The following is a 288,358-nucleotide window of genomic DNA, read 5'->3' as shown; positions in this document are numbered from 1 at the left end:
CCTTAACTTTTGTGCGTATATGTATAGAGTGAGGGGTCATCAGAATAATAGCTGTTTTCAAATATTTAAAGACTAAAAGAAATATTTGTTCAGCTTTTAAAAGAAAGTACCTACTATAGGGCTGGAAATTGTGCCGGGGCATTGGGGATATAATAGTGACTAAAAACAGAAAAAATGACTTCATCTTTACCCTTTGTGGCACTGACAGTCTGGTGGAAAAGTCAGACATTAAGCAAATAATTATATGAGTAAATGTAATTGGAGCTATGATAACTGCAGTGAAGTAGAGGTACATGGCACCCCGGGAGTGTACAGTATGGGCATTTAATTTGGTTAGTAAGGGAAGCCTTGCTTGAGGAAGTGATGCTTGAGGTAACAGAGAGTATACATTAAGTAGGTGAAAAGGGGAGGAGAGAGGGACCCAAAATGAGTGAGCATGGTGATTATGAAGGACGGAAAGTCTGTCCGATTGACGGAGAATACATTCCAAACCTGAAAATGAAGAAGCAGTCAAGCCCCTCAGACCTTGAAGACCTTACCAAGAAGTTTATTCTGTATCTGGAAACACTGAAAAGCATTTGCTGGTCTTACCTCAAAGACTATCTGATTTAAATTTGGGAAGATGTCTATGGCTACAGACTGGCATGAGACCAGAGGGGCCGTGGTAAACCATCTGAGGAAGGATTTCAGGGAGCTGGACAGGGGGCGTTGTGCTTCAAGAAATAGGGCCAGTCAGTGAAAGTGGAATTCACCTGTGGATATCAGCTGGGAGAGAGTGGAGAGAGCACTGTATTTAGGGTCAGAGGTCTTGGGTATGAATCCCACTTTTGGGATTACACGCTTACTAGCTTGGTGGCCTTGTGCAAATCACACTGTCTATCCCTGATTGAATGAACTGCACAACATTTGCTTGCAGGTTTTGTAAGGATTCTATGATTTGACATACATGTGAATGACTTACAAACTGTGAAGTGTTACATAAAATGGAAGATTTGAGAAAAAAAAAATCAGTCAACAATGGCCATTATCGGACTGGGTGGTAGAGTAATGGAATGGAATTTCTTAAGTAGTTCCTAGCCTAACCATTTGGAATAGATGGTTCTTTAAGATTTCTATCATTATGTTTTCAGATTTTCATTCCTCTTCCCTTTGTTTTGGAGAATTCACTGATAGGTACAGTCTAAAAATTTATAGTGACTTTCTAGTTAACACATTATTGACCGGAGATGTATTACTGCCACAGGCGTTAGTTTCTGCAAAAATCCTCCGGTCAATAATGTGTTAACAGTCAAGTTGCTAGAGGTGGTTTCAAGTCTGAGATACATGAGCTGTTTTTCTTATGTGTGATCTCAAAAACAAGAAGGAGTTTTAAGGAATCTTGTAGCAAAACTCTAAAAACAATTAGGAAGTATAAAAAATTCCTCAAATATATCTTTTGGTAAGGTAGTACTTTTCTATCTTAAGTTACGTTCAAGTACATAGAGATACATCTACTCTAGAGTGTTGCCCGTGTACATGTATGTAGATGTGTGAATCCACACAAATACACAGAAGGTCCTGTGAATGGAAATATACCTATAGTTTTTGAAATGCTTTAATTTAAAACCCATGGTAAAATAGAAATCAGTGTAAAATATGTTGTTGAGCTACTTTTTTGAGACAGATAGGAAAGGAATGGTATTTCTAATTACTCATGGGAAGGAAGATGCATTGGTAACATTATTTATTCGCATATTTATACACTCAAAATTCACTCAACAAATATTCATTGAGCACATAAGATGTTTACATGCATTGCTCTAACCTGTATTTTTATTAAAGTTATTTATATATGTTACCACTAGTCTCAAAAATCTGTTTCTAGGTAATATACGACATGCCCCTTTGCAAGTAAACTAAAGCAAAAAGCCAGAATGCAAATATAACCTAAAATTTAAAACTTATGCAATCCTTTGGCAGAATTCCAAAGACGACTTCCAACTGTCGCATTCTGCACATTTAATCAAGTTTTATGTTATTGTCCTTGATTATTTTGTTTTTTTTTTTATGGTTCAAAAGAATTATTCAATTCTAAGCATGTTACCTATAGTGTGTGACTCCTGCATGTTTCTTATGATTGGAGACATTTCTGTGCAGAGAAGGAAATACTGTTCATTCTCGTTATTTAATGCTTTTTCTTTAGGGAACTGGAAATAGTAATTGCTGAAAGCCAATTGCATTTTAGGGGTGTTAAAACTTGGAAGTTGCTTCTGGATCCATAGCTGAGTAGAAGACACGTCTGAGTGAGAAATCAAATCTTCCCACAGACTTCCATTTATACTGATAATGGCTGTAATAGATGGACGAGGCACCCTGCTAAGGACTTTACATGTATTTTTGTTTAATCTTTCCAACAACCCTGTGAAGTGTGGGTATTGTTATTCCAGTTTTACAGATGAGGACACTGGGGTTTAGTGAGGTTAAATAACTAGTACATAGGCAGGTCTAGGTTCTATCTCAAGTCACTTTTGATTCCAAGACTGCTATGCCAGTTGAAACAGCTGATTTGGTACAAAAATAAGTTGATTGAAATCATTTTAGACTAATCTCCTGGAGCCATTCTTGATTTTTTTCTTCTTGATTTTTGCTATGGTACTGTATTAAAAGGAGATAACAGACAGCAGATACAAAGGTAGAAACAAGAAACTTACAGTAATCCCTGAGTAGTAATGGATTTCTTGTTGTTGCTTTTGTAATAAGTTTTTAAAATATCTAGTGCTTATGCATAGTAAAAATTAATTCAGGTAGCCCAAGAGTATATACAGTTAAATCATGTCTCCCACTCCAGCATCCACATAGAGGCAACTGCTATATCTAATTTCTGGTTATTCTTCCAGAGATAGAATTAACATGGATTGATTTTTTTTTTTTTTTTTTAAAGAATGACATTTGAGCATCCAGTCTAAAGAAACAAACTGGAAGCACCCAGGTCTGGGGCCTGGTTAACATATGAGTGGGCCAAACCAGAGATGGATGCAGATGAGACTCAGCGTTGAGAATGCAGACAGGCCATCGCATTAACCCCCTCCCCCTCGGGGTAACAGAAACCTCACCAAGCAGGCTTGCTCCGTTTTAAAGATAAGAAAATTGGTTATTTCTGTCAAGTGGATAGTTACGTATAGAGCCCAAATCAAATGCAGGACTATGACCCTCATCTTTCCATTCTGCTGCAGTGCAAGTGACCTCTGGATTTGAGAGTGTTGTGAAGAATTGTACAATTGAAGTGGTCTAAAATTGACTAGAATTTCTACAGGTAAGCCAGATAGCAAACTTCAGACAGACAAAGGCTATAGAAGATCTTTCTTTTTTTAGCTTTTAAGATACATTCTTAATTTTACAGTAGATTCAGGTTTACAGCAAGCTTGTGAAGGTAGCACAGAGAGTTCCCTTATATCTTACATACAGTTTCCTCTCTTATTAACAGATTTCACCATTCTAAAGTTACTCTTTATCCCCTTTCCATACTATACTCTTTGAAAGGAGGTTACTACGTGGAGCCCACACTTAAGAAGTCAGGAGTTATGTTGCACCTCTTTGAGGGTAGAGTAGCTTCATAAATTATTTAGAATACTTCTGCACAAGAGATTTGTTTCTCCTCCCCCAGTCTGTTTATTTATTTAGCCAATTATTTATTTATGTTAAGTATGGACTCATAGATATTTTATACTTTGGGTTAAAATCCAATACTGTTTTATTTTATTGCTCAAATTGTTCCAGTTTTGGCCATTGGGAACTTTTAAATTGTTCTATGTTAACTCCTGTGTTTTTTTGACTTACCCTCATCATTGTGCGTGTGTGTGTGTTTTGTTTTTTTTTTTCTTTTTTGAGCCCTTCCTTTCTGGCATCTCAGGATGCATGAGACTTACCTTTACGTTTCCTGCTTCACTCCTAGAATCAGTCATTTTTTCCGGAGAGCCCTGGTTCCTTTTTTTTTCTTTTTTTTTTTTTTTCCGGTACGCGGGCCTCTCACTGTTGTGGCCTCTCCCGTTGCGGAGCACAGGCTCCGGAAACGCAGGCTCAGCGGCCATGGCTCACGGGCCCAGCCGCTCCGCGGCATGTGGGATCCTCCCGGACCAGGGCACGAACCCGCGTCCCCCCGCATCGTTAGGCGGACTCACAACCACTGCGCCACCAGGGAAGCCCAGCCCTGGTTCCTTTTACTTGAAAATGATTTTAGAAACCATGATCTGGATGACAGATAGCAGCTCTTTTAAAAGCAAATATCGAGTAGGAAAGAAAATTTTAGCCATTGTTCCATGAAGTACTAAATTAGATCATTGCAGTAATTTGTTTGTTAATATTGTTAGAATATAAAATTTGCCTGAGTGAATTGAATAGAATGATCCTAAGAGTTTTTAAGGTAAAATTCTAAGAAAGACAATTATTATATTACTCTTTTCTGTTACTTAGGAAAAAAAAACCTGTCCTTGATGGCACTTTATTTGATATATTTTTTTTTGTCCTTGACCGGAACCTGAGGCAAAACTTCAAAACATGGTAATTTGAAACAGGTTGGGATTCACACTGGGATTTTGGAAGACTTTATACTCCATTAGGAAAATTACCAAGCATAGAGTCTATGAAAGACATATAATTCATATTTATCTAAAGAATAATGTGTCACTAAGCATTTTAAATCTGTGTATCCATCAGGGAGAGAATGTTAAGGAAAAGAAAAAAAAAAGAAAAAAATGACCATTGAGCATAGTTATAGTATCTAGACAGTGTGTCCTTACTGATTTAAGTTATTACAGAGGAATATTCCCTATTAGAGATCTGGTCTTTCTAACTCTAGCATTGAGGTTTTTCTTAATCTGAGATATTTGTAGATAGATCAGACAACTCTTTAGGTGGGGACAGTTTAAAGGGATTTGTGTGTGTGTATATTTGCAATCTTAGTAGTACTGATGAACATTTCTTAAAAGCTTATTTCTGAATTTTATTGTTTGACCTGCCTTACTAGGCAAGTATTCTCTTTTGCTCTTCAGCATCTACCATTTAAGCAAGTTGAATTTTTACAGCTCATCAAACAACCAGGTCAGAAGAATCACAGGATCTGATAGGTGAAATGCATATAGTGTATGTTGATTGTAAAAAAAAAAAAAATTATTTTCCTAGAATTAACCAAATGTTTTTTCCTGGGCTATAGTCATCACTATTTATCATAATCTATTATATTTTAATTTGCTGTCTCTTAGTTTAACTGTGAGGAGTAGTCTTTTGAGTCAATGAAAATAGAAAAGCGTCGAATTAAACTGATGGTGTGCAATTGCAATTAGTAAGAAGCATAGCACTAATGAGGAAAAGAACCAGGCAGGTCAAAACTGTAGCAAAGGTAAATGAAGCACTCTCTAATGAATAAGCAAACGTGACTCAGTGCACAGAAAAACTGAGTGAGGCAGAGATGCCCAGGGAGCCCTAGAATGAAAATAGCTGGCAAACCTCAAAAGGGATAGAGCTGAGTGTAGAGATGGGGAAATAAAAAAGGGTCTGAGTAAGAGTTACTGGTGAGTCCTGAGGCTGGCAAAGATTGCCAGGGAGAATGTGAGAAACTGAGTATCTTCTTGGTGGTTCTGACAGAAATGCTAAAGATTATGCTTGAAGGGCCCGGAAACACTGATCTGGGACTTGCTGGAGGGAAACTTAAATGTATTAAGTGTGCAGAGTGCTCCAGGTGTATTATGTCATTTAATCCTTACATCAACTCTTTTATTTATTATGTCATTTTATTCTTACATCAACTCTTTAAGGGAGTGTATTGTTAATTACAGTATTACAGATGAAAGAAATGAGGCACAGAGGGGGTTGAGAATATGCTACAAACCACACAGCAACTAATCAGGTAAACTATGATCAGCGTTTACAATTTTGAATTTTTAATTTCAAAGCAGTTTGGGAGATCAAGATAGAGAAAATCAATTCAGTGTAGCATACACGCCGACACTTAGGATCAGGGCAACCATCAATACATTTTTGGAGTTTATGGGTTGTATTGATTAAGAGAAGGGAGTTTAAAATGGCGGCTCTTAGGTTTAGGTAGTTTAGAGCAGTTGAAAAATGAAGGTTGGGGTAGGCTGCTATACTGAAAGGGCCTCAGAATGGACTGAGGACTGGAGATAGCTAAAGGAGCAAGTGCACTTGGGGATCAACTAAAAGGTGGAGATGGGGTTATTTTTGGTCCTTTTAATTATCATTTCACATTCATTTTGATCTTGTCAGTAGTCTTATAGACTAAAGAGAGGGATTGTGGCTCTCCTTTTGGGCGGAAGAGATACATTTTAGGGGTTATTCTTAGAGTCTGGCAAACTGGTTGTTAGTATAATAGTCCATTTGTGAATGGGAAAGGAGAAAAATGAAAAACCACTGTGAGTTGTAAGGATGTAATATGTTTTAAATGGTGTGTTTATGTTTACAGAGTAAATTTCAAGAGCAAATTAATTACATGTCTGTAGTTCTTAAGTAGGCTGAGTGGGGAAAAAGGATGATTTAATCTTTATTGCTGGCCAAATCTCTAGGCTGGCCATTTTTTCCTTTTAATAAAAATCCTTGTGGTTCCTTGTCTTCCCATTAGCTCATAGTTGAGAGCTCTGGTAAGTTGTCTGTGAGACGGAGTGTATTAGGCTTGCCTGATTAAAATTGTTCATGAGAGATCAAGCAGACAAGGGACTTTTAGCATAATTAAAAAAGCACTGCTAGCCTTTAAAGATGAGATTTCAGAGATTTCTGAACTTATATCCACCTGTAGGGAAGTGTGTTTGTGTAATTAGATTCCAGTTCTCTCATGAACCCTTATTACTTAATTCACACATGGTGTTCTTTCCTTTTATGGAATATCATATTCTCATGTAGGAGACAAGAAATATTGAAAGGAGCCAGAACTTGAATGAACTGAAACATTTCCCTTGAAAGATCACATGTGATAAGTTAAGCAGTCAGTTACCTCCTTATGTTAACCTGTTTATTTATAAAAGGAAACTCAGGAACAAAGTTGAAGATAGTAAAGGGAAAAATCAAAACAAATTGCATATCTTGTGTTTGCCGCCTAATCTGAGAAAATTTACACCAGCTTTTGGAAAATATTCTCCTTTTGTTTAATGGACAGCTTAGCCCAAAGTTTTGTTTTTGTCTTTTCATTTTATAGTCCAAATTTTTCAGTGCTGGGATCTGAAATCATTCAGTTATTATCCCCATTTTACTATCATGTTTCAGAAAAAAAAGATGATTACAGTTAATGTGGTTTAAAATGGCTTCTTTTGTCCTTTTAAAGCAAAGCTGACTGCTATATACTGTTTGAGTACTTTATAGAGCACCACAGTTTTCTTCCTATGTGTTTTTTAAAATACATTTTAATTTTTCAGAAAGGAACCCTTTCTAGCATAAATCAAAATGTTATTGCTATAATGAGGCAGCATTTTAGAAGAAAATTACCAAGGTGTGAATTTTTTTTTACCTACCTGTATAAGGCGTTTATTTCATAGACTAAGGATTTCTGCACACGTGAATATTTCTTTAGGAAAAGCATTTTCCTCAGCCGATAACTAATGCTTTGTTTTCACCTGGAAGATTGCTTTCGAACATTTCTCTTGTAATTAAAATAATTTTTCCATTAGCTGAGAGTGGTTCTCAAAGCTTCTTGACTTTTTTTAGTTCCATCTTATTTTGCATTTTTAAAAAGAATTAGGTCTAGCCTGATTATAACATAAAACATCAGTGTCCAACAGGAAACTAAGCTATTTCCATGTCAGCTCTGTACAAGTGAATAAGATGAAAAAAGAAGCCCCCCCAAAATGTACCTTAAATTATCCCCCTTATATATTAAGACTGATTTTAGGAACTTAATCAAAGATACATTGGCCAGGCATAAAAATATTTTAATTTTAAATCATGAAGAATGGAAGCAAGGAGCCTGAAATTTTAAATGGTGGGAGGTTTTTTGATGTATTATCTGCAGGAGAAGAACTCTAAACAAGGTTGTATCTTGAAATGGTAAAATCTGTGAATAGTTTTGTTTCTGGGAGGAGGTCACAAAAAGTTTATTTCTCTGGCTTTCTTCTTGACAAGTAATCAGAGTAGTTCACAGATCCCCTGGTTTCCAACCATTTTATATAGTCTTGAGAATTAATTTTTGCATCAAATTATATATACCCTTAGTTTTGATTGAATAAACTGTTTTAATAGGGCTGCACGATCAAATAGGCTAGGTAATAATAGTTGCTTCAATTAAGGCATAATTTAGGATGAACTCATGTAGAATTAACAAGGTGTAGTGTGTCTGTTATAATTGTGGCAACTAGTATATCTCTGTCATAGGCAGTACAATTTCTTTTGTATATCAATAAAAAGGGAAAACCCTTATGTTTTCCTTATTCTTGTTTAATTCAAGTTTAGTTTAATTCTTGTTACTGGTTACTATAGCCATTTAATTCCTTATTCATCCACCTGTCCATCATCCATTCATTTAGTCAATAAACATTTATTGAACCTTTCCCGTATGTCAGGAATTGGGCTTGGGTACTGGTGATTTAGAGATGAATAACTTTTTGAGATTTTTTTTGCAAGAAACAAAATCGCAAATAATTATTAGTATGAATAGAGTGATGTACATGTAAAACAAGGTACTCTAATTGTTGCTGGAATGTCAATGAAGATTTCAATAGAGGAGACAATATTTAAAGTGAGTCTGGAAGGATAAAAGTTTCTTCACCAGGCTGAAAATAAGAGGAAGGGCATTCAGGGAAGTGAAAACAGAAAGTACAGATGTATTGCACTTCATAAGACTTGCCAGTATTTTAGTATATCTGGAATATACAGGAGAAATAAATGGAAGTGGTGTTGGAAAGGTGGACAGGAAGGTCTCTCATTCACCATGTTGATGAGTTTAGACTTGTAAGGAGAGGAGTTACAAGGCACTGAGGGAAATGAAGCTGGATGAATAACATGAGAAAATTTGTACTTTTGAAAAATAAATTGGGCAGGATTATAGGAAATATTTGGATAGGGAGGAAAGAGATTACACAGTGACCATCAGATGGTCCCTATTTCTTCAGTGAACTAGGAGGCAATCTTATATCATTGGGCTTTGGAGCCAGACTTGACTTCAGATCCTCAATGTGAAGGTCCCCTTAACTTCCCTCAGCCTATGATTTTTCATTTGTAAAATGGGGATAATAGCTATCTTGCAGTATTGTAAAGTTCATGTGTTCAAAATGCTTTGCTCAAATTTCTAAGCTTGTAATATATATTCAATAAATGGCAGCAATTATTATTAGTTATTGACTTATAAGTACTTAGAATTACATGGTAAACATTATAAGTGCTCCTTTCCCTCAAGAAATTTATAAAAATTTAGTATGTGCAAAAACAGATGAACAAGATAAATACATATTTTACAAACTATGTTTATTTTTGAAGCCTTCTTTATTGCTTTCCCTGTGTGGATGACCCAGTTGACGATTGACAAGTGTGTTCATTGACCTTGCTCATATATCCCCAAATACTTTAAACCATTCAAAATATTTGGTGTCGGTGGCTTTATGGTCTGATGAATATGATTAAATAAATTTCTCCCCAAGTGGAAACTATTCTGTTTTTATAACTAGTACCTTTAAAGATGAAGAAATACTGTCTCCTATCTCAAGTGGGAATTTCTTCTAGGACCTCACTTAACAGGTGATTCTTTGAGTTTCTGCTTAAACTCCTTTGCGAGGGTGCTTTACCCTACAGAGAAATCCATGTTTGGACAGCTCGAATTGGAATTGTAGAATATTCTTCTCGTGTATCTGACGCAGCTTCTTTTTCATTTCTACTGCGTGGGTACTAGTTCTCTCTTGAAGCCACATAGACCAAGTTTAATCAATCTTTCACTTGCTGTGCCATCAGCTGTTTGTCAAAAGCCATCATCCCTTTTTTCAAGCTTCTCATTTCCAGGCTTAGTGTATTTTCAGGTTTTCCAGGTTTTGTGGTGGTTGATTTTTTTTAAAAAACAGGTTTATTGAAGTATATGTGACATAAAATAAACTGCACATATGTAAAGTATACAACTTTGATATATGCACATATCTGTGAAACCATAACTGCAATCAAAATAATGGCTATGCAGTCACCCCAATAGTTTCCTTGTGTCTCTTTATATTCTCTTTGTTCCACCACTCCCTGTCCCATCAAGCCCGGTCCCACCCTCCCAACCCCTGCAATTACTCCTCTGTTTCTGTCAATATAAATTAGTTTACATTTCCTGAAGTTTATATAAATGAAATCATACAGTATGCATTCTTTTTTTTTGTCTGGCTTCTTTCAGTCAGCATACTTATTTTGAGATTTATCCATATTGTTGCAGGTAACAATATTTTATTTCCTTTTATTGATGAGTATTGTCCCATTATAAGGATATACCACAGTTAGTTTATCCATTCACCTGTTGATGGACAATTGGATTATGTCCAGTTATTGAGTATTACGATTAAAGTAATTATGACCATTGATGTTATAAGACCTTGTATGGACATAGGCTTTCTTTTTGGGGGAGGAGGGTAAATACCTAGGAGTAGAATAGTTGGGTTATATGACGGTAATATGTTTAAATGGGTAATATGTTTAAATGGGTAATATGACGGGTAATATGTTTAAATATTTAAGAAACTTCCAAACTTTTCAAACTGATGGTACCTTTTTACATCCCCACCAGCATAGTATGAGAGTTCTAGTTCCTCTGCATCCTTACCAATGCTTGGTAAATCAAGCTCATTCTAATGCGTGTGTAGTGGTTTTTCCTTGTGGTATTAATTTGCATCATCCTAAGGTTAATGATTTTGAACATGTGCTCATTTATTATCTTTATATCTTCTCTGGTGTCTGTTCAGATCTTTTGTCCATTTTAAATCAGGTTATTATTGAATTTTAAGAGTTCTTTATACATTATTGATACAAGTCTTGTACTGGATATATGATTTGCAGATATTTTCTCCTAGTCAGCTTGTCTTTTCATTCCCAAACAGTGTCTTTCAAATAGCAGAAGATTTAATTTTGGTAAAATCTAATTTATCAATTTTACCTTTTCTGGATTATACTGTTGGCATCTTTTCTAAAAAATCTTTACCTAACTCAAAGTCTAAAATATTTTATTACATATTTTGTTATAGAAGTTTTATGGTTTTACTTTTTACACTTATGTCTATAATCCATTTTTATAATAAAATTTTTACTTTGGAATAGTTTTAGACTTGCAGAAAAGTTGCAAAGGTAGTATATAGAGTTCCTGTATACCACTCATCCACTTTGTCTTATTATTAACATCTTATATACCCATGGTAAATTTGTCGAAACTAGGCAGTCAATATAGGTACATTACTATTAACTACACTTCAGACTTTATTTAGATTTCACCAGTTTTGGGGGTTTTTTTTGCGGTACGCGGGCCTCTCACTGTCTTGGCCTCTCCCATTGCGGAGCACAGGCTCCAGAAACGCAGGCTCAGCGGCCATGGCTCACGGGCCCAGCCGTTCCGCGGCATGTGGGATCTTCACGGACCGGGGCACGAACCCGTGTCCCCTGCATCGGCAGGCGGACTCTCAACCACTGTGCCACCAGGGAAGCCCTCACCAGTTTATTTTAACTGTTTTCTGTTCCAGAATTCAGTCCAGAATTTCTTACTGTGTTTAGGGCTCATGCCCCCTTAGTCTTCTCTGATCCTTGACAGTTTCTTAGTCTTTCCTTGTTTTTAATGACTATGACCATCTTGAGCAGTACAGGTCAGATATTTTGTAGAATGTCCCTCAATTTGGGGTTGTCTGATGTTTCTCTTCATTAGATTGGGATGATTTTTGGGAGAAGTGGGCGTGGGTGGACACATGCTATCAACATGCTTTATCACCTGTGCTGCTTAACCATGATCACCCAGCCAAAGTGATATTTGCCAGGTTTCTCCACTGTAAAGTTAATCTTTTTGTTTTTTCTTACCCTTTCCATGCTGAAGCATGGAAGCAAGTCACTTCCACTTTTTTGGAAGCAAGTCACTAAGTATAGCCCATGCTCCAGGGAGGTGGGGGGAGGAATTATGCTTTACTTCCTGGAGATGAGTATCTACATAAATTATTTGGAATCCTTTTGTAAGATCAGTACTATAAATGGTATTTATTATTTGTCTCTTCTTCTCCACTTATTTATTTCTTCAATAATTTATTATACCAGTATGGATTCATGTATATTAGTTTTATACTTTAAGTTATAATCAAGTACTATGTTTTTATTTTGCCACTCAACTTATTCTAGTTCTGGCCATTCCAGCTCCTGTAGGTTGACTCCTGTGTCCCTTGGACTTACTCTTTTCCTTTTTTTTTCTCTTCTCAGCACTTTGTTTCCTGACACTACAAGATGCCTAAGGTCATCGTATATTTTCAGTGCTCCAGCCTTAGAATCAGCCATTTCTCAAAGGAGCCCTAGATACTTTTCTGGGGGTATGTTATTTAGGAACCAAGATGCGGGCACTGGATATGCTGGTTTCTGCTACTGGGGTGTCACTATGTCTAGGTTCTCTCAGCAAGCAGAGCTAGGAAATATATGTATGTATGCTAACTGATGGATATACACATCTATAATTACTTCTGCATCTATCCATTTTTATCTATATTAAGCTAAATGTGAATTCATACTGATGTTGCTCTTTTCCATTACCACATAATGTTTTTCCATAATGTCTGTCTCCAGCAGTGAGAAACATGGTTCTCACCATCCATTTAGTACTTATTTGTTCAACCCCAGTATACATGTAAAGCAGTTTCAGAGTTGTTAACCTGTACCCTGCAATCCATTTTGAGTTAGTTTTTGTATATGTTGTGAGATGGATGAGGGTTCACTTTTTAAAAATATGAATATCCAACTGTTCCAGCAATATTTGTTTAAAAGGCTGTCCTTTCTTCACTGAAAAGCCTTTGCATCTTTGTTGAAAACTGGTTGTCCATTTAGGTATGGGTCAGTTTTGGAACTGTATTCTATTTGTTGGTGTGTTTGTCTATTTTTACTCCAATAACTTATTGTCTTGATTATTGTAGATTCATAGTAAAGTTTGAAATCAGGTAATTTTGTTAGCCCTCTTTTCTTCTTTTTCAAAGTTGTTTGTCTATTCTATGTCATTTGCTTTTTTTTTATGAATTTTAGAATCACTTTGTCAATTTCTACCCAAAAAAAGCCTATTGGGATTTGGATTTGAATTGTATAGAATCTTTAGAACAATTTGGGAAGAACTTAACAATATTGAGTCATATAATCCGTGACTAAATAATACCTCTCCATTTATTTCTGTCTTTAACTTCTTTCAGAAATGTTTTGTAGTTGTCAGTGTACAGGTCTTACACATCTTTTGTCAGATTTATTCCTAAGTGTTTCATATGTATTGATGCTATTGTAAATGGTATTGCTTTTTAATTGTAACTTCCAATGTTTGTTTATTAGTAAATAGACATATGATTGATTTTTTAAATATTGTCACTTAACTTACTCCAGCTCTGGCCTTTGGGAGCTCTTCTAGGTTGGGTCTTGTGTCCCTTGGACTTACTTCCATCTTTTTCGTGTGTCTTTTTTTCCTTTTCTCAGCACTTTCTTGTTTTTTCACACTAAAAGATGCCTAAGGCTCATCTTATATTTTCCGTGCCCAAGCCTTAGAATTAGCAATTTCTCAAAGGAGCCCTGGTGTCTTGAAACTTTAAAACTTAATAGTTCTTGTAGCTATTTTATAGATTCTGTCTGAGTTTCTACATAGAAGATCATGTTGTTTGTGAATAAAGAAAGTTTTACATCTTCCTTTCTCAATACCTTTCATTTCTTTTTCTTGCCCAATTGCACTGGCTAGAACCTCCAGCATAACAAAGAACAGAAGTGATAGGAGCAACCATTTCTATCTTGTTCCTGATCATAGAGGAGAAGCAGTCAGTCTTTCACCATTAAGTACGATGTTAACTATAGGTTTGTCATAGATGCACTTTATCAGGCTAAATAATTGTTCTTTTGTTGTCTCCTCTGCAGAGGGTTTTATCAGAAATGGACATTGGATTTTGTCAAATACGTTTTTGGTACCTATTTTTTTTCTATTATTTATTTATTTATTTTTAAAATACCTTTATTGGAGTATAATTGCTTTAAATGTTGTGTTAGTTTCTGCTGTACAACAAAGTGAATCAGCTATATGTATACATATATCCCCATATCCCCTGCCTCTTGAGCCTCCCTCCCACCCTCCCTATCCCACCCTTCTAGGTCGTCACAAAGCATTGAGCTGATCTCCCTGTGCTATGCAGCAGCTTCTCACTAGCCGTCCATTTTACATTTGGCAGTGTATATATGTCAGTGCTACTCTCTCAGTTCGTCCCAGCTTCCCCTTACCCCCCGTGTCCTCAAGTCCATTCGCTACGTCTGCGTCTTTATTCCTGCCTTGCCACTAGGTTCATCACTACCATTTTTTTCAGATTCCGTATGTATGCGTTAACATCCCGTATGTGTTTTTCTCTTTCTGACTTCACTTTGTATAACAGACTCTAGGTCCATCCACCTCACTACAAATGACTCAATTTCATTTCCTTTTGTGGCTGAGTAATATTCCATTGTATATATGTGCCACATCTTCTCTATCCATTCATCTGTTGATGGACATTTAGGTTGCTTCCATGTCCTGGCTATTGTAAATAATGCTGCAGTGAACATTGTGGTACATGTATCTTTTTGAATTATGATTTTCTCAGGGTATATACCCAGTAGTGGGATTGCTGGGTCATATGGTAGTTCTATTTTTAATTTTTTAAAGAACCTCCATACTGTGCTCCATAGTGGCTGTATCAATGTACATTCCCACCAACATTGCAAGAGGGTTCCCTTTTCTCCACACCCTCTCCAGCATTTATTGTTTGTAGATTTTTTATCATGGCCATTCTGAGTGGTGTGAGGTGATACTTCATTGCAGTTTTGATTTGCAGTTCTCTAATGATTAGTGACATTGAGTATCTTTTCATATGTTTGTTGGCAATTTGTATGTCTACTTTGGAGGAATGTCTATTTAGGTCTTCTGCCCATTTTTGGATTCGGTTTATTTTTTTGATATTGCACTGCATGAGCTGCTTGTGTATTTTGGAGATTAATCCTTTGTCAGTTGCTTCGTTTGCAAATATTTTCTCCCATTCTGAGGGTTGTCTTTTCATCTTGTTTATGGTTTCCTTTGCTGTGCAAAAGATTTTTTCTTTTCTTTTTTGCGGTACACGGGCCTCTCACTGTTGTGACCTCTCCCATTGCAGAGCACAGGCTCCGGACGCGCAGGCTCAGCGGCTATGGCTCACGGGCCTCGCCGCTGCACGGCATGTGGGATCTTCCCGGACCGGGGCACAAACCCGTGTCCCCTGAATCGGCAGGCGGACTATCAACCACTGTGCCACCAGGGAAGCCCTGTGCAAAAGATTTTAAGTTTCATTAGGTCCCATTTGTTTATTTTTGTTTTTATTTCCATTGCTATAGGATAATCTCAATAGATGCAGAAAAAGCTTTTGACAAAATTCAGCACCCATTTATGATAAAAACTCTCCAGAAAGTGGGCATAGAAGGAACCTACCTCAGCATAGTAAAAGCCATATTGACAAACCCACAGCCAACATCATTCTCAAAAGTGAAAAACTGAAAGCATTTCCTCTAAGATCAGGAACAAGACAAGGGTGCCCACTCTCACCACTGTTATTCAGCATAGTTTGGGGAGTTTTAGCCATGGCAATCAGAGAAGAAAAAGAAATAAAAAGAATCCAAATTGGAAAAGAAGAAGTAAAACTGTCACTGTTTGCAGATGACATGATACTCTACGTAGGTAATCCTAAAGATGCCACCTGAAAACTACTAGAGCTAATCAATGAATTTGGTAATGTAGCAGGATACAAAATTAATGCACAGAAATCTCTTGCATTCCTATACACTAACAACAAAAAATCAGAAAGACAGATCAAGGAAACACTCGTATTTACCATTGCAACAAAAAGAATAAAATACCTAGGAATAAACCTGCCTAAGGAGAGAAAAGACCTGTATGCAGAAAACTATGAGACACTGATGAAAGAAATTAAAGACGATACAAACAGATGGAGAAATATACCACGTTCTTGGATTGGAAGAATCAACATTGTGAAAATGACTATACTACCCAAAGCAATCTACAGATTCAATGCAATCCCTATCAAACTACCACTGGCATTTTTCACAGAACTAGAACAAAAAATTTTACAATATGTATGGAAACACAAAAGACCCCGAATGGCCAAAGCAATCTTGAGAAAGAAAAGCAGAGCTGGAGGAATCAGGCTCCCTGACTTCAGACTCTACTACAAAGCTACAGTAATCAAGGCAGTTTGGTACTGGTACAAAAACAGAAATATAGATCAATGGAACAGGATAGAAAGCCCAGAGATAAACCCACGCACATATGGTCACCTTATCTTTGGTAACGGAGGCAAGAATATACAGTGGAGAAAAGCAGCCTCTTCAATAAGTGGTGCTGGGAAAACTGGACAGCTACATGTAAAAGAATGAAATCAGAACACTTCCTAACACCATACACAAAAATAAGCTCAAAATGGATCAAAGACCTAAATGTAAGGCCAGACACTATAAAACTCCAGAGGAAAACATAGGCAGAACACTCTATGACGTAAATCACAGCAAGATCCTTTTTGGTACCTATTTAGGTGATCCTAAGGTATTCTTTTTTTAGTTTCTTGACATGGTGAATTACATTTAATTCACCATCCCTGAAACCCTGAACTACCTTTGAAACCAATGATTGACTCCACTTGGTCTTGATATATTATCTTTTATGGATATTGTTAGATTTAGCTATTTAGAATTTTTATTTATGTTTATGGGGAATATTGGTCTCTAGTTTCCTTTAAAAAATATCTATGTCGGGGCTTCCCTGGTGGTGTAGTGGTTGGGAGTCCGCCTGCCGATGCAGGGGACGCGGGTTCATGCCCCGGTCTGGGAGGATCCCACATGCCGCGGAGCGGCTGGGCCTGTGAGCCATGGCCGCTGAGCCTGCGCGTCCGGAGCCTGTGCTCCGCAACGGGAGAGGCCAAGACAGTGAGAGGCCCGCGTACCGCAAAAAAAAAAAAAAAAATCTATGTCTGGTTTTGGTATCAGAGTAATGCTGGTCTCAGAGTACAGATTGGAAAGTATTCTTTCCTCTGTAATTTTTGGGAAAACTGTTAGGATTATTCTTCAGTGAAGCCATCTGGGCCTGGAATTTTTCTTGTGGGAATGTTTTTAACTATAAATTCAATTTCTGTAGTAGATAGAGGTTTACTCAAATTATCTATTTCTTCTTGAATGAGCTTTGGTAATTTGTGTCTTTCAAGGAATTGATTATTTTTTCTAAGTTGTCAGGGTTATTGGTATAAAGTTGTTATATTCCCACATGATCTGTCGATTAGTGATATCACTTCTCTCATTCCTGACATCTTTAATTTCTGATCAGACATGTCTAGACATCTATCAATTTATTGACCGTTTTAAAGAGTAAGCTTTCTGTTTCATTTACTTTTCCTGTTTTACTATTTTCTACCTCACTGAATTCTGCTATGATCTTTATTATTTACTCTCTTCTGCTTACTTTGGGTTTTATATGCCCTACTTTTTCCTGGTCTTAGGGTAGAAGCTGAAGTCATTGAGTTGAGACCTTTCCTTTTTTCTAATATAGATGTTGTGTACTACAGATCTCCCTCTAAAAACTGCTTTAGCAGCATCCCATAAAGTTTAATGTGGTGTGTTTTCATTTTTATTCAGTTGAAAATACTTTCTAACTCCACTTTTTGTTTCTTCTTTGACTCTTTGGTTATTTAGAAATGTCTTATTTAATTCTAAAATATTTGGGAGCTTTCCAGAGATCTTTCTGTTATTGTTTTCTAATTTAGTTCATTTGTGAGCAGAGAATATACTTTGTATGACTTGAATTCTTTTAAATTTGAGACTTGTATTATGGCCAGAATATTCTATATTTTGGTTTCTATCAGTTTTTGTTTCATGTATTTTAAAGCTCTTTATTAGGTGCATAAGCATTTAGGATTATTATGTTCTCTTGATGAATCGACCAGTTTATTATTATGAAATTATCCTCTGTATGCCTGGTAATAGTTCTTTTCTGAAGTCAACTTTTTCTGATATTGGTATAGCCACTCTAGTTTTCTTTTGGCTAGTGTTAGTATGGTGTGTCTTTTTCTATCCTTTTGCTTTTACCCTGTTTGTGTCTATATTTAAGGTACATTTTTCAAAGACAGCATATTGTTGGGTCTTGCTTTTTTAGGAGTGTGATAATATGTGTCTTTTAACTGGAGTGTTTAGATCATTTATATTTACTGTGGTTGTTGATATGGTTCATTGTAAGTGTGTCATCTTACTGTTTGTTCTCTGCCCCATCTGTTCTTTGTTCCCTGTTTCTCTTTTTCTACCTTCTTTTCTTTATTTGTATACTGTTTCTCCGATGGTTTCTAGACGCTTTAAGCATCCTGGTTGTCATTGTGTGTTACCTTCAATTTTTTAAAAGATAAATGTAGATTAATTATGTCAAGGTCTCAAAGGCTGAATGTTTAATGTTTTCTAAATGTTTTTGACTAGGAATTTAAGGGTTTTTTCTTAATCCTAAAAAAAAATTGCTTACTAATTTTACATTTGCCATAATACTTAGATGTTAACGTACATCAATGTTTTAGTTGGTGTTGAATGACCTTTTTTAGGATCAACTATTGGCTTCTGTGTTCTTTCCATTCCTTGATGCAAGACTTTTTATAAGGTGACATACTTGGAGGCCGAGGGTGCTTACTTGTGAGGACCAGATGAAGTGGATCTTAGAGAAGCCAGCTTGTATTCCTAGGTTTATCAGTGTTCATCTGTCTTGATTCAGGATGTTTTCTTCCATTTTATTTAGAAAGAGGAGAAAAAGAAGAGAGAGAAATTATTAGTTATTTTCTATATCAGTCTACTCCTTCTCTCCCAAATAAAAGTACTGATGGAATGTACTTTTCAAAAAAAATGAGAAACATATTCCTATTTAATTTAAAAGAAGCACATCCAATATGTCATCCAACATAGAGAACGCATTTCATGTTTTGTAATTTCAGTAGAGAAGAGAATGGCATGATGAAGAGAGAAAGGAGAGATGTGCTTAGGTTTGAGTAGTGATATGGTTATTTTATCAGGTTGGGAAGTAGGCAGATCAGCACCTGTCTGTCTTGGATCCTAGGAAGTGACAAAGTATGAGCTCTATATGTAGGTTCCCAAGAGGCCTGTGTTTGAAATAGGCCATTCACTCTGGCCTGGAACTGAGAAAAAAGAATTTCTGCAAATTCCTCCTTTCCTGAAGTTGCCTTATCCCTAGAGGTTTTCCTTGAAGTAGCTTTGTCACTAGAGGATTTTTGTTGAAGTAGGTCTAGTTTCTAGAAGATATATAAATCAGGATATATTTGTTCATTTTGTATTTTAAGTCTAGCTCTTAAAATTTCAAAGAAGCAGAATGTGGTACATCCCTATTAAATGCAGGTGCTTTCTGCCCTGTTTACTTCAGACAGTTGAGTGTCTATAGTGGTTAGAACTGATGATTTGTAAGCCAATGAATGGATGCCAAAAACTAAATGTCTCTCGAGTACAGTGGAGCCTATAGTCTAGTCTCCATGAATATTAGGGCAGTGTGCCAACTACAGCTGGCTTAATTCTGCAAGCAGGAGCCCTTTGCAGAAGGACTCGTGGTAATTAACCAATTCAAAGTGCAATATTTTCCTTTCATTAATTTGGCAGAAAACAACTAAATATCTACAGCAAGAATGTTTTTGACATTTTCATTTGCTGCTTGGAAAATAATGGATACTTTGAATTGTGCTATAGAAGAAAACTGCTAGGATTTTGTAATTTTCATTTTAACTTCTAAATGTGGATTACTCAATTAGGAACATTTTTTTTTTAATTAAGTAGGAATAGTTGGCTGCAGGGGTGACCAGAATTGACTCATATTTTGAGGTGATTGGTTTGTTGGAGATTCCTAGGGAGTTTATTGGCTTGGACCCATTACTTTTTACATCTCCTTTCTTATATGTCTGAGTAATAGAATTCCTGTTGGGTGTAATAATTTCCTATCCTTTCTCTCTTCTAAAGTTTATTTCTTTTTTTTTTCTTCCTCATGTTTATTTCTATTTCATATATGACTTAGAATTTCCCTCTGTTCTTTTTCTTTTGGATTAAAGAAATATTTGTTATCTCAATCAGCTTATTCCAATAATTGTTCATTTTTTACTTTAAAAAAATGTAGTTAGGACCAGCCACCTGGAATGAAGTATTTTGAATAATTTTGGAACTAAGGGTCCAGTGATAGCGTATTTTTCCCTGGAGGAATTATTGAAATATTTACTTGTTTCAGGATATGTTAATCTTCTTAATATTAATCTGTTATCTTTTGAGAGCATTTATCTTTTTACTAAAAATAAAATCTGTTTAATAATGTTACTCATACCTTTGATTACTGGGGTCTGGTTATTGAAAACTTTATTTTAGTTATTATTTTTATTTATTTGGTTTATTCCTCAATTTAACATTTTCTCCTTGTGCAATTTTGACACATATTAGATATTGGCATAACTCTTGAAATCCCAAAGAATAGCCTGGCCTCACAAGGAACTGGACCTCCTCCTCAGTAAAGCCATTAGGAACCTAGCTACTAGTAATATTCTCCTCACCTTTTATGTTTGCTTTTATCTACATGTCTTATCGTTCTTCACAGTCTATAAATTTACTTTCACATGACCAAATATATTGTCACTTTTATGTTTTATTACCACAGTGTTCAATATGCAATGAAAATTATTAGACATGCAAAAAACAAACAAATAAATAACCCAGGAAAATTTTATTCCCTAGTGAAGAAAAAAATAAATGAAACAGACCTTGAGATGGCCTAGATATTGGATTTAGTTGACAAAGACTTAAGTATGCACACCCATATTAGGACTTAAAAAAAACAAAAAACAGTTACTGTGGTCTTAATGAGTGAATAGATAGGATATCTTGGCAAATAAATGAAAACTATAAAAGAGCTAAATGGAAATTCTAGAACTGGAAAGAACAGTGACTATAATTAAAATTTTATTGGTTGAGCTTAACAGCATATTAGAGATAGTAGAAAAATCAGTGAACTTGAAGCATATCAATAAAATTTATTCAATATGAAGAACCTAGAAAGAAAAGATTGAAGAAAGATGAACAGAGACTCAGGGACTTAAGGGACAACACCTAATGATTTAGCATATGTGTAATTGGAGTCACAAAAGAAGAGCATGAGAATGGGGCATAAAAATTATTTCAGAAATAATGGTTGAAAATTTTCTGTATTTAAAAAAACATCAATTTACACATCTAGGAAGCTAGGCACATTATAGTTAAACTGCTGAAATATCCAGTGGTTAATATGGTGGTGATAAGGAGACTGTCAAGTGACTTTAAGTATTCCACCATCATTTTGGAAGGAGCAGTTAACTTTATCTCACATAGGGAAGGATATGGTGCAGGAAGGTAAGGCTGTTTTATACGCTTAAAAATATGGAATCATAAGGTCTTTCTACATGCCCAGATCCATTTTAAAATACAGGATTTTGCTTTTCATATTATAAAAATAATGCATGCTCATTAGAGGAAATATATGATAATATAGAAATAGAATATAATCTGCCTGTGATCAAATGGCTTTTGGCCCTTTTATTCTACCATGTTTCCTTTTCTTTCTTTTCTTTGTTTTTGCCAAGCAGTAGGAAACCATTTTTAAAAATACAGAAGTTTCTTATTTAAGACATATTCCTTTTTAAAACAATCCTAAAGTCTGATCTCTAGCTAACGTTTTAACCTTAAATTAAGTTGGGACTGATATTCTTTCTGTGAGAAAAGCTTAGGTTGAATTCAGTCCTCTCTCCTCTCTTTCTCTCTCTCAATTTTTCTCTCTGCCCCACTGTCTCTCTCCTTCTTTTAGAGATTAACTGATTGTGGATGAGAAATTATTCACAAAATTGTAGACCATGAAAATCTGTCATAATTTCTGTATTAGGAAGCCTGAATACATTTTTTTTCAATTAATAAGACAGTCAACTATGTGACTGAACTTTATATTTATCTTTTCTCCTCCCACATCTTGGGGAAGATATTGTCCACTAAAAACTGTCTATAGACACCTATGAATATTTTTTTTCTCAATCAAGTGATATGTGGACAAAATGAAATTGATTTTTTACCTGAATGTCACCAAAGACAGCTTCCTGTTTCTTGTTTATTTAGATATTTTTTATCAGAGGAACATAGATCAGAATCTGCAATGGTTCTCAAAATTCCAAAGTGGTAAGTGAGACCATTTAAGTCTTTTCTTACCAGTATTTAATTATTATTTTTTTCTGTATAGTTCTTAACAAATATTTTAAATGATGAGTCACAGTAATACTGGGGTCCTTTGCTTTTAACAGCAGCTTTCTTTTTAGCAATTTTACCATCTGGTAGCTTTGTACTCTTGTTATTAAAAGTTCTATATCTGTATTCTCAGGGCTCTGATTTATTTGGAACCTGAAACAGGGTTTGAGAGGAATAGTGAGAAGCTTTGTGGAGCAGAGGCTACCTTCATGTTGTCCACATTTCCCTCATCCGTTTGGAGCTGGATTCCAGAAGTTGATGGCTCTTTGACCCAACTTCTAGTTGATTGTGGCAGATTGAGAATAGAGATGGCACCATCTTGTTTTCACCCCACCAATTCAAGAAATGTAGCCCAGACCCTTTAAGTCTGAGGCTCATGTGGAGGAGGAAGTTAAAATGAATCTAAAAACATATACAAGTTTTAAAATACGTACTAATACGAAATATCCACATAGGACAAATAAAAGCTGCTCAACAAATGGGGACTTAGATTATGTTTGTATTTAACACCAGAATTACTTTAGTAATGAATTTGACTGTAAATTGCAAAACCAGTTTTAAAGTCTTATAGATACCTTATGCATTCTAGTCTTTTCCTTTGCATGAAGTTCCTGCCTTCTCAGTTTTTGTTGCAAGTAATAAAAACGATATTTTTTTTTAAAAAAATGACTCAATGAATATTGGCCACAAATGAAATACATTAGCTGATGTAACTCAAAAATCCAAAGATAGGGCTACTTTGGGAATGATCCGGTGGCTCCATGACTTCCTTTCTTTATTCTGGCTTCCTGGTGTTGGCTTCATTCTGATATTGCTGTCTTGGTTCTGATTTGGCTCCTAAAGCTTATTGCTCCCATATTTACCTCCACTCGAAAAAAGAGTATTTGTCTCAGTATTTCTAACAAAAGTCCTGATATTTATTCTGACTCAGCCTGTGTAGGTCGTATTTCACCTCAGAACTAATCACGGTGACCATGATAGTTGAAAGTTGTAATTGTTGAATTGTGCTGGACTGTGTGTTCCATCCCTGAAGTAAAGGGTTGAATTAACTTCTTTGGAACCCTTGGATCCCCAAATTAAAGTTCTGTCTTCTGGAAAAGAAAAGAGGAGAGTAAATGTGAAGGGAGGTGATTAATGTTCACCACATATGCCATCATACTTTACATCTGCCTCACAGTTAAGATGTATTTTAAACTAACCTTTCTCATTTCCAACATTAGGGAGCTTTTTTTCCCCCTGAAAAGCAGGAAAAACACAATTTTCCTGGTCAATTATTTTCCATTTATAGGACAGCTTGTTATCTTTTTCTGTGTCAACAGTTTTTGGATCATTAGGTAATTCTTGAAATTTCATCAGAAAGTGAATCATTCTAAAGTGTATTTTATTTTCCCATACTGTGGAATTTTACCATTAGGTGGCTTACACCAACCAGGAAATCTGCATTGAGTATGTTAGTGATGAACAACAATATATTTTAAAAAGCAAAGCACAATTTAAAAAATTTATTAAATACCAAAATATGAAAGGCATGGTACTAGTAGCAAGTATAAAGTTCAGTAATTAGAAATCATAAAATTCAGTTCAAGTTTTATAAAAGGGGTAAAATATTCTAAAAGAAGACTCTTAGAGGGCCTCTAATCTGTCACACTAATTCCCTTTCCAGTAAGCCTGACAGGAAGAGTTTAGCAATGAGAATTCAATAACTACTTTCTTAGAAGCTTCACATTCCATTGTATCTGGAATATAGTGAATATTCAACAAATGTGATTTGATTTTTAATTTGAGCTCCCATTAAAGTAATTATTATCTTCTGTATATTGAGGGCAAAATCCCTGTGTTTATAACTTTCACCCAGTAGGTGTCTGTTTCTTCCCCTTAGAGAGTAGTGCTTCATACATATGAGGGCAACTATAGATCCCTATTTCATCTTGTCACCAGACAAAACATTCATTCATTTCTCATATATGATAACATTGCCAACACACTCACCATTCAACTTACCTTCCTCTTAAATTTTTTTCATTTTTAGTTTGCTTTAAGATGTTCACAGAAGTAGACACCATACCCTTGATATGATCTGAACAGTACAGTTCATATAGTGGGGATATTTATTTCCTTGTTCTAAATATGTTACTTCCAAAATGTTTTAAAATTGCCTTAGTTGAAGTACATGTATTATAAAATGCACAATATATACATTAAAATATACTCTTTAAAAGTGCTCAATTGAGTTTTAAAAATTTTATATCCATGTAACCACCACCACCACAATTGATATAGAACATTTCTATACCCCTCAAAACTTCCTGTGCCCACATCTGACTCTCAGCTCCAGGCAATCACTGATCTGCTTTCTAGAATTCCACATAAGAAATGGAATCGTACAATGTGCACTCGTTTGTGTCTGGCTTATTTTGCTCAGCATAATGTTGCGATTCATCCATATTGTCGTATGAATAGTTCTTTTCTTTTATTGCTGATTAATATTCCATTTAATGACTATCACGACAGGTCCATTCACCTATTGATGGGCATTTGATTGTTTTCAGTTTTTGACTATAACGAACAAAGTTGCTATGAACATTTGTGTACAAGTCTTTGTTCAGACAAATGTTTTCATTTTTCTCGGATAAATACCTGTGAGTGGAATTGCTGGGTCATATGGTTAGTGTATGTTTAACTTTAGAAGAAACTTCCGAAGTACTTTGTGAAGTGATTGTACGTACCGTTTCACATTCCCATTGTCAGTGTAATAATAGCTCCAGTTCATACACATCCACTCATTGTTTTAAAGGTGAGTAGAATTCTTAGCATATGTTTGGATAGTTTTAAACTGATGTTAGGAAAGCAGTCTGTAGGCATCCAGAGTCTCCATTTAGTCTGACTAGTCTGTAGTATAGTCCTAAAATTAGGAAGTAACTTGTTTTCATCTTTTATCCTCTTAGGATTGCCAGTTTTCTCTCAGATCTTTAGCTCTCTGACAAAAAGTACTATTTTTGTAGAGCTTCTTTTTCTGTATGTTTGTTTTTTTAAATATAGCTCCATTGTGACAGTCCAGTCAGGCATTATACTGAAATCATATTTCTGAAATACTTTTCTCCTTTTGAAGTTATTCATGTTTATAAAACCCCTTGCTTCTCAATGTGTCTTATATGTAGCAGATCTTTACACATAGCAGGTGCTCAGTCAATGTCTCCTTGTTTCTTGAATACTATGTTTTCACTCCATAATATGTATTATTTGCCTCCTAAGCGAGTAGCTAAATTGGGCAGAACTGTAAATAAATCTGACTTTTTATTGAACCTTCTTAACTAGAATAATGAGTGATTCAAATAGTTGAATTTGATCTGTAAATCAATTCGAAGATCTTTTATTCCCCATAGCATCCAAGGGTAGAGAAGAGGTGCTTCTGATAAAGCAGTGGTTAATGGGTTTCTCCTTTGCTGTCTAACAATTCAAAATTCATTTATATTGTAGACTCTAAATCCTGTAAGCTGGGACAGATCCACTCTATGCCAGGGCAGAAGAATCATAGTGTTTTTGCCTTTGACTTTAGGTCATTCCTTTTTTAAAATACAAATACACACGCATGCACCACCATCACCATTAACAACACAGAAAACCCAAATTTGCTTCAGGATCAGTTTGGTAATGTAGGGAAACATTTATAAGGCTGAAACAAGACCAGCTTTCCTCTCACATGAGAGGTACATATGTCAGGATGGTTTAGCTAAAGATCTTTCACCTGGAGTAAATTCCGTGAATTGACTTTTGTTCTCCAACTTCCCGTTTTACTGGTCCTTTCTATAGCCACTTCTGCCCTTTCTTAGGCACCTTTTCTATTCTAAAGAATAAATCAGGTCTCTTTTTCCAAATGCCTCATGCCCTCCCATTGTTTTTTTTTCTTTCCTGAAAATTCACTTATAACAAAACATAGTATTTTTGGCTTTTGGAGTGAATAGTTCCCATCGACAGGGCTGTAGACCCTGTTAATGGACTCAAGTTACCTGTTGGAGTTAACATTGTGATAGGCTTTCATGTCCATTGTGTTGGGGAGAGAAGAGCAGAGAGGCAGAGAAAGAGAAACTGTGTAGAAGGAAATGTTTAAAGGAGACAGCATCATTCTACCAGGGTTACTTTCTATATTTCATTTATGTCATATCGCATCCCTACAACTACCATAAACAAGTCCCATGCCTTGATTTCCTCCCCTGTGAAATAGGGATGATATCCTTTTTTCCTATGTCATTGGGTTAGTGGGATGCTCAGATGATTTCATATAGGTGAAGGACTTGGAATGCTAAGAGTTTTAATCACCTGCTATTCTGTACAATAATAAGTACTGGATAGCATTTGTTTTAAAAACGCACACTCCTGTCATATGCTTTCATAAAATAGACTAGAAAAATGTTAACAGTGGTTATCTCTGTGGAGTTGGATGTCTGTAGATTTAAATATTCATTTTATTTTAAGTTTTAGATGAAAGGCAGATATTCAGCTCTTTAGCAACTCCATTTAATCACTAGAGGTTTCTTTTCCATTGTTTTTGCTGGCATTTTCCACTTACTTCGTTTTGACATGCTCCTCAAGACCTTGTAAGCTTTGAGTTCAGAAAGATTGTAAACACTTAATATGATGATCTAGGTAGTTCTTTAGAGGTTCATTAGTATATTATTTTGCTGCTTATTGTGACCTAGTTGTTTATTCTCAGTGGTTTTTTTCTAGGTCAGTCACTGAGTGAGGCCAGCCTGCAGGGAACAGGAGATACCGTATTGGTCCACTAGATACTATATTCACTATTTATTGCCTGCCTGCTTTTTATGGCATGTTGTAGAAATATTTACGTCTGAGATTTCCACAAATTTCATTATTCCTTAGGTCAGTTTGTGTTATAGCCAGAGAACGTAATAGAAGAGAATCCATAGTTACTGGTTGCAGGTTTGACCTAGGGATATCTTTGGTTGTGCAGATCAGGATCTAAGGGATTTAAATGGACAAAATGGTTTCTGTCCATTGGGTCCTCTAAATGAAAGAACCAGGAATGAAGGGAGGTAAGGAGCAAAGGAAGGAATGGAACTGATGATTAAAAGTAGGTTGGGAAAAATAGTGGTTTATAAGAATAATTGCTCACTTTGTCCAGTATGGAACCTGCTTCCTTCAATTTGCCCCTTTTCCTTTATCTGTGTGGGATACAGCAATGTATAGCTGGAAGACAGAAATATGCAGTTAGTTTTTGGAAAAAATAGAAGTTAAGTTCCTGCTCACTTAATAGTTAAAGTGACCTTAGGGAAGTCTCAATTGAACTTCTTCAATTTCTTCACCTGCAAAATATAGTTATTAATAAAAATATCTATACTATATCTTCATATGACTATTGTGAGGATCAAATAAAATATATATAAAAAATACTTTGTAAGTGGTAAAGCTTAGGTAATTTTTTTTAACATCTTTATTGGAGTATAATTGCTTTACAATGGTGTGTTAGTTTCTGCTTTATAACAAGGTGAATCAGTTATACATATACATATGTTCCCATATCTCTTCCCTCTTGCGTCTCTCTCCCTCCCACCCTCCCTATCCCACCCCTCTAGGTGGTCACAAACCACCTAGCTGATCTCCTTGTGCTATGCGGCTGCTTCCCACTAGCTATCTATCTTACGTTTGGTAGTGTATATATGTCCATGCCACTCTCTCACTTTGTCCCAGCTTACCCTTCCCCCTTCCCATATTCTCAAGTCCATGCTCTAGTAGGTCTGTATCTTTATTCCCGTCTTACCCCTAGGTTCTTCATGACCTTTTTTTTTTTTCTTATGTTAGCATACAGTATTTGTTTTTCTCTTTCTGACTTACTTCACTCTGTATAACAGACTCTAGGTCCATCTACCTCACTACAAATAACTCAATTTCGTTTCTTTTTATGGCTGAGTAATATTCCATTGTATATATGTGCCACATCTTCTTTATCCATTTGTCTGTTGATGGACACGTAGGTTGCATCCATGTCCTGGCTATTGTAAATAGAGCTGCAATGAACATTTTGGTACATGACTCTTTTTGAATTATGGTTTTCTCAGGGTATATGCCCAGTAGTGGGATTGCTGGGTCGTATGGTAGTTCTATTTGTAGTTTTTTAAGGAACCTCCATACTGTTCTCCATAGTGGCTATATCAATTTACATTCCCGCCAACAGTGCAAGAGTGTTCCCTTTTCTCCACACCCTCTCCAGCATTTATTGTTTGTAGATTTTTTGACGATGGCCATTCTGACTGGTGTGAGATGATATCTCACTGTAGTTTTGATTTGCATTCCTCTAATGATTAGAGCTAATCAATGAATTTGGTAAAGTAGCAGGATACAAAATTAATGCACAGAAATCTCTGGCATTCTTATACACTAATGATGAAAAATCTGAAAGTGAAATTAAGAAAACACTCCCATTTACCATTGCAACAAAAAGAATAAAGTATCTAGGAATAAACCTACCTAAGGAGACAAAAGACCTGTATGCAGAAAATTATAATACACTGATGAAAGAAATTAAAGATGATACAAATAGATGGAGAGATATACCATGTTCTTGAATTGGAAGAATCAACATTGTGAAAATGACTATACTACCCAAAGCAATCTACAGATTCAATGCAATCCCTATCAAACTACCACTGGCATTTTTCACAGAACTAGAACAAAAAATTTCACAATTTGCATGGAAACACAAAAGACCCCGAATAACCAAAGCAATCTTGAGAACAGAAAATGGAGCTGGAGGAATCAGGCTCCCTGACTTCAGACTATACTACAAAGCTACAGTAATCAAGACAGCATGGTACTGGCACAAAAATAAATATAGATCAATGGAACAGGATAGAAGAGCCAGAGATAAACCCATGCACATATGGTCACCTTATCGTTGATAAAGGAGGCAAGAATATACAGTGGAGAAAAGACAGCCTCTTCAATAGCCAGAGATAAACCCATGCACATATGGTCACCTTATCGTTGATAAAGGAGGCAAGAATATACAGTGGAGAAAAGACAGCCTCTTCAATAAGTGGTGCTGGGAAAGCTGGACAGGTACATGTAAAAGTATGAAATTAGAACACTCCCTAACGCCACACACAAAAATAAACTCAAGATGGATTAAAGACCTGAATGTAAGGCCAGACACTATCAAACTCTTAGAGGAAAACATAGACTGAACACTCTATGACATAAATCACAGCAAGATTCTTTTTGCCCCACCTCCTAGAGAAATGGAAATAAAAACAAAGATAAACAAATGGCACCTATGAAACTTCAAAGCTTTTGCACAGCAAAGGAAACCATAAACAAGACCAAAAGACAACCCTCAGAATGGGAGAAAATATTTGCAAATGAAGCAATTGACAAAGGATTAATCTCCAAAATTTACAAGCAGCTCATGCAGCTCAATAACAAAAAAACAAACAACCCAATCCAAAAGTGGGCAGAAGACCTAAATAGACATTTCTCCAAAGAAGACATTCAGATTGCCAACAAACACATGAAAGAATGGTCAACATCATTAATCATTAGAGAAATGCAAATCAAAACTACAATGAGATATCATCTCACACCGGTTAGGTAAGTATTTGATGATGATAATAATTGATGACCTCGAACAGCCTTCAAAGCCATCTTAGACTTCTTTCTTTGCTGTGGGCTTCTGTCTTTAGGTTTCTGTTATCTTCTTGGTAGACATTACGCTCAGTGAACCATAGAATGTTCCATTAATACTCTACTTGTACATGAGTGTTTTCCTGGCCTCGATCCTTCTCCCAGTGATGAAAGCTACTGGTTGATAATAGTTACAAAAAGTTTGAGGAAGGCAGCCCACATGCCGAGAGTTTTAATCTACATCTGGGTGGCTGAAGGATGGATAGAGGCTGAGAGGCAGCTCGAAGGACAAGCAGCACCGTAGGCATCCACATGCTTTCTGCATCATCCAGCTAGTCTCACTCACTGCTTTTCTGTGCCATCGTGAGAAGCTTCCTCATAATTTTGAGTGTGAAGAAAAAGTGCCTGTGTGGTATGAGGAGAGGAGAAAGGTGTTTTACAAATGCTAAGGTTATGGGTGAAATTTTAGTTTTGTTATTAAAGGTATAGAAAGTCTTCTCACCTACTTCTCAAAACAGTAGAATAGAATAAGTCAGACTTTATTTGGTATCTTATTACCATATTGATTCAGGCACATGCTCATTCAGCCCAGCTGAGGAGGCTTTGGTGTCATCGTCAGAAAGACGAAGCACCTATTATAAATAGTAGTTGTTATTAAAACATGAAAATTTGGAGCTACTTAGTAAAAATATACCTGTTTTACCTGGTTCTGTAGAACACATAAGAGACACATGAAATTAATTAAGAAAAAAAGACTTGTCCTTTTGATATTTGGAAGAAATTATAAAGTATAATTATATCAATTTGGTATTCTTTACAATTTGATAGTACAGCATCTATTTTTGTGCTTTTAGTAATATATGCAGCGTTGAAAGCATTGAAGTTGCATAAAATAAAAAATGTGAAATGTGTTCCACATTTATTTTGTTTTCACCAAATGGAATTTGTTCAAATAAATACACTGCTGAATGCTGCCTTTTATCCATTTTAAAACAAACTTAGAAATGAATGTTTTGTCATTTTAAAAATATAATATTTAAATCCATAAATTCTAGTTGAATGGAGCCCATTAGAAGGAATAGATGAAGGCAACAGGATAGCCCTTATGTGTAACTTTAGTATCATCTCATATGTTGATAGTATTACATTTGTTGGTTGGTCCAAAAACACTCCATGTAATAATTTTTCATTGGATCATTGTCTCTTGCCTTGAAAAGAAATTGCCCCAGCTTTGTTTTGACATTGGCTTTCAATTAACTTCTGAGCTTTTTTTTTAACACTTATGAATTGGAAGCAACCCATTTTTCTGTGCTGATATCCTATTTCAATTGATGTCACCTAATTAAAAATAAAGTCATTGTCTTGACTAATAAGCCTCAAGTAATTATAAGTCAGTACTATATAATAATAGTTGTCATTTATTGAGCTCTTACTATGCATCAGGCACTATTTGAAGCCCACAAAAGCTGTTAGCTTATTGAATCCTTATCACTTTGGGAGGTAGGAACTTATTCTCATTTTACGGTTTATTCCTGTTTTACAGTTGAAAAAACTGAGGCATGGGTGGTTAAATAACTGGCTTGATATCATGGTTACTAGTTGTGGTAAAGCCAGAGTATGAATTCAGGCAATGTGGACTGAGAATTTAGTACCCTTAATTATTATACTGTGTGTGCAAATATAGAAAATTTACATATAAAGCACAAAATACATTAATCAGACATAGGCACAGAAATGTGCACATCTGTTTTATGAAACCTTTATCTGCTTTTATTAGATGAAAATAGGCATTTAAAGTATTCAGACATTTGTGTAATGTAGCTACTAGCGGAGACTGCTCATTTTAAAGTATTTACTATTATAAACCCTATTAAACAAATTGTATGCTCTTCCTGGAACCATTTCCTCTATAAATTCTGTGAATTTACACATTTTAGAAAGATTTCTAAAATCCTTCAAGTTTCAATATTTTATGAGTTCATGATCCTCGTTCTTTTATTCTTAATTCCTGGTCTTGCTTACTTGAAAATCTGACAACTGATTGATTTAACTCTTTTTTCCTTCACATTTATTGAGGACGTAAGTCATCTCATAAATGTTGTATTTTCATTTTCATTCAGTTCAAAATACTTCTAATTTGCCTTTTTATTTCTTCTTGGACCCATGGGTTATTTAGAAATATATTACTTAGTTTCAAAGTATTTGGTATTTTTCCTAATATTTTTGTTATTGATTCTAATTCTGTTGTGATCAGGTAACTTACTTTCTAAGATTTGAATCCTTTGAAATGCACAGAGACTTGTTTTGTGATCAGAATATAGTCTGTCTTGTTAATTGTTCTGTATGTACTTGAGAAGGATGTATATTCTGCTATTGGGTGGAGTATTCTATAAATGTCAGTTAGGTCAAGTTGCTTGATGGTGTTGTTCAAGTTTTCTATATCCTTACTGATTTTCTGTCTACTTGTTATATCAAGAATTGAAGGATGGGTTTTAAAATTTCCATCTATGATAGTAGTGCATTTTACTATTTTTTGTTTTTCAGTTCGGTCAGGTTTGGTTTGTGTGTTTTGATGTTCTGATAATAGGTGCATAAACATTTAGCATTGTATCAATAAGTTCTCTTCATGAATTGATTCCTTTATCATTATGAAATGTCCCTGTTTATTCCTGGTAATATTTCCTGCTTTGAAATCTGCTTTGTCTGGTGTTGATATAGCATTTTCAGTCCTTACTTTTAACCTATCTGTGACATTATATTTAAAATGGATTTCTTATAAAGAACATTTAGCTTGGTCTTTGTTCGTTAAATGATTTGACAATCTCTACCTTTCCATTGGTGTGTTTAAAGTACATTTTATGTGATTATTGATAGGTTAGGTTTGAATCTACTATGTTGCTATTGGTTTTCTATTTATCCTAGCTAATCTTTGGTTTCTTTTTCTTCTTTTCTTGCTTTGTTTTGGATTACTTGAGTAATTTTATGATTCCATCTTATCTTCTTTATTGGCTATTGCCATACCTCTTTGTTTTATACTTTCAGTGGTTACTGTATGGTTTACAGTATGCTTCCTTAACTTGTCATACTGTACCATCATGTAATATTATACCACCTCCTGTACAGTATAAGAAAAGCCAGTGGTTCTCAGCAGCAGCTGGGGCAATGAGTTGGAGGACCATACTAGAATCATGTTTGGTGCATATGTGAGGACTTTGAAAAGTGCCTCACTTCAGATGCCCTCCTACTGGCTTGTTGCTCCTCCCATAAGAACATTAATAACACCCTTCCTTTTTGTGGAGGAACAAAATGAGGCTCAGTTTAAAGTGACTGCAGTAAATGGCAAAAATAGGCCCAACATAGCATAATGTAAGGAATAGTGGTCTTGAAGTCAGCTAGACCTAGATTTGAATTCTAGCACTATTGCTTGCTATATATATGACCCTGGATGAGTTATTTAACCACTCTAATTTTTATGCCCTAAAATATAGATAATAATCACCTCATAGCGTTGTTGTCCTATGTGCTCATATAATATTTGTTTTCTATCTTGATTGTCAAAATTAAATGGAGTAGCATTTATAAAGTACCTAGTTAATTAAATTGCTTGGCACACTGTAGGACTTCAAATATACTTGCCATATAAGGATCATGGAAGTTATTGCCTGACTCCGAAGTAAGTGCTTTTAGTTTACTTTCACAGTCAAGTATCTCTTCAAACTTTATTCTGTCCTTTAGACCTGGAAACATTTGTTATGTGTGTCAGGGAAGATAAAGTTAATGTAGATGAGGTTACCATGAATGGGTGTGATAATTAAACGAAATAGGTTCAGAGTTCAGGGGAGATCTAAGTTGTGAATAAAGCTTCAGGAAGGCTAGAGGCTAGGGCAATCAGAGACATTAGCCTCTAAATCCTAGCAGTGGACAGAGAGAGGTGTGGTATGAGAGAGCATATCATCTTGCGTCTCATTGTACAGCATTTGCAAAGAGGCAGTTCCCTACTAGAATTTAGGTCGATGAGAAGAAGAAGGACAGTAGATTTGAAAGTCATCATAATATACAAGTGAATATTAAGGCTGCAATATTATTCAGGGGACAGTGTGTGCATAGTGGAACACAGAAGGATAAGAACGTATCTTCAGGGAATAGTCTTTGTTAGAGAATAAAAGAGGAGGCAGCCAGGAAAGTTAAGGCTTCCCTAATCTTGCCATTTTTCCAGTATCTAAAGGCAGTGACTAACATTCTACAAGTGAATTTTGAATTTATGGTGCACATAGGTTGTGAGCATAATTTATTAGTTTATTACTGTACCTATTAAAATGATATATGTGCTTTTTTGGTAAAACCCCAAATATTTCTGGGGGACTTTCAAACTAGCATGTGTAATGAACACTAAAGAAGGCCATGATGTTTTTAAATTTTTCACTGACTTTGCAGGACCATGATTTTATTCTTAAGAGTGCCATTCTCATAACAGTGAAAATTTCAAATGTGAAACCCAAATTTTGTTTCTATTAACTTGGACTATGAAAAACAAGCAAAAAATTTCAAGCAGACTGGAGTATGGCAAGAACATAGATTTTATAGTCAGATGGAGTTCCATGTGGGTCCTGGTGTCTTTTATTGTTGGTAAAACTTTGAAAAAGTATTTCTGGACCTCAGTGTCCATTTTTATAAAGTAGAGAACAACATACATTTTTACAAGGTTGTAATGAGAATTAAAGTATTAAATTTAGTGGTAGGCACTCAATAATAAATGGTGGCTTTTTTTAAAAAAATTGAATATAACTGAGGAGCTGAGGTTGGAAGAGAGCAATTCTGATTTATTGGTAGAATCTTTTGGGTACAAAACACCAGACTTAACTTTCTTCATGTTATCTAGGTGGAGGGTATAATTTTTTTTCTGTTTCCTGATTTATTACTTAGTATTCATCCTCCCACACTGAGATACCATGCAACAAAGCTTAAAAGGTTTTTCGCTGGCAGCCTTACTCACAGTTGCCAGGAGAAATGCTGTATTACAGAACTTAGCTTATGTTTGTTCCAACTATCTTGACTCTAAAGGTGTTAAAAAGCAGTGAGCTAGTAGGTTAAATTCCACATTCAGGAAGCACTGGTTTCTTGTCTTCAAAGCAAGGAGAAAAGGAAGCAGGGACGAATTCTTCAAAAAATAGTGTCCAGTCTAAAAAAAAAAAAAAAATAGTGTCCAGTCTCTGCAGTAGATAATTTTTTCTATTGAGGTGGGTTTTTTTTCCCCCTCAAGTTAAACCTATACATAAAAAAAGCATAATCTAAATGCTGAAGGTGGGCCATTTAAAAATAAAATAGAAGGAAAGGAGTTTACTTCTGAGCAAATCGAACAAATCATAAACTATAATAAAATATCCCTAAAATATTAATTTAACTTATGTATAAAAATAACTTGATTATATAGTCTTGGAAAGGAACATAAATCACTTAAATTATGAATTGTTAATTATTGTTGAGTGTTATTCATAATATTTAACAAAATAATTTTGGGGTACATTGAGTACACTTAAAAAGTTCTACTTGCTGTGTGTTATGTTATGCTTTAACAAATATTTTAATAATGTTCTAAGAATAGGTAGATGTTGGGCAAGTTCTCTTTAGGAGAACAGGTTGTAACTGGAAAAAAATTAGATGTTGCTATAAAGTGACAAAGTTTGTAGAAACTTATGTATTCTATGTATTTCCCAAGGAAAGAGCTTTTTGGATTTTTTGTTTTTTCTTGTTAAACGGAGGTAAATTTTCATGTATATAAAGCCTGTGCTTTAAGAACCAACTTAAGATGTGCCATTCTTAGATTCATCGATATACAACACATTGGAATCTTATTTTTTGATTGCTCTGTTATCTGTTGATTTTTATCAACTCATATTAAACAATAAATAGATTTTTAGCATTGGTGGTAGCTTTATTTATATTCAATTTGGAAGAAAAATGAATTTAACACTATAATTGCCAGCAACAGTAAGTTAAAAAGTAAGAAATTTGTCATTTTTTCCTGGAAGTTCAAATATAGTCATACATTTCCCTGTCTTTGTAAAAATAACTTTGTAATGGGGTTGGCATGAGTAAACAATGGACAGCCTCCTGTGTTTTGGAACCAGGTGATAGCTTTTGTTGCAGTCGTGTTGCATCTCTGGAAGCCACCTCAGGGACTTGGGTTTCAGTGACTTACATGGGTTTGGAGCAACAGCTGTTGAACTTCAGAAATGTCAGCTTCACCCTTTGCACCTTTCTTTTATGACTTTTTACTCAATATTTTTACCCTAAGAAAATGGTATTTTTGTTTAGAGTCTTCTCAGACTCTAAATTAATAAATATTTCCTTATTCAGTTGTTGGAAGCCTTTGCTTCTACTGCTAATTACTATTTATATACTTAAAAACAAAAATAAAGTGGAGTTACCTTGAAGTCACCTTAAGAGTTAAATTCTATAATTCATAATATCCCTGGTCAAGTGGTATGGTAGAGCTTCATTGTGGAGGTTGAAACAGAGAGACCATGGCCTAGACTATGACTCAAGGTCTTACCTTGAAGGGCCTGTCTGACCTTAGAGTTCTCTGAGCCTACATTGCTCTAAACATAACCACTTAAAGAGGTACAATGTGACTAGTGTTGACTGTTATGGTCTTATTATAAAGTGGTTCTACTGTAGTCTGGAAAGTACAAGCCAGGAATATTCAGCACTGGTGATCTAATTTCACTGTAAGCTTTGTTTTGAGATACCAAATACTTTGGACATGTGGCTTATCTGTAAGTACCGAAAAATAGTTTAGCTGTTATTTTTGATGTCTATAATGATTGAAATGATGTGACTGTAAGATCAAGCCTCTGGAAAATGTCAAAATTAGTTGTTAAGATGTACAAGGACAATTTCAAAAAAAAAGATTGACGTAATCAAGCTACATTGCTGACTCAGCTTTAGAGCAATTGGGAGGCGTTAGTTATTGTGTGGCTACTATTTAACTATGGGCCTAACTAGGTCCTTATACTTGGGAAAGTAGAGCAGAATGGGTAAAAGGGAAAGAGGCAAGGGAGAAAAGACAAGGAGAAAGGGACATGGGGAGAGAGAGGGAAAGGAAAAGAAAGGGTGAGGAAGAATGATTGTTTCATTAGCCTACATTAAAAAATTTCTACTGTTGTCTTAATGAAAAAAAATATATCATTCAGTGTTGAGTAAACCTTGTAAGGAAAGAGAATGGAGTTTTCATTGTAAATAACCTTTCAGTTGCACTGAGAAAAAAACCATCCTTATAAATCTGGTTTGTATGAAAAATGACTCCGCAGAACCATGAGAAGTAATCAGCCCATATTTGTATATGGTTTTGAATATAATATGTACATATTAGCTTACTATTTTGGTACAACAAGAAAATCATTTATATTACCTTCATAAGAAAGGTGACATAAAAAAATGCAGCTTTTGAGCAGGTTATATTGGGAGGTGTTTGCTTTCACCCAGCTTTAATGTCCTTCGATATTGCAGAAGTACTACTGTGTAAATTAGTTGTGGACAATTTATGAGGTCATAAAAACCAACAGGATGTATCAAAATGTACTTTACTCAGTATGTGAGTAAAGAATTCAAGCAATATGGTTGGTTTTGGAGTTACATTTGTACAAAACAATTTTAAAATTTTTTTAAAAGAAAGCATGAACATAATATGTAAAGAAGTAATTGCAAAACATTTTAACATGAATAAATAGTACAAGTTGTGGAAAGCTTGTAAACGTGCCATCCAAAACTGATTACCCTTATGAGCATTTCTTGCTGTTTGACAGTAGAAAGTGCACCTTGTAAAAGCTGTTACACAAGCCATTACATTTAAAAGGTTTCCGTCTCACACCCCAAAATTACAGTTATTTGCTGCAAGTGAAAATTCAGAATTTGTTCCTTGTTTATTTTGATGGCAATTACCGTGGTGTTGAATTTTGTTTCTCCCCCTTCTTCCTGGAAAACTAGAAATTAGCCTTTATTGGTTTCCTTATTTCAGTGTAAACGCAGTTAGTCAGTTTGTGTATTGTAGGTTACATACAGAGATATTGTAATAATAAAATTCAGAGCCTAAAACACTCAGATACTCCATGTAATAATACAATAGTGAGCCTAGGTCACCAAGATGCTCCATGTATCTGAGAAAAAAACAATTTTGCAAGATGATTCAGAGTCTCTACAGAATATAAAATCCAGTGAACCATTTTAGTTGGTATCTCTATACACACACGAAGTTTGCCTTACTTGAAATCTTGTTAAATATCCTGAAAGAGTACCTTAATCATTTATGTGAGAAAGAAACTTGAAAATGTCTGAGACCCTCTTATTTTGGGGTTTCATTCTCCATGTCACGAGTATTTCTTTCACTGTGTAATAAGCAGTTTGAGCTTTTGGCAGGCCTTCCTACTTCTTTTTGAGTGCCTTCCTTCTTTCTTCTCTTATACACCATAGTCTGTTACAAAGAGCTATTAACTGGGAATTGGGAATTCTGAGTTCTAATGCCAACTCTGATACTAATGGATCCATTTGATTTATTGGTCTCAGATTCTCTGTGAAATGGGGACCTGAACTAGATCTCCTGGATACTTTTTAAGTTTTAAATGCTGTGATTTGAGAAGTAGGGCATTTATCTGAAAACCTGTTACACCCCCTTCCCCAATTATTTTTACTGAGTGATCATTTACTGAATGGATATTTCTCCTAAAAGCAGTTTGCTGAAACATAAATTCACTGAGTGGCAATTTTGTTAAATTTACCAAGTACTCTGATTTATTAGTTGCCTAAAACTAGTTTTCCAAGTTATCAACTGCCTAAAATATGTTTCTATTAACTACATATAACATTTATCACAAATCACACTGCATTAGTCACAAAATCTTTTGAAATTTTTGGTGGGAAGTATTAATTAGTTTTAATTTGGTTTTAATTTTTCCATAGCAATTTCACCACAGACATTTTGCAACAGAAATATTTATCAGTATAGCCCAGCTGAGTGCCAAATTTGTCATTGATATTTTATATACGGAATTCTTTACAGTTGCTTAAAAGTGAAGCTATATATTTATTCAGTTGTAGTGGTTAACAAATGTGTGAATTAAGAGTAGTATAGAATGCATTTAATGGGTGAAAAATGTGTTAAAAGAAATAAACCTTCCCTGTTCTCATTTATAAACTCCATGACATTCAAGACATGCACAGCCCTTTAATTTAAAATAAATGCTCATTCTCAAAAGTCATTGGCCCAGAAAATGGTGAAATTCCAGAATATAGTTATGGGTAGGCTATAGTGTGCTGACTCATAGCAAAATTTCAGATAAATTTAAACTTTGAATTCATCAATGTAAGCGTCAAAGAAATCTTCAAAGGCCCTGTAAAACTTTTATTCAATACAAATTATGTCCACAGGATAAATGGTTAAAAGAAACAAATTTTGAATGAATTGGTCAATTTGTCAAATTGGCCATTAGGCAAAATGATCCTTAGCAAGTTGATTTTTGGAAAAGTAAACTTAGTGTTATCATACCCCCATCACCATCTCTACCAGGGGTGGGGGACAGTGAAACTGTAATGGAAGAGTACTACTGCCTTTAGAATTAGAGTGTTTTTTCCTCAGCCATGCCCTATAGCCAAAGTTGGAACTATTTGGAAGGTCTTCTGCCTCTGTGTGTATATGCATGTGTGTAATGTACTTACTATGTGTCCAGCATAACTTTTGATGCTAAATATCCATATTGTGTGTGTGTGTGTGTGTGTGTGTGTGTGTAGGACACACACACGTGCGCCATGGCCACCACAACACAGGCTTTCTGAGACATTGAAGAAGTACAATAAAATGTCTGGGTGAGAACTGAGAACTTTTTATTTTTCTCTGCTCTTATGATGACCATAGCAAAATATGTCCCATAGGAATATTTGACTGAAGTAACAAAACAAATAATCAATGTATATGATGAATCACTTGGCGTATGCCAAGGAAAGGTGGTCCTGTGCTCAAGCAGGAATAGAGATGTTAGCTGGACTAGAGGACTATTCTAGAACATTGGTATGGGGCTTAGTATTTCTGAACACTGCCTTTGGCCTGTAACCTTCCTTAAAACTCTGTTTGCTTTCCATTTACTACCCTTGATTGCAGTGCCATTAGGTAGTAGCGTTAAATATATTTTTCTTGGACTTGCTGAAGGTCATTTGTGAATGTAAAGATCAGAGAACAACAACTCCTGGCACTTGTGCCAAAGACCTTTTGGTTTCACCAAAAATCAGTTTTTTTATGAATTAACTAGTTGAGACAGTCCCTTCTTTTGGCATCTAAGAAGCTGCAGCCAGTCATTCTTACTAATTTAGAAGTGGAATTGATGATGGGCACCTGGGAGCTCAACTCTTAAGATTTTAGAAGAAAAGATATTGTACTTTTTTTGAACATTTTCTGAGCCCTGATTCAAATTCCAACAAGCCTATTTGTGTTAATGCTTCAGCAGAAGTGATATAGAACCCACGACTCAGCATTTTTATTAGTGTTTGCCGAGATCTACAAAATAGAATAGACAGCCATCTTGTCAGGTATTCAGCATTGCTGGAAATGAAATTAATGTTTTTTTGGAGGATAACATATGGAACATTAGTAACTGTTAACAAATTACAGCATGTCCAATTTCTATATTGTAGAAGATTAAAAATATGGAAAAGACTGCTATTTAGACAGGACTACATAGTAGTTGGTCTGTAGAACATTTAAATTATCATATTATAAGCCTAATACAGCATATTGCTAGGTTAAAAAAAGAAAGAAAGAAAAAACAATTTTTGCTACCGGAACTTAATAGATGGTATGGTATATTCAAGTCCTCACTCTGCCCATTTCTAGCTATGTGATCTTGGCGCTCATAGAGTTATTTAAGCTTTGGGCCTAAGTTTTATCATCCATAAAAGTGGGATAATAATAGTACCTACCTCACAGGATTTCTGGTTAGATTAAATAAAGCATGTAAAATCCTTATATAAATGTGTTAACTAATTTTAACTAGAGGATTCTTGAAATACCCTTTTTTTGTGAAAAGTTTCAATGACTGTTAAGAGAACATAGAAGAATGTCAGTTGAATGTTGCCAAGCTCAAATAAATTTCAAGTTGTTCATTAATGATGAAGTTAGAACAGTTACTATTAGGCTAATTACTTATTCTTAGCATTTCAGCTATGAAAATTAAAGATCTCTGCGTGCTTCTGTCTCATAAAAACAAAGGAAGCATACCAGGCTGCTTTTTCTAAGATGACATGATTAGAGCATTGGATCTGAATCCACAATTCAGTGAATCAGGTGTACTTATTAAAATAGTAATTGATGTGTCAGGAGGTTCAGAGCAATAGCTGAAGACTTAATTTGCTTATTTGAGTTTATTTAATCCTTATCTTGTTTCTTTATAAAAAAAATTATACACAAAATCTGTTACGGCTTACAAATATTAGAATATGGGGGTTGTTATAAAATTTTGCCATAATGGGAATTGAAAGTGAAGTCACATTAGAAAATTAAGAGAAAACATTCTTAATGAATAAATTGATTGGAACTGGCTCTAGTAGAAAACTATTTTACACAATTTTTAAGTGTTAAATGCATCTGATATAGCATACTTTAATAGTAATGTTTCAGCAGGGTCTTAAACTCATCCTCTTTGTAGATTCATCTGTTCATTCAACAAATTGAAGATCCTCTGTGTGTTAGGCATTGTTGCATATTTGTAGGTGAAAAAGATAAGCATGGTCCATGTGCTCAGGGTGTTTATAATCTGGTTGGAGAGACAGTTACACTACAATATGATAATTGCTGCTGGCTGAGTAAAAATAAGATGCTGTAGGAACACTCAGACAAACACCAGACCCAGACTTATTTAGAAGCAGGGCGGGGCAGGGAGAGGGAAGAGTGGTGGTGGTTTGGGAGACTATCTGGGGGAAGTGGAATTTATCCTGAGATCTGAAAGATGAAGAGGAGAAGAGGTGGGAAGGAGAAATTGTTTGAGTCAGCGGGAACTTCTTGTTTCTCATCCATTAAAGTGGGATTGGGGAACTTCCCCTTCTAGGATTGGGGAACTGAGAGTAGTTCCATATGGCTGGATTGTATATAGTACTCTTTGGAAAATGGTAGGCAGGAGCTATATTCTAAAGAGCCTTAAAAGCCCTGTTGAGGGCTTTGCAGTTTATCCTGAGGACACTGGGAACCTGTTGTAGGGAGTGGCCTCAACTCTATGGAGCCAGAGAGATGAAGATATGTGAATAGATTTTTAGAGAGATTAGGAAGCAGAAGCATTGGCCTCAGTGATTGATTAGATTTGGGAATTGAGAGGAGAAAGTTTGGTGATAAAAGAAATGATAGGACAGTTACTTTTAATGTATTTTAAGGGATAACGGAAGAGTTCTCCCCTCTCTTTTAGCCCCCTTGGAAGACCATCAAAGGTTAGGAGGGGGAGGAAGTGTGGAAATAAAACTTATTATGTGAAATTTCACACTTACATAAAACATTACATAATGAGAATAGCTTTTAATAATAAAGAACTTATAGGTGATTTTAAGCATATTAATAATCCTAGCTAAGGGGTATTAACCATAGATTTATGAGATAGCCTAAGATAACCCACTTGAGAAGGAACTATTGTTTTTGGAGCCAAGAAAACACTTTAGAGTGAGTTGGAAGGACAGCCATGTTCAGAGTGCATCACCAATTCCATAAAAGAAGCTCCGAAGGAAGTGTTTTTGGTTCAGTGTAATTGACTTATTTCAACTTTTACTGATTTTTAGAGAGAAATAAATTTTCTGTTAGGTTTGAGAATGCACAGAGTTAGCTAGAATCTTCAATCTGTTTTAATTTTCATCTTTTAGCCAAACTTTTTTTTCCAAGTGTCTACATATGCATTTTATAATGAAAGTCAGTGTAAAAATTTCACTTGATTAATAGCATTATGTTTTAGAGCAATTATTTCCAGAATTTATGTATGTGTGAATATATAGATTTTTTTTTCAAGTCCACCCACTCCCATGTTCACTACATTTGCCAAAAAAATGGAAGTAATGAGAATTCAGTTCTTTAAGATACTGTACGTTCAAAGTGGGGTATATTATTTCCATTATTAGCAATGTTATTATACAGTATTATTTTCCCCTTTTAGATGTGTTGATCTCTTTGAGCCTGTCATTGGAATAGTTAGGAACTGCAAAAGGCTCTATTCTTTACTCTTATAAAAAGAAAAAGAAATAAGATAGAAAAAAACAAAATTTTTTTACATGGGGAAGAGAATCCAAGAAGAAAGTTGTTATTGGAGCCTTTTTTGGTGTGAAGGAAATTAAGAACTCGTGTTTTACTTCATTCCCTGTAAAATCCAAAGAAAACCCTGCTTGGAAACATTACCTGCTTGTTTTCTTTTGTGGCTCTTTAAGTAATGCTGCCTTTTAAGCCAATCTTTGCCCTCTCTTTGCAAAAAATAGTATGGATACTTCCATGTGTGTGGCTAAGACCCCACTAGTAAGTGTAGAGGAAAAAAGATAAAACTTGTGTGTAAAGTTTAGGGTATGTAGAAAGAATAAACAGATGTTACTAGGGCTCGTTTAAAAAGGGGGTACCTGTTTCCTTGGTGGGACTAAACACTTAGATTCGCCACCTATATCCTCTTCCAGTTTGAGATCTATGGAAGAGGCGCCACTGCTCTTATGAGTTTGAATACAAGGGAGCAGAAATGAAATTCATGTCTTTATTCTAGATTGGACAATAGGTTCTGGCGAGTGTCATAAGGAAAGGATCATATTTGACATTTGGGAATGTGTATTACTGTAGATTTCCTTCTTTCAGCAGAAAATGACACAGATCGTGGAACTAGCAATGAGTGGCTCTGTAGATATAATCCCCAGATAAATTTTTTAAATAGACTATTCCATTAGAAACATTGAAAATGTTGTGTTTTAGAGCCCTTTGAGAGTTTTGAGCCACTCAGTGGGAAGGGAGACAGAGCTCTTACCCAGCTACTGAACAGATCAAATACTATACAGGTATTTTGGGGATTAAAAGGGCTGTTTTACAGAATCTAAGACTGACTTTTTGGGATGGCTCCAGGGTGAGATGGGTCTCTGGAGCTCATGTTGTTTTTGACCAGCAAGCCCAAGGTTAGCTTGAGGCCACCCAAAGTTATGATCATTGTTTTGGGAAGGCCCATATTTCAGGAGTCCTTAGGAGTTACACTGATGTTACTGTATACCCTTAAGAATTTTACCAAATCATGCAATTTTATATCTGTGAATAAAATTACACTGTAGGCTGCATATTATTTGGCAACCTGCTTTTTATGCTTACAATATTATGAACATCTTTCCATGCTGACTTTTATAGATCTGTATAGTATTCCGCTATAGGGATATAGAATTTATTAGGGATAATTATAGGGGTATAGTTTATTAGCTCCCCAATTACAGACATTTCAGTTGCTTATTATTGGCTGTCATAAGTAATACTTGAGTGAACATCTTTGTGTTTGTGTATAATATTATGTATAGGTACTAACCTAAATGGACCCTCATTTGACTGTTTATTTTTAAGACAAATTTAAATTCTTGAAAATAAATGAATCTCATATTATTTCCTCTTCCTTCCATAAAATATTCTGTGAACACAAGGTTAGTGCAGATCTCTTTTAACCCATGATATGCTTTTCTGTATCATAAGCATTATAGCTTTGATGGCATCATAATGATCACATACTAGGTACAGTACGTAGTTGCCATTCACGTGATATTTGTGTCTATTTCTTCAAATTTAGAATTCTTTCTTAGTGCCCTAAGTCTCTATAGACTACTTTATTTCTTTTAAAGTTGATTTCACTAAAATAGCCTCACTGCTGTTGCTGTTTGTGTAGCCGACTAGGATCCAGTGTCAGGGTGCCATTATTGGAGTGAGACAGACCTGGGCTTGAATCCTGGCTTTATCTCTTAATAGTTCTGTGATCCTGGGCAAGTTACTTAATCTCTAAACCTTACTTTTCTCTGCTGTAAAATGGGAATATCTACTTCATGGTTGAAATTAGGGTTAAATGTATGCAAAGATGTAAAGCATCTATCACATAGTAAATGCTCAGTATATGGTAGCTATTCTTATTACTATAATGAAATGATTGATTTATGATAAAATGCTCTTTGTTCATCATTTTTCAGTTCTAAGTGCTATTATCATTAAATACTCCATCTCATAGGTTCTAGTCACTGTCAGGATTGGATTGACGAATAGTAAGAAACATTTATAGGTTTGCCTCATAGATTTTGGTAAGAATCTTTCTGTATGTTACATAATTTTGTTCTCAGACTCTTCTTCCAGTAAGCAAAATGTAGGATACTCAGAAATTTTTTTTTGTTGGTTTTCTTTTTCTTTTCCTTTAGCTTTTATGTGAGCACTCCCAGTTTTTAGCTTATGTCATCTAGGTGAGACCAATTTGCCTATTAATTCATGAATGTGAGTGAGAGAAAATGCCAGGATGGCATCAGCAATAGACTGGACAAGCACCTGGTGGTCTTTTCCCCAGAATTACTTCTGTGCCTGATAACAGCTTCTCTTGATGACTAGCAACAACACATAACAAAATTCTTACATCATTTCAGCAGTGTGGCTTCAGTAATATGTTAATAGATTGTTTTATTTTTTAATTAATTCATTAAGATAAAAACTGTTAAAGTAATTTGATTTGTCTTCTCCAAAGAAACAGTTTTTCATTATCTATTCTGAGTCAAAGGAAGAATTAGTTAAGAAACAACCTTTGTGTGAAAAGTGAAAAAAGTTACCCAGGCAACCTGTATATGTTACTAGTGTGCTGATTAATCATCGCCAACATTAATCTCTGTCATCAGTTATCACAGGAAGATGACTGCCGAACAGTCTACACTATTATCATTCCATCATTTTTCTACAGATCAATTTAGTATAAAAGATTAATTGTACGTAGTCGGGAGGATTACAACATCAGACCTAAATAAAGAAGCAGAGCTTTTATAATATAGAAAATCATGAATTTTCCTTTTACATCTCTTCAGTTACCTGATATATTGATTTGATAAAGCCCTGTGTTTTACAATGAATAAACTTTTCACAGAGGTATATTTTAAGTAAAAAAGGCTGACTGTAGTTTATAGCTTAACCAGTTTCTTTCACTTGTACTCAGTGAAGTGGAAAAAAAGCAAAGTCATAGAGTTTTACATTTGTAGGTAAATTAATCAGCTCAATATATTTTTGTCAATTTCAAAAAACTTATCACATTATTTTTAACCATATATATATATATTCTAATATGCCCCATTTTACATTATATTGTTGACTTTGAAAGATGCTTAATATTCTTAATTTTTTTCTAAAGAATTAGAATAATCTTAATATTTTCATCATCTACTCCAGAATAGTCAGAAATGTATACATTTCATCCTGATTTTATGTTCAGGAAAGTACATATCAGCTATTTTTTTCCAAAAACCATGACTTATTTTAGTTGTCTAATTTTAATAAATAGAGGTTTCAATTGCTGTGAGTATTATATATGCTAGTATTTATTTTCTAACATTTATTCAAGAATGCTGATGCTTAATCAGAGTATTAGTAATAAAATCTTATGCTGTAAAACTTCTATTATGATTTGGGATCTTTCTCTGTGAAAGCACACTGATGTTAAACTCCTTGTGTATTTTAAAAGTAGTAATTTTAGATTATGACAATTTTTTTCTGTAAATAGCGTTCCTCTGCTCTTACGTTGAACCAGGTTTCTAAGTAAATAATTTATTCTTTAATGTCACATTTTAGGTGTGATTTACTTTCACTATACAAATAAGTGACTATCATAATAATACTGGTTAATTTGGTTCAAATAGGAATTGGAATTACCATCTTTTGTTTTTCTGTACTAAGGAAAAAGGAAGGAAGTTCTCTGTTGTACTTGAAAATTAAATTACAGGTTTTTATTTTCTATACTGGATTAAAACCTGTTACATTCCTCAGTCTAAAAAAACAATATCGTCAGTCAGTGGAGTGGAACCAAACTTTGCAGACTCTGCTTTTTTTTAGAAAGCAAATTATTTCAGGAAGAAAAACACCAATAAAAATTAGATGATACTACCTATGTTTAAGCGAGCCCAGTTACATAGTTCTGTTTGATAAGTAATTGATTAGGTCAGACTATTTAAGCATTTAATCTGGCATGTACAGTGTGTGATGAAAGGAATCCAGCTGTGAATTTGAGTGTATTAAATAATCTTCAGGAAGTTTCACAAAGAACATTTGAATGCCTTGAAACTTGCAATAATGCATGTTTGTTCCAAACACATTTGCTTTGCCTAGGTTTTGCCCATCAGGTTGAAGAAACGGTAATCTTTTTGCATTCAGCAGCTGGGTTTTTGCAATATTCTTTTCCTTCTTCTAGGGGTTAATTAGCCTTCTTTCAAAACGTGGCCTATTTAGCTGTAGATTCGCATGATTCAGCCAGCCAGAGCTGGCTATACAAAGCAGAACCGTTAACAGGCGGGTGTGTCCAACTGCTTAATTAGCCAGAATAAAAAGGTCCTTTGTCAAACAAGCATCTGTTGCTCTTGACATACCTGACAGCCACATTAGGCAAGGATGACTAGACTGAAATCGTGCATGTCTCTCCTGCAAGAATATACAACTCATTTACATATAGGTTGCATCATGGACAAACTGCAGGGGTTTATTTAGCTTATCAAAATGGATTAATGTGACTGCATTTGTGGCTGATAAACAAATATCACTTGAAAGGAGGCTGTGAAGGAACTAAACTAACCAAATTACTCCCAAACATAAACAAAGCACCAGAAACCACTGCTAGATGAATGGGAACACCCCACATGTACACACAAACCTTTATACTGGATCTAAAACAAAACCTACAAATGAAGCATGCTAAGACACTGCCCTCATGTGATGATCCCTGCTTTGAAGAAATTTTGGAAAGCTACCAGAATACTCTAAATGTGTCAGTGGGTTTAAATGATCTGTTTAGGAAAATTTGGCAGGAAGGTTACACTCCTCAACATGCTTTAACATTCAAATTGATCTGCTATTAATCAGATCTTTGGAATTAATCAGTTAAAATGCCTCTGGAAAAAATACTTACTAGTTGGGTTTTATTATGGCCTCAGTAGAAAGAGAGAGAATACTTGCTAATTTCAATGTCAGAGAGAGAAGAGATGTCTCACTGTTGTTATTCGAAGTGTAGATCAAATAGGATAGATTGAGAATCCCAAAGATTTGCTGTTCAGGCCAACAATCTCTAGCTTTCCATTTGGAAACCTTTCATCATGATTTTGCAAAGTAATATACATAGTGGTAACATCATGGGCTTTAGAGTCAGGCAAACCTGGATTTGAATTTAGGCTCTTACTCTTACCATCTGTGTGGCTTTTAGCAAGTTATTTAATCCGTTTGTGCTTCAGTTTCCTCATTCGTTCAGTGGAAATAACAACATTTCCATTATGGTTTTTTTTGAGGATTAAATGAAAAGATATATTTCAAGCACTTAGCATATTGTGTGGCACCTGGAAAAGACTTGTTAAATGAGAGACCTAATTATGGTTATGACTTTTTTTTTTGTTATGACTTTTTAGCCAGTCTCTGGCAGGCATGTGATTGAGATCCTCTCAAGGCCTGAGGCCTAGGCAAAGAGAGCCTTTACTTCAAACCTGAGGAAGACAATGAAATCGGAGGAGAAGGAAGTTGTGTCTATTAAGGAAAGATGGAGACCAAACTGAGAGGCTACGTTCTTATCCCATTTGGCATGACCCTGTAATCCAGGGGCCAAGGAGATTGGATGATGAGCAGTAACTTGGAACTAAACAAGTTGTTCTGTGACAATTGTTGGTTGTTCTGGATTAGGCTTTCCGTGCTGGTTTTAATGTGGTATGTACATAGAGCCAGAGGTTGGATGGAAAATTCTCTGTGACTCTCTAAGTTATATAAGCCATCATTTTCTATCCATCTGCTTTTCCCCACTCTATTCTGTAAAGGTTGCTCCTATTAAATAGTTGGGATCTTTTTCCTCCTTTCTGATTCTAAAAGTTCACCAGTTTGCTTTTCTTTACTCTCTTCACGTCTGTCTATTCAGTATCTCTGATGAAACTCAAGACTTTCGTCTGGTAGTTTAGTGCATGCGCTTTAGTGTTATGTCCAAACCCTCTTTTCCCACTTTCCTATTTCCCATAGTTTGACCTTGGTTAAGCGACTTAACATCTCTGGGCCTCAGTTGACAATCTGTAAAATGAGGAAGATCTTAGTTCCAATCATCTAGTTACACATTTCTATTAGTAAAGTAGTCAAAGCTTAGGTATTGCTCTTATGCCTCAAACGCCTATAAAGGCCAAGCCAGTGAATATGTATTGTCATATAAATAATTTGTGTATAAAACACGTAATATGGGCTCACCTTTTCTAGATTTTCAGATTTTTCACGAGAATCTGGAAATTTGGTTTTTAACACAAAATCTTCGATTTTTAAAGGTTGACGATTAAGAATTTTAATTTGTAGTTACTCTGTGCCAAAGCCTATCGATCGAGTCTAATATGGTCCATAGGAAGCCAGTTTCCAAATCTATGCCTTTTATCTTCAGTTAAGCCCTCTCGGGTGATTTATTGAGGAATTGCTTTAAAAGTACATTTAATTTTTTAGACATTCATTATGTATATTCTTATGTGTATTTGGTCTAAAACAGTGGATGTCATATTATGGGTCATATACCAAAAAAGGTGTGTAGGCTGGTCTGCAGCACAGACCCCTGGACACACGAGAGAGCCTCGATAAAGTTCTCAGCCAACCCTGGGATAAACAGGAGGGTGTTTTAGTTTGAGTGACTTAACTGTAAGAATCTCATCCACCCCTTGACTGAACAGCTTAAACAAGAACCCATAATTGGCAACTCTGTGTTCCTCATTTGTGTACTAAACTGACAAAGGCCTGTCTTGGAGTTGGGAAGAGAAGCTAAGAAAAACTCACTGAAGATGATATCTAAAATCTGGTTCGGTCCTCATTCCCTGCAGAAAGGCATCACCTCATTCTCACTAATAGCCCTCTGCTGTAGCACAAATGGCATCAATTGTCTATAAGCATAACATGTAATGAATCGAAGGACACTGGCATTTGCTTTCTTTTGGGGGAGGGTAGTTTTTTCCCTCTACAATGGAATAAAGAAGAAGAGGCACAGATAGGGTTCCTATTGTGTGTATCCCCTCTCCCAATTTCGAGAACTGTTAGTCCTCCAGTAATCTTAATTAGGCAAGAATTTTATATAGTGAATACTGTCATTTTGAAACATTTTCAGGCATATCCGTGGTCTTAATACTAGTACAAAGGGCTGTGTGTGTGTGTGTGTGTGTGTGTGTGTGTGTGTCTTTGGAGATCAGTGCTACATTTTTTATTAATTAGCCACCATCTTGAGAGATTTCACATAAAAATCTTCTTTTGGAAAATTGGAAAAACTGGCAGCTATAGTTTAGCCTTCCCATAAATTAACAATTTCCTTGAGCTAAACATTAGCTGGCCCAAATAAATGGGGTGGTAGCCATCACTTTCCTTGTTTTTTAAGCCCCTAGCTACCTTCAGTCTTTGTGCCTGAGGTTCCTCATCTGTAAATGTAGATTATAATCATACAAACCACATTGGGTTGTTACATGGAGTGATTTATTTATGAATTAACACGTAAAGCATTTAGAAGAGAACATAGCATGTGTTAAATACTCTATCGATGTTAGCTTTATTGCTGTATATTTTGTATGCTCTAAGTTTTATTGTGCTGCTCTAGGGGTTTGACTAACAAAGGAATAAGAATAGTCAATCACGTAAAGTGATACCAATGTCAAGGTCTAGAAAGTAAAGAAAGCATAGATTGAAAAGGCCTAGTCCTTTCTCTAGTCCTGTCACCTTGAGTGAGTCTCTTAACCTCTCTGGGCTTTAGTTTTCTCATTTATGAAATAAGTGTAGATTAGATATCTTCAGAGGTCTGTTTCTAAAATTGAATGAGATGATAGAAAAGGTTTGGGGAAAAAATTGGAAGAGGTCATGCTGTGACAAAAGATGTTGAGAGGGGTTAATTTTCTGCTTGAAAGACCTGAATACTCTTTCAGAATTTTCTTAGGGGAAATTAATGTTCACCATACTGTTCACAGATTTAAACCATGATACAGTAGTTTTCTTAGGCTACCAATTAAATACTGTTTTTCCCCCCAGGATCCCTGCTCAGTAGCAAAGAAATTAACATTTATTATATTGACTGCATCAGTAACAAAAGGGAATATCAAGGTCTAAGAAACCATACTTGTTAGAGGGCACACTGTAAAATTTAATCGTGTGTTAGTAGGACAGGCACATGAGAACTGAAAAATGTACCATGTTGAACTGTGAATGAGAGAAGGTAAAATTTCATGTCTTTGTTTACAAATCTCACTTATACAATGGTGATCCTTCTTACCTTTCAAAATATTAAACATTATTGCTGTTTGGCTGTCTTTGGGTAGAGTATAATTAAACTTTAATTTTAGTACCATATCATCTCACAGCCAAGAAAATTAGTGAGCTTGATCCTTTGGCTAAATTTAGGGTATATCAGCTGGTTTTTGGATATACATTAATTTTTAAAAATCAGTGAATAGTAAGTTTGAAAGTTGGAAAGGACCTTAGAAACAATTTATTCTAAATTGTACACCTCCAGTGACGTCCTGTAGTTTATAAAAGTGTCTAGAAAGTACAGTTTATGACGTATTTGCATCCAGTTAGGATTTGTGTTCTGAGAATTGTGTCTTGACATAATTTATAATATGACTAGTTTATATTGTGCTTGAAACAATTTATAACAGATGAGGCCTAAGGAAGGTAGATTTCAATGAAGGTCAACCTTTATAGCCTCAAAATAAGAGGTACTAATGGAGATTTTTAAAATGTAGATTAGTAATTTTCTGTATTTATTTTAAAAGTGGGCAACATGACTCTAAACATGCGTGGAATATCATGAGTATGTTGGGTGGAGTAAGAGGTATTCTGGGAGTGGAAAGTTCGTCTCAGTATAGGATATTAAGAACAAATGTAATGCAGCTAGTCATATAAGGAGAGCATTTTAAACTTTCTTTCTATTTTAATAAATTTCAGAGACCATCATGCAGACATCAGAGACCGGGTCGGACACAGGTTCGACAGTGACTTTACAGACATCTGTGGCTAGTCAAGCAGCAGTGCCTACACAGGTGGTACAGCAAGTACCAGTACAACAACAGGTAAGGAGCTGCTGTTCCCAGAGAAGATGCTGTGCCTTTCCTTGTGCTGCCTCTCCAACATAGCTGTGTCTAAAAAATGATTCGGATAATACTTTCTGGCACAATGGATGCCCAAATAGGCCTCGTTCGATTCTTAGATTAAGTCAGCAAATGTTTCTTGAGCATTTCCTGGATGTGCCACATTCTTTCTGTGCTAGGCTGTAGGGATAAAAAGATAAATGCTCAAACTATAACCCTTATTCCAAAAGAGCCTCTTAAGTCCTAAAGAGAGCATTTGTTTCTAACTTGGCCACCCTCACTGGGTTTTCTTCTCCTCTTCTCCCCTCCTTATTCTTTATCACATCTTCCTATTTCTTTCGTATTGAAATGTCGGCAATCATATTTTTATATAATTGGCTCACAGTAGTACTTAATAAAGGAGAGGATGTGTGTACCTTACAGGCAGGGATTTTGCCTTTGTGACATTTTGGAAAGTGCTTGGGCGTTATGGTGACTGATAAATAGTGTTTAATGAAAATTAAATTATCTTAAAGGTCTGAAAATCTGACTCATCCCATTTAAAAAATAGAGAATGAATTCATCATCACATGTTTACTACAGGGCTTATTCATACTTGGGACGCTTAGCTTGTTTTGGAAAGATACTGACAAAATAGTGCAATTTTGTGCCAGTTAATAGTCCTCCTTTGGATTGTGAACACATTGGCCTGTCATTTCTTCTAAGGAGTGGTGAGAAAGTATGCGAGAATAATCATGTCATAAAGCATTATCTCGAGACTTGAGATTTACCTGTAATTTGTCAGTATCAGAAAATGTTGCTTTTACAGTTTAGCAAATGTTGCTTTTACAATTATAAATAAGTCATTAGGGAGAGGGAATAACTTTTCCTAAATTATAGACAGAGGGACTCAAGGTTATATTCTTAGGAGATAGAAGTGGGATGGGCAGGGAGAGTGCTAGAATCATGGAGAAGGGTCTTTGACTCTCAGGGTAAATAAAGACATCTGAAAGAATTATTTCTTTTATAATTAAATCTTAGCATACTCTTCTTTCTGTTCTCTACAACACACTGGTATTACTGATCACCAATTTCATTACCAATTTCAAGACTGAACATTATTCAGAAAAGGGTAGTTTATGGCATATCATCCAGAGAGCAAGTAGAGAAATATTGGGACAGTGTTATATATAATTTTAAAAAGATAACTCAACAATCGAACAATATTAAGCACATATTGAACAGTTACGCTCACTCTGGTTTGGTTTTTGTCTCATTTGTGGAAGAAGAATGGCCTTGAGAGTGCCTGTCTCTAACAGGAGTGCAGTGGAGATCCTGTTCCTGTCTCCAGAAAGTGCCCCCTTGAGACCTTAAAATGTCTGTGTTAAGTGCATCTGGCCCTCTCTCATGGACTCTGTGTCTTGTCTTACTCCCTCCTTCCTTTCCTTTCCCTTTCTTCCTTTTTGCCTTCCTTCCTTCTTTTCTTTTTAAAACACATTTTCTTTTTATTGAATTTATATGTCATTAGATGTCTACTACAGGTCTTATATAGTGTATATAGTAGTGTAAAGAGTCAAATAGTTCAGCAAGTTTGTTATTTAAAAAAAAAAAGTAGTTCTCATCCTCTCTGTACTCCTCCTCAGAGGCAACTAATTTTGCCTCTGTTTACCTGTTATTTTGATATTTACCTCTGTGTCTTCACAAACGGTGTTTATTTTCTTTTTTTAAAAAATTTTTATTGGAGTATAGTTGATTTACAATGTTGTGTTAGTTTCAGGTGTACAGCACAGTGAATCAGTTATGCATATATACACTCTTTTTTTTAGATTCTTTTCCCATATAGGCCATTACAGAGTATTGAGTAGAGTTCCCTGTGCTAGACAGCAGGTTCTTATTAGTCACATATTTTATATATAGTAGTATTTTCTTGATTTTTTTAGTTGTAAGCATTTTCTTACCACACTCCTCTTTTTAGCTCTTAATATGTGCATGCATGTGCATGCACGCACGCACACACACACACTTTTTCCATGCCATATGCTTCTGATATACTAGGTTGAACTATATGCATTTTTTTCCCTTTGCCATCATTCTGGGATTTCCCCCTTTTATGTTGGCTTTGCTGTTTCTCGGATCAGTGTCTTAAACTCTTTCTTGATTTGCTCAAGCACAACTTGAAGTAACTTCCTAAGAATTGGTAGATTTTGAGCTCTTGTGTGTCTGAGAGGGAATTTATTCTACTACCTTCACAGTTGTTTGGTAGTTGGATGGGTACAGAGTTTGGGGTTGGATATCATTTTCTTCAGAATTTTGAAGGAATTGCTCCATTATTTTCCAGTTTGCAGAATTGCTATGGAAAAATCAAACACTGTTCTGATTTCTGATCCTTTGTATGTGATCTATGTGATTATTTTTTCCTCTCATGTTCTAAATCCCAGTTTCTTGAAATTTCATGTTCATCAAGGAAGGCCAGTCACCTCATTGCCCAGAGTTGGTAGAGGAGATCTGATTGCTTCTTAAATAGAATCACTTTTTATATTAAATATATATAAAACCAAAAAAACTAAGTTCCTATTAGAAGTGGAAAATCAAGTATCACCAGCCATAGACAGAAAATTACACATACACATACACACACTGTGTTCATGTCCTTATAAAAAATAATCTCAGGTACACACGTAACACACTTTGGAAAACTTTGTGGTATGCCACATGGTTTGTTTCCCAACAGGCATATCTTTCAGTCCCGCAAGTTAGCTCTTTCCTCTAGGACGTTCAAGGCAGTCGACGACTTGGTCCCCTTTCACCAAGCAAAGAAGTTGAGAATTTTCATTTTCTTTTTGTCAACTAAGTGTTTTATTTCACAGAGTGGATTAGTGTGATACATGCCTGGATAAATGCCTGTTATGTTGTCCTTCCAGGCTTATCTTATTTGGAAGGATTTTTTCTCTTCTGTCATTTTCTTCCTTCCTAGCTTCCTTCCTCCATTCCTCCCTTCCTTCCTTCCTCCCCTCCCTTCCCCTCTCCTTTCTCTCCTCTAGAACGGTGACATATTTGAAGATTTCTAACAGTGTCCCTGTGGATATAGATTGTCTATAACTGATAAGACAGGTGCTATAGTAACTTCTTATTGCTCTAACATACCTATAATCTTTGTATTGTTAATATGCTGATGTCATCTTGAGTTTTCATACTTTGGTAGGATGCCTTTAAAATCTTGCAGCTCTTGTCACTGACCCATGGTAGATACTGAAATCATGGCATTGACATCAAAGATAGTTACTTCTATTGATTCAACTTTTCATTGTGTCCTTGCTCTGACCATTTTGATGTAAAAAGAAAGCCTATAGGGCTTCCCTGGTGGTGCAGTGGTTGAGAGTCCGCCTGCCGATGCAGGGGACACGGGTTCGTGCCTCGGTCTGGGAAGATCCCACATGCCGCGGAGCGGCTGGGCCTGTGAGCCATGGCTGCTGAGCCTGTGCGTCCGGAGCCTGTGCTCCGCAATGGGAGAGGCCACAACAGTGAGAGGCCCACGTACTGCAAAAAAAAAACAAGCCCATAGCTAAATTTTTAAATTTTGAGACATATAATATTGTATGTATTGGCCTGTTGAGAAACCAGAAAATTTTAAGATCGTAATATATATTTTTATTTCTTCAAAGCCCTAAGGGTTCTGATTTCCCTATTTCACTATGTAATAAGTACCAAAAAAAATGTTGTTTCTAAAATTATTTCTGTGGTTTTTCATTTATTCTGTATGATCTCAAGAATCAATTTGTCACCTTTCCTTGAACAATCTGATTCAAGAATGGAGAATTCTGAGCAAAGATTGCAAGATCTTATTATATAATTCTTTATCAAATTTCCGATCTTTTGCAATTTTTCATTATTTCACAAAACACCATAGAGTCTCAGCTTACAAATACAGAGATAGTTGCCCAATTCAGTAAAATCTATAAAAACATTTAGGTTCAGTATCTTGATTAGAAACTAAAAAAATAATATTATTTATTCTTATCATATTTGTAAAAAGACTTTTTGCACTGATGGGTCTCTATCGAATATGCCTAGAACTGTGCTGTTCTCCCTTCCCCTCCCCCTTCCTTGAATGATTTGTTAGAGTTCCTTGTAGATAATTCTTCAAGTTGGTCATTTTATGCCTAAATCTGAGAGGTCTTCTAACCCTGCTTGCCTAGAACTGAATTAAAAACCCAGGATAGGGGAAAAGGAAAATGTATTCCTACTATTCCATTCTCCTCCATAGCCAGCTAGTTTAGATTCTTTTCAAGGTAGAACCTAGTCAAAAGTCAGAACTTTTATTCCTGTTTTAACCTTGGGATCCAGGTATTTCACAAATGCTGCTGACATCGAGGATAATTCCTAAATCATCCTAAATCTTGAATCAGGGCTCCAAGAATATTTTCTCCCATTCAAGCTTCCCAAGTTTTAACTGGTCTCCCAACTATATTTCTTCCTGTCTCTACTGTCTCTGTTTTTCCTTTTCCTTAGAAAGGGACATACATCTTTTCTCTCACAGGGGGCAGGTGTGTTGTCTCTGTATTGCTCCTTCTAAATGTAACATCCCAGGTACAACTGAGCCCTGGGGTTGGGGGGCTTCTATTTGAGTTCAAAGACATACATATATTTTTTTTCAAAGATGCTGTCAACTTTGTTCAGATTCTTTTTTTATCAAAGAATGTGGGTCTTGACCTTTTTCTGCCCAGGGACTATTTGTTTCTTGTGGGTCTTTGGTATGTAACTGTGACACTGAAACTTCTTTTTATGTGATAAAAGCTCACTTCAAGATTATATTCAGATAAGGACATATATATTCTTACAAATACATATTTTTAAAAATACGTGTAGAAATAAATCACCTATTTAGGCACCGACTCTTTGTTTGTAATTTGAGTTATCAAAATGAATGTAATAGCTATGTGGCTATATTGTTTCTTTCTGGTTAGTATCAATATATCACATATTTAGCATTTCTGCATAAATTATGGTCCATCCTGGAGAGTAAGTGTATTATCCCTGTGGTCAAAAAGATAAATGACATTTTGTGTGGGAAACAGATCCAACCGGAACTGTCAATTAGGTTTTAGGCGAAGGGCAATCTTCAAGAAGGGTAAGTTTTAAATGAATCTTCTCCAATAGATCTGTTTATTATGGATATCTTTAAAATGATGCCTCAACCTTTAGGAGATGGATTTTAGGAAGTGAAATTAGATATGAATGCTCCTGACTTCCCCACATTAGGCCATAGCTTAAACAGTAGGTTATTTTTGTCCTCACTTCTGTTTGCCATATTCCTGTGTGTAGTAAATAATCATCACAACCAGAAGGAAGCTGTGATAATTAGCAATATACCCATGAGAAAGTTCTTCTGGTGGAAGCAATAAATAGTGATTAAGGGGAAGAAATGATTGCCTATGGAATGTTAAATCCATAACAGAATGTTCTATTGGATCAAAACTTGATCAGTAGTATTTTAAATGGGACGCTGTGCTAGCTTGGAGAGCTAAGCCTGAGGTAGTGCACTCCATCGTTCTTGTCTTTATCTTTCCTCTGCTCAGGGTCCAGAGGTTTGCTTCTTGTGCATCCTAGCTTCGATGGACATGAATGGAATTCTTTTCATTTCAGACCATTATCTGATATAATCAACAGAAACAGAGACATTTTTCTCTGGTTTGCTCTTATTCGGGACGAGATTCTCGTCGGCTTAGTTCCCTAAGGGAACGGTGTTTTCATAATTAAGACTGTGGCAGACATCCTAAAAGATGGGGTTATATTTTTAAATGAATTCCAGTTGAATGTCTTTTGTGAAAATAATTTTTTTAAAAGACAATAATTTTAGTTCTTGAAGAACATATTTATTTTTGGAATCAGAATTGCTAATTTTTAGTATCCAATATAAAAAAGTAAGGTGTTTTGAAGGAACATGCTGATTTACAATCGAAATAAATTTTACTGTGCCAATCCAATATAAAGGCTCTTTAGTTGACCATCTGTATATTTTTAAAAATAAGAACTACTGTTTAAATAGTTGGGTAGTAATAGTCTTTGATTCTCTTTTAAGTGATTTTTAAAATATTTTCTCAGCTAGAGTTAAAAAATTATGATCAGTTCTGGATACTATATTTTAAGAGGAATATGCCAGGCACTGTGTTAAATACTGCGGTTTCAAAGGTAATTCTGTTTGGTACCCGACTGTAGAAAACCAACTTTTGATGGAGATAGACTTGTTATAGAATTAGATACAAAGTTCCTTAGGTGTAAAGATGGAAATTGTTCTTGGAATGAGGGTCAGTGATGTCTTCACCAAGAATGTGACCTTTGAGCTGTGTGCTGAAGGAAAAGTTGGAGTTCACAAGGAAAGCAAACTGGAAAAGGGCATTTCTTGTAGAGAGAAGCATGGAAGAGCTCAAGTGAAATCAAGGAGTTGTACGAGGAGGTGAGGGGCTAGGAATTGAGGGCTGTGGAACAATGCTGCATAAAAACCTTGTGGGAGGTTGAGTCTGATGACCTATTTATGGTGTCTTTACATGTATCCCCTCCCTAGTATTTTCCCTCTTCAGTTGACATATTTCTTTACGTATTCCCTCACTGCTGATTTTCTTGAAAGAGACATCTGCAGTTATCTAAGCACTTCTTAATCCTATGAAATTTGGGTGCCACCATACAACTATGGATACTGTGCATTTTGGACAGAGCCAAATCCAATAATTTTCTCTAGGGTGTTTCTGGATTTTCCTTTGACATTTGATACTGTTGACTATCACATATTTCTTTTTGCATGGATTTTGGTTTTCCCCTTTTATTTCTTTGAGGGCTATTTCATCAAGTAAATGAGGTTTTGTAGAGCTTAAGAGAGTGAGATTCATACTTAGAAGGGATGGATTTAAATCCTCGCCCTAGGTCTTTCTAGTTATATGACTTTGGACAAATAAAATTAAGTTTCTGGAGACTCAATATCCTAATGTATAAAATAAGAATAATAATGTCTAGCTTATACTTAAAGTATTAAATAACATTTATTGAATAATTTAGAATAGTACCTGAAGTATAATAAACCTTTAATAAATTTTCTATTTTTACTATTATTGTTTTCATTGTTGTTATCATTATCAGTAGTACTGGTAATGTTATCTGACTCGTTTAATGGAAAATTGGAGTGGGGGGATTTGACCTCCTTTTCTATAAGAGTTGGTCTTTGTCTCTCTCTCTTTGCCCTCACTGTCAAGTAACTTATCCTCTGCAGCTATTTTAGTCTTAAAACCAGCTGCTTCCATTTTCTTTACTAAGCAAGAACCTCTGGTCCTTCCTTGTATTGCTCTGGATTGTGAATTATGGAATCTCAGGCTCTAGGTCAGAATGGACACCAGCTTTGTCTGAGGCAGGATCAGTAATGGTGTCCTTCACCCTGGATGGCCTGTCACCCAGTGCAGTCACCATAGTGATTAGAGAAATGCCAGGTTTTTCAATAGAATTCAGGAACACCTCCAGTATTTTATTCAGTTCATAAAATATAATAATTTTGAACCAAGTTTGTTGCTGTGGTATGATATAAGACTTTAAAAGATTAAGGTGAGAACAATATATTAATATTCTAGCTAGCTTGACTAGAATTTGGTTTTCTAGTTAGAAGAGGCTTACACCATTCATTTAATGCAACTATTCCAAAGGACCTCCCAAAGTTGAATTGCAGAAAATTTTCTTTTTCAACAAATCACTTAGTTATAGACTTACTTTAGTCGATTCCATAATTTTGTTCTTAGAGATATATAATGTTTCCTATGAATATCGAATTTACTTATCAAATTATCGATTTCAACATCAGTACTTTTTGTTTGTTTGGAAAGTTCAATTTGTCCTATAAAATTTTTCATACGAGTAGAAAGTAGAAAACTTTACAATAACTGGCACTTCTGTTTACATATAATTTGAACAAATTGAAACACAATTTAAACAGAGCACGTGCCCTCTTTGCAAAGTAAATCAGAGGAATTCTTTACGTGTACTAAAAATATATTGTCAGTATAATAGATCTCAACATATAGCTGAGCCTCTTCGACATCAGTATCTGAAAGAAAAGAAACGTTAAGGTCCAAATAAAAATTGTTATTTGTAGTCTCAGCTGGTCAAGGAGGTCTTTCTAGAGGAAGTGATGTTTAAGCTAAGATTTAAAGAATAGAGATGACCAGTGAGGGAATAAAAACAAGTGTTTTCTGAGGGAAGTGTGTTTGTGAAGAGCTGGCGTGAACGTGGTAGGTTTGTGGAACTGAATCAGGGTTGAAATGGGTGGAGGAGAGAGTGGGAGAGCTGAGCGGTGAGAGGTGAGGTGGAGCACTAGGTATCTACTGGTTGAGTAGTATAAGCTATTTAGGTTTTCAATAATAACTCCCATTTTGAAGTCATCCACCATTCTGCTTTGTCAGAAACCCATTTGCAACAATGTATCATAATGATAGTGTGCCATCTGTTGAGCACCTATTGTGTGCTGTTCCCTGTGCTTGATGCTTGGCTCATTATTTCTAAAGCTTATAACAACTCCGCAAGGTAGGTGGTATTATTACAGGTGAGGAAACTGAGGCTCAAAGAATTTAAAATAATTTGCTTTGGATTACAGTTATTTGCCCTTGACAGCCTGTGCTTACATTTGAGAAGTATACTCTGAGATAGTAATTACAAAATGTATGTGTGTGGGATTGATGTTATATTTCTTTCGAGAGTGGGATATATTTGTATTGTCATTTAACAAATAATTATTTTTGAAAGTCTTCTTTCATGGGAACTGTAAATGCTGAGCAAGTAGGTACTCAGTTTGTATTGAAGGAATATACTAAATAGTACAATAGCTTGAGCTCTTCAGACTGAATCCTTGCGTGTGGAGGGGAAAGGACTTGGGTCTTGTCTACATCTCCTGCCCCTAACAGCAGCTCCTGAGATGCCTTTGTGGAACCTCTAGGGATATATGGTACACAAGTTGAGCATCATCTCCTCTCCTGGACTCTTTTATAGCCAGATGAATTGTCCATTAAAGTTCTTCGAGCTCTCAATGCCTGTATTAAACCAGCATACCATAAGGTTAATGCCATGGAGCACTTAACACACCTTTTCTATCCACGAAAAATGATCATTCTCCCCTTTCTTTTATCCAGGACTGATTTTAGAAATAGACACACATTGAATGGCTCTTTATTTTCTTTAAAAACTTGTATTGATATCAGTCAAAGCCATTTCTGCTGAGACACTGATGTTTCATTTTTCTTACAGCCCTTACAAACTGATAGACTTTCTACTGAGGAAATCGCAGCCACCCTCTTTGTCCTGGCTGCCTAGTAGCTCAGTGCTAAATCCTAAACCTGACGTTTAACTAATATACCATCCTTCAGCCATGATATTTTTAGCTGAGAGTCAAACCCAAGATATCTGACTTCAGAACCTGAGCTCCTAAGCCCCACACTATAGAAGTAAAGCAGTCAGATGAGTTATAACAAGATAAATGGTATAAGCCCACTGACATAGCAGTACTAAACATTGGCAGTCTCATGGTGAAGAACATGATACACTTTATGTCAAGAAGGATTTTTAATACTATGAATCAATCACAGAACATTTTTGAAGATCCCACAGGCAAAGCTAGTGAAGCAGGTGCATCCGGAGTATAAAGGGCTGCTTGAGCAAGATAACTAGCAAATAAAAAAATTATAAACCTTGGGAATTTCCTGGTGGTGCAGTGGTTAAGAATCCACCTGCTAATGCAGGGGACACAGGTTCGATCCCTGGTCCAGGAAGACCCCACATGCCGCCGAGCAACTAAGCCCGTGTGCCACAACTACTGAGCCTGTGCTCTAGAGCCCGGGAGCCACAACTACTGAGCCCATGTGCTGCAACTACTGCAGCCTGCACGCCTAGAGCCCATGCTCCACAACAAGAGAAGCCACTGCAATGAGAAGCCTGCGCACCGCAACAAAGAGTAGCCCCTGCTTGCCGCAACTAGAGAAAGCCCGCGTGCAGCAACGAAGACCCAACACAGCCAAAAACAAATAAATAAATTTGTTTAAAAAAAATTATAAACCTTGAACTTCTTAAAGCCCTCCCTAAACTCAGACCCTAAGTATGAACATCACTAAATATAGTACCTTAAAAAAAAAAAGAGGGGAAACATGATAAAATCAATGTAGTAAAATGTTGTTATTTAGATAATCTGGAGAAAGGATAACTTGGGAATATTTTGTATGACTCCTGCAACTTTTCTAGCAGTGTGGAGTTATACAAAAAAATTTTGGGGCTTCCCTGGTGGCACCGTGGTTGAGAGTCCACCTGCAGATGCAGGGGACACGGGTTCGTACTCCGGTCCGGGAAGATCCCACATGCCGCGGAGCGGCTGGCCCCGTGAGTCATGGCCACTGAGCCTGAGCGTCCAGAGCCTGTGCTCCGCAATGGGAGAGGCCACAACAGTGAGAGGCCTGTGTACCGAAAAAAAAAAAAATTTTTTTTTTTTTGTAATGAATAACTTTACCAATCTGGGGTAAGTTTGGTAAGTGATAATTTGAGCTCCTAATCATAATATTGTGTTCAATAGACATGGGCACTTACTATTTTATCTTTAAATAAAAAAACCTGAAAGTTTTCCTTATACATATGCTAAGCAACAAGAGTTCTTCTAAAAAGTATCCCAAATTTAAACTACTCTTGTCTCATCTCAGTGGATCAGTGTTTTAAAAGAGGAAAATCAGTTCTGAGCTTTTTGCCCAGTTCTCTCTATATTCCCCATCAACTCCCCAGTCTTGATGATTACCACCAAGAAAATAAATAAATAAATAAGCAAGCCTGAATAACACATAAAACGATCAATAGGAAAAAAAATTGGTGATACTTTTAAGACTCTTAAAAACAGATGTGTATAATAAATTGGTGGTACAATTGAGCGTTGCTTTAAAAATCTGGTTGCTAGAAAATGCAAATAAAATTATTCTCAAGAAAGAAGACAAAAGTATTAGGAAGTAGGAATTAGGTACTAAACCCCAAAAAAGATAATTAGCCAGTTTGCAGCTTTGATTTTTGTTTTATTTAGTAGCAGTATAGATATGGATAGTATGAAGGCCCAGACAGCCATTCCCATTCCAGCCTGTGAGGAAAACCAGATTCATCAAGTCAGTTGATTAGCAGCCTTTAAAAAAGTTAAACTCACCCAAATATATATTACAATTGATATATTATTGAATAGGGGAAGAGGTAGAATATAGATGTTTTTATTAAATAAAAAGGTATAATTTTTCATCTTATAATTGTAATATTTAAAGATTATCTTTTATTTCTGTAAGGTATAATTTTATTTATTTTTTTGCGGTACGCGGGCCTCTCACCGCTGTGGCCTCTCCCGCTGCGGAGCACAGGCTCCGGACGCGCAGGCTCAGCGGCCATGGCTCACGGGCCCAGCCCCTCCGCGGCATGTGGGATTCTCCCGGACCGGGGCAGGAACCCGTGTCCCCTGCATCTGCAGGCGGACTCTCAACCACGGCGCCACCAGGGAAGCCCTGTAAGGTATAATTTTAATGTGTGATTAAAAAGTGGCCTCAAAACTGAAAATAATAACATGCAGAGCTTTTTATTTTTGGTTTACAAGTTGGTCAAGCTGTTTCTCACAAATCTATACAGCTAACCAAAGCCATGATTTTGCTTTTTTATCTGCCTACCTTTACTAGTTGGTGTTTCTGGGTTATTAAGTATTGATAACTTTGGATTCTATTAAATTTGTGCTTCCTTATTATTAGCAATCTCAGCTTTTTAAAAATAGTAGGATTAAAGAAGAGAAACCAAATAAGAAAAATTATACATTAGAAAAGAGAGCACTTGAAATGTAAGAAGAAAGGTGATTCTTAAATAAAAGTGCTTATTAGTAAAACAAGGATTAGAGAGGGAGGCACTGTCCCATTTGTAAATCTCAGAGTAACTTTGTAACTCATCACTAGCGGCAGTAAACTATAATACAGACTAACTTGAGGTTTTGTGGGTTTTTTGTAAATGGAACCATAAATGGAATAACTGAGCAAAATTATTTCTGAAGTTTTGGAAGAGTGATAGTAAGCAAGTTAATTTTACTTTGAATAAACCTAAACTTTAGTTCCCTGTGGTAACTTTTTTCTGAGATTCTTATGAGACTGAGCAGACCATTGATTATAGTCCTGTTTATGACCCTTGGTAACATAATTATTCTATGCAAAGCCTTTTTTACCAATAACTTTTCTTTTTTGTTATTGTGCTGATTTTCAAGGCTTTGCTTTGACATTGAGGTTCACTAAGGTGTTTGTTGCCTGTGGTTCATTGATCTGGTAGATAGTTATACAGTTAAAACTCATGATTACTCTTAATTTTTTCCAGGGATTTCATAAATTGATTTCAGAGAAATTGTTTCTTTAGCTTATTTTAATTAGATACTAAAAATAACAAAGCAAAAGAGCATCAGGGAACTCTGTCTAGGAAAAAAAATATGACCTAGAGAAGCTAGTGTAATAAGCAAAACTCATAGTCTTTTGTCAGTATAAAAATAGATTCCTGACCCTGTTAACTGATCTCAGTAGACAATTTATTTCACAGGTGGAAAATGTTTTTGATGTTTGAGCTTAAATTATATTCATATCTATGTTTTGGTTTGTAATACTTTAGCATTGAAAGAATGCAGTTTTTGTTCTTCTGCTTCCTATGAAGCAGTAATATTGCCCAAAATATTAGCGTTATGGACTAAAGGAACAGTGACTTGAATTTGATCTCAGGAGGTGTGAGTGAGTCGGAGTTCTAGGTCTGCCAAAATAAGCTACGTGGTATTGAGCTCATTTTAACCTCCCTGTCCTTTAGTCTCCATAACTGTATTACAGGAGCTCACTGGGCATTGATTGAACATCTGTTATGTGCTACTGACATATGAAGAACTTTAAGGTTAGGTCAAAGAGACGGACAGGTGAACAGAAAATGACACAGAGAATGGTGATGCCTGAAGTATAATATAGAGAGCTATGCTATAGGAGCAAAAAACACATAATATAATTTAGAGGTGAGTCAGTTGATGGAAGTGGGCAATCGTGGGAAACTTCCTGAAGAAAAACTACCTTGGGCTTCCCTGGTGGCACAGTGGTTGAGAGTCCGCCTGCGGATGCAGGGGACACAGGTTTGTGCCCCTGTCCGGGAGGATCCCACATGCCGCGGAGCGGCTGGGCCTGTGAGCCATGGCCGCTGAGCCTGCGCATCCAGAGCCTGTGCTCCGCAATGGGAGAGGCCACAACAGTGAGAGGCCCGCGTACTGCAAAAAAAAAAAAAAAAAGAAAAGAAAAACTACCTTGAAGAAGTACCACCCAGCCTTAGTTTCCTTATCTTTGAAATAGATAATTCACTCAGAATTGTTGTTAGGGCCAAATGAGAAAATCTTTGTAATGGGCTTTGTGAACTACAAAGCATTTTGCAGATACGAGGGCAAATTACTGATACATATACCAGACACTGCTAGGAACTGGAGGTAGGAAAATGATTGAAAAGAGCAGTGTTTCTCAAAGTGTGATATATGGATGTTTTCTTAGGAATCCACTCTATGTGTGTATGTGTTTATTTAGATAATCTTTATAAAGAAGCTATGAACATATTTTAGATTATCTTAATTAATGCATTAGAACTGAGACTGCCGTTCAACTTCAGTGTGTGTTTAAAATAGCTTTGGTTCCAGGAGGTGGAACTACTATAATTTTGGAGGCTAATGAGGAGGAACAGAGCCAGTCTTAATATGAACTTGATCAAGGCTAAATGATACCACAGATAGGTTGGATGCAAGAGAAGCTCCGTATAATAGTTGGCCCCACAGCTATCATTGTTTGCACCTTGGTTTATGTTTGCATGTTTTAATAATATTTTATTGAACCCTGAAGGTCAGTAGTCATCATCCTGGGGGAAGCATGATTGATTCCCCAAACCACTGTGAAATTAAGTCTTTCTGTTATGCACCCTCCTAGACCTGTGTACCTTTCCCTCACAGACCATTTCATTGCTGTGGTTTTAGCTGATTTATGTGATCAGTGTCTTTCCTCAAAACTATATCATAAGTTGATGATCCAGACAGCATGACTTCTTTTTTTTTTGTTGGGGGTAGGAGTTTATTAATTAATTTATTTATTTTTGCTGTGTTGGGTCTTCGTTTCTGTGCGAGGGCTTTTCTAGTTGTGGCAGGCGGGGGCCACTCTTCATCGCGGTGCACAGGCCTCTCACTATCACGGCCTCTCGTTATCGTGGCCTCTCTTGTTGCGGAGCACAGGCTCCAGACGCGCAGGCTCAGTAGTTGTGGCTCACAGGCCTAGTTGCTCCGTGGCATGTGGGATCCTCCCAGACCAGAGCTCGAACCCGTGTCCCCTGCATTAGCAGGCAGATTCTCAACCACTGTGCCACCAGGGAAGCCCACCATGTCTTCTTTTGTTCACATTATAGTACAACCTAATAGGTGTACATAATAGATGCTCAATGAATGTTGAATTAATGAGTGAACGAGGTAATACTGAAGTGCCTTCTAAATTAATAGTGATTGAAAATAGTTAATAACAGGTTTAGTGTTAAACGTGCACATGCACATACTCCATATTTTTTTTTTTTTTTTTTTTTGCGGTACGTGGGCCTCTCACTGTTGTGGCCTCTCCTGTTGCGGAGCACAGGCTCCGGACGCACAGGCTCAGCGGCCACGGCTCACGGGCCCAGCCGCTCCGCGGCATGTGGGATCTTCCCGGACTGGGGCCCGAACCCGTGTCCCCTGCATCGGCAGGCGAACTCTCAACCACTGCGCCACCAGGGAAGCCCATACTCCATATTTTTAAACCCTATAATTTTTGAACAGTACAAATGATCACTCAGATGTCTCCAAAGCAGAACGTCTACAGCCTATATTTGTGCAAGATTTATCAGAGTAAGAAAAAGATATGTTAGAATATCTATTTATATTTTTTATTAAAAATGGGAAATATAGCAAAGATATAATTACTTATATATCACATTTATAAATGAGGCATACTGAAGGAAGAGGGGTTAATGGTAGCCCCCTCACTTTTGAAAAACGTTCTATTTATTTATTTTTATTTAAATTTCCTTGAAGTATAGTTCATGTGCAATATTATGCTATTTTCAGGTGTACAACATAGTGACTTGACATTTAAGTACATTACAAAATGATCACCATAATAAATCTAGTAGCCATCTGTCACCATATAAAGTTATTATCATCTTATACACTATACTCACTAAGCTGTATGTTACATCCCCAATGCCTTATTTGTTTTGTAACTGGAAGTTTGCCCCTCTTAATCTCCTTCGCCTATTTCACCCATCTACCCACCCCCCTTTTGCAACCACCATTTTTTCTCTGTATCTATGAGTCTGTTTCTGTTTTGTTTGTTTGTTTGCTTTGTGTTTTATATTGATTTTATTTATTCGTTCATTCATTCATTTATATATTAAGGCTGTGCAGTGCACATGTGAGATCTTAGTTCCCTGATCAGGGACCAGGGATCGAACCCATGCCCCATGTAGTGGAAGCACAAAGTTCCACTTAGCGTAATACCCTATAGATAGATCCATGTTGTTGCAAATGTCAAGATTTCATTCGTTTTATGGCTAATACACCATTTTATAAATATAGATAGACAGATATACACACATATACATATATACACATCACATCTTCTTTATCCACTCATTTATCAATGGACACTTAGGTTGCTTCCATATCTTGGCTACTGTACATAATGCTGCAGTTAGCATAGAAGTTTTTGTTTTCTTCATATAAATGCCCAGAAGTAGAATTGCTAGATCATATGGTAGTTCTATCTTTGATTTTTTGAGGAACCTCCGTACTATTTCCAATTGTGGCTGCACCAGTTTACATTCCCACCAACAGTGCACCACCATTCCTTTTCTCTACAGCCTCACCAACGTTTGTTATTTGTTGTCTTTTTGATGATAGCCATTCTAACAGGCGTGAGGTGATATCTCATTGTGGCTTTGATTTGAATTTCCCTGGAGATTAGTGATGTTGAGGCTCCTTTCATGTTATTGGCCATCTGTATGCTTTCTTTAGAAAAATGTCTATTCAGATCCTCTGCTAATTTTTTTTATTGGATTTTTTTTTATATTGAGCTACAGCTCAATACATGAGTTCTTTTTATATTTTGGATATTAACTTTTTATGGGATATATCATTTGAAAATATCTTCTCCCATTTAGTAGGTTGCCTTTTCATTTTGTTGATGGTTTCCTTCGCTGTGCAAAACCTTTTTTGTTTGATATAGTCCCATTTGTTTAATTCTGCTTTTGTTGCTCTTGCCTGAAGAGGCAGATCCAAAAAAATGTTACAAAGACTGATGTCAAAGAGTTTACTGCCTGTATTTTCTTCTAGGAGTTTTATGGTTTCAGGTCTTACATTTAAATCTTTAATCCATTTTGAGTTTATTATTGTATATGGTGTGGGAAAATAGTCCAGTTTGATTCTTCTGCATGGTGCTGTCCAGTTTTTCCCAACACCATTTATTGAACAGGCTGTTCTTTCCCTATTGTGTATTCTTGGTTGCTCTTGTCAAGGATTAGGTGACCATATAAGCATGGATTTATTTCTGGGCTCTGTTCCATTGATCTATGTGTCTGTTTTTGTGCCAGTACCATACTATTTTGATTACTATAGATTTATAGTATAGATCTGAATCAGGGAGCATGATACCTCCAGCTTTGTTTTCTTTCTCAAGATTGCTTTGGCTATTCGGGGTCTTTTGTGGTTCCATACAAAATTTAAGAATATTTGTTTCATTTCTATGAAAAATGCCATTGGTATTTTGATAGGGATTGCATTGAATCTATAGATTGCTTTGGGTGGTATGGACATTTTAACAGTGTTAATTCTTCCATTTCGTTAGATGGTATATCCTTCCATTTCTTTGTGTCTTCTTTAGTTTCTCTCATCAGTGTCTTATAGATTCCAGAGTATAGGTCTTTCACCATCTTGGTTAAGTTTATTTTTAGAAATTTTATTCTTTTTGATGCAACTGTAAGTGAGATTGTTTTCTTACTTTTTCTGATAGATTATTGTTGATATATAGACATGCAACAGATTTCTGTATATTAATTTTATATCCTGCAACTTTACTGAATACATCTATTAGTTCCAATAGTTTATTGGTGGAGTCTTTTGGGTTTTCTAGTTAAGTTTCTATATATAGTATCCATGAGAGGAGGCAAGCCCAGGATCTTCCTACTCTACCACCTTGTCCCCCTCTCACCGCCCCCTCACTTAGTTTTTGCATTTTCTGCTTCCAGTGAGGTGGATTAATAGATTATGTAGTCTAGATTTAATTAAACTAACTTCATGATATGGAAAAGCAGCTTAAAATTTTTGTAACATATAGCCTACGGATTGAAGATAGCACTAATATTGCAAGGAGAATCAAGATGACAGAATGAGCACTCCTCTAATTCTTTCACAGTCACATAGAAAATGTCTGTTTAGACAGTCACTGTCTAAATGATAAGAAGTTAGCTTCACAAGTTCTACATACTGAGAATATTTTTGACATACAGATTTATGTCCATTATCTTCAGTGGTGAACCTCTCACCTAAGTACATTTTATGACATAAGATTAAATAATGAAATTGCATCAATTAACAGGACATTTCATTATTTGATCTTTAGCTCTTTATAATTCCTACTTTTCTATATGTTTTGTAGAGTATATACTTCTAAACATGTATGTAATTTGTAAGTAATTTTTATAAGTAAGAGGAAAATGATTTAAAAAGTTTGCAAGCTACTGAACTAATATGCTGCTTAATTACCATGCTATCACTTTCTATGAAGAAGGTGCTATTTACATACAATAAAATCCATTTAAGTGTACCGTTTAATGAGTTTTGGCAAATGTGTATACTTGTATAAACACCATCACAATCAAAATATTGAACATTTTCATCACCCCAGATAATTTCTTCATGCCTCTTTGCTCTCAGTTCCTCCCCTCCCCCATTTCCAGCTCCAGGAAAATACTGATTTGCTATCATTTAGTTTGTTTTGTCTTTTCTAGAGTTTCAAATAAATAAAATCATGCAACATATAGTCTTTTGTGTTGGGCTTCTTTTACTCAACATAGTGATTTGGAGGTTCATCCATGATTTTATGTCTCTCAGTGGTTCATTCCTTTTCATTTGTGAATAACATTCCATTTTAACGATATATCAGAGTTTATTTATCCACTCACCTATTGCTGAACATTTGGCTTGTTTTCAGTTTTGAACATTCATATGTTAAGTCTTTGTGTGAACATATGTTTTTATTTTTCTTACGTAAATACCTAGGGGTGGACTTGCTGGGTCATATGGTATGTGCTTGTTTAACCTTGTAGCAACTGCCATACTACTTTCCAAAGTGGTTGTATCATTTTATATTCCTACCAGCACTGTATGAGAGTACTATTTGCTTGACATCCTTACCGAACTTGGAATTATAAGTGGCTTTAATTTTAACCATGCTAGTGATTTATGTAGTGGTATCTCATTGTAGTTTTAGTTTGCATTTCTCTGATAACTAATGATGTTAAGCATCTTTTGTGCTTATTAGCCAGCAATATATATCTTAATAATTTAGTAACACTGATAGTTTAATTTTCTTCCATTTATACTTTTACTTAAATCAGTAATTTGTGTCTAATTAAATAGATTTTTAAAGTACACTTATATGAGTTCAAGTAATATTTTTAAATTTTATGTTAAAACCAAGGAGACTAAAAGAGAAAATTTTTAAATGATAAATTAACTTAGGTCAGGTTTATGTTTTCAGTAAGAAATAAATAAACTTATACAATAAAAAGACAGGAGGGGCTTCCCTGGTGGCGCAGTGGTTGAGAGTCTGCCTGCCGATGCAGGGGACACGGGTTCGTGCCCCGGTCCAGGAAGATCCCACGTGCCGCGGAGCGGCTGGGCCCATGAGCCATGGCCGCTGAGCCTGCGCGTTCGGAGCCTGTGCTTGGCAACGGGAGAGGCCACAACAGTGAGAGGCCTGTGTACCGCAAAAAAAAAAAAAAAAAAAAAGACAGGAGATCTTTAATTTAATTAATTTATTTTTAAATATCTTTATTGGAGTATAATTGCTTTACAATGTTGTGTTAGTTTCTGCTGTGTAACAAAGTGAATCAGCTGTACGTATACATATATCCCCATATCCCCTCCCTCTTGCATCTCCCTCCCACCCTCCCTATCCCAACCCTCTAGGTGGGAGATCAGGGAGCTGATCTCCCTGTGCTATGCAGCTGCTTCCCACTAGCTATCTGTTTTACGTTTGGCAGTGTATATATGTCAATGCCACTCTCTCACTTTGTCCCAGCTTACCCTTCCCCCTCCCCGTGTCCTCAAGTCCATTCTCTACATCTGTGTCTTTATTCCTGTCCCGCCCCTAGGTTCTTCAGAACCTTTTTTTTTTTTTTAAGATTCCATATATATGGGTTAGCGTAAGGTATTTGTTTTTCTCTTTCTGACTTACTTCACTCTGTATGACAGACTCTAGGTCCTTCCACCGCACGACAAATAACTTAATTCTGTTTCTTTTTATGGCTGAGTAATATTCCATTGTATATATGTGCCACATCCTCTTTATTCACTTATCTGTCAATGGACACTTAGGTTGCTTTCATGTCCTTGCTATTGTAAATAGTTCTGCAGTGAACATTGTGGTACATATCTCTTTTTGAATTATGGTTTTCTCAGGGTATATGCCCAGCAGTGGGATTGCTGGGCCATATGGTAGTTCTATTTTTAGTTTTTTAAGGAACCTCCATACTGTTCTCCATAGTGGCTGTATCAATTTACATTCCCACCAACAGTGCAAGAGGGTTCCCTTTTCTCCACACCCTCTCCAGCATTTATTGTTTGTAGATTTTTTGATGATGGCCATTCTGACTGGTGTGAGGTGATACCTCATTGTAGTTTTGATTTGCATTTCTCTAATGATTGGTGATGTTGAGCATTCTTTCACGTGTTTGTTGGCAATCTGTATATCTTCTTTGGAGAAATGTCTGTTTAGGTCTTCTGCCTATTTTTGGATTGGGTTATTTGTTTTTTTTTTGATATTGAGCTGTGCAAACTGCTTATATATTTTGGAGATTAATCTTTTGTCAGTTGCTTCGTTTGCAAATATTTTCTCCCATTCTGAGGGTTGTCTTTTTGTCTTGTTTATGGTTTCCTTTGCTGTGCAAAAGCTTTTAAGTTTTATTAGGTCCCATTTGTTTATTTTTGTTTTTGTTTCCATTTCTCAAAAATATGGGACGCTTCACGAATTTGTGTGTCATCCTTGTGCAGGGGCCATGCTAATCTCTGTATCATTCCAATTTTTAGTGTATGTGCTGCCAAAGCGAGCACTTATTTAATTTTAGATATCGTCTTGTCAGCTTGTATTAAGAAACATTAAGAAACCTGAGAACTTATGAGTAAATGGTGTGCTAATTCTAATGAGTACGGTGTGGTTGCAGTGTGCTATGGACACAGCTAGACAAGATCGGTAGGCTACTGCGTGGTGAGGTCTTACTCACTGGGACTCAGAATCAAGGTAGAATGGCAGTCATGTGCAGTTCATCCTGACACAGGATTGACCATGAGAGTGTAGTAATGTTACTCTGTGCGAGCACAGGAGAAACTGCCTTTCAATCTGACTGGGATTTAATGGCATTCAAAGTGGAGGTGACAGTTTTGAAGAAAGATTAATAGTAACCTTAAATTTGCAGAACTATCTGTTTGGCCATAAGATTTCTTAACATTTAGGTAATATTTTAGTGACTTTCTGTAGAGAGCATGAATAAGCATTAGTCACTGAAGCTCATTGCCTGGATCATAGAGATTAATGGTTATAATACACATACTGCAAATATTGTGGATAATATATATGGGATAAATAACTTTTTTGTTTTAATTTTGTTCATGAACCTTGTATCATGACCATGATAAATTACATAATTGTTGTTAATGCTAATTCAAATGCTGTGGAGCTGAAAGAGATCTTAAATGTCATATAGTCCCATGGTAACCTGTATTTTTTAAAAATTTAATTCATGATAAAATAAATGTAACGTAAAATTTACCATCATAACCATTTTAAAGGTGCAGTTCAATCATGTTAAGTAGATTCACATTGTTGTGCAACCAGCCTCAAGAACTCTTTTCATCTTGCAAAACTGAAACTCTATACCCATTAAACAGCAACTCCTCATTTGCCCTGGTAACCTCTATTCTACTTTCTGTCTCTATGAATTTGACGACTCTAGGCACCTTATGTAAGTGGAATCATATACTATTTGCCTTTTTGTGGTTGGCTTATTTCACTTAGTCACTTAGCATAATGTCCTCAAGGTTCATCTATGATGTAGCATGTGTCAGAATTCCTTCCTTTTTAAGGCTAATATTCCATTGTATGTATACACATTTTGTGGATCCATTCATCTGTTGAGACACTTGAGTTGCTTTCAGCTTTTGCCTGTTGTGAATAGTGCTGCTGTGAACATGAGGATACAAGTGTTTCTCTTGAGACCCTGCTTTCAGTTCCTTTTGGGTATATACCCAGGAATGAAATTGCTGGGTCATATCGTATATTCTATTTTTAACTTTTTTGAGGAACTGCCTTACTCTTTTCCACACTGGCTGCACCATTTTACATTCCCACCAACAGTACACAAAGGTTCCAGTTTCTCCACATCCTCATCAACACTTGTTATCTTCTTTTTCTTTTCAATAGTAGCCATTCTAATAAGTGGAAGGTGGTTCCTGTATTTTTAAAAGTCCATTTCCTTTCTGTTTCTTTCTCTCCTCCTAGTCTTTCTCCTCCCCCTCCCTCTGCTTCTTCCCTCTTCACCTACTCCTCCCTCTCTTTCTCTCTCCTGTCTCCTCCTGATCTTCCCAGAACTGCTTTGAAGGAATGGGATTAAGAAACCTACAGCTTCACCTTTGCTCACTCCTTTTGCTACTCAAGTGGCGAGGAGAACAGAAAAGAGAAAATGTGGACCTATTTGACTTTTTTATTTTAAGGTTGAGGAAACTGAGGTCCAGAAAAATGAATTGACTTGGCCACAGCCACACAAAAAATTAAGACTAGAATTCCTAACTCTCTGTTTAATAGTTTCTGAAACTATGTAGAGGTCAAAGAAATCTTGGGAGATCTCTATTAATTTTTTTTCTGAGTTAAGACTGTGAATTAGCTTTCTCAGGTTTATCTATTCTGTAGTGTAATATTTTCTAAAGTGTGGAATGTATATTCCATTGGGATGTGAAGTGATTTTAAATGGTCCAAGATGATAAGAAGGACTTCAGGTGGTTATGGGAAAGAGATTTAAGAAAACATTGAATCACAGAGTGAGGAAATTATTCCTTCTTCCATTCTCTGTCACTCGAAGTAATAAACATGGTCAGTTTGGTGCAACATATCTGTAATACCTCACAAATATTTGTTAATCTTCCCCCACTCCCATGTACACACTTAAAAAAAAAAGCACGATTCAGACTCAGAGATAATAGGCAGCAATAGCTGGCTAGTATTAAATAACTGTTTTGATATCATTTATTTTTAGTGTATTGTAATAAAGTTGGAAGGTATTAGTTTTCTAGTTCTTGTGTTATAAAAGTTTTTCAAGAAATTTTATAATTGGGGAATTTAAAGAAACTGTTAAGTATATGAAAAGACAGGTGGTACAATGAAATGGCATGTGTGTTGTCTTAGTGTAGGTAGTTAAAAAGCAAACTTGGATTTGAATGTTTCAGTGCAAGTAGTTTATTTGGGGGATGATCCCAGGAAATGCCAGTAGGTTATTGGGAAAGTGAGACAGGGAAGGGATTTTATCTAACAGAGATTATATTACTATACAAGTTACAACTGTAGCTAATCGGAGATGGATCACATTGGGGCAGTCTGGGAGCCAGTGTTATGCCACATCTCAGAGTTATTTCACCTGAGGGCAAAGGAAGCCTAGGGTATTTATATAGACTCCTGTCAGTCATTGGCCACTCACAGGTGGGGGTTAATTTCCTGACATTTCTGGCTGAAATGCAGGTGGGCAAAGAGGGTGCTAAGGGTCTGATAAACCTCTCAGATGCCGTAGTGTAAAGCTAGACCAGTGTATGTTGAAGTGGTAAGGGTGAGTGTGTATGGCCATGGGGTACACAACATTTGCTACCTAATGCTACATATGTGTTAGAGGAATGACTACCTTTGGTAATTTCTATTGTGGCCAAACATTTTCAGAGAAAATGGATTTTATAGCCATCTTTGTAATTAAGCTCTAAAGTCTTGAAACTGAAAAGGAAACTTTTCTTTGTATTAAACATAGCCCTTCTTAAAGTTGCTACTTAACATTTACCTTCTTAGATCCTTTTCTCAATGGGCAGAGTACTGAAGGTCTATGAGTATAGTATTTATCTAGTTGAATAAAGACTGTTATTAATTCCACCCCAGTAGTCTGTTCCCTACTAACCCACATTACTTTAGGCTTTCTTTGTTAAGTCATTTCCCAGTCATTTAGTAATTTATATTACTTGTTCCTGGACTTTCTCCAGCTTCTCTTCATCTTACTTAAGTTGATGAGGCTATTTTCCATAACTGCTTTTTCAAGATAATACATTTATCGAAGTCTTATATAATTTACATTTCTGGCCACATGTAAAACTTCATAGTTTATTAATAATTCATCATCATTTGAATGGTAATTTAAATTTTAGTTATACAGATTACTGAAATTATCCCCAAAGCCATAGCATATCTATATCAATTATTTGATAGTTATTATAATGTATTTTGGAGCCATGTAAGTAGAAACACTGATTTAATCCTCAGTACTTTGTGCTAATATAAAGTTAAAATTAAACAATAGGAATTAACTGTGCTGCAAAAGAAATTGAATTGATTACATTATTTTGTAAGTATCTAAATTCATTTGCTTTATCTTCTTAACTCCATTGGCAGAAGAAAAAAAGTACTGTACTGCTGGCATTATAAATAGAAACGTCTGAAAAATGAAAGCCACGGTAGATTGTAAGTAGGCAACTCTGATGTTTAGAGAACTCACCCTTGATAGCAACTAACAGTGTCCCACTTCACTGATATATATACAATAGCAAATAAATTGAATGACTTTACTTCTGATCAGTTTTTCCCTTAAGCAGAGTGAAATAATTCAGTAGTTATTTTGCTTCATTTAAAAATGGATTGGGCTTTCCTGGTGGCGCAGTGGTTGAGAGTCTGCCTGCCGATGCAGGGGACATGGGTTCGTCCCCCGGTCCGGGAAGATCCCACATGCCGCGGAGCGGCTGGGCCCGTGAGCTATGGCCGCTGAGCCTGCATGTCCGCAAAAGGGAGAGGCCACAACAGTGAGAGGCCCATGTACCGCAAAAAAATAAAAATAAAAAAAATAAAATAAGAAAGGATTTATTTTATGTTAATACACAGTAATTTGAAGAATCTTTGTTTAATTATGTTCTTGGTCATCATTCCCACAGATGTTTTATGATACTGTTGTGGCCACATATCATTATGAAAACTTAATAAATTACTGCTTCATTTTTATGGGGGAAACACCTACTCCTCCCCCTAAATTACACACACACACACACACACACACAGAGGCATCTATTCTCAGTTTGGAATTAATTACATTCTGTAATTGTGTTTTCATTATAGTCAAGAAGTATTTTACAAACATTTATTTTTTTGCCATTTAGTTTTTGGTGAGCTGCAATTTATTTACAGTGAAATACACGGATCTTAGGTGACACTATTCAGTGTGCTGTGAGAAGTGATTTTATCCCTATACCCATACTTTGTTCAGGATATGGGATATTTTTTTCATGCCAGAAACTTTTCTGTGCCTCTTCCCAGCCCATCTCTGCCCTCCTCGCCCCTCATATTAATCCAATTGTGTCTTAGGCACTTCTCATTTACAGATTATATATTATTAAGTTTTGTTTCATTTTTAAAAAGCCATGTACCTCACAGAAGAATTTGAAGTTAAAGAGTTAACAATTTATTGAATACTGTTTTGAACCACTGATTAGGTAAGGACTGAATATTGATGTTACGATTCTATAAAGCTCCAAGATAGATCACATGCTAGTCCCCAAAACAAGCCTCAGTAATTTAAGAAAATTGAAATTATATCAAGCATCTTTTCTGACCACAATGCTGTGGGACTAGAAATCAACTACAAGGGAAAAACTGCAAAAAACACAAACAGGTGGAGGCTAAACAGTTTGTTTAGCCTGAACAACCAATGGATCACTGAAAAAATCAAAGGGGAAATTAAAAAATACCTGGAAACAATGAAAATGAAAACACAATGATCCAAAACCTATAGGATGCGCCAAAGCAGTACTAAGAGCAGTACTATCGTTTATAGCGATACAAGCTTACCTCAAGAAACAAGAAAAATCTCAAGTAAATAACCTAACCTTACACCTAAAGAAGCTAGAAAAATAAGAACAAACAAAACCAAAAGTTAGTAGAAAGGAAAGAAATCATGATCAGAGCAAAATTAAATGAAACCGAGACTAAAAATCAATAGGAAAGATCAATGAAACTAAGACCTGGTTCTTTAAAAAGTTACACAAAATTGATGAACCTTTAGCTAGACTTATTAAGAAAAAGAGAGAATTATTTAACATAGTTTTGGAAGTTTTGGCCACAGCAGTCAGAAAAGAAAAAGAAATAAAAGGAATCCAAATTGGAAAAGAAGAAGTAAAGCTGTCACTGTTTGCAAATGACATGATACTATACATAGAGAATCCTAAAGATGCTACCAGAAAACTACTAGAGCTAAACCATGAATTTGGTAAAGTAGCAGGATACAAAATTAATGCACAGAAATCTCTTGCATAACTATATACTAATGATGAAAAATCTGAAAGAGAAATTAAGGAAACACTCCCATTTACCATTGCAACAAAAAGAATAAAATACCTAGGTATAAACCTACCTAAGGAGACAAAAGACCTGTATGCAGAAAACTATAAGACACTGATGAAAGAAATAAAAGATGATACAAACAGATGGAGAGGTATACCATGTTCTTGGATTGGAGAATCAACATTGTGAAAATGACTGTACTACCCAAAGCAATCTACAGATTCAATGCAATCCCTATCAAACTACCAAAGGCATTTTTCACAGAACTAGAACAAAAAATTTCACAATTTGTATGGAAACATAAAAGACCCCGAATAGCCAAAGCAATCTTGAGAAAGAAAAACGGAGCTGGAGGAATCAGGCTCCCTGACTTCAGACTATACTACAAGGCTACAGCACCAAGACAGTATGGTACTGGCACAAAAACAGAAATATAGATCAATGGAACAGAATAGAAAGCCCAGAGATAAACCCACGTACATATGGTCACCTTATCTTTGCTAAAGGAGGCAAGAGTGTACAGTGGAGAAAAGACAGCCTCTTCAGTAAGTGGTACTGGGAAAACTGGACAGCTACATGTTAAAGAATGAAATTAGAACACTCCCTAATACCATACACAAAAATAAACTCAAAATGGATTAAAGACCTAAATGTAAGGCCAGACACTATCAAACTCTTAGAGGAAAACATAGGCGGAACACTCTATGACAAATCACAGCAAGATCCTTTTTGACCCACCTCCTAGAGAAATGGAAATAAAAACAAAAATAAACTAATGGGACCTAATGAAACATAAAAAGTTTTGCACAGCAAAGGAAACCACAAACAAGATGAAAAGACAACCCTCAGAATGGGAAAAAATATTTGCAAATGAAGCAACTGACAAAGGATTAATCTCCAAAATATACAAGCAGCTCATGTAGCTCAATATCAAAAAAAAAAAAAAACCCAATCCAAAAATGGGCAAAGACCTAAATAGACATTTCTCCAAAGAAGATATACAGATTGCCAACAAACACATGAAAGAATGCTCAACATCACTCATCATTAGAGAAATGCAAATCAAAACCACAATGAGGTATCACCTCACACCAATGAGAATGGCCATCATCAAAAAATCTACAAACAATAAATGCTGGAGAGCGTGTGGAGAAAAGGGATCCCTCTTGCACGGTTCATGGGAATGTAAATTGATACAGCCACTGTGGAGAACAGTATAGAGGTTCCTCAAAAAACTAAAAATAGAACTACCATACGACCCAGCAATCCCACTGCTTGGTATATACCCTGAGAAAACCATAATTCAGAAAGAGTCATGTACCACAATGTTCATTGCAGAACTATTTACAATAGCCAGGACATGGAAGCAACCTAAGTGTCCATTGACAGATGAATGGATAAAGAAGATCTGGCACATATATACAATGGAATATTCCTCAGCCATAAAAAGAAATGAAATTGAGTTATTTTTAGTGAGGTGGATGGATCTAGAGTCTGTCATACAAAGTGAAGTAAGTCAGAAAGAGAAAAACAAATACCATATGCTAACACATATATATGGAATCTTTAAAAAAAAAAATGGTTCTAAAGAACCTAGGGGCAGGACAGGAATAAAGACACGGATGTAGAGAATGGACTTGAGGACACGGGGAGGAGGAAGGGTGAGCTGGGCTGAAGTGAGAGAGTGGCATGGACATATATACACTACCAGTGTAAAATAGATAGCTTGTGGGAAGCAGCTGCACAGCACAGGGAGATCAGCTGGGTGCTTTGTGACCACCCGGAGGGGTGGGATAGGGAGAGTGGGAGGGAGACGCAAGAGGAGGTATGGGGATATATGAATATGTATAGCTGATTCACTTTGTTATAAAGCAGAAACTAACACACCATTGTAAAGCAATTATACTCCAATAAAAATTTTTTAAAAAAGAAAAAAGAGCCCAAGTCAATAAAATCGGAAGTGAAAAAGGACAAGTTACAACTGATACCACATAAATACGAAGGATCATAGAGACTACCACTAACAATATATGCCTATAAATTGGGCAACCTAGAAGAAATGGACAGATTTCTAGAAACATACAACCTTCCAAGACTGAACCAGGAAGAAAGAGAAAATATGAACAGACCAATTACCAGTAATGGAAAAATATGTGTAGTGTAATTTTTAAGAGTAATTTTTAATATTTGTAGTTTTTGACTTTATAAATATTTTACAATTTGGATTAATATGGAATTGAGCCCTATATATAGTTTACATGTACTCATTTGATAACTTTCTGGAGATCATTTAAAATGTTTTTAACTATTTCAAGTGCCCAAACTGGCCATGTTGAAAAATTTAAAAAAATTATTTTTAATTAAAAAAAACAACTTGTCTGTAAACCTAATTGGTCATTGATTCAGCCCCAAATTAGTCATCAACCATTTTTTTGACCCATATCTGTAGTCATTTGTCTTTGGCTTCAAAACATTTTTACTTTTGCTAATGTAAAAGTATTCTTCACCTAAATAGTTATCTAATGTAATATGTTGTCAGTGCTTACAAGGCCCCATCTTTTTACTTCTTTGGAAGCAGCCTTTCATGGTAGAATGTTTTTTCCTACCATTCCAATGAATTTTATTCTTTAAAATAGCATATGGGTGGAGCTATTAAATGAGTAAGTCATGAAGTAAAGAAAAATAAAATGCATTTATTTAGGAATAATATGAGAACTGAACTTTCTTACTCCCTTCGCTATCACCTTCTTCTTTTTGCTGTTTTTCTCCCCTAATGTGCCATTTGCCTGTGTGGTTTTTTGGGTTTTTTTCTTGTTCATTGGCAACTGAGAGCTATTTGTTGAATTTCAGTTTGTGCTCGCCTCCTTTCCTTCATCAAATCCTTATTGAGGGTTTACTATGTTCCAGGCATTGTGATAGAGGATAAAGAAGAAACGGGTATTGTTCCTGCCTTCATGGGGCTTACATACAAAACACAATTCTCTCTCTCTTCTCTACATCAGAACTAGCCTTGTTTTTGCGGGGAAGTTACTTGTACTAAGATGTAAATTGATGGCAGAATATGAAATTTAAATTATCAACTACAGTGCTTAGGCATGGGCAAAGCATTAGCTCAAAGGGATCATTCTCCCTTTGCATGAGGTTCCATGCAAATCATCAGGTTCCATGATTTGCATGAGGTTCCATGCAAATCATCAGGCAAATGGTAAGTAGAGTTTAGATGTGCTTTCCCAACAACTGTTAAATTGACTGCAATATGTGCTACCAACATGCAGGGACAACTTGGTGGTTAGATCAATAATACCTTTTGTTTACTGAGTGAAAAACCATGGAGACATCAAAGAAAATCAATTAAGGAAATAAGATCCCTGTCCATCGTCCTGATAAGACCATCTGTTAAAATTTCAAGAAGGATAATGGTTACTTAGTCTATCACTACACTTCTGTTATTTGTATTTCATAGAAATTGGCATTTTGAGGAGAGCAGTATTGGAGAAGTCAATAATTTTAAAAATCATTTTTGACAAAGAAACAACTTTAAAATTTATTTTAGACAATGCATGAGTTTTCTTTTTAATTAACTCTCATAACATTGTTTTAATAGTTCTAACAAGTAGCTTACCATTATTCCATGTTATAGTATTTTCTTTAAATTCTTTCTACTCTATTTTTACTTCCCTCTAATTTGTTTTCAGATTCTAAAACTTAATATGTTTCTCTCAATTCCATCAAAATTAAAATTGTGATCTTTCATATGCACTAAACTTTTTTCTTTTTTTATTTATTCCTTTGTTTTAAAAATTTTACCCAAGAACTATATGCAACACATTTTGTTAAAGAGGATTGAAATAGTATAGAAGCATGCAGACAGAATAAGTGAAGCTTATTTTATTGTCAGTCTTGTCATTGAGTACCATTATAATTTTCTTTCAACATATCTTCTGAAAAATTATATAATTCAGCCATATACCAGTTCAAAATTCTCTAAGCATAGCACAGGGAGATCAGCTCAGTGCTCTGTGATGACCTACAAGGGTCGGATAGAGAAGGTGGGAGGGAGACTCAAGAGAGAGGGGATATGTGGACATGTGTATCCATATGGCTGATTCACTTTGGTGTACAACAGAAACTAACACAGTATTGTGAAGCAATTATACTCCAGTAAATATCTATTAAAAAAATTCTCTAAGCTGATTTCAGAGTATGCATAATTCAGTATTTCTGAAGAGTATGAAGAGTTTTAGAAATTTAACATACTATGTAATAAAGTGCATTTTCACTTAAAGGCAAAGGTAAATAGTGCAGCAATTTATACCAGTGGATTGTCAGTGTTGATTAATTACTATTTTACTAAAATATTGTATTCGCCTTTAAACATTGTAGTCACTATAGATAATTACTGAAAGAAACTTGGTTATTGTATATATCCTGGCCTCTTGTGAAATAGATTTTGGATTCTACGGTTTGATAACAGTATTCTCCTAATTTTCATTAGGTGATTTACCCAATGACTTTTGAGGTTCTTTTTTGTCCTTTGATATTTTTGTTTTTGATTTACTGTGTACCTTGAATATTCAAACTTTTACGGGAAGAATTAGCCTTTTATTTCCCCAAAGTCTTAAAATTTAGCAGGAAATTAAAGATTTTGGTTGGCATATATGTCTTAATTAGGGACTATTAATGCGAATACAGGTGAGGAAGGGGGAAGTGGTTCTGAGTGTATTTTCTTTTCCCTCGGAATCCTGAAAACCCATGGAGGGGGAAAGTGGTAATAACAATTGCTTTGGAGTCTATCTGGATTAGTTTCCTATTGCTGTGTAACAAATTACAACAAATTTAGTGGCTTAAAACAACACCCATTTATTATCTCATAATTTCTATAAATCATAAGTCTGAGGGGACTCAACTGGGTTCTCTGTTCTAGGTCTGAGAAGACTGAAATTAAGGTGTCTGTCACACTGGGCTTTTATGTAGTGGTCCTAGGGAAGAATTCACTTTCAAGCTCTTTCAGGTTGTTGGGGAGAATTCATTTCCTTCCTTTCAGTTATAGAGGACTGAGGTCTCTGTTTTCTTGCTGGCTGTCAGCTGGGGTGTGCTCTCTGCTCCTAGAGGCTGCCCACATCACTTCTCACGTGGCCTCTCCTTCTGCAAACGTGCATGTTGAAGCGTTCTCTGCTTTAACTCTCTGACCTCCTCTTCTGCCACCAGCCAGAGAAGCACTCTAATTTGAAAGGCTTATGAGGCTGGGTCAGTCCCAATTTTAAGCTAATCGTGCCATGTAGCACAATCACGGAAGAGATTTCTCATCACTTTCGTAGGTTACAGGGATGCAGGTTTGGAATCTGAGAGATTTTTAGAATTCTGCCTACGATATCACTTCAAAAAATAGCATCAGTCTTCATAATAGGTCACTCATAACCAGTGAGCTGGGGGAAGCATATAACTCACATATGAAAGGCCATTAAGGAGGCCTAAACGTTAAAATGAGATTTTTGCTGCAAAGGATATATGGTGAGATTACTATGTTTGGGCAGTCTGGATGGGCAGACTCAGTCTTATACAGAATTCATTTCTCTCCCAAACAAATGCATAACTTCAATGTAATCCAATCAAAACATCAAACAGGGTTTTCTTAAAAGTTGAAAAGCTAATTCTAAAGTTCATGGAAGAGATTATAGAAAAGAAGAGCTGTGAAGGACTTGTTCTACCAATCTTATAAAATACTACAAAGCTATAGTAATAAAAACTGAGTGGTAACAGACCAGGAGTAAATAAACAGATCCAGGTATAAATGAGAACTTAGTTCATGATAAATATACCCTTTCAAATTAAAAAAAAGATAATGCAGTAAATGGTGTTGAGAAAAATTGGTTATCTGTTTAGAAAAAAATAAAGGTATACCTTTATCTTAATACCCCAAATAGATTGTAGAACTAATCAGTTTTAAAACTGCAAAACCAATAGAAACAAAATCAGGAGACTATTTTTTCATAATCTTAAAAAGGGGAAGATCGTCTTACATAGAATATAAAACATCACAAGGCTTATAGGAAAGGCGTTGATATATTTGGCCAAGTAATAGTTAATAAACACCATAAAAAGAGTTAAAGGAAAAATATATATTAAATAAATTGGAGTAAAAATTTCATCATGTTTAACAAGATCCTGTAAATCATTAAGGGAAGACAAGCAATGCAATAGATAAATGGACATAAGATATGAATAGACTATTCACACAACATGAGAAACCAATGGCCAGTAAACATATGGAGAGGATCAACTCTATAGAATGTTTGATTAAAAACTAGATCTATTCCTTCTTTATAGCACTTTTTTTATAATAGAAAAAAAGTAGCCTGAATATTCATAAATAGTGGAATGGTTAAGTAAGTTTTATCTATACTATAGCATACTATGAAACCAATAAAAATAGTTGTACATGCATGTACACACAGACACACATACATACACACTTGAAAAGAGCTCCAAGATGTATTGTTAAGTGAAGAACAGTAAGTAGCAGGAAAACACATTGTCACCTGGTTCATATATGTACTATTGAACAAAAAGGTATTTTATCAGATACATAAAATGTTCAGCTGTGTATTTTCCCTTATATTTAGGTTGGGCCCTGTGGCATATTCTGGATAGTAGTTGGTGAGTATATTATTTGTGAGTCAAGGCATTTAGGAGCTATGATGCCACCTCTACAATCTTTAGCTCCTCTAAGGCTACGTCAGGATGACACAACTACAAAGTGGTAGAGCCTTGTTAATCAGAGTCTCTAAAGTGACCGTGTGGATCAGGACCTCCTGTGTACCCTCCGTTAGATGAGTAACTTAGGAGTTAAAGCACTGAGATTTGGGGGCTGTTTGTTGTTGCAGTTGGTGCTAACTCTTCTGCTCCTGGCTAGCACAGAGACAAAAATGCACATGAAGGTGAATTTATTGGTAAGACGTTGGAGGACTGCGTGCTGTCCTATGGTTGGTTAATCAGGTTGGTTAGTCATTATGTCCAGGAACAGGAATAGCCGGAAGTGAGTGTGAGCATAAAGCAGGAGGCAATCACATTTTACTCTGATTTTCTTTTTGTTTGAATCATATGCAACTGTATTTATGTATAAATTTTATTATGAAAATATTAGGATAAGTAAAATAAAATATTGCTAAAAAGTAGGTGATATGCCAAGTTTGCTTCAAAATTAACTTGACCCTTGCTATGGTAGTATTACGGCTACTACTCATTTTGTTTAGGAGTTTAGGTAACTAATAAGTTGATACAATGAAGTAACTAATTGTTTCAATTCATGTATGAAATAAGTTTGCTAAAGTGGAAAGTCTTTTGGTGAGACTCTCATTATTAAAGAGTATGATTTATAGCATATGATATGTAGTATAGTATTTTTAATTTTCAGTCCTTTGCAGACTGCTTAATGATTTTGCTTTTTCTGAAGTCCACTATATAGTTATTTTTTACTTAGCCAGTTTTCTGTAAAATTACTTAAATGAATTCATTTAATAAGGAGTACCTTATATTTCTACCAGAAATGAAAAACTAGTATCCCTTGACATAAATGGAAGATAAACATAAAATTAAATGCAGTAAAAATGAAATAATATTATGTGATTTGGCTAACTGCTTTTGCTTGACAACACCCAACACTGGGGCCTACTTTCCTTTAAAAAGTGAGATTGTTAGCTTCAGAGGTGGTAAAGATTGAGACCTTCTCCTTGACCTATCAGAATGCTTTAAAAATAATTGAAAATGGAACAAATTCTTAGGATATGATTCATAGTTATTTACTCTCTTGCCTGTGTATCACCAATGTCATTAATCCCACATTTGGGGAAACACTGGTATTATAGGAAGAATTCTAGGATTGGATTCAGAATACCTAGCATCATTGCTACCTGTCACTTACCATGTCTTTGTGCTGTCACTATGTCTTTGTACTTATGTCACTGTTTATAAAATGGGGGCAAAAATGCCTACCATCTTTAATTCATCTCAGAATTTTTGTGAGGAACAAATGAAATAATATTGTATATCACTATTAATAATAGTTTTAGTAGTAGTTTAACAATAGTGTATAACTAAGGGATTCTGTTATTTTAAGTTACAGTGCTTTGACTACCAACACATAAGTTTAATAATTCATTCTCTTATTTCCGTGTACTCCACCCCAAGGGAGTCAGCATCTATCTTGCAAATATGCTTCATTACCATAGACACTGGGAGCACGTATGAATCTGCATCTATGCCGTCTCACCAGGGAAGACATTTAAAGTGCATACTCTGATGGTCAGTCTAGAGTTGCAAAATGTATTTTATGCATAGCTAGATCTTCTGATGTGCTGCTTACATTTATTGATATTCTAAGTTTCTATAGTTTGATTTATTACTAGAGAGACTAGAGAAGCCTCCTATTCTAAAGACTTGTCCTAATACCGCAGCAAGATTGGAATACTGAGCTCATTTGCTCTTTCTGGTAACCGGAGTGTTGTTTAGTAAATTTCTTCCCCCAGAAATTATTACTTAGTTTAGTAGAATCTTAGTATTGGTCTGTCCTGCTGGACCCCAAGGGGAATAATGTTTAAGACAGTGTTATAAGCATGACAAAAAATGTTCCTCACTTGTAGGAAGTAGTTGTAACTTTGTTCTTTTTGACTCACAAAAATGGCTTTATATATATTTTATGTAATATCTATCAAATTTGTCATTGAGAAATCCTTATAAACTGAATCTATTCTGAGTCACATCCCTGCTACCAAAAACACTTCCCCTCTTGCCTTTGGAAACTTGCTTCACCTTTTCCAGTTAGCTCCTGCTCTTTGATGTTAATCAGGTATTTTTTGGGAGATAGGTGGTAGGCAGGTAGGGATGATTTATTGAACTCATTCACTCCCAATTGATTCCCTCATTTTCATATGGTCAGAAGTGCAAGAAAATGAGCCAGGACCTTAATCACTACATTATTAGCCTTCATATGACTCTACTTGAAGTCCAAGTGTAGCAGTAATGTTTACACTTTCATAATAACTTCTAGTTGCCTATAGCAATCACATAGTTTTAGTAAATAATTCCTATACATTTCATGTTTACCTCTGGCCCTGTTGAAGAAGCAGAGTTTGTGATGTTTGTTGGATTTGAATGTGCTAGAAGCATCATTTATTTACATAAAGTCTACTATGAGAAAAGTATATCCAAAAATCTGAGTGTTTCTGAAAAAAAAAAATGGGAGAGCTACATAGTTTATAAGTGAGAGAGTTAACTAACACAGGGACAGTGAGTGAATTTACAATGTAAATGAACAAATTCCTCTTTTACATAAAATGAACTCTGTCATTTCAATGAACAATATCCTGTTTTCCAACAGTTCACATTCATCACATTCTTTGAAGTCGAGGGCTACCAGTCTTAGAAGATTAAACAGGAATTTTGTAGTTATCACTGCATATCCCAGGAAGAACTTTGTAAATTAACATTAAAGATCTAGGGAAACGTCTTGTTCTTTCTCAGCAAACACAAGGAGAGACTTTAAGTAACATTTTTTTCTAACCTGTCCTGTCACTTAACCATGCTCTTTGTTCCCTGTGATCTTGTGATCATAATGTATAAACATCCGGTACCTGCAAATAACTTTCAGCGTTCAAAATATTTGCAGGATTCTTTGTTGGCAAGATTTATTAAAAAGTATTGTAATGTATAATTTACTTTACTTTTAACCAAGACTACAAAAATGGCTTTAGGTGTTGTGTTTTTTTTTTTTTTTAAATACTTTCTTGCTTTAATCATCCAGAATATACTAGGAATAGGCTTGCTTTTTTTTTTTTTTAACATCTTTATTGGGGTATAATTGCTTTACAGTGGTGTGTTAGTTTCTGCTTTATAACAAAGTGAATCAGTTATACGTATACATATGTTCCCATATCTCTTGCGTCTCCCTCCCTCCCACCCTCCCTATCCCACCCCTCTAGGTGGTCACAAAGCACCGAGCTGATCTCCCTGTGCTATGCGGCTGCTTCCCACTAGCTATCTACCTTACGTTTGGTAGTGTATATATGTCCATGCCTCTCTCTCGCTTTGGGCTTTAGGTTTTTGATTTCTGTTCCCATAACCGTGCCTGTAAAGGAAATTAGTTTTCCCCTTATGCTCTTTTCTTTTGTTGCATCTTTTCTTCTAGCAACGCGTACTCACACTGTACTCATTGAACTTTTTGACTTATCTTTCCTCAATCCCTTCAATTCCCTACAGTTTTACTGGTCCAGAAATATTGAATTAGTTCCGTTCCTTCTCTTTTCTCACAAGGTGGCTTTTCTAATTAACTCTCTGCTGCTACTCTGGATGTCTTACTTCCCCCCTGCCCTTTTATTAATAGCTGTTCCAGTGTAGATCCTTTTCCTTCTGCTTCACTTTTGGTCAGTCCCATAGCAGCCTCTAACATAGCTGTTCTAATATCCCATGTTTTTAATCTGCTAAGAGCTCTTTCATATCTCTTGTGAGTCTATTAAAGTCATCTTAATGCAGTTTTTGACAGTTCTCAGTACTAAGGTTTGAAATGTTTTGTGCCAACCACGTGTGTAAGGAATGCTTTTATACAAGAAAGGCAATGAAGATCTTGACATAATAAAGACACTTTTACAAAGAGATTAGTATTGTTCTTAGCTGACTAATAAGCTTAACAATTATAAATGATTTCATTTACTATTGAAAAGGATTTCTGTTTTGAAGTGTGATTCATTTTATTTTTCTTGAAGCACATCCAAAACAACATATTGTATAAATTTGTCCTGAAAATCTACTAACTGATTCTGTTGAACTAGCACATTTTCCTGTGGTACGCAGTTTGTTTTGGTATTCACTCCTTTTTATAAATAATAAGAATTATAAAAATTCAGAAAAATAAGCAAATGCATTTGTAATACTACATTTGAATAGTAACAAGAGGTGCTTCCATTTAAATATGTATTAGTAAGATAGTGTTAAGTTGCTTAATTCATCTAGTGTATGAATGTAAATACATTGTTGCATATATTTATACTGGGGGATATTTTTTTTCCTTCAGATGCCAGAGAATGGATAAATTTCTTGTACAGAATGTTGTTATGGTTTGACTTCATTACCGCCAACATTCTGATATGTACTAGGTAGCCTTTTAGAAATTAGCCCAAGGTCATTTTTATTAAATGAACAGTTAATTGTAGAAATTGTTGATTATTTCTGTTAATTCCACCTTTGTCCATCTCTTTTCAGTTCATATTTTCACCACTTTGTTGTTTATTAAAATTCAAGTGGTGAAAAATATTTGTTCATTCTCTTAGGAAACACTTCTGAGAATTTATCCTGGGAAAGACAGTGAAATTAAGAGAAAATTAATTTCCTATAGAGTCTATTTAATCATCTCCTTCCTTTCCCCTGAGGACTTGGATAGGGTAAGCAGTAAAATGTGACAGTTTATAGATTTCACAAAGATGGATGGAAAATACAGTTATTGGGAATAGTAATGACATGCCTACAGGATGCTAGTTTCCCCATATCTTTCAGCATTGCTAACCTGAGCAGTTCCTGCACTGCAGCATGGCAAATCAAATAAAAAATAAACTTTTCATAGATAACTATTTAGTAAATATTTGAATAGAACTTAATATTTAACATAAGGACAGTATAGAATAATATTTGAACAAATTTGAACCACAGTCAATTATTTTAGGAAAGAGAAAATAGCATGCAACTTCCTTTTAAATTTTTACCTTTGGTCTTTAATGATACATTAAAGGCCATTAAAAGTAATCACATCAGTTCACTTTGGAATAATAAGCATTCCTTCGTTTTTGTTTTTGTTTTTGCTTCTTAATGAATACACATCCACATTTAGAAGATACTATAAACTTCACAAATATTCACTGGACATTTCCTTTGCTAGGTGCAGGGCATTATTTAATATTGAGCAATAAATATAGTGTGTTTACATTATGTTGGGTCTTTGAGAATATATCACAATATAAAAAATGCTCTACGTGTGCACTTCCATCCTGTGACTGGATTTGTAAGTCTCAATAAAGTTATTCTGTATACATAGCTCTCTTCCTGGATCCGAATAATTTTAATTTGAGGTAGAAAGGAGCATTTCTGTGGCTCTCCAATGCACGTTTACTAATAATAGAGCCCTACTGTCCCCTACCCCCCACAAAGGAAAGAAAATCAAATAACCCTCAACTAAAATCTAAATAAAAGACTGAAGGACCTTAACTTTTAATTGGTGAAATGATACATGTGTACATAAGGTAGTTATTTTTCCTTTCTCCTTTCTTTTTTACCCCTCTTTTACTTCCTTCACTATCATTATACCCTTGAAAGAATACTTTCTCAAACTACAGGCAATTCCATCTCTCATCACTAAATTCTTTCAAAGGCCCCTTTGGCCCAGTTTCTAATGATTAGTCGACAAACCATACTTACTGGATAATAATGAAAATAGTGTTACCTCCAAAATATGCTATAATTCAGTATTTTTAGTGTTTTTCTAGTTTCTATTTAAGTAAATAGGTCTTCTGTTTACTTCATCAGTTCCTTAACTTGGTAGATAATGCAAAGAATTTTGCCCTATTTTTATGCTGTACTGTAAAGTCTCAGTGTAATCAAGAGACGTATTTATATATTGATGTCCTAGATGAGTTAGCCAGCGTCTATCCAGAATTCTTTTCCAAGATTCTTGACACTTTCTGAGTTTCATTTCTACTTTAATTACAGAATCTCATGATTTGAAGGAACCCTGATGAACATTTATTGTGCATATTTATGGCTGAAGCCAAGTGGGATATAAAGATGAAAATTACACAGATGTAGAAGACAAGATTCATATTTTGAAGTATTTAAGAATGTCTCTCATTATTCAAGATGTATTATAATTATCATATATGCCTATGCCATGCTTTGTATTTATGTTTAATAGTTTTGGATTCTCACAAAAATTCTTTATGATAGAGTGGATACAATTTTTATTTTACACACAAAGAAATTATTACTTAAAGAAGTGAATTGACTATCCCAATATATAAACATCAAGTGTCAGCATAAAGACTTAAAATCAGTTCTCCTGTTTCCAAATCAACTGAATATGCCACCACACCATATTGGCCCCCATGAAGGAAACCAATTAAGGACATTTGATTCTTTCCGTTTTTGCTTCATGTTATTTTGAAACTGTTCTTAGATGCAAAGACATATAAGATATATTATTTATTCTTGACAATTTTCTTGATGAAATTTCCCTCTTTATCTTTGGTAATATCGGTTGTCTTGAAGTCTACTTTGACTGATACTAATATAACCAGTCATTCTTGTGATTGGTGTTTGCAAAAGCCTGTCTTTTTATATCCTTTTATTTTTAACCTGTCTTTGTATATTTAAAATGTGTTCTGGTGGAGAGTATATAGTTAGGGTTTACATTTTTACCCATTATGACAGTCAAGATTTAAACTGAGTATAATTATAGATATGGTTGCATTTAATTCTAGCTTCTTGTTATTTTCTGTTTGTTCCATTTGTTCTTCTTTTATTTCCTCTATTTCTGCCTTCTACTGGATATACTGAGTGTTTTCTAGTATTGCATTTTATCTCCTCTATTGACTATCCTATTTTTTAATATGGTGTTTATATCTTTAATTGATCACAGCCTGTGTTCAAGTAATACTACACTACTTAACATATAAGAATTTACAAAAGTGTGTTTTCATTTCCCTCTCCCCTCTTTTGTGCTATTTTTGTCATACATACATTTCATTTCTACATATGTGGTAAGTAAACCCTGGTATACACATATTGCTATTTTTGCTTTACGTAGGCAGTTATCTTTTATAGAAATTAAAAGATGAGAAAACAAACAAAAAACCCTTTACCTACGAAGTTACCATTTCTAGTGCTCCTCATTTCTTTGTATAGGTCCAGTTTTCCATCTGGTATTATTTTTCTTCAGTCCAAAGGGCTTCCTTTGTGGCTACCTTCACTGGATATCTGCTAGAGCAGGATGAATTCTCTCAGTTTTTGTCTGAGAAAGGATTTCCTCTTCATTTTTGAAGATATTTCACTGGTTGTAGGATTCTTGATTGAAATTTTCCTCTCACTGCTTTAAATACGTTGTTTGATTGTCTTAGACTTGCATTATTTTTGACTGGGAAGTTTTCAATCATTCTGATACCTGTTGCGTTGTACATAATGCGTCTGTTTTCTGTCTTGCTTAAAAATTTTTCTCCTTGATACGGGTTTTTAGCACTCTAATTATGATGCACTTTGGCTTGGTTTTCTTTTTCTATACATTGGCATATGTTAAGCTTCTTATTACAATGTTTATAGTTTTAATAAAATTTGGATGTTTCTACCACTTTTTCTTCAAATATATTTTCTGTTCTTCTTCTTCTTCTGGGACTATAGTTATACTGTTTTAGACTACTTGATATTGTTCCATAGTTCATTGGTTCTCTATTCTTCATTATTTCCTTTTTTTTCTCTGTTCTTCAGATAGTTTTTACTGCTAGGTTTTCAACTTGATTTGTCTTTTCTTCTGCATTATGTAATCTGCTCTCAATTCCATTCAACAACTTTTTCATTTCAGATACTGTATTTTTCAGCTCTACAAATTTGACTTGGTTCATTATAGCTTCTGTTTTTCTCATCATGTTTGTGTTTTCCTTTAAATCTTCAGTCTATTTAGAACAGCTGTTTTAATGTCTCTGTCTGCCACTTCATATCTTCCATTTCTAGATTTGTTTCTATTGATTGATTTTCTTCCTGGTTATATATCACATTTTTCTGCTTCTTCATGTGTCTAATAATTTTTTTTGAATGCTGGACATTATGGTTCTTATGTTTTGTTTTTTTTTTAATATCTTTATTGGGGTATAATTGCTCTACAATGGTGTGTTAGTTTCTGCTTTACAACAAAGTGAATCAGCTATACATATACATATGTTCCCATATCTCTTCCCTCTTGCGTCTCCCTCCCTCCCACCCTCCCTATCCCACCCCTCCAGGCTGTCACAAAGCACCGAGCCAATATCCCTGTGCCATGCGGCTGCTTCCCACTAGCTATCTACCTTACTATGTTTGTTAGTGTGTATATGTCCATGACTCTCTCTCGCCCTGTCACAGCTCACCCTTCCCCCTCCCCATAACCTCAAGTCTGTTCTCTAGGAGGTCTGCGTCTTTATTCCTGCCTTACCCCCTAGGTTCTTCATGACATTTTTTTTTTCTTAAATTCCATATATATGTGTTAGCATACGGTATTTGTCTTTTTCTTTCTGACTTACTTCACTCTGTATGACAGACTCTAGGTCTATCCACCTCATTACAAATAGCTCAATTTCGTTTCTTTTTATGGCTGAGTAATATTCCATTGTATATATGTGCCACATCTTCTTTATCCATTCATCTGCTGATGGGCACTTAGGTTGTTTCCATCTCCGGGCTATTGTAAATAGAGCTGCAATGAACATTTTGGTACATGACTCTTTTTGAATTTCGGTTTTCTCAGGGTATATGCCCAGTAGTGGGATTGCTGGGTCATATGGTAGTTCTATTTGTAGCTTTTTAAGGAACCTCCATACTTTTCTCCATAGTGGCTGAACCAATTCACATTCCCACCAGCAGTGCAAGAGTGTTCCCTTTTCTCCCTCTCCAGCATTTACTGTTTCTAGATTTTTTGATGATGGCCATTCTGACTGGTGTGAGATGGTTCTTATGGTTTTATATGTCTGGATTTTGATGTCTTCCTTTAAAAGTGTTAAATGTAGTTCTGTATAGGCAGTTACTTGTGGATATTATCAAGGCTTTTCTTTCAGATTTGTTAGGATGGACCTAAAGTAGTCTTTATTCTAGACCTAATTTAGCCCTTCTGCTAAGGCTCGCTCTGCCCTTCTGGTGTTTCTACAGAATGCCCTAGGTGTTCAATAAGGTCATGTCACTGTGGATGGTCAGTATTTGAGCATCTCTGCCCCCCTACACACGTGCAGCTTGTATTCAACATCAGACTCAAGGGGATCTCTGTGAACATTTCTGGATCTATTTCTCTGCTTAAGTTCCTTTCTGATACTGCCGCCAAACTTCAGGTGACTCAGCTTTCCCAAATTCAGTGTCTGTCTCCTCACCTCAGTGAGATCATGATCCTCTGCTTCGTTTCTCCATTCTTGCTCTGCACTCTGATTACATCCAGGTCAAAAGCTAAGATCATTATAGGGTTCACATTACTTTTTTTCCTTCTTTTAAGGAACACAATCTTACGGTACATTTTGTTGAATGACTGAAAACATTGTTTTACATATTTTATCTACTTATCTACTTGTTTAGTTGGGGGGGAGGGCATTTCCAGTAGTATTTACTCCATCATGGCCAGAAGTGGAAATCCTTCCATATATCGAGATATATATTTGATATAATAGATACAAGATATGAATTCATAAAGGATATTAGTCACATCATCTCTTCCATCTCATTTTTTAAAAATAAATTTATTTATTTATTGTTTTTATTTTTGGCTCTGTTGGGTCTTCATTGCTGTGGGAGGGCTTTCTCTAGCCACAGAGATTGGGGGGCTACTCTTCGTTGTGGTGCGCGGGCTTCTCATTGTGGTGGCTTCTCTTGTTGCGGAGCACGGGCTCTAGGCACGCGGGCTCAGTAGTTGTGGCTGGTGGGCTCTAGAGCACAGGCTTAGTAGTCGTGGCACATGGGCTTAGTTGCTCCGCGGCATGTGGGATCTTCCCGGACCAGGGATTGAACCTGTGTCCCCTGCATTGGCAGGTGGATTCTTAACCACTGCACCACCAGGGAAGCCCTCTTCCATCTCATATAATGTCGCTCAGCCAAGTAACCATTTTTAGAAGTTTGGTGTGCCTCCTTCTATTTTCCTTTATATATTTAAGTACATTTGTATGCACATGTGCCCATGTATGCAGATATATACATAAATCAAATTACACTGTAGGTATTTTTCAGCAACATACTTTTTCACTTAGAATATGTTTTAGAGATCTTGCTATTAAAGTATGTATCAGTCTTACTTAATCTTTTAACATCAACCATGTATTCTACAGAATGGTTTCCTATATTTATTTAATTACTCTGCTTTTCACAGTCATTAAGGCTTTTCCTTCTAACTTCTTGCTCTCATAAACTGTATTTTTAAAAATAATATTGTACAGCAACTCTTCAGATGGTGAATGCTTCTGTAGAAGAAATCACAAAGATGTCAAATAGTTTGCCTGTTGCTTTCCTGAACAGTTTTTGCATATTTATATTACTCCTAAATAATAAGACCCAGGGGTTTTTAAAGAAATAGTTGATTTCAGATCTAGGACAGGAAATACAAGAGGTAGGTCTGGTCCATCTTATCATAACAGAAAGCATGGGAGTTAGAGAAAGATTACTGTAGTCATGTCAAAAGACACAGAATACAGTTTGAAGGGACTATCACTGGTCAAAGATGGGACAATTTTAGAGGAAAAAAAGACTGCTGTGTTTAAAAAAATCAAATACAGTATGTTAAAAAGTAAAAAATCATAAGGATACAAGCAAAATCAAACTAAAAGCAACATTGGTCACCTTGGGGAGGGAGCTAGGGGGAAAAATCATTATTCTGAGTACTGGTAAATAATGAATCATGCATTTATCCTATTCTTCCTGTACAAACCTATTTCAGAGTAAGCAAATACGAGTAAGAGGAATTCCTTTTTAGAATTCTACTAATAAATGAAGAGGGCATAACAGAATCAGATTACCATAAGATTGCAGCCTTTTATTAATTGAAATAATTCCTCTAAAAAATGATCATCAATGACTAGTGATATCCTCAGGTAAAACATGGATAGGAAACATTATAATCAATGTATCCAACTGACAACACCTGAACCCCCTGATCAGATAATATTGCAGAATGAGAGACAACCAGCTGTTCTATGGCAACCTATATGATGCAATAAGAAGTACACAGCTTTTTAAAAATTGAATCTATTCAAGGCCCTTGATGTAACTACTCATTTATAGGAAATACGAAGATAGAGGAATTTATTAAATGACATCTCAGGGATGCTATCAGCCAAATTTAGCATTCTAGAAATTCTACTAGATAAATGATCCAGTTTTTTCAATAACTAATAGTCAAGATATAAAAAGGATGGGAAACTGTTAGAGATTAAAAGAGAAAGATAGAAAATATCAGCTGGATGTAACATGTAGACCTTGTTTTGATCTGATTTGAACAAGCCAACTCTAAGAAGACATTGGAATAATTAGAGAAAGTTGAACAATCACTGGGGTTTATATGATATTAAGGAATTGTTAATGTTTTATTTCTGATGTTAGTATTGTGTTCATGTTAAACGTAGCTCTTTTCTCTTAGGAAAAAAGTGAAATATTACCAGTGAAATGATGCAAGTTCTGTACTTACTTTTAAATAATCCCGTGAGGGGCTAAAGGGGAAGGTCTAGTGACATTTATTTATCTTGGATGATGATTACATGGGGTTTATTATAGTATTTTTTCTATGTATAAGTGTTTGAACTTTTCCATTGTGAATTTCATAATTTAAAAATACATGTAGCATTCACAAGCCAGGTGAAGAGAATTTCATAAATCATCAAAATAAGTGCGGAGCTTTCAGAATTTCACCCTAAACACTTTAAGTGTGTATGTACATATATACCTGCAAGAATGTTACAGAATTTATTTGCATAAATGCTACAGTTGATTTGGACTTAACATGCACTTACCTTGAAATTAGCATGAACCTAACAGTTTTCATCATAAAACATTCTCATGTTTATCAACACCCTAGAGAAATCTTTGAGGTAAATCTAATGCTGTATATTCATTCTATTGTATCTGCCCCTCACCAAAGTCCTAATATTTGCTTTCCAGGTGCAGCAGGTACAGACTGTGCAGCAGGTACAGCATGTCTATCCAGCTCAGGTGCAGTACGTGGAAGGAAGCGACACTGTCTATACCAATGGAGCAATGTAAGTTTATGTATGGGAGTTGTATTCATTCTCCCACTACCTCGGTTAGAGAAAAGTAAGGTACTTTCTGACACCTTCTACTTGTCCCAAATTGATGTTTGAGCTTAAGCCGATGTATGTTTGCTAAGAACAATATTCACCAATAAGGTGAATTTTTGTGTACGTGTTTTCTGTAAACTAATATAAAATTACTATATTAGGAGGGTTTTTTGCATTTATTAAATAGGTACTTACTTTACGTAAAAGTGCCTGGTACTCAATAAATCTTATTTTCCTGTCTGAACTTCTCGTCCCCCTAAAACTCCCAACCCATCTCCTTTGCATCAACAGTAATGTCAATTTGTACATTTATTTCATTTGAGTTTTTCAGACACTTTGGGTTAAGATTCAGGATGTTATTATAAATAAAGGGACTAATAACTATTATAAGTCACCAGGTTTGTTTTCATTTACCACAGATTTTTGTTTGCAATCTGTTGGATCTCTAAGTTCTAAAATGAATTCAAATTCTCTCATTGACTCTTCTGTGTGCCCTAGGTTGATAACCTCTGCTTTCTTTATTCTTATTGCACCTACTCCTTGGGTGATTTCATAGATTCCCATGACACCAACCTGTAACTCTATGAGGGCAGGGATTTTTGTCCATTTTTTGTTGATGTTGTTTTTGTTCCACTGCAATAAATCTAACACCAGAAGAGTGTATGGTATGTAGAAAATGCATTTATTGTTACCTATTATTATAACTAAACAACTTAAAATCCTGGTTTAACTATCTATTAGTTTTATAATCATGGTCAAAGTACTTAACTATTCTGAGCTTTTTTTACTCTTTCCTGGGAAGTGGGAGGGTACTTGCCTTACTCTTTCTGGATTGTTCTGAGGATTTAAGGCTATGTATGTAAAGCAACTAGCACAGGGCCTGGTATACAGTAGATGATACAAAACTGAAAACTCTTCATTGATCTTGACTGTCTCTCTTTTCTCATTGCTTTTGGTCACTGAATCTGCCTAAATCACCACTGCCTTTAAATCTCCATTACCTATAAAATAAAGCGGAACTCTCCACCTTGGCATTCTCCCCCTTCCTACCTCTCTAGCTTCATCTTCCACCTGTTCTAGGAACAACCAACTTTGTGCTTGTTTCCCCAAGTACTCTCCTGTCACACCTCTGTATTTTTGGACCTGTGGTTTGTTTTCTCTCCTGGAATATCATTCTCTGCCTTTTCTCTTTCCTTCCAAAACCACTACCCCCAGTATAGCGATATCTTTATAGACTAACACATCACCCCCTCCCTTGAGGCGTGGACCCTGGCTCTCCTCTGCAGTTAACTTATTTGTCCCCTGTACGGTAAAGACAGCACTATACCCAGACTTCCACTTCCGCATGGTGCTATGAACGCTTATTGATCTTTATCACACTAAGAAGAACTCTCCCTGAATGGGAACTGTTGTCATTTTGTTATTGTATTTACATCTATTTAGGTGATTGACACATAATACAGGGTCAATACATTTCTGTTACTCTAGTGAATCTATAATACTTTACATATTTTAGACACACTGAATATTTTTTTACCTCTTTGTTGTGTAAGGCCAGGGCATCCTGGAGCCTGCTTTTGGAATCTCTACCATAAATCCAAACTCCTGTTGGCATTTATCCCGAAAAAAAATAGGGATGCCTGCCACTTGGTCCTTTATGCTATCAGGGAAAATAAATGGGTTTCTAGACACTGCTAGAGGTCGCTGAATTGTATTGTCGTTTCATCCTTGCCTGTGGTAGATCTGTCACAACTACCTCAGAGTAAGGTCGTTATATACTCTAACTTTGTTCAGGAAGGTACCATTTCCTACCTAGTGTGTTCTCCTAGTTCAAAGATATCCTAGGTAAAGCCTCACCAGACCCCACTGGAGGGCTAAGTTATCATTCTGCCATTCCATAACATTTTATCTTACATTTATTACAGCATCCTGTCAGCTAAGAAACCAAGAAAATCTGACAAAAAGAGGTTTAAACAAATTAGGACTTTGATTTGTGTCAGGTAATAAGAAATCCAGAGGTAGCATATTGTGCAAATAACTGACACCATGTGGTGCAGATATAAAATAAACCTTAGTGGAGAAAATCTTACAAGCTGGCATAAATCACATCCCTCTAGTTAGACTGGATTGTACCATGGAAATTGCTCCAGTAGAAGATCTCTGGCCTCACAGAGTGCTACATATTTCTAGGGATCAGGGCAGTAGACATTAACTGGTTATATATTAGAAAAAAAATGGCTTTCTTATCTAGGGAGGAGTGGGTGCCTCTGAAGCTCAGTTCCATCAGCCTGTTCTTCCATTAGGATTAACTTAGACCAGCTGAGCCAGCTTAGTGCTAAGCTACCCAAAGATGACAGGAAATGAGCCTGTAGAAACATCCACAATTGTACTTCCTCTTAGTCTGTGGCTGACATTAGTTTAGCAGCTCAAGGATATCAGGGCCAAGATTTGCTGGTACAGTAGTAAATTTGCTTTGGTTACAGCCATCACATCTGTATTCCAGACAGCAAGAAGAGGGAAGGTGGAAGAAGAGGATATGTTAGATATGTTATATACGTACATATATATATATGTACACACACACACACACACACACACACACACACACATGCTTTCCCAGAAACTCCCAGCTCCATTTTGCTTATATCTCATTGGCCATAACTGTGTAACAAAGTAGTAGTTAGGGGACTTCTGTGGTGGCACGGTGGTTAAGAATCGGCCTGCCAATGCAGGGGACACAGGTTCGAGCCCTGGTCCAGGAAGATCCCACATGTCGCAGAGTAACTAAGCCTGTGCGCCACAACTACTGAGCCCACGTGTGCTGCAACTACTGAAGCCCGAGCACCTAGAGCCCATGCTCCGCAACAAGAAAAGCCACAGCAATAAGAAGCCCGCGCACCACAACGAAGAGTAGCCCCCGCTCACCGCAGCTAGAGAAAGCCTGCACGCAGCAACAAAGACCCAATGCAGCCAAAAATAATTAATTAAAAAAAAAAGTAGTAGCTAGCTGCAGAAGAATCTAGGAATGCAGGTTTGTAGCTTTCATGTCTATATGATAGATGGCAGCAAGGGAAAAGGATAGTTGGCATGGGTGTTGAGAGAGTTAACTCTGTAGTATCTATCACGGTCATTTATCATTGACCCAAGGTAGAGGAGAGTGATTACTAATGTGCGACTTTGTGAAAGACACACAGCCTGCTTCACTTTCTTCATTTATGAAATATGGAGATAACTTATCAAAAGTATTTTGTGTAGCTTCTGAGAAATTGTAAACACTCAATAAACATTAGTTATCACCGTACAATTATGTGCTCTAGGTTTTTTAAAAAATATTTTCCTCTCCTATTTATGGTTCTGACTTCTGCATATTGCCTTGTGCCTTTTAAAACTACCCGACCGCTGACATTAGGGTCTTCCATATCATAGGTAAATGTGAGATTGGTGAGTTCATTCATTCACAAAACCTTAGAAAATCAGCATCTCTAAAGTTGGCTCTTTAAAATTATAGGCCCCATTTAAGTGCAGAAATAATTCAAAGTAAACATCTCATGCCAACATGAATTTTCTGTGGCCCGTGAAGTCAGTTGGTTAGATCATGACTAATGAGGTCTAGGTCATGAGTTCATTTGCCACAAAGTCCAATTAGTTTTGATCCAGTCTGTGTGGGCCCAGACTGCATCCTCAACTCCAGCTAATTATGTCACAAATGTGCGCCGTTGGTCAAGATAGAGAAGATGCATCTTTAAAAACCTTTCATTACAATTTCAATTTCAGTACAACTTTTGACTAAAGATTCTGTAGCACCATTTTCATATTTACTAAAGAAACATTGTGTTGCCATGAATTACACTCAAAATTTTAGTAGCTAGAGGACTATGAACATCTTTCTTCAAATATAACCAAAAAAAATTTTCAGCTTAAGCTATTCCAATCTTTCTGTAATTTTGTAGTGCTGACATTTAACTATGTACAATTTTGTCTCTAAAGTTCATTTTAAAGTCTTTATACTCCCTCTTTTTATTTGATACACTTCCATGTGTGTTAGAAGAGAGTATTTCATATTCTTCTGCTCCACCATATTAATAGCCAACTAGTGTTTGGTCCCTGACTTGGATCATAGTGAGATTCCCACTTCTTTGTGATAATAAATGCTTTTTGCTAATGAAACTCGCAGAAGATAGGGATGCCGATCTTTATCATGAACTTTCAAGCACCCAGTACATGGCCCTGCAGCCTGTGCATGGTTAGTAAGTACTGGTTCACTGTTGCTCCTGTCACCAGTAGCCCCATGCCAAGTAGCCGTAATGCAAGGGGTCTCACTCAAGAGGTGATGATAGCCCTCACAGATATGTGTCATCACTTATGAAAATGTGTAATCATTATAATTTGACAATACTAAAGTATTTACTGGTTCTCTCTATGACTATGGACGTTACTGGTAGCATAACAGGATTTAACAGTGTGAGTCAGTGAGTGAGGATGTATTTCAAGAGGACAACTGAGACTGCTTTATAGTGGTGTGTTGGAGTAGAATAGCTTTTTACTCAAGGGAGAAGGTAACCTAACTCTTGTTTCTGCTTGTCATTGCTTCTGTAGGAGCCCACATTTGTGTATTTCCTTGCAATAGTTTTCCCAAGAATCTTTTTTACTGGGCTGGATCATAGTCTTGTCCATTGCTATGGATTCTTACAATTTATGATATCTAATAATTTAGTAGATTGTAATTAAAACAGCTGGAAAACAGTGCATACCACGTAGAGAGAGTCCAATTCAATTGAAATTTCTTGATGTAGCCGAGAAATCAATTTTTTTAAATAATAATTTTTTTTCTTTCCCCCACGCCTTTTTTGACTCATACTTCCCCACTTATTCCTTTATCATATTAGTCAAAGTGGAAATAAAGACATCATACTATATCTTGTCCAAATTAAGAAATCTTTTTTGAAAAAACTTTTTTAATTTTAAAGGATTTTCTTATATCAAGTGGTCTTTGAAGCTTATCCGCTGTTTAGAGATGATTAGTGTTTTAGAATGTCAAGGTGTTCATTGTAATGGGTATCTATTGCAATAAGACTTGACTGGTAGAAAGCATTCTCATAATCTTCCTGTTTAAATTACAGATTTCTCATCAAACCCAATAGAGAATTTACCAAACTGTGTTTCATAAAATGTCCCATTAAAAAGTTCTGTGATTTCACAAGCAGGAAAACACTGCATGAACTTCTTTTGCGGACTCTAAATTTCTGTTAGTTTTTTTTAAAGGCTCTGAGAAATCCTCTAGGAAAGAAATGTCGTGTTTTAAAAACTGACCACAGAACTCTTATCTGAATAATATTTAATAACATTACATGGTATGTGATGGACGTGATACATGATTAATATACTGACATTGACTAGATCTATTCAAAATCCATTGGACTCACCTCTATTTGAAAATCATATAAGTAGTGCGTTTTCTGAAGCCATCCAATTATCCTTTCCATGTGCTTTTTAAATAATTAATAAAAAACCTTAATAGGGATACTCTTCAAGTTTCTCTTTTGTCTTTCAGTGAAATAGTAAGTTTTAGGATTTTGCAGGTAAAATTATGCTTTATTATTATCATTTAAATGTTCTCTACTTAGAAGAAATGGTTGTATGGTATTTCTGTAACTGAGATGAAGAGGCTACTTTCTTTATGCTTCTACTGATATATACGTTCAAATCGGTGTAGGATCTGGTTAATGAATCCACTTGCCGCTTGGATTTCAGTAAGTATATGGCTGATTACTTAGAAAGCTCTTGGAGAGAGAACTACCACTTTGTGTAAAAAAGAGCACTGAGGTCCTCTACATTTAGAGAAGAGCCTGTTTCATTCATCTCCAAAAATGGAAGGATATTTTTTTTAGGTTTATTTTTTGTTGTTATTCAGTTTTATTTTATTATATTTATTTTTTAAAATTTTTATTGGAGTATAGTTGATTTACAATGTTATGTTATTTTCAGGTGTACAGCAAAGTGAATCAGTTATAAATATACATATATCCACTCTTTTTTAGATTCTTTTTCCATATAGGCCATTACAGAGTATTGAGTAGAGTTCCCTGTGCTATATATATAGTAGGTCCTTATTAGTTACCTATTTCATATATAGTAGTGTGTATATGTCAATCCCAGTCTTCCAATTTATCTCTCCCCTCCTTACTCCCTGGTAACCATAAGTTTGTTTTCTACATCTGTAACTCTATTTCTGTTTTGTAGATAATTTTATTTGTACCCTTTTTTTAGATTCCACATATAAGCAATATCATATGATATTTGTCTTTCTCTGCCTGACTTAGACTGACTTCACTCAGTATGACAATCTCTAGGTCTATCCACATTGCTGCAGATGGCATTATTTCGTTCTTTTTTATGACTAACATTCCATTGCATATGTGTATTGCATCTTCTTTATCCATTCTTCTGTCGATGGACATTTAGATTGCTTCCATGTCCTGGCTATTGTAAATAGTGCTGCAATGAACATCTTTTCAAATTATGGTTTTCTCTGGATATATGCCAAGGAGTGGGATTGCTGGATCATTTGGTAGCTCTAGTTTTAGTTTCTTAAGGAACCTCAGTACCATTCTCCACAGTGGCTGTACCAGTTTACATTGCCACCAGCAGTGTAGGAGGGTTCTCTTTTCTCTACACCCTCTCCAGCATTTATTGTTAGTAGATTTTTTTTGATGATGGCCATTCTGACCCGTCTGAGGTGATACCTCATTGTAGTTTTGATTTGTATTTCCCTAGTAATTAATGATGTTGAGCATCTTTTCATGTGCTTTTTAGCCATCTGTATGTCTTCTTTGGAGAAATGTCTATTTAGATCTTTTGCCCATTTTTTCTTTTTTTGCGGTATGCGGACCTCTCACTGTTGTGGCCTCTCCCGTTGCAGAGCACAGGCTCTGGACGCGCAGGCTCAGCGGCCATGGCTCACGGGCCCAGCCGCTCCGTGGCATGCGGGATCTTCCCAGACCGGGGCACGAACCCATGTCCCTCGCATCGGCAGGCGGACTCTCAACCACTGTGCGACCAGGGAAGCCCGCCCAGTTTTTGATTGGGTTGTTTGTTTTTTTGATATTGAGTTTCATGAGCTGTTTGTATATTTTGGAGATTAGTCCCTTGTTGGTTGCTTCGTTTGCAAATATTTTCTTCCATTCTGAGGGTTGTCTTTTGTTTTGTTTATGGTTTCCTTTGCTGTGCAAAAGCTTTTAAGTTTAATTAGGTCCCATTTGTTTATTTTGGATAGAAAGTTCAGAGATAAACCCACACACCCATGGTCACCTAATCTATAGCAAAGGAGGCAAGAATATACAATGGAGAAAAGAGAGTCTCTTCAACAAGTGGTGCTGGGAAAACTGGACAGCTACATGTAAAAGAATGAAATTAGATCACTCCCTGACACCGTGCACAAAAATAAACTCAAAATGAATTAAAGACCTAAATGTAAACCTGGATACTGTAAAACTCTTAGAGGAAAACATAGGCAGAACACTCTGACATAAATCACAGCAAGATGTTTTTCAATCTGCCTCCTAGAGTAATGGAAGGCTTTCAAATATGGCTTCTCAGAATATCAGAGTTGAGAAGGTCATGGAGATCATTTATTCTAATCTTTCCACTTTACAGGTGGGTAAACTGAGGCCCAGAGAGGTACAATAATTTGTACCTCTAGTTAGCTAGTATTTAGAGTTCATATTTTGTGACCTTCAACACATGTTCCTTTCCAGTGATCTGTAGGTAGAGGTCTTTTGATCATGAGTTATTTGGAGGTTTGGGGGGAAGAGTTGGCCAATCACAAAAAAAATTTTTAGTAAATTTTATACATTATGCTATTGTATTATTGTATATCTTATTGTAGATAATAAACTCGTGGGGTTTTTTATGACTGATGACTCTTTAAGACTAGGAGTGTTGTTCGTATGAATTATTGTATGTTTTTTTTAATCCCATCTTATACTTTTATAGTTAAATTTATTTTGTGAATATAGGATGTTCTTTGGATATTCATAAAATATATAGAAAAGTCCATATTTACTAATTTTTCAACATCGAATATTATAGTTTAACAGCTTCCAGAAGAAAACGCTATTATTTGACTGCCCTGGCTGTATTCCTTTTTAATATTTCTCATTCGTAGAATTAATTGATGCACATTAAGGGCAATTGCTCTGTGATATTTTCATATCCAGTAGCATAGTGTCCAGAATAATTCTGTATGATAACACTTGGAAAAGTTTAGACCTTTAAATTTTCTCTTCCTCTCCTCCTCCCTCCTTTTTTTTTTTTAAAGGTAAAAATAAAGGAAATCCACATGTGCCTTTTTAGGTTTAGAACCAACCTGTATTATTTTCTTAAATGAACTTCAGAGACCCAAGTTCAAGTATCATTTCTCCTACTGACTACAGTATAACATCAGGCAAATAACACATTTGCACCTAGATTTCCTAATTTGTGAAATGGGGATTAATAGTTAAAAGCATTGATTACTAACCAGGTCAGGTTCAGGATGGGGAGGGTGTAATGAGAGCAGGAAATGGGGTTATTTGTATTGTCTGAAAAAACATATTCACTTTTAGTATAGTTACTCTTATAAAACTAACTGCAAAAGAAGTTAAACTTATAAAAATCTCTGCTTGAACAAATATTTGGAAGCTAGAGTGAGAACTCTTTGTTTGGGAGTATGCATTGGAAAAGGTTGGGAAACACTGTATTGTGCTTCACAAGAGACTACAGTCTTGTAGATCCCCCAGCTATACAGAGTAGATCCCCCAGCTATATGGAGTTGAAGGCTGGTTCACAAGGGTTGAGCTTTGTAATGGCCAGAAGGTTTTGGAGGGGACAAATCCAACAAATCTTAGTCTGGCCCTCAGAAGGAGTCAGACGAATAGACTCGCCTCCAGGGAATGCTTTGAGGTCCCAAACTGCCCGAGTCCAGCAGTGTGCCTAACTTTGGGTATGGGGCATACCACCTGTTTGCCTGGACTTAGCACCTGGGTTGGCCTCAACAACATACACACATGCTTTAGCTGCGTTTATCCATTTTTGAAAGTCCCACTTGATAACATAACCATCTCTAACAAGTACCTGGTTTCTCTGTTCCTTTGTAGTGAATCCTCTTAGGATTGACCTCATATTCTTCATTCTCTTCCAAGCTGGCTTTTTTCTCCACATTACAATGAAATTGCTGTTATCAGAGTCATTGAAGACCTCCATTTGTTAAATCTAATAGACATTCTTCTAGATTAACTTTTGTAAATCTCTAGCAATCAACTAGTCAGCCACTCTATCCTTGATTCTTTGTCTTCTTTGACTTTATATTCTTCTGTTTTCTTCCTCTGTTATTGGATCCTCCTCAGTCTTATTATTGGCCAAACAGTTTTTCTGTGCCCTAAGTTTCCTTATTGTTTCTAACAGAGACATTTCTTCCACAACACTTACGACTATCTGTCATTCTCCACTATCTACTTTTAACTTATCTAATATCTGTCTTTTCCCCACTAGAATGTAACTGTCATGTGGGCCCAGTACCTTGTTTGTTTGCTCCTCATTCTCTCGCTCATACCTACAGCAGTTGTATATGATAGGTGCTCAATCTGTATGTGTTGAATGAATTGAATAAAGAATAGCATTTGATGACAGGTGAGACACAGGAGCAGATTACTTGGTAGTTTTAAATATACAAGGAGAAATGAATGGAACTGAATTGAGATGCTGCTAACATAGTATTAACATACCTTTTTTTTCAGCTTTTTTATTCTAGTACAATTTTTCTGAGCTTATGTATATGTATATGGTAGCTCAGTTCTTCCTTTCTTTTTCTTCAAGTATACAATACAGTATTATTAACTATAGTCACTAAGCTGTACATTAGATCCCCAGAACTTATTCATCTTGTAACCCAAAGTTTTTACCCTTTGACCAATATCTCCCCATTTCTCCCACCTCCCAGCCCCTGCGCCATTCTGCTCTCTGTTTCAATGAATTTGATTTTTTTTAAATTGGAGTAGAGTTGCTTTACAATGTTGTGTTAGTTTCTGCTGTACAACGAAGTGAATCAGCTGTATGTATACATATATCCCCTCCCTCTTGGACCTCCCTCCCACCCCCCCACCCCCATTCCACCCCTCTAGGTCACCACAGAGCACCAAGCTGAGCTCCCTGCACTATACAGCAGGTTCCCACTAGCTATCTGTTTTACACATGGTAGTGTATTTATGTCAACCCCAATTTCTCAATTCATCCCACCCCCCACGACCCTCCGCCCCGTGTCCACATGTTCATTCTCTACATCTGCGTCTCTGTTCCTGCCCTGCAAATAGGTTCATCTGTACCATTTTTCTAGATTCCACATATATGCATTAATAAACGATATTTGTTTTTCTCTTTCTGACTTGCTTCACCAATGAGTTTGATTTTTAATATTCCACATATAAGTGATATCATGCAATACTTGTCTTTCTCTGTCTGACTTATTTCACTTAGCATAATGCCCTCAAGTTTCATCCATGTTGTTGCAAATGGCTGAATAAGAAGTAAGTGTTGGAGAGAATGTGGAGAAAAAGAAATTCTTGTGCACGATTGGTGGGAATGTAAGTTAGTACAGGCATTATGAAAAACAGTATGGAAGTGCTTCAAAAAATTAAAAATAGAACTACCATATGATCCAGCCCAGTTTTTCTTATTTGTAAATTTAGACCAGTAACTCTGGATCAAAATCTTTTATGATGTCATTCCTGCCAAAGTTGATTTAAGTCTATATCTACTTCCCTGACTTCTGTTGTCAGGGCAGATGACCTCTATATGTACTTATTATGTGCACCTTTTTGGTATGCTTCAAAAACCATTATAGCAGTGAACAGAAATTTTGGTAATGCTTTCATGGATAATTGCCACAGGATATAAAACTTCTTTTATAACTGTGGACTTTGGCTTTTTAAAAAACTCAAATAAACTAAAAGCACTAATAGTTGTGAAATAGCACTTTTTTTCCTTACTCCTGTGAAAGTTGGTCTTCACATTTTTATTATCCTCTAGTACAGTGGTTCTCTAAGTGTGTTCCTCAGATCAGCAGCATGTACCTCATCTGAGAAACGCCAACCTTGTTAGAAATGCCAGTTTTGGTTCCCTAGCCCTGTTCTACTGAATCAGGAATTCGGGGAATGGAGCCTAGCAATCTGTGTTTTAACAAACCCTTCAGGTGTTCTGATGTGCACTAAAGTGTGAGAACCACTACTTTACAATATACAAATGAAGAATTGAAATACACAGTAAAGTGTAAATGTCCAAATATCTTTATGTAATGATAATTTAAAGTTATGATTTCAGTACTCTGTACATTATCAACATATATAATATTAAAAATACTACATATGAATGAAAAAGCTCAATTAGTTATTGCAAGGATTATTATTGCATTTTAATAATTCATTCTTGCATTTCCTCTGTAGCTGTTGTGGCAACAACTCGATAAATGCTTTTATTTTTTACCTATTTTAGCAGTTGAAATTAGCAGAAATAAGTATGTCTTCTGAATTTAAATCAAATGTTTCATTAGTGATTCTAGTATTTTATTACTTTATATTTAATTTATTGTTTTTGATTCTTTGGTAATAGTCTCTTATGTTACGTCACTTGAATTCCTTTCTGAATTACTGTTTTCCCCTTTGGTGTCTTGCACAAAATGGACATGTCACCACTCTGATGTACCTTCTGCCTTCAGTCTGACTTAGAGCATTCAAGAAATGATCTATGTCAAAACTCAAAAAAGTAGTGCATGTTAGACAACCAGATATTACATACCACAAGACTGCAATTTGTTGAAGATTCCAAATAATCTAGCTACTTCTCTGCAGGGCTTTGGTGACTCCCATAAAAACTTCACAATGAAAAACTGTTTAAGAGTTCTTGGTTTCAAGCAGCAGAAACCAAGTCTGGCTTATTTAAGCAAAACAATGAATTTATTGAAAGATATTTGTGACTCAGAATTTCTAGGAAGTCTGAAGAATCAAGCTGAAAAAAGACAGGTACAAGCATTGTTAGACAGCAGCCAGACCAAAGGCAAAAACACACGCCAGAAGCTGTCCAATAAGGACACCACACGACCACAATCATCTCAAATGCTGTTGGCCATTGCTGCCACTATCTCTAACAACAGTTCTCCCAGTTCCCAAATTCTCCTAGCTCCCAAACTTTTTGAAAATATTTAAAACTGATTCATTGTGGCTGCCTTTAGTTACTTATATCCTCAGTCTAGTCCAATCAGACATATATTTGCTAGCACTACGTGGAAACACCTTACAATAAGATTACCTCCTCTCATTATATCTAATGAACATGTTTCAGAATCATCTTACATGGCTTATCTGTAGCATTGTGCCCTGTTTGCTACTCCCTTTTCTCATGGTTTCCTGTTACCTCTCTGACCTCAGGCCTTCCTTTAGGTTGTTTCTCTGTCTGGAACATTCCCTTACCTCCCTGTACCTTAGCTTCCTTAAACTCCTATCCCAGCTTAAAATAACATCCAAACTTCTTGCCATAGTCCATAATGATGTCTTTAAGCTTTTTAAACAACCATCCACATTGAAAAAATTAGATGTACATTTTTATACTCAGATAAATATACACATGCACACACACACCATATATGCATATGACAGAAACAAAGTTTCTCAAGATAATTCTTATCCTTACTAGGTGTGATACGTTCTGATGTTGTCTCGTCTACTATAGTCTCTTTCTTTTTTTTAATGCTAGTATGTGTGACCCATTAAATTGTGGATCATGACCCACAGTTTAAAAAATTTGTTTACACTACTTACATGTTTAGTTTTTATCTACTTTTTAAACCTCATTGTTTCTAATGTCCTTCTCTTTCATTTTAACCAACCATTCTAGACTTCTAGTTCCTTCCTAAATACCAGGATCTTTCCTGTGTCATGGCTTTTGCACATGCCACACTATATCTTCCTGATATATTTTTCTTCCTGTTTTCCATAGGACTGACTTCTTTTTATCCTTCAGTTTCAACCTAAATATCTCTTCTTCAGAGGTAACGTTCCTTGATTAGTTGATCTAATATGCGCACTTTAATATTCTATTTTTCTCTTTCATAGGTTTAAGAAAATGTCTAATGATCTTATTTCCTTTCTTATTTTTGACCACCTGCCCCTTATGTTATGCAGCCCTTATGACTGTAGAGGTCATGTTCCTTTTTTCCAGGTGCCAGAATACATGCTCAGTAAATATTTGTTAAAAGAATGTGTACAGAATAGCCTGAAAGCAATAAAACATTGTACCAATGTAAGATATTATAATGATCAACATTACTATATTCTATCTTCATAATAAATTTTATGGTGTGAAATTTGCAAGGTATTTTATTTTCTTAATTTGCCATTTTCATACCATTGCTTGATTTTGCAGTTGACTAGCTTATTGGTGAGAGGATATTCAAGACCTAGGTAAAATACAAAACACATAATTTAGAGATATTATACATCTGGACTTGTGGATAAAACACCTGAAGATAAAGAAAACAGAAAAATTGGTTGTAACTAAAATAAATTGACATACATAATCATCCTAGCGAATAAGCAAGCAGGGAATATTCAGGGTCCTGCTTAGTCAAGGTATATGCTAAGGCATGATAGGATGCAGACAGCACTAATTTACTGAATTCAATGGATCAGAGTCCTGACATTTACATAGAACCTGATAATAGAGTCAGCTGTGAAGAAGCGTCTGTCAGCAAGTATGCACATATCTATGTGTTTACACTCATTACTGGATACATATGCAGAACAATGGAAAGATTTCTCTTCTGCTATAGAATAATGTGACACATTATTTTCATAACGGTCTGAGGCGATCAGTAAAGAACAAACAAAAGGAACACAGCAGCATCTTTCAAGTGTGCACAGAATTGCTTGGGAATTTAGCTGTTTCAGTAGTGTACAGTGCGGAAATAGTTAGCTGCTTTCAATCTGATATGCCAAAAATTGAGTACTTTTCTCAAATGTATGTCTTGGAAATTTCTGGGGAAATAGTGTGCAAGCAATATCTCATATGTATTCATTCTAGCAGTATGAAAGACAAGTTGATCCTAGGTATCAGAATTAAAGAGTTATTATTTCTAGTACCTAGAAAGAAAGAAGGGTTTGTTTTTGTTGGTGGTGCCTTTTTTTAAAAAACAAAATCTCTCCAATATTACTCAGGAGCTTAGAACATTTAGAACTGAAAAGATGTTTAGGAATTATCTGTGCCTGACTCTGACTCTGGCTCCAGACAGGCCTCCAACAAATGCGTTAATACTTATCTTCTTACCCTTGAAGAACAATGACTAAGGATATTATGGTCTGCCTCTATTACCCAATCCAGTGTTTAAAAGTCTCCTCTCTTCCCCACTGCAAGTGTGTAAGTGTCAGAGACAAATTCAGCAACAATTTGTGACACTTCATTTCCTAATATAATTGTGTCTTTTTTCCCCTAGAAATTACCAGTCTTTACCCCAGTGTGTGTTTATTCAAGCCTTCTCCTCCGTCCCATGGGTTATGATTGAGTAATGAGCATAATTTATGGATTAGGCATACTCTTTAGTGACTTTCACTCTTATCCTGTTCTTTGCTCATTTTTTAGCTAATGAATCATCTCCAGCTAGGGGGAAGTATGAAAATCAAAGCTCTTTGCTGCCATATTTTTATGCTGACTTGAGGGCTATAGATACAGATTTTATATATCTGTGATGCATTTGTTTACATTACTGTTGTTCACTGAGGACTAATTATATAAAGGAGTCATACCCCAAAGATGGAGTGATTTAAACCCCGTGGAATGTTTCTCTTATAATAGAGTTGCAACTTCCATGATCATAGAACTTCTGAAATCTAAGTGTGCAATGGTAAGTATCCTCCAAAATAGTCTCGCCTTTTCCATCTCCATTTCTTTACCATTGCAAGTACATCTTCTGCAGATTCCATTCTGAGTAAGAGAGGAGAGTAGTGGGGTGTTAGTAAACAGTTAACTAAGGTGTAAGGAACTCCCAAATAGCAACACAAAGTCCATATGTTCCCTATACCAGCTTTTGGGACTGTTCCTCAGTAGTCATTCACACATACCATTGACATACGTAAAAAGTTAAGTTCTTTTTATGTGACAGAATGGTTGAGAGCATGGGCTAAGTGCAGATTCCAAATCTATTTTTTACCAGCTGTGTGATTTGGATAAAGTTGTTTAACCTATCCAAACTTCAAGTATTCACCTTGTCTGTGGAAATAGAAATTATAACAGTACCCATCTCAGAAAGTTGTAATGAAGATTAAATGAGTTAATTCCTGAAAAGTACATAAAATGGTGCCTGTTATGTAGTAAATGGTCAGTAACTATTAGCTATTAATAGCCATTATTACATGATTTATTTATAAAATCAACTTACTACTGTGGAGCATGCTTAAGCATTTTGTTTGGACCATGGAAAGGAAAGCTGACACCATTTCCTGCACCTGTCAAAGTATTTATTGCCCTATATCTATGTGTACACCTTACTTGGTTATACTTAAATACTAACATCAGATTGTGTTATTTTAAAAACAGCTAAATAGGATCATTACCATATTTAGCAGACATAAATTAAAATGACCTCACTTTTCTTTTCACCTAAATTTGAAATCAACATGGCTGTTTTATTTTATTAAATAAATATATAATGAAAGAAATACATAAATGAGGTATCCAGCTGGGAAATACAACAATAATGAGAAGAACTGTGTATTTTAAATGGCATTTTTCTATCTATAAAAAAACGTTCTCTATGGAGTTGCTTCTGTCACCACCCCAAACTAAAATTTGTACATCGATCTGTGGTGGCTCTTCCTGGAAAGCAGTAACTTTACCCAGTGTGGAATAGTTTTGGAGCACTCTAATTATTTTACTAAAATTTACGTTAGCAATTACATTACAAATTAATTTGTAATGGGTTAAAATGACCTGTTTTAAATAATACAGAACAATCTTGGAATAGTTTAGCACAATTTCTCAATTGTGCTAACCAAGTTGTTTGGTTTAACAAAACAAAAGAAGGATTTATGTTTTAGAAATTTACAGAAGTCACCATTATGTCAAATGTACTTTCAAACAGAATCATATTCTATTTGTTGGTTAGTGTGCCCACTGTGTAGCTGCAACTGTGTTAAGTGTTGAGGGTACATATGGGAATAAAACATAATTTCATGGGAGTATGAATACATGAGGAAAGTAACAGTATATGGAGAGCTGTATTTCAGGTATGCACAAGGTGTTAGGAAAGTACAGAGAACAAAACGTAACAGGCCTGTGAGGAGTGGCCACAGAGGGCAAAGGGTCCGGAAAAGTAATTCTGAGATAAGGTGATGCTTGAACTGAGAGTTTAAGGGTGATTTAGACAAAAGAAGAGAGCTGAAGAAAAATGTAAACGCCTTCTAGACAGAGGAAAACATGAGATATAGCAGGGAGGCAAGAGAAGATGGCACGTTACAGGGACCAGCAAAAAGGTCAGTGTGGTGTAAGCGAAGAAAGCACTTGAAGACATGACTGGTATCAAGTCCAGAGATCGTGCAGGCATCGGCTCTGATGGTTCTTATAAGGCAGGTCAAGGGTTGTGAATTACTTCCGAAGGCAAGAGAGAATCATGGAAAGGTTTTTATGAAAAGCTTTATTTTCATATTTGCATTTTAGAAAAATTCTCCTGGCAGCAAAGTGAAGATAGATTGGAAGAGAGCCCGAATAGAGGAAGGAAAACTAATTAGAAGGCAGTTATAATGGAGAACATTATGAGTTAAGGCAAGTGAGTACAAGAATGGAAAGGAGAATTGGAGAATTATTTAGAAGGTAAAATTAGTAGGATTTAGTGACTGATGTCAATCTGAGCATGGAAAGTCAGCAATAATTTCCAAAGCTGAGGGTTGTGGTGCTGCCCTCTGCTGAGAGGGGGAATATAGGAAAAAGAGCAAGAGAGAAAGAATTCCCTTTTAGGCATATGTTCAATTTTACATTTGAGACTTCCCATATATCATGGGGTTCCCTAACAGAGATAACCAGGTGGCTGATAAAGAAACCTAGATTTAAAACTCTTAAAGTATAACTAGAAAATGGAGCTATCAACTTATGAGCATGTATATGGTCAGGTAGTATATGATAAAGGTATATGGTCCGAATAAATGTGAGAAAAAAATAAGAGCTGAAAATGGAGACCTCAGAAATTACCAGTATTTAATGTGCCAGAAAAATGGAGCCTCCAAAAGCTCTCGAAACATAGTGGTTAAAAAAAGTAAAAGGTAAAAAAATATGTCATAGAAACTAATGAACAAGAGAGGTTAAAACAGAAAGACCTTGCACATAGAAAATGTCCGCAAATATCTACACCGAATTGTCAGTACTGCCTAGCTCTGGAGTGTGGTGTTGAAGAGAATGACAAAAAAACTGGGAATTTTAATTTGATATTTAAGTTTTTAAATAAAGTATTTTATACCTCTTTACTATTTTGGCAACTTCTTGTGAGCTTATACTACTTGCAAGTAAAAATAAAAGTTATGTTAAAATGTAAGTTATAGTCAATTGAATATTAAAAATAAATCAGTCGAACAAGCTGCTTAATCAGAACAGAACCAGGAGGGAAAGGGCAACATGGCGTGGTCAACAATATTATACTGCAGATAGGTCAAGAAAGATGAGGACTGACAGCAGCCTTTTAGCTTGGTATTTAGATGTGCTCACAAGTGACCTTATTAAAAGCACTTTCAGTGAAAGGCTAAGGGCAGAAGCTGGACTGCAGTTGTTGGGAAGCGGAAAGTGAGGACATGAGGTGGCATAGTCATCACATCAAGGAGAACCTTGAGTGTAAAGAAAAAGAAAGAGTTAGGGATCTAGGGCCCATGGTAAGTGAAATCTTTGCTCGAGATCCTTATGGTGGCGAGAAAAAGATCCATGCTAGCTACCTGAGGTTTACTGCAAGTCACCCAGGAGTGTGAAGTAGCGTGAGGAGCTGACTTGCAGCCCCCAGTCATTCTGGATCCCAGCTTTCCTAAAACTGGGATTTGCAGGAAGTTTTGTAAGAAATTTAAGAAGTCACGCAGCAGGACTTCTTGGAGGGAAGAGACCTGAGCTTATTTATATGCTGGAGGTAGGCACCAGTATACAAGCAAAAGCTCTAAAGTACAGAAAAGTGTTAAGGTACTTATAAAGAAATGTACCTGGGCTTCCCTGGTGGCGCAGTGGTTGAGAGTCCGCCTGCCGATGCAGGGGACACGGGTTCGTGCCCCGATCCGGGAAGATCCCATGTGCCGCGGAGTGGCTGGGCCCGTGAGCCATGGCCGCTGAGCCTGCGCATCCGGAGCCTGTGCTCCGCAACAGGAGAGGCCACAACAGTGAGAGGCCCGCGTACCGCAAAAAAAAAAAAAAAAAAAGAAAAGTACCTTTAGTTTGGAAAGTAAACCCAACTATTTCTGGGAATGAAGTTTCATACAAAATACAAAAACTCACCATGTTCCAAAGGCTAAGCTGATATATTTTAAACATATATTCACACTAGAAAAAAGTGAATAAGGTGATATAAATAAATTTCTTTCTTTTTTCTTCTTCTTCTAAAGCCGAACAACAACTTATCCTTACACAGAAACGCAGATGTACAGCCAAAACACTGGAGGGAATTACTTTGATACTCAAGGGAGTTCTGCACAGGTGACTACCGTGGTCTCATCCCACAGTATGGTGGGCACTGGTGGGATTCAGATGGGCGTCACGGGAGGACAACTCATCAGCAGCTCTGGAGGAACCTATCTGATTGGCAATTCAATGGAGAATTCTGGTCACTCAGTGACACATACCACTCGGGCTTCCCCAGCGACAGTAAGTATTTGAGTTTTTATTTGTTTAATTTAGGTTCTTGATAGCCTCTATCGTACATTTTTCTCTTTAGAGAGAAAAATCCAAAACACTAGGCTGGAGCAACAATGTGTTGTGCAGTTTTAGTGTGTAATTTTTTCTAATATATGTTAAAATCCGTACTTAAATAGTAAAATTAAAAATGTTTACCCATATGCCATATGTAAAGTCATTTTGCATTCTACCAGAGGGACACTTTGGGAAGCACTGATCTAGGTGATTCCAATGAAAAGCATTTATATTGGCTCTGATCATAGGTATGAGCAAATAATATCTTAGGAACATAACCACATATTTGAGTTTTCAAATTTTTAATATTTAATCAATATATTTATTTTGACACAAGATATCTTAATGTGCTAAAATGCTGTAATAGAAATAGTAATAAGAACCTATGCGGAATTTGATATCCTCAAACTCTGTAACCTGGCCTTTACATTTTTACCTCAACTAAGCATAGGCAGAATAATCATTTAGAACCACCTAGCTAAAGTAGAAATGGAATTGATTTTCTAGATGTTTCATATAAAAGGGGCCTGGGGATTTGAATTAAGTGCATGTACCCCTTTTCCATAATCCTACCATATAGTTTGTTCTTATAATGAAATAGAAACAAATTGAGTAGAAAATAATTATATGAGAGGCTTTACATTTTTCATTTTGTGGATTTTCTTCATGATATAATAGGTACTTGGTAAGTATTTTGTATATACTTTTTTCTGTTTGTAATGATTGCATGTGTTCATACTTTCATCATTTAGTATCTTTTCCCTGATCCATTTTTTCAAGCCCTTATTTTTAATTCACTATTTTCTGGTAACATCAGAAGAGATAACTAACCGTTCTAACTGGAGAGTTCTTTTTTGGTCATTTTTTCTTTGTATTTTTGAAGCATTTCTAATGCCCATTTCTCTCTTGCTTTTGATAACACTAAATACACCATTTCTAAACCTTTTAGTCACAGCAGTATATTTATGTAGATTAGAAACTAAATCATAGCTTCTCTGGACCTCAGTTCCCCTGTCAATAAAATAAGGGGTTAGTTAGACTAAATGATTTCCTAATATCCTCTCAGCTTTAAAATCATATTTACCAACAAATTGTAAAATGTTCTAGATGTAAAATAACTGTATCTTTACCATAAAAGGAAAAGGGGTAGATTAGGTACCAGTACTGTATAATGCTCCTGATACAGGCCATCCAGAAAGTGATTTTCAGTGGAAAGGGAAGTACTTGCCACTTACCAAGGCCTTAGGAAAACTGGAAAAAATGGGGAGGAAGAGTCCTTTCCCACTTTCGTTTCATATACCCTCTCTCATGCTGGCTTACCAGCGCTCCATCCCCACCCCTCTCCTGCTTCACCTTCCCCAGGCACTGATACTTGCCTTCACACTGAATTTTAGCTATCTGTTAAACATCCTTATGAACTAGATATGGGTTTACTAAATTTACTAGTGCTATCATTGAGTTAACTAAATTGATTATTCCAGGTCATGTATATATAGGTACAAACATTAGCAGGATGAATTTTATAGCTTGATTTTTTTGTTTGTTTTTCTGTATAGAGTGTGAAAAATGACATGACTCCTTAAGTTATTCATTACACAAATTTGGTACAATTTTTATTATATTAATTGGTAAATTAACACAAAATAACTGACTTATAACAGCTGAGAATAGTGGGAAAACTATTTTTAAAAAATCAATTCCTAAGTGTCAGTTGCACATATTAATTCACCCTTTTAAAAAGGCATTAATATTTAAGGTTCTGTTAAGGATGGTTTTTTGTTTTCATTTTTACAAGAAAATTTCCTTTTTAGCAAAAGGAGTTTAAAAGTTAAATAAAGAGAGAACTTTTGCATGGAAAAATCATAAGGTGTTCTCATCAAAGCACATGATAGTGACATATGATAGATACATATTATCTAAATATACATCTGCTAGTAATTATTACCTTACATTTATTACCACAGTTTATATTTGATTTAGATCCCCCCTCAATCGTGCTGAAGATCTTCATCTGCTTCATTCACAGTGAGGTGGTGATTCTGTACAGTTTCACATCTGTTCCTATAGTAAAGTTAACAAAGTTTAAGTGCTATGACACCTATTTAAGATTTCCTCCCATCCTCCTCTTGCCAAATGCTAGAAAATTTGTGCTATGTATTATAGTTGTTTAGACTCCTGAAACTCTAGATTTTTTGGTAGGTGCCGTGTCATTAAAGGAGATTTGCTTATTTTCATGTACCTTTTTCATTCACTGTAGAACCATAGAAAGAATGTCTATGAGCACAGTCTCTAAGAACCTGTTAGTTGAGATGCAAGCCATTTCTTTCAAAACGTTGAGCCAGACTGTGCCATATAAATTCAGTTTTTCTGACTGTTCTTCTGTGTTCAACCTATCACCCATAGCATGCCTGATGCAGCTAACTGGGTAGGAGTAGCCTCTACTATTGCCAGAATTCCTGACAGTAGTAGTCAATTGGGCTGTGCCTTAAGAGCCTGTAATAAGTGGAATGTAGAGTCAGTTAATTCAGTTGATGTGAAACTAGTTAAATTTGAGGGCTCGGGAACAGCACAAACCTAATACCTTTACGCGGTTTCTGGTTACCAAGGTTTCCTGCTCTGGTTCCCAGAATAATTGCCTTTGCTGTCTCTTACATTTGACCTCTGTCTATATAGAAATACTTTCACTTAAATTTATTAGGAATAACTTTCTGCCACAAAGAGGTTTACTCCAATGTGCAAACCAACTTCTCAGGTTAAATCAGTAAAAAGAGATGATTTGAAATTGAAGCCACTACTAAGAAAAATAAATGATCAGCACTTGAAATATTTTGTTACCTAGTCTAATAGTCAATATAAAACCATCTTTCTTGTAATAGAAGGATCTTTATTTACATTAATGGAGAATTTTTATTTGAGTATATGATTTACTTTAGTTTTATAACCTTAAGTGAAAAAATATTTTACATAAACATGTTTTAGTATTTCATTTTTGCTATGCATTGTAAAATGTTTCAGTTTTCAAGGTACATAGAAATTTCAGGAGTTTTCAAAAGATTATTATGGTAACATATTAAATTTTATTTGATGAATATATTATGGTACAAGCTACCAATATTCAGATTTGGTCAAAATACTTTTTCTCCTTTTACTGTGCTCTTTTATTTGGTCAATGGAGTCCATGTATAAATTATTAAATATGTATGTATGTATATATTTTTTTATTTATTTAAATATAAGTATAAACTTATATACATTTAAAAGGCATTTCCTGCTGATAGTATTAAATAAGAATTTTCAAAAAGATTATGTAACATTTTTTATTGGAAAATCACTGGGTATGACTTCAGCTAAGTTACTATTTGAGTAAATAAACATTTTACATTTCATTAAATTAATGCTAGGGATCTATTTATTGTTAACATTTCAGGAGAACATGGACATTAAGGTAGAAGAGTTGACTACAGTCATATCTGAACTCATTATGCCTTGATCTTCCTTCTAAATACATCTCCATAGTGTTCCTTATGTGTCTTTATTCATTTTAAACTCTAATTTATTTTTCGTCATTATTTTTCATATAACCATATTTTTTTTAGAATTTTAGAATTTTGGAACCGGAACACATTTTGCATTTGAGAATCAAAAATTTATGATTGTAGTTAGTGATATTTTTGTATTTATCACAACATAGTTTATCTATACCAGACTATATAATAATAAGCAATTTGCTATAAGAAATATAATTTATTCATTCCTCCATAAAATAACATTTGAATTCTTATAATGAGATGGTTATTTATGGAGTTGTTTTTCTTCTTGATAAGAAAACTAACTAAATTAGATTACATTAATCATTTTTGAGACTGTGATATGAAAGCTAATTTTCTACTTTTCTGTATATACATTTAGTAATTATATATGTTAAATGGCTCTTGCTAAAATTAGATCCCACCAAAGGGCACAAGGAAAATGTGTTGAAGCTAATATTGTTCATATCTCTACCTTTTTTGATTAATGAAAAATACTGTAATTTTTTCAATTGTTTGGAGGAAAATTTCAATGTCCATCTACTGCTATATAAGTAAAAGTTTGGCCTATCATATAATTTATAGAAAGTTAAGAATTCATTCAATAATTGTAGATGCTTTTATTTCTTTATCCTTGGGTTTGCATGTAAAGTTTTTATGAATTTATTTATGTGAATTAGTTATACATTCTTAAGTAGCACAATTCAGAAGATAAAAGAAAGTACATAATGCAGTGTCCCTCTCATTTCTGTTCCTCAGTTCTTCTCCTTAGAGGCAATCAAAGTTATCAAGTTCTTTGAGTATCACTCTGGAGATATTCTCTGAATGTACAAGCAGAATGTCTCTCTTTCCCTCGCATTAGCATTTTTAAATTTTTTTACGAATAGTAACAAAAATACTGAATCTTGCTTTTTTTTCCACCTAACGGTGTGTGTCAGAAGTTTTTTTTATATCAATACTTGAAGGGCTTCTTTATAATTATGGGGAAATGACTATATTAGAAGGAGCTGAACTGCCCATTCTTCTTACCAAAGGGTAAAAAATGTTAAAATAATGTTGGATTACTTGTTATGGCTATATAGAGATAGAAAAGCAACATAGTCACATAAGACAAAAATTTCTCTTTAATTGTCATATATAAAGATATGCTTGGAAGAAATTTTTTGTTAGAAATGTGATGTTATGCATAAATCACAGTTATTTTATATATTACATAGTACAGAAATAATAAATTTCTATTTTAAATAATTTTCTTAGCTTTACAGTTAGCCTGAATGATTTAAAAATGAAAGTCAAGCAAAACTACTTTCTCCACTTATTTTGGCAGAAGTATGTATGTCCATTATGATCTTAGTATTTTCTGTTTTCCTGTGTCCCATTTTCCCTCGGCCAACCTGAGCTCTCAGATAAAACTCCTCAGAGAGAGTATCACGAATCTTCTGCTTTCTGCACTAAATCCTAAATTGACTGAAGGTTCTGGGACCTTATTTTCAAAGCACTTAATAAAATGGGACTTTGAATGACTTGTAGTCTCCATTGCTTCATCTATATTCCATTCAGCTGTCAGTCAGTTTCACACTGCTCCAGCCTTGAAGCTGATAAGATCTAGAGGCAGTAATTTTATGGCTAAGGCTGTAAGACATTCTACTCCTAGAAATCTTGATAAACTAGAAGGTTAAGACAAACAGAATGACAGGGGCCTTCAGCTCCTCCTGAGCATAGCTGATGGATTCCCTTCTAAAGCAAAATACAATGAGTTATTTTAATTTTTAGCTATTTCATACTGAAACAGCATTTCAGAACCACAGGTGTGTTACAACATGCCAGAAATGGCTAGATTCTATTCCATCTAAAATCTAGATTAGGAAGGTTTAATGATGTTTGTAAATTCTACTTATAAATATGGAAGTAAACTATGTTCCAGGTGACCTGTTGTATAACTTTAACTTGATCCTTATATTTATAAATCAAATTGCAAGTTAATTTACTAGTTTGAAACTACTGTAGATTTTGAAGGAAAAAAATCACTAATGTTTCATTTATGGAAGCTAGGTGATCCAGATAAAATATGAAATGTATTGGTGGCAAATTAAAATATACTGTCATCTGTGAGTTACATGTGAGTCAGTATTAGACCCATAAAATTTAATACTGCCTGTTCCACTGGCCCATGTCTTTTATTTTAATGAGGGAAAATTCTAAACGATGCCTATGACCAATTATCAATTCTCAAATGAAAGGGAGTTTCTCCATGTTTCCATGTTTATGAGTACATCCTCCAAAAGCATGTGATTTGGTTACCACTTTCTCAGTATGCATAGCTACAGTTGTATTTGTTGGCTATGGAATTGTTTTCTCTTAAAGTCTAGGTTTTTAAAAATTATAACTGTTGGTGCCCCAAAATTTCATGGGCTAGGGATTTTGTAATCTATCTGTAGAAAGTTAAAATAATTTAACTCATTTATTTTAAATTTACCCCCTATAAGTTTTAGTAACTTTTCCCATCTGCCTTTTGAGAAAGGAAGATGTGATTTTTAATTGTCCTTTCAAAATTATAGGAAAGATGCAGTTAGACAAGAAAAGGAAATATAAAATTAGGAAGGAGGCAAAGAGGTCAGAATTCGCAGATGATATGATTGTGTACCTGATAAAAATCATAGAGAATCAAATGAAAAACTAGAACCAATAATAAGAGAATTTAGTTAAGTGACTTAGTACAAAATTAATATACAAAGAAATCAATAGCTTTTCTAAATACAATTGACAGTAGCTAGAATATAATGTAAGCAAAGATCTCATTTATAATAAACTCAAAATATGCCAGGCAGTAAACTAACAATATATGTGCAAGATCCAGCTGCTGAATAAAACTTTTTAAGTTCCTAAGGGACAAAAAAAGAATCTTGAATAATTGAAAGAGAAGTTTCAGTATCAAACATTTTGAATCTCCCTAAATTAACTTAAAAATTTTGATATGATCCTAATCAAGATACCAATAGATTTTTTTCTTTTATAAGAAAGACTGTTTACATAAATAAACATGCAGGAATAGTGAAGAAAGTTGTATAAAAAGAAAAATAATGATGCGTGGTGTGGGACATAAACAGCCCTACCAGTTGTTCAAACATATATAAAATTAATAATTAAAACAGAATTGTCTAGGCACATGAATAGACCAGTATAGGCCAGTAATAGACTATAGGCCAAATGCATATAAGAATATAACATATGACAAATGTGACATTGCCTGTCAATAGAGAAATGATATTATTGATAAATAATGCTTGGGACAACTGGATAACTATTTTTAAAAGAAAATTAGATTGGTTCCATACATTGCTCCTTATATAAAAATTAATTTCAGTTGGATGGAAAATTTTTTTTATTATTATTCTGTTATAGTGGGGAAACATGATGTAAAATTCAGATCCTACAAAAAAATACGCTGACGTGATAAACTACATAAAAGTAAAAACATTCCATATGACAGAAACCACAGCAACAAAAGGCAACAGTGAAACAACAACCTCGCATAAAGTTTTGAAATGTTATATTCAAAGCGTGAATTCGTTTAATATATAGACCACTCATAGAAATCCTTCAGAAAAAAAAGAGACCAAAATGAGGAAGGCATTTGAAGAAGCAGTTCACTGAAAAGGAAATGAAAAATAAACTACAAAGATACCATTTTTCATCTCTCACACAGGCAAAGTTAAAAAGTTAGTAAACCTTGGCAAAGGTGTAAAGAAACAGGCAGTCTCATTGTTGATAGTACTAAATTGGTACAGGATTGGAGAACAATAAGGAAATTTTTATTACGATTGAAAATACAAAAAAAAAAAAAGATTGAAAATACACATAGCCACTGACTCAGAGAGTACTTCTAGGAATTTAATCCACTGATGATACTCTTACATATGTGAAATGCTGCATAAACAACTATATTCACTGTAGAGTTATTTGTATTAGAAAAAGATTGGAAGAATCCTAATTGTCTGTCAGCAGAGAAATAGTTAAATACACTTTAGTGCATTTGTCCATTCAGTGGAATTTTGTACGGCCATTAAAAAGAGTGAGGCAGTGTGTGTATGTGTTTGCATGTGTGTAGATAGATAGATAGATGTGGAAAGATCTCCAAATATATTGTTAAATGAAAAAGCAAGGAGTAATGTGTGTGTGTGTGTGTGTGTGTGCACGCGCATGCATGCGTGCACATGGCACATGTGTGCATTTAAATAGAAATATACATTTCTATATGCTTATGTAAGTACAAAGATATCTCTAGAAGAAGGAATGAAGGAAAAAAAGGTGGGAGGCATGTGAATATATTTTCTATTCAAAAAAAATGATTTATTATTTTAAAAAATCTTAGTCAAGCTCTTAATGATTATAAAGTGTATCTATTTGGTCATGCTACCCAAATGCATGTAACTGAAACAACCCTTTCTTTATGTGCCCAGTATAAAGATTGTCTATGAGGTATCATGATTCAAGTTAAACCTTGATCCTAGGTTTCAGAAAAAGTTCTTCTTTATTAGACTGTTGAAAGTTTAGAGAATGAAAATGCGCATTAAATTTAGTAAAGATTTCTAGAGCCATTCTTATTCAATATTTTGGGGTGAAGGTGAATGTTTGGTATATTCATGTACTTAGAGTCACTCACTCTCTCAGACATTTATTGAGCAATCACTATGGACCAGCCACTGTGCTTCTATGAATATAAAGGTTTACAATATGAGTAATGGAGCTAATTTCATCACTGAAAGGTACCTAATCCTCCAAGGCAAAAATAGAAATACACAAATAACCCCCAGACTTCTTTTAAGTGGTTAGTTTCATTTTCTTTCTCATCACATTATTTTTTAAATCACAAATGTTAATATGTTGTAAATTGATTAATTTTATATTCACGAAAATTGTGCTTATCTTCTGATTATGTTACTAACATAAACTGCAAAACTGTCTAAATGCTGGGTAGGATTGGATAGCAAGAGAATGAAAAAGAATGAAAATAGCAAAAATCCATATAATAAACTTTAAAACCACCCTTTAAACAGAGTTAGCAAGGGCCATTTTGGGAATGCCTGTTACCTCCCTACTTATTCTCCCTGAAGTATTAATTGCAGTCTAACCCTGGCAAAGAAAATAAATTTGACTATGTTTTAGTGCAGTATTCTCAAACTTGAGTGTACATTATGTGCGGAGCATTGATTAAATGCACGGCTGGACCCCCCCCCCCCCGCAAGGCTTTTGATTCAGTGTGGAGAAGGACCCAAGATGTGCATTTCTTATAAGCACCTGGTGACTCTGGTAATGCTGATCCAGAATTACACTTTGAGAAAACCTCTGTTTTAGTGATTATATGAACTAAATACAAAGTGAAAATGTTCTTGGTACTCAGAATAATCTGCAAAAGGCAGATTTGAAATCTTAAATTTGAAAATATCAACTTGGCCTTAAATCCTATCACTTAATCCTAACCCAGCAGATTCCTGAAGGGTAATTGTAGCCCTGAGTGCTTATACAGTTGATATCTCAAAATTAGTTTTATTGTCACACATCAGTAATGCCAGTTTCACAAAGTCCTGGTGAGGGTGGAGGGATGTAGGCTTTACAGAATAATCAGTGGAAGCCCGATCCAGCAGTCTTGGTTTCAGTTCACCTAGTTAAACCAAATGTTCTCAGAACACATTCAGTTCATGCAGGTATCTTCTCTATATGTTTTGTCTTATCAATATTTCAAAATAGCTTTAGGTGGTATAAAATTGCCAAAACTTCAGGCTGAAAGCATAATGATTAAAATTTTTTTCTCTAGATGTCATAAAATTATCAGTGAGTAAAAAATATTTCGTGTAGTTAAGCATTTGCAAGACCTAAGCCTTCTTTGCTCTAAATGCTTAGTGTATAAGATTAAGATTTTGTCTTAGCATTTATTCAAGAGGAGATGAAAAGCAAAGCTGGCTAGGTGTGTTTTCTGGGCATTTTTAATTATTTTAAGAGTTAAAAGAACAACCCGTCCTGAATATCTGAGTTAAGCTTCTTTTTAATATTGCTGTGGAGTAATAGATTCATATGTTGATTTCTATATCACTTGAATATACAACTTACACAGCGGTATCATATTCACAGCTTTATCCTCAGTGAGCTGTTTCTATCTGCATTGCAGGGACACGTGGGCCCAAGAGACACCTGTAGATCCTTAGAAGGGATCCAGTTACTAGAAGGGAACTGATTTAACTGCTTCGTGCAGGGCATTCAAAGTTTGAGGGCCACAATCTACAATGAGAAATACCTTTACTTTGTGGCCCAGTACTCATACACATACATATATGCATACATTCATGAGTATACATCTATATATACACACATGACTATTATATACATATATACATTCATAGACAGAGGACTAAAACCAAAGTTCCAGGAAACGATACTTACCTGTACTGTGTGCCAGGACATTTGAGTATTTTCTACTCTATTTGATTTCTTTAATTTTTAAAAAATGCTAGTCAGGATAATTGATTTCATAACCTACTAATGGGTTACACCTTACTTTCTGAAAAGCGCTGCTTTGGACAAATTGAAGAAGAGATCAAACCATTAGCAATACAGATATGAGCCACCAGAATGCAGTGTCCATTCTTTTTTTTTGGTTTTTAGTTGTTGTTGTTTTGCATTGCTAACAAGTGCCCAGATAATTCTAACAAGTGTCTAGGACCACTCTTGGAGAAAAACCTGGGTTGTGATTATATAGACTACATGTAAAGTGAAAGGGTTTGTTTCCTTTGTGTTCCTGGTTGAAGTACTTGCTATAGAAGTCCCCCGCCACCCAACACACACACACCAGGAGGTGGTCATTTCTAACAGGTATAAGGGCGCTGGTCACATGCTCATGTCAGCAGTCACAGATACTTTTTCTGAACAAGCCACCAAGTAGAAATTGTTTCTGTCTTACTTGATCTCAAATGCAAACAAAATATCAAGTCTTACAGTTCAGGAGATAAATTACCCCAAAGGAAATTTCCAGTCTTAAGTGTATTCTCTTCATTGGGTTTCTCTAAAGAATTTACTGTTCTTTCACAAGGAAACAAAAATGCTGTTTCTCTAAGAAAGTGTTACCTGGTGAGGTTAATAGAACAACCTGTATTAACAAGAAAATTCAATCATTATATAACTGTTTTTATGATGAGTAAAATTTAACTATCCATTCAAAAGTTTTTGTTGCTTTGTAACTTGATCACTTTGAAATCATTTTCAAGTAATACTTATTAATCATATGTAAACCCTTTCCTATTGGAAAGTAAATCTTGTTAACAGTAAATCATGTAGCAAATTTTAATTTTACAAGCCACTCCTCAGAAGATAGTTTAATTAAAAACAGTGATATTTCCTCTTGATTTATATTCTTGTTATATTTGTATAAAATGGAAATACTGTTGAACTCAGAGTGATAAACCTTGGATTCCAATCTCATAGTTAACACCTATGTAATCTCAAGAAAGTCCCCCAATCCCAGAGAGCCTCAATTTTCTGATCTGTGAAAAGGAGATAATATTGCTTGCCTTTGCTGTTTCACAAAGTTGTGAAGATCAAATGAGAATTAATGTAAAAAGGCTTTATAAATCATAAAGCATTATAGTATTACTTCTATTTTTAAATCACTTTCTTAAACAGTTCTAGAAAGGAAATAATTTCTACCATGAGACCAATTTTAATTATAGTGGTAGTTGAATATATCAATCTTGACCTTCAGTCTTTAAAAAAGATTAAAAAGCCATTTCAGAGTCAAGAGAATATGCCTTGACCTATAAAGACAATGAATAAGATGATATAATTGTTCTTTTTCCTTCTGTCTTATTGGCATGTAATTGAATGACTGGCTGATGTTTACATTAAGACAAAGTCCTAATTGTCCACATATATCATATTCTATTTGGGCCATTGAATAGATGTGCATAATGTGTATATAAATCACATGTACAGGGAATCCTCTTTTTTGCCCCATGCAACTCATGCAAAAGTTTCAGCACCTCTCACTTTGAGATCAGTCTTCCTCTTCCTTTTTACTGAGGGTGATTGGCATTCCCCAACATTGATGTATCCTGACGTTGGAAATAAGGTTAGCTCTAAAATAATTGTTTCCAAAGTTACTTAAAAATAAATAACTCTTTCTGTTAAAAGTAAATAATGGTGATGATAAAATTAATATCAACAATTTATGAAAGGCTCCGAACCTCTCCACATTTCCCTGCATTTGAAACTGAGGTTTACCTTTTTGACATCATCAACTGCCCCTAAATGAACCCTGGGCTCCAGCCAGTCTTGATTACTTGTACCTGAAGTATCTGTGAGTGGCATCAATTTTACTGAAGATGTTGTAGAGGAAAGAGCTGAGGTTTAGCATCATGCTTTCCAGAGCACAGTCCCTCAAAGCCTCTCTGCACCACCTGTCCCCCCCAGTTTGTCCATTCATTTTACCAATGAGCATTCACCACCAGTGTGCCCAGATCCCCTTCTCCTCAAATCTCTCAACCCTTCAGCAGAGCACTTAAACCTGATACTAACGCTTCTAAACAAGGGGCCATCCTGTGATAAGGATTCTCCTTCCTTAAAAGGCAATGGGGAGCTATAAATACCAATAATAAATAACGATGGGGAATTATAAATAATGGGGAAATGCTTTTTTTTTTCTTTTTACATTGTTCTCTTTAAAAGTATTTGCTGCCTTAAGGAAACAATAAACAAGATGAAAAGACAACCCTCAGAATGGGAGAAAATATTTGCAAACGAAGCAACTGACAAAGGCTTAATGTCCAAAATATACAAGCAGCTCATGCAGCTCAATATCAACAAACAACCCAATCCAAAAATGGGTGGAAGACCTAAATAGACATTTCTCCAAAGAAGACATACAGTTTGCCAACAAACACATGAAAGAATGCTCAACATCATTAATCATTAGAGAAATGCAAATCAAAACCACAATGAGGTATCACCTCACACTGTCAGAATGGCCATCATCAAAAAATCTACAAACAATAAATGCTGAAGAGGGTGTGCAGAAAAGGGAACCCTCTTGCACTGTTGGTGGGAATGTAAATTGATACAGTCATTATGGAGAACAGTATGGAGGTTCCTCAAAAAGCTAAAAGTAGAACTACCATACGACCCAGCAATCCCCCTACTGGGCATATACCCTGAGGAAACCATAATTCAAAAAGAGTCATGTACCACAATGTTCACTGCAGCACTATTTACAGTAGCCAGGACATGGAAGCAACCTAAGTGTCCATAGACAGATGAATGGATAAAGAAGATGTGGGACATGGATGCAATGGAATATTCCTCAGCCATAAAAAGAAATGAAATTGAGTTATTTGTAGTGAGGTGGATGGACCTAGAGTCTGTCATACAAAGTGAAGTAAGTCAGGAGAAAAACAAATACCGTATGTTAACACATATATATGGAATCTAAGAAAAAAAAAATGGTTCTGATGAACCTAGGGGCAGGACAGGAATAAAGACACAGATGTAGAGAATGGACTGGAGGACATGGAGGGGAGGGGGAAGGGGAAGCTGGGACAAAGTTAGAGAATAGCACTGACATATATACACTACCCGATGTAAAACAGATAGCTAGTGGGAAGCAGCCGCATAGCACAGGGAGATCAGCTTGGTGCTTTGCGACCAGCTAGAGGGGTGGGATAGGGAGGATGGGAGGGAGGCTCAAGAGGGAGGGGATATGGGGATATATGTATATGTACAGCTGATTCACTTTGATATGCAGCAGAAACTAACACTGCATTAACTAACTAACTAACATTGCAAAGCAATTATACTCCAATAAAGATGTTTAAATAAATAAATAAATAATGAAAAAAGTATTTGCTGCCTTAGTAAAAGTACAATATTGATCTCTTCTTTGAGCTTGGGAAAGGAGAATATAAACAGAATATTTACTGGACATCCAGACATCATTTGACCCCTCTTCTCTGTTCTCTCAACCTCTTTCCCTAAGGGCTTAGGTGTGACTTTTCTCTGTTGTCCTTTTCAGGACACTGATTCTTGGGTGGATATCTTACAAGCCTCAAGTGACCTTGGGTGCTTAGAGACTCTCCACTGGTTCCTGGATTCCAACAAGGCAGCATTAGCATTTGAGTGACTGGAAAAGAGTTTGCAGCCTGTGTTTTAGGCCACATGTTTATCATAGTGTGTATCTATCCCCCATAAGGTAATAGGTGCCCAGTCCCCTTCAGGTCCTTCTTAGAGAGTTTGCTGTATCTTTTTTTTTTTTTTGCGGTACGCGGGCCTCTCACCGTTGTAGCCTCTCCCGTTGCGGAGCACAGGCTCCCGACGCGCAGGCTCAGCGGCCATGGCTCACGGGCCCAGCCGCTCCGCAGCACGTGGGATCCTCCCGGACCGGGGCATGAACCCGTGTCCCCTGCATTGGCAGGCGGACTCTCAACCACTGCGCCACCAGGGAAGCCCGGTTTGCTGTATCTTTGTAGGAGCTCCACTGAGCTTTATTTTTTTTCCTCCTAGATGTGAAATACAGCTTCTCCCTGTTCCTACTGATTTCTGTCCCTAATTCCTGAGAAATCATGGAAGCGTTTCTTCACTGGTGCAGTCTGCAACAGACATGCATACTTTCTATATTCCAAGCAAATAGGGGTTTCTTCTGCCTTACAGAGCCCAGGTATTTTTTTCCTTGAATCTACCACACAAGAACTAAGGTCTTCCTGTTGCCATGTGGTCATATTTGTATCACATTTGTGACCATGCCACTCTATTTCAGAAGAAAAGATAGTTGTCATAGTCTTTAATGAGCACTCCATTCTTAGTATGGAGGGAAGCCACTTGTGCCCAAATGAGGGAAACCACTTACACCGTTCCCTGGGTTTCTGTCTTTTGAGAATTCAGTGTTTGGTTGGGGGAGCTGAGCCACACCTGTATTTACTTTAATTCTGCAGTTCCTAACTGGTGACACAAGGTCAGACATCGTTTTCTCATGGCAACTAGTATTACCTTCCTCTCTTTCTTCGCCCAAATTAAGCTTCAGTCACAGCAAAACTCATGGGTGTCCCTGCACTCTCTGATGAAAGTCTGTTTTCCTGAATAGTCTTCACTGTGAACTACTCTCAGCAAGTGCTCAAACCTGGTCTGATTTTTCGAATTATGCTCTGTAGTGCCTTGTCATGGGACACACTGCAAAGAGGTCTTTCATCTTTCTGCTAATGTGCAGTCAGAAAGAAACCTGGCCTATGAATGTAGGAAGCTCTCCACATTACCTGAGCTCTGACTCTTCAGACTTGTCAGGCATTCTGTTGGGGTAGCATCTGAGGCTGGTGGTCTCACACTTATAATTCCTATGGCTGGAAGACTTTTCATTGATCTCTATCACTTTTCTGCCCCAGAAGCCTGCCAGTCCTCTAATATTTCAGTGGCATGTCTAAACACAGTGCAAAATCCTCTTCTCCAGTTTCTGAAAGTGTTTCTGCAGTAGCACTGGACCAAGGGTTTCTGTCTTTGGCTGATAACCACCCTCAGAGTAGATTCCCATTCTCATGGGAATCCTGTTTTAGCTGGCGAACGTGGAGGGTTTTAATTCATCCCTAGTATATTGCTAACGATCTTTTTTTAGTCTTCCAGAAAAGACTGATTTTTCTAAGAATTCATGTGCTCATGGTGGCTGGAATGGTTATCAGTTTCTTACCTGCTCTTTCACATAGGGAGTTGTAAGTCTCACCCACTCCAGTAATGACACTTAATGCTCTATAAGCCTTTCCATGCTGAACATCTCATCTCAAATGGAACATCCCACCATTTGATCTCAGAGGAGTTGCCATAGCTTCTTATCTGATTGTGAATCAATAGTTCAGGATCATCATGAACCAGTCTAAACTGCCAAGCACCATGTATCCTAGCATTAGATAATCGTGAAGAAGAAATGTGCACTATTGACGATTCAGTCCTAGGGTGATTATTCAGTAAGAGATACAACTGGGCACTGTACCTTAGTTCAGACAATTGATTTTTCAAACAAAAAGCTAAGGTATACTCATAGTCTAAAGCTTAATTAGTTTAGGGAAGAAATGGAAAATGTTTATTTTCCATACTTATTTTTTAATTGTCAAAAATAACCACAAATCCTTTAGTCATAAAGAAATAAAAATTGCTATTAACAAACAAAGCCAGATGTGGATTTCTCCCTCATTATTGCTCAGCTATTATATTTTTGATAAGTTTTACCTTTCACTTAAACCTATAAAATCACAAGATACAGATCATTTTATTTTTAAGTAGACCGAAATCTAACCTCAAATTTTCCACACTCAAACTTCAAAGAAAATGTAGGCATTTTAGCAAATTTGAATTTTGAGCAAATTCTTCCTAGAAGTGATTTACAGTCACATGAGGATGAGACTTTTCAGCTGTCTTTTTATATATGTTTTTTTGTTTTTTTTGTTTTTGGTTGTTTTTGTTTGTTTAGTTTTTTTTCATGTGGGCCATTTTTAAAGTCTTTATTGAATTTGTTACAATATTTCTTCTGTTGTCTTTTATGTTTTGGTTTTTTGGCCGTGAGGCCTGTGGGATCTTAGCTCCCGGACCAGGTATCGAACCCACATCCCCTGCATTGGAAGGCGAAATCTTAACCACTGGACCGCCAGGGAAGTCCCGATATATGTTTTCTCTCTGAAAACAAGAGCACTTATTGATGCCTTTTTAAGAGATGTAATACTGAGGTCCTTTATAGTTTTAGTTTAACATTTTGGTAAAATGTTTACTCATTACATTTACGTTACTCTTTCCATAATTTTTTTTGGTTTGTACAATATCATTTTCTTCAGTTTATTTTCAAGTATAATGATGAACTACATTAACCTTCCATCTGGTAAAGAGTGTTGCAGAAGCCAATTAACTTAATTTTGTGATTTAAAAAAAATTAATCGTATAATAAATTGTATTATATCATCTTATGAATTATTATATACTTTAAGAGTATTTTTTCTATAATTTCTACCTAACATTCTTTTCTGTATTACATTTTATTAACTCTAGGGAAGAAGAACAAGTAACTTGGGGAAATAACATAAAATTAAAGCTACTAATTCCTAAGAAAATTAAATTTAATGTTGACATAATTGAGACTGAACATTCTGTGTATAAAGTGTTCCACCATAAAGCAGTTGTAAACTTGATGGAAAAAAAAAAGACTTTGCTTTGCTATGGATTTTGCCATCCATCTTTTTTTTTTTTTTGGTAGGGGGAGGCAGTATGTTGAAATTTCAAGGCATCATTAATTTTCATAGCCAATGTAAAGTATGTTATCTGTGTTTGAAAGCATGAAATATTTTTTATAACTGCTTATAGGGATGTTGATTTGATCAGATAGCAAAAATAAAAATAATGATTTCTTTCCTATATAGTGTGATTTTTAATTTAACTGTAGTTAATATTGTTAATAGAATCCAGTAATCAAATACAGGGTGTTTGGAACCTGATCTTACAGTAAGTGCTATAGTGCTAGGAGCTGAGAGATAGTGATCTTTAAATATGAGGTTATCGAGAGTGCATCTCATTTATTATTGGCACCTGCTACTTAATTAAGGTGTTATGATTGCTCATGGTGTGCTGAGATTACATGGAAGAAAACTGTTTCTGTGATTGTCCTTTTTTTTGTTGGCTCTGAATTATCTCCTCTTCTACATTCCATTTCTGCTATCATTTCTAATAGCTCTGCCTCACCACCACATCCTAAACTATGATGTAGGGACCATGATTACATCTAAATGTGTTCATACTAATGACCCTCCACTTCCAAATTTTAATACAGGGTTTAGAGAAGAATGGATAGATTTAGAAGCTTTTGAACATTGATGAAGGTGTCTTTGCACATTTGCATTAAAATACTAATGCATATTAATAAAACACAAATCTGCAGTAGTTTTCTTTTGTGACAGAACGGAACAAATATTAAATACTCTTTGGGTGGGAGACTGTTTAGAAAGAGAGCGGTTACTCTCTCACATGTTGAACTACGAAAGTCAAGAATATTTTAACTAGCACAGTCCTCTGGGGTTCCTGCTTCTCAGGTCTCCCTTGTTATATAATTATGAAATATTCAAAAAGGTTTACTTTTGTGATTGAGCTTATTATTAGTGTGCCTATTTTTATGTTATTCTCTGGGATTGGGGGGAGGAAGGAGGAAATACACATTTAGTGAGAGCTATTCGTTAGCCACCGTTGAAGAAGAAATTGAACTTTAAAGAATCTATCAAAAATTCTCTGGTGAGCCTTTTATTACTATCTTGTCTTGAGCCCTTTTTTTAATGACATCTATTATCAGATTGAAATGGCGATTGAGACGCTGCAAAAGTCTGACGGTCTGTCCACTCACAGAAGCTCTCTTCTCAACAGCCATGTAAGTTGCCTCTTCTTCATGTAAACTAATCTCTTGCTTGTTCTGCATGTGTTGCTTGCTTCTAAATGCTTGTTTTATTTATTTACTTATTTATTTTGCTTCTTAACCTTCCTTTCTCAGCCCCTTATGATCTCTGTATCACTTAATGGCAATTTTGCACAGTGGAATATCTAAAAATAGAGCCCCCAATATACTACTTTACTAGGTTTTTTTACTGTTTTGGTACAGATATATTTCCAAGTTAATAACAAGCTACCAAGTATTGGTAAAAAGTAACTGATGATTTAAATTTTTCTAGTGTGATATTTATTTACTGTGAAGCAAATGTTTATAATCTGCATCTTCAAGTCTGAGACAGAGAAATGGTCGTGTCTGTTTGTATGACCAGTAATATTCTTTAAGTGGAAAAAAGATTGTTAATGCCAAACCCAATGATAAACTGTTCGAAATGATTTATTTACCAGTAAGACTATATAAAATGAGCAGGAAACAGCTACCTAGATGAGCTCAGGTCCTAAGACCTAAAGAAAAATGAATCCGGGCCAAAAGAAGAAGTGAGATTCTAGATAAGCCATAAACTGCCAATAATTCAGATAAAACAGGATTATTGTTACTATTTTTTAAAGCTTTTAACTGTTATCAGATGCAGCATCACTACAACACCGGTGAGTGTAAGAAGAATGATGACAATTTGTGAAACTATAAACATTTTCATCAAATGTACAAATTTTGGGGACTCAATGAAAATGTTGATTAAAAATTATTTTGTTATCATGATTTCTGAATATATGGGAAAAAGTAAATAGACCTGTGATTTAAATCTGTCTAGTTCTGCTGAATTAATGTCAGTAACAGTATAGTAAGAATTAGAGTTTTTCCTCCCAGCTGACAGTGTATTCTTAAATTTGGAGATAAAATTATTATTTTTAATTCTTCCCCATATTTTGTGACTGAAAAGTCCAAAATTGGATCACCCAAGTGAAATAAAATATCATTATTTTTTTCAATAAACCTGAAACATTTAGCCCATAGAAAATGTTTCACTGTGCTTTTTAAATATTTGAATTTTCAAACATTTAAATTTTATATTCCAACATAACACAAAATACTTCCTTATGTTCTTACACATTTATTTTTAGATGAAGTGGTTTGTTTCTTTTTCAAAGGGAAGTATATCATGACAAATAAAAACAAGTTAACCTACTTGGAGAATGACTACAATTTTGATGAAAATTATAGATTCTAAATTATAAAACAATATATACCTTGGCCCTTCTTTTGAAAGTTTAAGGAATATGATTTTTCCCCTTTCTGAAAGTTTGTATGCAGTACATCACTCTTTTATATGTTTCATAGGTATATTCCTGCTGTGCTAGCATGAGTCTGTGGTTGTGTGTAGAGACTGATTTACTCTCTACTTTTAGGATGTATGTTTTGGGGAGGGGGTGAGGACCATCTGGTGTTTTGTTTTGAAAATGGCAAGGGAAAATGTTGTTCATTTTTAGTTGAAAATGTGCAGGGATATAAGAAAAAGAATCCTGAAATTTCCAGTTACCTTTTTTGAACTTTCAGACTTCTATGAAGTTGTGCTTTGATATTCAATTCACATCTCATTGTCATTTGAGATATATACTTCAGTAAAATATGTGATGTGTTTAATTTTAACTTGAATTACCCATCTTAATTAGTATTTTTATGAACAATAATGTGGATATAAGAACATTTTTGTATATTTTTATTTGTTGGTTTTTTGAAACTTTTCAAATATTTTTTTATTGTTATTCTCTTGTAAAATTCATGAAGTAATATTTAATGTTAATGAATGTGTGAATTAAGCTGCATAAACAACAGATACATGTTTGTTACTCTGTGGCTTTGTACTTTTTATTACATAGCATGGCAACTCTTCCATACTGTTTATCACTCCCAGAGGCATTTCAGTATGTACAGAGTGGGCATAAATGTTGCTAATGTAGTGATAATCTTTCTCTAAATATCTTGATTCACTTTTATTACACCTCTGAGGTACAGTTAAGTTTATTTAAAAGCAACACATTTATAGTCAAGTCTCTGGAAATACAAAGGATTCTAAAGATGGTTATAAACAGTGGAGAAGGGATCAGTGTTTTCTGCTGACCGGTCAGGTTTTGTTTCCACCTGAACCCATTAGAAGATCATGCTGTCTTTCTGTCCTTGGAAAATTAGCGATGCTCCTAATTTTTGTTAGATTTATCCAAGCAACTGGCATAAGCTATTACATGCATTCCAGTTGATAATCACCTGCTAAGGGTATTTTAAATTCTGTTAAAACCTAATTGATGATTTTCAGTTGTGTAGAAAAATTTTAGTGGCGAGGGTTTTGTTTTAATTTAAATATGGCTAACAACTTAAATGTTAATAAGCTGTAAGTTATCTTTATCCCTTCCTATATAGCACATAATATAGAATCATTTGAGGTTTGTGGGATTCTTTGAAGTGGACATAAATTCAGCCTTATGATAATAGTTCCCTGACATCAATTTCTACAAAGGATCAATTTCATTAGGCAGAATTTAGGAGAAATTATCAATAATTTGTGTCCCATACTTACTAGTTTCCGAAGAGGGATCTTAGTCATGATTTTTGAGCTGAAAGTCTGTTGTCATTCTATTTTGCAATATGGAATAGATGGATTTTCTATTTTCTCTTTATATATTCGATTATTCACAATAATTTGGAAAATTCTTATTAGGATAAAATCAAATAAATAATCCCCTGTTGGTATAATCCAACTTGATTTCTTTGTTTTTCACCTCTCTTTCTACACATTAGAAAATTTAGTGAGGTATTAAATTTTATATCCCTTTTTCAACATATTCTTAAGAGTATTTTGTACTACTGGTCTATTTTTATCATCATCATGCTCTTATCATCCAGGTCAAAAATGCATGTATAACTTGCCTATTTTATACCCAACATAGTGCCTCATCTGTGACTGAGTAGTTATACTGAGTGCCATGTTCCCTTCTATTAACATTATTAACATAATGGCACTTATTCCAGTAGTAGCATTATATAGGCAGACAGTAAATATTTATTGACAAGTGAAAATTCCAAGACAGTAAAGATTTTATATGTTTTATCCACTGATGCACCCCTGGTGCCTAGAACAGTGCCAGGTACATAGTAGGTGCTCACTAAATATTTGCTAAGTGAATAAATGTAAGAGACAAGTAATAGAAGGGAACAGACCTTATTTTGCCTTCAGTATTCTAAGAACCTTTGCCAATCATGTGTGCATTTTTTGGGGGACTCACACGTGTATTCTTTGTTACCAAGTATGCTTCAATTAGGTGTATGTGTGAGCATTGTTGATAAGACAATGGTCTCCCTGCACACCATTTGAGTGAAAGAATGTATGGCCGAGCTATCATTTCCCCGTGTACAACCTTTAGTTTTTTTTATTTAAATATTTTTATTTCTAAATTTTTTGGCATGTGAAGATGTTATGGGTAAATGATGTGTAGTCTGCCTAAATCAAATTAGAATATCTTAATTTTCTTCATTGTAGACTTAAGTTTACTTTATACTTCTTCTCAGTTGTAAATAATATAAATTGGCATTTAATGGTTATATTGTATCAAATTTGGGATATTTTAGATTATAAATTTAAATACAGAAACATTCTTAAATTAATTGTTCCCAAATTTCACGTAATGTTTTGCAGTTTGTGCATTTTTAAAATTCCATTTAAAGTATATAAAAAGCTTTAGGCATTTATTTTATATACCTTTTACTATCTAGTAAATAATGATTTTTGCTGGTTTTAGCTACTGAAATATATTCAGCTCAAAGCAAAACCTTGTTTTATGCTTACTTTCTCTTGACTTGGCTGTGCTGTAAATATAAGTTATGATGGAAATAAGACCTGTCAAAATGCACATCATCAGTGAACTGAACTTAAAATGAATCCTAATGGATAATAATCCATCTGGGGGAAAATGCCAATGTTACATTTAGATGTTAATTGGAGAATGCAATAATGTATATTTTTTTAATTTGTCAATCAGTATTTCCCTTTGGGACAAATAGGAACTGTTCATCTTCCTTAATCTACCCTGATTAATATAGATTAAATGCAAAGGTTGAAAGATGCAATTATCTTGGTTTCTACCCTTACGTGAATTTACATTAGTTCATTACTAGAATAATCAGGTTTTAAATATAAAGGTTAAAAGTTCCTATGGTATTTCATGGGCTTTTAAAATCATAAATATAAACAAATATTTTATAAGACATCTTATAAAAGAGTAAAAGAAATAGCAATAGTTATTTCTAAATTACTAAATGTTAAGGGTATTGAATTAGTGTCCAAATACATTTTATAAAAGAGGAAATCCAAGGAAACAATATATCTTCCCTGGGGCAGCACGTGGAGTGTATACCTTCAGGTTACACTTAACTGCCAAGTTTCTCTTATAATAAAAATTAATCCTTTCTTATACTATGTTTTAGACTCAAAGATCTGACAGAATTTTATCACCGTGTCAAAACTCGAAGGTTAAATACTGGCATGTAGAATGCAGATTAATCCCCAGCTAAATCTCAAAATCTTATCTGGTAGCTCCTAAACCAGTTTCCACTTACACAGTCAATTTGTGGGAGCACTACTCCTGGGTGTGCAGTTGTTGGCAGGCTTCCTAGTTGGAGCAGTCATGGCTGCAGCAGAGCCACCTCCATCCTTCAGGGCTTTTACCTCCGCTTGACCTCCGGCCCTTCCCAAGTGATCTCCAGGCTTCTGGGAAGGAATAAGAGTTCCTCCTCCTGCAAGTAAAGGGCAGGGAACAAAGTGTAGCTTTGCTACTGTAAAAGTGGTAGTCACTAGAATACCTGCATACCCACTCTTGTGGAATTTTTCAAACCAACTAATGATTTTATATATATATATATATATATATATATATATATACACATATGTATGTAAATATGTATACACATGTGTGTGTACACACACAGACACACAAATACATATTACAGATAAACTCAGATTTTTAAAAACTGAATTAGAAATGAAGAAAAACCTTTAAGAATGTAAAATTATGTAAGAAGAACAATCAGTTTGCAAAAGAGCCAGTCCAGATTCTGTGACTTGCTTAGCCACTTCAGAGGACCATGTGGCCAATCCAATAAAAGCTTCGTTTTCTCCAGGTTATTCACTGGGGGCTTGAGTAATATTATTCAGACTTATGAGTATTTTTTTTTTTTTTGCGGTACGCGGGCCTCTCACTGTTGTGGCCTCTCCCGCTGCGGAGCAGAGGCTCCGGACGCGTAGGCTCGGCGGCCATGGCTCACGGGCCCAGCCGCTCCGCGGCATGTGGGATCTTCCCGGACCGGGGCACGAACCCGTGTCCCCTGTATCGGCAGGTGGACGGACTCTCAACCATTGCGCCACCAGGGAAGCCCTGGATCATGAGATATTAATAAACTCTCATTTTTAGATATTTGTGTTTACTTTTAAGTAATTAAATATTGCAAGGTAAACAGTTAAGGCAGTTTACAGAAATTTTTAAGTTGTATCTGATTAATTAAACAAATTATTTTCATTTGATTTATATCTTATTAAAAGTATTTTGCATCAGATCTGTTTTATTATTTGTATACTTTTGGTTATAAAGTTCACATTATGAAATTGATTATTTTTCCATTTCTGAAAAAAAAAAACCCCTTAAATTAACGTTTCGTATATAGATATATGTTCTGTTCATTAGCAAAGGAAGAAATATTTGATTTTTTATTGATTTTTATTTTTTGTTAAGAAATATACCATTTTGGCTTTGACAATATGCCTTATTATTTGAGGATACATAGACATACATACAAACATATCTGTGACGTTTTTAACTTACTGGCATTGTTCGATGCTTGTGGATGTGGGCACTTCATTAGTTCAGTTGCAAAATATTACTGTTTTTCAAAAAATACTTATAGTTTTTATATGCTTGCCCATTTTATGGTGTTTTTAAAAAATATTCCTTGATCTCAAGGAATTAAATTCCTCATAGAATATTCCTTTCTATATTCTGTATTTCAATATTCTTTATTTCTATATTCTTTATATATTTAGAATACCAATGGAAGGCTCTATCTAGTATATGTACACAAAACAAGAGCCATCATTTGTGTGCAGTATGGTTCACTAGAGCTGCCCTAACACCATTCAAATGAGGAAACAATGCTTTCAGATCCCAGTCATCTTACTGAGGCACGTGGATGAAATATGTGAGGCAGGTTTGCTTTGCCACATTTTATGTGTCGTCTCTGTCAGTTGTTTCATAATCAACAAAGTCTTAAAATTTCAAAAGGAACACTAGAGACATACTGACCCACTGTTGTAGGCAGAATACTAGTCTGAGCCTTTATAACTGGATTTTCCAATCAGTTTACCACCTCTCTTTACACTAAATGAATATGTATATGTGAACTTATTCTATGTGTCATGTAGAGTACTCAGAAATCATGTGTGAATGCCTCTGGAAAACTTGTTTACTGACAGTGAGGTTACAGATGATTCATATGAAAAGAATTTTTTTTGACCTGTAAATTTTTTGGCCATTATAAAAATGAATGTTTATTTTGTGTAATCTTTTAAAAATTTCATAGGGGAGCGTTGTATATGTTCAGAGGCAATAGGTATATTTAAATGTATTCATATGTGTATGTGGTTCATAGAGAACCTAAAGGCTTCCTGACCAGAACATTAATTTTATTTTTATTTTTAAAACTACTCTGCTCTGTCTTATAGGCTTGGTGGCCATATTTTCTAAGCCAACATCAAGTATAGGTTAATGACATGTTTAATTACATAAATATCATGTAGGAATATTTGAAATTAAAATTGTTCTGGAAAATTCAGCTGTCACGGTTAAAGAAAATAATTCTGACAATATTTTTAATGGATTTTCTTATTAAGAGTCTGAAAGTGTAGGTTCTAAGCTTGATCACAAATCTTAAAATATGTAAGCAAAATGGAGAAATGCTTTAGTTTGAGTGTTCTTATTATCACTTTTAGTATGTGACTGTAAATTCCTGGAGGACAGGAGTGAGGTCACATTCATTTTTACATCCATAGGAGCCTAGCACATTGCCTGACTGATAGTTGATGCTCAGTAAAGGAATTCTTTTCCTTCCATAACTTACATTTAACTTGAATTGCATGTAGAATATCACCTTTTTAACACACCTTCTATATATGGCATGGAAATTTGATTGAGACAAGTAATGTGACATATATGCTGCTTTTGTAGAAATAATAACTGGTATGCAAATAATCAGGAAAGTGTGTTGGAAACCAGATCAAGCACTGAGATGGTGTATGTATGGCCTTAAGAAAGTCATTTAAACCTATTTCAGTTCTCCTTTTATAAATAAATAATGAACAGATTGATAATTTGATTTTTCTAATGTTGAAACTCAGTACTATATACATAAATTAGATTTTTCTAAAAATTTCCTGCACATTATGTACTTTACAGATTATTTTTTAAAAATTCAGACGGGACAACATAAAACTTTAAAATGTGAACTATAGATTGAGAAAACATTGCTTTACCAACTACCATTGTAGTATGTCTTCCAAAATTATGAACACACATAGCTTTGAGGTAGAAAAACTCAAATGATTGTAGTAAATTATTCCTTTTCATTACACATATTTTTTTAAACCAGTCTGTAGGGAGTTTCTTTCTTTCTGGGGAAGAAAAGACTGAAATTTTTCCTTACTGCTTGTAGAATTTGTCCCAGTGGATAATACCATTATTGTATTATCTTGTATAAGTAAATTGGATAAATAAATTAGAATTCTATAAAAATGAATAGAACCTTAGTGTAAATAATTATACAAGGCAGCCTGCTGTTCATGTGTTGTAACAAACCAACACTAACGACACATTATGTGCCACGCTGCCAGGCTTGGTAACATGTTTTTTTTCTGTACAATTATAAATTATATTTATAACCAGTTAATGGTATTATTTGAGTTCCTTGAAAAGGTATTTGTCTCCAAAATAGCAGTCAATACAAAGAAAATTAGTATGTCTTTATATGTGCTTGAATGTTTGAAGGAATGGACATGGTCTGAGGTCAATAAATGACGGTCAGCTATTTACACTTCTGAGAGTTTTCAAAGTCAGATTACACAGTCCTCTGAATTACAACAGTTTACCTATTACATGGCTTGAGGAAGATCTTCTGAGTTTTTCTGTGTATTACAGTTGCAGTGTCTTAGAGACATTTTGGTGAATGATTTGGTTTCTCTGTGTTTACCCTGTCTTGTTTATACTAGCTCCAGTGGCTGTTGGACAATTATGAGACAGCAGAAGGAGTGAGCCTTCCCAGAAGCACTCTTTACAACCACTACCTACGACACTGTCAGGAACACAAACTGGACCCAGTCAATGCTGCTTCTTTTGGAAAACTTATAAGGTCAATTTTTATGGGGCTACGAACCAGGAGATTGGGAACCAGGTTAGTACTAAAAATAATATCATAAACTAATCTCTCTTTTTTAAACTATAGCTTTAAACAATATAGTTCAGTATATTGTTTGGGCAAAAGTACTTGATTACAGATAACATATAAAGAAAAACTAAAGAAAGCTCAGTTTATAAAATCCCCCAGGAAAAGGAAAGGTCATTATTCACTGAAAACTGCCATTCCAGTATGATGCATTGTCCTACTAAACATCAACAGAGTAAACAAAGCTTTGAGAAAAACTGATTCTCAAATCACATAGAAATGAGCAGACCAAGCTATTAATGGAAGATTTATATATGATACTTTAAAAATTAGTATATATCACTATCTTCTCTTTTGAAGAATAACTGTACTAAAGATGATGAGTAAAGTGACAAAGTTAAGTGGAAAACTGTGTATCTCTTGACTTGCAAAATTACATTGAAATGTCTTTATAAAAAACTCCTCTATTTGAATAGAGTAAAAATTAAAGCTGTGTTTTTCATTTCATTTCTGGAGACCAATTAAAAATAATTTAGTGAACTTGCAGATCTGAGGCGTTTGAAGCTCTCAGTTAATGACCTGGTCCTTTTTAACTTCTTATTGGCCTTTTTAAAACTCTTGATTGTGAAGCCATGCATCTATGGAAGTAAAAATATAGTATAGTTCCATTGCAGAGAAACTAGTAATGTGAAGAAGACTTACTTTCTCTGTTCCCTTCCTTTGTAAATAGATATGAGTGTTTTTACTAATCAAAATATGCTGAAAATAATACTTAGAACTATAGAGCTTCATTTTTGCCTTTCTATAATTTTTACAAGTTATCATAACAAATATTTTGAATAGCTGAGCAGAATGATATGGATGTTTTTGATTTCCTAAATCTTATAAAATCCATATTTAGAAGTATAAAAATAAAGATCCTATACTGTATATGACAGATGATATACCTTTAATGAGTTATAAGTCACAGCCTCATAGTATTCTAGTAAAGCTTTTTAAATGTTCTTAATAAAATAAACAGCCTCAGTGATTGACTTCACTATAAATTTATACAAAAAAAAAGGAGTGTGGCCATTTTATGATATTTACAAGGTCTATATGTAGTCAAAGTGTGAATATTAAGTGATTGTACAGCTTTCAGATTGCTGGAGGTTCGGTTCTCTCATAAATGTATTTTCTTCTATCTGTACTTGAAAGGATAGTATATTTTAAACTGAAGAATATGATTGTTTATTTGGAGTAAAGGAACTAGCTTCCAGTTCCTTGAAAAAACCTTCTTGTTTCACTAGTATTTTTTTCCCCAGAACCAGGAAAATCATTATTTGGGGACCTAACCTACTATATCCTAGCTGATGGCTCAGTAGTTATGCATACTGTGCCAATATTTTGAATCTCTGGGCTTTATTCAGCATTGTAATAGCTGTATTGTTGTGCCCGTTTTGTTACTGAAAGGGATTTCAATGGATCCTATTTTGAGGCTCCATTCAAACCTTGAAACACATCTTTAAAATAGAAACGGACAAAACTGGGGTTGTTTGGGTTTGTGAATGAGTAGAATCCATACTCTGTGCTCTATAAGTACATATTGCAATATTGCAGCTTTTTCTTTCTGCTGTTCTTTACTTCCCCCTCTCACTATGTAGCAATTGTGTATCCTGTTCCTTTTAAAATTGTATGTAGTCTTGTAATTAGAGATGGAAAACAAAGCCTAGAAGAATAAGGAGAAAAGAAATCCTAGGGAGAAAGTTTGAACAAATGCTGTGTTATGAAGCTAGCAGAGCTCTAATGTAGAAAAACTGACAATGATAGGGGTGAAGTGCCAGAGGTTCTTTCTACCATGGAAACTGTGTTAGCATTCATTCTACTCCTCACCCAGGGAACAGAAAGAAAAGCAGTATAAATCATGAGGCAAACCAACTCAGATTTTTTTTTTTTAAGTAAACCATAAACTGTTATTTATCCATCGATAAGATTATCTGGTGAATTCATTAAAACCAGAACCAAACTTCTGCTCAAGTTTCTGGAGCTAAGTAAAAGATAAGTAATATCACCATGTTTCTAAACAAAGGTAAATCAAAAGGTAGCTTTTGTTACATCCCATCTCCAAATTAAGTTTAAACAAAGAAGACCATGGAACATACTGATTTCCCCCAACCATCTTCAGTGGAATAGAAAGAACCGCCTCTCCCCCAACCCATCCAAGATTCCAATTTATAGGAAACTGGAGAGAAACTAGGTACTTCGTGTATTTTGGGGTCTCACAAGAGAGATGTGATTTTACTTTGTATCTTTGTCATTGGCTACTCCCTCCTGTTCTCCAGTTTGTATGGGAACAGTTTCTGGTATTTTTTGTTTTTTGTTTTTTGCTGTATTCTACAGTGGATCTTGGAGGCAAGATCTCATGTCTGCAAGTGGAAGGCATTAAGTTTTCATACTGGTTTATTTTGCTGAAACTATGTAGGTATTCAAATGCCCTATGTTTTTTAAACTAGCAATATTATTTATATAATAGATTTTAATGTCTTTTCAAATATATAGGATTCATCTAACGTGTGTTCTTCAATCTTGGAAGTAAAATTCTGTTTTATTTTTATATAAAATATTGAATCCACACTCCACTTGCATTTCTTCTTGTAAATGAAAGAAAAAGTTGGAAAGAACACGGATGTCTTGCTATATATAGACTTGAGAAAAACTACTATTTTCTCTTTGCAAAAATTTACATGTTTAAAATGTTATTTTTGCAAGAATTTGCAAATTTCATTCAGAGTAAAACTTTGTCATTTCTAATAACAAATATGGTCTTTCTCATGAACATGAGGAAGTTGTGACATTTTTTATCTAGGTGGAAATTTGCCATTTTCACCGAGAAATTTCCCCATGTCTGTTGTGACACATCTTATTCAGCTTGAAAAACTGATATGAATCCACAAAAACAGAGACTAATAAAATATGCTTTGAAATCAATAGATTAAATGCCTGCTTCTTTTTTAGGTTTCAAAATATTAAATAATAGACTTCACAACATCTTGTATCAATGAAGTTATCTTAATCATCCCTGCAGTAATAGAATTAGAAAAATACAGGACTTCTCCAAGACAGTAGAATTAAGATTTTTTTCTCTTTGTTCTGCATAACCATTTGATAATAAATTCCTAGTTAGTGTGCAACCCTTTATCCTGTTAATGAATATCCTGTTAATCTAATCTTCTAAATTATAGTTAAAATATAAAGTTGAAGATAATATGTAACTTAAATCGAGCAAATGGATTCTGACTAATATTTAAGCAAAAGTTTATAAGGAAAGATTTTTCTTAGGGCCTTGAATTGATTGATTCAGAATCTTAATTTGATTCTTCAAATGTAGCCACCATAAAAATATACAGGTGTCCAGAACAGGTAAATCATAAATATATAACATTAATATTTTGCCTTTATCTAATTTTTCCAAATATGAAATTAAATGGACATCCTATATGATTAATATTGACTTGACTGACTTTTTGTGTCTCTGTTTATTGTTCTTTTATGAAGAGGAAACTCCAAGTACCATTACTATGGGATTCGTGTCAAGCCAGATTCCCCTCTTAATCGTCTGCAAGAAGACATGCAGTATATGGCTATGAGACAACAACCCATGCAACAGAAACAAAGGTAGACTCTGGAATTATCATTGACATGTCAAAGCTATGTATTTCTTTAGATGTTCTATCTCCTTTTTTCTGAACAAGCAGAACAAATACCTAAGTGTGCAAGAATGTCACTATTGCTGGTACGCTTTCACTACAGACAGTTCTCAAATATGATTTAGAATTTCATTCTGTTTTCCAAATCTTTCACAATTACTTATCAGACAGCGTGTTTGTTGCCTTTAAGTAAATGTGACATCCCAAACTATTCAGATAAGGAAACTAAACACAAACTGTAAGGAGCATCTGGAGAAACTTGTCAGTATTCATGAGCTTCTTACTTGTTAATCTGCATATCCTGCAGGTCATTCTTTTTGACAGTATAAATTCTTGCAGAATGTTTGGGACATCTTACATTTTCTTTGACTCCAACTTTCCTAGATGTATAATTGTAGATATTAGAGCTATAAGAGATCTTAAGCATTCATGAATGGATGGATGGATGGATGAATGGATGGATGAATAGAATCATAGATCTTAGAATTGAAAAATACATCAGTCTAGTCTGGCCCCTCAGCCTTGTGGCAGTCAAAGCATGAAGACCCCTGTTTTTTCAGATAAATCCCAGAGAGGTTAAATGATTTGTACAAGCCCATATTGCTGCTACATAGCCAAGGGCCTTCTGTCTCCTGTGACTTATATCACAGTTTGGAGTAAAGTGAAAAATCTTTCCCTCTTTACCAGTATAGCTCAACCATGACAGTAGCTACAGTTTTTCTTTTCAATTGAACATGCAAAATTAGGTAGGAGAAAGGAGGACTGCACCTGGTGCAGTTGGCCTAATCCATTGATCAGTCTCCCTAAGCCATTGATCTGGGATGGTGAGTCACCGTGGTGAGATCTCCTGCACATCATACTAGCTTAATCAGAAGCCTTAGTTCCAAGTAGCTGCTGGAGAAAAAAGTATATCACACAGTAGTCCTTTATCTATTTAGGACACAATTGGACTCAATTGAGTCTCTACCATGTGCTAGGCCCTGTGTGCAGAGATAAGACACAGTCCTTACCTTTGAGGAGTTAAGAAATTAGATGAGAAGGCACATGGGAATTTTTTTTTTTAAGTAATACAACCTAAGAAATGCTAAAACAAAGCTTTGGTCAAGGAACTATTGGAGTACTTTGCTGAACTATTTCAGCAAAGTCTGGGAGAGGGAGGATTGGGAAGTTTCACAAAGAAAGTGCTATTTGAGTAGGGAATTAGAGGGATCAGAAAAAGAGAGGAACATTCAGGCAGAGGGAATGTAAACAAAATCACCACCGAGAGGGTCCATGACGTCTTTGGTGAATGCACTCTGATCTGGTGAGGTTGATATTGCAAGAGAAGAATTGAGAAGAAGACTGGGTACTTTAATGGGAGATGAGATTTTAAAAGTAGTTTGGATCATAGATGAAGGGATTTGGTTGTATATGAAGCTAATGAGTTTGTTCTTTGTGCTTAGATACTGTGCAAGTCTTCAAAGACTTGCTTCCAAGCAAAACAATGACACTTTCACATTTTTTCTAGAGAGATTACTTTTTGATTTGGGGCAAGACATATTTAGTGGGAAGAGACTGGAAATAAAGACACTTGTTAAGTGGCTTTAACACAGTCATAACTTCTAGTGAGAGTATTCAAGACTGAAGAGTCAGTTCAAGATTGGCTATTATATAAATTATTATGTTTTCTCAAAGTTATTTTTTAAATTGCTGATTCCTGTTTTTTGAGGTATAGTCAGTGAAATATACTAAGAAGGGATCTGGGGAAAAAAAGCCATAAAACAGTCCCTTGTACAGTTGGAGACAGAGTTTGTGTGAATTGGAATAAACTGTTGTTGTCATGAGTTACCATTATTGTTTCCACCTGTTAGTGGCAATACCATAGCTTTTACTTTCTGGTGTGGTCTCTGCGCTCATGCATAGCAGTACTACACATTGGAGATGTTGGTGCAATAAAGAAAAAAAGATTAATTCAAAAATAATATATACTCAAACTTAAATATGAACACTACCTTGGTAAATTGCACTCAAGACAGCTGAAACTTACTTCGTCCAGTGATTTCACTGCAAAGAATCCTAGCAAGTTTTCATGGAAATGGAAACCTTCAAGAGACATTCTTTATACAAAGCCTGGGTTAGGTAAGCAAGACCAAGGAATTACAGAGGTCTCCTTATGAAACAAATTTCAGGGCTATAAAGATTGATGAGCCATGAAAACCCTGCAATATAAGTATAGTAATTATTGCTTTTAGAATTAGACATAATATGGTTGTATTTAAAAAGTGATATAAAATTCTCGGTAATATTCATAAATTGTACGGACTTTAGTTTCTTATAGTGTTAGCTTTCTTATGAAATAAGAATGTTAGAGAACCAAAGTTCCAAAGAACCAAACTTCCTTTAATTTGTTGTTGTTGTTTTTTAATGGTACAATTTTGGATTATGGACAGTTGCTCTTGGAATGGTGTCTTGGACAACTGCTTGAATTGTTAGTGTTATCAACTTCACCAACCCCTCACTGGGATTAGGACAGAGGGAGGTTTCTGTTGTCTCTCTGAAGGATATATCACTGGCAACAGTGATAGGCCTTAAGTGAAGCCAGTTACCGCATTTAGAGGAAACACTTGGACAGGAGAGGAAAAGTGTCTCTTCCTGAGTCTGGATTCAAGGGTTAAGAGTATTTGTTGAAAACAATGAAAAAGGGACTCATTGTACTGTTTGTTTTATGGCTTATAAAATAAGGTGATTCCAAAACGCAAATGATTCTACTGAATATATTAAATTTCACATTAGAAGAGCCTGCCATTCTCCTGTTAAAGTACAAGTGACATTTGAAAGGTTTAAAATATTTTATACTAGTATTTAATATTTTGGAATATTCAAATTGTTTAAATGCCTCAAGGTTTTTTGTATACATCTATATGTGCACATCTTCCATAGTATAAATGTACATGCTTCACCTGTTCCTATAGTAAGAAAATTCAATTATATGCAGTGATTACTTTATCAAATAAAAATTTGTACATTTTTTCTGGTAAGTTTGGAATCATTGTAGTTGTAGCATTAATGATGGTTATTGTTTTGCATAGCTTTATAATTTTTAGAGCTCCTTTACATACGATATCTCATTTGAAGCTTTGATAGGGTAGTAGAGGAAATTTCCCCTTATCTACAAATCAGATTCCCAGCAACACCACCATATGGGAACATAACCATGAGTCTGGAAATAAATGGAAACAGCTTCTGACTGTAAAACAGATGTCACAGAGCCCTTAGTTTAGCTTAATTGAAAAGATGAAGCCATCCTCAAGTCATTTACCTAAAATAAAGGAGCAGATTAGAGCCCACTTGATTCATAGGCAATCATGAGATATAACAGCTGGCAGGAGGAAATATAAGTAGACTAGGGTCTTCGATTCACTTTTGGGTTACTCAGCTCAGCAGTCTGTACACATTCAGTGGAAGGACACATAGACCTAGGCATTCCAGTAGGCCCTTTAAGTATCACTATAGTGGCTAAAATCTAGTCTAACACAGTGTAATAACTATTTGGCATGTTGATGACATTATAGGTAATCAAGAAGAGGTTAACTACCCTGGTTAAGGAAACAGGAGAATGTGTAATAGTTGGTTTCTTTTAATACCTTCTGTTGAAAATATTTCATGTGAAAATAACTTCTGCACTTAAATGAGGTAGTCTTCAGTTTTCAAGGAAATTCACTTATGGACTAATTTGCTTACCCTAATTTAGACAATAAATAAATTAGGTTATTATAGAGCAAAAAGGAGATGAGTAATTTTCAGCTTTACAAACTAAGTAAAAATGTTTGCAGCAGTTTATTTCTAATATTTAAAAGAAGCACTCAGAGAGTGTTGGCACATGTATGTCAGCTATTCTTCCAAATCCTAGTAGCAAAAGTGGTGGAATAGAGCCAGGTGTGTTTGACAATGTGCTTGGCTGTGTTTGATCCCAGTAGCCATTCTCAAAGTATTAAACTGCATACATCATTCCTTCAACAAATACATAACAATCAATGGTTGCATATAGAATATGTCCATCACAACTAAAAGAGAATTCACAGAATCATAGAAGTTAGAGCTGGAAGGGGGAGGTCACCTAGCGCACCTCATCCTCTTGATGAGAAAACCGAAGTCCATAAAGGATAGATAATGTATCCACAATAATATAGAAGCCAGGACAAGAAACCAGTCCTCTTGTCTTTGTTCTTATAAGAATTCCGTCCTTGAAGAGGTAATATAACCCAAAGAGAAACGTGCACATGTAATAAAATTTAAGGGGAAAATCACACTTGAGTATGCCCTAAATAAGTGAGGAAATGTGCCACTTTCTGCCTCTGTGAATGGTCTTTTCATAGGAATTGGATTCTGTGAAAGAAGAAACCTTTGTGGCACTGAGGAGAGGAAAATAGAGGCCATTGGAAAGATGGGACAGCAAGGCTAGTTGGCTGTAGACAGATGTGAAAGCATGTGTGTTCCTAAGGAGTGAGGACAAGAACCTTTGTCATTTGAAGACCTTTCTTAATATAGTTTCATAGATTAGTGGAATGAACCTTATATTTAAAGGTGGGAAATAGGGATTTGAATACAGGCTGCTTTGGCACTTCAGTGTGTATGACTGAACTTCACTGAACCTCAGTTTCTTCATCTGCAAAATGGAAATAATAATAGACTACCTCAAAGATTTTTTTGAAGTTCAAGTGGAAAAAAGTATATAAAGGACTTTATAACTGGAAATATCCAAGTGATAGGATAAAATAATAATTATTATCATTATTATACTATATGCACTAGAGAAAATATTTCTTTAGAAAATATTTCTTTAAGAATAAGGCTGTTTTGGAGAAGAATGAAGCCTGGCAATTGGGCAAGTTTGGCTTCCATTTCTTTGTACCTCCAGGCCTGTGGTTTCCAACTATGATTGATGTTAATAGTTTACAGTTCCTCTCCTGGCCATAAATTCCCTGGGGTCATTACAGAGATAAGCGTCTAGGGCTGGTAAATTGCTCTGAGGCAGCTGAGGGTGGCAGGAGGGCAGGAGTCTTTAGTGGGAGGATGATCATGTATCTGCATTTGGCTTTTAGGAGACAAACAAGGAATCTTGGCACTGAGGTATTTAATGTTCACTGCCACTGCAGCAAGTCCTTGCTGTAAATATATTTTCCATTGAAGATGGGAGAATCATAAATAATCACATTCAGTAATTATTAAGTATAGTCATTCATGTAAAGTTTGTTACTACTAACAGTCCCCACTTATCCTTCTGATGAATATTTATTGAACTTGTAAATTGTTCATCAATAAGCACTTTATGTGCAAGATCTCATTTGGCAATTATATCGTTATCTACTGATACGGAAACTGAGGCTCATTTAATTTTACTGTATGCAAGAAGCTAATTTATTTTTTCCTAGATAGAGCTTCAGATGCCCTTTTTCGTTTTTGTTGCTGTCTTGACATCAGGTGGAGTCAGGTTGTCATTCTCCAAATAAAGGAAGAGTGAGAACATTCCTGTAGGATCAGTTTAACAGAAAGGACCAGCTGTAGACAAAAGAAGTATCCTAAAGGTGTCATACATATTTGTAGCAAGAATATATCAGTTCTATACAGTTAACCCTAAATTACCTACGCTAGGAGAACTCAATGAAGAAATTCATGAGATAAGGGAATCTTATTTGCCTCTTTCAACACCTAGGAGAGCAGTAAGCACATTGTCATTTGTGAAATGAATGAATGATCCATAGACTTTTATTTCAGACAGCAGCTTCAGCCTCTTCCCTTTCCACCTCTCCCACATTTCCTACTAAAACTGATGCAATTGATACAAATACCCCCATTTGAATTTAATTTTTCCTCCTATCCTTTCCCAATTATAGATGTAGAGCTAATGACAAGACAAATACTATGAGAGCCACCAACAAGGATTGAAGAGATGTAATAACTATCATTAACCAGCAGGGTTGATGTTAGAAGTTGTTTAGATATAGAAGTATTCAGTGTGACATCAAGGAGTTCATTACTATTCTGAAAAGATGGCACTCAACATTATTTTCTTCTGATCTGTTCATGTTTATATCATTTAGTTCATTTCAGACCTCAAATCATCTAAAACTTTTCTGGGACAATTTTTCCAAAGTGAATCTCAAGATTCCAGTAGAAAATTTTAACCTTTTGTCCCGCTTATCATGCAAATCAAATGATTGTGTACCTTCTAGACTTATAAACATAATAATGACTCTAAATGCCTATACAGCTCAGATTTTGCATCTTTCATGTGCATTTTTCACCTGATTCGAAGGTAGTTTTACAAATGTTTCATTTAGTCTGTTGAAAATCCTTCCACCTGCTACTGTTAGTTGAATGTGATGGTAACTATATACCATTCTTTGCCTTCCATTGGACTCCTTCAGTGTCTTTATGTGTGAGATTATTGACAGAATTAGATATTATTTTACAGTAGAGTTATAGCTGTCCAAGTTCTAAATAACAGCTATGACTAACCCCATGGGGGAAGATTCCTAATAATTTTCCAAGTTTCTGTGTTAGTGATAGGTTTCATGCATACGCTCAGCTATTAAAGTATTAGAGTTTCTTTGATTTCTTAATCATTAACAACTTTAGCTTTGATTGCCCAGGGAGTTGCAAGCTGTTAAAATTATCATTTGCCTGTTAACTAATTTTGAAACCAAGAGCTGTTTCTTCATTTGATGTAGTACAGGTCTTTCTCAGAGCACACACAGCTCAAGAGCACTAAAAATCTACTATAAGAAAACCTATTCTAAAACAATGAATTTGTAAAATAAATGGGAGTAAAAGCAGACAATTCTTAAATACTAAAGAGTTCAGTTTTTTAAAAGATTCAACAAAGAATTTTTTTCAGTAGAAAACATATCTTTTTTTTACAATTTAGTATTTAAATAGTGATTAATTTCTGTTAAAAAAGAGAGAGAGATAGGAAATCTGAAAGCTGTGTTTCAATGTTAAAAATTCACTTGAAATTCAATCAGAGCTAAGATAATGTTGGATTATCATGTAAGTCAATGGAATATTGAAAAACATCCTGGAAAAATTCCATTTATACACAGCCTTTTCAAAGTCATGCCCCTACAATACTTTACCCATAGTAAATACTCGATAAATATTTGTTAAATAGATTTGCTATATGTTAAGATCAATTGATGGTGTGATAAAATGAAGTGTTACCTTGAGCATTCATTCATACATTCATTCATTCATCCACCATCCATTCAGAGATAGTTATTTACATTCCAAATGTAGTTTATTGAAAAATTGAAAAATGACTTATTTTATAAAAAATGACTTTTCTCTAATGTTATAATTGTATTTCTACAATTGGGCTGAAGGAATTTATTATTGGTCCAAGAAGCTCCTGTGGTCTAGTTCTGTGCAGGCTACTTAAGAAGTACATGAGAAGCTAGTTAAAATAATAAATTCCTAATCCCCATTCTCAAAGATTTTGTTCGGTAGATCTAGGGTGAGCCAAGCATTTGAATTTTTTTTTGAAATCTACCCAGATACTGATATACAATTAGGTTTCAAAACCTAACATAATATCATCTAGAACTGTTTCTTCCAGAAGAGTCAGTTACCACAATTATTTGCTTAGCTTATTTATAGTGTGCCTGAGGTAATGGCAGGGATAGGATGTTTTCCTTAGACAGGACATCAGGAAAAGGAACATCTAGCTTTCCTCAGTTCAGTATTTCTAATTTCTGGTGATTCCTTTTAAGTATCAATACAGTGCCAGGCAATACACTGTGGATATGCCACTACTTAAAGCAGGAAAAGCAGAAGTCAGCACTACCTGGAAGCTCTCTTATACTTATAGGCCAACACTAATACTGTTCTTTATATGAGCCCTATCCCTGCCCTTTCTGATGTCATTCTTTATGTCACAAAGCCCTCCCAAACTTGTCTTCACACCTTTCTCTAAAGAGATAGAATGGAAGGTTCTGGCTTGTAGAGGTCCTATTCTTGCTAACCCAGGCAAGCAAGAATGGATACACATAGTGCATCTTCGCCCAATCCATTCAATCTTTCACTTTGTGACCCTTACTCTGAGCTTAGAATTAGACCTCTCATTTTACAATTCTGACTGTATTTTCTTTTTTCTTCACCTCTCCTAAGATTTGTTCTTAAGTACTGACCTGTACAGTTTCTGCAGAATTAATCAACTTATTTCCTTTTCTTCTACAAGCTAATCTTGATGTATTTTCCATCTCCTGTATAATAGAATGTACCTCTAATCAGTCCTTCCCACTCAATATCATTATTATTAAGCATAATCATACATTAATTGTAATGTATTGTGGCTTTGAGTGCTTATTAAAAAAATCTCTTTCTCGTTTGGAACTGCTGCTGTCTACATCTTTCTAAGGAAGCAGATAATTTTGCTTGCAGACTACAGGCTTGCTAAGCACTATGTGCAAGTAGACAGTGACATAGCATCTGTCAGATGTCTATATGTCAGTCTAAGATGAATATATGTCATATCCTTTTACGGTCCTTGATATTTGTGCCTATTAAACATCTGTAGTATATTAGAGGCTGTGCAGGATAAAGCATAGCTGGGCAAAGTCTAATAATTACTGTCTCATCCTATACTGAAAGTTAATATAATTGAAGACTATAGGAAATACTTCCATTTTTCTCTTCTCCAGAGTAAATAATTAAAATCCCTTTAACCACTTTTGTTTATTAACTCCATGAACCCCAAACTCCATTAACGTAAATGAAGAAACATGGTTAAACAATTTTAGCCTCTTTTATTAGCGATATAAAACTTCACAGCTGAAAAAAGGAGGCTAAAATCAAATGAAACCTGGAATGGATCAATGAGGACAAAAGCGTCCCTAAATACATTCCCTAAAGGTAAAATCATTCAGGTCTTCTAGAACAGACTGGCTAGCAACTGCTGCCCCACACAAGTACCCCAAGTTCTTGCCTCACAAAGATTTTTTATTTTTTTGCCTCTCTAAGATGATTCTTTAAGGAGGAAAAAAAAATCAGGAAAACATTCAATTTTTTAGAAATGGCACTTCTAGCACATCACAATACTAACCCTTGTGTTATCTCTTGGTGTGGCCCCAATTGAAGAGTTCTTCCAGATTTTTTTTTCCATTAATGAAAAGAATAGGTTTGAGTTCTTTTATATCATTAGAAAATAATGACCAACACTTTGGTGGTACAGGGTCATCACTAAAATGATAACAAGAATGAGTGTGTTGTACCCTTTTTTCACCCTGTTCATCTTCTAACTTTATTTTTGCTTTTCATATAGTTCTTTGTGAGATGCTATCACATAAGAAATACATGTAAATGTCATTATGAGTGACTTTGCAGTTTTTCGTGGAAATTTCATTTATCTAAGTCATAATTAATAACATTCAAGATTGAATCATTTCCTAAGGCAACCTCAGCGTTAGTTTGTGCAGTGTTTCACCAGGTCCGTTCATTTTCTATCTGTTGTCAGAGTGCAGGCATCTTTGAGTGTATCTTGTTCATGTAGTGGGGACATTGTTACTTACAGTAACTTCATATTAATGATACAGTTAACTTATGGTATCAGTGTACGAGTCAAGTATCTGGATGGTGAGAATATTAGGTGGTTCTGTTTATAAATATAATTAGAAATGGGAAAAAATGGAAGGACAAACAACATAACGTGCATGATGATATCTCTAGGTAATAAGCTCATTGTAGATTTTAACTTTTTCTTGCGTTTATCTGTTTTTTTAAATTTCTAAAATGAAGAAAAATATGAAATCTTAGAGAAAGGAGAAATTATAGTTGCTGCTTATTTCTTACTTTGTATTTGCTTATCCTAGGAGACTTACCTATGCATTTTTTGTATGCGGTATTTCTCTCCCAAGCAGTCTTTCCCTTCTTGCCCGTGCTGCTGAAGCATATTTTCTCTATTTTAGCAGTATGGAACGTTCATGAGTTTGTATAACGAGGACCTAAATATAAATACATAATTGTAGCTGACTTTGATTCTTTTAATTTTTTAAATTTGATAACCTAGGTTTGTAGATGGATTTTTGCATGCATTTTGCTGCAAGCTGATGCTTATGGTCTTTGTATTTGCAGATGTGGACAGGAGTCAAAGGAGATGAATGTGTTGATATGCATGGGAGGCTTTAGGTGATATGAAAAACAGTATGGTAGAGTTTGTAGGCTGAATCATATTTTGGAGATATAAATTAAATGAAAGCCATTCATTAACATTTCTCAGGCCCAATGTCCTAGATCTTAATTCAGATTAACATCCCAATGTATTTAACATGTTTCTCCCTTGATCCATTGGCCATTAAAAGTTATGTTCAAACTGTGTATTAAAACTATAATCATGGACATCTTTGCTACTGCTGTCCAAAGAAATACCTCATAACACTTTCATTCTTAGCTAAATTTCTGAATTTTCGAAAATGGGTCCCCTTCCTAAGCCCCTCCCCTTCTTTTTCCTTTTTACAATTTAAAAAATTTCTTCATCCTAACTTTATGAGACTGTCAAGGAAGAAACTCTTACAACTATCATAAGACATTAAAGAAGACAGAACAAAATTGAATGCCTTGGGAGTTTTGTGTAGTACAAAAAAGCAAGGAATAATTTGGTTTATTTGTTTTTTCCCATCTAATATTTTTAGGTACAAGCCTATGCAGAAAGTGGATGGGGTTGCAGATGGTTTCACAGGAAGTGGTCAACAGACAGGCACATCTGTTGAGCAAACTGTAATTGCCCAAAGTCAACATCATCAACAGTTTTTAGGTATGTTAAGGTGTAATGCATATTAGTTGCTATCAGGATTTTGAAAACAAGAGAACAACAGTAGTGTTTTCTCCAAGTACAATGTCTATTACAGATGTTAATTACATAGATTTTTTTTTGTGTGCTGAAACTATGCACATTATATGATAGTTCTAGTTCATTTCTACTTTTTCATAGAAAAAGAGCTTATTTTTTAAAATCTCAAGCTATGTAGAACTTCTAAATGCATCTGAATTAAAGGCTTATTTCTATGAAATTGTTTTCCAGAATTTGTATTAATTGGGCATTTATGATCAAAATTGTGTGGTAGTTTCAGTAGTAACTTGAAGTGCCAAAAAGAATTCTCATTTCCTGCGTATAAAGTTGCATATGCATATAGTCTCAGATTAGAAAAAATTATTATAAACTTTTAAAAAGTAATTTATTCTTTTAAATTGATCACAGTATTTACTACTTTTGTAATTTTATAGATGGTATGCATGTTTCTTGTAATTTAAAGAGTTAAGGAAGTGGAACTTGAACATTTTGCATATTCCTGTCATAGCTAAAGGTGCAAAAATGGCACTTTAATTGACAGCTCTTCTAGAGATGAACATGCATAGTTTCGGTACAACAGATCAAGATAAGTAGAAGCTCTCAGAGAGTGCGTGTGTGTATGTGTCTGTGTGTGTGTATATGTGTCTATGTGCACTTTCTGACAAAGACAACTGAAATGTACTCTGGGGTCAGAATGGCTACTGAAGTTGAAAGCATTATGGCAGCATTCCCAAACTAGAGTCCTCAAGTATATTCTTGTAGACCCTTGAGCTCTCAGCAAGAATCTTTATGTTTTTTATTTTGTGTCCTTATTTCAATTATAATCTTAAAAAAAAATAAAAGCATATTCTGGATTACCTGGAAGACTAGAACGAATACCGTTCTGCAATTTTAGTTTCCACATTTGTATTTGAATTTATCATAAGGTTGGCACCAAAGTGTATTGCATTAATTGTCCAGCGCCAATGAGAAAAGAACAGAGAGAGACTTACTGTGTAAATTACGCCTTCATACCAAGGGAAGGCTAAATGATGTCCCAATGCTCTGTGTAGAGGAAAGTTTCACAGCTCATTTGAATATAGAAGCATAATGGGAGAACCAGCCATCATGAAGTACGTGTTGGTATAGGGTTATCAAACTCAAAAGATCCTGCGCTGCAGCAGTCAATACCATATTCATGTTGCAAGAGGTAATTTAGTTACAGGACAACAGCATCATCTATCATATCAAATTAATGTTGTTAAGTTTAATGTTATTTTTTTAGGTTTCTTTGTACTTATTTTGTAGGTCTTTTGGTTTATGATTATATGAGAGGTATAAGCATGATAAGTTTAAAGCTAGATTTATTTTTATATACCTAAGTAATATAATGATAAAAATAACTAAAATTGATACTGGCCTGCTCAAGGTATTTTTCTTATCAGAGGGGTCCTATATTGAGAGACACTGAGATGTGTTATTTCCAATATAATCATAGTGAAAATTTAGTTTCTCCAAAATTTTAGAAGTATCCTCTCTATTCTTTGGTGCTGCTGCTGCTGCTAAGTTTTGTTTATAAAATACTAATATGAAAAGTCCTTGCTTTTTGGACCACTGACCTTTAAATTTCTTTCCTTTTTAATCTTCTTAAATTTGCCCTCATTAAGCTGTAATTGGCACCATCCACAATAACTTTTTTTCTGTTGTGTTGTCATGGTAACAGATGCATCTCGGGCACTTCCAGAGTTTGGAGAAGTTGAAATCTCTTCTCTGCCAGATGGTACTACCTTTGAGGATATCAAGTCACTGCAGAGTCTTTATCGAGAGCACTGTGAGGTAAGTCTTTTCAAACACAGTCGGACACATGCTAAGTTTTGCCAGGCAACTTGCTAAAGCAAAATAATCAAACATATTCCTAGAGGACAGATAAAGTTACTTCATATTTCTTTGAGCACTAATAAGTTATCTTTTCTTCATGTCTCGGGGAGAATAAATTTTACTTTCCATCTTCTTAGCCTATTCTAATACGAATCCTTTGATGAAGCAATTCCACTTCTAGGTTCTCCTTCTAGAAAAATGTTTACATGTAGGGGAAGAGATAAGTGTACAGGGAACTTGTTGCATTATGGTTGTTAATGAAAAAGATTGCTTATAATTTCAATATCTAACAGGGAACTGAATAAATAAAATATGGTATGATCTATAGAGTAGAATGCTATGCAGCCATTAAAAAGAATAGGCAACTCTAAATGTACTTTTTGGAACAAGCTTCAGGATTTGTTTTTAAGGGAAAAAGCAAGATGTAAAACAGCAAGTATAATATATTATCATTTGAGTGAAAAAGAACATGTTATATACATCTCTCCAGAAGAAAGAACAAAATATTAATGCTGGTTGCCTTTGGGAACAAAACTTAGTGACTGGGAGTCAGGGGATAGAGACTTAATTTTTCAATATACTCTTTTTACCTTTTGAATTTTACATGATAGCTGTGTATTTCTATCCAAACTATTTTCTAGAAATGTTTTATAAAGCACTTTAGGTGTTCCTTCCAGGGATCATTGAGGCTCTAGTTTTGTTTGTTTTGTTTTCATGGTTAATTAAGTTTTCTCTTGGTGTTTTCCATCCCTACTCCTACTCCCTTTCTGAGTATCCTATATCAAAATTGGCTACGTTGTCTCCAGGAGGTGAACTCTCTCCAAGCCCGCTCGTACCTGCAGCTCACCTGGTAGAAAGAAGATAACAGATTGCAATAAGAGTCTTCTAAAGTACCCCTCCTTTTGAAAGAGGAACTGTTTAGAACTTAAGTAGCTTTATTCCAGGGCTATTTATGATCTACTTAGAAGTAAAAGATAATCCTTGGGCAGTCCTCCTGACTGCTGACAATGCAGTATGCAGTGAGAAGTCTCAGCTCATAACATTCACAGATTTTTTTTCCCACTCCAGAAATAAGAACTGCTTGAGTGAATCTGAGTACTTGTCAGGGGTGCTAGATTATTAACAACCAAGGGCAAGTTCTCTCTTTATTAACAAACTGTGTGCCAGAAGTGTTTTTCAACATGTCCTGCCAGTTTGTTGTTCCCAACATTTCTTGTTATGATGAAAAACACTTACTATCTGTTTCTCTTTGACTGCTTTTCCCAATATTAGAGAATTTCTGGATGATCCTTACCTATCTAGAAAAAAATTTCTCTTTCTTTCTGCATGAATATCATGTATATTCAGTGAAGATTTACATAAAGGTTCTCTAATCAGTTTCTCATTTCTCTGGGTTCAGGTGAACCTTGCTTCAAGCAACCCCGCCTACACAAATATAATTTGGATTGTTTTCAGTTGCTCATATTTATTCAAAATATAACTTGGAGCATGATTATTTACATTACTAAAGAATATACATTAAAATTAATCTAAATGAAAAATTCCCCCAATAAGGTGAAAATATTCTTTGGATCACAAAATTTTCATTAATTGTCAGGAATACTCTATATGAAGAGATATGAACATATATAGTAATTAATCTGCATGGGAAATGGCAGTTCATAGAATGATCCTCATTTATTTCGGAGTTACCAGTGTTCGTGCCATCTCTCATGGGGCATAAAGACATATATGAAAAGGAAGAATTCTAATTATTTTTTCCTGTCACACTTCCAAACTTTTCAAGGACAGGTGCCTGAGTCTCGGATCCAGTCCTGTAAATGGTTGTTTGCCCTAAGCCAGTGAAATACAGATTATTTTAAACTATATTTGGCATACATTTTAGTTTGAACATATTTAAAAGTGGGTGGACAAATGATAAAATGTTTTATTCATTTGTAAAACTGACTAAATGTGGCTGATATGAATGTCCTTTTCAGAAGAATTATTTGAGATTATTTCATTTGAAGAGATACTTAATTTAAGGTGCACTGAATCTGTGACTTGCCTTGTTTTATTTCATATTTCCTATAATTTATGTTTTTTAAGAAAGATTAATATACCCATTTTGGCTGTTATTTGGAATTTGCACAGTTGGCTTATCAAAGATATTTTGGAAGTATCACTAGTTATGTAAGGAACAAATATAATTTTCTACACAAGATGCTCTGACAGTCATTTTTTTCTTTTAATATATGCATAGAGTCCTTACAGCAATCTCATAGCTAGAAATATGTAAGGTATTATATCAATATATATACTAATTGCTTCATTAATAGACATCTCTCAGAATGTGCCTAAACTACATTTGGGAAAGCAGCTATAATAATTTGCCTCCTGAGAAGGTTTTGGGTTTTGCCTGGGAGCAAGGACATCTGGATGCCTTTCCTTCCAGGGCTTGCTTTTGTGTTTTTATTGTTGCTGATATTAAAGGGTGAGGAGAGTGTTAATTAATTAGTCCCCTTCCCTCCATTTTCATTTTCCAACTACTTGCAACATTTCCTACTAGTTCCCAGAACATGCCCCCAAACAGATTTTGCTTAATACTTGAATTGGTCTCAGAGTGTTTTTGTATAGAACATCAGTTATTCTCTGTATCATGCACAGGGCCAGATCTACACGGGTAGCACAGACTCCAGAATTACAAAGTTACAGTTTCCTCTTTCTGCCTTAAATGTTCAGATTGATTCTCTCGATTGCCCCTTGCTGTCTCTTAGCTTCTATGAATTTTGCAGATCTTGAAGGGACTGTTTTACGTGTTTTTATTCTCAGTGCTGATGACATCAAACACATTATACTGAGGACTTGTCTTTTATACTGAAAATAATCACAGAATCACGTGATCTTTGTACAAACAAGTTTTGGTTTTATGACTGCTTTTTATCTGAAGGTGAATTTGCAGACTAATTGCAATGGCAGGGTGAAATTAAATATCATCAAAAGTTAATGAAAGTGGCAAATTTTAGCATCATCAAAAAAATAAAAATGTCCTTGATGCAGCTGGAGATCTAAGAGATAAAATTAAGGAGGAGGAGGTGAGGGCCCCACCCCCAAGGTTAGAAAAGGGGATAGTCTTATAGCTTCTCTCTAAAGGGTGTATGCTGAGAGAGGATTGAATGTAAGCCATTCTGTGACTGCAGAGAGGTGCTTGCTGTGCTTTTCTTCTGCCAAGACAGGCACTACCCTCTGGAGGTCAGCCTGACTCTGTAGTTTCTGCCCTCAGCCTCTGCTTGGCTAGGAACACTCCAGAACCCATGGTCAGCAACCCTAACCAGAGCTGATTGAGCCCTAACTCCGTCTGCCATACACAAGCACCTCCATACCCTTCTCTTCTGCTTTTTTTTTTTTTTTTTATGGCTAGTGGACACAGCTAGTCCAGTAAAGACTGATGTGAGTTGAATCTATGTTCTGTGTCCCTGTGGATCTGAGAATAGTAAGGGAACCAGGGAAGTAGTGGGTTAAGGAATGAAAGAAAAGTTAGGGAAGCAAGCATGAAAATGGAGAGAAAAGAGAGGAAAAAGTAAGGGTGGGACGTGAGGTCATTCTGGGAGGAATACAAGTTACCCTGCTTAATCATTTAAGAGTTATTTCCCCCGGTTTTTTCCTAGCTAATCTCTTTTGTTTTCCCATTTCCATTGGCAAAATTTAGTCCAGTTTTACCATATTAATTTATGAACCCAAAAGTATCTTTACATTTAAGTCTTGTTACAGTATGTACTCCTCACACATCCCCATAAGAAATTTTGTAAGGTAATATCAATAACCATTTTGTTTTTTAGGCAATATTGGACGTTGTTGTGAATCTTCAATTTAGCCTGATAGAAAAATTGTGGCAAACATTCTGGCGCTATTCTCCCTCTACTCCAGCTGACGGCACTACCATTACTGAATCAAGGTCAGAATCAATATGCTTTTCCAATTCATTTTCGTGGCTGAGTAGATGTCACAGCTAACAAATTAGAGATATGTATACCAGTTGTGAACCTTACCTGATAACATTAATTGAATAGATTGAAATAAACCACAAACTACTCTTTTGAGGTTTCAGCGTGTGTATTATAGCTCCCATTTATATTGATTTGGGGGACTGCAGTAGAACTATTTCATCCTCATGGAATTAGTATCATATCTGCCTTTCATACCGTCAGAAAGTATTAACGTGCATAGGCAGCTCTGGGGGAGTGTTATATATATCCAGCCGTGTGGCACCAGGGCAATGGTGGTATAGTTCTAACCTCAGTAATATTTGATAAACTAAAACTATTTTTAAAGTCCATTTTCTTTTTTATCCTCATTTGCCATCTATTCATTTGCTACATTTATTCACACCAGCAATCTGAGTGAAATAGAAAGTCGACTTCCGAAAGCAAAGCTGATAACTCTGTGCAAACATGAGTCTATCCTGAAATGGATGTGTAACTGTGACCATGGGATGTACCAGGCTTTGGTGGAGATTCTCATCCCCGACGTCCTTAGACCTATTCCTAGTAAGTTAAATGCAGACAAGTACGGATGCTTTTGTTCTCATACATTCCACCCAGGAAGTTTTGGGTAGTGACGTTGCAAACTAGAGTGATTCTAATCTCATTAAATTTGCCAAATAGAAAACATGCAACACAGAGTATTGCATGAAAGCAGCCTAGAGCAAAACTGTAGTAAAAAGGGAAAAATTCTCTGTTTTTCAATCTTTCATTTTCTTTTTGACAAAAAAGACAACCTATAGATGTGACAGCCCCAATGACTAATTGCAAGAACACTCCCAGGCCAGTCAACCATGTGAAAATCATTCTACCCAAGGAAAAGGTTTCCTTCATAAAGCCCCGAATTTTTGAAATCTGTAATTGCTGGACCAGCCTCTTTCATGTTTGCTTTTGATTTGAAATGAATTTATCTTGGTTTCTACTGAAGTTGAATTTCTTTATAAAAGCATTTACTTTGTCACCGACATCACGTTAAGAACTACAAATGCAGTTTCCATTAACAGTAATGGTTAGCTGGCATTTTGAGAGAAAAATCAATGTACCTGCACTAGCAGTGTATTCCTGCCATGAAGCAAATAGGAATTACATAGATAAATTAGATTACTTTTTTAAGTGATAGTGTTTTTTAAACTACCCTGTTGCAAACAAAGCTATTTTTTGCAAGTGTCAATATAAAAGCCATCATGGATACTTGTGTTAGAGACAGTTGAAATGATTTTAGGTCTACATCTTTATGAGCACCTACTAGTAACCTTAACTTTTAAAGATATGGAACAGAATTGCTACTCTACAATGACATTAATAAGGTAAAAGCAATCTTTTAGCTTGTAAAATTAGCAACCATGTACTCGAAGTACACTCTTCACAGTTAATTTGTGTTAAATTATTCCAGAAAATATTTAAATAGGGATTTAGCAAGAAATGGTGAAGATACTAACATTTGTATGTTTATACTTTCATTTTTAAAATATGATAACAGTGGAAGATATGAGTTATTTCATATGTTCCCTACCACCTTAAAATATATGCTTAGACATACATTTACATATAATATCAATGAACACACACATAAACATACATAAATTTATATAGAAATTAGTTTTTTAAAAATCCAGCTGCCATGGTCTCACATTTTTATAAATTACTAATATTTTCTACCCTATCTGCACCAAGTTTCCTGACTAAAGATTGATTAAAAGTGATGTTGTCATGGAAAATTTCAACGTGTAACTTCTCTACTGATTTATGTTCCAGAATCTGATTTTCCTGTTTTTGTCTTGCTTCCTGTGCTCTGAGTGATAATCTCTAGAGATGTTTAAGAGAAGTTGCATAGGGTAGCTCATTAGCCTATGACATCTTGCCACCAACATAAATTTCTCTCTTGAGATATAAGAAAAGGTGTCAGTGAACGCTTTCTTTTTTGAGGCCAGTCAACAACATCAGTGTTCATTAAACAATTCTAAAATCTGTTGCTTCTATGTTAGCATCACAAGACTTTAACTTGTAAACTCAGCAGTTCCCTAAGTTAAATCACGTATCAAGTGTAGTTGGCTTTAAACCCCAGAATTTTTAAGCACACAATACACATGACCTTTGTTTTTGGCAAATTTTGATTTGAAAACCGTTTTATTTTGTCAAGTAGTTTGTCTCTGCATTCAGACAACTCAAATTCAGGAATTATGAGTATAGTTTTACAGTTTCTCTGAAATTACAAGATGCATTAAGGTGCCACCCTACCAAGTAAATTTGGAATTTTAATTCCTGTTCTATAACAAGACTTAACAAAAATAAAGCTTAAAATACAGTGTAGATCACTATCTTCTGATTGTGCATTTTAATATTAATCATAAGCAGGTTGAGACAAGTTAGCTTTAGAGTAGTTTTAAATTTCTAACCATCCATTCATGAGAAAAAGTTGTCAATCTGCACAATTTGATCTGACATGAATCCCTATAGAGAGAACAAACTTAATTTTATTTTTGAAAATTTAATTTTCCTGGCTACTAGTACTTCACTCTACCATTTACTGTCCAGATGGGATTCCTTTTTTTAGCCAAAAAAGTCTGCATATCACACTAATTTAAAGTCAGCTTGAAGCTACTATACTCTAAAATACATTTATCTGAAAATGGGGAAAAAAAAGTGAAGTGTAAAAAATTGTGTAAGAACTCAACTGGTAACACTCAAATGTACAATTTATGATTATAATTAAAGGTGACCCAAAGTGTCATTTAGTACAAAAAAGGAAAAACTTACAATCATTTGAGATACAAAGCATATCTTTTTATTTTACAATCTCCCTAGCATTAAATGTGTCTAAATAAAACAAGACCCATATTAAATTTTTTTAAGTAACTTTTCTCAGTTCTTGTTTTTTTCAGATTAAATAATTATTATATATTAATTATAGAAAACTACGTAATACAGATAGCCAAATTGAATCTTATACAGAATTTTACTGAGTTTCAAAGAGGGTCTTTAATTTTTTTTTCCACTGTTTTTCATTTCCATTCATGCCTGCCCTCCATGGTTCCAGTACATAATACAACAGAAAAATATTTTTCTTTCTTTTTTCTTTTTGGCTGAAGTGAGAAGCTTTGGAAATTTCAAAAAATTAGTTCTCAAGAAATTTCCAGCTCAGTGTTTCCAATAGATGATTCTCATGGTTAAAAGTCTGCACTTCTTGAGTGTTTTTCCTAATCAAAATGTAGCCATCTCAGTTTCTCTTCTGTCATTTGACCACTTAAAGAAATAATTTTTTAAAATTTGTTGTTTTTATTATTGGAATAGTAAAATTTATATCTTTTGCATTTAATTTGAGTAAGTTGATTATTTCTAACCCTGCTTTAACAAAAGTAGTAAAGAAGCATTTGAGCACGGAAAGAAAAACCAAGGAATTTAATCCCATCGTTAACATTAATATTCTTGGGAGCCTTGGACAAAAATGTAACCTCTCTGTCTCTTATTGTGGACTACCAATTGTAAGACTTACCCACATTATAGGGAACCCACAGGGATTTATTTTCTGTTGTGGGTGCTTCAGACACTTACTTATTAAATGTCTAAAACTGCTCCCTACACCGTGGAGCCTTGGGCACAGGTGAAGTAAAATGCTACTGACTGAATTACTTGTTGAACAAGAGAAGAATTCTGTTTCCTATTATACAGCCATCTCAATAAGCAGATCCGTTCTTATAAAATAGTCATAATCACCCCTGTTAACGGAAAATGCTTCTAATCATTTTATGACCACCATAAACACTACTCTCAGGGGACCTATCCCTATTCAGGTTTTAATAGAGATGTAAAGAGTATGGAATGGACTGTTTTAGGAATATCTTAAGAATATTGGCCTCTGTGACAGCAATTTTATTATCACAGTGATCTTTTATCGCTACCTGCCAGTGAAATGGAGAATAGGTATCCAGAAGTATCAAGGCAGGCAATTTTAATTTTACCTTACTTTTCAACACGAGTGAGAGATATCTACTCTAATTGACATGTTCTAATTTAAAGAGATGCATAGAGAAAAAGAGAAAGCTTTGCATTATTTTCTTTTTAACTAAAGAAATGAAAATAGGTTAAGAGCTTGAAAAAAGTCAAGATAAAGAATTTCTAAAGAAAATACTTAGCCTTTGAGCACAAAGCTGTTTTTGAAAAGAGTGTTTTGTCTAAGATAAAAAAATTCCATAAGTATATTCACAACTGGTATATGTTGCTATAAGCAAAAATGTTTGAATGTTTTCATTTCCCAACAAAGTATCATAAGTATCTGGGAACAAAATAGCTTTAAAAGACAAGCCCATGATATAATATTTGGATTCTTTCAAAGTTAGGAATAATGTTAATAAAGTCTTGTCAATGAGGATAATATAAGCTCTGTGCTCTTTCACATGTTGTGCTTGCATGTTTTCCCTTATTCTAGCATAAAGATTAATGTTCTTTGGTATCTTTTTCGTTCTGCTTTTATTCTTTAACATTTAGGTGCCTTGACCCAAGCCATTCGAAATTTTGCAAAAAGCCTTGAAGGTTGGCTTTCCAATGCCATGAACAATATTCCACAGAGAATGATACAAACCAAGGTACACTTTTATGTCCTTGCTTTTTCTTTTGTGTCTAGGAAATCGTTATGAACTATGAATTTTAAATCTGTCCTATCAAATGATATTATGTAGAATATTAATATTATAATAAATTAAATCTTTTTAAATTGATTTTTGTATTTTATAACCATGTGGTCAAGAACTTGCACAAGATATGTTGTTTGATGATGCTCTTTTCAGAGAGACTAGAGAAACATTTTAGATGTGGTGTATTTATCAGCCCTTTTCTAAAGTGTATATTTAAGATTGCTTAATTTCAGTTATTGAAAAGAACAGCCTAGAATGTTCAAACAGTTTCCATTTGAGTTTTAGAATTTTTAGGTCCCCTACTATACTCATTGTATTCCGAAATGTTCATGTAAATTAATAACCATTTGCTTTTCAGGATGTTTTGGTTTTTTAACACTGGAGAATGCTTTTGTGAATCAAGTAATCATTTTTTTAAAATAAATTTATTTTATTTATTTAATTTTGGCTGCGTTGGGTCTTCGTTGCGGTGTGCAGGCTTTCTCTAGTTGCCGCGAGCAGGGGCTACTCTTTGTTGCGGTGCGCGGGCTTCTCATTGCCGTGGCTTCTCTTGTTGCGGAGCACGGGCTCTAGGTGCGCGGGCTTCAGTAGTTGTGGCTCGCGGGCTCTAGAGCACGGGCTCCGTAGTTGTGGTTGGCGGGCTCTAGAACATGGGCTCAGTAATTGTGGTGCATGGGCTTAGTTGCTCCACGGCATGTGGGATCTTCCTGCACCAGGGCTCGAACCCGTGTCCCCTGCACTGGCAGGTGGATTCTTAACCACTGTGCCACCAGGGAAGCCCAAGTAATCATTTCTTAAAGAGAACAGTTATCTCATAGTTGATGAGTATATTTCAGGAATGTGGATTATTTAGCTAGAGATATGAATTCTCCTCTCCACTTTGTCCCCTACTAACCATGTTACTTTAGGTTAATCTGTGAACATACATGACAGATTGGACTGATTCTGTCTAAACTTTGATAACAAAAATCACATTTGTGGCCTTTTGTCAGGGTCTGTATCTACTGTCAGATGCCAGCAATATGTCTTGGCTTTCAGTTTGAGAGTGTAATTGAAGCTCTTGTAGCTGACAAGTCTGTGATAGCACAAGTCTGCTTCAGCTTAAGGTTTGCAATAACACATTCTATCTCTAAAATGTATAGGACACATTTCATGAATATGCCCACCTTAGATTGTTGCTTTAGAGCTGTGCTGTCAATACAGTAGGGCTAACCACATGTGGCTATTTAAATTGTAAATTTAATTAAATTGCATTGAAATTTACTTCCTCAGTCACACTAGGTACATTTCAAGTGCACCTTAACCCATGTGGCTAGTAGTTACCATACTGGGTAACACATAAGTAGAGCGTTTCCATCATTGCAGAAAGCTCTCCATGGTAGTGCTTTTCTAGAGTGCCACGTTCAGGTGGGCAAATAAAGGAGGTGCTATTTGATTATGATGGTCAGAGGAATGTTTTCCAACTTGCAAAGTCAGTCATAGTTATAACAATACTTTCAAACAGCTAAAAGTACCTCCTGCCCCAGTGTCATCAAAGTGGATCTGGTAGCAATCCATCTGCAATATGGGCCATCTCACTGATCTCTAGAGTTGATTTGGGTGGTTTACCTTGGAGGAAGGTGCCTTCTGCTATTCCTCTCTCACGGACATGCAGCCTTTTTTCAGCTGAGCATTTAATCAACAAAGATGATCTAGCGTGACAGTGGAAACAGCATAATGAGGTTGTGACTGAAAGTTATTATCAAAATGGCTGGATTCATATCCCACCACTGTACTGTAGTTTCTGTGTAACCTTGAGCAAGATCGTTAACCTCCCTAAGTCACAACATGTGTCTAATAGAATGTTTATGAGAATTGAGCAAGGTAATGTATGTTAGGCATTTAACACAGTGCCTGGCACGTGATATGTCCTTGATTAGTATAAACCACAGAGATGGGAAAATGTGAAATACTCTCTTTGGGGGTATGTGAACGTCCCCCAAGTTCCACATGGTCCTGAAGCATCTCACTATCAAGATAGAACATCCTTTGGCCTATGGAACACCTTCTGCTGCTCAGCCAACTGACTGTTCAATCAATTGCTTGTTATATACCCATAGTGATTTAATGTCATTCCTGTAAATATGTTAAAGTCCTCATTAGATCTGCTACGCAAGTAACAAATTTTCATGAGATCATGAGATTTAGATATTTACCTAGACTTTTTCTTTGTCGTTAGCTTTGCTATCTTTCAATATAACCCAGTTTGTTCAGGGTTTCAGCAGGAAAAAAATGGTATATCCAAAGGGGAGAATAATTGAATAGAGTTTAAGGGTCTGTTTCTAAACATGTGAAAAGAGTTAAGAAAACCAAGGAGGAATGGTACAGCACCCCAGGACTAGCAAAATAGTGGGAAGCCTGCCCATCCTTAGGTCTGAAGGGGAAAGAAGTGATTATGGCATCAGATCTTCTCCTTCCTCCAGATCTGTGGCCTTACGAAGGAGAGGGCAGAGGTTGTGAGGGAATTAGTAGTTTGACTACTTTCTTCCATCCTTCAGTCTCCTACCAGTGCCTTTCATTGGCCAAACCCAACTGGAAGCCAAAGGGCAAGAGAGGCAGTTAATGTAATCTATTCAGTTTAGTCTTCCTGGGCACAGAGCAGAATGGAGAAGGCCGGAAAGTACATTTTGAAGGACAAATGGAGATTTTTCTGGATAGCCCTTTTACAGAAATTCAAATTCTGAAGAGTTGCTTGTATCCGATAAGTTTATTAGCTATGTATTTGCTAATAAAGTCTTTGAGTGTTCTTATTTCACCTCAGAATTACCCACTCCTATTTCACCTCTATAAAATAAAGGTAAAAAGAGTGAATCTTAATGACAGTGCTCTGAAAAGCATGTTTTTTAATCCAGTTTAAAAAGTGGGACTGGATAGTGTGGTTTTCCAAGTAAAAGGAAAAAAAATTTTATTTGCTTAGTTTGTAGTTGACTGTCGTACAGAGAATAAGAAACGAAAATCAACATTTCTCCTACTTGTCTCGACTAAATCATTTCTTGCTATGGATTAGTAGCTACTTGCAAGACTGGTTTAATTAATGGTGCACTCAGATGTCGAAAAATGTGGGAGTTTGTTTTAGCCTTGACCTCAGCCTACTCAAAAGGAAAGTAATACTTGGTTTAGAGGTTTAAATGCTATAATTTACAAGTAAGCTCTCTCACCAAATGAATTTGAAATAAGTATCAGAGGGAAGCATTTAAAATTTGGCAAGGGAGTAAAGATTTGAAGATTGCAGCGGTTTCTTTTACTGGAGGGGGAAAAAAAATCCCAACTTAATTGGATTTCTTTACAGGTTGCAGCTGTAAGTGCCTTTGCCCAGACTCTGCGAAGATACACGTCGCTCAATCACCTGGCCCAGGCAGCTCGTGCAGTGCTTCAGAACACTTCTCAGATCAACCAGATGCTCAATGACCTCAACCGTGTCGACTTTGCCAATGTCCAGGTACTCTGTTTTCTTTCAAAACGTGTCTTTTAATGAAAGGTATCCAATTTTTTTCTTCTTAATTGGGATCATCATATTTCTTTTCAAAGTTACATCAATTCACAGGCACATCTAGATTCACAATATCCTGAAAGAGGAGAGTTTTACTCAGCTATGGCTTTACTCCTCTGTTTTGCGGTTAAAGTCTGCTAATATTTATAGTGCTAGACAGCAACATATGTCACCAGGGTTTGCTGAATGATTAATAGAGTAATGATGACCACAGTCAGTGAAGTTTGGTAGGCAGGAGATGAAACGCTTTCATCTACTAGCTGTGGGGTCTTGGGCAAGTTCCTTAATTCTTCTGGGCTTTACTTTCTCCATTTTATAACACATATCTTAGATTACTGTTTACATATTTAGTAATATGTAAAGCCCATAGCACCATGACATGCACACGAGAAATTTGTTTTCAAAAGTGCCCCACCTTGGTTCGTGCCCTGGTCCGGGAGGATCCCACGTGCCGCAGAGCGGCTGGGCCCGTGAGCCGTGGTCGCTGGGCCTGTGCGTCCGGAGCCTGTGCTCCGCAGCGGGAGAGGCCACAACAGTGAGAGGCCCGCATACTGCAAAAAAAAAAAAAAAGTGCCCCACCTTGAAACTCTATTTCAGAGTTTACTATAGGTACCTGGTAAATACTTGTTATTTGAAAAGAATTAGGTGTAACATATCTGACTCTTTTGATCATCCAAATGAAAGAATAATTTTTTAACCTAGTGATGAAACTACTCACTTGTACATCAAAGTACACGTAAAAAATAGCTACTTTAGGAATATTATTATTGAATCCCAACAAGTATTTTATTTCAGATACTAAAATAATGAAGCTAATTGTTACCAATGAAAAAAAAAAAACAGTCCATGGCTCACTCAAAGCAAAAGCAACAAAAGATATATAAATATTGAACATAATCAAAATTTTAAATTTCTGTGCTTCAAAAGAGACCATCAAGAAAATGAAACGACAACTTATAGTATTGAAAAAATGTTTGCAAATCATATATCTGATAAAAATTTATATCTAGACTATATAAAAAGAACTATTATAACCCAACAATGAAAAGACAACCTCGTTTAAAAAATGGGCATAGGTCTAAATAGATATTTCTCCAAAGAAGATATACAGATGTCCAATGAAGTACCAGAAAACTCATTCAGCAGCCACCAGGGAAATACAGATTAAAACCACACTGAGGGGCTTCCCTGGTGGCGCAGTGGTTAAGAATCCACCTGCCAGTACAGGGGGCACAGGTTCGAGCCCTGGTCCAGGAAGATCCCACATGTCACACAGCAGCTAAGTCCGTGTGCCACAACTACTGAGCCTGTTCTATAGAGCCCGCGAGCCACAACTACTGAAGCCTGTGTGCCTAGAGCCTCTGCTCTCAACAAGAGAAGCCATCGCAATGAGAAGCCCGCGCACTGCAACGAAGAGTAGCCCCCGCTCACTACAACTAGAGAAAGCCCATGCACAGCAACGAAGACCCAAGGCAGCCAATAAATAAATTAATTAATTAAATCTATAAAAAACCCCGAGATACCACTTCACACACACTAAAATGGGTATTATCAAAAAATAAAATGGGTATTATCAAAAAGACAAATAATAGGGCTTCCCTGGTAGCACAGTGGTTGAGAGTCCGCCTGCTGATGCAGGGGACATGGGTTTGTGCCCCGGTCCGGGAGGATCCCACGTGCCGCGGAGCGGCTGGGCCCGTGGGCCATGGCCGCTGAACCTGCACGTCCGGAGCCTGTGCTCCGCAGCAGGAGAGGCCACAACAGTGAGAGGCCCGCGTACCACAAAAAAAAAAAAAAAAGACAAATAATAACAAGTGTTGGTGAGGGTGTGCAGAAATTGTAACCCTTATACACTAGTGATTGGAATGCAAAATGCTGCAGCCACTTTGGACAACAGTATGGCAGTTCCTCAAAAGGTTAAACCTAGAGTTACCATATGATTTGGCAGTTTCACTGCTAGATACATACCAAGAAAAATGAAAACATGTCCACCTAAAAACTTGTTCATGTGTGTTCCAGCAGTGTTATTCATATTAGCCACATAAAAGTGGAAACAACTCAAATGTCCATTAACTGATGACTATGTGAACAAAATCTGGTATTCCACACAATGGAATATTATCGGGCAATAAAAAGATGAAGTTCTGATACATGCCACAACAGAGATGAACATTATGCTAAGCGAAAGAAACCAGATACAAAGGACCGTACATTGCATGATTCCATTTATATGAAAGATGCAGAACAAATACATGTATAGAGACAAAACGTAAATTAGTAGTTGCCTAGGTCCTGTAGACTGGTGGGATTGGGAGGTGATAGATAAGGAGTAGTATGGGGTTTCTTCTTGGAGAAATGAATACATTCTAAAATTGATTGTGATGATAGAGGCACTACTCTGTGAATATACTGAAAGAAGCCATTGAATTATATACTTTAAATGAATGAATTGTTCGCTCTGTGAATTATGTCTCAATAAAACTGTTTTAAAAAACAATATCGTTGCTTAAAGATAAACTAATTATTACTCCATTTCCTACAAAGTTTAATCTACAATTCTGGACTAGTTTTATCATTTAAAATATATCAAAAAGTAATATTTGGGTTTGATTTATTTTAGGGTGTCGTTAATTAGTTAAGTTCATTCTGACTTTTATGAATTGGGTTTAAACTTCTAATGTGTATGGTTTTTCTTAGATCTACATAAATAGTTTTACATATACAAGCACACATACGCACACACGTGCAAATATGTAAGCTCCACAAGAACAAACTGTCTCACGTTTACAAATCCATTAACTTTACATATTTCAGTGGAATTTACATTAACTGATTTTAGTGGGAATATTAAGAGTTCATATATTTTTGCCTTAAAATGTATACTGTTATGTTTTTTTCAAATCTTCATTCAGAAAAGATATGTTTAAAAGTACTTTAAGAAGAGTAGAAATGGTAAGGCAACTTCTAGTTTCAAAAAGTAATTTAAGTTTAATAACTGAAAATATATTTAAGAATATTCCTAATAATATCTGAGAAAGATTTAAAATTTTCTGTTTTAACATTATTTTCATTCGTATAGTTGTGTGTCTGAACCCTATGAAGTATGTATAGAAATGAGTTCTTCCTGGTTATAAACGCCAGCCTTGGCAACATTATTGCATATAAATGGTCAGTTATACATCTATACTACTACTCATCTCCCACTCACTGACTTTGAGGTTACCTTTTCCCTTCCTTTATTCTCAGTTACCAAGTTTTTCTGGGTCCACATGACAGTTATTAGTGCTGAAACCTGTGTGCTTAAGTATCTGTCCTCTAAGACCTCCTTCCTTTTGTTAGAGGAGCATGAGCGCAGTGGTGTGCCCTCCATTTCCCCCTACATTTTACCTCTCACAACTCTGTTCATTTTCATATGTAATCTCTTTCTCAGGTTAGCATATTTTATCTTTAACTCCTTTCTTTCCTCTTCTGTTCCACATTTTACCTGGTTTTCAGTCTCCTGCCTCCCATTCCACCTTCATCACCCTCTCCTGTTCATTTGGAAGTCCCTGCCCCTACGAGATTAACCTCAGTTAAGACTGACACCCTAAGACATATAGGGTGATGCTCTTGTAATAAGGGAACTTTAATTTAAAACAATGAAATCACATGTAAGTGTCAATATTTTAATGCTCTAAGAGCTTAAGTTTCTTTCAGGATATCCATAAATCTCTTTCATTACTTCATTCTTCTCTAATTAAATCTTTAACTCATACATTCAAGATAATTTTCCTATTGCCGTATAATTGGTTTTCTGTTTTAATTAACTGATAGCATTACAATAGTATTGCTTTAGAATTGTTTTGTGTAAATGGATAGTTTTCCAAATACAGTATGGGCTAAATATACTTGGGTTGGTTGACCTGATAACCTAACTTTTGCATATACTTGTGTTTCTGTATTTAAAAGACATTCTGATTTTGAAGCTACTGCCTCCTTATCATCTTGGAGATAATTTATTTCCAACTTAATAATATCTTTAATTTTCATCCTTACCTTTTTCCACTATAGAACTGAAATATCCAAATTCCTTCACAGGAATATACTTCACAGGAGTAATTACAGTGTACTCTATTGTTAGTATATTTTCAATCTTAAGAGTAGTAAAATGAAATATAATATAAAGTAGTTTGAAAAATCAGAATAATGTCCTATGGCTTTATTTCTCTAAGTTTAGTTTTAGATTATCATTATCTCTTGGCAAGAACTAACTTCCTAGGAAGCAGTGAGTTTGAATTTATGTTAAGAAATGAAATTAAATTCTTCCAAGGATACCAGTAAGTTCCTCCTGCCTCTTACCAATGCACAAAAAAATCTTCCACAGTGGGTATAGAGTTTCAGTTTTGCAAGATGAAAAAGAGACCTATTGCACAGTAATGAGCATATAGTAAACACTCCTATACTGTACACTTCAAAATGGTTAAGATGATAAGTTTTATGTTATGTGTTTTTTACCACAATAAAAAAAATGCTTAGCCATTAATGAAAAAATGAAAACAACCTCCCCTATCCTTTCTTGAGACATAAATTCTTCCCTGGGTGCTCTTCTGGACTCCTAAATTGATATAAAAGTTCTGGGAGTCATTTAACAGTGTATTTTGAAAAACCTATTACATAGAAAAAAGTACAAAAGTAAGCAAAGATGTAGTTACTAGATTGCTAATTCCAGCATTTTTCCTAATAGTAAGAAATTGGAATGACCATAAATGTGTAACTGTATGGAATTGGTTTTGTAAATAATGGAATATTTATGCATTGAAGCAAATTCCATCACTGAACAATAAATATAGCTCCTCATTTGCCTATATGGAAAGTCATTTATCATATATATTGAAGTGAAACTAAGCAAAATATCAAGTAAAATGTATAATATGAGCCTCTTTTAAAATAACATATGTACGTAAGCATACATGCATATGTATATACTACATGTGAACAGTTTGAAAGTTATTAGCATGTTGTAGTTATCTCTTAATGTTGGCATTTTAGATATCCTTAATATTTTGTTCCTTTTTGTCTATTTGTATTTTCAATTTTTAATAATCATTGTGGTGTACTTAAAATACTTAAAAGTGATATTTAGGAGGTAAAATCGGAAAGACTATTACTAATTAGATAAGAGAAAGAAGGATAATAGATGGTATCATCAGCTGGGAATGTAGAAGAAACCCTAGGTTTCCCTGAAGAAATAAAATGAATTGAGTTTGGGCATTTTATATTTGAAGTACCTCCCAGTTGAAATGTCTCTTAAATAAGGTAAAGTCTGTAGGGCCAGGAGAGGTGCTGGAACCAGAGGGTGGAGATTAGGGGTTTATTTAGATGAAATGGTTGATTTGAATAAATGTGTCCTCTGAGAACAGATAGATTGAAAGCTATAGACACTTTTCAGAAAAATACATACATATTCACAATGTTTTAGACATAGAATCAGGACCTTCACAGACACCCCTCCACAGAAATCTATTGTGAAAATATTATCTGGACACAGTGAACCCAGTTTAAAAATTCTTGTCACATTTCATTTCTCTAATGTTATGCTTGGGGAAAATGAGGCCCACGCAGATTAAATGAATTGCTTGAAGTCAGTTTAGCTGATTCAGGCCCTATGTTATCATCCATGTCCTTACTCAAATATTACATTACCAAATAATCATATTCTGACCTTAAGAGTATAGTATTTTTTTAATGTTAAAATACAACATAGCACTAGAAACATTGTAAAACTTGTGGCAGCCATTGAAAATTAACTTTAGAAGTTCCTGTTTTCATTGCTGTTACCAAACATGAAACTCTCCTGTCAGAACCAGAAGGAAAACTATAGTGATCAAATTTCTTGGCAGGTAGCCTTCCTACATTTTCTCAAAAGTATTTTTGTTGTTGTTGTTGTTGTTTTCGGTTCTGTGAATTAATTTGCATTCATAGCCTTGCCTCTGTAGCCCTTGAGACTTCAGTTTCTTATCCATAAAACTCATATAGCATATACTTCTACCTTGTATCATTCAGTGTTTGTTTTTGTTTTAATCCTGAGGGACCACTTTTGGCCAATTGAATCTATTTATCCATCTGACTTACGCTAAATCTTTTCAAATGAATTGGCTTTAAAGTTTTATCTGATTGGGAGAAAAAAGAGAGGGAGTAAAAACTAAAGAAAGACGCCTTACTGTAGGTTCAGGCTCCTGTTTTTCTTAAGTAATCATATATTTTAGTCTTTCACACAGACTAGTTAATGTAGAAAAACCAAGTCATACTTTTATGTCACATCACTTTTTCATGCACAAAGGCGATGTTAGTTTCCTTAATAACTGACAAGTAGTCCTTCATTTTCTTAATTCATTTAATTGTTTTACACCTTCAGTATAATTTGCCATTTATGCCTATGGTTTGTGGGCTGACACTCAATGAAAAGGTGCTGAGTTGAACTTTTTCTTTGCTTTCTGTGTACTGTCCCAGGAGCAGGCTTCCTGGGTATGTCAGTGTGATGACAACATGGTTCAGAGACTAGAAACAGACTTCAAGATGACTCTTCAGCAGCAGAGCACCCTGGAGCAGTGGGCTGCATGGCTTGACAATGTGATGATGCAAGCACTGAAACCCTATGAAGGAAGACCCAGTTTTCCTAAAGCTGCCAGGCAGTTTCTGCTAAAATGGTCTTTCTACAGGTATCGTCTCCATTTTTCCTATCCTGCAATTATGTATGTACATGCTTCTCAGAAAAAAAGCAAAGAAAGGAAGACTTTAGTTTGCAGAAACTCCGTGTTGTGATTATCTTCAACCCAACTCATGACTACAGCATCATGGAATTGTACCAGGAAGCTTATGGAAATAAAATTCCTGCTAGGAAAAGAAAGGCTCTTATTCAAAGCCCTAGAAGTTCTCAGATGGGAACATCTGAGATCCCAGTCTAGATAAGATGTTTAGCAACAGTCAAAAAAGGACTACAGTCCTCCTTCTGGCAAACGTGTATTATTTAGTCTTCTTTCTTGAGCCCTTACCACCACTCTTCTTCTCTAGTTCAGGGATTCTCAAACTGTGGTTCGCTAGACCAGTAGCATCACTATTGCTTGGAAACACATTAGAAATGCATATTTTCAGACCCCTCCCCAAAATGTACCTGAATCAGAAACTGCAGAGGGGAGGCCCAGCAATCTGTGCTTTTTAAAGTATCGTCCACGCAGTTCAGATGCATACTCAGAACCACCTAGTTAATTTCTTAATTTGATCAATTACAATTGTTTTCAAACCTAGCTGCACCTCAGAATTAGTGGAAAGAAGAGCAAAACAAAACTCCTAGGTATCTCCCAAAAACTACTGAATCAAAATCATGGTGGTTAGAAAGTAGTGATTAGGAGTAGGGATAATCAGAAATTTTTTTTTTTCCAAACGCTTACTCCTGGTGATTCTAATGCATAGCCAGTTTAATATCGAATAATCTAGTAATACAAAATGAATCACTTTTTGACTAAAAGGATATATATATATATATATATATATATATGTAAATGTATGTTTTTCTAGACATAGAAGAACCCCAGCAGAGAAAGATTACTTGATATATAATATCAAATGTTGGGGTGAACCATTGACCATAGGTCTACACCAGGGGTTAAAAAACAACCTGTGTGAGTTGGCATATATACTATATATATGACATAGGATGGAATTGACAGAGTTCCATTTCTTAAGCTAAGTTACATAAGTCGTATTTTTGACCCCGGAATTTATTCTTGTGATGGGAGTTCATTTCTTTGCTTCTTTAGATAATGGTGGCCTCACTGGCTCGGGCCGAAAAGCCATGTCTACTTTGAGGTTTAGGCAGTCCCTAATTTAGTTCCTGTGCAACCATGTGCATATCAAAGTAGTGACTACAGGACATACCACTGACTGTGGCTATGAGTACCCTATGGTCATCATCTGGACCTCAGTGGTGAGTCCAAAGCAGTTGTGAGGAGAGAAGGTATAGAAAGAAGTAGCAGACTTTAGAGACTAGTAGAAATTCTGAACCCAGTAAGCCCAAATTACAGGATTTCCATCTTGTTTTGACCACCTTGATAAAGATGGAACCAGAGATCTTTTAATTATGATGGTAGTTGCTTGGTTTTTATTGTGACTTCTTTCTTTCTCAACTGATTTGGTCCAATTCTTATTTCTTAAACTGAAGTAGAGGTATAGATTCGCTGTATATGTTTAATTAGGAGTTAAATTATCCTTACATCCTGAAAACCGTTTTCTAGTGTCTAGCCCAGGGTTAAATGCAGTGAAAGAAAGTCTACCAGTTTTGTGTTGTTGTTTTGTTTTTGTTTGGGGGATGGAATAATTCCACGGTTCTGTCTCTCATATATTTAGTGCTTTTAGTCCATATGATTTGAAAAGCACCTTATCATGGTGCTGTCTAACTCTGTGACCCACTGATACGCTTCATTAAAGCCAGTCCTAGGTTTAGATCTGGGTGTCAGTGAGCAATGTGTTGATGATATGAGTTTTCCTTTGATATATGGGGAAGATTTGGAAAACATTATCACAGTATTCTCAAAGTAGATGTAGAAATAGTAGTATTAATAGTAGAATTCAAAATTTTAATTTGGGAACATTTCTTAAGAAGATTTCAGATATTTTCCCATTTGCTTGCAAGTTGATTTCATCCATTTTTTTTCCTCAGAAAATCATATAGATGGTATATGTGCTTCATGAATGATGAAACAGAAGTTATACTAGCTGTTGTTCCAAAACCTATATGACCAAAAGCAGAGTGCATCCTCTATATCAGAAAAAAGCAAGGTTTTTTTTTTTTCTTCTTACTGCTTTCTTATGTCATTACATCAGACTTGCCCTTACTCCTTCCTGAGGACTTTTTTTTCTATGTTTAGTTGGTATCATTTTAGAAATACACTCCTGGAGCCTTTGTCTCCACAGAGATTTGTTGCAGGTATCTTGACAGAAAATTACTTACTTGTATTTCTTGTTATCTGCAGATATACAAACCCAGTAGGTCATCACTTGCCTGCCCTCTGTCCTCCCTCAGTTGGGGATAGTTGGCTTGTTATTGTTAGGCACTATTATGGTTATTATTTTCATTTCAAGAAGTCTTGAAGGCGTATACTTCAGGGCCACAGAAGGAAAGGCATATTCAGACAGATGCATACCTCCTGCTGGTAGGCGAGGTCAATATCTTAGAAACTTAAGAGCCTCTAAAATCTGACCTGTTTTTTACCAAGGCATAAGAACATATTGAGTAATGAAAACTGCATTCACAAACAGAAGCAGAATTACAGAGTATTTTTTTTAATGTTTTTGGCTTTTTTAATAAGATTTGGCAAAAAAAAAAAGAATTTGGCAGTCACATATGTCAACCCTTCATTTTCTGAAGTTGATTAATCTCATAATTTCTAAAATTCTGTGTATATATTTATATGCATACAAATAAAGAAATGGACTGGCAGAGAATCATGATAGCAGCAGTTGACATGTTGCTGCAGACACCCTCTGCTCCAAACGGGGGTCCCTCCTTGCCTAACCTGGCTTTAAATGACTACTGCTGGCTCCCTGAGAGGTGGAAAAAATATCACCACCTTTCTTGGGCAGAAATGTAGAAGTTAAGTGGGCCATTTCTCAGCTTGTGTGTTTTGTGGATAACGGAACACAGAATTCCTCAGGGTCACCCTGAGGGTCAACCAAGTATCCCATTTTTAAAAATGAAATTTATAGCTTCGATACAGTGACTTGAAAGGGGGCACAGAGAACCTAGTTTGCCTACAATTGAACAATATATAAATCTTCCAAAAAGTAATACTCTCAGAATCAGCTATAAGCACTGTTTGAGAAGAGAGTTCACGGTACGGGGGAGGGGGTGGTCACAGGTGCGACGTTCTCATCTTTCTTCTTTGGAAGGGTGTGATGTATCCCCAAATACATAAAGAGGTGGATTGAGTATCATGTGTTTGGGGATATGTTTCATTTTCCACACCATGAGTTATAAAGATAAATACACAAAGGTATTTCTCATCCATTATAAAATAATTAACATTTATAACTCTGATTTTAAAAGGAGTTGAATTCATGGTAACTTAGCAACATGAAATTCAGTGGAGTCAATTTTGCAGCATATCTTACAGAAGTCTGAATCAGACAATAGGTTTCCAATTAAACTGTTAATTGTGTCATTTGATACTTGGCTTGTAGGGCAGAAGCCCAACACAGAGAGCATGAAGCAGACATAGCATTAATAATATAATTCAACTGATTCTTTTCTAAACATATGACAATAATTTCTTAACATGCTTATCAGTATTTTTAAAAATAACTAGGTATTATAACTGAAGGTCAGCACCCCTTTTTTTTTTTTTTTAATTTTCCAACAGAATTTCCTATTACATGTGTACTTTATGCTGAAATACGGTGATTGCCCAGTTGTCAAATAGAATCCAAAAGCCTTAGCATGGCCTATAAGACCCTACATGGTCCAGCTGCTAGTGACCTCCAGGTCCCACCGTGTATTCTCTTTGCTCACGTCCTCCAGCCACACTAGCCTCTGGGCTGTCCTTGGAATAAAACAAACATAGTTCTGCCTCAGTCTCTGTATTTGCTCTCCTTTCTGCCAGGAAAGCTCACATGTTCACACGGCTCACTCCTTCACTTCAGTCTCGGTTCTGCTCAAGATATCACCTCCTCAAAAAGAGTTTTCCTGACACCCTAACTTAAAGTGCCGGCACCCATCACTCGCCAATCTCTTAGCGTGACTTATTGTTTTTCATAGGGTTTAATCACTACCTAACTTTATATTTTATACCTACTCTGTTTTTATCAACTGTCTGTCCTACTAGAATGTGAGCTCTGTTGAAGCCAAATTTTTGTCTGACTTGCTCTAGAACAAGACCCTGGCACAGAGTAGGAACACAATAAATAGCTATTGAATGAATTAATATGAATTCTCTTGGAATAAAAGAATTGACTTTGCATTTTGTTTAATAATATCATAAAGCTACTCAGTATGTATATTCTTCGTAGTCATTTACATTATTTTAAGGGAAATATAAAGCCCTAAAAGTTGAATTTTGAAATATATATATAATTCATTCTATATCTGTGATATTTATCCCTGCAAAGATTTATTGACATTCAACCGGCCCACGATTCTTCTGTGTTACAATGAATATCTTCTTTTTAAAATAAACAATTTTTGGATTATGAAATTAGTATATACTCACTTTAGAAAATCTGGGAAATACAAATACTATAAAAAGAATAAACTTAAATCATCCATAATTTTACTACCCAGAAATAACTACTGGTAAAATGTTTTCTTTCAGTGTTATATAAAATTGAGATCCAATTGTTTATCAGAGTTTATTATCTGTATTTTTCCCTTAACATTTTTCATTTAACATTATACCTTAAGCATATCTTAAGAAACATAATTTTTAATGTCCTCACAATATTTCATTTTGTGTATGTCTCATACATAATTTAAACATCCTGTTTGTCTCTTATTCTTGAGCATTTAGGTGGTTTTTGGTCTTGTGATACAATTATAAAAAATACTGTAACGATTATCTTTGTATAAAGTTGCACATTTATCTTCAGATAAATTGAAATAAATTTGTACTTTTTAAGGTGACTAATACTATTTTAATGAAGTGTGCTATCTCGATGCTTATAATAAAGTATGAAACATTCCCATTTATTTAGGGATAGGATTTTTTTAAGAATTATATCGATAGTTTCTATGTTAAATGGGCTCATATTATACTTTTTAGTTCTTGCACTTAACATTATATCATTGACATCTTTCCAAGTTACTGCCTATATGTGTACTCTCCCTCATTTCTTTAAACTTTTATATAAATTTACATATATGAATGAACCATTTTTTTTGCTTAGTATCCTACAAATGGATATTTAGTGCTGCCCCCTATTTTCTCACCAGTATAAATATTGCTGCAATTAAAACTATCTTATTTGTGTAAATTTCTAGAATTAGAACTGCTAGGTGATCACACCAGTCAGAATGGCCATCATCAAAAAATCTACAAACAGTAAATGCTGGAGAGGGTGTGGAGAGGGTGTGGAGAAAAGGGAAGCCTCATACACTGTTGGTGGGAATGTAAATTGATACAGCCACTATGGCAAACAGTATGGACGTTCCTTAAAGAAACTGAAAATAGAACTACCATATGACCCAGCAATCCCACTACTGGGCATATACCCAGAGAAAACCATAATTCAAAAAAACACATGCACCCCAATGTGCATAGTAGCACTATTTACAATAGTCAGGACATGGAAGCAACCTAAGTGTCCATCGACAGAGGAATGGATAAAGAAGATGTGGTATATATATATACTATATATATATATATATATATATATATATATATATATATATACACACACAATGGAATATTACTCAGCCATAAAAAGGAATGAAATTGGATCATTTGTAGAGACGTGAATGGACCTAGAGAGTGTCCTAGAGATTGTTCATACAGAGTGAAGTGAGAAAGAGAAAAGCAAATATTGTATAATAACGCATATATGTGGAATCTAGAAAAATGATATAGATGATCTTAGTTGCAAAGCAGAAATAGAGAAACAGACGTAGAGAACAAATGTATGGATACCAAGAGGGAAAGGGGTGGGGTGGGAGGAATTGGGAGACTGGGATTGACACATATACATTATTGATGCTATGTATAAAATGGATAACTGATGGGAACATGCTGTATAGCACAGGGAACTCACCTAGTGCACTGTGATAACCTAAATGGGAGGGAAGTCTAAAAGGGAGGGGATATCTGTACGTGTATATCCCATTCGTTTTGTTGTTCAGTGGAGGCTAACACAGCTTTGTAAAGCAACGCTGCTCAGCCATAAAAAGGAACGAAATTGAATTATTTGTAATGAGGTGGATGGACCTAGAGGCTGTCATACAGAGTGAAGTAAGTCAGAAAGAGAAAAACAACATATGCTAACACATATATATGGAATCTAAAAAAAAAAAAAGGTTCTGATGAACCTAGGGGCAGGACAGGAATAAAGACTCAGATGTAGAGAATGGACTTGAGGAGATGGGCAGGGGGGAAGGGTAAACTGGAACAAAGTGAGAGGGTAGCATTGACATGTATACACTACCAAAGGTAAAATGGATAGCTACTGGGAAGCACAGGGAGATCAGCTCTGTGCTTTGTGACCACCTAGAGGGGTGGGATAGGGAGAGTGGGAGGGAGACGCAAGAGGGAGGGGATATGGGGATGTATGTATACATATAGCTGATTCACTTTGTTATAAAGCAGAAACTAACACACCATTGTAAAGCAATTAAACTCCAATCAAGATGTTAAAAAAAAAAAAACAACATTGTCAGAGAGAGAGCCTGCTTGTATTTTGTAAAAACAACAACTAGAAAACACTACTAGGTGAAAGCATTTGTGCATTTTTAGTTTCGATATGTGTTGCCAAATTTCCCTTCATAAATGTTTTGTGAATTTACGCTTGTAGAAACAGCAAATGAGAGTTCTTTCCCCATACCCTCTCCAACACTGATCTTTTAATGTCTTATAGTATAATAGATGATATATGGTATCTTACCTTTAATTTACATTTCTTTTAATTTTGAATAAGATTAGTCACATTTTTGTATACTTGTTAGCCATTAGTCTTCTCCAGGCTGTATTTTAAATAGCTGCTGTCTTTCTTCAGCAAGAGATGTGTACTTAGGAGTGAATATTCCACCCCATATTATTTAATTTTTCAAAATTATTTACTTCACATGATCAAATTTGGATATATGTAAAAACGTTAGGCAACTTTTTATTGTTATTTTTATGTTGTTTTTGCTTTTGCTTTTTAAAGTAGAGGATTCTCTGCCTGTTAAAATTTGTTCCATAGGAAAATAAAGTTTAATTTCAATAGCTATTAAATTTATAATAATTATTTTTATGAATAGGTGATGTGTTACTGAGTTTTGGGAAAAACATGCATCGAATTATAACAGAATTTTGTCATTATATCTTTGACATATAAGTGAAAGTGTTAATTTATTTTTAGTGATTCTCTTATAGAGTTCCAAACTTAAGGTATTCATTAAAGTATTTGACGCTAAGGAATCACTCACCAGTACTGCTTTTTATGATAATGAGTATATTATTAACTCCAACATATGGAATAGTATAGTAATAGGTAGTTTTGCTTAAGATTTCACATACATTATCTCATTTGACTCTCAGGCTAATCTTGAACCTTTAAATGTTGAATGACATACTCACAATCAAGATCACATGGTGGTTAACATGGATCGAACTCCAAACCCATGCTTTTTTTCTGTTTAGTAAATAGATCCACAGAATGAGAGACATCTGCCATCATCATATAGTAACACCTGTTCTTGCTGCCGTAGCCAAATGAGAGTCAGAAGCTCAGCTCCTCCTGTTTTGTGTATTAGGATCATAATCACTTATATTTGAGTCTTGTTCTATTCATTCATAAGTCTATTTCACAACCTTTAACACATTTTGTCCTTGAAATCATCATGCAAATTAGGTAAGACCAAAAGTACTGCTTTCACTTTCACCCAAAAGGAAGAACACTCTCATGGAAATGATTTTTTTTTGAGATTGATAGTGAATTAATGAAGAGCCAGAATCAGAATCCAGGGCTTTAGAGTTTTCGATGTACAAGGATGATCTGTCACTTGCCAAGTTGAATGTGTAGAATTTGATATATTACTAGCCTCTATATAAATAAGGTTGAAAATGAAACAGAAATGTAGTCTTCTGTTTTTCCATCTGTCTGGCATTTTACAATTCTTCATTGCAAAATAAGGCCTAGGAATATCAGCCCATACATTTGTGAGATTCTATCCCCTCCTCCTATCAGAGAATATAATGCCTGTTTTAGTTTGCATAGGACAGAAATCTCTAGAAAAGGACACTAAATGAAAGTGAGAAGAAACACACACATACACACACACACACACACACACACATCCTACCCTGACTCTAAGATAGAAATATTAAAGAGATTTGAAGTGCATGGACAAGCTTAATAATTGACATGTCTTCAATGAGGCCAAAATTTTATTTTGATTCACTTCCATTTTGAGTATAATAGAGTGTATTTTTAGTATTTTATTAATAATATGATTCAGATTTTGGTATTTTATAAATTAAACATTCATATTTTTCAAAGTTATGCATTTCTTAATTGATTTTATTATGCTATTTCTAATGGAAATATCACCTTAATTTAATTTAATGGAAATCAGTAAGGAACTAGAGTCACTTAATAAATTTACCTTCCAACAGAACTTGCAGGGATCCCTGTACATAACCGCCTACATTCTACATTGCCACATTTGGGAGCATTGCTTATTGTGTATATATATATATATATACACACACACACACACACACACACACACACACATACTTTTTTAAAGATAAATTTATTTATTTATTTATTTTTGGCTGTGTTGGGTCTTCGTTGCTGTGCTTGGGCTTTCTCTAGTTGTGGTGAGCGGGGGCTACTCTTCGTTGCAGTGTGCGGACTCCTCACTGCGGTGGCTTCTCATTGCGGAGCACGGGCTCTAGGCTCACGGTCTTCAGTAGTTGTGGCTCACAGGCTCTAGAGCACAGGCTCAGTAGTTGTGGCTCACGGGCTTAGTTGCTCCGAGGCATGTGGGATCTTCCTGGACCAGGGACAGAACCCATGTCCCCTGCATTGGCAGGCGGATTCCTTACCACTGCCCCACCAGGGAAGTCCCTGCTTAGTATATTTTGTAAACTTGGTCAAATACATGTTTTTCTCACAGCGTACCCCAGAGGTCGTTATCATTGAGAGATACTGACACAGTGTTTACGCGTCATCAATAAGACCTTCACTTTGAGTTGCTTTTTCTTATGGTGATGATTTGTCAACCTTCCAAAAATATTTTTTATTCAATTCTGACCCCTTTGTGAATTTAATAGAATCAAAAGACTTGCCTATGACAGTAAAATGGTTTTTCCCAGTTAATAGTTGTCTAGCTCTAATAAGGATCCAGTCAAGTTTCAGTGAAGATGACCTATTTACCACTCTGTTTGAAAGAGTTGAGCCAACTGCTTTCAGTAGTGAAATTATTCCATGGCAGGTTGTGTGCTATACCAATTTTTTAGACCTCTAACTTCTTTTAAGAGGAAAATTAGATTGAACTCTAATCCTGCTCACTAACAATGGCTGCATATGTGTCTTTTCTCTTGGAACAGCTCAATGGTTATTCGGGACTTAACCCTACGCAGTGCTGCTAGCTTTGGCTCCTTCCACCTGATCCGTCTGCTCTACGACGAGTATATGTTCTACTTAGTAGAACATCGTGTTGCTCAGGCAACAGGAGAGACACCCATAGCGGTCATGGGTGAGGTAAGAGAGGCTAAAAGAGCTATGACCCACAGGGCTTTCTAAAAAGACCTGAATTTTATTTTAATCTAAATGTATTAATCGTCAAAGCAACGGTTCCTAACCAATGAGTTTTGGACCCCAGAGGGCCTGTGTGGTTATTTCAGGGGGTCCTTAAATCCCTCTGTTCATACATATTTTCTTAGTCAAAGGTTCTAAAACTGTCGATTATATCATGTGAAAGTACATTGAATATTTAAATATGCTATAAAAGTGTCTATGTAAAAGAAAATCTTGAGAATCACTGAACTTTAAAAAATCCTTAATATTACTCAGCCATAAAAGAGAATGAAATAATGCTATTTGCAGCAACAGGGATGCACCTAGAAATTACCATACCAAGTGAAGTTAAGTCAGAGAAAGACAGATATTATATGATATCACTTATATGTGGAATCTAAAAAAAATAGTACAAATGAATTTATTTACAAAACAGAAACAGACTCACAGACATAGAAAACAAACTTATGGTTACCAAAGGGAAAGCAGGGGTGGGATAAATTGGGGGGTATGGGATTAACAGATGCACACTACCATATATAAAATAGATAAGCAACAAGGTTTTACTGTATATAGCACAGAGAACTTGATCCAATATCTTGTAATAAACTGTATGGAAAAGAAATGAAAAAAAGTTTATAGATATATACATATATAAATATATGTATAACCGAATCACTTTGTTGTATGCCTGAAACTAACACAATATTGTAAATTAGCTATACTTCAATTAAAAAAAAAATCCTTATTGACTGGAAAATAAGAAAGATTGATGCTTCTGATAAGGCTAAGGGCTAGGAACTCAGAGGAAAAAGTTAAATATGTGTTTTGTAGACTCTTTTTCCAAGTGCCCAAGAACAAAATGAAGGATAATAACAATGATGATGAAACTGATAGGTAACATTTTGGGGGCACTTACTATGTGCCAAACACAGTCCTAAGTCCCTTATGTATAATAAAGCATTTAACACATACAACAACTCTTTGAGATACGTGCTACGTTATCCTGTTTACAGATGAGAATCTGAGGTTCAGGAAGAAAGCTAAGACACAGAGAGATTAAAGGGTTACATAGCTAGCAGACAGTGGAGACCTGTTTTGAATATTCAGTCTGATTTTCATACCCATGCTCCTAATCACTAAAGGTGTAGGAAAAAAATTCTCTTCCTCGTAATTTCTGGATAGTGTCAAAATGTATTTTCAACATGTCGTAAAGCTAAAATGCTAAAGTTAATATACACAAGGGCTGGTTAATATAATGAGGGATAGAGGCACATGCACAAACGATTCAGCCCTGGCTCACTTTGTTGTTTTGAACTGGGTTTTGATTGAATCCAGATTTTGCTGGATTATGCCAGGTTAGGCAATATTACATATTACTACCCAAAGCAGTCAAGAAGACATGTTCACTTTTAAGCTATGTGTGTGTGCTTATTTAAATTAAAAAAGTAAAAATAAATATTAGATGCTTTTCCTCGTTTAATAAATATGATGATAAAGGTATAAATTTAAAAATATATTAAAATACCTCAAGGACCTTTATAAGTATTCTAATATAAATAAAATACAGGTGACTTTTATTCAGAAAGTTGGTTAAAATATTCTTCTTTCCCTCTTTAAAATCCCTTGCTGTATGCTGATCTATATGTGTTTGTATGTTTCTTAATGGTGATTGTGCCTAAGTGATGCCAATTATGTGTATGTGAGATTAAGCAAGATTCATTTTAGCTTTTAAATTACAGGCAGGACCTCATCATTGACCAAAACAATCTGGACTTTTCTTAGATTTGAGTTCCCCTCAGTGCCTCTTTCCTTAGTTCTCTTATAGATGCCTGGTTGCAAAATGCCCAGTTGGCAAGTAGATTAAATACGATAAAATTTTTTAACTCAGGGCTCAAAACTTCTGAAATAGACATGCCTTTTGGTATATTTAACACATTTGGCAACTACCTCATATGCTCCAGGACTTCTTTAACAGGATAACCAGGATAATGATAAACAGCGATTCTCATTAACACCATGTGGCTAATCCTGATGCGTGATCTCTGTTTCCCCTGCATCTCTAGGGAACAAAGCCTGTGGCCATGAGCCAGTGACACAGTGTGAAGACTTAGCGACCTCCTCATATGCTAATACAAGCAGTACTGGCTCACCAGTATTAAAATGGCCTTATATAGTCTATACTGCCAACTAATCATTCTAATGGTTTAATTGACATTCTTTTTTACTATATGTAAACAATGTAAATGAATAAGACAGATTGCCACATGATTCAAAGATATAATATAAATAAAGTCTAGATCAGAAAGTAAGGTATAAATACCTTCTCTAAGATCAAAGATCTAAGCATACCTCTTGATTTCTTTGCTTACTATCTCCTTACCCAATTTATAGGAAAATCCTTTGAGCTGTCTATGCTCATCCGTTATTCAGCCAAGGCCAAGTAAAGCTAATTTTACAGGCTTGATCTCCCCTTAGAACATTGATGCCTTGTAGACCAATTGACCATTATAGACCTGTTGGCCATGGTCATATTATCATGTCTAAAATTTCTTGATTCTTGGGAAAAGGAGAATGAAATTCAAGGGAAAGGAAGGCATGCATCTCTCACGTGTTATCCTAAGCCTACCCTAGAAATGAGATTGGAGGTAAAAAAGGCTTTCATGTGTCAAGCCTCAGCTGCATTCTTAGCTCCGTAAATGACCTCCCTTTCCAAACCTCAAGTCCAGAAGTGCCTGTGTATATAATGGGAGCAACACCGCAGGCCAAAATCCATTGAAATCCATAAAAATCACCATTACCCTCAATTGCAGCAAGTGGTTTTCATTCATCAGTAACAACCACCACAAAAACAATAATAATTGTCACTATTTATTGAGAATTTATTATACCCTTAATGAAATTAAGCTCTTGATCGATCTACTAATGGTCCTTTCTCAGTAAATGGTACCCTCCCTGTCGATCATGTTGGATATGTGAGCATCATCTTTATGTATCTTTCTGTCTAGACCTGCATATCCAACCAGTTACTAAGTCTGCCCTTTCCCAAACTCCCCATAGTGCAGTCAGTATCATCTTATGAAAATGCAAACCTGATTGTGTTATCCACACCTAAAACCCTTTAGTGGCTTTTTCTTCTTCTACTTAAGGAAGAAAAGTCTTCCCTTGGTATAAGATCTGGCCCTGTCTCTCTGATCAACCTCACCCTCCCTCTTCCAGGTCCTTCTGCTGCAATCACAGTAGTCTCTTCTCTATTCTTATTCACCAAGCTTTCCTCATCATTGGACCACTGTGTAAACTGTGCTTTTACCTGGAACCCTCTGCCTGACTCTTGTTGCCCATTCTAACTCCTTCATGTCTTAAATATCGGTTCCTCGAGGAGGTCCAACTTCCCCCAGACTATGTTAGATGCTCCTTTTCTCTCTGATTTGTACTTTTACTTTCATTCTAGAACCTACGTAATATTAATTGCGTGATTCTTTGTATGGTTTGTGTTATCGAAGATTTAATGCCTGGAAATAATGGAGAACTTTAAGTCAGAAGAACTAAACTCTACTTATAGTTCTGTCATTTATGGTAGTATAATCTTGGGCAAATTGTGTTCACTTTTGTTGATTCTCAGACTTATCTCTAAAATTAATTTATTCATTTATCTGACAAATACTTCTTATGCATCTACTCTAGACCAAACATTATAATGTTTAGGATGTAGTGATGAACAAAATGGATTTTGATGCTGCATTCAAGGAACTTATATTTTAGTAGGGGATACATATTTGTTAAATGTTCATAGAACTACATAGCTATAAATTCTGATAAGTGCTGTAAAGGAAAATTAAAGGGATATAGGAATACTTAAAGAATAATATTCACTTGTGAGTGAATATTATTTTTAATCTGTTTTACAGATGATGAAATGAGACACAGAGCCAGTCACAGTCACACAGAGTCACACAGCTACTAGGTTGTAAAATCAGTTTCTGAAACCAAGCAGCCTGGCACGAAAGCCGTTCCTGTTAATCTACCATGCTTATTACCTGCTGCAGGATGGGGTGAGATTGGAATAAGAATAGTTCAGAAATCAGTAAAGGGACAGCTGAAAAATAGTCACAAACTTTATTGGACATTTGTTTTACCTTTATAGGTGCTGTATTTGGGAGAGGTGTCAGGCAGCTAAATAGATCCAGAAGCAAAAGGAAAGGTTTCCCTTTCAAAGTAACTTAAGAATAATTAATACATCTTTTCACTAATGTGAATTCAATAAATGAGTTTTAAAATTAACATTATTTACATTATTTGAGCAGGCAAGAGAGACCAATACATCATGTTTTACATATAAACACAGTATACAAACATACAAGTTTTATTTTTACATTCCCTGTAGCACTGACATTTCAGTTGTTGAAATGAAGGCTACCATGTAATGGAACCCCGAAATGAAACAGCATCACCACCATGAGTTTTCTTCTAAACGTCAGCCTGCTACTACATTAATACTGAGCAGTAAGTTATTTAAAGCATTTACATTTCCAAAGTTTCATTATTATTTTTATTTTTTGCCTAGATGATAAAAAGGAAACTATTTACTGCTAAGATTTATGCAATTTTTTGAATTTTTATTTAAATATTATAAATATGCCAATAGAGTTTCTGGCAGTGGTGAAATTTTAAGAGTAGGAATAAAGTAAAATAAACAAGTTGCATCTCTTTGCACACCTGTTAAATTTTTTTAAAAATCATAAGGTTTTCTGTACAGCTCTGACAAGGAAAATTGAGCAGAAAATATCCTTTTATTTGGATTTTATGACTAGTTGAAGGATATTTAGAAGTTAATGGCATACATGCTTTATTTCTTTAAAATATACAGTCTTAATGTATTCACTGAATCTACAGATTTTTATTGCTTCATAAAATGATTTTCTGTGACATTTTTATATTTAATGTATTAAATATATTTAAATTGCCTTTATCATAATTTACTTTTACTTAATATTATATCTTTGTAATCAACTTTTTGAAATAAAAATAGGAACCAAAAGCTGCTTTAATTGCTCAGTTGTGAATATCAATATTAAAAATATAATATTTTAGTAATATTTTTAGGGAAAAAAAATTGAGGAACTCTTAAGGGTTTACCATTAAAAGAAAAATGCCTAGGCTTCAGTAAAATTGAAATACTCAAAGTGAAAGGGGAAAAAACTCTTTAAAATTTAAAAACTGGAGAAGAACAATAGTAATTCATGGGCAAGCTTTTAGGATAAAAGTTGAGTGAAAAAGTTCCATTTGATGGAAGTACAACCATTGTAAATATGCATGGATGCTTAAGATAAAATCAAATTAATGAAAAATAGATTTCAGTGAGCATTATTCTAGTGCAACTAGGGAATACACTGAAAATGTACCTGTTGAATAATAGACTTGTTATAGAATATTTTAAAAGGGATGAATCATATCACAGTTGAAATCATTTGCAGGAAAAAAAAAAACATCTGGGAACAGTAGTAACTTAAAAAGTGTAATGAATACTTGTCAAAAGTTATATTAGTTATTATTTATAATAAAGCTTACTGTTTATTAATATTTTTCTAATTGAAGACTGGTCTTCTGACAACTACTCTGCTAAATGTCTTACATTTTTATGTACTATTCACCAAAACCTTACAAGGGATATGTTAGTGTTCCCATTTCACCCATAAGGAAAACAGAGGTTGAAAGTTGCCCAATATCAGAACTAGTGGTAGCGCTAACTGTAGGAAGTGGGGCTGTCTCACTCCAAGTAGCCAAATCGGTGCAATCCACATTTTAATTTTTCACCATATAAATTGTTTATAGACAGTTTCAGAATAGGGACTAATTTATTTCTGTCTGAACTTTACAACTCCCCCAAATGCCTGCACACTCGCAATCATGCACAAACCAGATGCCTGGTATGAAAGCTTTCATTATTTTGTTCCAAGGCTTCTTTCCTCTGCATTGCATGATGCATCTTGATAGTCCTACCACCCTTCCCCTTTCCACTTTTTGTTAGTAGATGTTCAGAATATGCAAACTAAATGGAATATTAGTCTAAGCAAATTGCAGTTGGAAAGCTAAATCTGCCAGAAGACAACAACAACAACAAATTACACCCTTCAGCTCCTCTGTACCCACCCACAGACCTAAATCAAAGTTATGGTTTTAGAATTTGCAGTTTGCTTTTAGCTGTAAATCTGCTCCTCTACATTAGCACAATTCTAACAACTTGAAAATAAATGATAAAAGTGACTCCCTGGAAAGCCTTTCTCCTCCACCTTCATCCTCCAAGTTCCTAAGAATTATCTCTGTAGATGCTCTCCTGTATTTTTTTCTCCTCTTTCCTGGTTTGTCATTCTGTTCCTTACTCTCCTTGCATGTGAGCAAAGCACCTATTGACTCAGCAGCCCAGGGCTTCAACCCTATCCCTCTGGGATCCCTGCTCATTAGCTTCCTCCACTTGGTTTCCTTCCCTGCTTGCTCTAGGCTCTAACCTCTCCTCACATCCTCTTCAGGGAATGGAGTTTTGCTTACAGCTCTGGTCTAAACACAATCCCACAATAGGTGCCCCAAAAATACTCATTCAAGGAAGGAAGGCAAAAGAATGATGGAAAGACAGACAACCAACTAACAGAACTTCTCATTTCATTTCATGATGGACATACTGGATTTCTATATCAGGAAAATAATGCTCCTAGACCAAGAAGAGCTCCCTTTCCCCAGAGTACTCCTTCAGTATTTCAGAGAACCTCCATTATGAAGTTGGGTTTTCATAAGTGCTTACAACTAGAGATTAGTTTTCCTGAAGTGTTTGGAAGTGGGAAAAGAGAAGAAAATAGAAATCCAGGATTTCCTGACATTGTTCAAGAACTCAAATGATCACTGTAGACGTTAGGAAGGGAAACTCGGCACACTGTCCTCTTCAGCAAAGTCCACCACTGGGCTCTTTGCTTAGCAACAGGTTAGCCTGGTAGCCCAGCCTCAGAGTCAACTAGGTGTGAAACGTTACCTGGCCTAGATTAAGCATGACAGCTCCCCCTGCTGGCCTCCTTGCCATGCTCTATCATCCTGTGCCCAGCCCAAGTGGCTCTGGCCTTCCATTGTCTTTCTGGTATTTTTGCTCAGACACAGGTGAAGTTGATGGTTGCTGGTCCTCCTGGTAAAGAAATAGTCCTTGTTTGGGATGGGTAATTTCCTCAACTCACGGGAATTGTTTTCTGCTTTTCACCATCACTATATTAAAATATACTTTCATAAGTATGGGAGATTTTCAGCAAGTATATGGGCCAGTTGTGATGATCCTTCCACCACTTCAAATCTGATTCATGCTAGTGGTAAAGGTCTGCTTGGTACAAAGAGAACATGTTTCCACACTTCCACCACCCTTGTCTCTCCAGTTAATAATTTCCAAAAAAAGGGAAGTGGTATAATCAAAATAGATACTCCTCTGACATAATAAATTGATATCATGCTTTCCTGATAGACAGTGAAGGTGGCCTCAGTGGGAGCTTGTCTTTAGTTAAGAGCACCAAGGTTCTTTCTTTTCAGCCCATCGTTTTATTTACATAAAGGATATGCTGCCAGGCCCAACCCTAGCATTTGGGTAAATAGATCTTGGTAATAACTTGGAAGGCTGGATTTAAATTTAAAATTCTTAGGCTCCTCCTAGTTCCATGCCAGAAAATGGTGACATAGACATAGTTGACCCATGGCCCACCCTGTGGCCCCTAGACCACTTCTCTTGTGTATCATTCCCTATCCTGTATTGTGAAGAGCCTGTGCTCATGCTTGTGGGCACCTCAGTCCAGTGTTCAGGTTTTGTCTGCCCTTTGCAAATAGCTGCACCTCCGCACTGGCTCTCCCTTCTTTCTTCTGACGGGTGGACTTAGGGAGAGACCTGCACAGGCCTGAAAGGGGACTTGGGGCTTTAGGCAGGGAATTATGGGATCTCAGGTAACAGAAGTATGGTCTGGGGGTAGGAGTGAAACACAGGGTCCAGGAGGGCATATCCACGTGGCCCAGTGGACTCCTTGTCTGTGGGGAGGGCCATGGCCACAGGAAAGGCAGAGCAGGGCTCTCCGTGGTGTGGGGCTCAGGACAGAGGCCCCTCCTAGTTTGGCTAATGGTAGCATTAAATGTTAATGGTTTTGAAATTACTTTTCTCCTCAAAAGCAACTAAGGCCTGTATTCCTACTTCTTCACTACCTGCGTGCTCACTTATGAGTGCTTCTTAGAGGTTTTTCTTCTTGAAGTATAATTGATTTACAATATTATATTAGTTTCAGGTATCCAGCCTAGCGATTCAGTATTTTTACAGATGATACTCCATTTAAAGTTATCACAAAATAATGGCTATATTTCCCTGTGCTCTAAATATATCCTTGTTGTTTATCTGTTTTATACATAGTCGTTTATATCACTTCTTAGAAATTTTGAAACAATATAAAGGTAGATAAATTACTGTGTTCCCAGGGCGCAGAGGGCAACAAAAAAGCCTGAACAGTCAGAATCATGATGAAAATATGCTACCCGGGTAGACAGTAGCCAGCAGCGCAAGTTGCCAGGATAGCTGGCTAGCCTGAAGGGGTAGAACCAACAGCAAATATAGGGCAGAATTTGCCTTGCTGTGATGCAAACGGGCAGAAATCTTAGCCATCTTAGCAGGCTTCAGTAAAACTATTTGGAAATACATAGAAAAGTCCACTTCCAGAAAAAAGAAAAAAAAAAAAAGGAACACAAGATTTTACCAACTGGAACACTAACATGCCTTGCGAATTTTTTAAAATCAGAAATCACTTTAAAGTCAGCAATTATTTTTCCTCAGTTGTGAAATCCTGTACCAGTGCTAAATGCAATGCTTTGACTAATTTGGTTCTCATTTGGAAGACATTAAAGAAAATAATAATGTTCTGAAATCCCTTATGATTGAAATTTCAAGATATTTCTCTCCACCATCAAAAACATTCAAAATAGTTGCCACTACCTAATCCTTCTGTGATCGATTCTACTAACTTCGGTTAATAGAACTGAAATCATAGGAGATTGTGCAGCTATCTAAGGTTTGTAAAGTTCAGAACATTACAAAGTTCAAGCTAAGTATAGAATGTTGAAAGATTGGAATTGGGTCAAGAACTTCCAAATCTGCATGGGAACAATCTTCCTGCTTTTACAGGAACTGCTTTAAAGGCTCTTACTCCTTTATTGACTTCTTAGAACAGAGCAAGAAGCAGTTGGTTAGGTCAAGGTTTACATGTTGACATTCATCTGAGCTCGTCAGCTGTTTCTGGTTGTGTGATCATCCTCATTACGCTAAAGGTACAAAACATACACACACACACCATCCTTGTTTAGGACAGCCCTTCTCATGGTATTTGCTTGAGTCATAAATGGCTTGGTCAGTACATCAAGTGACTTCAACTTCAGCCCTAGACTGAGTTTATAGTGTCAACAACCTTAGGTCAAAGCCTAAGGAACACTTCCATTCTGAAGCAGCAGTACTCCTTGTAGCCCCACTCAGCTAGAGACATTTCATTTTGAAATCACCATCTTACGGTTTTAGGGTTAAATGGAATTCTAGGACTTTAGTATTTGAAAATTGAGTCTTGAAGACATTAAACCCTGTCTATTTCATATATGCGGAAACCTGAGGATCAAAGAGTATTATGTCTGGGGTCACAGGACTGATAGTGGCAGAGTTGGGATTCAAACCCAGGTCAGGCTGGCCCCACACCCCAAGTTGTTCGACACCCAAATTTAAATTTCATATTTCCCATTTAATACCTTTGCAACCTGGGCAAGTTATATATATGTATATCTCAAGAAAACTTGAGTTTTCTCATCAACAAAATAAACATAAGAACCATTCCTTCACAGGGATGTTGTGAGGACTAAAGTAGGAAGGAAGATAGGTATAGGTTATTAGGTATAGGTAGATAGATGGGGTGGATAGGCAGACAAGCAGACAGGCACATACAAGGTACCAGATTTTTGTTAGTTCCATTTCCTTTCCCTTTCCTTTCCGTAAGTATATAAATATCTGAAGTTATGTGTATTAGTCAAGAGGGACTATATTTGATTGCCTTCTACTCTGAATTAGATTTTTTAATATTGATTTTACACTGACAATCCAAGTAATACTGTGTTGAATTAGACCATCATTTCTTGACAACACAAACATAAGCTTAGAAGTTGAAATTAATAAAACAGATAACATAAAGGCATGTGAAGTCTTTAATAATACTATATTACAAGGGGAAAATAGCCTGTAGACTGTTTTTGAATGGTGAGTCAAATGATTCATGGAATTACAAAGCATCCAACCACATTATTTGGGATGTAGCCAAAGTGGTAATCAGAGGCAAACTAATTCAATGCTTTATAAAACACCGCCAACATAATAGAATGGGGAAAGGAGTCAATTAGAAAAGAAAATGGCAACATTAGGGAGGAAGCATAAACATAATTGGGTCTAACTAGACATAGCTAGACTTGGATAAAATCTTATCAGTAGGATTGATTGAAAGGTCTTATACGTACTTATGAAGTGGGAAGAAAGTATTATATATAAAATTATATATATATATGTAAAATTTATGCAAGTTAAAAGGTAAATGTCCCAAAGAGACATCTAATGTCAGCTAATCCCCCGCTAGTACCTTGGCATCTGACTGCAGCGTCTATACAGCATGGATCCTCATGGAACCATGGAGTAGTGTTATCACAAGAGGGCTTTTCCAAGGTTGTTGGAGCTGCTTGTTGTGCCGTTTGGTGGCACAGGTTGCTCTCATGAAACTGTCCAAAGGACCAGTATGTATGTAACTGGTCCTTAGTGTGTAACTTTATCATCAGAGTTTCTCCTTAGGCCTCCATTTGGATGTGGAGCTCAGGGCTGTTCTGGCCCCACTACTCAGTAGCTTTTGACTCCCTCAGTTTTGACTTCCACTTCTTTGTCAGGAATGACTTCCTTATGTGTCATCACTAACAACTTTCAGCTCTGTGATCTTGGTAAACTTCTTGGATGTATGTGTGCTTCCAATAAGTCTAAACTTTGAAATGCATGCTATGAAAAACTTTCAGAGATAGGAAGTTTTATACATAAAATTCAAAGTCTGTAAATGAAAATAAAGAACAAATGCCCTTAGTGAGAAATATATTATAAAAAATGAATTTGTGCCTATATACAATACCATCCCACCTCACCCCTAATGAAGAGCACAAAACAGACAAAATTGAGGGGAAAATCACTGTGTTACAAGCGGCTTGATCTGGAGGATGTATTTCCTCCAATAGTAGAAAAAAATTTACTGTCAAATGATTTTATTCAGGCAAATATGACAGTTTTTTTTGAGGTAGCTTAGATGTGTGTAGTAGGAGGTATAATGACCCCCAAAGGTGTCTACATCCTAACCCTGGGAACATGTGGATATGTTAGTTTACAGATGGACTTAAGGTTACTAATTAATTGACCTTAAAATAAGGAGATAAACCTTGATTATCTGGATTGGCCCACTGTGATCACAAGGGTCTTTAAAAGTGGAAGAGAGAAGCAGAAGAGTCAGTGTCAGAGTGATGTAGTGGAAGAAAGACTTGACCGGACATTGCTGGCTCTGAAGATAGACGGGGGTCACACCTAGGACTGTGGGCAGCCTCTAAAAGCTGGAAAAGGAAAAAAGAAATTCTCCCTAAAAATTTTCAGAAAGGAATACAACCCCGCCAACACCTTAATTTTAGCTCAGCGAGACCCATTTTGGAATTCTGACTTCCAGAATTAAAAAAATAGTAAGTTTGTATTATTTATAGCCACCACATTTGTGGTAATTTGTTTCAGCAGCAATAGGAAACTATTACAGTATAAAAGCTAAATTGCTCTGAATGAAGTCAGTTATTACTTGTGGATTATGAACTCTTCCTCCAGTATATTATTTTTTTCTTACTTCCTCCCCTCCTCTACATACATCTCACTGACATGTCTCCATGGATGACTCCCCCCCAAAAACCATCCTCATCTAGAACTATTCCTTATTTGCTTTTACCAATGGAGAACTTATGCTATTGGACTATCTCTTCACATCTTCATCCAAATTGGAAAAAAACTCCCCACTAGGGAGGCTTGCCCCATCTAAATCACTAATACATGTAATCTTTTTCCCAGTCTCTTTTCCACGCAATCTTTCCTCGTATCCTAGACTTCATCCCTCTTCACCCACTAATTGACACAAACACCAACCTTTATCTGTCTCTGTCTGTACATACAAGCCTCCATAGAAAAGAGAGGAAGATTAGTCTTCCAACTGATTTCCATCTTTAAAACTTGACCCATGTTTCTTTCCTTGTGACCATCATTTTTTGATGAAGCTAGTTCTTAAAGCCTCTGGTTCTATATCCTCCCTGTGGCCAAAGTCTTCATACCTTCCTTAAAGACAAAAATCTTCCATTCCCTTCACTGTCTGTGAACTGGACCAAATCTTCTAGGGTTTACAAGTTCTTTTAGCCAAAGGCCAGCTCATCATCCATTTTTTATAAAGTTTTATTAGAACACATTCATGCCCACTCATATAACTATCATCTATGGCTATTTTTGCACTGTAGTAGCAGAGCTGAATAATTGCAACAGGACCGTAACGCCTAAAATATTTACTATCTGACCCCTTACTAACCCCTGTTCTAGACCATACACTTTCATATTTTGGTGCCAGCATGTAAATCAGTTATGCATTGTGTGTGTTTGTGTGTGTGTGTGTGTGTGAGAGAGAGAGAGAGGGAGAGAGATTGTATCTGTCTGCCTGTAAATCTATAAACCTGGGCATACCAGCAGGGAGATTTTGTGGTAAGATGTGGTTTCTGTGAAGGATGTTTACCTGGCTGCCCAGATGGTGTGGTTATGATTACTCACTAACCTTCCTCCCCAGGATGGGGTAAACTCTTCCAGCAGGGAAAGCATCCCCACGGGTGAGGTCTTCATCCCAGTCCTTGAACTCCTTCCTTCTATCCCCAGTCTCTGTTTTGTGGCCCCCCGTGGATCCTCACCAGTTTGCTGTCTGAGCCCCCTGGCTTCCTCTGCATTGTTTCACTTTCCAGCTATTACAATACAAGTCTTGCCTCCCTTATTGTGGAAGGTTCACTGCTGCTGGATCTAACCTGCAATGGTCTCTGCAGTATACCTGTGGGCTGCATCCTCCCATGCTGAGCCTGATTTCTCTCATGGTGCCTGTGCTTAGGCCTCACAGTCCTATGATGAACTGCTTCTCAGCTGCTTGGCCACAAGTCAGGGTCATACTCAGGGTTGCTCTCAAGGATGCTGCCAATAGTCACATAGGCTGTGCTGACCAGTCTCCCATTTATACTTCCTGGCCATTACTACTCGTCATGAATTTATGGTCTAACAGACTCCCACTGCCTGCCTTGACCACACATTTTTTAGTCTGCTGCTGTCCAGGAGCATGCTCATTATTATGACCAGTTGTCAGGGCCTGGAGAAATGGTTTCTAGGCAAGGAGGTCTTTCTTCCTAAAAACAACAGCTATGCTTTCTCTATGTTCCATTCTGTTTCTACTTCAGAACGTTCCCTATTTATCTATCTGGCTGACAGAACTTTAACTCCTATGTACATCAAAGGCCATATGCTTTCTACCCCAGAGCACACTTTAAATCCCTTAATTTATATTCTTTCTTCCATGTAGGAAACATACATACTTTCTCTCTCTCTCTCCCTCTCCCTCCCACTCCCTTACTCCCTCCCTTCCTAAACTGATGGTCAGAATATCTGGTCTCAAATCTAACACCACCATATTTCCTTACAATGTTAGACAAACTAACTTGTTTTCAATAGCTGCAAGATTAAATCTAAGCTCCTTACCTAGCCAGATTCATAAGTTTTTTGTGAGGTGCTGATGAACAGTGACAGGGAAGGAGATGCTTAAGTAGGGCTGTGAGGAAAAGCCTCTCTGAAGAAGTGATATTGAGAAAGTGATACTTGAGGTCATCATATTTGAGAGGAAGCCAACTATATGCTGAACCATGAAAGTACTTTATAAGCTGTAAGACGTCACCTCAGTGAATAGTAGTCCCCTCCAGTCCCCTGTGCAGCAGGGGAAATTAGAAAGCAGTAAGAGTTTAGTTTCTGAAGCTATAACTTTTCAGTAATCTCTGGACTTCCTTGCCAACCTCTATTTTTTTTTTTTTTTTTTTGCGCTACGCGGTCCTCTCACTGCTGTGGCCTTTCCTGTTACGGAGCACAGGCTCCGGACACGCAGGCTCAGCGGCCATGGCTCACAGGCCCAGCCGCTCCGCAGCATGTGGGATCTTCCCGGACCAGGGCACGAACCCGCGTCCTCTGCATCGGCAGGCGGACCCTCAACCATTGCGCCACCAGGGAAGCCCCAACCTCCATTTTTTTAATCCAAATCATGTCTCTCCTTCTCCTCTTCTGTTGCTAGTGTGTGCTGGCCTCATTTACGTCCCTGTCGTCTCTCTCCTGTCTGTGATGCCGCCGTCCTTATGCCCGCTCTCAGTCTTCCCTGCCTCCCTTCCCTTCCTTCCTCCCTTCCTGCTACTTTGACTTGCTGCTCCCTCCAAACTCCCTTTCTAATAACCCTGTGGTTTTAAAACCTTCTTGAAGGTTTCCTAGGCTGCCTTGGTTTTTGGCTAAACTACCTGTCCTTTTTAATATAAACAACTTCTGATACTCACCTTCAGAAAGAGGGAATATTTCCAAATTAATCTGACTGGAACTTGGCTGGCAGAGTGCCTAGCACATAATAAGCTCTCAATAAATATTTTTTGAATACTGAATGAACGAACTGATTGTCCTGATCTTACCTACTCTATCTGTAGGATTAAGGTGTTTTTTTTCCTTAATCACATGTATATTCTTTTTTTTTTCTTGGCTGCGTTGGGTCTTCGTTGCTGCGCGCGGGCTTTCTCTAGTTGCGGCGAGCGGGGGCTACTCTTTGTTGCGGTACGAGGGCTTCTCATTGCGGTGGCTTCTCTTGTTACGGAGCACGGGCTCCAGGTGCGTGGGCTTCAGGAGTTGTGGCTCGCGGACTTCAGAGTGCAGGCTCAGTAGTTGTGGCTCATGGGCTTAGTTGCTCCGCGACATGTGGGATCTTCCCGGACCAGGGCTTGAACCCATGTTCCCTGCATTGGCAGGTGGGTTCTTAACCACTGCGCCACCAGGGAAGTCCTCAAATGTATATTCTTTCCTCACACATAAAATGCATATTAAAACCTTCACCTTCCACTATACAGGTATATCAAAACCTCTTATTCACAATATTTTTATTTTAAATCTACTGTATGTTGTACATATGGAACTTTGTCATTAATCCCAGAGACAACTACAGGCACTGGCAGTATCTTGAGGATTTTTTTTTTCTTTTTTTCCACAGTGTCCCTCACAGTGCATGGTCACAAGCCCTCAGCATTGAGTATGCAAATGTTTACTTACTAATGCTAATAATGATTACAGAGATTTCGATTGTTTTTGGTTTTTATTTTCATCATCCTGAGTAATTAGATGTATTCATTCAGATTAAGCAGAAATTTTCAAAGGAAAATCTTTCTATTACGTTGTCATATTTTCAGTTAAGTAGCAACTAAAAGCAGTGTTTCTTTCGAAGAAAAATTTCCATATGTGTTCAAAGCTTGGTTTTAGCCACTTTGCATGATATTATTGATCACCGATGGCAGTAATAATTTAGTCTCAAACAACTTTTCAAGATTTATCAAAAACAAATGGTGTATTCACTTTTTATAGATATGGAAGTATGTTTAGACTCATCACTGCCAACTCATTTCCAGTATTGGGTCTTAAGTGTTGTTAAGTACTCATTTAAAAGAAAGAAAAATCTTACTCTATGTGTCAACTAGAAATAACATATAAATGACCCTTCAGCTTTGGGCATTCTCTGTTTATAGTTCTAAAAATTTAAATAATACCAAAAATAGGTAAAGAATCCTGTTGTGTTTTTTGGTGCTTTTATTATATTCTTTAATTCAAGAAATCCTGTACCATTTAAACTGTGGTTTTTATTTAGACTAACATAAGGTTCTGAGCCATGTGAACAGGAACAACTTCAAAACAACAGTTCAGTATTTATGATTTTATGTTTGCTGCCCATGGGACGTAACTATAACGCAATGAGGCAGTCCTTCAAACAAATATACTAAGAGTTGTGCAACCAGGAGGCCCTTGTCCCCTTCAAGGCAGTCACCTCGGGAGGCTACATATTGGTTCAGTAATACTGCCATGGCTTAAAGTGATGTGGAATGCCTCTTTTTAAACTGCCTCTGAACTGCTAAGAAATAATAAAGAGTAAAATGACACATTATTTTAAATATCCTGAATTGTGGCAGAGATGCATTTAAATCTGGTAAGTAATCAGAAATCATCTCAGGACCAAGTACAATGAATAAAATGTGGAGTGTTTGTAGTCACAGTTTGATGTAAAACAACAAGATGGGCTTTCTTGAATGATACATAAACTAACTCTTGAAATTGGTTGTCAAAGAGGAATTCCAGAATCTTGAACCTTGGAATAAATGTATAAGCTCCCAAGGTAGCTACTATGAAGAACAACTCATGTTTAGATAAAAAAAGAAATTATGTGTGTGTATGTTTGCAAAATAAGATCAGTTTTATTACTTTATAGACATATGTTGTAGATGAAAAAAATACTCCTATCATGGAACTCTTTATAAGCAAACTTCCGAATGTAAGTAGAATTTCTCTCTCACCCTTTCTAAGCTTTTTGAGAAACCCGAATTTCTAATAATGACTTATTCTGAATCTTCAGCTTTAAAAAAAAAAGTAATGTTTACCATTTAAAAAGCAGGTGCGATGAGGTTTCACTCCACCTTTTTCCAATTAGCTTCGTTACCTCTGCTCTTCAATTTTTTATTTATGTTCACCCTGAGACTCTTAAAATATATTTTTTCACTGTAAAAATATCAAGCTTTTGAACTAAGGTAGCAAGTAAAGTCTAAGCTGAAGGTTATTAATTGTTCCATATTGTTTTAATACCTTTTTTGTTGCATTAGTAACAATCAGATGCATTTCTTTTTTAATTTGGGACACTGTTATCTTAGTAAATAAGAAGATCAGTTACAAGAATAGAAGTCTCAAAGATTTTGTAAACATAAATACTCTCAGCGTTGGGGCTCCTATTATGTTTTTCATTTCTACAAATAAAAACTCAAAAAAACAGAGTTCAACCAAGTGGCTGGACCATGTTTCTATAGTGTAGACTCCAGGTGGACTCACGGACAGTTAATGGGGGTGGAGCTGATGCATCCTGCTTCGTCAGAGCTTTTCCAAATTTATTCTACCACATCCATCTTCATCCAGGTCAGCCAGGCCCCTATTGCTTCACTGCTGAGTTCAAATAATAAAAAGTAAAATGGAGCATGGAAGACAGAAAATTGTTATCCTTTTGCAAAGAGGCTAAGACAGCTAAATTGTGACACAGTTTAAACTGTTCAATTTTGACAGGTTTGATTGGAAAATTAGGTGACCTGTAGTTAGAGATCAAAATGGTCGCTAGTTTACAGTTTTAAAAAGTCGTAGTGTGGTATTTTTACTGCAGTCTCTGAGAATATTATTTTATTCTGCTTGGTAGTAACTGTTGCACAAATAACTATTGTTTTGCAGTTTGGTGATTTAAATGCTGTGTCTCCTGGAAATCTGGATAAAGGTAAGAATTGAAAATAATGTACATTTTTAAGGACTTTTTTTGAGTAAGAAATTCTCATAGAGGAAAATGTATATGTGTATAGCACTTTTATTTTGTGGAAATGGCATACAATCCTTGATGAATATGATAGTTAAGTCTTTTGGAATCTTTTTTATTTCTCCATTTCTGTGCTTTCTTTATGTTACATATATTAAGTACAAGAATTGAATTTAAATACAGTTTAAACTCTTCTTGATTTTTTTTGCCTGCAATTAAGTACAAGTAACCAGAAATTATTTCTGGCTTTTGCCAGAGTCCTGAAAAAAGTGATAAAATTGGGTCAAATATTTTTATTTAAGGCCCACCCGGCAAGAAAAAGATTCCTCAGCGTACTCAAGTCACCAATTCACACTTTTCAGTGGAAAAAGAACTCAGAGATAACAATGAAGTTTACTATAAAAACAAGATCAGTATTGGGGTAGATGAAAAGGATAACATGTATACTTCTTAAATTTTCATATCAGCATTGCCACTCTAATGTGACAACACAATATATAATTCTGAAGAAACTCACGACCTATAAAACCACAGAGTAAAAGGTACAGGGCTCGAAGGAAAATGAGGTTGGAATAGAGTGCACACAAAGAGAAACAATTCTGAAAAAAATACTAGCTCAGTTGTTGTTTTTCATTTTTAAAGGAAAATGTCTAATAAATAAGCACTGCAGAAAATATATACCTTTCTTCAAAAAACAAAAACAAAAAAAGTGAAGATTTCTTGAGGTTTTAAGGAATTGAGTTTTGGAGTCAGGGACAAAGTGTCCATAGACTGGGGAGAACTACACCATTATCCCTTCCAGGACAGAGCCAGAGCCAGTGGGGAAACTGAGGCGTGAGGAAGCATGTGGGGAATCCGCACACGAGGTGCCACACTGTTCTCTGCAGCGTCCTGTACTAGGGTACTCCGTGTTCAGCTTCCGTGCCTCCTTGGTGATGGAAGACATTCACATGCCGGGGAAAGTCCTGTGTGAATCAACATCACTCCCACTTTAAACTCCTATCACTATTTATCAACTGTGTACGCGTTAATTCCTGTTTTAGCAACATGCATAATAGCAAAACAGGAAAAGTAGAGAATGATAGCCCCAAAACATCATTTTTGCAAATATATACTCTATAGGATTAACCAAAGAAACATCAGAGAGGCAAATCAATGATGAGGCCAGTTTGTAAATTCAGAGCAGGAAAAGTGGCTGTTGAAATGCAGGCCCAACATATAAGGCAACTCCGATGATGCACTGACACCAAAGCCTCATAATTCAAATTTGGGGATTTCATCCCAGGGTGTCCGGAGGTGTAGTAGGAATGTTACTCCTGGGCCAAACACTGAATGGCAGCCAGGCTTCCTTGTCAAGCGTTGAACCAAAGTTTTGGTAAACTCCAGCAGCACCTAGTTTTAGTTTTTGTGTACCAAATTCCCATAACTTCAAGTAGGTTCCCAGGAAATGTCTTTTGAGTCTCTATAGGAGCATAAAATGTCTGTGGGAACTAGAGAAAGGGCTTGCTTTTGTGATTGCTTTGTAGCCTATCCAGAGGAACCCTGTCACTCACAAGTGGACCTGAAGCAGCATGGCCTGGAGCACTGGAGTTTGTTCTGTCCATCTCCCCATTGCCTTTTCCGTCCACAGCAGGGTAGATGAAAGGACATCCCATTCTCTCTCCACTTGCCTGCCTGCTTGAAATGATATTTTTTTTCTTTTACTGCTGCCTCTTTTATTACTTTGACACTATTTCTCAGTCACAGAAAAGTTGGTGGAGAGGGAGCCAAGGAGCAGTGTGACTTGCCCTCACCTTCCTCGGGTGGCTCTGCTGGTCCCATTCACCTCTAGACTGGATGCTTCTTGAGAATTAACCAAACTAGCATATTCAGAACCTAAGGTTTGAATGTGAAATCTTTAAGAAATTTTGGGGGGCTTTTTCCACAAAATGAGAGTTTGATTTTTTTCTGGATAATAAAAGTAACATTAGTTATGTATAAAGATTTCAAATAATGCAGAGAATTAGAAATTACAGAAAGTAAAAACTTCATAGTCAAAAGTCAAAGAGACTACCACCATTAAGAATTTAGTATGAGGATCCTTCCAGACCTTTTGTTTGTTCATATGAAAACAAATACAAAAAAAAATGCAAAAGTGTCATACAAGCATATTTTGATTATATCCTCTTAATGAAGCAAATGTCTACCAAACGTAGCCCTTTCCGGCAGCTCGCCAGCCCTTCGAATGTGCTTGTTCGGACAAACTGTAATGCTATCCTCAAGTCCTTTACCAGAGGCGAACGGTAACCGGATAAAGCAGGTGGCCAAGACAGCTTACCTCGTCCCAGAGAACTTCTCTGTTTATCGTTCGATGCATCACAGACACCATTTCTAGTCAGTACATCTAATCTCAATCTTTTTAATCACACAACCTTCCCAGAAGACGTTGCTCCCGGCAACTGCACAACTGTACAACCTGCACCTTATATGGAGGCCCTATTATTCCTCACCACTTTTCTCTGGAACCATCTTTGCACCAATTGATAATAAGAGAAGCAACGTCAGGGAGCCCATTTACGCCGAGAACTGTATTAGCAGAACTGCTGCAGGTGTGCCCCAAATGGTAAAACTAGACTCAACACCTCTTAGACAGAGTCCAGCTGACATTGCAGTAACTTGTTACACACTCTTTGCATGTGACATGCCATAGAATATAATGGAGATCTGATTCTGTTAATACAAAAGTCACCATAATAAGTCAAAAATATAAGAATAAGTATAGATATCTTTTATTTATAGATGAGGTTTTGGTGTAATTATGTGTGGAGACTTTTTCGGTAAACAATAAAACATGTCGAGGATGAAGTAAAAAGACTTTTTTTTTTTTTTTTTTTTTTTGCCTGTGCCACGTGGCTTGTGGGATCTTAGTTCCCTGACCAGGGATCGAAACCAGGCCCAGCAGTGAAAGCACAGAGTCCTAACCACTGGACCGCCAGGGAATTCCCAGTGAAAAGATTTTTGAGGCAGAAATATATCCCTAGCTGTTTAAAAATTAGCGCTTATGAAGAGGTATTCTCTCCACTCCCCTGAGGAAAATCTTACACAGTAGTAAAGCTGTGTGAGAGCATTTTCTCTCTATGCTGTGCTTTTGAATTTTAACAGTGCATGCTGGAAAAAATTAAATAGTATTCCATTATAATGATGTTTTAGTTAATATAAAATGTATTAAAATTTGGAGGTAACAGTGACTATTTATACACCTGATTTCCAGAAATGAATACTAGCTGTTAACAGAGAGTATCAGTGTTGCTAGGAATGGAAATTCACTGTGCATTTTTAATCTGATACTACTGCCTCAGTCTTCATTTTGTAATAAAAGTTAAGGGTCTAATTAATATTGTGATCTACAACATTCATGTGCACAGAAAGTCTGTAAGCAGCCCTGCTTATGCATGCTATAGTTATTTTGTGACTCAGCATAGGTCTCACCTACATTAACATCAGCACAGATAAAATGTATATCAGATGTAGATTTTCAGAGGAAAAACAAATTTTTTTCTCTCTTCCTTCCTTTTGTTTTTTTCATAGTTAGCATTTTTCAGCGCAATACATTCCCCAAAGCCAGCGTAGTGTACCCAAGTGACTATAATGACACAAATTATGCCACTAGTTAATGTAAAAACTTTAGGGAACTCCAAAGGTCTTCTTAAAAGACCTATTAAAGATATCAATCACAAACCCAAGAATAAATTACCTTTGCTGTGTTTAAAAGAATAGAGCACTGACACAGGTAGAATCTGTTGAAAGGACAACCCACAAGCTTTGTCCCCCGAGAAGCGCTAAGGAGTTGCTTTCTCAATGTACTGTATTAAAGCGTTCCTAAAGCATTTGTTGATTGCTCCTTCCCAGTTCGTCTTCTGGTAATAGTCTTGGTATTATTTGTTTGTGCAGATGAAGGCAGTGAAGTGGAGAGTGAAATGGATGAGGAATTAGATGACTCTTCAGAACCTCAAGCCAAAAGAGAGAAAACCGAGCTGAACCAGGCATTTCCGGTAGGCTGTATGCAGCCTGTCCTCGAGAGTGGCGTGCAGCCAAGCCTCCTGAATCCAATTCACAGCGAGCACATCGTCACGAGTACTCAGACTATCAGACAGTGCAGCGCTACAGGAAATACCTACACTGCAGTCTAAAGAATATTAAAACGTATTTTTCCAGCTAACATTAACCCTGTTGATATTGGGCTTAAGTTGAAATTTTAATAAGCCTGAAGGTCAACGGTTGTCAAATTCTCTGTGCTGAACATTACCTTTTTGGAGTTGTGAAATGGAATGGGTGTATGTATTTTGCCAGGTCTTTTTTTTTTTTTTTTAATGTAAACAAATTATTTGCTTCTTAATGATGAGTTTTTTTCCCCTTAGTTTTGGGTGTCAAGAAGGATTTTTACAACACTTAATGTCAATGTTTTTGTTTTCTTATAATTAAAAAATAATTTACATTTTTTGTAGCTTAAAATATTTTATTGTTGATTGTTAGTCTTGGTGTATGATTTCATGTGTAAGTTTTTAATTAGATGCACTTCTGTGAAATATCAAAAGAAATGATTTTCTTTGATTTACACTGGAGGCATGCCCACTGGGCAGCAGATGCATCAAATTTGCTTTTGAAAGGTGCTTTTCATCGGACAGAACCACAAGACACTATTTTCATAACATTTTGGAGTATGGAGAGAGAATACAGAGCATTTTTATTATAGTGCTAGAGGGTTGGGAAGGTCATCTATTTTTCTCTGAAGAAAAGTTGAGCTGTGCATTTATCAGTTCAGAGTAAATGACAGAATTGCAAGAGATTATGCTAATATGTACATAATTTGTGTACATAATTATTAAACCATGTTAATGCAAGCTTCCGTTAAACATTGAATTTTAACTGTTATTTGCATACCAATTCCTCTGTTTAAAGACTACTGATTCTGTATTTGGGACCACTGCACAGATGCATTCTGCTGTTGAGTGGGGCTGTTATAGTTAGATACTGAAGCTGAAAAAAATGACTTGACTTTTTTTTTTTTTTTAAGTGTACATGCTACTTATGCTGAGCTGGACATACAGGAAACCATTCCATTTGAATGACTTTCTTTTATTCCAGGTCTTTTTCCTAATAGTAGTTCAATATGCTGCTATTATAAAAGAAAATTTATGGAATGCAAGGAATGTAGCAACCTGCATATCGTTATTTCCTTCAAAAATATTTCCTGGTTTCTAAAGTATGTGGATTTAAATTTTAAACAGAACCTGAAGGCAGTGTAACTGGCACACCGCACTGTTGCTTATCCCCAATTCTGTAGGATTTGGATAGGTGGCTGGATGGACCAGTGCCGTTGAAGAATGTACATCAGGGATCATCGTACCTCGGCTATTACATGGTGCCTTAAAACAGAACTGAAGCTAAGGTTTAGTAAGGCTTATTTTGTTCATGTGAATTCCTCTTCAATCCATTTGACAAGGTGTGCCTGTCATTTTCAGATTCCCGAAGTAAGGACAGGTAACATGTTCTTCAAAGGAAATTTAGGGCAAACAAAGCAAAATGAAAAGACAAAAATCACTTCCCCTCTTTGAGTGACCGTGAATTTATTTTTGTTCCTAGAGCTGAATATTACTTGATTACAAATCACATTGCTTAAGGATTAAGGATCAGATTGCTATTGTGAAATAGCAGGCTAGTTTTAATTACCAACTTTGTTACAGAAAATCATATATATTTTAGACCATTCTTATCTAGTTATAACTTAAGAAAATTAACACAATAAGCAGGTACTTATTGAAGTGCATCTTTTCAGTCTAAATGTTTCTCTGTGTGTCTCAGTGTCTGTGTGCCCACATGCACGCGCGAGTGTCCGTGGGCAGGAGTCAGCTACCAAGTCAGAAGGTGAGATCCCAGAGAGGATAACACCCATCCCTACTTTAATTTATGTGAAAAGCAAGGTTCTTTTAAGCTCTCAAATTATTAACCAACAACAACAAAAACAGGCACATCCATTTATTTAAATAGTTCTAAAAAAGCTAATTAGCAAAAATAAATAATACACAAATGCATAGAGCCAAAAAAAGGGAAAGCACAAAATGATTTACAGATTATTAATGAGGCCTATATTACACTCAAGACGTTTATCTTTCCAGTTTTATTAGGGTGGGGAGGGTGGGGGCGGGGGGGTGGAAAGGAGAGGGTGAGCCAGTCTGTACAGTTGAAAATACCAAATGGCTTATTGGGTAACATGCAGTACATTTCAACTGTTGTTACTTGATTGCCTTAGACTACTCAAATAACTAAGATCAACAAAGCTTCTTAAGTAAACTTTAAATCATTCAGATATAATTTTTAAAATCGATTCAAATTTTGTATCATACAACTCACTCACATGTTTGAAAGTCTTCACTAGCATCCTAGCATCACCTTCATTTAAATGTCATTTCAATGATCATTCCCCTTTTTCCTCCCCTAAAGGCAATGAATTTGCACTATCACACACACAAACGCAAACAAACACCTTAAAGCTGCAAAGACTGTGTATCTACTTCATCGTGCATTAGGAAAGGTTTACAGGTAAAATTAAAATCTAAAAAGGAAAAAAAATTCTTCATTTTGATGCTCCTTTCTGAATTTTTTCACTTCCCCATTCACAACCCCCAGAACTTTATTATATCTGTGTTGGACCAAATGTATTTACTGGTTTCATCTTGTTTATTGAATGATTTTAAATGTATTTATTATCATTGTTTAATTTAATGTTGGATATATTTGTCTCATTAGAGGAATCTGATAATGGCAAATTTAGATTGATGAAAGTTAGGGATTGGGCACCCTACAGGATTCAACATTTCTTCCAATTGTTCATGGTTTGTTCTAAATTAGGACAGATTAGAGGAATTAAATATTATTAACTTGTCTCACTAAAAATATTCTAATGTCTTTCATGAGCACAGTTAGGAACATTTATTCTTTGTGACTAGGGTAGGTAGTTCTGATCAATAGACAAAATAACATCTACGATCTCTGCTATTTCCAGTTATCTGTAATCCACAGTAAGACACACACACACACACATATATATACAAGATCTCACACACACACACACACACACACACACACACACACACATCTTAAGCAATTTCAAATTTAAATTGTGAAGTATATTAGAAAATAAAAAACATCATAATTTATACAATTGAGCAAATTGGAGCAAACATGTATTGAACATTTTATTTTCATTTTTTCTGTTCACTGAAACTGACTTTTCTAAATAATATTATGACACTAACATTCTCAGAGTAGATTTATTGACAAGTGGCAAGTACACATTTTAAGGACTTCTTAATATTTCTTGACACTGTAATTAAACACTAGTCATGAAAAATATCTATGTAGACTTAGTGCTATGCTTTCAGTGAGGAAAAATGTGAGGAAGGTATGTTGGCTACTTTTAAGTTTCAAGAAAGATATTTCTGTGTAATAGGATTGAGTATCATGGGTATAGTTTGATCTTCACATACACTTTGAGAATCATACCCAAAAGATTGGCATTCACAAAGCCAGTGAACAATGGGGTGAAATGGATGAACCATGTCCTTGGAACACAGGGCCCAACTTTAAATTTTTTCATTGGATATCAAGTGGCTGGTCACTTTTTCAGGATTCTCATCCAAACTACGCTTGAACTGACTGTATAAGTCTTACTGCCTTTACAGAAATCTGCTTTCCTTTTTGTGCTTTTTCTTGTACTGTATAGCACGGTTCATGCACCTCTCTTTAGATGGTGTACTTGAAAAACAAAAGTAAATTTTAGAAAATGATTTTTAACACTGCATACCTAAAATTAGTAGTGTGCAACATTGACTGCCTTTGATTTGTAGTAGACGAGTGAAAAGGAACACGTTCTTGTAGAATGCTGTTAAAGTCATTCAGGACTGAATACGGTTTCATTACCGTAATCATGAACCTTTTTACATGAACGCACTCTCTAGAAGTGCTAAACGTGATGCATTTTCAAATTTGAAAAATTCTTCAGATGATATATTCGAAACATCTAAAATAATGCTGTGCTTGAAATATTAGTGTAAAAGAAAAAAATGTGGGTCACTGTGATGTTGGTCCTCCCTGTGTGGACACAAGTAGAAAGTAAAAAACTGGCAAGTCACCTTTGTGTGCAATTTGAGGCAGTGGTTATATACAACAAATTGACCTTTGTTATAACCTCCCCTCCCCCAAATTCTTGGTGAGAAAATAGCAATCATCAAAAAATTGAAGTTAGAACTTGTGATTTGTATGAATCACACCAGAACATGGGGGAGAGGGGTTGACATGCAGTGCTATTGAAAATTAGGCTTGTCACTAGATCAGATCAACCTCCATGTGTATGGTTAGAACAAATCAATTAATGGAATCCTAGTATTTCTGCAACTTTGGTGATTTTTTTTAAAACTGGAATAGAAGCATTAATTCAGTGCTTAGTTCTAGTATTAGAAAACCCCTTTGATGTAATGCCTTGTATTAACCCTTTGAGCATTGTAAGATATACAATGGGGGACAAAAGCCTTTCAGATCATTTATTTAGACTTAGACCGGTAAAATATACTCTATATCCAAATGTCTAATTATGCTGTTTTTTAAAGGGGGGGGTAGGAAGAGAAAGTGTTTCCACGCTGAACACTTGCATTTTATATACAACTCTTAATTTTCTTCAAGAGGGCTTGATATATTTATTCCCAAATATTCACTGCCATCTAAGTAAGTGTACTGTTTACAGAAAAAAAATCAACTTTTCTAGCATCACATCATGACTCTAGAAAAGGAGGACAAATACATGGGCCTGTAGACCTATGTTGTAACTGATCTCTGCACATTGAAAGTACCTAGATTGCCTTTAAAAGGTATGATAAAGAAAGGGTTACATTTCTTTCTTTTTTTTTTTTCTCCCCAAACAGAACAAAAGATCTCGTTTATTTAGCTTTAGAAAGTACAATTGTAAGTGAAGCCTTAGGAAGAAACAAGTTCAAGTGGATAAAGAAAAACTGAACTATGGGGCAGGTAAGCTATTTGGAGTTAGATCTCTCATAAAATATTGTTTGGGAATTTCATATAGGGCATAATTTTATCTATGCTCCAAAACTTTAATACTTTGTCAAAAAATTATATATAGATAGAATGGAGAGCAAAGCACTTGATTTTAAGCTCATCTGTCAGGAGATGCTATGACTACTGCTTCTGATATCTGTAAATGCCAGTCTGCTTACACAATTGCTGACTTTGCTCAAGGGCCTCTCTGCGTGCACTGGGCCCCCTTTGTCCCCTGTGAGAGGGAACATGAGAGCAGTGTCGTCTGCAGATGTGCTTGCGCTGCCCTAGCCGGGCGCTCATAAAGAGTGTAACCTATTCCGATGTCTGGTGAAAGGACATCCATAGCATAGTGCAAGTTTGCCGTAAACATTGCTTTTTTAGGCAGTTTAGGAAGTCAAACCATGCAAATTACTCATGTGTTAACATGCAATACTCAAAGGGTTTTAATTTAACTCTCTTCTTTTGAATTCTTCATGATGATTTACTGTAAATGCTTCTCAGTTTGCATGCCTTGATCATTGCTGCTAGTGATTTTATGTGCCAGTAGACCTGAGTTTAGTTTACCAATTTTACTTAAATAGTAAAAGCCACTTACAAAGTGACTGCCTAGGATTTTTTTTCCTTTGGTTTGAAGTAATTGGTAATATGTCCTATTTTCAAAAATGTATTTTGTCTCTTATTTGGTTCTGGTATTTGATCCTTCCCTCCCCCCACCCCACCACCACCTCTTTCCTTTGTTTTTTTAAATAAATTATGATGTTGGGATTGGAAGCCCTGAGTAATGAAATCTTTGGTAAGAATTGTTTAGCTCAATAATGAGGACAACAAATCTTTATTAGAGGAATTATGATTCTGGGGAGGAAAGAAAAAGTGAAAACTCCCATTGACAGTTGATTACCAAGTAAATTTTTCCTTCAATGAATTAATACTTTTGAACAAATAATTGCCTTGTTTTAACCTGCTAAACACGATTTTAAATGACCCAATAAAGGAGGTATTGAATTTTATTCGTTTAAAAAGCATCTTTTGTACCAAAGCAAATTTTTTTCTATACTCATCTCCATCATCAATTGGGACCTATGGTGGTGACCAGTGCATTGGTTACAGAAACTATAAGTGAGTGCCTTGAGAAAACTTGGAAATTTGTGCCTGGGGTGTTAAACTTTTAATTAGGTTAATTGTAGTGCTTACCAATCAGTAATTCTACTATCACTCAGGGCTTTCGTACCTTCTAGGTAAAACTTCTTTCATTGTGTTTTTTTAAAATACTGTATTTTTTTTTAAGTGCCATCATTTAAATTTCACTTAGTAAGTGGCAGATTACATTATTCAGTCCCACAAGCACAGAAACATAGTAACACTAGGAGATATTTGAACATTTATTTTACAATCGACTGAATATATTATGTAAATGAGGTAAGCAACTTTTGTAGAGATTGTATGTGTGAGATAATGTAATGTTCTTTTCCAGTTTTTGGACTACAGTTGAATAAACTTTTTAATTATTTAAAAACATCTTTACCGAATAACATGTGATGGTTTTTTGTATAATGTATTTGGTTTTGTAAATACGTATTTCCTGATGTGATTTTTGTGAGAAATGCTAAATCTTTTAGTATATCATGTCCTCTCAAAATTGGCAGGAGCTAAATAATAGTTTGTGGGCGATTTGTATTGTGTACTGTACAATAACTGGGGAACTTTTATAATTATAAAAATATATATTAACTTTTAGTGTGTTGTTTAAACAAATGACTGGAACATACTAAAGATATTAGTAGGATTTTTCTGAATATTTCAGACTTGAACTCAGGCTAGCTTTCTTGTGTTTTTCAAAACAAAATGGTGTCTTGTCTTTTAAAATCAATAAATTTGTTTCCTTGTTACAAATACATTCGAAATGGCTTGATTCCCACCCACCCCACCCAACCCCGCAAATCATTGCCAGGATGCTTATATTACACTGTCTCATCTAGAGGGTAGTCTCTGTGTCATTCACTAGCCTAGAAACAAAATTAAGTTGTTTTCCTTTTTTGTGTCAAATGAAATTGGCAATATTTATACATGAACAGCACAAAAAGAGAAAACAAAATTATAAGCCCAGCAGGGTACAAATCTTACCCTCCAAGAAAATTAGTGATTGAGTGCTGTTTAATTTCAAAAGCTGTCAACATTCCCATTGTAAATTCCAGATTTTTGGATGTTCATAATGTGTTTGTTTTGTGTCACTTCACATTGATATTTGGCACCCAAGTTCCTTGCCTAGATTGAAATAGCTTATTAAAATTCATTTTAATATACATAAGAAGATATCCTGCCCCCATTTTTTTCTTCTTTGAATTATATATTTACATACCGGAAAATTCATCCGTTTTAGTGTACATTTCTGTGAGTTTTGACAAACACACACATTCACGTAAACAGCACCACAATCAAGTTTGAAACATTTTTTACCTTGTAGACCTTTTTTTTTTTAATCGTAATATACATAGGGTCTCCTCCTAGAATATGGAATAGCCAGTTCATTTGGGTTTCTTTAAAGGATAGAAATGAAAGGCAGAAAATATTATTTGGGAATCTCCAGCATGGTGCTTTCATATCATAATACAAAGTTACTTCTAAAACAAACATCGACATGTTAGCCCACAAAAACACCAAAATCATTCTAATTTATATGGACATTTAATTCAGTAACATAGAAATGTACCAAATAATGTTATTTAATAAATAAATGAAAGGAAGAGACAAAATTATAGCCAGTATAAGATACAATATAGAGACAAAATTATAGCCAGTATAAGATGCAATACTATGCTAGAAAGAAAATGAATCTGGCCAATTTAGGCATTTTTATGTTGCAGCCATCACACATGGGAGATATTTAAGACTTTGTACAAAGAAATAGAGTTCACAGTTTCTAACCTTATTTTTGTACTTGGTTTCCCTTGGAAATCTGAGGTCTTTCAAATATATCCTATAATTAGTACCTTTACTTATTGATTACAATATTCTTTCCCCCATAGGTTCTTAATATTATTTCCTTTTCTTTTGGAATCTGGATATTTCAAGACTTGAACTCAACCCGAGAAATGTCACTGGTTTTCATTAGCTGATTCAAGTCAGTCCACCAGATTTTTTCTTCAGCGTGGTCTAAAAGTAATGCATGTTGAAATTTGTCATTTGGCTGACACGCAGACTTTTTGTGTGTGGAACACCATAATAAGTAGAGTGGCTGCCATTTTGCTGAGGATAATGTACTTTGAAACTGGGGGAAGGGAGCAGGAGAGCACTTGGTCTGATTCTGGTCTGCTTCTCTCGGAAGCAACAACTGGACCAGGAGGCAGGGTCTGCTTACCCTTACAGGGGCTGGGTGGCAAGCAGAGGATTTGGGCTGAGGGACCTTAGACATAGTAGCTTCCTGGTTTTGCATCAGCTTATTGATAGCTCTGAGATTGGGAAGTATCCCATGCATTACTGGCAACATGGGAATTTGTGTCTGAGTAGTCTGCGCAAAAATATATTAGTAATTAAAGTAAATATAAGTGCACTATACAACGCAAAAAGTAAAAGATGGTCAGAGGACTTTTACAAGGTGACACCTCTCTGTGTGTCTGGATAAAAACACTCAAGAAGAGCTGAAAGCAAAAAGATAGGGAAAGAAAGAAAATAGAAAAACTAATGAAATACATAGTGATAAATCTGATGAAAGGTGTGTAAGACCTGTACACTGAAAAACTATAAAACATTTCTAAGGAAATCAAAGACTTAAATAAATGGAGAGATCTACTGTGTTCATAAGGCAAAAGACTCAATATTGTTAAGATATTTTTTCTCCCCAATTTGGTCTATAGAGTCAACACAGTCTTCATCAGAACCCCATCAAGCTTTTAATAGAAAATGGCAAACTGACTTTACAATTCATATGGAAATACAATGGATCTAGGATAGCTAAAAAACTTTGAAAAAGAAGAACTAAGTTGGAGAACTACCAGTACCTGAATTCAAGGCTCTTGTAAATACAGTAATCAAGACAGTGTGGTATTGGCATCAAGACACATCAACGGAATCTATCAAATGGATCAATGGAACAGAATAAAGAGTGCAGAAATGGACCCACACATTTACAGACCACTGATTTTTGACAACTGAGCAAAGGCAATTCAGCAGAAAGTGTATGATCTTTCAAAAAATAGTGCTAGAGTGATTAAATATCTATATGTTAAAAAAAATGAACTTTGATCCTTACCTTACACCATATATAAAAATTAAACATCATAAACCCATATATAAAACCTAAAACTATAAAACGTTTAGAAAAAAAATAGGAAAAACCTTTGAGATCTTGGATCAGACAGAGTTTTCTTAGATGTGACTCCAAGCATGATCTATTATAAAACAAATTGCTAATTTGGACTTTATCAAAAATTTTCTCCTCCTCAATAGACACTGCTAGGAGAAGGAAAAGACAAGTCATGTATTGGGAGGTGATTTTCCTTGGGTCTTTCATTTTTTTTTTGCATGTGTTTGAGCAAATGCATTAACCACTTTTGTTCTGGACTATTTTTTTCAAAGCTATATGTAACAAAAACCCTTGGAAGATAGAGATAAAGGCTCCCACTGGGGCAAAGGGCATGCTTGTTTCCTGACCAGGGCAAAGGTTGGGTAGCTTTGCCATCAGCCCTCTTTAAGTGATCGGGGATTTAAACTTGGGGTTTCTCAGCTGTGACACAAATCCACCCTGTGTGCAGTGCCTACCTGGGCCTTTCCATGTCCCTCAAGGGTCTTGGAGCGTTTGGGGGAGCAAATGAAACAGATGTGAATATGCAGTTCCAAAGTTCTTTTTCTCTAACCCAGGAGCTTCGTGTGTCCTGCCAGTGTCTTTAACACCCTGGTAGGATCACTTGTTAGTTTGCCAGCAGGCTAAAATAAGTTTCTGACACCACCAGCTGGGAGAAAACGTTTACAAAACATATATCTGATAAAGGACTTGTAACCAAAAGCTATAAAGAACTCTCAGAACCCAAGGTGTTGAAAGTATAGTATATACTTAGTTAGTGTATAGCACTAACCACTTTTAACACTAAATAAATATTTGGATGAATATTTCCTTAATGTCCATTTCCCTTTATAATTCCAAACTTCATGATTTCAGGGACCTCTTGGTCTTTAACTAGATGCCTGCCCCTCAGGCTGCAGTTATGATGGATGATGAGCTCATGGGCCACTTTCACAGAGAGACTGAGCTCCTGGATCTATTGCGTCTTCCTGTGTCCTGTGGGTGGTGAGTGTGTAAGAACTCTGTTGGTTACAGTCCTGTGGGCCACTAGAGCCAGGCCATGAAGAGGTGTTCCCTGGTGGCAACCTCAAAAACCAGGGCACCAGACAAGAGTATAAGCTCCTTTCTGGGCGGTGCTGGTGAGCTGGAGGGAGGCATAGGGAGAGCGCAAAGCCCGGGACCGCTAGCCTCCATTCTCTGAGGCTGGAAGGATGATGCGCCCCAGGCCAGAGCTCCTGGACCAGCAAACGGGCTCTTTCTCAAAAAGACTGGGAGTATGTGTCAGTGAGCTGTCTGTGCAGTGTCCTGGGGGTGGTAGCCCGCCACGACTGTCTCTCCATTTTTCCAGTCCTGTGGGGACCAGGAACACAAGACACCCCCGCCCCCCCCCCCCCCCCCCCGGCCTGCAGAGCCGCGTGACTGAGCAGAGTTCCCTGGACGGCGGCCCCCGAACCGGCGGCACCAGACACCTGTGAAAGCTTCCTTCCAGACGATACTGGCTCTGGAGTGCAGCAGAGGGAGAGGAAGAGGGCACCTGCCAAGAGGAAAATAGAAAGACCTATAGTTTACAACAACAAAAACTGATGGCGCCGGTGGCTGGAGCCAGGCTGGGGCGAGGGGATGGCGCCAAGCTGTCTCCCTGGAAGGATGCCGGTGGCTCGCAGGTGAGCGAGCTAAACTACACGCCGCGTTTAATAGAAGCAAACGAGCTTCCTCCTTAACTTCATGTCTGCGTGGAGCCTGGGGCGGTGAGTCCGGGCGTTCCAGCCCTTTAAGAGCCCTTCTCAGTTTTGCTAGAGCCTTTTGGGTCTCCAGGACTGGAGCCCTGTTCGTTTTCAAATGTTCTAGATGTTTGGGGGGCTCGTCTGTAAGGTGAAGGTCTTAAAAGTGGAGGTGCCCAATGTGGGGTAGGAAGGCTTGGCTCTTCAGGGAGAAATTGGGGGAGGGGTGGGGTGTGGGGGGGTGAAGTTTGTGGTGAGGTTGTGTCCCAGCCTCTCCTACCCGCTTTGATGTGTTTTAGTTTCTTGTTTACCCAACGTATAGGAGTTGCCCAGCCAGCCTTTAGGGTTTTTTCAGAGGAAATTTGTTCCGTCTGTAGCTGTAGATTCCGGGTGTCCATGGGAGGAAGTGAGTTCAGGATCTTACAAGTCACCATCTCCAGTTGAAACCTCAGGGACCTCTCAGTCTTGATCACTACATAATTCCCAGGGTGTCTCATGGTACTTAGCATATTATTTAATCAACAAATACTTGTATGCATTAAGATATTCTCATGATTATACCTAATGATCATACGATTTAAGGTTGATGGTTTCTACCATTACAAATAATTCTTAATGATGCCTCGAGCATTTTTCTGTGCATTCATCCTGTTTTTCCCATACACACACATTCTCTATACACATTTCTGGAAGCAATACATGGCAAAACTTTTTTGGAAATGTTGCTGAACTCTGTAAAAGCCTAAACCAATTTGTAATTCCTTCAAAAGCTCTGAATCAAATCACTAGAAGCTAGTTAGTTGAAAAAAATTGTTGTAAAATCATCTTATGCTTGATCTAGGACTGTTTGCCATTTTACAGGCAGAAATATCAACACTTCAAAGATTCCTAAATAATTTGGCAAATTGATTACTCAGCAAAATGATATTTGATTATTTGGAACCCTTCCGTCAGCAGTTGCCATATTAATTGTGGATGCACTTTGGGCAAATAAATATTTTATACCCCAAGTGATCATCCTAAACTTGGAATATGAATTGCAAATACAACACTAAGCACTTATGTTAACATGTCATTACACCACTGTCATTTTAATTGTAGCCTGTTAAACATACCTACATATTCTCAGAACACGTCATTACGTGTATAAAGTAGAGGAACTGTTCTTTAAATTATGAAAGAAGAAATTTTTAAAAAATCTTTCTGATCTAAGAAGTGACTCATAATCTTACCAAACTGAAAACAACCCATTTCCTTCAAATGTAAAATAAAGAAATTACAAGCTATTTATATAAGGAATACCATACATTAGTGAATAAAACAAAGTACAATTAACTTGATAAATCTCACAAACATTACATGGAAAAAGAAGCCAAACATGAAGGAATACATGTTACATTATTCCATTTATAAAGTTCAAAACCAGGAAGACGCATACCAAAGTTTATTGCTTACCTTTGGAGAGGAGAAAATGAACCAAACTTAGACACTGGGTTGTGGTGAAGGAAAGTGCAGCCTTTATCGCAGGGCGCCAAACAAGGAATCCAGGGCAGCTAGTGCTCAAAACACCCCAACTCACCGATGGGTTTCAGGAAAGCATTTTTAAAGGCAAGGTGAGGGAGGGGAGTCTCAGGTTATATGATCAGCTCATGCACAGTTCTGTGATTGGCTAATGGTGAGGTAACAGGGCAGTGTCACAGGGGTTAACATTATCAATCCTTAGGTGCCAGTAGGTCTGAGGGCTGCATGCTTATGGTCATCAAGTAGTTAATTTCTTCCATTTGGTGGTAGTTTTCACATCTGTAAAACAACTCAGGAAAAGTGCATCAGGTACTATTATCTAGGTATTTCAGAGAGGAGATAAAACAGAGGATATGGGGGAAGGGTCTGTCCCAGGAAGGGCCCATAGGATCCTGTTCGGTTACAAAAACATTTGCAATTAGGAAAGAGCTCAAGGTTTTCTGGTGCTAACAACATTCTATGTCTTGATCTGTGTAGTTGTTATCTGTATATATGCTGTAAGATAATTTATCGAGCTGTTTTTTTAAAAACATCAAAACTAGTTTGAGTTCAGTCTCACCTAATGGCTTAAAATCCCAAATCCACCCAACAGTTTTCTTGAGCCCAGGAAACATTTAACTTATGCATTTATATTGAAAGGTGTCCCAAATACTGTGTTTCAGCTTTACGTTTAACACATTATTTAATGATGTCTTAAACCAGAAGTAGCTATGAAATGTTCATGCTTCAGTAATCACAATTGAGTACTGCCTACCTGATTTCTTATATCTTATTACAAAAGGATAAATTTGTTGATTTGAGTTAACAAATAAATGCTAAGAATATTCTTTTTAAAAAAAATCTGAGTGCCTGATAAGAGTAAAGATACACTCTGTAACAGGAAAATTTGGAAAGTCTCCCAAATTTACAAGCTGTCCAGATCCTGCAGAAATGCGTGTCTCAGTGGTCTAGAGTTCCCAGTGTTTTTCCACTTTGCCCAAATGGCTATTCAGATGATTAACGTCTGTGTAAGGTTCTGTGCATCAGAGAAGTAGCCCTGTGATCTTTAGAAGATAGAGGGCTCGCTGTGGCACTCGGCAGTAGACCAAGACCACAGAATGTGTCTAGGGGAAACCCTAAGAAACAGCAGATATGGGCAGGAAATCACACTGTTTGTACTGCAGAAATAGTATGGTTTACTTGCTTGATAGGTGTGCTATCACTGCCATATGCCCAACTTCAGTCAATTAAACCTAGGATGCCATATGGCCATCCCGAATGATTTGCAAAATCCAAAATGCCACACAGCTTAGGACTAGGGAAACAGCAAGAGTCATGCTCTTGCATAGAAATGCTTTTGCTAAGCAGTTTCATAGGAATGAAGAGAGCCAGAGACGAGAACTCCGGGGCTTGTCTACCCCACTCCTCTAGCTGTCCCTGTCCGTGCTGGCTGTCAACTATTGAGCCGATAGGGATGTCCACACTCACTGTCTGCCCTCCTCATTAGTCCTACCACTCTACCTCCAGCTTTTACTGAACTCAATTTTCTGGCACTAGAATGTTTCTGTATCTTATTAGAGGCCCAATTTCTTTTTTTTAAAAATTTTATTGAAGTATAGTTTATTGACAATGTGTTAATTTCTTCTGTACAGCAAAGTGACTCAGTTATTTTTATATATAATATATATTCTTTTTCATATTCTTTTCCATTATGGTTTGTCACAGGATATTGAATATAGTTCCCTGTGCTATACAGTAGGACCTTGTTGTTTATCCATCCTGTATATAATAGTTAGCATCTGCTAATCTCAAACTCCCATTCCTTTCCTCCCCTACCCCTGCACCCACTTGGCAACCTTAAGTCTGTTCTCTATGTCTGTGAGTCTGTTTTTGTTTTATAGATATGTTGACTTGTATCATATTTTAGATTCCACATATAAGTGATATCATATGGTATTTGTCTTTCTCTTTCTGATCTACTTAGCTTCGTATAATCATTTCTAGGTTCATCCATGTTGCTGCAAATGGCATTATTTCATTCTTTTTGTTGGCTGAGTATTATTCCATTGTGTGTGTGTGTGTGCGCGCACGTGTGTGTATGTGTGTGTGTGTATACACATGTATACACACACACACATGCACACACACCACATCTTTATCCATTCATCTGTTGATGGACATTTAGGTTGTTTCCATGTCTTGGTTATTGTAAATAGTGCTGCTATAAACATAGGGGTGCGTGTACCTTTTTGAATTATAGTTTTGTCTGGGTATATGCCCAGGAGTGGGATTGCTGGATCATATGGCAACTCTATTTTTAGCTTTTTGAGGAACCTCCATACTGTTTTCCATAGTGGCTGCACCAATTTACATTCCAACCAATAGTGTGACAGGATTCTCTTTTCTCCACACCCTCGCCAGCATTTGTTATTTGTAGACTTTTTAATGATGGCCATTCTGACCAGTGTGAGGTGGTACCTCATTGTAGTTTTGATTTCCATTTCTCTAGTAAATAGTGATGTTGAGCATCTTTTCATGTGCCTATTGGCCCTCTGTATGTCTTCTGTGGAGAAATGTCTATTTAGGTCTGCTGCCCATTTGTTTGATTGGGTTGCTTGTTTTTTTGTTGTTGTTGTTGAGTTTATGAGCTGTTTATATATTTGGGAAATTAAGCACTTGTCGGTTTCATCTTCTGCAAATATTTTCTCCCATTCTGTAGGTTGTCTTTTCATTTTGTTTATGGTTTCCTTTGCTGTGCAAAAGCTTGTAAGTTTGATTAGGTCCAATTTGTTTATTTTTGTTTTTATTTCTATTGCCTTGGGAGACTGACCTAAGGAGACATTGGTATGATTTATGTCAGAGAATGTTTTGCCTATGATCTCTTCTAGGAGTTTTATGGTGTCATATCTTATATTTAAGTTTTTAAGAGAGGTCCAGTTTCTTAACAGTAACCTGTAGGTGCATCAGTTCGAACATCGAGTTTTACAAGGTGGCTTCTGGGGGAGAACATATCTGCTGCCATGTTCTGCTGGGAGAATTCTGAAGCATCACCATCAACCACTTGCTTTTCCTTGGGTAGCAGAGTTCATCTGAATCTTGTCCAAAAAGGATTTTCATTAGGAGTTAGGAGAAATGGACCCTTTTTCATAAAATAATAAAGTAAAATTGCACAGAAGTATACAAAGTAAAAAAAAAGTTCCTCCTCCCAATCCAGTTCTACTTTACAAAGATAACAGCTAATAAATGTTCTGCTAACCAGCAGAAGGGGAGCTGGAAATAGAGATTTAAAAAATACTTTTGTAACAGAGTGAGTTTATGGGTTGTGAAATTTACACCCACTACACTAAAATTCTTGGGCTCCTATAAATGGCACACCCCCTCTCTAAAATTCAGCATATTTCAAAGTTTCCACTTTCTTTACATTTGGATGTCAGACTTATTAGGAATTCTGAATGCATTAACTTATTTTGTCTGCATCACCAGTACAAATACATGCTGGGGGCACAGGTCCTCCAGTCTTCTTGCTCAGGACTGAAGGACCAGCAGAAGGTGCTGGTGGGGCAGTGGCCTGATGGGGACTTCTCTCTCTGCTCACTGAGGGTAGCTGCTTAGTCATGGGTTTGCAAGAAGTCTGTTCTTTACATTTGACTTCATAATTTTTTCTTTCACCCTAAGAATGAATTTGAATATAAAGGTTCAAGGAGACCAAGATCTATTTTAAAACGCTACAACACATTCCACCAAGCAAAGATAAAAATGGGAAATGTGTGTAACACATGACTCATGATTCCTCAGACTCAGTGTTACACACTGGACTGATTCACGTAACAAAATCTGAGAATTAGAGTATGAACCTGGTACAGCTATAAGGGGAGTGAAAGTAATGTGTCTAGAGGGGAAATTTATTCCAGAAGGGAGATGACAAGTCCTTAACTCAAGATGCTGAAGCCCAGAGCACTGGGGTAAGGCTCATGCTTGTTAGCTGAATTGATTTGTTCCACCTCCAACCCTCCTTCAGATTTGGGATATTTCTTCTCGAGAGGAGCCAAAATTATGAAAGTTAGGTGTTCTTCATAACTGTCCATGATGTTTATCAGAATGTAATGCAATTGGGGCTGGGCAGACACAGCACTGGTTGGCCATGCTGCAGGGGTGAACAGTGTTTTGCAGAGATGCCTTCTGACTGCTTGCTTCTTGGTGGTTAACATAAAGGACAAATATTAACTCAGTTATCCCAACAACTCTACTTTGGGGTAGTCTCTATTGTCAAACCCCATTTTATGAAGATACTGAATATTTTCCAGGTGCTATTTTAAACAACTGTTATGGGTAACTGCTGACCGCCTGTTGTCACATAATGGCACAAATCTCAGAATGTCCACATTCTATACATAGCTCTCCAAAGGTCAATCCTTGGGCACCATATGCTTCTTTGAAATAGTCAGCACTGGGTTATCTGTGCCAAGGAAGAGGAGAGTTGTTGTGGGGAAGCACACATTCCTGATGGATCCTGCTGGGAGGTTCATTAGGACCACTAATAACATAGGTGTAGAGGAGAAGCTAAGGGTATGAGTTTTCTAGTCAGTTGGCCTGTCTTGCATCCCCAGCCATGCCATTTGCTAACTATGTGGTCATGAAAATCACTTTTCTAGAGTTCAGCTTCATCATCTGTAAAATTAAGATAAGAATAGGATTCACAACACAGAGGTAGTGTGAAGATTAAAAGAGATAATACCTAGCCAGTGAGCTGTGTGGGAAGCCCAAGGGCATGCTTGTGGGAGGGTCTGCAGCCCCTACCCACCATCCTCTGGGCAGTTCAGGGGGAAGGGCTTGGTCAGTCCTTGCTATAATTATGCCAGAGGAAAATGACATTTTTCTGGGATTCCAGTCTTTCCTTTTTGACTGCTGATAAAGCTAATAATTAACTCTTTTGGAGTCCTTTTAGGTTCAATAACGAGGACTCATTTACTGTCTTCTTTCTCATCCAGGTATTTTTCAGACATGCTTTCTTTGATTAATGCTTCTCTACCATTCGCTCTATCTTGTTTTCTTAATTGTTCCTTGAACGTTTGGTGAACTTCGTCAGTTCAAGCCACTTGGACCTAGAATTTCCTTTTTGGGAATATTTTAAATGACTGGTTCAATTTCTTTAATGGTTATGTTACAACTCAAGTTTTAAATTCCTTCCTAGGTCAGTTTTGATAAGTTACTTTTTTTTAGAAAATTTTCCATTTTCTCTAGATCTTTCTGTCTAATGACAAAAAGATGGTCCGGGACATTTTGTCATGTGTTTGTAATCACTCTGAACATTGTCTGATTTACCTTATCATTTTCTGTTTAACCCATGGATAACTTGGAAGTCTGTGTCTTACTTTCCAAACATATGAAGATTTTCTAGTTATCTTGTGATTGATTTGTCACTTAATTATGTTGCTGTCAGAGAAGAAATTCTGTATGATTTCAGTCTTTTGAGATTTGTATAGGTTTACTTTATGACCTAGTATACAGTTGGTTTCCTTAAATATTGTGTGTGCCATAAAAGAATGTGTATTGTTCGGTACTATGTGCAGATTGTATGTACATCCATGTGCTTTAGCTTGTAATTATGTTGCTCATATTTTCAGTGTTCATACTGGTATGTTTGTCTTCCTGTTCTATAATTTACTCAGAGGGGTGAGTTTTAATCTCTTAATCTGATTGTGGATTTGTCTGCTTCTCCTTGTAATTCTGTGTTTGCTTGATTGTTTAGTTTTTGGCAATGGTGTTACTAGTACAGCAACTTAAAATTATTTTATCTTCCTGAAGGATTGAGCCTTTTACCACTAGGAAGTGACTACATATCTTCCTTGTACTGGTTTTTGCCTTGAAAGTCTATCTTGTCTGATACTAACATAGAATACCAGTATTCTTTTGACTTATGCTTTCTCATAATTTTACTTTCAACTTTTATATATTTTAATGTTTTAGATGTATTTCTTGTAAACGGATAAAGTTAAATTGTGTTCAGACCAATCATGGATGCTAGTTGGAGCATTTAGTCTATTTATGTTGATACAATTGCTGACATAATTAGGTTTCATCTACCATCTTATTTTGAGCCTTTATTTGTCCTGCCTGTCCTGTGTTTTCTTCCTCTGTTTGTCCCTTCTATTGGACCAAATACTTTCTATCATTCCATTTCCCCTTCTGCTGGGTAAGAAGCTGTGTACTCTTTTTCTATTCTTTTATTGATTTACTTGAAAGAAAATAATATATATTATAGTACATAATATTATAATTAACTACATATATCAACAAGATCTAAAAGTATCAATACTTTTACCTTCCTCCTGGATAATACATGGGCCTTAGAACAATTTAACTCCATTTATTACCTTCTCAATTATGTGTTATAATTGATTCATTAGAGCTGTGTATTTTAATTCTATTTGTAAGAAAAACACAATTCGTAATTATTATTATATAGCTCAAAGTTTATCTCTATATTTACTTTCTTTGTTCTTCACGAAGTTATGTTTTGTATTTCTCAGTGATCTCCAAATCATTCTCAGTCTGTAAAACATAGTCAACTTCAGTGAAAACCTTGGTTCAGCACAGTTCTACAAATATTTATTATCAAATACCTAGGTCAAGGGTAAAGAACCATCAAGCTGCTGATTCCTGGATTGTTTGAGCGTGACAGGTAGTTTCCTTAGTTGTAAAATAGCATCGTAACAAATACCTAATTTACAGGGTTAGCGTGGTGTAATAAATAAGACAGCGTATGCCGATGTGCTTTGTGAAGCGGCAGACACACGTAAAGTCACTGCCCTCAGTCTGCCATTGACAGGCTGTGTGACACTGGAAAGACCTGGTTTTCCTGTCTTCCTTACCTCTAGGGAGGACTTCGGACTATTGGACTTTTACGACCCCCTCTTTCTGAAGGGTCTGTGCCTCTGTGACTTCTGATTCATTGTATGCAGTGTTTCTTCACATATAAGCATTTGGAGTGAGAGTGGTGTCTTTGGCTAGAACTTCTTTCAAAATATATCCCCATGTTATCAGAACCTTTTTTCACCTCTTTATTAAAATATAGCATTGCCCCCACTTTCTCCTCTAAGTGTTTGGCCCTTCACCTTTTCATAGGCGTCACTCCTGCCACATGGGGATGACTAGCCCACGGCTGAGTGAGCAACACTGATTTAGAAAGCCAGGTGGGAACCCTCTCAGGAGCTGTCACTGCTGAGACTGGGATGCAAGGCCACAGGCCAACTGCACAGGTGCTGAATTGAATGCGAACCAAGGTCTGTGACTTGGGCAGCTCCCCCGCTGAGATTCTAGGTGTCTGCAGCCAACAGTGCGCGCTCTCAATTAGGGAAGAGCCTGTGGGGCTGAGTGTTGGGCAGAACTGAGGCAGAACTAAGGCTGGAACTCCCCCAATTACTAAGGCCAACTTGGAAAATAGTCCTTCACAAAATAACCTCTGCAGGTGCTCATAACCAGCTGACAGGGTAGAGGAAGCAAAACCAAAGGGAGGGATGTGATCAAGTAGTTTGCTTAATTGTTTGCATAACCATCCATTCATGTACATATCCATCCATTCACTCATGTATGCAATAAGCATTAAATATAAAGAGACTTCCAAGAATGTTCTTTAAATCCATGGAATCCACAAGTTTGTCTTATCTAAGAACATACTCTTTTTCCTCCTGTGTCCTGAATATTTAGCATATGGGTAAATGAAACAAGATTGAACATTTTCATTAGCGTAATTCACCATAATTTAGCTACCAGTAAATGATGAAGGATGGAACCGAGATGTATAGATTCATATCTAACATGGAAACAGAAAACATGATATTAGAGATATGAGTCCCCTATAAAAAGGAGATACATTAAATTATAGGGAAACTTTGGAACAATTTCACAGAACTTTTATTTGCCTCTGTTACATACAACAAATTGCTTTCGTTTGGTGAATTACAAATGAATACGTTGTGAGCTATAGAAACTGTTTAGCTGGATTTGTTAACATGAAATGGCCTAACTGCCAAACGTGTGCTTATTTTTAAGTTATTACCGTTTGCTTTTCTGACCTTAAGTTACTAAGAGACAAATCCATTCTCAAAGGTACATTATGTCCATCTTTATCTTTAAAATTTCTTGTTAAGTTTATTTTCAAATATACATACATGTACATGCATATATGTGTATATATTATATACATAAATATATTGAAAATGTGTAGAGGATATTTTTCCCATCATATTTTCTTTTTTTTAATAGATCTTTATCGGAGTATAATTGCTTCACAAAACTGTGTTAGTTTCTGTTGTACACCAAAGTGAATCAGCCATATGCATACATATGTCCCCACATCCCCTCCCTCTTGAGCCTCCCTCCCACCCTCCCTATCCCACCCCTCTAGGTCATCACAAAGCACCGAGCCGATCTCCCTGTGCTATGTGGCTGCTTCCCACCAGCTATCTATTTTGCATTCGGTAGTGTGTATATGTCCATGCTACTCTCAACTTCGCCCCAGCTTCGTTCTCCCACCCTGTGTCCTCAAGTCCATTCTCTATGTCTACCTCTTTATTCCTGCCCTGCAACTAGGTTCATCAGTACCACTTCTTTTTTTTTTAGATTCCATATATATGCATTAGCATCCAATATCTGTTTTTCTCTTCCTGACTTACTTCACTCTGTATGACAGACTCTAAGTCCATCCACCTCACTACAAATAAATCATTTTCGTTTCTTTTTATGGCTGAGGAATATTCCATTGTATATATGTGCCACATTTTCTTTATCCATTCATCTGTCAATGGACATTTAGGTTGGTTCCATGTCCTATCTTTATCTTGAAATATAAATCCTGCCTATATTTTATGGAGATGTCTCCCTCAAATGTGTTCAGAAGCTTTTTCTCTCTCTCAATCTTAATGGCTCAAAAGGAGTCCTTAAAGAAAATTCTTAGTGTTTCTCTTTTCACTCCTGCAGTTCCTCTGTACTTTGTGAATAGTGCCACTGAATAATATGCTGCGGTAGCTCTGTTAACCCCCTCTGAAGGTTAATGCAATCTTTGCCCAGTATTTTGGTTCTGGCTTGTTTCTATACACACACATTTGACATTATGATTGTTGTTTTGTACAGCCAGTGTTTCTTTTAGATTCACCCACATGTCTGCCATTTCTCATATTTCAGACCTTCCACCTGGGATCTAGCTGAAGAAAATCTTTTTGAATTTCCTTCAGTGGATAAATTTAATGCTTTAAAACACCTTAAAATAATTTATACAAAGTAATATGTGTTCACTGTGGAAACTTGAAAAATGTTTTTGAAATAAATTTGTGAAGAATTGACAAGTCAAAGGGATTTGGGTTCTGGGTAGTAAATGGTGAAGAAGTAACTAGGACGATAAGAGTTAGTTTAACAAGGTTGGTTTGTACAGATTTCTTGGTCCCGAATCCCCTGTCTTTGGTGATATGAATGTCTTTCCTCCTCCTGGTATGGGGTACTTTTCACATAGGCATTTTATGACCTCTTTCAGGGAAGAAGGGTGATCAGGGAGAGGTCAGAGTGATCTTCCTGCTTCTCCTGTTTTGTTTTGTTTTTTTAATTCCTTCGGCTTAAGATGTTATCATCCCAAGGCGCCATATTTTGGGTAGTGTGTCCTGAACCCCATCACCTGTTTTCATGTCAGGACATGTGTAGATCATTATTGTACACTGTCACAGTGTTGTTGAACCCAAGTTCGTGTGCCCAGTGCCCAGTGAGGCCAAACAAACGGAAACATTGGCGTTTGGAGCAGAGAAAGGTTTATTTCAGGGCCAAGCAGGGAGATCAGGTGGCTGGTGCCCAGTAGACCAAACACTTTCAGGGAAGTGCTTTTGAAGGTTACACTTGGCGGGAGGGCTACAGGGTGTGTGGCTTTCTTTTCATTGGTTGGTGGTGAGGTAACAGGGTGGTGTTTCAGCAGTCTCAGTCATCAGCCTGGTTCCGACCAGTCTGGGGTCTGTGTGCTTGTGCTCAGCCTGAAGTTACCATCCTCAGCCTGGGTGGGAACCTTAGTTCCTGTAGAAGAACTCAAAAGAAATGTGTCAGATTGTTATGTACATCCCGTGAGGGGAGCCCTTCCTTATCACTACACTATTCTTCCCTGACCTCTTTTCCTTTGTTTCTGCATCCCGTCACTTTCCTCATGCCTGTTTGAATCTCCTCCTTGGAACTCAGAGAAGGTCTGGGAGGCCAAAGCCTGTTTCCTACAAACAGGAAACGGGGCACAGGGAAAGGCTGTTGTACTGGGGAGGGCCTCGCAGGGTCGTGCTCAGTTTCAGCGGGGAGGCTGTTTGTGGCCAGAGGCAAGTGAACAAGGGGCTCAGGCCACCCCAGGTCTTGACACAGCATACAGAGTACCCGGTGTGCTGCCGTGTGCGCGTGTCGCCGTGGAACTCTGGCCCAGAGAGCCGAAGTCACGTTCCCAAGACAGCAAACCAGGGGTGCTGTCTGTCTGTCGTTAGTTCAGAACCTGAGCTCTTAACCACGGTGCCCTAATGCCCTAAAACCCATCGTCGCGCCCAGCAGAGTCCCAGGTGCCTGGAGGTCTGTGTAGAATAGATTCATCCCATCTGCTTCAGAGCTGTACGCAGACTGCTGTTTTGACCCGAGTATGATAGGAGCGGGCAACATACACCTACTCCGGACCGGATGCTTGTGTCCTTTCCAAAATTATAAGTTGAAGCCCAAACCCCCGATGTGGCAGTATTTGGAAATGGGCCTCTAAAGGAAGTAATAAGGTTTAATGACGCCATCAGGGTGGAGCTCTAATCCAATAGGATTCAGGTCTTTATGAGAAGAGACACGGGGACACACTAGGCACTCTCTCCATGTGTGTGCTCCAAAGAAAAGCCTGTGGAGTGGTTGAAATTTAGATAAAAATACAGGGATCCGCCTACTTAATTGATGCAGCCCCACCCAAGAGGAAAACCCTACAGCTGTGTGAATATTTGGTTCTGAAGCACCTTCACCATCCGACGGTGAGCCTCACATCATCTTCCTACTGCTCCGCCCACGGTTCGCATCCCCTCCCCGCGCCCCAGCCGCCCCTCAGCCAGTGCTGACTTGAGCAGCCCTAGAAATTTCAGTCATTCTGACGGGACTTTGTTCCTGCTCCACGTTATTTTGCATTCATGAGTTCTCTTCTCACTGTAGTAGTAAAATCTGTGGAGTCCTCGGGAGACCACACCGGCTGGCTGGGTTTAGTTGTGAGCCTCTCAGTTGCTTGGCGAGAGGCAGGAAAGATTTGAGAGAAGACTGGGGAAAGTACTTCAGGGGCCCTGGAGGCGCGGATGCCGGGGGCGGTTGAAAGACGTCCTCGCAGATGTGTCAACTCTGCGCTGACTAAACCGGGAAGGCGGAGGAAACAGGCTCTCGTCTACGGAGAAGGCAAACAGCCGAAGCATCCCACAGGGCGAGTGGGGACATCCCCGCGGGTGTGGACCGGGGGCAGGGCTGGGAAGGAGTGCGAGCAGGTGCTCTCTGGGCAGCACAGTTCTGCCTCAGGGTGGTCCCGAAGAATGGTGCTCACCCCAAGTGTGCCAAACCTCGAGGACACAGTCAATCAAGCAAATGGGGTTAAATAAGAAGAGGGGGATTGGGGCTGATGGTGTGATAAGTTTTTAAAGACCTTTTATGGAGTGATGTCTGGGGTGCTCTCACCCAAAGCCGACTGGAGCATCAACCTGAAAAATCACATGCGAGAGGAGTCTGGCGGGCAGTGTGGGAAGAGGGTGGGATTTCGAGCCCAAGATTACTGGGTTTGAACGCCGACCCGACGTTCTAATGAAAGGTTTTCCTCTACTCTTCCCACCCAAAGTCTCCCAGTTTCTCTCTCTTGAGATAAATACTTTGATCAGTTTCTTTCTTTTAATCCTTTAGAGAGTTCTACATATAGATAAGAACTTGTTCTACACCTTGCTTTTTTCACTCACCACCACATCATGGAAATTGTTTCATATCAGTACATCTAGTTTCCTTCCTTATAAAAACAGTTATATTGTTTTCCATAGTACAGATGTGCCAAATTCATTTAATCACCTAATTTATGTAAGTTGTTTGCAATCTCTTTAGGCAGCGAACATCCTCATCTGTTTCTGTGATTATAAAGTGCAGTTGCATCAAAGGACATTTGGGTAAAAACGATAAGACCAAATATATTCCACACATTTCGGAAAAGATGCATTCTTCTGTAGCCATGATAACAAGGAGCCTCCAGAACCCCTCATAAACCAACGGATCAACAACCTGGACACACTTGTACAAAGCAACCAGTCAACGTCCACCCACTCCTGAAAGCCCGTCAACCAGAGATCCACGCCAGTAAACACACCTCAGGTTACAACCAACAGCCTCACCCAAGTAACCAGGCTTCTACAAATGATGTCAACCTACTCACACCTCTGAAAAGCTGCAACCCCTGAACACCATGCTTACAAAACCAAACCAAACCACGAAAGCTAAGCAGTCTGCTCTATTCAGAGACAAGGTGCCTGAGCATAACTCCCCTTTACTGTAATCATCAATAATTTCAGCTTTATCTTTTTTTTTTTTTGGTACGTGGGCCTCTATTGTTGTGGCCTCTCCCGTTGTGGAGCACAGGCTCTGGACGCGCCGGCTCAGCGGCCATGGCTTACGGGCCCAGCCGCTCCACAGCATGTGGGATCTTCCCAGACCGGGGCACGAACCCATGTCCCCTGCATCGGCAGGCAGACTCTCAACCACTGCGCCACCAGGGAAGCCCCAGCTTTATCTTTTAATTTGGGGTATTGAGTGAGTGTCTCATTATCCTTTGTTGCTAGAAATACTATAAAAATTATATTTTGCACATGTATGTCTACACATTTATATATTTCTCACATTGTAACTCCATAGAGGATGCTGTACTTTGAGGCAGGTTGAAGGGATTTCGGAGTACGTTTATAATTTTCATTTAGATTTTCATCATAAAAATCTGTCCTCCTCATAAGCTTTGACTCCAGTCCATCTATAGTCCATTTTAAGAAGTGGAATTGCTGAGTACTAAGAGATAGGTGTTTTGAAATTAGATATACTATCCTCCAAAGAGATTTACCAATTTACATAGCCCTCATCAATGAACAGGATGCTTATTTCTCTGTCTCTTAATCAATAGAATTTTAAAGATATATTGTGATTCTAGAAAGTGAAAAAAAGGTTTTAAAATTTTTATTTCATATTTTCCACACTGAACTTGAACATCTGATCTTATATATATATAAAGAATTTGTATTTTGTGTGTGTGTGAATTGGTGGTTTGCACTATGTGGACTAAATGATTGTGAAAATTATACTCAAGGCTGATGATTTCTCTCAATTGTAGTAATATGCCTAAAGAAACTAGGAAAGTAGTGGTAATTTTGTTTATAGTTTGCCAATAAATGTCCTATTTGATCAATTCATTTCTAATTTTCAGAAAAACAATTCATTATTTGAAAAAAAACCCAAACAGAATATTTTCAGATACAAAGGAGAAGAAAAATCTTTGAGTGTACCAGGGTTGAGGTAGTTCTCTGCCCCCACTTGTGTTAAGCCTACACAAGTTAAAGTTCTCTGCCCCCACTTGTGTTAAGCCTACACAAGTTAAAGGTTTTCTATTTTTAAAGAGCAGAGATTGCAGGTGTTCCAGAGTACAGCCCTCTTAGCAGGTCTCTGGGGAAGATAATTGGCAGGTACCACTGAAGGTCGATGCAAAGTGCCGAGCGTTGCCCACTCTGAAAGACCCAAGGAAGTGTGAGCTCAGTAAACCTGTGGGAGGCTTGGCTCATAAGTGACCATTTGAGGCTGTTTCTACCCATGGCTGGCAGCTGTGTTCTTTCCTTATTGGGGAAGTTATTTAAAGTAATATTAAGAAATTCTTTGTGTGGTTCTTAGTATTACTAAGCACTTCTGCATGTATTATTCCTATTGCCATACCTTCCACTATAGAACTATTCTTGTTTTGGAAATGGAAATAAATTTTAAATTAGCCCAAATAAATGAGAATTAAGAGGATAATTCTGGCCATTACTCTGTGAGGTTAGCTTTGTTATTATCCATCTCTTATAAGAGGAGATATTTGTGGCACAGAGAGGTTAAGAAGGGGATACCAGCTTGTGTGGGTGAGATGGAAGCACACTTCTGACTAGAAACCCCTGTCTCTTTGCGCCATAATAAACTGAAAACCAAATGCAGGAGTATCTGAAAATACTATCTCTTCAGCATGTACTGGGAATCCTTTTCTTAAGAATGACGTGATTTCCAAAGTGTAAAAATGAGTGGCAGTAACAGAGTAGACAATGCAAAACTATAGAAGATTTGAATTCATTTTGAAAGCTTTTCAAACTAAGGCACACGCACTGCAGGTTTAGTTCTGACTGCAAAGCTTAGGAAATCTGTCTAAAATGGCCTACTTTGCATTTATGTATATATAAAAATTGTTTTAAGATTTATCTTTATTGTCTGCAATTAGTTTGTATGTGTTGTCTCCTTGGGCAACTTCTGCCTCAGGAAACTGAGCTGTTTATTTCTCCTTCTTCCAAGAAAACACCCTTAACAGTACGCCTCCACTAAGAGCTCAGTGATATAGTGTCTTTGTCCTATTATGCAATTCCTATTTTTAACTTGTACAGTAAAGCTGTCATACTAATAATGTCCTCATACCAAAAATTAATTTTGGTCCTTGAAAGGTAAAAATTTATGTGCCTGTGTGTGTCAGTGTTCTTGGCAATCTAATTGAGCAGGTTTTTTCCCCAGACCATCATTATAAATTTGACAAATTTGGCAAACCTATAGGAACTATTGAGCTGAAAATGTGCATTGTGTTTGTAAATTCTAAGAGTCTTCGTTTATCCCTGACTTAAATTTTCCATTAAGAAGGAGAGCTCAGAAAGAACAGGCAATACATTTGAAGAAATCAGAAACAAAGCAGATCCTTAAACGAAAAAGGAGGACCCAAGAGATGAGTAGCTCAGCCTTTTTATTTTTTCTAGGAGGTAATGACCCAACTCTTAAACACCACAGTTGTCAGTCTTGGATTTGCTGTTGCAGCTAGAAACCTCAGAAGTCCCCTGTGAGAGCTGTGCTGGCTTTGCAGCCAATTCTAGTGTCATAGTTAGATCCTTAATTATTAAGAATGCCTTCCTTCTCTAAATTTCTTATTTTGATTGCACCTACTATTTTGTGTGTATCTATTTTTAAACTGACACTTATTGAGTTTTTACCACAGGCCAAATATTGTCTTTTCTGATTGCCTGCTAAGAACCAGGAACTGGGTTAAGTGTTGTGGATTCAACAGTGAGCAAAACAGATACTCGTGGGGTTTACGATAGTGTGTGTGGGAAAGAGAGAGAGATATTAAATCGTCATTCCCCGCGCCCCATGTGTAGTTATAATCTGTGATGAGCACTCTGTGGGAAAGGAATGAGGTGCCCTGAGAGAATGAGGAACTCAGGGGTGTACTCCCTGGGCAGTGTTTTGCTTTCATATGCATGATTCTTTTAATGTTCACATCAAGTCTTTGATACTGGAGTTACCATCCTCACTTTGCAGATGAGGAAGGCGAAACATGGAAGAGGTTAAAGTGCTCTTTGTGCTGTACCTGGGATGCTCACGTAACAGTTAAATACGAGTGAAAGGGAAGTACCGATTGGTTGGTGTACAAGCATGGAGGTGGAGCTCTTTAAAATAATCCTATTCTTCATTTGCCCCTTCTGGAAATTTTGTGTCAGTGTATCCCCTGAAAAGATAAACAAGCTCTTATTACAACTTTGAAATGATGTGGAAATAGTTCAGAATGTTTGTGGCAAAACCAGCTCCCGGCAAATACTGCACACGTGTAATCAAATGATACAGATATCCTTCATTATCTGTATGCACTTCTTCAGCTTCCTGGATTAGCTGCTGCACGTTTTTAACACACTGCCTGACTTTGGATGCAACTCCTCCCAAGGTCAGAACAGAGTTACTTTAAGTTTGGTCCACTGGTGGCAGACCAGCTGCATTGCCATCCCCTGAGATCTTGTTAGAAATAAAATTATTTCTCGGGCACCACACTAGGCCTGTTAAATTTGAATTGCTGGGGGCTGGGCCCAGCAATCTGCATTTTAACCATCTCTCCAGGTGATTCTTAAGCATAATAAAGTTTGACCAGCATTGCCCTTCAGAATGTGGAGTGCTAATACTAGCCTAAAGGTAAATCTGCAACCATATGATACAGATGAGAATTCATGTAGACCAATGAATAAATATCAGCTATTCTACATATTCAAAATATTAGAACTGGAAGGAAGCATTAAGATTAACTGGTGAAGCAACATTTTTTTAATGTATGGAGAAACTGAAAAGGGTATGCGTGTGGTAGTAAATTATAGACGGATGCACTTTTTGTTAACATCCGTTTTATTCTTCCTACTGTGTTCTCTAATAAGTCAGATAATCAAGTGTATTCTGGGTCAGTAAGCTTACTATGTCTGTTTTAGAATTCCTGCTTAGAGATCAAGAAAGGAACCTCATGAGGAATCATGCATAGATTTCATACAAACACATCACCTCTCTGGGAAGAACTCCAGGTGGACGATCCTCGAAGTAATTTCTTTGTAACTGCCTATTGCAGGGGGTCTGACCCTGGATTTAAGCGTGGATTGGCAGATTAATAATAATCACATTAGTTTTTCAAAATGCTCTTCCAACCGTCTTCTCAATTTTCCAGCTTGTTTTCTCCAATTTTCATGTTTGCTTTCACCTCCATGCAAATGGATCTGGAAATATAGCTGCTGTTTATTTATTTGGTAGTTTACAAAACATGCCAATGTGCCTCTGGGCATGAGTACAATATAAATCACAAGCCATAAATAAATGACAGAACAACAAAAACAAAAATAAATAAAAGCTGAAACTCGCATGCCTATGTAACTAGTAAGTCTTTCTTATCAGGGGAAAACGGAGTCAATCCTATATACATACATCTCTCCTACCTGTGGGTATTCACACTGTTTTTTTCTTTCAAAAAAAAAAAAAAGCTGACAATGCCAAGATTAGCTGGCTAATAAAAAAAATTGTAAGAAATAACTCTTCTAAAATAATTCCAATGGTTGTAGTCAGGTGAGGGAATATGATTTATTTAAGCTTTTGTCTTTTTACTTTTCCATATTTTCTTGCATGAGTAATAATGATAGCTGCTGTATATATTCAGTGCTTGCTATACAGTGTCATTTAATTTTCACAATAAGCTTATAGGGTCATTGTGTGTTTACTGTAAAAAACTTCCATAAATTCAAAGCATCTGAGGAATTTGCCTGAGTTACTCAGGTAAGGACTGGGTCTGAGGTTGGACCCCAAATCTGCCTCCCCCCAAGCCTCTTGGTTTACTCCTCAGCATGGCTTGCTCCTCCCTTGTACTCCCAGCCCTGTGGGGGTCCCTTTCATTTCCTGCTAGTAATGATCTGCAATCCTGGAAACAGTCTTCTAGATAAATGCTCTTTCCTTCCCCAGGGGCCAGTACATTTCTCTCTCGTATGCTGTGTTCCAACCCACCACCAGACTCAGCTGCAGAGGCAGAGCTGACAAACTGCAGCCCCAAGATGGGGCCCTGAAAGGAACTTACAACCTGAGATGAGAAAAACCGCACGTGAAGCGTGACTTTTCCTTGTGAGCTGAGGGAAACCCCTCCCGTGAAGTTCCCAGGTCCAGATGCTTCCCTCATCTCAGGTCCGCCTCTGTCTGCAAGACCTGATCACTTTCCGCTTCTAACCTTGGCCATTCCCATACACCTTTCTCAGGAAACCTGTGATGTGGGTTGGGTTTATCTCAGGGTTAACTCCCGCCTCCTTTTATGAGTACCTTGTCCCGTATCTGAGTTACTCAAGCTAGAATCATGTCCCCAGGACAGCAGCAGGACTGTGTGAGGTGGACTTGGGAGTGGCATCAGAATTCCTTCATGATGTGTAGAAAATTGTTTTTGGCTGAGGCACAGAATTTTTTTTTTTTTTTTTTGGTGGAACAACATGCTAAGTAGTGTGGCCACCATATTGCTGAGGATAATATACTGTGAAGTCAGGGGAAGGGAGAAGGCACTGTGGTCTCGCTGCTCAGGGTATGAGGAAAAGGGCTCGTCAGGGGTTGAAGAGCCTGGTCTAGACCTCGAGCTATTTGAATTGCAGTTCATTTGCAGATTGGGCTGCACCCTGGGGAAGGCAGGAGATAGACAGAGGTGGACCTCCTTTCTCTCTCTCAGCTCGGCACTGGTCTGATGACGTCCCTTTGGGTGCCGAAGCTGAGCTGAGCTGGCAGCCACAGGCCCCTGCAAATGAGGTTGGCCAGATGTCCTTTTCCATGTGTTATCTGGAGAAAGAAAAGGATAGAAAGAATCTCTCAAAGCTTTGGACACAGATCATATGCATAAACAAAGTCAATGCTTTTGATGCTATACTGACAACAGTCAATCAGGAGCTGGAAACAGTCTCTCAAGGAAGTCAGGGCTGCTCCCTCACTTCTGAGCGAACTCGTTCTTTCTAGGAAGAATCTGGAGCATGGCTTTAGCCTCCCCAGTTTGATCCTCAGACCTCCATCCTATCTCTGCAAATGGCTGGCAAAACACAGCTTCCCCCTGGCACACGCTGACGTTGGCAGACCGGAGACAGGAACTTAGCAGTTACGTTCCAGCTGCTCCCAATCAACATTCCATTGCAGGCTGGCTCTCCTCTGTCTTAACTTTCCTGAACTGATTTTTTTTTAAAAAGTCTGGCCCTGAAAAGTGCTGATGACAGAAAGGAAGAGATGGAAGAGAGTGATGGCCGTTAGAAAACAGAAGTTCGGGATAGAAAGTCAACTTCAGTGGTGGATCAAATAGATGATGAGTGAATCTACATTATACTCAACACAAAAGAAAAATGATTCATGGAACTCTCTGCTAGTGCTTGCACCAGGGCCAAACCTGCTCTAGTGTAAATAAAACTATTGGAAGGTGAAACACCTGTGGAGGGGAAGTGTAAGGGATTCTTAACCATCTGCGTGAGGGTGGGAGGAGGAGAGGAAAGAAAGTGGGAACCGTTTAAATAACATGCTCACAAGTCTGGGGACTCATAAAGGTCTTGAGCGCTATCCATTTGGAATACTAAGAAATTAGTCTACTAGCTTCTAACTTTGAGAAGTGGTAGGAAGGACATTCATGGACTTTTGTTTCTGAACTGTTGTAGAAGACTTATGCCACTTCTAAGCTGTGACTTTGGGCAAGTTGGTTAATCTTTGTGCCTAGTTCCTCATTCGTCAAAACAAGGGTCGTAATAGTCTCATTACCCTCTCACAGGGTGGTGGGGAGGATTAATGAATGAATGTATGTAACATGCTTGGAACAGTCCCAGGCATGTGGTAAGCACTCTGTGTTACATGTCATGATTATAACTTGCTTTAGCATCCCAGAGACCTCCTCCCTTTGGTTATCTGCTCATCCGTCATTCAGGTGATGCAAATTTGGTAAGGCTTCCAGTCTCCCTAGTCCAAGTTCCAAGTTGGGTAGATCTATTACAGCAAATCAGCCATTTTCAAATGGCTCAACCTGATTTGGAGTTAGAGGAGAAGTGCTACCTTTGCTGGAAGGTTGTAAATCAGTGACAGCATCTAGCATGTGACTAAAACCTCTCTGTAAGATGGAGACAAGACCATCTGGTCAACCTTAATGGAGTCCCTAAATTTAGTCATGACCAAAGTTTAGATTTCCCAGCTTTGTGGTGAATCATAATATTTTGACTTTTTTCTCCACTTGGCCTAAGTTGGGTTTTTGCCCCCTGCATTACTGTGGGGGAAAGACTGCCATTACGTTTTATGTTTTCTTGTTTGCTTTAAGTAACAGAACTCCAGGTTTCTTGAGAGTATGGTGGAAATTCTACTAAGGCCATTATATTGTCCCTGTAAAGATGCTTTATGAGTCATTTTCATCCATCATTCACATCTTAGTATAAATCCAAGTTAATAGCTGACAGCATATGAAGGCTGAACAAGCTTGTCAAAAAAGAGGATAAAGAGGTTCATGAACTACTTTGGAGGGTTTTGGGTGGCACAAAAGTACTTAGTGCCATCACTAAGTACTTCTTCTGAGAAGGTAGAAAGAAATGAGGAAGGCAAAATGTTTTGAGGAGGCCGGAAGCAGGAGAGGCAGAATGATACAGTGGGGGGCAGGGTGGGGCAGAATACTGGTGTGGTCTTCACACCAGAAACCCTTTCCGCAGCTCCAACTCTTTAATGGATTTCTGATTTCCAGGGGCTTCCAGGGCACAAGTCAAGGCCATGAGACAGGAGGAAGTGAGAATGAGATAAGAAGGAAGGAGGGGGGTGGTATTTAGATGAAAGAGAGAGACAAGAGACAGAGAAGGAGGGGAAAGCCTTGGGAGCGAATAAGGGGAGGAGGCAGAGAGACCACATCAGGAACTCAGATCACATGGGAGGTGGGGTGGGAGTGCGGAGATGAATGAGACCAGGGATTTCATAAAGCCGGGCTGGGTTTAACAGTCCAGTTGGAAATTCTGAAGCTACAAACCCCAGGGCCTCGAGGGAAGCTCATTCTTGTAAAGTCAGCCTGCTTGGTTAAGGACATTGTCTTCATGGAATCCAAATGGATTTACAATCCTTGCTTCTTCCCTGCAGTTCATTGTCAGGAGATTACGGATTTAGGACACAGAAGTTGGTTCAGAATTTGAAAAGTTCCCTTTATAGCAAATGAGTCTACGATTGCGGGGCACTCTCCTCAAAAGAAGGACTGCTGCTTCTTCTTACCCCCCTGCAGCAGAAGACCAATTTCTCTGCAGAGAAGACAATGTTTGGTACGGTTTGGAGCCTCCATGCTTTGACGCTGGAGCTAACTGGGTAGGTTAGGTAGCTGGTGGAGTCAGGCGTCAACCTGGGGATGAGACTCCCCGGCCCTCCCGACTCACGTCTAGCGAAATGGTTCACAATCCCGCAGCGAGTACGTTTTCAATTCCGAGTTAGGTGATGGGAGGTGAACCTGATCATCCGGGACCAGCCAGTCGCAAGAGTGTCCCCGGGCTTCCCCGCCGCCTGGCTGCTACTGCCGGGACCCTGTCAATGAGTAAAGAGCTCGGTACTTGGGACGGCTGTTCACACGTGAGCGCTAGGAGCCCCAGAACCCGCCCGAGAGCCAGTGGCCACCCAGAAGAAGCTCGGGCCGCGGCCATTTCCAAACCGACGCCCACGCCCGCCGAGCTGTACCAGCGAACAGCAGGTGTCACCCTTCTGCTTCCAAACCCCAACTGCCTCCAGGTGCCTCGCGTGCTCTCTAAACTTGTGCGTTCGGAGCCACGGCCCCGTGGGATGGCTGCACCCTCCCGCGTAGCTACCGCGCGGCCCTGTGTGCCGGGGGTCGCCGCGTGGCAGCGGCGGCCGGGCACCGGCTGTTGCGAGCGGATGCGCAAGGGGGCGGGGGCGGCCCCAGCCGGCGGACGAAGAGCGAACTCGCGGCGGAGGTGAGGAAGGTGCGGCGCTTCCAAGTCCCTCCCCTTCCCGCGGCGGGTTCTGGGCGCACGGAGCAGTGCGGGGCGGCGCCGCTCGGGCTCGTGGTAGAGGCGCTCGCACCATGGCCGACGCTCCCGCTCCCGTCCGGATCCCGGCGCGCCGGCAGTACCGCGTGCAACTGCGCTTCGTCACCGAGGAGCAGCTCTTCGCTGCGGGGCCGCTCTCGCTTCCCAACCCGAAGTCTCTGCGGCTGGAGGTGCACCCGGCAGGGGAGGAGGCGGATGCGACGGTGACTGACGGTGAGGTACTGGCGCGACCCACGCGCGCGAGTCGCGCTCGGAAGTGGCGGACCCTGGCGCGCGCGTGGGAGGGGGGTGCGGGGTGCGGTCCTCGTGGCCCTGAGCAGGTGTGCGCCCCCTCCGCACGACAGCTCGCCGGGGGGAAGTGCGGGGCTACCTCGCCTGCGCTGAAGAGGCCCAGATGGATCTAATTGGGTCTGACTGCGCTCAGAGAAACTTTGGCGCTCGGGGCAGACAGGCTCTGCGAACTAGTCTCGGCCATAACTTATAGGTTGTCCAAAGTGAGGCGCGTGATTTCCTTGCCGGGAACCTATGCCTCCTTCCTTCCAGGCCTCGCTCCCTTTCCGAGGAAGTGGGCCACCTTCCAGCCTGAAGCTCTCTTGAGGGCGAAGTTCTGAGTGTAGGAAGGACTGAGCCGGGTGTGCAGCAGTCTGAGCCCCTGGGGCGGCTTGTGTGGTGTCTACCAGGCATTAGTTTTTGGTTCAGAAGGTGACCTTTATCAAGGACGTGCAAGTGCAGCCCCGGGGGTTCCTCGAGCCGAGCAGTGGGTATATTAAAGGAATGCTGCTAATCTTTGTGGGATCCCGGCCCTTTTTGAGAATTCGAGGAAACGTCTAGAACGTGGCCCCAGAAAATGTGTATACTTGCGCACCAAACTTTGCATATGAATATGAGGGGGTCACATCTCTTTCCTGCAGCTCATATTAAGTACCGGGTTCTAGTAAGTGTAGGGAATAGAGCCTGAGGCAGCTGCAAGTCTTTTAAGACTCCTCAAGTTTCTTCCGACCCTAACTTCTAAGACGCTGTGTAGAGTTTAAAGTGTTCTGTGTTGTGGTTTGATTCCAGTGGGAATTTAAAGTACTGCCCTCCTGCTCAGTGATAAGTAGGATACCGATTCACTGCTGCATCTCTAAGGCCTTAGAACAGATCCAGGCACATAGTTGGCACTCAAAAATTGCTTGTTGTAGAGTAAAAGAAACCCTTCACGTGTGTCTTCTCCCTTTACTCTAGGCTGGGATAGGGAGGTTTGGGTCTTTAAAAAAAAGCAGCATTAAACATCATTTGAGCAGTATCTTAGGAAGCCTGAGGATGGGCAAGAGATCAAAAGCCTTACTCAGCAACTCATTGCTTTCTCTTTTGGAAAGGAGAAGGAAAGAGAAGTAGATTTCAGTGTTGCTCCTGGGAATTCTGAAACTCAAGGTGCCAGAAAAAGAGTTCAGTTTGCCTCTTACGGTAATTTTGTTTAATCTGTAGCCATACATAGAGAGAAACAGAAGAGCAGATTTGAGATATACATGGTACTTGCTGTCCTGTGGCTTTTCCACAAAAGTGCCTTAAAAGAAGACATATTAGAGGTTCAAGGTGACTGAAGTTGTAGACTCCCCAGAGCACACCCAGTGCCTGGCCTGTGAGGATATAATTATCTTACAGAGAGGAGTAAGTTTCCCCTGGTGTAGCACATCAAGTCTGGAGATAACCTGTGTGGTGTATATTAAACCAAATTAATGGAAATAAAAAGAATAATTAAAGCTAAGGCAAGCAGTCATTGCCACAAGATTTTGACTAAATTCCTTGGGAAAGATTCACTCACAAACAAGCAGAGAACTCGCTCTCCTAACAGCTTGAGTCCTAACATGCATTCTGTATATGAACACAGTTACTAAGGTTTGCCACTTTTTTATGGAGAGTTTTTGGAGAACAATTCTGGAGTCTTTTTAAAAGTAGCTCATTTTACTATATAACCAACTAGACTCCTTGTGGATGGTGGCCAGGCAGAGCAGCTTACAAACAAATCCTAATGAACTATTAGAAGAAACATTCTATTGTACTCAAATAATGTACATTTAGTAGCAGCATTTTGAAAGGGTAGAATTTCTCCTGGAATAAAGATTGGCCCAAATTCTTTAATGGATTATAAGAAAGGGCCTAAGCAATGTATCATTAGAAAACTATATAGTTTCTTAACTCACATCTAGAATTAGTTATTAAACAAGTAGACTCTGAAGTAACACTGCCTGGATCCTTTTATAACTGTGCTACATTTAGCAAAACTTTCATCCTACTTCAGTTTTTTCATTTGTAAAATAATACACATGTGTTATGATAATACACATGTTACGAGGATCAAATAGAAGGGTGCAAACACCATGCTTGATACAATACCTGGCATATATTAAGAGATCAGTAAGTGTTGACTGTTTTCAATAATATTATTGAATTATTGAATAATTATTGAATAATTATTGAATAATATTATGTCCTGTCCCCAAAACAATAGTTTTCTCAGGCTGTTCTGAGGAATAGCTAGGCTGTATTTTTGTGAAGATGTTTCAAAGGAAGCTTAATGAAATCTGATAATAGCTTGAAAAAATGGAATAATCTTTTAGATTCCCGGTCTCAATAGTTTGTCACGTAAAGAATGGAACAGAACAAGACAAATCAGTTTATTTTCAATCCCTCCAAAATTGACAGTGATTTTATGAGGGGAACATACCAGGGGATACAGCCAGTAATGTGTTCTAGCTTGTGGAGTCTGGGAAGACATTCATCTATTCCTTTTTTCCTTAACGATTTTTTGAGCCCCTTTCCTATCAGGAGCCTGCCTGAGAGCATGCTTAGTTCATCCTCCTATCCCCAGAGCCTTCCACAGTACACACAAGGCATCAATAAATGTTTCTTGAGCGAGTCAGTGATTTAATTCAAGAAGTTTTTAATCTTGCTAAAATGAGAATTAAAATACTGAGTACTGAGAGTGCAGGCTCTGAGTTGTCTCCCAAATGATTAAGACACTGGCTTCACTTACAGTCTAGAAGGATGTTTTAAAATATAGTGAGTTAACAGGCAATCGGAGGTATAGTAAGGTCAACAGATCAGGAGCCAATTGCCGTTGAAAAGATAGTTTGTTACTCAGTTCTCAAGAGGAGAGGGCACAGCATGGAGGGGCGGGGGGGGGGGTGGGTGGGTGGGTGAGGGGAAGCGCTGGAGTCTGTCAGGAAGCGGGGGAGCTGGGGAGCTGTGGGCAGGAGCCTTTGCCGTGCTTTCTGTGGGAAGGAATGGCTGAGGCCGGGTGGGCAGGTGTAGATTGGCTAGATTGAATAATTCCAGTGGATTCTGGTGCATACACGCTCTCCCTGGTGGTCGGGTATCTGGCCCTGGGGTGATGAGGGCAGGTGGATAGTGGCCCAGAGTGTGACGGCCCAATAAAGCAGGTGGTTGGAGTGTGGGCTTTGGATTGGTTGGATTATATTTGAAAAGTGTGCTTACAGGTGTGTTGTTTACTGTCTTTAGGAATTGGCTTACCCTGGGAGGGGCACTCTCTCCCGGCATCAGCAAGGCCCCTAATGTCAAAGCCTCAGAATACAAAACGAAAAGACATGGTTAATACGAGGGAGAATCAGAATACAAGGGAATTAATAAGTATATAGGGTGGGGCTGGGTCCTGCTGGGAGAGGAGGGTGGCAGCAGGTAGGAAGGGCTTGTGAGTCAGGAGTTGAGTTCAGGTGATGGGGAAGAATATACATTGTTTTCATACCTCAAGTGTATAAAAGAACTGGGAAAGGGAGGGGAACCAAAAAAAAGTGGGGAATGAGGCTGCTTCTTCTCCACCCCTTTCTCCAGGGTCTCTGTAAGCCCCGTGCTGTGGGTCTGGGGGAGGAAGTTAAGAGCTGAGACTGTATTGTGCAAAGGCTAAAGGCAGAGTGGATCTCCAGGAGAAAAGAGAGAACTTTTCCTCCCTTCCTCAGTTTAGAGTTGCCTTTTAGTTAATCTGGAAGAGTTTGGAAAATATGTGAATAAGCCACACTGATAATCCAGTATAAAAATGCAATGGTTTTTGTCTCTGAGAGGTTGTGAGAAGATGCTAGGTCTTTTGTTCCCTCGTGGTTGCTCATCTCATTAGAGGAGGGAGAAGAAACATCAGAGAAGCATATCCTTTGTATCACATGGGAGGACTAATTTTCCTTCATTAAGTCTGTGATAAAAGTGTTAGTAAATTGAGGTCTACAGACAGAATCTGGAAGTCAGTCACCTATGTATGACATGAGCATTAATTACTTTTCATTCCAAAAATATTTATTGAACATGTGTTCTGTGCTAATCACTGTATGGGCAATACAGGGGCTAGATAAAGACCCAGCTTTATGGAACTCATGTTTTAATTGGGAGAAGACAATAGCCAAAGACACAACAAGATAATTTCAGATTGAGGTAAATGTTTTAAAGAAAACGAACAGAATGAAAAAACAGAGACATTGAGAGGAAGGCTGATTTAGAGAGTGTGGTCAGGGAAGGCCTCTCTGAGGAAGTAATCTTTGATCTGAGGCAGGAAGGATGAAGAGAGCCAGCTAAGCACTGGGCTGGAGGAAAACTATCACAGGCCAAGAGAACAGCAGGTGGAAAGGCCCTGGAGCTAGAAGGAGCTGGTGTGTTTGAGATGGCCAGTGTAGCTGATGCTTGTTAAGGGGGAGGGGGAGGAATGTAAGTTAAAGTTAGCGTCCCAGTTATTATTGGAGCATAACAAGCTACCTCTGTGACTTAAAATAACTATTTTATAATGCTCCCAGACAGACTCTGTGGGTTAAGAAACCAGGCAGGGAGTGGCTGGGTGATTCCTTTGCTCCTTGTGGCATTGACAGGTTACTCCTTGGCACACAGCTGGTGGCCAGCCTGGTCTGGGGGATCTAGGAAGGCTTCCTTCACCTGGGTTTGCATCTGGGCTGGTGTGATGCTTAATTTTGCTTGTTAATTTGGGTGGGCCATGTGCCCAGATATCTGGTCAAACATTATTCTGGATGTTTCTGTGAGGGTGTTTTGGGATGAGGTTAATATTTAAATTGGTGACTTTGAGGAAAGCAGATTATCCCCCCTCCCCGAATGTGGTGGGCCTCATCAAATCAGTTGAAGGCCTTAATAGATTAAAGACTGATCTTCCCTGAGCAAGAAAGAATTCTGCCAGTAGATGGCCTTTGGACATAAACTAGAACGCTGAGGCTGTCAGTGTGGAGACTACAGGTGACCTCTGCATATGGCGTGGCTTCCTCCTGCATGGTTTCTTCACTCTGGGGCTTTCTACCAGGGAGACTTCTGGCTCCAAGTGGGAATTTTCCAGCACACAAAGCAGAAGCTGCATTCCTTTTTGTGATGCATGCATGGAAGTCAGTTGACATCACCTGTGTCATGCTCTGTTGGTCAAAGCATTTATTAACCTGCTCAGGTTCAAAGGGAGAGGATGTAGACCCCGCCTCTTTATGGGAGGAGTATCAGAGAATTTGGGGACAATGTTTTAAAACTGCCAGTTAGACCATCTGGGTCATGTAGGGTGTAACACACACACACACACACTCTCTCTCTCTCTCTCTCTCTCTCTCTCTCTCTCACTCACTCTCACTAATGGGGTTTTGCAGGAACTACAATAGCAGCCTTCTTCATCACAATTACTGAAAAAGCTGGTAGAGAGCATGTGTTTGGATGTATACCACACTGGGCTTTCTCATTCTTCTCTTATAAATTGAACTTGCTCCCACTTGGGGTGAGCACCCCATAAAATAACTTTTCTCCAAGCAGCAGACCAAGAAGCAAGCAGGGAGGGGGCCGGAGTGAGCAGGTCCTATGCTGCTCCCAAAGGCACAAATCAGAGAACCCTGTGGGAGACAGGGCGGTGGTGGGGAGGGAGGCTAGACTCCTCACTGGGACACAGCATTTCTCAGTGGGGCACAAATAACATTTGTGCTGGGGACGTTCTTCCTTCTGAGAAACACTGCAGCGTGGTTAGCACCCTGCGCCCCGCCTCTCATACCCCAGTTTCCGTCACAGTGAAGAGCAGTCTTCACGCGTGCTAGTGGAGCTCCCGTCACGTGGACACATGAGGGAGGAGAAATGCAGAACTCCCCCTCCTGCCTGCCCCAGCAGTCACAAATGCAGCACACCCTAACACGCCTCCATCTAAACTATTTGGAAAACAACTACATATTTCTCTGGCACAGTAGCCTCTCCCCCAAATAGTAGGCTATTCCTTCTGTTCATGGGCAAACCTGACCTTGCTGCTGTTTGATCCTAGCAGCTATCTCGATATTGTTGCCCTGAAGAGTTGTTTGAAGATGTGAAATACCGTCAGAATCCTGCCAAGTAACTCCTTTCTTTCATTGTTATTTTACCAAAAGCAGTGCTCTCATGATTTCATTGTAGCTTTCCAAGGAAGATATTTAATGCAGTGAAACTGAGGCTTTCAGCTAGACCTGGTTTTGTGTTCCAGCATTATGGGATGTATACCAGTGAAGAAAAAGCGTTTCCTTCCTCTGTCAGGCAGTAACGGTACCTCAAACGGATGACAAATGGAAAACCGTTCAAGGCCCTTGTGCATCTGAGTCTAAAGACACCAGAAGTGGAAATAGATGAAAAGACTTGTTTTCCTGGCCAAATAAAGACGCTTTAAGATCCCTTTCCTCCCCCATTTTCAATAGTCTTACTAAATTGTGGTCTGTGATCAGTACCAATGAGTAAACTAGTCCAAAGACAGGCAATCCACTGATTAATACTTAGTGCCCCTGGGAAGAGAAAAGAGGCGTGTGGATCTTGTGCATAAACTGTAGATAGCATAGTTGCCCGTAATTTTCAGAGTTGTTATTCAAGACAAAGAGGTCGTTGAAGGGGAAGAAAAGCAATATCACTGACGTCATATTTGTGCTTTGTGTTGTGACTGGCCACAGGATATTGGAAGTAGATAATTACTTGAAAAGATGACGCTTATAAAAATGTATCAGGTTAGAACCATCCTGATGATGAAACTCCTTCTGTACCTCCTTTCCCCCTCCTGTGGTCACAGGTGATGTACACTCTTAACCCTGGCACACTGGAGCATGTGGAGTGCGTTCTGTCGTCAGTATCCTCCTCCTCCCAGGATTTTCCTCCCTTCTAAATCCCCGGTGCCTGGGAGCCTTCCCCACACCCCTCACTTCCCTCTCTATTTTGCCAGGGTTTCACCCTGAAGATTTGTGGGTAGAAGCTGAAGAGGTTAGGTTTTTCCAGTGCATTAGCATTTTAATAGGGACAGATTCCTTGCTCACTGGAACGCCCTTATCTTCTTGAATAAGGTGTTTTTTTTTCAGGTCTGAGAGATGGCTGGGTATCCCAGATCACTTTTTAATTATTATATTTACCTCCATTTAGCTAAGCTACTCCTTCGTGGTAGGTAGGAGATAGCGGGTTATCTCCAGCCTCACAGTGACCTGGAGGGTAAATAATATTGACCTTATTTTATGGGTCCATTTTCTTCCAGGTATATTGTCCTCAAAGCCTGAGCACCTTCCCCTTTCCATGATACCATCTTGTGTTTAGCTACCCGGTCTTTAGCCTGTGATAAAGTTGGATGTCTAGCTGCAAACCCACAGGATGAGAAAACACTTGCTTGTTGCTTGGAGGGAGCTGGATTCTTCAGTGAGCTTAGAAACCTGAGGGAGCGGGTAGAGTGGCTGATGGTATTGTTCTTGGCGTATTTTAGACAGAAATGAGGTTTCCTGAATTCCAGGCCAGCCATCTAAATAAAATTCTGTGACCTTTTTTGGTTAATTGCTTCTCACCATTTGAACCTCTGTTTTATGATGAGGCTGGTGAGGTGGTTGGATCAACCAGACCAGATTCCCCCATTTACTGGCTCCATGACCTTGGGTAGGTTTACTGGCTCCATGACCTTGGGTAGGTTTACTGGCTCCATGACCTTGGGTAGGTTTACTGAACCTGCCTGAACCTTGGTTTTCTCTCCTGGAAGCTGAGATAAGTTTTACCTCATAAAGTAATGGGGAAAATAAACAGAATAATAAAAAGTGGAAAAATTCAAAATGACTTCAATTAATTTCCAAAGTAAATGGAGTCAAAGTTATCAGATAAAAATAGTGCAAAGATATTTGACAAGCAGTTGTAAAGCTAAGCTGCCACTTCTCTGGAGCTCACATTCTAGCACCATTCAGAAAGCATCAGGATTCTTTGTCTGTGCTGGACTTCCTGCAGGACTGTTGGAGGACATGTATATTTTGTGATTCCAATAGATTCATTGTGTATAGTTGTCTTTCATATTCAGAACATGGCTAACTCTCTGCTGTCAACCTCTCTGCTGATGGATCTTTTCTCATGGCCTTTTTATGTGCTGTTCCTTCTGCTTGAAATGCTGTTCCATGTCCACATCCCCATCCCAGCCCTTTGTGTATTTGGGTCCTTCTCATCCTTTAGTTTGAAAGTTATGTTTCTCACCAGGCTAAGTGCCCACTGTTCTTACTGCATCCACGGCCATTTAGCTCAGCCCTCTCACTTTCATAGCAATTATCACAACGTGTAATGAGGAACTTTAAAATAGTTATTCACTCTTCGTTAAAATTGAAGTTGGAATCGCAGGCCACAATCACAGGAGTATTGAGTGAGAAACCTTGAGAAGAAGGGAAGGGGTTGACCCCAATGCTTTTGAGAATGTGAGGAGAAGGTTGAAGCATATTTTCCAGTTAGGAACCATGAAGGCATAAAGAATAAAGAGCACTTGTCAGGTCAGGTGGAAGGACTATTTGGATCAGGGCTACGCGTATTCTGAATTTTGTCATCATGGAATTGAGTTCCTGGCCAGTCTGTTTGTGAAGGGGAAAAAAAGTCTCCCATAATATTTTGTTTTTAACTATAGAAAGTTTATTGTTATCTCCTGGGAAACATAAGTCAGCCTTGAGGGTCTTACGACTACTGAAAAGCTTATTTAACATGTTTGCTATGAGAAATTGTATCTACTTACTATATGTTGGTTTTAGAAACTTGCATTTGTTAGAATGTTTGTTGTAGAAAATTGAGTCTGTTCACCTAGTTGTGTTGTACACAGCAGCACTGTGATGAATAGGTTACTAACTTTCCTCAGTAATGCTCCGCATATCAGTGATGGGAGTTAATTTCATTTATTGGTTAATGCAGTTCATATTTACTGCTCATGAGCCAGGCACTGTCCAAGGTGCTGGGCAGGTGGCAGGGTATTAGTTATCTATTGCTGAGTAACAAATAATCACCAACCCAGTGGCTTAACAACACACACTGCTTGTCTTACTCTTTCTAGGGTCAGGAATCTTGGCATGGCTTAGCAGGGTCCTCTGCTCAGGATCTCTCAGAGCTGCAGTCAAGGCTCTGCTTGTGCCGCGGTCTCATGTAAAGATTTGACCGGGGAGGGATCCTCTCCTAAGCCCACTTGTGTGGGTTATTGGCATAATTCAATCCATCAGTCGTTGTTCACTGAGGGCCTCGATTCCTTGTGGCCCATTTGCAGGAGGCCCCCTCCAGTTCCTCCGTACATGGGCTGCCCAACGTGGTAACTCGTGTCATCAAGGCCAGTAAGAGAGAAAGGAGTCTGACAGCAAGATGAAAGTCTGTCTTTTTTTTTTTTTTCCTGCGGTCCGCGGGCCTCTCACTGCTGTGGCCTCTCCCGTTGCGGAGCACAGGCTCCGGACGCGCAGGCTCAGCGGCCATGGCTCACGGGCCCAGCTGCTCCGCGGCATGTGGGATCTTCCCGGACCGGGGCACGAACCCGTGTCCCCTTCATCGGCAGGTGGACTCTCAACCACTGTGCCACCAGGGAAGCCCGAAAGTCTCAGTCTTTTGTAACCTAATCATGCAAGTGACAGCCATGACCTTTGTCGTAGTCTGTCAGCCAGTAGGCCATTCCACACCCGATGGGAGAGAATTCCATAGTGGCATGAATACCAGGAAGCAGGGACCACTGAGGGCCATCTCAGAGTCTGCCTGTCACAAGGAATGACCAAAACAAAGTCACTGCTTTTACCAAGCATACATTCTAGTACCAGTCAGAAAGCATCAGTGTCTTTGTCTCTTCTGGACTTTCTGTGGACCTGTGTGAAGAGAATATATTTGTGCTTCTAACACAAATTGCTAAACACCAGGTGAAGAATCCTGCATTTTAAAATTAGTTATCACGTATAGTCCTGCCGTGAAGCTCTCAGGGAGTTTGCTGCTCAGTTGTAGAACTAAAGCACATATCTCAAAGTATAGGAAATCTCTCAACAGAGCTTCACTGATCAATGGAACAGAAAATCCGTTCCAGTGTGCTTTTGGCTTCTGGGTCCTTTGCTTTGCTTTGGATAGCTGGATGGCAGAAGCCCATATTTATGATTAAGGCAGATCCTGTTGTGGGAACCTCTGTTTAATTTTTAGTCAGCTTTACTTCATCATGACTTCATTTCTTTGTCTGGAAGGCTCAGCTAGCTTTTCTTCTTTGCAGGAATGCAGGGAAGAGATTATTGAAGATAAAATTTGCCTTGTGTTTAGGTTCAGACATGGAAGCATTTTTATGAAGTCACTCCCAGGGGAAACTGAGCGAGCTGCTGTTTCAAATATAGGAAATTACAGTGAAGTTTTATAGAGTGAAACAAAGAAGTTAGGACAAGATGGGAAAGGAGAAAGGAAGAAGGAACAGTGGATGGATTGGTGGATGGATAGAAGGGAGGGAGGGAAGAAGAAAGGAAGCTAGAGGGCTCACTGTGGGTTTATTGCATCTTAGGGCATAAACAACTGGTTCACTCCAGCAATACTGCTATTTTCTATACTAGCCATATTTTCTGTACTAGCCACGTTTTATGTCATTATCTAAAATATATTTCACAAACTTCGACATTTACATAGTCATGGGTTTAGAATGTATATTTTAAAAGACATGGAGGGACTTCCCTGGTGGCACAGTGGTTAAGAATCTGTCTGCCAATGCAGGAGACACGGGTTTGAGCCCTGGTCCAGGAAGATCCCACATGCCGCGGAGCAACTAAGCCCATGCGCCACAACTACTGAGCCTGCGCTCTTAGCCCTCGAGCCATAACTACTGAGCCCACGTGCCACAACTCCTGAAGCCTGCGCGCCTAGAGCCCGTGCTCTGCAGCGAGAAGCCACCGCAATGAGAAGCCTGCGCACCGCAATGAAGAGTAGCCCCCGCTCGCCGCAACTAGAGAAAGCCCATGCGCAGCAGCAATGAAGACCCAACGCAGCCAAAAAAAAAAAAAAAAAAGACATGGAGATAGATAGTGGACGGGGTTGAGAGAATACCTACGTCTTGAATCGTGGGTATCAGAAAATAAAAGATGAATGAAAATCCGTAAATTAGGGCAGGGAAGAGGAATGTGAATCTAAATTTTATGCATTGCTGTCAGCCTAACCAAGTCCAGCTAATGACACTGAAGATCCCAAGGTATTTATAAATATTGCAAATTAATGGGAGATGGCCTGCTACACTTGGAAAAAGACTGAGGCACATAGCAAAAGTCTCTTATTGGATAGTTGTTTACCATGTATCTGCTCCCTAACATTTCTGCTTTTTCTTTTTGTCTCATATTTTTTTCACTTTCAGTTAGTTAACTATGTGGCGGGGGGGATTTCTTCTTTTTTGGACAGACATGTACATGTAAGTCTTCTGTGATTCTGAGATGCCCAGTCTTCCTGTGTTATTTGGGGCATGAGAGTATATGCTCTAATTTACTAGAGAATTAATAAACATGTTTTGGGGTATCATGGCAAGGGTAGAGAACTCTCATAGCTGACAGTCATTAGAAGTATTTTATGTGGTGGTACAACATTATCAAGTATTTTAATTTGCGGGGTAGTTGAGGTAATGGTGATGGTATAAACCTCAATCTCCCAACATATCCTCCTCCCAAAACAAAAATAACAAGAAGAAATAAAACTCATGTTCTCAGCATAACAAGAAGACGAAAACTGTCCAAACTTCAAAATACCTGCAACTGCAAAAATAAACATGGAGTCTCAGTGAGTTCTCTCTCATCCTCCTGCTGTATGCCCTTATAGGTTACAAGGGCAGTCCCTGAAAAGTTGCATAAAATAGAGAAGGAAGAACTTGTACCAGGCCTCATATTGATCTAAAGCTATCACCATAAAAAGAAAGTCCACTCTAAGAGTGAAAATTCTGGAAAGAAAAAAGGTAATGTCGTAGATCAGGAAACTGACAATAGGAAAGAAACTTAAATTGCAAACAGTGTGTCAAGAAGCAATTTTGGAAAGGTAACACTTCAGGAGAAGAGAAGAAGTTTATAACAGGAGAGGCACCCTTAGAAAACCACATGTTGCAGAGAAATAAAAGAAAGCACATTTGTGATCCTACAAGGCAAAAGAAAAAAGAAAAGGACAAACAACCCCACCCCCACAGCCTTGTTCCCAAACAAACAAACAAAACACAGTGGGCAGAAGAACTGAATAGACATGTCTCCAAAGAGGAAGTGCAGATGGCCAACAGGCACATGAAAAGATGCTCAACATTGCTAATGATCAGGGAAATGCAAATCAAACCCACAGTGAGATATCACCTCACACCTATCAGAATGACTGTCATCAAAAGGAATACAAATAACAAATGTTGGCGAGGATGTAGAGAAAAGGGAACCCTCCTACACTGTTGGTGGGAATGTAAATTGGTACAGCCACTGTGGAAAATAGTATGGAGGTTTCTCAAAAAACTAAAAATAGAACTACCATATGATCCAGAATTTTCACTCCTGGGTATATGTCGAAAAACAAACAAGAACACTAATTTAAAAGATGCATGCATCCCAGTGTTCATAGCAGCATTATTTACAATTGCCAAGGTATGGGAGCAACCTAAGTGTCCATCAACAGATGAATGAATAAAGAAAATATGGTATATATATACAATGAAATACTACTTATCCATAAAAGAATAAATTTTGCCATTTGCAGCAACATAGATGGACTTGGAGGGCATTGTGCTAAGTGAAATAAGTCAAACCGAGAAAGACAAATACTGTAGGATATCATTTATATGTGGAATCTAAAAAAATTACAACAAACTAGTGAATAAAACAAAAATGAAGCAGACTCAGAGATACAGAGAAGAAACTAGTGGTTACCAGTGGGGAGAGGGAAGGGGGTGGTGGGCGAATATAGGGATAGGGGAAAAAAAAAGGTTGTTACTTTGGAAAATTGTAAAGCGCTATAGAATTTAAAGAATCTTTCAATAAAAAATTAAAAATAATTTAAAAAGCCATCCAGTAAATCTACCACATTTTAGTACCCTGATAGAAGAGTGTACTCTTAAAGTAGGCATCTCTTAAACCACTCCAAGCCACCTGTACATAGAAATGCAGAGGTGTAAACAGTCTTCATTTGTATGTAACTACCTTAAAAATATAGCAGGAGATGAGAAGCAAATTAAATCAACTGATGAAATTTCTACCAACTAAATGAAATAAAATAAAATATTCTCAAACTTTTGAGGATTTGGAAAAACAAACATTTGAAGCAGAAATTTAAAAACCAATAATAGACCAATAATAGAATAATAACCAATGAAGACTAATTTAAAAAATTCCCTAAGGTATCTGAGACTCAAATGAAAACCTAAAAAGAGCATTAAAGAAAGTCAGGAAAATACCAAGAGAATGAAAAATGATATTGAAAAAGAAATAGAAAGGTAAGAGAGAAAGTATTTGAAATGCAATGTAGGCAAAGATGATCCAATTAGGTATAACTGGATTCCCTGAAAAAAGATATACAAAACAATGGAACAGAATTAATATTTAAAACTATAATTAAAAAATCCTTATTTCTTGCAAGTAAAAGGTCAGAATCTACATATTAAAAAGGCTTACTAGATATCAGGGAATATTGGCCCATAACAACTAACTCTGAGACCTGTCTCAGTAAAATAGATTATATAAAGCTTTTTAAAAAAGTCCTTAGAGTTACATGGCAAAAAGATAAAATATCTTACAAAGGTATTTGGGTGGCCTTAGACATTCAAAAACAACATAATATTTGTTTTTAAAAAACAAAATACAGAGTACATCAGCAGTAGAACAGCATTGTCATGTCTTTTACATCGGCAAGAACTCAGGAATTTGTAACCAGGACCCTTCTTGTGAATCTATCAGACTCCCACTAACACATGAGGAGATGAGCTTCAGAAGGGCTGGTGATGAGAATTTAATGTATTTCATTGTACATCTAACACTAAAAACGGGGATGAGGATAGAGAAATCTGTTATATTTGTTACATGTTAAAGTAGTGATTAGAAGAAAATTTATCATCTTAAACACTTTTATCAATGAAAATGAAAATGAACAAATTAAATTCCAAATTCAAAAAGCTAGAAAATGTATACAAAAACAAAAGACAAAGGAGGAAAATAATAAATAAAATTAGATATAATCAATAAGTCAAAACCATGGGTTTTGAAAAAATTAGCAAAATATACAAACTACTAGCTAACCTAATGAGAAGTATAAATATTCAAAACAAGAATTGGCAAGGAAGAAATAACACTTAAAACAGAAGAATTAAAAAAAATCATTAGAGACAATTTGCCAACATCTGTACAAATAAATTTGAAAACCTGTATGGAATAGACAGTGTCCTAAAGAAATTGACTTTGTTAGAAACAGAAGGTAAAACAGACTAATTTCCGTCAAAGAAATAGAGAAGGTTATAAGGGAGCTACTTCATAAGGAAGTACTAGATCCTGATGGTTTCACAGCGGAATCCTTCCAAACCATCAAAGACCAGATAAACCCACTGCTCTGTAATTTATTTGAGAGTATTGAAATTCTTTTTTAATAAGTAAGCTAATGAAATTATAATTAGAAAATTAGTACCAATATAATTTATGAATATTGGTGCAAAGTTACTTAATAAAACATTAGCAAATAGAATCCAACACCACAATAAAAAACTGATAAACCATGATTAAGTGGCATTTATTCCAGGAGTGCAAGATTGTTTCACAATTAGGAAATCCAGTAAAATAATACACCACATTAACAGATCTAAGGAGAAAAAAATCATATAGACATCTCCAGAGATGCTAAAAAATCTTTGGACAAAATCCAACTTAATAAAAGATATGTAACTCATTCTTAAGGCCAGCATCTTAATGGGAAAATGCTAGAGGCACTTCCACTAATATTAAGAACAAGAAAAATACTCATACTATCTGTACTACTGTTCAACCTTGTCCTAGAAGTAATAGCCAAGACAATTAGAGGGATAAGAGTTGGAAAAGAAGAAGTAAAATTGTTTCTATTTGCAGATAATATGATCGTGCACCTGGAAAACCCTAGGAAAACAATGGTAAAACTTTCTCACATAATAGAAAGAATTCAGTAAAGCAGCAGAATATAAATTTAAAGTAAGGAAATTGAAATTGCTTGTCTTCAGATAGAGAAACTGTATTTCAGATGAAAAGCACAACCACACTGTAGCTCTCTGAGAGAAACAAATGTAGAAGACAATAATTCTATGATGTTTGAACATCGTAAGCTTAAAAAGTGCTTAATCTACTGTAACTCTTGACCAGGGGACCAGAGATTGGAGTCATGTGGCCACAAGTCAGGGAACAGGAGAGGCTGAACGAGGTAAAGAATGGATTCTTCTGTAGACCCTCCAGAGGCCACACAGCCCTGGTGACACCTGGAGGCTATATGTGTATTGTTTCAAGCCATGGGGTTTGTGGTAATTTGTTACAGCAGCCATAGGAAACTAACATGTAAAACATTGAGTTACATTCATGTTTGGAAATAATGTAGGTGTGGTTGTTTAAAACAGAAAATCAGTATCTGGATAATTCACTCTTTGAATTTACAACCATTTTTCTCTGAGTAGACATAACCAGTGCCTTCTAGTGGGAGTTTGTGGTGCATTATCTCAGTATAATTATGGGCAGTCAAATTATTCCTCTGAGACTGAGTAAAAAATGTAGCTCAATATTCCTCTGGACCTTGGAGTTAAATATAGATGACCTAATGACCATGGCTAACTACAGAGAATTTGAAATCTAAGAAATATTTGCTCCCGCCACTATGTATCATCATAATAATGATACTTTAGACACTTTAAAAAAAACTGTGAGTGTGAGAAAAAAAAACAAAACTTCTGAACATTTTATAGTACAAAAAGGTCACTGAATAAGTAGCTTGAGACCATATGAATTAAATCCATCCTTAACTTTCAGATGAGACAACATGACATATTGGGAAGACCGCTAGATTGAGAGTTAGCTTATTCAGTTGCATTAGATTTTTCTGGGTTCATTCCAAGAGGTTTGAAAAGTATAAATTGCTCCATTTATGACTATGATGGGTTGGAAGGGTGTCACTTCTTCCAAGGAAAATAAGCTCTTCAGTTGCAGTTTTTTAAAAAAATCTTTAAATTTTTAAGGACATATAGTTGATTTACAATTTTGTGTTAGTTTCTGGTGTACAGCAAAGTGATTCAGTTATATATATATTTATTTTATATTCTTTTCCACTATGGTTTATTACAGGATATTGAATATAATTCCCTGTGCTATAAAATAGGACCTTGTTGTTTATCCATTTTATGTATAATAGTTTGTATCTACTAGTCCCAAACTCCCAATCCAACCCTCCTCTTCCCCCCTCTGCCCCTTGGCAACCACAAGTCTGTTCTCTGTGTCTGTCAGTCTGTTTCTGTTTCATAGATAAGTTCATTTGTGTCATATTTTGGATTTCACATATAAGTGGTATCATATGGTATTTGTCTTTCTCTTTCTGACTTACGACACTTAGTATGATAATCTTTAGGTCCATCCTTGTAGCTGCAGATAGCATTATTTCATTCTTTTTTATGGCTGAGTAATATTCTGTTCTATATATATACCACATCTTCTTTATCCATTCACCTGTTGATGGACATTTAGGTTGTTTTCGTGTCTTGGCTGTTGTAAATAGTGCTGCTATGGACACAGGGGTGCCTGTATCTGTTCGAACTATAGTTTTCTCTGGATATATACCCAGGAGTGGGATTGCTGGATCATGTGGCAACTCTATTTTTCGTTTTTTGAGGAACCTCCATACTGTTCTCCACAGTGGCTGTACCAATTTACACTCACACCAGCAGGATAGGAGGGCTCTCTTTACTCCACACCCTCTCCAGCATTTGTTATTTGTAGACTTTTTAATGATGGCTGTGCTGACCGGTGTGAGTTTTACAAATCACTGTAGTTTTGATTTGCATTCCTCTAATAATTAGCGATGTTGTAAGCTCTTCGAAAGGAAGTGCAGGTGTTCTGAGTATTTGGATGTTGTGTTCACGGGAACACACAAACTCAGGGTTGGTGGCATGAAAGCTTTTGACTGAGAATGAAATAGGGGGCTGGAATGATATCAAGGTGGGAGTGTGTCATAGAATTCCTGACCTAGTGGAAATCATGGGTGGATGCTGCATGCCTGGCAATGATCACCAATTAGGTGTAGGAGTGGTGAGAGGTTTCTGTTATCTGTGTATCCACTGGTGAGGAACTTGAACTATCAGTACAAATATTACATTGAGTAAATGTTTGATTTCTTTGGTTGACAGTTTCTTTTTTTTAGAAAGCAAAATAATTGATCCATTCTACGCATCAGAGAAACATTATTTAGAGATGTGAAAGTGATGGGAATCTTGAATAAAAATGGCTCTATTGTAGCAGGAAGAATCCAGGGCATTTGGAGTCATGTACTCTAGGTTTTAGGAAGTGTACATAACTGTGGTCCAAGATTCAAAATTTGAAGATGGTCATCATGATTTGGATGTTATCAAAACTGACATTCTCATAGAATAATCGTGCATAATTCCAGTGAAGAATTAAAGGGATGACATCTTTAAAGACTATGACTGCATGAGGAACTCTAGAACAGGTTTTTATTGACCGTGAATAAAAAGTGTAAAGCAAAGGTATGTAAATAACCAGGGATAAATAATTGCATGGTACAGAACTGTAAGAAATTAATCAGAAAATCTACAGTACAGCATGGCTTGAGACTTGTAAAGTAAAATTCAAAGGATTTTTACTTTTTTTTTTGCTTATGTGGACCACCATCTTGGGTGAATATGCAATGTTAATTGGAAACAGCAGACTCTGTTTTGCTTCTCTATTCTCTAATAAAGGGGAATAGAATTCCAGTTTAGGTGAAAGGATGGAGGAAGTTAAACTCTTCATAGATTCTTAACTTGGGATCCTTAGACTGCCAAGCAGACTGTGGGCAGAATTCAGAGGGTCCATGAACTTGAATGGGCGAAAAGATACATTTTTATTTTATTTTCACTGACCTCTCACTTAAATTTAATATTTCTTTCAATTTTGAACATGGGCAACAAGGCCCAGTAATGTTGGCATTAAACTTTATCACTAATAAAATCACAGATGTTTTCGTATGATATTACAATAGTTGCAGCAGCCTCAAAATATCATATATGCATGTCACTGCTTTAAAATTACAGTAGTTTTAAGAACCACAGTTAGAACATGTTATTTAATTTCTTAATAAGGAAAGCATTTCTTAATATATTATCATATTCTGAAAACTATTTCAATATTAGTTTTCTTAATAATTTTATGTATTTTATTTTATGCATTTAAAAATGTTGTTCTGAGAAGGGACCCATAGGCTTCATCAGACTGCCATAGGGGTCTACAGCATAAACATTTTAGGAACCCCTGAACTGGCTTCTCTAAATGAGTGTGTCTCCTAGCTTGAATAGCCTGGTTATGTGGATAATGGGAAGAATTATGAACTGAACTTGGTTATCTCTAGGAAAAGTGCAGAGTCACAGAGGTACCAAATGATTGTAACTGGGTAAATGTCATAATTTAACTTAAATAGTCAATTTGGTCTTAATATTTAGCAAACTAGTAAAGATTTTACTAGTATGTCTCATAAGGCTGTACATAGCGCTACTGTGATCTATTTGGATCAAAGTCCTCCAACAGCCTTTGTGGTCAGTAACACAACTTTACACCGTGGGCCCATATTTCACCTTGAGGTCAGTTAAAAATCTACCAGAACGTGCTGTGCCCACCTTCAGCAACCACCCCTAGTGAAGCCTCTCTGGTCATTCAACCTCTTCCTTAAGGACCATGGTACCTGTTCACAGTTTCCCCCTCCAGTTTGCATCTTCCCATGAGCCTTGGTAGTTTTATGGCCTTTGGGTAACCTCCGTGACCTCAAGCTTTCATTTCAGTTTGGCCATGCACTACCTTGGCCACACTTTTTTTTTTTAAGATTTCCAAAACAACAAAACATTTATTTTGAGATTTGAGAATAATGGAAAAATTAAGTAATGGGAATTGGACCCTCATCCAAGTCTTCTGGGAAATTGGAAGCACCACCCTCTTCTGCAGCTCAATGCTTCTCCAGTTTAGCAATCAGTTCTTTTGCTGGATTGAAGACACCATTGGTCTGCTGGTCACAGACATAGCAGCGCGGGGTGGTGCGGCAATGCTGCAGTGCACAGCTCTCGCAGAAATAATGCCTGCACTTGGAGACAACTGGGTTTTGGAAGGTCTGGCGACAGACTCTAGAATTTGTTACCTATCAGAAATGCTCCATTTCTGAAATCTCAGACTTCTTAGAGAAGACAGAATATCTTACTGTCTAATCTGAACAGCTTGGCTTTTTCTTTAAACAAATGTTAAAATTTATAATTGAATTAATAGCCACCATTTAAAAATGGAGAGATTTAGTATGAAAGTCTGGATTTTTCAGCTTCTCTTTAAGAATTGGAAGATTTACGATGTTGGCCCTGAGCTTCTGTGTGGGTGGAGTAGCGTAAGGGCTGTCACTTTTAGATGGAAAAGTGATCTCCAGGTCGCCTCAGTCCCTCTTGTCTCTGTTGTTTCCCATCATCCCTATTGTTTCTTTGATCTTGAGGCCAAATGTCAGTTATTAGTTATCATTGCCTTTGTTCTTCTCTCTTCCAGTTCTCTTTGAGCACTCACCTGCATTTTTGGCGATTAGGCATTTGACTCTGCAATGTTTGCAGTCTCTAGTTTTCATTATAGTTCTTTTTTTAAAAAAATAAATCCTGTATGTATGTTTGTTTATTTTTTGGCCACGTCGAGTCCTAGTTGCAGCATGCGGGCTTCTCTCTAGTTGTGGCGCATGGGCTCCAGAGCTTGGGGGCTCTGTAGTTGTGGCACGTGGGCTCAGTAGTTGCGGCGTGCATGCTTAATTGCCCTGAGGCACGTGGGATCTTGGTTCCCCGACCAGGAAGCGAACCTGCGTCCCCTGCACTGGAAGGTGGATTCTCAACCACTGGTCCACCAAGGAAATCCCTCATTATAGTTTTTTATCTGTTCAAGAACCTAGACCCTTTACTCCATTTTCTTCCCATTTTATTGATACAAACACACTGCTTGCTTTGCTTCTTTTTTTGTCTTGTGGGGATCTAAAGTTTCATTACTTTGAAAACTTTTTTTAAATCACTGCTCTAAAAGCCATTTAAAGTTATTAGCATAAAAATAGAAATTGGAAACAAAATTTTTAAAACACAGGGCCTTCTTGGAAATTTAAAAACAGAGCAAATAAACAATTAAACACCTCTTGACCTATCATAGTCCGTAGGATATAGCTAAAACAGTTGTCAGAGGGAATTTATGGCATTAAATTATCATATCAATAAAAATGAAAAGAAATAAATACCCAACTCAAAAGTTATAAAAATAACATTCAAACAAACAAAAACAGAAGAAATTAAAATTAAAAGTAGTAATTAATGAGTTAGAAAGTTGAAAACATTGAAAAAACTTTCAAAATCTTGTTCTTCAAGAAAAATCAATGAAAGAGAGAAACCATTAGCTAACCTAATCTAGGAAAAAGGAGAAGGCACAAATACACAAAACTAGAACTGACAAGGAGAAATAGATGTTAAAAGAGAGGAAATTATAAAACCCATGAGACTACTTGGTACTAAATTAAAAAAACTGAGGAAGTAAATACCACAAATAATTTTAAAAATGCAGCTTACAAAATTGACCCTTTTAGAAGTCGAAGCTCTGAACAGAACAATTATAGTCGAAGCTCTGAACAGAACAATTATCATAGAAGAAAATAGAGGTAATATTTAAAGGGCTACCCCATTAAAGCACCAGGTCCAAATGGTGTCACAGGGGAAGTCTACCAAACTTTTTAAAGGTCAGTAGCATAAAGAATACTTAAAATATTCCAAAGTAGAGTAAAGGACATCTTTCAAATTTGTTTTAAGAGACATATTTATCATTGATCCACAAACTGATAAAGACTGCATAAAAATTTACTGGTTATAAAAATTTATAACCAATCTCAGTTATGACTATTGATGAAAAAAGTCTTCAATAAAAGTAAACAGACTCCAACAGAATATTTAAAAAATATTCAATAAAATTTCATTGTAAGAATATTAGAAAATTCATTAATTTGTTATTTTAATAGAGCTAGGGAGGAAAACAGTTGTATGATTTCCAGAGACGTAATAGACATTTAACTTCTCTAGAAGCTCCCGCTCTACTCTCATACCTTGTCAGGCTCTGCACCCTGTGACATCAGGTGCTCTCAGGTTTCCCGCTTTGCATTCAGTCTTTCTCATAAGCACTGTGGAGGCCCATAGAAAAGAGTTGGTGAGTGGGTAAGGGCTCCACTTGTGTCTGGGGCTTCCAGGGATTCTAAACTGTTGTGCTAGTCTACTTCAGTCTTTAAAAATGTATTAATCTTTCACTTAATGTTTTTAAGTTTGCCACCTCTTTCTTCCCTAGTTTGCCAATTTGCATCTCCCATCTCTCCTCAGGGGGTTTTGAATTCAGTTTGCCTTGTAACCTCTAGGTTAGTCTCGGTTCTCCAGAGAAATGGTACCAGTAGGATATGGAAATATTTATATATATTTTATGTATATACATATATATATATGAATGAAGAATTGACTGTAAGGAATTGGCTCATGCAGTTATGGAGGCTGAGGTCCTACGATATGCTGTCTGCTAGCTGGAGACCAGGAAAGACAGTGGTGTAATTCAGCCCAAGTCTGAAGGCCTGAAAACCAGGAGTGCTGAGGACCGGACAACATCAGTGTACCAGCTCAAGTAGTCAGGCAGGAAGGGTTGAATTCTTGCTTCCTCTGCCTTTTTGTTTTATTCATGGCTTCAGTGGATGGGATGATGCCAACCCACATTGGGGAGGGCAAAGTGCTTTACTGATTTTACCAATTCAGATGCTGATTTCATCCAGACATACCCAGAAATAATGTTTAGCCAAATATCTGGGCACCCCATGATCCAGTCAGCTCGACACATAAATATAAAACTAGGGTTAGAGTGATGGTCTTTTGTGGCTTTTTATATCCTAAACTCAGGAATTGTGGCTTTTTCATCAATATATCCTCATAACTGAACACAGAACTCTCCTATTAACCTCATTATTGGCATAAACTTGACCTGTTAAGTTACTTTAGTTGGAAAATTTTCTATTTTTTTTCCTTCTATGTATAAAGAATCTTAGTATTTACTCTTGGTTACACCCTAGTGGTAGCATTTTTAAAACAACTGACAGTATTTATTAGTAAATTATCTGACAGTATTTCAGGAATGAAAAATAAGCTGTAACTAATAAGCCAGTGTAGAGAAGAGCAGAAACAAATCCTTTTGGAGACAAATAAGTATTGCTATATTAAAGAAAGATGAAGAAATAATCACCAAGGTTTTTCTTAAACAGAATACATTTCTGAGAAAAGTTACCAACCTCAGATTTTTCACCCCAGAGACTTTCTGAAGACAACCAGGGCTTTCTTCTGTGTTGTCGGAGTTCCTCCTCTAATGAATGTTGTATTTAGGGGGCAGAATAGAAACACAAACCAAATAGATGCAAAATTAAGTGCCTAGCCAGGAGAATGCAAAGTCCAGTCCTCTAACACAGCACACAGCCAGCCAGACCGTTGAAATTAATTGGGCATTTCCTTCACTTCTCATCTTTCCTAGCCTCTGTTCTATAATTTGTTTCTCTTGGTTTCTGGGTTTTGTCATTTATTTATTTATCGTATTATCTTTGAAAAACTTTGATTCTGATTTTGGTTCCTGGCAGCCGCTGTTCTCATGGGTCACTTTGGCCTCAGCTTCACGACTTACCTCAGCTCCTGTTTCTCTGAGTGGGTCTGACAGTCAAGCCCTTGCACAGGTAAACACCTCTGGTATGATTGAGCCCTATCCCATGGCCAGTGTTTCAAGTTAGATTATGTCTTCTACATTTCTATGTATATTTCACATCTGATATTTATCTCTTTCAAGTGTTTTCTAATGTCTGCCCAATAATATCTTTTTCTGGATTAGTTTACCTTAATCCAGATCAGTCTCCATCTCACACCTCCTCATCTACTCAACCTGATTTGTGTGTTAATGTACCTAAATTATGTGTTTATTTTCACGTTTTCCTTGTAGTCATGGAATGCCTCTGGTGAGCCATTAATAGATTATCTGTGGCATCTCTCTTTGTCCATTCTGTTTTCTCAGTAGATTGTAGATTCAGCATAGGCAAGATGGAAACTTAGCCCATCTCTAAACTTTAGAACAAAGCTTAATTTCATGCTTCCTGGGAGGATGCAGGAAAGCCTTTTATGAGTCTGGTGCGTCCTTGTGAGCTGTAATTAACATATGCCCTTCAGTGGTTGTTTGGAAATGCTTGAGTCTAGATGTGCTAGGGATGTTATACAAAAACTGCTCTTAGAGCTTTTGGGAGATAATGCAGATAGCAAGCATCCATATTAACTATTCTTATTCTTATCTTTTGGCACCATTTTCTTTTGGGATTAGAAAAGCATTTCCATAATTAACCACTGAGGACTCCTTGATCATCCACATCTATCACAGACAGTATAGGTGACCAATTCTTTTTTTTTTTTTTTTTTTTTTTTTTTTGCGGTACGCGGGCCTCTCACTGTTGTGGCCTCTCCCGCTGCAGAGCACACGCTCTGGACGCGCAGGCTCAGTGGCCATGGCTCACGGGCCCAGCCGCTCTGCGGCATGCGGGATCTTCCTGGACCGGGGCCCGAAGCCGTGTCCCCTGCATCGGCAGGCGGACTCTCAACCACTGCGCCACCAGGGAAGTCCTCTTTTTTAATTTTAACTGGAACAAATTAATTGTGCCAGTTGACTTTCAAAAATGCTGCCTCATCCTTCACTCTCAAATCTGTTGGTTCAGGCAGACTGTCTTCTGAGTGGCTAATATCTAATCAAACATATTTATTTCTCATGTGTCCTCACATGGTAAAAGAGGGAGACAGAGCTCTCTGGGGTCTCTTTTCTAAGGGTACTAATCCCATTCATGACGGCTCCACACTCAAGACCTAAGCACCTCGCAAAGGCTCCACCTCCTAATATCATTATATTAGGGGTTAGGATATCAGCATATGAATTTTGCTGGGGGAAACAAACATTCACAAATGGCAGGTATTACATTTTCTAACAATTAGCTCTTGGGTTATATGAAATCTTTGGCTCTATATAACACACTAAACTTCACATATCTTCAAAGAAAAATTGCCTTACCAATTAACTTTGGTCAGCAAATACGAGGTCCTTTTTCGTTGCATAATCTAATTTTTAAAATCTTGGTGTTTCGTTTCTCTCAATCCCATAATACCAATTGATACTTTAAAAAGTTTGCTGTGTGAATTAAGAACAGTGTTCTTTAGCAAAGGCAATTATTTGATTACCTACCTGTGCCAGCTGCAGCCTGGCATTTAATCTGGCTGCGGCCCAGAGACCGCAATTTGAACAATCAGGGTAGTTTTCTGTAATTGCAATAAATCATATCATTAACCATGACAGACTTTTCCTCCCACAGATTTTTTTTTTTTTTCAGTAACAGTTAACTCCTGAACCCCTCATGAAAGCCAGATTTCACTGTAGTCAAATGAATTTCATAGTCAGCTTGCAGAATATAAAGACGGAGCCTGTGTTGGAAAAACACTGTTGTCCTGAGAGTGGAGCCTGAGGAGGTCGCTCTAACTTTAGGAGATGGAAGGCTCAGATTAATGTGCCACACACAGAGGCCATCTGAAGGGATAATTTGTGAAAGGATGATCTGCTGCAAGGCTGTTTAATTTTCTAACAGGGAAACAGATGGAGATCAAGATGTGAGGCATACTTATATTGTTACATTTTGGTCATTTATATAAAATACACCTGCCACTGTATTGAGGCTTCCTGGGATGAAAAATATGAAAAGAGAAAATATTTTAAAAGGAACATTTATTGCCACCTTATGTAAGCTCATTTTACAATATGTCCCTTTTAAATAGGAATTTGAAAAGTGGGCCAGGTTCAAGGTTCTACGATCTTAAAAACTTTACCTTCACATACGCCCTGTCCAGTGCCTGCTGTGTAGCCATGCTTAATCGTTTATGATGTCACATGATATACCTTCTTTGTTATCCAGTTGGTTTTCAAACTGTTGGCTCTTGTCATGGTAGATGAGAAGTTTAGACCATTTTCACTCTAACCTTACTGATTTTTTTAAGCACATATCTTTTCCCATTATTGATGTTTTGACCACTTATTTCTTGTTCCGTATCCCTAAGTCTCCTTTGCTTTGTCTATAAGTGCAATAAAATAGTGTAGTGTTATGATTATCTAAATTGTATTCATACTTAAAACAGTACCAAGTACTGGTTAGGACTTACATAGAGAAAACAATATAACTTCATATCTCTGAACCCTTGCTAACCAAGGAATAATATCCCAATGGCAAAGACATTGCTTTCTTTAATTTCTTTTGGGATTTCTTTCTACTTCTAAGTCATTTTTGGCTGACATTGTGTGCTATATTAGGTGCATGGGAGGTGAATTCTCTGACTCTTGAATAACCCAGACTGTCTTTATTTTGCCCTCAAGTTAATTTCTAACTGCTGGCTGTACAATTCACCTCAGACATTGAATGCATTTCCACATAGCCTTCTAGTATCCAGTGTTGTTTTGAGAAATCTGTTCTCAGTTTGATCTAGTTTTTTACAGGTAATCCACTTTTCCCCCCTGTAGTAGTTTTGTTTTTCTCTCTATACTTGGTATTCTGAAATTTCACAAAAATGAATCTGAATCTTTAAATTTTTTTAAAAATTCATCTTCCTCAGCAATTAGTGCCCTTTCACTTTTTTGACCTTTAGACTTACTCATTCTAATAATCACCTCGTTCCATTTCAGAATTCTTTCTTACTTTTTATCCCTCAATTATAGCAGCTTGTCTTTGTCCTTGTTTTATAGACCAGTATTCTTTTGCCTGTTAACTTTTCAAAAAAGATTTCTGAACATAGAGAAATATTAAAAAGTGGGTACAATGAATACCTAATACCCTCCAACTAGATTCAACCATTGCTAAAATTTGATGCAATATCCTTTGTAATTTCTCTGTGGATATCAAACCTTCTAAAATATCCTCTTTTTACTAAATTATTTCTAGTTCTTGTGGTGTCAGTTGTTCTGATTATTTCTCTTGGTTATTCTCTTTTGTGGCATTGGTTTTCCTTAGTTGTATGTACTTATATTAGTTGTTTATATTAGTTTATGTATTTTTAAAAAGACTAGATTGATTAGTGTATAGGATTGGTGGGCATTTCCTGTGCAATTATGTGTTGATTATTCTATAAGCCAGCATGAGTTTCTACTAACATGCACTAGTGAGGGTCTATTTCCCCAACATATTTTGCTCTTCAGTGAGAAGCCTGGCAGTAGGCTCTTGTAAGAGAGCAGGCTTCACTTTACAGTGTGGATGTGCAGCAGGCAATCAGCCTGGGGACCTCTGCTCCAGTTGCCAAAGGTATAGATGACACCAGGACTTCAGTGTATTTGTCACTAGGCAGAGTGATCGTTCTTCTTTTTCCTCTTGCATGTCTGTTGTGTGATTCCAGAGTTATCTTCTGCTTTGTTTGTGTGCTCGACTTCTATGTTCAGGGCCGTTGTTGAGTTAGAAGAAGGTACCTCCCTCTGCACAGATACAAAAGATATGGTTAACAAGAGTGTGGCCTGGATTTCAGCCCTTGTTAAACCCCTGTGTGCAGTGTACAACCTACGCACCTGTGTGTGGTGGCCTTACCTACATCTAAGACCTCAAAGCCTTCCCCGGAGTGCACATTTGAAATGCTCCATAGGGCGAAGGGAACTAGATGGAAGGCTGCAACAGCCTTTCTAGTGCCCACCCCAATTCCCACTTACGTATAATTTCTACATTGCTACTAGTACGATTTTTCCAATATTCACAAACATAACGTCTTCACCTGTCCAACAAGAGAGGGAGATGTGAGTGTGAGGCTTCCATCCTGAATAAAGTTATATTAATAGATGCTGTGAAGTCATGAGAGCGAGCTACTGGAAAGTCGGGACAAGGGAAGGCTAAAACAAAGAGGAAATGCCCAGATGGAAATAAAGTGGTGTGAGGTAAAACTCAGAAAGGGTACAGGGTTAGCGATAGTGTCTGGAGAATCACCTCCATGGAGGTGATTCCTGAAGCCAGAAGAGAGAAGAAACTGTGAGGGGCCACATGCAGAGAGTGCAGAGAGCCTTGCCAAACATGTCTAGGGTGGAAAAGGCAAGAGTTTGTGAAGTTAAGAGAAGAAACATCTTAGGCATGGGAAAACAATCCATGCCATTTTATATCATATTTATCCGACATTTATAATTATTGTTTCCTCACTGAACACTGGAAAAACAACTATTGTGCATGGCATACAGTTTCCTCCAGGATCTGACCACTGTTTAGCCGCCTCCTGTCCCCCAATCCCCAGCTTTCCTGGGCACTCCTGCATTTCCAAACCCTTTTGTGTTCTCTCCTATGTCCGTAACTTTGAACATAATACTTACCTAATTCTTTTCCATCAACCTGAAAAACTCATTTGTCTCCTCCTAGGCTTAGCTAGATGTCTCTTTGCCATTGCAACCATTCCTAACTGTAGCCCATGTTGAGTTGATTTGTTCCTCCATTGTCTTCCCTTTGTATATTGCCCTTAAATCGTATTGCATTTAATTACCCATATCAGAACGGTTTCCTTCCAAAACTGTCCTCATCATGCCATCCACATTACCTGATACTCAACACGGAGGTGCTTAGTGATTGCCAGCTAAGTGGATGAATGAGGTCCATGCCCGTTGCCCCCCACCCCAGCTCTTGATTCTCTGACACATCCACCTTCCTTTTGGCCCTCTTTTTATACATGAACAGTTTTCATTCTTCAGATTCAGAAAAACCCATCTGAAAGACTTACCTGCTTAGAGGCTACAGTAGCAAGCAGTCTATTTATTCCTCCATATATCCATTTAGTACACAGTACTGGGTACTGGCAGAAATACTAAAGATGAACAAAAGCAGACCCAATTCCTGCCATCTTCGAACTCAGTGGGAGAAACTGATGTCAATCACATGATTAAATAGACAAGTGTAATCTTGTTCTCCAAAGGAAAAATACATGGTGCTAGGAAAACCTCTAGTGGGGCAGTAGGTAGTCAGGGAGGTCATGGAAAGTCTGCTTCTGGGAAAGTGGCACAAGCTGAGATTAACAAGGAGGAGAGGGGAGAGTGATCCAGCAAGTCTGAGCAGTATGTGCAAAGATCCTGTGGCTGGCACAGGGAACAGAATGCTCTAAAAGAGGCCACTGTGGCCAGTAGTGAGGAGCAAAGGTGAGGATATTGAAGAAGATGTTGGAGAACTGTAGGCATCTGCACATGCTGTGTCCTCTGAGCTAGGCTTAGTAGCTTTTGTCTTTAGTGTGCAGATCCTGGGACCAGTCTGCCTGGGTTTCTATACTGACTCTAGCACTTAGGTCCTGTGTGACTTGGGAAAGTCTCTGTGCTTCAGTTTGCTCACCTGGAACATTAGGATCATATTAGTACCTACCTTAGGATGAAATGAGTTAGTGTGAAAAGCATTTAGAATAGTGCCTAGCATATAGCACTGTGATAATTGCCAGCCATCGTCATATCTTTCCCAGGCATATTACCAAAATAAATCTGGACAATATTATAATCAAGGAAGTATTTGCACTAAGTCATGGGAAAAATATATGAAATATATACCTATGATGATATATATACACATATATATAAAATATATACTTATGACAATATAGATGTTTGTACATGTGTATAAAATATATACTAATGATATGTATATTTTATACTTCTAAATATATTTTATATCTGTCCTTATTGGTATATATTTTAAAAACGTGTATAGTATATATATCTATATCATTGTAGACATATACGTATGATTTTTATGACAGTGCAAATAATTCCTTGTATCTAGTCTTGTCCATATGTATTTTGGTAGTATGCCTGGGAAAGATGTGTTATATTGGAAAGTACAGAGAGAAGGGAAATTAAAGGATTGTTTCACTAATTTTCCTTTAAACTTTGATACAGTTAAAAAACCTGTGTGTAAAGGATTTTTTTTTCCATTTCTTACCCCTATTTAAGAGCAGGAAGGACCCTGTAGTTATCATTTTTCTACAAGCTAGGAGACAGCATGCTTTATGCACCTAAATACATTGATCCAGTACCTCTTGACCCTGTAAATCAAGGTAGACGTGCAATAGCAGAAATTTTGCTGATAAAAATCCACTTGTTCAAGTCAGTAACTACTACTACGATATACTTGCATAAAGGGTATAAAAGGATTTCATTTCAAGCATCATTGAGTTGTGAAGGTAAGAATTATGCATAATTGGTTTCATCGGAACTATTATTTAAGAGGCCTTATTGATTTTCATTGGTGTCCACATATAACTTGTAATATTTCCTTCAATGATCATTTTGATTGCACTTGTGTTAAAATAGCATCAAAAGCACAAATAGAGGGAAAAGAGGGATTTCATTTTTTAATTTTTTTATGGAATGCCAGCTTTGTGCTGTTTGGCAAAAGTTGACATGGTGTGTGTGTGTGTGTGTGTGTGTGTGTGTGTGTGTGTGTGTGTGTGACCAAGTTTAGTGTCTCTTAGAAGATACTAGCTTCTGAATACATTTGGACCATGAAACAGTGTTCCCTTTGTCTCCCTTTGTCATTGCTAATTAGGAAAAATTGTCAGACTCCCCAGTGGTAGCATGTCTAATTTAATAACCTGAGAATGTGATGCTTGAATATATAATGAAATGTACTAAATACCATGGCTGTTTTATAATTACTGATACAAAACATATTGTAACTAATCTTAACTGACTAGAAAAGACTTTTATAAAGCACAAAATAGAGTCAGATGAGAACTACAGCTCTAGCTGCCTAATTTAATATAATTATCAATCAGGAAGTTGTTCTTGAGCATGGGCTGATGGGCCAGAATTTGTTTGAAGATAAAGAATATCAGTGAACAAACCTCTTGCTAAATTTTTTTTCTTACCTCTGTGAAAAATTTAATGGAAGTCTCTCTTTCTTTGGGAAAGCTTCTATCATTTGGTTTCCACCAGCAGCCTAAGTGATCATCCTAACAGAAACGGCAGTTTTACTCGATGTTTCGATATCGTGTGTATACTACCTGAGCCGGTATTTCTATACACTTTAGGAAGCCCAGTCTCTTCCAATATTTTCTTTGTTTTAAAAAATTATATAGGTGGTAGTATGGAATAGTCAACCTTACTTGCATTGAATTCCAGTTTGAGTCTTCCCTAGGTGTGTGACCTCAGAGAAAGATGAATTTGGCAGGTGACTTAACCCTGGAATCTCAATCTCCTTATCTGACAACACAGGTACATTTATTACAGGGATTAAATAAGATTTTAATACAAAGCACATTATCTGACACATGATAGGTATCAAAAAACTGTTTTCCTTCCTCTTCTACCTTCTCCTCTTGAGAAAGCAGCCCTGATATGGGAGCAATGACACATGAAGACTTAGTGTAATGTGTGACTTTGAAGCAGCAACACAATTTATTAGTTTATATTTGAGTGCCCTTAATTTTGTCAGAAGAGTCTAACCCTGTGTGCGTGGGAGATGCTTGAACATGGTGATTCAGAGCTTGGAGGTGAATGAATTTAAGCTTGGATGAACTTGAATCCTGGCTTAGCTACCTGTGAGTTTTGTGCTCTGGGGAGATTACTTAATGCCTGGGAACCTTTCCTGATCTGTAAAATGGGGATTGTAATAGTATCACTTCCTAAGGGATTAAGTAGTGCAGGTTCAATAAATTGAGGCATATGAAACCTCACACAATAAGGGACTCATGGATGCTTTCCTGTGTCCTTGTATTTTAGGTGTGTCTCTTATAATTCACACATCCTGGTGAGGCCTTTTGCTTCGCTGATCTACCCCTTATTTCTGATGCTGGCATCTGAAATTCCCTTAAGGTAAAACATGGATTTTTATTCCCCATTTAGCAACCATTTTGACTGTGCAAATATTGCAAGGATAATTTAATCAGTTTGAATGGATTTGTGATTGGTGGTGGAATCAGGTTTTTTTCCCTATTAATAATGGTAGCAAAGAGGTTCAAAAGCAGGCAGTAGCTAGTCACACACGTTCCTCCAAAGAGTAAAAACATCTATCTCTGCATAGTTTCTCCACAATTACACATTTTGGAGTTGTTTCAGGAGGTTGAGAAGATAGAAGCTCCAAAAATTTTGCATGTTTTAAAGCATATTCCCATTTTTCCCTCAGCATAGACCAAATTCCCTGCATATGTCATTTGCTTGTTTCACCCATTTTTTTCAGTGCACATTTATTGAGCATTTAATAGGTACAAAGGTTCAGGTATGATCCCTGCCATCAAGATATTCATAGATAGGGTCAGAGAGCAGTGGGGACAGATGCAGAAATGGATAATGCGATAACACACTCTAATGGACCAGTACTGCAGACCTGAAAAGGTGTTACGGGGGCATGAGAAGGGGCACCTGACCTAACCTGGGGAAGAGCAGGAAGGGAAAAATGGAGGAGGCTCTAACCAGGGGTTGGTTCTCAGAGGTGGTTCTATGCTCCTAGGAGGTGCTTAGAATATATGGGGGCATTTTTGGTTGTCACAATGATTAAGGAGTGGCATATTTGGCCTTTAATGAGTGAAGGCAATAATGCTAAATGCCCTTTAAAGTACAGGACAATTCCACACAGCAAAGTTGTCATTTCACAAATGTTAATGGTGTCCTGGTTGAGAAACACTGAGCGAAGAGGGAAAATAAAGGGAGTAGCATTATATCCTGTGTCTATTTTGGGGCGGCAGGGGTGGTGGAGGGGAAGGTTTGCTTTGAGCTTGTAGCACTTGTGAAAATAAAAGCAGTGAGAAAGCGGGAATAGTCTTTTTCTGTCTCTTGCTTTCTGTTGGAGTGCCGTGAACTGGTTTTGCAATCCCACGACTTTCCCAAAGCTTCATGATCCGTGTTGGCTTGAATATGCCTGTTGGAGAGGCCAGGGCTTCTCAAGTCCCTGGAGAATGAGTCCACCCAGCTCACTAACAGAATGATGAAAACCCCAGGAAGAAACATTTCCAATTTTTATTTTTTTCTTTCCAACAGACTGCCAAGTTAAGAAGGGGCCAACTATAAAACAGTAGTGACATTCTGAACCAGAAAATCTGTTTTTCTTTTCTTTGATACATTTTAAAATAAAATAGGTTTGCTTAGACATGCAGAGAAGTTAATAGAGTTGTCCATGGCTATGGCCTAAAAGGAGAGAAGACACCAGGAGAAATAATTGAGTACATGCAGTGGCAGGAGGAAAGGAAGAGGATCAGGGCTCATGCGTCTGGGTGCCTCTGGCCCCAGGGGAGCACCCAGTGATCACAGAGGATATATAGCCCAGTAGTGAAGGCAGAAACAGTATTTCGGCAGAAACAGGAGTCCCATGATGATATATGCAAAGGTACAGACTCCAGTCCATTAAGTACCAGGGTTTTGCAGATGTATGGTGTAGGCCAGAGTTAGGGACGGAGTGGAGGAGGTGTAAGGAGGGGCTGGGTCAGCCAGTCCCTCCCCTGGCTTTTAGTCGGCACCTCTGACTATTATATATATTGGAGGTCCGTGTAAGATTTCATTACAAAATAATGAAAAAAGTTTTCCTTTAAAAATTATTTGAAAAGCCACTAGTATTGAAGTGCTCTTTCCTGTGTTAGCCATTCATTTAAAAATTAATCTACTGTGCAACTTTGGTCAAATGCCTGGGCCTCTCTCTGCCATTATTTTTTTCTCATCTGGATAATAAGAGGTTCAGGCTAGAATTTCTAAGGACCTTTCAGCTTTAACATTCTGTGAATTTTCTAATATATTAATCAGTTTACTGCACTGTTATGAAAGGGAATGATTTGGTAGCCCAAGTATGGATTGATTCACAGCTAGTAGCAGATGAACAACACAGAAGACCTAGGAGAGTCTAGGTTTTGGATTTGAAATTTACAAGAGGTGTGAAATGAAAATGTGGTTGTTTATGGAAATTTGCAGTTTCCTGCACTCATAGTTGCTAGTGGTTTTCATCTAGGCAGAACATCTTGACAAACAAAGAACAGGAGCCCTAATTCACCAATTTCCCCAATGTTCTAATTTAGGTCTTTAACTGGGACAGTTAGTGGGCCAGCCTTCCACTAGGTAGATGTGTTGGTTTTTATGGAGTAAAATTTTTACAGTGGCATGGTCAGAAAAGAGTTCTCTCAATTCATGTGGTAAGTGTCTTTAGTTAATACAGGTCTATGGGGTATAAAATGACTTTTCTAAGAGCACTTTGATTAAGCAATACTCTCTATATGGCCTTGCTTCCAGTGCAAGGATTTGGAAGCATTGTGCAGCCTGTCTATTCTTACACTTTCATACATTTGCTTCCTGTTTTCCTATTAGCATTTAAAAAATCATATTACTTACTTGACCTCCATTCATTTTAAGCGTATTATCCCTGCTGCAGGTTCAAGCGGCTTGTTAAGGAGCAGCACCTCTGGGTTCTGCTCCCATCCTTTCCGTTTGCCTGGGTAGGTCCCTTGGCTATCTGCCAGTAATTTTAAATGGTTTTGCAGGATGGTTGGATTTAGGCTCACTCTCCACTTGTTTTGAAATATACTGGCTGGCATAGTAGTAATTTGTTCAGAATGATCTTCACATGAAAAGAGAAATGAAATGCCCAAAAAGAAGAGTAAAGCCTAGCACGTCTTTATACAGCAATTACAAATCCACGTGTTGGTATTTTATTTAAGTCTACAACAACCCCATGAGGAAGGTATTATTATTATTAATTATTATTATAATTATCATCACTGTCATCATCATTATTATCTCATAATTATAGCTGAGGAAATTGAGACTTAGAAAGGTGAAATAACTTACCCAAAGTCTCCTAAGCCTGTTTCGATTGCTTAGCAAACTTCGTTAGCTAGCTTCCACTTGGTGGTTGTTTGTAGAAATTATAAAGGTATATAACAATATATTCTTCAGTTACATGTACATGTTTGTAGTCTAGTATTCCAGATTTTTGTACTAATTTAAATTGGAACAAGAGCACATCACTTCTATTAGATTAATTCACACTCAGGTCTGATGAAATGTCATGGACACCAGGTGAAGCGTGACTATTATTTTGTGAGAGCTTTTGGTTTGGGGCTGGCATTTTCATGGTTTATTGCTAATGCATCCAGCATCATGGAGTGACAGAGTGCAGCCTGGCTCACAGCCCTTTAACTATGAAATGCACGGCCACTGGTGTCTCTCAATTATGTTTTGAGATTCTGTGGAACAGAATGCTCCATCTAGTTCCTTTCCTTTGTTATACCTGAAAGCAGATCGGAAGCCTGAAGTCTTTATTCCTTTCCATGAGTGCTTACAAATCAACAGTGAGAGAAAAGGATTCGTTAGACGTTTTCCAGCCTTTCCGACAAGGGAGTAAAGCAGATAGGTGGGTTCAAGTGATGTCAAGTATCAATGCTGGTTTGTTTCAATGGCCCAGCGCAATTCATCCTTTCAGAATACCGTCAGTATTTAACATTGCCTTGACGCAGATCTCTACAGTTCTCAGAGTCGCTGGGATTCACAAGGACGCAGTAGAATAGCACATCGTTAAGGTATTGCGGCTGATGCTTGCCGAGTTCACCTGTACTCTCCAAGGAGGTTTGTCACAAGTTTCCCTCTTTTGCCCTCATCAAATCTTGTAAACAACCTGAAATTCTTATCAGAAATAGGTAAGCCTGTAAATCATAAATGAATAATTTCCACTATGTACTCTGCCCAGTACCTCCCTCCTGCTGCACATCTGTACTTCACTTTATGCTAATTTCTTGCACTTTTATTACATGTTGCTTGGTCGTTATTTTAATTTAATCTAAGGTATGTGCAAATTGTTTCAAAGTTTTTTGAGGGCGCTGAATTATATTCATTTTTCGACATAAAGGTTTTTTTCCCCCTCAGTGTAGAAGTACTGCAAACTCATTATGTAAAGCAAAAAGGAAACTATAAAAGGGTGGAAGGCAGAAGAAAACAAAACTATCTCATAAGACAATCATCACTAATACTCTAAGTCTCTTTGTTCTAAGTACTTTTTTTCCATACTTGTTTTTACAGCATATGTAAAATTGGTGCTCTGGTTTTCATTGATCACAACATAGCAGTTTCCTGTGCTAAAAAAAATCCTCTCTAAATGTCATTCTGAGTAAATCTATGGTATTGTAAATATTCGATATCCAACATAATTTTCTGCTACTAAACTCAGGAAGAGAAGGATTCTTAATATCTTTAAGGGTACAGATCTTCACTCAACAGCCTATTTTATAATGTTGATATAGAAGAAACTTTAATGGCTGGTAAGCACATTGCAGGTACCACCAGAGAGGATGGCCAGGAGCCTTTGAACTGGATGAGTCCTTTGAAGACTTCTGCTGTGCAGAGCATTAACCTTTCTGGGTGGGAAACTGGGGGTTTCCTGGGGGGTGTCAGGACAGCAGCTCTTTACCAGCCTGTAAGGCCATACCAATAGACTGGGTGAAAATTAGTTCTGGATTTCTGTTTAGAGTCAGGACCAGGACAGGGACACCTGCTAAACCGTTATCATTCTGGAAAATTCTAACCAATTCAATGACAAGTGTAAAAATAAGAAAAAAGGGAAAGAAAATCTATAGATCATTTAATTGTCTATCAAAAAAATTAAAGAGAATCAATTGAAAAATTAGAATTATCGAGAGTTGTGACCAGATTCAAAACAAACATACAGAAATAGTTCACATGACCACAGATGAGCTAAAACATAATAGAGCCTATAATGGAATAAATTCTGTTTAGACAATTGATCTAAATATAAAATCCTTGGAATGACCTTAAAAAATTGTGTAGCGATCTACATTAAGAGACTTTAAAACTTGACTGGGAGCCATGAAAAACTTGGATAAGTGAAGGAACATACTGTGTTCCACGTTAGAAAAATTCCTTATTATTAATGCTGGTATCAAAATTATCCAAACTATAATCAACAGACTGATTAGTGGGAGAGAATTGATATCCCAGAAATGGACCTGAGTATGTAATTTTATATCCCATGGGTATTACCGTGGGGCACTGTGGGCTGTTACTGTGCGAGGGAGTATACATGGAGGCTAAAAAGATACACTGTGGAATCAGACAGGCACAGATTGAAATCCCAAATCTGCTAATTTTTGTTCTTTGCTGTTGTTTTCCCCATAGACGTAATGTGAGGATAGTAACTCCTGTTATCTGAGGGTTAAATGGTACATGGTATCCAGTCAACAAATGGCAGAGTTGATTAATGTTATTTCATCTTAAAATATTTGGAAAATTATGCTTCCTGATTTTTTCCAAACATTATCCTTGAGATTTTAAAATGTATTCTTAAATCTGTATTTATGAAAGATAAAATATAATAACATTGGACTCTTATGGAGTATAAGGAAATTAATATAATATTTCCTGTGTCCCTACAATTTGACCAATCATTAGTTATAACGAAGCCTGTCATTTTCACCTGGGTTCCAGGAGCATCTTAGAAGTAAGTCATGTATTTCTATGATTCAGTTATATGCAGCGTCAAGTGTGTGATTTACTCTACTGTCATACGTAAGCAATCCTTAGTTATAACAGTGATAATTGTCTATTGTAGAAAGTTTGAAAAGCACAAAAAGGTACGAGGAAGAAATTTAGAAGGATTTCGTAATTCCATCACTTGAAGATAATCATCGTTAGTGTTCTTACGTTTTTCCTCTGGATTCTTTTTCCAATTAGATATGCAATTTTTTTAGAATTAATAAATACATTCAGTCCAATTTTAATAAAATCTCAGCTGAACTTGCTGGAAGTTCAGTTCAGTTTAACAAAATTATTCCAAAAAGTTTTATGGAAGAATGAATAATAACAGTTTAAAAAATGTTTCAAAAAGAAAAATATTTAGGGGAGACTCTCCCCTATCGGATATGAACCTGTGTTGTAAAACTCCCCAAATTAAAATTGTATTGTACTGGTGTAAGATTGGATAGTAGATGTGTAGTATTGTAGATATCCCAGAAATAGCATTTAGTGTTTAGGAGAATTCAGTACTTATCAGTGGGAAGAAACATTATTTAGCAAATTTGTGATAATGAATTAGATCCTTACCTCTGACCGTAAAGCAAAATCAATTTGATACTAATCTAAGGTTAAAACAGTTCTTATAGTTTTTACAGGTCTTACAGTTTTACAGTTTAAACAGTTATTACAGTTTTTAAGTTGGGTACCATATTTGTAATTCTAATATAGGCTTTCTTTATCTTAACCTGTACCTTGCTAGTAATAGTCTGCTTTATTTTAAAAAGGCAGTTTCTTCTTTTATCTTATTGAGAACTTGAACTAAAACTTCCTTCTTGCAGTAAGTTTGTTTGATTAAGGTGACTTTTATTTGAGAGAGCATTATTTACCGTGCTTTTTTTGTGTTTCAGAATAATTTCATAGGCCCAGGACATTTACTTATCCTTAGAGAGAGAGTAGTAGTTATTTTTTTTTCTTTTGTTTTGTTTTTTTTGTTTGTTTGTTTGTTTTTTTGGTACGCAGGCCTCTCACTGCTGTGGCCTCTCCCGTCACGGAGCACAGGCTCCAGACGCGCAGGCCCAGCGGCCACGGCTCACGGGCCCAGCCGCTCCACGGCATGCAGGATACTCCCGGACCGGGGCACGAACCCGTATCCCCTGCATCGGCAGGCGGACTCTCAACCACTGCGCCACCAGGGAAGCCCAGTAGTAGTTACTTTGATGTAGCAGGGTAAGTTTTTCACACTTGCTAGATGGCTTCTAGGATCTTTTCAGGAGAATTCAGAAGGCACTTTTCATGGCACTCACTCAAGTACCTGTTTTGACTTATGTATGATTTATTTTGTTTCATTTCCCTGATTTCGTATATGTACATGCTCACTGAGTTCCTCTTCATGATCCAATCTAATATGGACAGGATTCTACTAATTTGGATTTCTGTGGCTCCCCCAATTAGGACTTTGATTTGTATAACTCATATAAGTGTTTCAGCAAATAACAATTGTAAATGCATGCAGAGTTGCTGACACCCCTAGCAATTTTTTTTTTTTTTTTTTTTTTTGGTGGTACGCAGGCCTCTCCCTGTTGTGGCCTCTCCCGTTGCGGAGCACAGGCTCCGGACGCGCAGGGTCAGCGGCCATGGCTCACGGGCCCAGCTGCTCTGCCGGCATGTGGGATCTTCCCGGACCGGGGCACGAACCCGTGTCCCCTGCATTGGCAGGCGGACTCTAAACCACTGTGCAACCAGGGAAGCCCACCCCCTAGCATTTTAACTGTTGAAGGTAGAGGGATGATTCCAAGATTACCCAAGAATTCTGTGACTGAATCATTGCTCCTCTAGAATCCTCTATTCACTTGGATTGTACCGTGTAACTTGCATATGATAGGTAGATCTGTCATGAAACTTAACATTTGTCTGGTCACCTAACAGTTCCCATTTTTGATTTGTGATATGCTGGGTATATTCAGTAATTTTAGCACTGTTAGAAAATTCTAGAAAGAATCCTCAAGGTAAAATTAATTGTGACTTACTATGAACACAATGTTATATGGCTTCCTGGAGAATTATAAAGGAGGTTAATGTAATTTGCAGCAAAAAATAATAAATGAGTGATCAGATAATAAACACTGACAGTGAAGCCCAATACACTGAAATTTCAAGCTTTCGCTATTGTGTGAACCTTTTTTATTTTTTGTATCACCCTGTTTTTTTTAGAAAAAGGCTTGCAGTAAAGTTATTGTTTCCTTTTCCTGCAATTGCTGAGAGGGTTCAGTTGCTAATGAAAATGCCTTTGTCTATTTTTAAACTGTGAGAATGTGCTTTGGAGACACAAGTAGTTTTTTCTTCTGCAAATACTCTTGTAATAATCTTTATTGACGTGCTAATCTTCTGTTTGTCTGAATTTCCAACGTGTTATGAGGATGGTCATGTTATAAGAATGTTGAGCATCATACCATAGGCAAAAAGAGCTACCATATCCCTTAAGGTTTTTCTAATCAACTATTTGTTGAGAAAATTTGGTGATTGTATTTGACTTACAGGACTTGGCATGCTTAGTTGAACAATACTAGATTTTGAATGAAGTTTTTTTAAAGGGAATAACATGCATCATAGCACTGTATCACCAATGTGCACAACTGACAGTTTTTTAAGATAGTAATTTTAATCCACTTGTTACCAAAATCTGATTTCAGAGTTCCACAATATTAAAGCTGTATATAGCTTATAAAACCTATAGCAGCCCATTCATATATTCTGAGATGCAAAATAGATATGATGGAAACTTTTGTCATATGATGTATAATAAAGAAGAATTAAGTATAGTGGCCATTGGTTTGTTAATCTGTAAGAATGTGTGAATTTCCATGTTTCATGTTTCCAATTCCAAATTGGAACGGATGGGACCTGAATAATTTTAGTAAATATTGTCTTGAAATGAGAAGGAACTTTTCAAAGTGGCTTTCTAATTTCAGTAAGCATGTCATGGCTACTCAGTATCTGAGATGACCAATGACCCATAAATTTATTTTGGAAAGACTGCCGCTGGGTAAAGTTTTCTGAAGTGTTTGATTTTCATGGATCAAAATTGTTTTAATTTCTGTGTGGCTTCTTCCAAGTTTGTGCAAACCCCATAGGGAGAAAACACAAGCTATATCCTTGTTCTACAGGGAAAAAACTACTTTTAGAGAGAATTGCCTTGTCCTGAGTTACTGAGCCAAGTGGCAACTCTAAGAGTAGAATCTGTTCATACAGTTACATGACACAGGTCTGGTTTTGTTTCTTCCTATCACTGATTTCTGTCCTAATAAGTTAGCTTCTGTTTGTAGTCAGTCTAATGTGGTAGACATAGCTAAAAACCCAAGGCTAACCCTTTGGGTGTTCTGAGGTCTTTCGGCCAATGGACAAGATCTTACAAATGACATATAGTACAGGTTTCACATATTGTGGCAAATATTACCATCCCCAGACCGGTTGTAGCTGATGATTCATCCCTTATATAGAGCCACCAATAACACTCCAAATATAACCTCAGAAAATTGTGAATCACAGATTTTCTGTGAACGTCGTATGAAAGGATCAAAGTGAGCCAAAGAGAGTGGGGACACACAGAGCATTGTGTGTTTCGAGCTGGTCTCGGTTGGTTGGAGAACCTGGGGTTCGGAGAGCAAGTCCAGAGACTGTGCTTGTCCCCTGCATGGAACCCTTGCCAGAAAACCTCCTTCTCTCTTTCTTTTTTTGTCTCTATCAAATGGTTTTACTAACATTTGGGATGGATTCCCCACCCCGCCAGCCCACCCATCTTGGGAGGCATAATCAGCGTAACTAGTCATCTAAAATGACTAGTTGGAAATGTTACGTGATGGAGTAACCTTGGTACCTGTGGTGGTTAATTCTGTGTGTCAACTTGGTTAGACTATCAGCAGTTATTTGGCCAAATACTAGTCTAGAGGTTGCTGAAAATGTATTTTTTCGATGTGATTAACATTTAAAAGCAGTTGGCGGGACTTCCCTGGTGGTCCAGTGGTTAAGACTCCACGCTCCCAACGTTGGGGGGCCCGGGTTCAATCCCTGGTCAGGGAACTAGATCCAGTGTGCCGCAACTAAGAGTTTGCACGCCGCAACTAAGATCCTGCACGCTGCAAGTAAGACCTGGTGCAGTCAAATAAATAAAGAAAAATTTTTTTAAAAAAATTTAAAAAAATCAGTTGGCATTAAGTAAAACAGATTATCCTCTGTAGTGTGGGTAGGCCTCATCCAATCAGCTGAAGGCCTTTTGAGGAAAGACTGAGGTCTTCCAAAGAAAGAGTGAATTCTGCCTTCACACAGCCTTTGGACTGGAGACTGCAACATCAAATTTATCCCTGAGTCTCCAGCCTGCTGGCCTGTCCTACAGGTTTAGGATTTGCTACCCCCTATGATTGTGTGAACTAGTTCCTTAACATCAGGCAATCAATCCATCCATCAATCTCTCTTTCCCTCCCTCCCTCCCTCCCTCCCTCTCTCTCTCTCTCTCTCTCTCTCTCTCTCTCTCTCTCTCTCTCGCTCGCTCGCTATATCTCTCTCTGTCTCTGTGTGTGTGTCTGTGTGTGTGTATATATATATCCTATTGTTTCTCTGGGAGAACACTGACTAATGCAGTACACAAGAGTTTTCCTTGTGATAACAAAAATATATTTTAATTGAGTGTATGTTACATATTGGACACTATCCCAGATTTTATTTAAGTTACATAATAATCCTATGAAACAGATATTTTCTCCACTTTAGAGGTAAGAGAAACCAAAGCTCAGAGAATCTAAGCAACATGCCTAAAGTTTCACATCCAGTTGGTTGCCAGCTTGGCAGTCATTTAAAAATCTTAAATTCAATCCTCTGCACAGAGAAATGGCTGTCACTTTGATGTTTGTCGTATAATTGCTTAGATGACTAGAAAAGCAACCTTGCCTTTTCTTCTCCAGGTTAATGGTAGATAACAACCTAGTCACCGAAGCAAGGTGTGTAATGGAATTCAGGAGCAGCCACCTAGGCTGTTGTTACATTTAAAACTCACCCCAAACTTGTCCTTGACCTAAGGGAGTCTCAAGTAAAACAGGCCTTAGGAAGGAAGAACCCGGGCCCAGCGGGGAGAAGCAGCAGTTAGTGTAAATGTCAGTTCAGTTTCCTAGGGGATGGACCTCAGGTGCGAGGATTATGGGTGCCCATATTCCACTTGATCCCGAGAGGCTTACTTTGATCAGCTTCATAAACCAAGGGTAACTGGCCAGCTTGAGTTTCCTAGGAGTTAGGGTCCTTTCTGTTTGGGCACAACTAATGTCTTTTCTACAGATAGTTGTCAGCCAGTGAAGATGTTGCACGTCTCAAACTCTTCAAATTCTGCTCTCATCTCATATAATTTATCTGTTTAATTCTACAGGTAAAGTAGCACCTGGATGGGATGAAACCATTGTAGATGCTATTAATTTAAAAATAGTTTTTATTGTGGTAAAATATACATACGATAAAATTTACCATTTTAACCTTTTTTTTTTTTTTTTTTTTTTTTTTTTGCGGTACGCGGACCTCACTGCTGTGGCCTCTCCCATCGCGGAGCACAGGTTCCGGACGCGCAGGCTCAGTGGCCATGGCTCACGGGCCCAGCCGCTCCGCGGCATGTGGGATCCTCCCGGACCGGGGCACGAACCTGTGTCCCCTGCATTGGCAGGTGGACTCTCAACCACTGCGCCACCAGGGAAGCCCATTTTAACCATTTATAAGTGTACAATTTAGTGGCATTAACTTCAGTCACAATGTGTACAACCATTGCTACTATCCATCTTCAGAATTTTTTGTCATCCCAAACAGAAACTCTGTGCCCATTAAATGATAACCCTCCACTCTTCCCTCCTCCTAGCCCTGGTAACCTCTGTTGTAACTTTCTGTCTCTATATGTATGCCTCTTAGGTATCTCGTAAAGGTGTAACCATACAGTATTTGTCCTTTTGCGTCTGCCTTATCTCAGTTAGCTCAGTATTTTCAGGTTTTATCTATGTTGTAGTGTGTATCAGAATTTTTTTCATTGCCTTTGGTCCCACCTCGAGTTCTACTTCTCTGGCCCAGCCCCTATTCATGCATCAGAATTTGATTCCTTTTGAGTCCCTGCTTTAAATTCTTTTGGGTTTATATCTAGAATGGAATTGCAGGATCAGTGATTAACTTTTAGAGGATCCACCAAACTGTTTTCTACAGTGACTACACCATTTTATATTCCCACTAGCAATGCACAGGTTTCCAGTTTCTTCAGGTAGGTCTTCATTAACTTATTATTTTGGGGGGAGGGGGTTGTTCGTTTGTTTTTATAGTAGCCATCCTAATGCATGTGAGGTGGTATCTCATTTTGGTTTTGACCGTGCATTTCCATAATGGTTAGTGATGCTGAACAGCTTTGCATATGCTTCTTGACCATTTGTGTATCTTCGGAGAATTGTCTATTTAATAAGCCCTTTGTCAGTTTTTGAATTAGGCTGTTTGGTTTTTTGATGAGTAGTAAGTTCTTTATATCTTCTGGATATTAATCCTTTATCAGATATATGCTTTGCAAATATGTTCTTCCATTCTTTGGGTTGTCTTTTCCACTCTCTTGATATTGTCCTTTGATGCCCAAAAGCTGTTAATTTTGATGAAATCTCATTTTAAAAAAAAATCTATTGTTGCCTGTGCTTTTGGTGTCATCTTTTTTTCATTTAAAGGACATTTGTATATAACCATTCCCTCCCCAAATGGTAGATCCATTAGTTTATTGGACATCCCATTCAAAACATATTCTAAACCTCCTTTGAAAAAACAAGTTTGTGCTTCATGAGCCAAGATAATATAGTACAGCACAGTGATTAGAGCATGATTCTGAAGTTAGACTGGCTAGGTCTTAAGTCTGTTTAGCCACCCTCTAGTTATGTGATTTGGGGCAGATTAATTCATATTTCTGTGCCTCAGTTTTATCATCTGTAAATTTGGGTTACAGTAGTACTGAACTTAAAGGGTTGTTGTGAGAATTAAATGAGGTAATTACTGTCACATCTCTAGAACACTGCCTATTAAATTATATAAGACAACGTAGTGTAAGGTAGACCACTAATATATTCTTTATAACCTTATAGAGAAATCTGTCAGGATTCTCTATATAACTTTTCCAGACTTTTTATTGCTCTTTTCTCTCTCTGACTTATGTACAGGAGCTAGCTAACTTGCTTAACCTCAATAAAAACTTCGTCTACAGATGCTTACTTAGAGCTCAAAACTTAATACCCCTAAAAAAAGCAGAATGAGCAGGCAAGGATCCTCTGACACAGAAAATAATTCCTTATGCTGTAAAGCTGAGAAGAGTAGAGCCAGTTCTCTTAATTTGATCTTAAAGATGTCAACCAATTTTTGTATCACATTCCTTTAGATAGATAAGGAAAATATAAAGGATATGATTTTATTACCACAAATTAGAACTAAACTCAACTGACAGCTGGTCCTGCTAGATATCTAATTACTGTCAGAACAAACTGTGGCCCACAGTCAACTACTTTTCAACCAAGATCTTATTTTTAACAGATGTTCTAGGATGTTTAATTGGTTTATATCTAGTAACTATACAAAAGGTCAGTTCAAGGTGTTGCCTAGAGGTTAGTTTTGCAACTAATTCATCTTAAAGGGTTCACAAGGAGGTTGCGTTACTGAAAAT

General features: G+C 36.8%; 1 protein-coding gene across 1 annotated transcript; it reads left to right on the top strand.

Moving 5' to 3' along the window:
- Nucleotides 1–52,296: 52,296 nt before the first annotated feature.
- Nucleotides 52,297–210,275, top strand: RFX3 (regulatory factor X3; the record flags this gene model as incomplete). The annotated part of the gene is made up of 17 exons (XM_082842342.1): nt 52,297–52,413; nt 97,260–97,357; nt 116,041–116,299; nt 134,219–134,293; nt 142,614–142,795; nt 146,321–146,440; nt 157,137–157,258; nt 158,997–159,109; nt 162,970–163,085; nt 163,523–163,677; nt 167,656–167,753; nt 171,130–171,279; nt 177,820–178,028; nt 187,605–187,758; nt 205,454–205,496; nt 209,463–209,697; nt 209,930–210,275. 17 exons carry the CDS (start codon nt 52,297–52,299, stop codon nt 209,991–209,993), a joined length of 2,310 nt encoding a protein of 769 aa, XP_082698468.1. The 3' UTR covers nt 209,994–210,275.
- Nucleotides 210,276–288,358: the final 78,083 nt, after the last annotated feature.

The sequence above is a fragment of the Leucopleurus acutus genome, assembly GCF_964270905.1.
Source record: "Leucopleurus acutus genome assembly, chromosome: 7".
NCBI lineage: Eukaryota > Metazoa > Chordata > Mammalia > Artiodactyla > Delphinidae > Leucopleurus > Leucopleurus acutus.
The sequence above is the reverse complement of the archived record's forward strand: the minus strand, read 5'-3'. Positions and strand labels throughout refer to the sequence as shown.